The sequence below is a fragment of the Acipenser ruthenus genome, chromosome 11 (genome assembly GCF_902713425.1).
Source record: "Acipenser ruthenus chromosome 11, fAciRut3.2 maternal haplotype, whole genome shotgun sequence".
Classification (NCBI taxonomy): Eukaryota; Metazoa; Chordata; class Actinopteri; order Acipenseriformes; family Acipenseridae; genus Acipenser; species Acipenser ruthenus.
Window position 1 is genome coordinate 35,698,057 of NC_081199.1, and position 258,109 is coordinate 35,956,165.

The 258,109-nt window shown below is 36.2% G+C and overlaps 1 protein-coding gene across 2 annotated transcripts; it reads left to right on the forward strand.

Moving 5' to 3' along the window:
- The first annotated feature begins 59,271 nt into the window (after window positions 1–59,271).
- Window positions 59,272–203,628, forward strand: LOC117426516 (thrombospondin type-1 domain-containing protein 7B-like). 2 transcript variants are annotated; one of them, XM_034044162.3, is made up of 29 exons: window positions 59,272–59,398; window positions 89,760–90,051; window positions 96,395–96,568; window positions 120,045–120,870; window positions 125,120–125,368; window positions 128,257–128,426; window positions 130,939–131,094; window positions 132,879–133,079; window positions 146,043–146,234; window positions 148,387–148,621; window positions 151,108–151,223; window positions 152,404–152,536; window positions 154,751–154,854; window positions 164,708–164,899; window positions 169,672–169,935; window positions 170,584–170,762; window positions 189,061–189,194; window positions 190,677–190,830; window positions 192,992–193,133; window positions 193,232–193,347; window positions 193,926–194,043; window positions 196,072–196,217; window positions 197,436–197,607; window positions 197,955–198,128; window positions 198,470–198,565; window positions 198,899–198,981; window positions 199,854–200,046; window positions 200,220–200,307; window positions 200,803–203,628. In XM_034044162.3, exons 3-29 carry the CDS (start codon window positions 96,430–96,432, stop codon window positions 200,882–200,884), a joined length of 4,854 nt encoding a protein of 1,617 aa, XP_033900053.3. In that variant the 5' UTR covers window positions 59,272–59,398; window positions 89,760–90,051; window positions 96,395–96,429; the 3' UTR covers window positions 200,885–203,628. The 2 variants fall into 2 exon arrangements, with proteins under 2 accessions (XP_033900053.3, XP_058889812.1); XM_059033829.1 differs by having other exon boundaries at window positions 128,257–128,417.
- The last annotated feature ends 54,481 nt before the right edge of the window (window positions 203,629–258,109 follow it).

The window sequence follows — 258,109 nt, forward strand, 5'->3', positions numbered from 1 at the left end:
TGCCTGGTAGTCTGAAAAACAACACCAAGGCAAGTGCCTGAGGGCACTGGCAAAAAACTGTTACTTTCAATTATTTTGTTGAAAAAAAAAATTAGATTACCAAGCCACCTGTTCACAAGTTTTCTTGCATCAGTCAGTTTTTATTCTATGATTACTCTTATCTCTGTAGCCTGTATCTTAATTATGCATGTGTATATGTAAATATAGCCTATATGTCATTATTCATTTTACATTTTAATTTTAGAATCTATTTTATTTGTTCAGGCTGTAGTATAAAGTTGTTTTAGTATCATTTGCATAGGGCACGTATCTTGACTCAACCTAAAGCAGTAAAATAACTTCAAGGAAGATTGTGAAATATTAGATAACAGTTACAGAACAAGTACAGAACACACTCAAACCAACATTGTTATTTTTGTCTTGTTTTGTAAAGAATACTCATTTGTTATAAAACATTGATTTCCATGTTGAATGCAATCTTATGATGTCCAGTTATAACTTTATAGATCTGAATATTATTTTTTTTGTAAAACTGCAAAAAGCAGAATAACAATTCAGAATTATACATTCAACTGTGAACCTTTTGTGTGGCATTAAATATACAGAAAATGTAAATATCTGTTTTCAACCTGTTTCAATAGAGGGTACTCTCCTCTAGCAACATCAGGTCAATGATACCGGAGTATACCTTTGCAGAACAGTATTACGTTTTATCTTTAGAATGTTTTGCTGGCATCACATTAAAACATTCGGCCAATGCACAGTCCCTTGTCTTACCTGGGGTCTTATTTGATGAATGAGTAAGTCCAGCTCTAAAATAAAATACAACAAAATAAAAAAAGTATGTTGTAAAAGCATTGGGTTTTGAATTAATTCCCATGAGAATCAGTTTTAAATAGAACAAACCCAACCCTCCTCCTACACCCTTTTAAAATGTTTCCTTGGTTTATGGTTCTGCTTCTGGTCTTTGTGAGTGCAGCGGGATGAGGCTCTCTTGATCTGCTGAATGATCTTTGGATTCTGGAGCCTTTGGGTTGATTTTCTCAGTCAATTGTACTCTAAAAGAATTTTCACAAACCAGAATTGTTCATGTGGGATCTGACCTTTTCTGACATATCTAATTTGCTTCTTGGCTTGAGTTGAATTTTATGTTGTCAAGAATAGAACACTAAATAAACCTACAAATGAGTTTCCACGGTTTCCAATAGTCTCTCACCTGTCACTTCCTGTTTTTTAGTAAATATTTTTAGGGCTTGGTACTGAGGCCCTTTAAAGAGATAAACTGTCTCCATTACTGCTACTGCCTCCTAAGCAATTAAGATGAATGAGGGATCTTAAAAGCACAGTTCAATAAAAACACAGCTACAGACAAATCTTCCTATCATTGATCATCTGTGCTGAATGGAGCAGAAAAAAAGTGTTTCATGTCTGCTCAATCAAAAGAAAGATCAGAAGAATGATTGGCTGCAACTGGCCCTCAGAAGTCCTTGATAAATCTGAGTTTGGGGCACATGATTTTCATTCATGGCTGAGAATCAATTTTTTACATAACAATACATATTTATTCAAAATAGGTTATATTTCCATAACACATTCTAGGTCCATGTGAAACATGAAGCTCCATTTTGGACATAATTCCCTCATCATATTGAGCATGTACAAATCTGGATTGCTCATGGACACTGTAAAGGGCACTATGATTTTGGGTGGCCTGAAATAGTTTAAGGAGAATAGGTTGATTTTATTATGTAAAAACTAATGTTGCTACAGTACAGACATTTTTTGGCACTCAGTAAACAGATTAGAAAGCTATAAAGGAAGCAATGTCCAGCATCATATATCAATATTCATTATTTATCAGAAAGCATCAGTTACGTAGCATAGCTTCTGAAGATATTAAGTGATGTCATATTCCCAGTTTAATCTTCATTGTCCACAATGGAAAAGGAGATATTTGGATAAAAACAAAATAATACGAAACAGATAGAATCTTCAACATCTGAAGCTTACTCATATGATCTGTCAATTGTATAAACCTAGCAAGTCCCTTATGAAATTACATTATTTTAATAGAATCATTTTAGATAGCTCATTCAAGTCTGCTAAACAGATTCATTTGTGTTCCTTTTCAGAGATGGAGTTGTGTGATTCTGATGACAAGAAGATAGCTTTTATGAAACCATCCCACCCTCTCCTTTAGAGAATGCAAACTTTATAAAGGAAACAACTGTCACTGTGGTTTCCACCTCCACCCGTCCAAATATTCTGAGAAGACCCTAGAGATTCAAAATTACTATGGAATAGAAAACAATCCTGATCTACTCCCTCAGCTTTATCATAGCTTTCCCTTATGGGAATGTAACTTACTAACATACCAGCGTACCAACATAATTTACCACCATATTCATATTAGGCTCCACTGGCTACATAGCAATATACAGATAGGGCATGGAAGAAATCAATATGTTATGTGTGAAGGGTCCAAATTTAGGTGAACAAGGTAATTGCCTGACCACAATGTGACAAAAAGCAACAGCTAGGGATGAGCATCTGCTATTAAGAAAAACATGATTCAGACCGGGTTTTTTTTTACATAAGGTACATAACGTTTTCTCGTTTGGACTCACCAGGGATTACTGTAACTATGCAAACATTCATCCTGAGAAGTTGTGATAAGACCCCACCCTCACCCTCCCTGTCAGACAGTTAGGGTTTCGACAACGGTTGTGGTCGCCAATGAGCCACGTAAATGAGTCATTTTTAACCCGTCAACGTTCACATCCTCTTGATTGCATAGTTATCATTGGCCCCTGAATTATTGCTTCTTTCAATCTTTGAAACATTCTAATATTTTTATTTTTCTTTTGTTGGCATTACAAAAGTAGACAACCTGCCAGCCAGTGTGAGTTTTTGACCTTGATTCAGAAACCCACTTTGAAACCATGGGAACTGTTGACTGTGGCACTTGAATGCTGAGGTTCAATACACCACAAACCATTGTTGTTACATTAAGTTACTGGAGAGCACACATATATTCAAACAGATACAATAGTTCAAAGTGATGTTAGCCTTTTAAAAGTGCTACTGTACAATAATGTATTTTATATATATTTTACCATGAGTTATAAATGTCTTGCAAGTAAGTGGCTTAAAAACTGTCAGGGTATCAACCCATCCAAGCATTAGATAGGTAGACCAAGGACATGCTTACACTTACCCCAATCACACCTTTGGCACCTGCTCTCAGGCACATTAATGATTATCTCCCATTTATACTAGAAACAGGGATGGAAGCAAATATTTATTTAAACTAAAGACTGTGACTTAAATTACTGTATCATTTTAAATAAGGTATATGCATGGTTTTCTATATATATACATATACACATGCAGTATTTACAATAAGAAACTTAAAAATATTGTGCTTATTGGCTTCCTTTAAATAATAACACTTACAATTGAAATATTGAACACTAGAAGACTAGCTCTACCTCCGCTACGCTCCCCTGCCTCCAGAGCCCGCTCCTTCTCCACCCTTGCTCCGCAGTGGTGGAATGACCTTCCTACAGATGTCAGGACTGCCCAGTCCCTGACCACATTCCAGTGCCTCCTTAAGACTCACCTCTTCAAACAGCACCTGTAGAACTCCTCTGTTTGTATCCTGGGACACTATCACCCTTCATTTAAATGTGCTTTATTTTGCTCTTATCTGCACCCTATTTTACTGCATTTAATCCTGTACTTCAGAATACTGTAATCTGCCAAGTGTTTAACCTGTAGTACTTTGTATTTAATCACATCCTGATGTAACTATCACTATTTAATCATATCCTGATGTAACTATCACTATTATCTGCTGTATTATTGAATTGTGGTTTGTCACACTTGTACTTTGCTTGAACAAAAGTTATTGTATTTCTTGCTCTTATTGTATTACTTGTATTGTAACACTTGAAATGTATTTGCTTACGATTGTAAGTCGCCCTGGCTAAGGGCGTCTGCTAAGAAATAAATAATAATAATTGTCTTGTAGTCATGGAAACCTCTTATCTCCGATTCTGTATGATAAGTATTTGAATGTAAAGTTGATAGGTGAATGCGTGGCTCCTACATTCATTTTGCACATTTTGACCAGTTTTAGAATTTAGTCAGGCTCTTCTGGCTCTTCTTCAAAAGAATGATACATCTTAATTGTGTCAGATTAAGACAGCACCTCCAAAAGCACTGTGCCTCCTAACCATTAACATCACTTTCTGCAGCACCTGCTGTTTCTTGAGTTGGAGGTCATCTATCAAAGCCCTGACCATACCCAACCTTGTTATCTTCTCAGATCTGTCAAAATCAGAATCCAAGTTGGTTAGCCCCAGGCCTCTAGTACATCTAGCGCCATCTAGTGTCAGATACAATTTTCTGTGGTCTCCAAATATAACTAAAAGCTAAACAGCTGTCTTAATATATTCTAAGCCAGACCAAGAAATATATCATTAACTGTTGGCATGAGCTAGCTTCACATTTTAAATAGCAAACAAATAAAACATATACTGTTATAGGAGGCTGTGTGGTCCAGTGTTTAAAGAGCTTGTAATCAGGAGGTCCATGGTTCAAATCCCGGCTCACTCACTGACGTATGTGACCCTGAGCGAGCTGCTTAACCTCCTTGTGCTCCTTGTGCTTGTCTTTCTGGTGAGATGTTGTTGTAAGTGACTCTGCAGCTGATGCACAGTTCACACACCTTAGTCTCTGTAAATTGCCTTGGATTAAAAGGGTACATAAGGACCTTTTTATTTTTAATGTGTTACATGTGCCCATGTGTTGCTACAACTGTTTACGTAAGGTGTGTGTATTGTTTTAACTTTTTTAAACTTTTAAATTGCATTTCCTGCCTCAAGATGGCTTCACATGTACCCGCATGGACCTCTCAGAACTAAATTTCCAATCATCCTCCTGCTCACTGGTAAATCCATCTCAGTTACATACATAAAAGGTCCTTATGTACCCTTTAAGGTGTCTGCTAAATAAATAACAATAATATAAATACAAAACAACAATACAGAGAAGATTGGAAGCGAATAATCACAAAGGACAAAGGCTAGACCTGACACGGACATGGAAATTGAAAGAAGATTTTAAACAGAGCGCTGTGTGAATCTGGAAACAGGAGATTTGTGTTGATTTGTGTTTGCCCAAGTTCAAGAGTGGAGAACAGAGAGGACAAGAGGTTTATCAGGACAAGGAGGTTAGGAGCACGAGGCAAGCTGATGGAAGACAACAAAAGTGATGTGACAATCTGAGACATTAGCGTAACTTGGAACTGGGGACGTTTCTGAGATTTTGTAGGTTATCTGAGGGTAACGTTTTCCCTTTGTGTGACATACTCTAATTCCAATGAAATTCTGTGGACGTGAGGTGAAATAAAGAGACGTGTACATGCTAGAAGAAGGGTAAACACTTGAAAGTTAATTAAACCACACTGTTAAGTGCATGTTGTGATTGTCGTGTGTATTGAAATGAATAAGTGCTATTTTGAAGTGTTTATCTGTTGTGGATTTCAAAAACTGCCAGAAGGCTTTTAACAGGGAATTGTCCCTCCAAAGGCTGCTAAATAAACAAAATTGTATTGCTAACGCTAATGCCCGACTAGGCCAATGTTACAAGATTTATATTTACTGTTCTCTGATGCTTTTTTTTTGTACTTTTGTGTCTGAGATTCCTCATGTGTGCAGTACTGCTGGTAATGAGTTACAGGCAGGTCATGTTGGTGCCCTGGGTTATCTTTGTGTAATGAATTCAGCAGGAGAGGGTACACTGGAGCCTAGACTGACATTTAGTTGAATAACATCGGTTGTTTTCTTTTATTTGACAAAGCAGGGCATAACTCTCTCTCTCACTCTCTCTCTCTCTCTCTCTCTCTCTATACTTACAGCCTGATTTCTTACAGTCAGACCACACCTAGAAGAAGAAATATTGAACGAATTATCATTTCCATAAACTGGCATTAATGGTCTGCAAAACAAGGGCAAGTTTTTAACATTCAGTGTGATTTTACACCACCTCTGGAGCATATCTAAAGTTTTATGAACAATTGGAAGCTTAGCATCCATTATATGCCACAGTATCAAGGGAAGATAAGTGCTCTTAGTAGTGAATACAAATCAATTACACAAATCACAGGTACGGTAATTACCATATAATGAGACCCTTTGATGCTGATTGGCATATTATTTAGTGAGACTGACAGCTTATCAGTTAATTTATGTGTATTTTTTTAATGTCAGCCTCATGCCAACACTAAGTAAGCATCAAGATACAAACCACTTTTTTTTTTCCTCTGCCCCACACATTTAGAATGAAACAAACAGGAATTTTCAGCTTTATGTGATGCAGGCTGTTTAGAGGAAGAAGATTGCAAAAATCAAACAAAACAAAAATCATTACAGCGCATTCCATTGGGTTTATTAGGGATCATGCTTTCTCATACAAAAAGTACCGTATCTTAAACATAGTTTACTGGAAATATTATTTTTGCTTATAAAGCAGAATGAAGACCGATGATCCTATGTTACATTTAAATAAAGAGAATTATGAGTGGCGCCTGTTTTGCAATAAAATACATCAGGTGCTGTATTAGTCATAGTGGTCATATTATTTATTTCCCTGTGAGGATACTGTAATCATGTTGTTTGAACATTAATAGTAATTACATGGATAATAAGGGTTATTTCCCAACACACTGAGGTGCATATGTTTTGACGTACATTGATTCTTCTCAGCTTGTAAAATATACAGTTGTATTATTTTATGTACTTTTGTAAAACTTCCATAGGCACACTCTGATACATTGCTCATATATGCACCATTCCCAACACATGTAGACAATTGTTTAAACAGCAACTATTTGTTGAGAATCTATTTTTAATTTTTTTTATTAAGGCAAACTCACAAGATATTCCATATTTTTTAAATTGCTTGGAAGTATTAATGAAGGAACACAGAATCCTAGCATTGAATTGGTGTATGATTTAGGTGAGTGGGCCAAGATAGATGCTTCTTTAGAAGCTATCTAGAAAGCAGGTTTAGAGGTATAGTTAACTAAATAGTAACAGTACAAGATAAACTGCATTCGATTGGCACCTGAGGTCACAAGAGATTATTTCCCAGTGTAATAGACCACTTGGGGTGGCTTGATAACGATGGGTTCAATTACAACCCTTATTCAAAGATTGTAAGATGTCATGGTTGATCCACTGAAAATAATATAAAAGATACTGCACAGATCAGTATCTTGCTAAAGGATTAGGAGTATTTCTTCAGAGAAGAATGATTAAGACAAGATTTGTTTTCCCATAACAAACAAAAACAACCCTGTTCACCCATGAACTCAGGTTCAACTCGTGGATACACTTTTTAACTGTTTGATTTCCTGCTTTCGAGACAGTGACGAAAATAGAAGAATACTTTACATCAGACGAGTTGTCTCAGTCGTATGTGACCTTCCATTGTTGTTTACTGCTACAGCAGGGACAGTCAGGGGTCAACAAAGTGTGTCATAATCACAAGGCTGGTTTCATATCACACTTCCCTTATTTTTTTTTTCCACAATAAAGAATTTACATTTCGATCATGGTAAATGCCAAGTATGTGAACTAGTTTGCCACTTTGGCTGAGTGTATTTATTTATTTTTTGCCATGTTTTAAAATGTGGTTTACCATACCTCGCTGGGTTTTACAATGCTTACTTATGCTTTACCATTCTTCCACTGCTTTATTACACTTTGCTATGCCTTTACTAAGGGAAACTTTAATAAGGGGATCAAAAACTTTTTATAACATACCTGCTGATATTTATAACAGTGAAAGAAAGCAGTATATTTCAGGTATAACAACTATCATATGTCAATTCTCACATTTATGGCTGTCATGCTAATGTAGGCTACTATATATGTTTTTGTTTTTGCGGCCAATGGACCTGAAAGATTTAGCAGGTGGTCTAGGTATTTATACTGTTATGTGACTGTTTCAGACAGTGTGTTTGTTACTAATTATAGAATGGGTCGTGTTTCACTTATGTGCATTGAAAGAAAATAAGTTGTCTTTATGAACTGCTTACCACTTGCCATCTTTTTACATTTGTTTAGGCCTTCAGCCCTCATTCACAGCACTTTTGTATGATTGCACCTCATATAAGGAAGCCTCACACGAGCTATTATCCAAGGAGGCTGTGTGGTCCAGTGGTTAAAGAAAAGGGTTTGTAACCAGGAGGTCCCTGGTTCAAATCCCACCTCAGCACTGACTCATTGTGTGACCCTGAGCAAATCACTTAACCTCCTTGTGCTCCGTCTTTTGGGTGAGACGTAGTTGTAAGTGACTCTGCAGCTGATGCATAGTTCACACACCCTAGTCTCTGTAAGTTGCCTTGGATAAAGGTGTCTACTAAAAAAATAAACAAATCTAAACTGATGTCACTGGATGAAGTATTATTTGACACCCCTTGAAACTCCAGATGGATCCCATGATCCACAGTGTCAAATTATCATATAGAATGATCTGGCAAATAAGTATAGTGTACTCGACTTGGCTGCTGCTAACATTAACACTTAGTAATTTCATTTGAATGCACCCAATTAACGAATGCTGACATCACAGAATCTTTTAAAGCTACAAATCCATACAATGCACCAGTCCTCTCAAATATATCCTTTGAGGTGTTCACTGCGGTCTCTCAGTTACAATACCTTCTTATGTTACTTGCAAAATGATTATTAGAAATCTGTTCAAGAAATGGCATATTCCATCTAGATAAATAAATACACATTTGTACACATTTAATGCGTACATGGTTTTTAATTGGAAAAAACAAAAACAAAAACAGTTTTGAATAATTATCTAAAAATCTCAAATAGTTTTGTTTACGACTGTAAGTCGCCCTGGACAAGGGCGTCTGCTAATAAATAATAATAATAATAATAATAATAATAATAATAATAATAATAATAATAATAATAATAATAAATAAGGATGTGCAGACATTAAAGAAACATGTGAAGAGTTTTAGGTGCTTAAGTTGAACTTGTTTACATTTTGCCTGTTTACATTTTTGAAAAATTATGTTTTTAATTTTAATAAACTGGATGGTATTATAGACTTAATAGAAAACTAATATAAACTGGTGTTTTAATCAATACGCTATTTTAAATTCTCATAATACAATTTAACAATTTGCAATCTTTTTTTCAGTCTGGTTTCCTTTTAAATGTTTGCAGGTTTATCAAAAATACCATTTGGAAAAAAGGACATCCTCTTTATTCCATTTGTTACATTTATATGTTGCTTCTGCAGGTCACAAATACTGCAGCCCTCTTGCTGTTGCAGGTACCAATGTGATTCTGCAGCTGAAATCACCCACAGGGAATATAAAAAAAATCGGCAAACCATCAAGATGTGGTTTCTAAAACCTACTCATTATTTTTTCAATACACTCTTCTAAATGAACTTTGCAAAGTTGGGATAGTTTGCTCTGCAGTTTAATCTAAGATCTTCGAGTAGGAAAACAGTTTCTTGCAAAACAGCTAAAACCGTGGTACTTATCAGATATGATAGCAATACTACTGGGTTTGTGGAAGATGTTAGATTAGTTGCAAGCTGAAACTTTCAAAATATTTTTTACATAATGCGTAAATTGCAGTTTTTACAGGTTTCGCCCCCATTAGAATCATACATTGGGATAGGTATTAAATAAAACACAAATAAAGTGGTACAAAGACTTGTAATAAACTGTGTTGTGGCAGTGACTTGAGCCAAAATACAGTTACACAGAAATAAAATACATTCTTCACATTGTACAGCACAATAACTACACATGCAAACAACTATTCCCTGTTGCACCCCTGTTTACTGATTAAGGCTATTACTAGCAGCAGTCAGTGGTGTCACCAGCAGGGGGATTCACTGAAAATGAATGTATCACACCTGTTATATTGTTAATAATAAACTGCAGTGACTACTATTAAATAACAATCTGCCTAAAATAGAAACCCTAATCTTTTATAAAGAACTAAAGCAAGGTCTGAGAGGAATTGTAATTCTCAATTGTGCATGTTCTGTATCCCCTGGATTCTGAATACTGTACTCACTCCTTGCACATGTAGTCTACTGGTCTGACTAGTCTTTATGACTGTTTCAAATCATTACTTTACACTACATGCCCTAACAGGGCAATAGGCAGAATGCTAAAACAGCAAATACTGATGTTGCATTCTGCTAGTATTATAATCCACCCCCAGTTCTTTATTTAAAAAAATAATACTATACATGTGGCAGCCTGGCTAAATCAACATCTACATCATCCACTTGTGAGTGGGTGACAAGAGCTTACATTTTTAGCAATAAATTACATTTGGCTGAGCACACAGGCTACAAAAAAGAAATTTAATTATACATGGTCTAACTTATGAAGAGGTAGAAAGTTGCAAAGCAGAGGTGGACAAGCAGAAAAATAGGTAGCTGAGTAAAAATGTTTGTTTTGAATGGTATCCCAGCAGGTGCTAGTACTGAATTCAAAGCACCTTGAGGTGCCTAAAAAGGAACCCAAATGAAGCCATTGTAGATGAGATTATGCAGTGTCTGGATACTGCATAATCTTCGTCTTTCAGTTATGTTCAATAGAGCATTGAAATTAATGAAGCACTGCAGTGTCTGCACGGGTTGGTTAATCAAAGAAACAGCTGCAAGACAACGGTTATAATGGTATGTTCACCCACCACATCAACAAAAAAAAAAGAAACTTCGTAACTAAGAGAAAATAAGAGTGGTGTAGTTACTATATATTGCTTTAAAGTTAATTTAAATAATCTATTTATATTTATTAATTTATTTATGTATTAAGTTAACCATTTGTTGTATGGGTTTTTAGTCCATGTTGCTCCTCAATTTGAAAGGCCTGATTTAAATTATTATTATTTTTTTTTATTATTTTTTATTTCTTAGCAGACGCCCTTATCCAGGGCGACTTACAATCGCAAGCAAATACAAATACATTCAAGTGTTACAATACAAGTAATACAATAAGAGCAAAAAATACAATAATTTTTGTTCAAGTGTGACAAACCACAATTCAATAATACAGCAGATAAATGACACCTTCCCACTATAACCCACGTACCAGCCCAGAACAACTGGAGAGAAACATGTCTGTCTACCTGCATGCAAGTATCTTACCCATTCTGCAACAGGGTTAGACAGATTTACATGGGTAGTTACCAGTAATGGTGCTTGAAACAGACAGAATGTTATACATTTCATAGTTGTGCTTGAAACAGACAGAATGTTATACATTTCATAGTTGTGCTTGAAACAGACAGAATGTTATACATTTCATAGTTGCAACATTCAAAGATTTGAATTTAATATAGTTGAAAATATTTTCAGCAAATCTTCTTTTCAAGTAAACATTTTTTCAAATTAAATTTTACAAGAAAGGACAGTAGGTTATGATGGTACATGGAGATCATAGCGTGACAAACAGAAAGGGAAACCACACACATTTCCTGATATTCGAGAACAGTTTGTTGTGCTGCTTTCTCGTGATGCAGTGGTTGGTCCCTGGAGGCTTGTTGATGTTTCTTATCAAGCACGTTATGCCAAGCTTCTTTTAGTACTGTGTACTATTATTCATATAATCCACAATAAAAGTTAATCAGAGTCATTTTTGCAGATTATTCTTTTGCAGTTTAGACCTTTTACTTTGCATTACTATTACTACTTGTCTGCAATTTGCTTTAATTGTGCTTTACTACACTTTGCTTTACTTTGACCATAATATCAAATATTACTACATCATTCTGTATTCATTTTGTAGTAATTCAATAATTCATTCAGGGAGCATGCTAAATGGTTACTGTTAATATGTATTCGTAATGGACTGTACTGCTCAATGGTATTTTATTTTAAATGAAAAGTGTTCAGAACACATTAAAAGCAGACAAGGGTATGGCACTTGTTCTCTAATTAAATTAATTAATTAGTTATTATTAGCAGCTATGCATGGTGTACCACTGATGCTCTAACTTGTGCCCTGATGTAATAAATGACATCTTCAGGCCCCTCTCAGTTTTCTGTGTTTTTCCAGATAATGGTTGTCAGAGCCATCTAGTGGCAGAATACAGAAGTGTTCCAACAATGTACCACTGTTTACTATTATTATTATTATTATTATTATTATTATTATTATTATTATTATTATTATTATTATGTATTTCTTAGCAGACGCCCTTATCCAGAGCGACTTACAATTGTTACAAGATCTCACATTATTTTTACATACAATTATTTTTTATTTTTTTAAACACAGTATTTTTACATACAATTACCCATGTATACAGTTGGGTTTTTACTGGAGCAATCTAGGTAAAGTACCTTGCTCAAGGGTACAACAGCAGCATCTTCCATCTGGGAGTGAACCCACAACCGTCTGGTCAAAAGTCCAGAGCCCTAACCACTACTCGACACTGCTGCCCACTAAATTCAGATTACTTCCTGATAATCAAAAATCTGGACTGCAATAATTCACTTTGTTTCTGATATAGGTTGCAACCTGCATTTCTTCTTTTTCTATGGGAAATGTTAATGCTGAGTGATTCAGTGCAAGATGTTCTGCCATAACTGTTAAATGGCAGCAGATCAGATATCATTCTGTATTAAATCATTTAAAAACGTAATCCATTATTTTTTTCAGTACTATTACAGATACCTGTACACATGAACTCACATACTTTTAGAGAACCTCGGTCATTTAAATATTATACTGATAGCAGTAAAATGGTTTAATAACAAAACAATGCCAGGCCAGACATACCCAATGAAGAAGCCACACATGTCTCACCCATTTTTTTTTGTTTTGTTTTAATTGTTAGGTTATTATTTTTTCAAGATGGGGACCACCCTGGTGTTCATGGGGTTTTTCAGAGGCTACTACCTGCAAAGTACGGCACCAAAAACAAAAACATTTCATTTTTAATTTTGATTAACTCTTAAAAACGCAAAAGAAAAATAATCCTGTCAACTTTCAAACTTTATCCCAACATTTTATTATATAAACTGAAAACATTATCATTTTTAAGTTTCTTTAATGAAAAAAAGAAACTGAAAACTTTTAATTAATTCATTTTTTTATATTATGGTTTTCTCTGCAATTCATTATGTAACTTATACTAGATTGGCATGAAGGCCACCAACATTATTTTAGTTTCAATTGCTGTATTAATAGCCTTAAAAGTTCCCAGATGATTTGACAATAACAAGGAGAAAATAGTAAATCTTCATATCCTTTACTAGCCTTCTTAAGAAATATTGTCTATGCAAACATTGCTGGTAGAATCACTAAATATCCTGGCCACTCACACACCCACCAGTTTCAGCAGCACACATATTTTGTACTACAGAGAGGAATATACATTACAGTATGGCATTTCTTCAGATTCTGAGCTCAATCAATACATCGTTTTTAAAAGGTTTTATTAGAACAGTTGCAAACTCATTTAATGCATCATGAAGTCATATTGTATTACATAAACCGAGTCTTGGCTGGTTTGTTGATGGATAACTTGATAAAAGACATAATTTGCACTTCAAATTAAAATGCAAAAAACATTCCTGCATATACTAAATTAGGGCTATTGTTTTAATTTATTTTAAGTGTTTTTCTAGTGTAAAAACAATTGCGATGAAGTCATCTTATTGAAAAGAGCACCGAGGGACATCACTGCATTGTAATGATACCCTGTAACCTGACCATTCCCAGATGTACGCTGGTGAGAATCCTAAAAAGTAATCATTGGATTAAGACTGATAAATTACTTGAATGTTGTGCTGTTGAAATAATGGTCCTGCACATAGAAAGGTTAATATTCTGTATTTGTCATGTCATCCTCAGTGGGTTTTTCTGTAAAGTCTTTTTTTTTATAATGTGTATAGATTTAGAAAAAAATCCCATGAGAAATAATTTTATCAGGTGTTTGTGATCTGAAACAAAAACACATTGGAAATGTGAAAAAACGCCAAGTTATCAAAAGTGCTCAGCCTTTTAAAGTGAAGATATCAAAAACACAAGCCAAGTTTCAAGAAACCATTGGGGCAACCTTGGTCAGCACCAAGCAAATAGGCACAACTATAAAAGCGGTGGGGGTCAAGGTTGCCCCACTTAATAGATAATAACACACACACACACACACATTATGGGAATAGCAAAATTATTCAACCTATATTAAGGCAATGTATTGCCATTTGGATAGGATAAATGTAAATAGTAGCCTAGTCTGTTGAAAGGGTTAATATGTGAATCTGTGTAGCATAGCTGTTATGTAGTTGGAGTGAAAGTATGACTAGTTAGGGTTCAAATATATATATGAAAGTTAAAGTTATGTGTGCAAAAGTATGCACATTTGCAATATAAACCCTGTGTGGGAATCAAACCCAAGACATGCTTCCAATGCAACTTGCTATGCAGACACCCTAGCTTTCAAGCCACAAAGTTTGTACTTCTATTTGACAACATTTGCAAGTAGTATAGCAGTAAAGTTACAGTTATTAACAAGTAATGAGACAAGATTTTGTAAATAATGATTATGTATTATCCTGATTGTATTTAAAACCTTCATCTGATTTTGCAAACTATCATAATAAGCCTGATGTGTTCATTTAGTATATTGTAAAATGTTCATGTTTAGGAAGTAGTACTCAGGGAGACAGTCTTGAATTCTCAAAATTTTTGTTTTATTTGAAACTACAGAGAATTTCTGTCAGGGGCCGGAATTCAATAATAACCCTACGCTTTAGTCTTGGCACTTTCACTGCATATTCTCTCCGGTCACAGCTCACACGCTCGCTCAGTCGCACCCACAGTTTCTCATTCAAGTTCAGCACTGGACTGTCTCCCGTCCCCAGGCTCATGCACCCCTTTATATAACCTCCCGTCGTTTCCAGCCGCTGTCCAGCTCATCAACCAGTCACATCCGTGCTCTGCAAACCCTGAAAACAGCAACACACATTCTCCCCTCTCATTCACTCACTCCCCCTTCCCATGCTAAGTAACAGTGTGACCCGTTCCCCTTACAATACATATGTAACATATAAAAGACAGATGAGACAAACTGAACAGACAACAAGTCCTGCAACAAAGCAATTGTCTGGGTCGTTACAATATATTTTTTTAATTTGAAAGTAAAAATATATGAAAGCATGAAAACCTTTCTGTACAAAAATCTTCACTAATATACAATTGAACAAGAACCGTTGAGTATTTATTTTCGTTTCATACAGTATTAAATGGCAGTGTTTATAGCTGATAGTGAAAAAAAAATAAATACATATCAATAATTGATTTATGTATTGATTTATTTCAATATTTATTAATGTATTTATTTATTTATGTTTTAGTTTTACCTAATATATAGGCTATTCTTCAGCATATAGCTAATTCTCAGAAATTAACGTTCCTTTTTGTCGATTGGGGACCACAAATAGCGTTACTCTCATCAACCAGTATATCGAGAGGAAAAGGTACTTACTTGCACCAATGGGGACCACAGTGAGTGTTACACTGACAGGAAACCAACATTTTTTTAAGATCTCAGAATGATTAGATGACTCGAAAAAAAATATCCAAAATGTAAAAAAGAAGTCCCAAGAATTCTCTGCTGGCTGACTTCATCTTTCAAAATACTGCTTATTTTCTCAACTAATTGTGTAGCTCTGACCGTATTCTGTATATATAACACAACATGCTTGCAAACTGAAGGTTATAGTTGCAAATCCCACACATGCTAGACCTTTATATTTATATTATATACAAAATGTTTTTTGCAGGCAAATGTTCAATTTTAAAACAGAAATAAACCATTTAATATAAATGATATAGATGTCACAATAAGTGCGTTCACTAGTATATTTCCATGTTGACAAAACAAATGAATTGTCATTGAACTCGTATGTCTTGTAATGTACATATGCGTGGATAAAACTCCCTGGGGTCTTCAATTTTTATTTTTTTTAAATTTTTTTTGCGTGCGACTAGTCTTTTAAAATATCAATAAATCGTATAATATAAATGATACAGACGTCAAAATAAATGCGTTCCCCACTATATTAAACTCGGATGTCAGGCAATATACATATGCGTGGATACAAATGCCTGGGGTCTGCAAAAATCTGCAAAATACGGGAGAAAAAGAAGGAGAAGGAAATTCTTACCTTTGGCGACTTATTTCTCTTACTGTATGACAGTTATTGATTTTCTTTTCTACATTTCACCTATGAGTGTTGGGAACTACAAATTAAAAGTGAAATGGTGCTTTTGGCTGATGATTTACTTTTGCTGCGCCAATACCCTGAAAACATGTAAACTATCCTTGCTGTATTGAGAGTTCTCGCTGATTGCTGATATCTTGGCGCGAGGAACTCCCGTTCCTCTCAATTCAGACTGCCCAGATTTCTTTTCCATCATCCAAATAGGAGCTTCAATGGTAAATAAAAAGACGAAGAGAAAGATGGGATAAAGCCAGAACAACATTATTCTAAATGAAATGGAAAATCATCTGACAGGTATGGTGTACTGAACAACCAATTTCCCCTGCTTAATAAATGACGCACATATCTTGCCTCTCCAAGAAGTAACATTTTCAGCAAATGCTTAAAACCTGGAAATTGACAATTTGTTATTCAACAATTTCCTTCTCCCTGTATCGATTTAGATTCATTTAATAGTTGTGGGGATTGGAGTGTGAAGGTCTGGGGACCTGTTTGTCCTCCAGTATTGGAAATAAATTGGCAGGCCATCTGTGTGACTTCTGTCTTCATTTACAGCAGTTTGATCTTCCGTGACCTCTGTGGCAGCCAATTTGTTGCAAGGTGAATGAGGGATATGAGGCTGCTATGTAATAGAGACCAGTTTGCATTCCTCTTTTACCACTCAGGCACAGAAGAACCTGAAGAGTCAAACAGTTCAAGTCTCTGCTAACAATGACCTGATAGAACACGGGGAATCAGGGTGGCTTAGCGTATTAAAACACTTCTGAGGCCCAGGTTCAAATGTATCCAGACCGGTCTTTAAAGGTTACAAATTGAATTGCAGATTTAGACTGAAAACAGCTTGAAGCATAAGAAGAGTTTCCCCATGTATGCAGCTGCATGCAGGTTACAGTATCCCGCCTGAGCAGCTTCTGGTAGCACACAGTTGCTCAGTTACCAGAACAGATTGTCTAACAATGGTTTTCTTTACAAATATTTTCAGGGATAGATTTATTTATTTACTTATGTATTTATTAATTTTGCTGTCTCAAATACTTTGGAACCCATAGCATAGGTATATCTGAAGTGAATTGGAGATATTTAAGGCCGGTATTGTGGAACCTGTTTGACTATACCGTTCATGGTTTCAGTTTTTCTTAGTAGACCACACTACAAGATCAGCACTGTCATAAGGATTCCATCTTGGATGGGTGCATGTGGTTTGTGTTTATGGGACAGTCTGGTTTAGGTTTGCATTCATTATGTTAAGACATTACCACCGAATATTAAAACACATCGCTAAATTAAGGTAACTAGTCACCTCAGAACACTCCTTACGTTTAGTCTTTCTCAGTGGCAATGGGGTTATAAACAGTCTGGTTAGCGGATTTTCTATATGATTGACCCACACCCTCATTTCCACATTAATAATTATTGATACATTACAGGAAATAGTCATGTGAAAGATATTGTTTGTTGTGGGATTACCATAACACAGTTCATAGTGTCAGAACCCTGGGAAACCCATAGGAGGCTGTGTGGTCCAGTGGTTAAGAAAAAGGGCCTGTAACCAGGAGGTCCTCCGGTTCAAATCCCACCTCAGCCACTGACTCATTGTGTGACCCTGAGCAAATCACTTAACCTCCTTGTGCTCCGTCTTTCGGGTGAGACGTAACTGTAAGTGATTCTGCAGCTGATGTATAGTTCACACACCCTAGTCTCTGTAAGTCGCCTTGGATAAAGGCGTCTGCTAAACAAATAACAATGAAAAAATGAAACTCTGTGATCTACCAGCTATAATGTGTATTCAGTCAAATTGAGACACATGCCATTCACTGATACTGATGAACAAAATGACGGGGGGGAAATGCAATTATGTAATTAAATATAATGAACCTTGGTAATATAAAATTGTGATTTCCTATTTTATACTGAATTGCTTCTAATTGAAGTACGGTCAATTAAACTGAGTTATGTTAATTATGAATGCACCCATGTCCCTATCTATATAATGTAGAGGAGGAAAGTTTTTTTTATTAATATATGCAAATTATTTATTTGCTCTACATTGTACCTTGTAAATGACAGATCATATCATTTTAATCACATGGAAGAAAGTTCAATTTTTACAACATAATTATAGCAAAAAGTAGACAGGCAATGCACACTGTCATAAACCCTACAAAACACATTAACTGGGCCATGATATATAACAATCTGAAGAGGGCTTATAATATAAAACAGACAAACATCTACAGTTTTGTGTTCATATAATCAAAATGATTCTTTTTTTTCATTTTGATTGTGTTTTTAGTTTAACATCACATGTTTATTAGTTTTTAGGTATATATTTTGTATATACAGTATATAGAATAAATCATTTTATTAACAGTTCTTAGTTTACTGCTAATGAAACTGTAATTTTTTTTTAAAATACCGCACAATTGGAGAAAGAGTAGGGATTTGATCAATGGTGTTTACTAATTCAATAGGTAAAGGGAGATTTTAAGTTTCTGAATCTAAAGGCCAGCTTTACTACCTATTGCTGTCCTGCTAGAGAAACATATGCAGGTTCCTTTTCTTTTTTTCCTGCTATCTGCAAATGTCCCTCGCTGGTGCATCTTTCACCCTGGAGAATAGGATGATGCAGAGTTGCATTGGCAGGGTTAGATCTACAGAAAGCTTTAGTGAGATTCAGTTACATGCAACAAACTTTGTTGTTTCTAATTTTGTACACAGTAAGCGGGGCTAATAAACTATTTGATCAATATTCAGAATGTAAGACTTGCATAGGGGATGGCAATGCTCAGAATGTATTGTATATAAAAGGAATGTATTGCATATTTAAGCACTACCCAAGCAAGAACCAAGAAGGCTATTAATCTGGAATGGAAACTTCTTTGTGTTTTCTTTCTGTTGTAATTGCAGATTATTTTCGGGTTAACAATACCTTTGCAAACAAACAGTTGGTTTGTTGATTTCTTACTGCAATTTCCATCCTTGTTGCCAACTATAATTAGACTCTTCTATACACATCAAACTTAATGGGAAGCCATCATAAGTACTTCCACTAAGATATGCTATTCATTCACACTTCAGCCATATACCCATTTAAACTGGCAGAGGAACAACGTTAATCATTTGAAGGGAGAAGTCTCATTATCTCTGTTTAATCTTACCTGTATACTAATCTTTTCATGCACATATCTCCTGCTGGTGACCTCTTACATTTTTTATCTTTTAAACAGCACCTTAAGGGCACAGTTTGGCTGAAATAGTTAAAAGCCTCTTGCTTCTCAGGACATCCGACTAACAATGTGAACCTCTGCCATTTTTAAGGCCTACATTTAAGGCCTGCATGAAGCTAGTATTTATTCATAAAAATAAGTACATGTCTAAATGTTGCACAGGTGTTGTTGAATCATCTTCCAGGTGAAACATTGTTTGTTTATTCATTTTTCTCCTTAAGCCCACACAACTATTACCATTGCACTACTAACATAGACTTTTACCTGAAAATGTTAAATACGTCACTACCTATTAACATGCTATGAAGCTAGTTATTAACAATTACCAAAGTGGCTATTAATATACACTGTTATTGTTTATGCTATCAGTAACTGAAAAGTATTTGAATAAAACTGATAACTGGATTAAATCAAAACTATGGCACCGCCATAGCCAATGTAAAATATAGAGGTGCCATGCGCATATTTTCAGGCCCGAATTTTAACTATTCTTAACTCATTAATGCCTTATTATCAACCTGATTTGAAACACATTTCAAACTTTCAGAAACAATATTATCATCGAAACCTCGACGTGTTAAAATGTGCAATGCAGTAACCACATATATGCAGTGCTTCTGTAATTTGCTGTTTAAATATGAACAGTAATTAGTATTGTTTAATTATGTGAATCAGCTGTTCAGTTTTGTTAATTAAATTATCTCAGCCCTGTGTTGATAAATGATATTGCAGCAGACCACTATCTCGTTTTAAAACATTATTTTAATGAACATATCAAAATTCAGCACCACACGCCAGCATGCATCATGCAAGAAATGCTGCATGATACTGTTGGAAGCAGCCTATTATTGTTCAGTGACAGATTTTTGTCTGGAGAATTAATAGGAGATTAAAAAGAAAACCTGTAGTTTAGTTTTGATGGTGAAACCAATAAGCCCAAAATGGTAGAATCATTAAATGCCGTTAATTGGACAAACATTTGGCTTGCCCCAAAGACATTTTTTAATAAAATGCTTAAGTTTCATGTTATGGTTATCTTTAGATTTAATCTATCTAATATGCAAATAAAACATTTAGATCTGACATTTCTTCACATAGCTTTTTCTGCACCAAGGAAAACTACCCTCTATTTATTTTATTTGTTTAGATATTCAGATATATCAGACTGTAAATCTATATTCTCTGTTGGATAAATATCACACACATAAGAAGGATTCCTAAAACATAATAGGTCACACATTTCTTGGTTTTATTTACATCTGAGGGCATTTCAACCATCAAAGAATAAGTACAAACCAGAAAGCGCAGTTAAAATCCCAATTCTGAATAAAAAAATAACAAAAAAAAAAAAAAAAATTCGCAATAAACATGTTCACAAAGCAGTTTATCATTTGATTCCATTTTATAACAGGTAAGCTATAGGAAATCCTATTCAATGTGAAAAAGTATTTCTTAAAATTGGAATCTTAGTTCATGAGACATAAAACTTTAAAAAGTAATTTCTTCACACTCTTTACTTTCTATGATGCAAACTGTTAGATTTGCTTAAACTAATATAAACACTTCCTCTTCAGCAGTTTCCATAATGTTAGACCTTCTGCTCGCTGATACAATTAAAACTGAATTAGGTTGAGAAATCCGTAGCTTCACAGGCTTGCTGAAATATTGCTCTTTTGTGCCAAAGGGGTTTAAATAACAATTTAAAGCTGGATTGGCCTGGCCACCTGCCAGTAAAGCAATACTTTTACAGCTCTCCTTTGAAAAGTTATGTGTAGATTTTGAGACATTTTTCAAGTCCAGTTTGTTACCTTATATTTTTCTATTGTTTTTAAAATGGATTCATTTAATAAAGTGGCTATTACATGACATTATCTATCACTGAAGTAGTGTATGAAATAACATGCTGGATGGGTCTCAGGACTGGCTCCCACAAACTGTAGTTACCATACTTACCATCCCCTTGATCTAACCATGAGAAAAACTCATCAAACATTTGTGAGTTAAGTATAGTGTTAAGCTGCGACTGATACTGTGCTAACATTTGTGTTATCATCGAAAGCTTCCATATTAACAATTAGCCTGGCTTTATACTTTGTTTTCCTGTAATTGATAGTTTTAATAAATACATATTAGAAGTCTTTTTTATTTCATATTGTGACTTGTTTTGTCACTCGGTTGCTGTGCAATCATAGTCAACAGCAAATGGTTAGTCAAGTCTTTGTTAATTTGACTGGCAGCTGCAAACTTTTAACTCATTGAGGCTGCCCAAAATAGGAGCAGCAGTGTGGAGTAGTGGTTAGGGCTCTGGACTCTTGACCAGAGGGGCGTGGGTTCATTTCCAGGTGGGGGACACTGCTGCTGTACCCTTGAGCAAGGTACTTTACCTCGATTGCTCCAGTAAAAACCCAACTGTATAAATGGATAATTGTATGTAAAAAATAATGTGTAAAAATAATGTGATATCTTGTAACAATTGTAAGTTGCCCTGGCTAAGGGCGTCTGTTAAGAAAAAAATAATAATAATAGTGAGAGAAACACTTAACTTGTTCTGCACTTGAAAACAGCTTTACTAAAAGCTTAACATTATGAAACACCTACTTTGAAGAAAAAAGAAATAGGCTTTTGATTACATGCTGTCTGACCATGTCATAAGTAATTTGCAGTTAAGAGAAATGAAACCAGGCTTCTGCCTTTTTTTTTTCTCTGATGTTTTGAGAGTGGTGCTGCTTGGACTGAAATCTCCACAAGATGGCAGTATACTCAGTTCTCTGTACTACAATGAAAGGAGTAAACTGGTGCTATAAAACAGTACATTTTATTTATGTATTTATTTATTTTGTTTCCATTGACTTACTATATGGTATACAATACACCATTTGTACTTCCTGTTGGAATTGGTCTTGTAGTGGTTAATCACAGTTTTCAGTTAACTATTGTAATTAGACTTTAAATGCATATGAGCTTTTAAAAATGTAAAATTAAACATACATTGCAACAAAAAGGAGGTATACCATATGGTGTCATTTACAATAAAAACATAAACATCTATTTCAGTATTTGGTTTAAAAAAAGGCTGTATTTCTTATTTTTTGGTTTATTTATCTTCTCATTATGTTTTGTTTTCTGCTATATTGATATAGCAGGCTCTATGCCATGAGCAGTATAAATTAAAGCCCAGCATGAACCCTCAGAATTATTATCATAACAATGCGCTCATGGTTTTAGCTTGGTGGACACAGTCTGAAAAGTTTATCAACAAGCAAGATCTTTAGCTCCCCTGTAAGGCATTATGGCTTAGGAGCTCAACCCTTGACACTCCTTACCAGTAGAGCATTTCCACCCATCACTGGGCTCCCCAGACAGCAGCTGGGAGGCTCAGCCAGAGGCCTGGACATGCATGAATAATCCTGCATTACTCTGTCACCAGGGTGGTTATGCAAGGAAAAAATAAATATTAATAAATAAAACTGTGAGGAAGGTGTACATCTTCAGTAGCACAATCAAGACTTTGGTTGCTTTGGCTGCTCCCACTAAAAGGGAGGTCCCACTTCAGGAACTAAACAAACTGGGGCGGGATTAAAATCCCTTAAATTGATCCCTACCCTAGTTGTAACAATTATCCCGGTTAAACACACAGTGATAATCATCTGTTTGACTCTCACTGGCTGTCCACGCAGGCATGAATCTTCACAGTGGTACACAGCTGCAGCCACAGCAAACAAAGCACAAAGAAGAACAAAGAAACTGGCTTTTCAGCCTCTTTTTAAAGGCAGGTAACCAGGGTTAACTGATTATCTGTAACACAGTGTTATTTTAATGTATTTTTATTTGCACGTTCACTATATGGTTTGTCATTTACTATCACTTAGATTATGATTTACTATGAGTGTTGGTTCCCTTTCAATTCGAAGATGACCGCCAACACCATACTTTTGGCATATGCCTCTCTCTCTCTCTCTCTTTCTCTCTCTCTCTCTCTCTCTCTCTCTCTCTCTCTCTCTCTCTCTCTCTCTCTCTCCACTTCCTCGGAATCAGAAACTCGGCAGCTGAAGACTGAGCTAATGCTACGCAACGGCGCTTCGTTTTAAAATATATATATATATATTTTCAACAGCCTACATCACCTGCTGATTGTAGTCTGCTGTTACTATCTTGCAGCTTGCTGCATGTGTTTCTATCATTTCCTCTGCTTTTTGCAGCTGTTTGAAAGTAAATATTAAGGAACGTGATCCTCCAGCGAGACCCAGCTCTGCTGCTACCTCGGTACGGCCACTCGCTAGTGCCCCTACAGGTTGTTACTTACTATTGTTTTTCCATTACTGTTTACAGTAAAAAAAACAACAAAAAAAAAAACCCTTACACTCCAGCTTACTTGAGTGTCTGTGTGTACTACTGCTGTACAGTTTAAAAACAAAACAAAACAACAACAACCTTGTGCTTCCTCCATAAAGGCGGTGTGTCAGTCCAAAAAAAAAAAAAGTCTCTGCACCGGTTGTGTACTGCACGTGATCCAGACGACATCTGAGACTGCTCCACTCCACTGTAAGCTTTGCACTGCACTGTTTGTCTGCACAGGGCCAGACAATTCAGGGTGATGAATTGTCTGGCCCTGTTTCACCAAGACTCCACAGTACAATTGGTGTTGTGCCAAAAATTACTGGGTCTGATGGCCACGGCTTCAGCAGCCATTCAACTGGGGTTAGTCCATATGCGCCCACACCAAGCATGGCTCAATGCCTTTCGGCTACACCCCAAGCGCGACAGACAACGTCGGCTGACCGTGTCTCGCCTATGCTGGGAAGCGCTGGTGGAGGAAACCCTCTCACCTGAGCGAAGGCGTAAGAATGGGAGTGATACACAATCGTCAAGTGCTGATGATAGATGCGGTCTGGACAGGCAGAGGAGTCCGCGGACCCTTGTCAGGTCGCTGTGCACATAAATGTGCTAGAACTGAGAGCAATCCACCTCGAACTTCAACATCTCCTCCCTGTGCTCCAGGACAGACATGTCCTTGTCCGCATGGTCAACATGTCAGTAGTTGCATACGTGAACCACCAGGGTGGGCTTCGGTCCCCGGGGTTAGACCGCATAGCCTTTCGGCTGTTGATCTGGGCACAGAGGCAATTCCTGTCTCTCCGGGCTATTCATCTCCCGGGAGTGGTGAACTGAGCAGTAGACCTCCTCTCGAGGGAGGGTCCTCTTGCGTCAGAATGGCGACTGCACCCTCAGGTGGTGCAGCGCATTTGGGAATGGGTTGAGGAAGCCCAAGTCGATCTCTTTGCTACGGCAGAGATGACCCATTACCCCCTGTGGTTCTACCTGGAATCTGGCTGCATATAAATATGGATACCAGTATATATTTCAATAATAGTATGATAAATAGAATCAGTGAACTTTTGGATGTTTTGTGATTACCTTAAAATGTCTTTAAACTATATGCCTAAAATGTATAAAACTATCCATGTCATTTATTTTAAATGATCATTGTGGTTTCTAATGCTAAGGTGTTTTTCTGTCAGGCTAGAGCAGAATGCCTCTTTAACTTGTCACTCAGATTTCAACAATTCGCAGAGAAATGTTCTGACAGCTTTTATGTTTTTTGTTTTGCCTTTGGCTACTACATGCTTTTTGCTTCCTGTGGGAGATGTAGTAAATATTTAGTTTAAACAGTTATATATAGACACATTTAAAACTGAAATCGTACAAAATATAGGAATATTACATTCTATAGATCTTTCTAGCAGGCAGTTATTTAAAATTGTGCTACATTAGTTTTTGCATTATGGAAGTGAACCTGAAGGGCCAGTATTTGTTACAATGTAGCTGTCAATGTATTTAGATGTGAAGTAGACAGCTAAAATGCAATTAAAATGAGTGCTGCACACCTCTGAGATAGATAGGATTACTCAATAGTGCAAGATGATGAATGGAAAGTCTACATGATGGATGAGGGACAGGTAAACACAGTATTAGGATTTTGATCAAGAATTTAAAAAAGGTTGGCAGTGACATAAATTTTAGTTATAACATAATCATCAAAAACACTCCAGCAACATTTCTTTTATACTGTTTGGTCACCAAACACACAATAACACCTTTAGCAACTTCTGCAATCTTAGAAATATGTTTTTTAAAGATACCATTTCATCAGGGACTTTGAGGGCTGCTTTGAAAAGCTGTTCGATGACAAGTTTGCCAGGTTGATTAATAAGCTGTCAAAAATTATAGCAAGGTTGTATTCATGCTTATTCAAATGTAGTTGATAAGATGAAATGATACTAAAAAAACGTACACGATTAACGACAGCATGAGCTGGGATTTCAGATTAGCTACATTCTGTTCTTGTAAAATCCAAATGAATTTACAAGACGCAAGATTCCAAATAGCAATGCAGTACAAATTCAAAGATCGAAGCTCAGCAGTGTAAGATGTAAAGGGGAGTGTGGGATGATTGACTGTTTGGCCCAGGCTCTCGCCTTCTGGACCAATAGGAGCCGCCCTCGTTTGAGGTGCGATCTCCGACATCGGTCAGAGGTCACCAAGGCCAGGTGATGGAGGACCACTGACCCCCAGAAGGGAGATACAGTTGTAAAGGAGGTGGAGGAGAAAGGCTTGCAGAACAAGTATTGAAAGGTGAGCCTGGACTATATAGGTTGAGGAACCAATAGGATTAGTGTCACGCGGTGACAATGGCCTCCTTGTAAAGCCCCAGTTGAGCACTTGCACATTTGTATATTTTCTTTATTTCTTTATTGACCACGTTTTATAAAAGTATTATAGTGTTAGAACTCACCTTATATTTTGACACAGAGTACTTATTAGGATCGTTTGTGTATGGAGCATGGGGCTGTGAGAGAGGAGGCCATGGGAAATGGAGTACCACTGAGCAAAAGCTGCTGGGAAATGTCGTTTATTTAGGCAGGCAAGGTGAAGCGCTGCTATAGAGTCAGGTACGAGCTCTTGTTGAAGAACCAGGTTGTGCATTTGTGAGGAGTTTTGAGGAGAGGAGTTAACCCCCTATACTGTATATGCATGTATGCAGTAGCAGCAAAGGAGAAGACAAGAGGGACGACAACAGGGCAGACCAGAGAAGGAGAGAGGCAACTGGGAGACGGACGAAGTACGGATTGGAAGCAAAGTGCAGGAGGAAGCAGTGTGAGGAATCCTTTTTCTTTCTGGACTTGGCTGAAGACGCAAGAGGCACTGGAACTACCCTGGATAAAGATGAAACCCGCATTTCATAAAGGGAAGTGTCCATCGTGTGCATGCACCCATTATATTCCCAGTTGTATTTTTGCACTTTGTTTTTATGCTAGTTTAGCCTGGTTTTTACCAGCGTTGTTGTTTCTCTGCCCCTCCTTAATAGGTGCAGTGGAGGAGCCTCAGGGCCTGCTGGACCCAACCATTGCTCTGACGCTACACACCCAGGAGGATTGGACTCAACAGCTCGGCTGGAGTCTAGTGGGCAGGGCCTCTGCATCATCAGTTGTATTTTCCCTCTTGTTGTTTTGATTCTTTGCCTCCTAGCCCAGTGGTGGGTGCTCTTTTTATTTTGATACTTTCCCACAATAGCCAATTAGTGGGTGGTGGCCGTTTTGCTGAAGTTTTAACTGTTTTTGCCATTTTTATATAATTAATAAACCTTGTTTTAATTATGTTGCTGGTGTTGTCTGTCTCTGAGTGGGTTGGTCTCCATTCTCCTACCTATGTTGCAAATTAAACGCACCTGTTCAAATTGATGATTTTATTGTTATATACTGGGTCCTGGTGCCCACTACCACCAAGTGGCGTAGTCTGACTACATATATATTTTTACTGCCTTGCCACCGTGTACAGCAACATTAGCGTAGCGAGCTGAGCTCAGCCCCTAGAACTACGGCAAGACTCTATTCAAAGCAATGGTTCGATTTTTTAAATAAAACATTTGGTACTGTTGTATTTTTTCTTTATTTGTCAAACAAAACATTTTACAGTACAACACAAAAAACCAGTATTCATAAAATGGAAATTTCAAGAACTGAAGAAAAGAAGGACAAATGAACATGTTGAATTGTATAGCATTGCTGTAGACAGAAGGACCAACTCTGTTGTGTTGTCATGACAGCTCTGTTGGAACAAGGAGGACTGTGGTGCAGAGATAATGGGCTGTTAAAATATTAGACACGAGGATGTACTGTATGGATGTAGTGCTGGTTTGCATCAAGGATAAAGTAGTACTTAAAGCAATAAAAGACACATGTCACTGCTCGTGGATACACTGATATAAAGACTCTTGTCTGATCTAACCTATGTAACATATCTATAGCTGGCTTTTTTTTCATAGTACTACTGTAAATTACATGACTGAGTGTTTAGTAAGATTTTTGTTCTCCAGCACTAGGGTTCAAGGTTGCAAAAAACAAAATTAAAACAAGTAACTTTTTAAGGGGGGGGTGTTATAACAAGGGAGCACTTCACTAACCAGCATTCTGTAGTCCAGATAAACTAGATCAGAATTATTCATGCCTTGTGATGCAACGTAGATATTTGAGGAACAAGGGTAGGATCAGTAGGAAATTTAAGTTCCAAATTTACAATTCCTTCTTAACGCAAGCACTCGATTGCATTACACTTCCATGGAAGATATTCCTTTCAGTTAACACATCTCTAGTGTTTTATTAAAAAAAAAAATACAATAGATGATATACCAGGGGCAGGACAAACAGACAATATAATATTTATATAGATGCTATTGACTGTCTCTCTCTAACTGCTGTCTCCAGATCCCTGATGAATAATTAATTTAGAGACTGGGAGAAAGACTGCCAGAGACTAACTGCTGCCATGAAAGTGCAGTTATAAACAGGAAGGCAGGGTAGGCAGGGTCACATATTAGTTTAGTTAGCCCCCATACATCTTTTTTTAAATGATTTTATTACAGTGTTTCAGTATTTCATTGAAAAAGCTTAATAAAAGAAAACATAATGGTTTCTGCTAATGCTATTGATCTGCACAAATGTACTTTTGAAAAAAGGGAATTATGGATTAAAATGTTTTAGCCATGGAAACCTAATTGATTGTCTTTTCTCCATTAACTTCACTTTTTTTTAAATTGCAATCTTCTTTTCTGATTTTGATGCATAGAACATTCATGTATTATTCCTCTTAAAAATGTTCAGTTTTTTATATAAAGTAAATCATGTACTTGCCTATAAAATTGCCTTACGTTTCAAATTATGTTTCAAAACATTTATATTTGTATTCACTGTTAAACGCTCAACATAATTTGTTCATATGATAATACAAATCAGTTGCACTGCAGTTGTAAATCCATCTCAGGTACAAGAAAGCAAACCAAGATAAGACAAAACTAAGTGGCTGTGAAATGGTTAATTTTAACTGAACACACCAGTAATACAAATATTAGGGCAATAACACAAACCTAAAAAGTCATATTGACCTCAGTTTTGTACACATTTAATTTTTGTATCCATATAAAAACAAAACATTGCTAGCAATATTAAATCAGTAATGAGTTGTTTGTACAGGTGTAAACACATTATTGTATTATTTTGTGTTTATTTAGTAGCCATCTTTATGCAAGGCGACTTACAGAGACTAGGGTGTGTGAACTATGCATCAGCTGCAGAGTCACTTACAGTTACGTCTCACCCGAAAGACGGAGCACAAGGAGGTTATGTGACTTGCTCAGGGTCACACAATGAAAGAGCCAGGATTTGAACCAGGGACCTCCTGGTTACAAGCCTGTTTCTTTAACCACTGGACTACACAGCCTCCTGTTGATAAACTTGAATCTTTTTGGATTATTTTGTCTTTATGAGATTTTCAGTAAAAATTATGAAGTGCCCTACAGACAACAGTTTACATTATTATTATTATTATTATTTATTTCTTAGCTAACGCCCTTATCCAGGGCGACTTACAATTGTTACAAGGTATCACATTATTTTTACATACAATTACCCATTTATACAGTGAGAAGGTTACAATTACCCATTTATACAGTGAGAAGGTTCTTATCAAACACACCAGATTCATTCTTATCTACTACTTATCCCGTCTGACATCATTGAAAGCACCTCATAACATATTCTTGAACAGCTAAAGCCACTGGGGCAAGGGAGCCCCCTGTCATTACAGCCTAGCCAGTGCTGTATAATTTATACTGACTGCACAGTACATGCTTTTGTGCTCCAGTTTATTACTGAATAGTAAACATTTCTCTTGACCTTATTCAGAAGTGTGGTTTGGGACCAGATTAGACATTCTACATTAGATGCCTTCTATTCTATTCAAACTCTATATTCATAAGGATTAACACAATAAAGGTTTATAGCTATAGGTCAAAAAAGCCACAGCTGGTGTATCTAAAAATCAATAATGCTGTAGCTCATAGCAAAACATAATGCAGCCAGAAAACACTTAGAACAAATAGTTTACTGTAAATATAGTATACAATAATGTTTATTAAATACCAGTGAATCTAGGGTAATTTGTTATCCATGAGACAAGACATTCTTTTCCATGAATGATACCATCATACTTGCAATCCAGAGAATGTAAGTAGTAAGTGTTAGATAATCATTAAATTAAATCATTAAATAAATGCTGCATAGAAGTCATGACCATGTACGCCAATAATATTGCTTGACAAATTGGCCTCAAGGTCCAAACTGTAATGTAAATGTATGAATTTAGGTTTAATTTTCTGCACTAACCAGCAAAATACATTATACATCCATAACTTTAAACACTCAATCATACATTTGTTGAGGTAAAACTATAAGAAGTAAAGTAGTCAAGATTTTTATAATGCTTTATCACACTGACAGTTTCTGTGCTTTACTATACTTTACCATGCTATACCACATAACTCAAAGATTCTGTCCAATTGCTTGTATTCCCTTTTAACAGCCTCCCAGAAGGATGATGCTCTTGGTTCACCTCTTCAGGAGCACACTTGTGGAAAGCAGACTTTGTCTGCCTCTGTACCGTACCACTCTTACACAATGTCATCTTAGGAAACAAGGGAGGCTTCAAAGCTCACTGGCTCCAACCTTTAAAAGTTTATCATTGTAAATGGTCAATTTACTGTGATTAACTGTGGGAATGTTTTATACTGCTTAATAATAATAATAATAATAATAATAATAATAATAATAATAATAATAATAATAATAATATATAAAAAAGAATATTTTAACTAAAAAAAATCTGTGCGAAGTTTTTATGTTAAGTTAAGCGTAGCCACTGTAGCTTCAGGACTCATTAAATATTTAAGAAGACCAACATTTTACTGCAGGTTCATTGCTCCAGGGAGTCTCCATGCTGGTGGCTGATCAGAATGCAAAATGCGGTGACGTCTTGGGTTGTATAGCCCTACTAACTGATTTTATTAATGAATAATATATAACAATGCTGGCTTCTACCATATATAGAATCATTAAACTGAGCATTAACCACCATCAAATTACCTTTTTTTTAAAAAAAATATTTAACAATGTAATTTATCACGCTCCGGTAATAGGTTTTTTGTATTGCATTAATAAAATATAATCATTATATACAATATAAGGGTGATTAAAATATATAATACACTTTTTTTTTAACTACTAGGTGCAATGTCTCACTTTCTGAAATGAGATAGCACAGTTAAATGAATAGCTGTACCTTAACAGCATAGACCAGTGTTATTTTTTCATATTGATTGGAATTGTAAGACAGGTTAGTGATCTCTAATGTATTTCACATGTATTCTTTGTTTCTATCTTTCTATATATTTTTTTGGTGATGGGTTTTCAGGAGGATAAACATTGATCAGATCTAGCCCGTACCTATAGTTCATGATAGCGATACATGTTGTTGTATGCTAGTTGTAGAGCGAATGCCACTAAACTGCATTGTAAAGTGCTACTTAAACATGCAGATTATTAATTCTCTTTATTGAGGACATGTCTTTGTTGAATACATTTAGTTTAGTTTTTTATGCATATGGCATGATTTTAGTTATTTAATTTCCACACACAGACATAACTATTTACCAGCAGTACTTGATGTTATGCATCCTGTTGTACTTACACCACACACCAATAGGCAAGTGGCATAAGATACAAGTTAATCCAACAATCAGTTCTTTTTTCTGGCATGCTTTAAATCTAATGTAACCTTGATATACCTCATTTGTTCAGTTGTTACCTGCATCCTTGCATATGGAATAGAGAATCATAAATATTCAGAGAAATCTACTTTACATTTTCTGTTATTTAAATCAAACCTTCCAAGCATGAGAAATTCCATAAAGCGTTTTGTGCTGCGAGATCAAATGCACTCATGAAGTCAGGTATTAATGATGCAGTGCAGTGAGCTGTCAATCTTCTATATGCAAGTTGGGCAAATTAATGAGTGTAATCAGATATCACTGAAATATTTCCAATTAGTCTTTCATCTGTCATCGCCTTTAAGTATATGCTCAAATAAATTGAAAATATTTTAGATATTTAAATAAGGCTATGCATTTGAATCCCCACATAAACTATGTTGCATACATTGAAGGGGGCGTTCTGCTCTGTACTCTAGATTCCGCGGTTTATTATTGAAATGTAATGTATGTATTTATTGGATTCACCTAATGGAAACAGATTCATTCATATGTTGTAGCATGACAAAAATAAATGAGAAAGTCATCAGAGGTTTTAATCTTGAACTTTGGCTCCACCTAATCTGTACAGTACTATGCTACACTATGTTAAAAGATAACAGCCGCTCATCTGGAAAGTAGAAGACAGTGGGTGGCTAGCTTTTAACAGTTAGCCCCCGAAAAAACTTTATTCAAGGATTTATTTCTTATTGTTACAAATGCCGTGATTTGAAAACAGATGCTGAAATGTATTGTGTTAGCCAAACCATTGACTTCAAACCATTGAACCAAACTGTTACCTTGAAAAAGCTAATAATAAAACTGGATTACATAAAATTAAATGGATATTGATTTGGAATTATGGCTGTATTATCTTCAGTATTGAGTTGTGAAAGTGAACAAGGAATGACTGAATAAAACCTTGAAAAATCTCATAGTTTCTGGTTGTATTCATCATAAAAGGTGAAGTTGGCAGAGTTCACACAGATAACACCAATATATGAGTAACATGGCACTACTGTTTGTTTATTTACCAACAGGTTAATTTAAAAGTTGTAGGTTTTGACTAAATTAAGGTGATGGACCTCTAATTATCTCCCGCACAGGTAATTAACTGGACAGAACATCAGTGACTGATGGGATGTACACAAAGCGACAAGGGATTTTTCCAAGTTAAAGTTATAAAACACGCAGTGTGGAGTAGTGGTTAGGGCTTTGGACTCTTGATTGGAGGGTCATGGGTTCAATACCTGGTAGGGGACAATGCTGCTGTACCCTTGAGCAAGGTACTTTACCTAGATTGCTCCAGTAAAAACCCAACTGTATAAATGGGTAATTGTATGTAAAAAATAATGTGATATCTTGTAACAATTGTAAGTCGCCCTGGATAAGGGCGTCTGCTAAGAAATAAATAATATAAAAACAGTAAAGACCTTTCACTTCCCGAGCTCATCACCTCTCTGACATCAACCCATCCTGACCCTAACCTAACCCCAACCCTAACCTTAAGCAATCCCAGCCCTAAAACCTAACCCTAACCCAATACCTAACCCTAAACCTAACCATTAAGAATCATCTGATGCACTGAGGACAGTTTGTAGTGGATATTCCTTTGTGCTGTGGCCTGCCCGGCCTCCTCTCTTCCAAACGAAGCTCCTTTAAAAAAGAAGCTGTAGAGCAGATTCAGCATGAGATTGGTGGAACAGTGTTAATCAACGCAGAGTGCGTCGGGTCTCCAGGGCAACCAATTTGTGTCATTTAACATGGGAAGCAAGGAAGGTAGAGATAAACAAGGCTACATAAGAAATGAAAGAAATATTAAAATAAATTAAATAAATCAAAACAAAATAAGAAAACACACATTACACTCACTATATATATATATATATACAAATAAAGTAACACCTCGTTACATATGCACCCCACAATCCTTTACTCCAATAGTGGCATTTTGCAATCTTAAAGTAGTGGGGTTCCGAAAAATATAGCATAATATGTCCCCACGTGTTGCTACAATTGTTTAAATAATGTACCTGTAATTTTTCTTTTCATTGTTAACATCCTGACAACTTTTACACTTACAACTTTAAAGTCTGTTTCAAAATGGCCACACTAGTGCAATGGGGTTTGAGATCTGTCCTCTAAATCACTGCAGGAAGAGCAATACATTTTTTTTTTTTTAAAAACCCTTAAAGACATAATGCTCTGGCTTTTCTTTTCTGTGCCACATCATGGATCGTTATTGCTGTGTTACCTGTTTGACAATGTGGGCAATAATCCTTATGCTATCAGTGCACAGGAGCGGGCATTTTGAAAACAGCCTTGATACTGACTTCAAAGTTATATGTGTAAAAAGTTGTCTGGATGTTAACAATGAAAAAAAATGACAGGTACATTATTTCAACACGTGGGGACGTGTAAACGCTGTGTTTCCTGGAACCCTGCAACTTACCTGGGTAAGGGCGTCTGCTAAGAAATAATAATAATAATAATAATAATAATAATAATAATAATAATAATAAAAAGGGAGGGGACCCTCATGGAGACCAATGGATATCATATTAATCAGTTACCATCATTTCTGGAATATAACAAATAACCATTAACATAAGTGCAGCTGACATGTTTATCTTAAGTCACAACCTACATGAATACTAACCTGTTTTTCTTGCAGCTGTGAGAAAAAGCTGATGTTTCAGTGTCCAGTGTCCAACTGAATTGATACAGTGATAATAAAGTATGATTGCTCCTGCTAAGTATTATTATTTTCTTTAACCCTCTGCATGTTTTATCAGGGATGTGTGTTATGCAAGATGTGCTAAATGAAACTGCTCAGTCATGCACACAATCCACAGGATGCTGGTATTATTAAAACAACTGTGGTATGTGTTACAGTAACACACTGCCTGACCTAATTTTGAACTGTCATGCCTGTTGTTTGGCACCCTCCACTGTTACATTACTATCTACCTCCTGATTCCAGATATCACACTAACCAAACCAGGAAAGCTCCTAAGGGAAAGAAGAAAACAAAAATGCAGGGAGAAAATGGTTGACTAATTAATTTTTTTATTCATTCAAAACAAGATTGAACAAAGAAAAGCCATTACTGCAAACTTGTCTCAGAATGATGACATACAAAGAGACTACACACTGGATGTGGAAGCAAACCAAACTAAGAGCCATTTATAAAAGGCTAAGAGAAGTAGATTGGAAAGGATCTGACATCTTGTACAGAGAGCTGACAAACAGGTGGACAAGACTAATCACAAGAGAGACACAAACAACAAGAGCTCCAATAGATGTTGAAGCTTGTCGCATAACTCAGTCTTTGAGATTTTGTTTTTTTTTGTCATCAATGGACAAAACATTTTACTCTGTTAAGGATACTATTGAATCTAAACCTGACTTTGTTTTAATAACCTGTGGGTGTTGGTATTGCTCTCAATGCTGGACAATAAACAGCATAGGCAGCTGAAGAGGGCTTGTTGACATTTTTTTAAATTACATTTGGATTTCTTAAGGCTATGCGCGGTCACTAGCTACACTTTCCCGAAAGAAGAGAGTTGGCTACAATAATGCAATCTGTTTTCACAAAAACGTAAGTATTACATTTGCTTTACTATTAGACCCCATTCACACTTGTGCCTTGGGCCATATATGTGAAAACTCAAAAAAAGAAATTCCTGCAATCCGGGATCAGGGCCGGCCTTTACATATGTATGAACGCAAAGCAGACCAGGGCCGGCCTTTACATATGTATGAACGCAAAGCAGACCAGGGCCGGCCCTTTCGTATCACATTACAAATTTGATTTTCTATGATAACATGGAAAAACGCAGATTTTCTATGATGTCTGAGCTTTTTTTTGTTTTACATCTGGGGAGGGGCAGAAAACATGCAAGGATTTTTTTGTTGTTTTGATAATAATACAAGTACCATATATAAATATGAACACTGTCAAATTTGCTTTAAATTTATGTAATCATACCTGTCTGATAAAACTGGTTCCGGTATTCAAGTTCAGTGTTGTGAGGCTTCAGTTTACTTCAGTCAATATCCACAGCTATTCAAAAATTCCCAAAACAATAACAATCATCCCTAATCGGATCAACGAGTCGATGGTAATGTGCTGTTCTGTACTTCATGCAGCAATGCTGTAGATTACACTCGCAGGCAGACGATTATATAATAGTAAGTGCGAAACATATTTAATGAAACGAAACGTAAAACAGCAGCAAACTGGGGATTCTTTCTGTGCTCAACGCTACGACGTCTCAGACATGAATCTGGCTGGAGAATGCTGCAGCTCTACTTTACAATACAATAGCCATCCAGATGATGAAGACTCGGAGTTGAACTAACATGAATATTTTTATTTAACAAGTAAACGATAAAATAGTTTAACAATCGTGTTTGTAAACAAAACAAAGACGGTATTCTTGCAGGTTAAACAAATGCGTATAAATGAGAAGAAACATGTGTAATGTATTTAACATTATTTAATGGAGCAGTCGAACTAGGTGGTCAGTTGTGAGTTTGTCTTGTGAATGTCAGTCATTGTGTACAACCTGATACTCATTTGCAATCTGAGTGAAGTATCCATTATGAAAATAAATGTTTATACCTGTCAACACCAGCAAGTTACTGTTTCCCGCTTTCTAAATACCTCCGTGTTCTTACGAGAATACCATAACAGTAAGTCAAAATAGTCAATATAATATTGTAGCATGCACGGGGGAAGGCAGCAGCAGGGCTGGTAGGTGACGTAATCACACACGAAGACATAAGTCGAATATACGCTCCTTGCAAAGGAGCCGGCTCTTTTGTACAGCCATGCTTTAGTGCGAGAGGTCTTGGGTTCGCGCCCGCCTGATAACCGAGATCGCTACAATATGTTTTTTTTTTTTAATATATACCATAAAATTGATTCTGTGCTGCATTGAAGAAAAAAAAAACTATTAACAAACATCTGCTACAAAAGGATTACTGTATATCATGGTCGCTTTTCCATTCTGAGTGCAGGCAATCATTCCATAAAAAAAAAGCACTTCGCCACATTTTAGGCCTGCTTTTCAGTCACATATGTGAACTCGCAAAGGCGCCTTAAAAACGCCAATGTGAACGGGGTTGCAGACCTAAGTATGGGGCGACACACACACACACACTTCCTGTTAGCCTTTAAAGAAAGCTGTTTCTTTTCACAGGAATTGCTTTGGTTATTCCTGTATGAATGGAAACTTAATAGCTTTGGTTGTGCAAAGGATTTCTTTTATAATAGCCAGATTATTTGACATTCTATGTTGCCAAGGAAACAGAACACGATATTGAAATATAAATATATATATATATATATATATATATATATATCTTTCTATACGTCCGTAGGTATATGTAAAAATGCTATATTCTTATAACATACATGTACCTACATCATGACGTGCCCTGGTCGGCAGCTTCATTTAAAAACAAACCACCACCATTATCACCATTAACAAAAAAAAAATTAAGGAGAGAGAAGGAATCTGAGCTGCAAATCTCCCTCCCGACCAGAAAGGGTGCGGTGTAAAGATGGTGGTATGCTTTCCCATAGACGGGGCGACTAGATTGTATTTGGCAACTGGAAGTCGGCCATTTTGGAGAAAGCATGTAGCAGTGAGTTCTGATCAGCTGTGGTGCAGGCAGTGATTGGATACCGTGGTGCCGCGTTGATCACAAGAGGAGTTTGGCAGTACAAAGGGGACACAGCTACATGAGTATGGCCCTTTACGCTGAATGAGAGTAAGCCAGAGAGCTCTTTGTTTTGTTTGTTTTGTGCTGCAGAGGAGGATTAGATGGAAGCTGCCACCACAAACCCCTGAGCACTACCCTCACTGCACTTCAGAAGGATGCACCACATCCCTGGTTTGGAGAGCACAGTTTCGTGCACCATGGATTTGGATTCGATTGTATTTTCTGTTTGGGACTGTAACCCACCGTGTACCCCGGATATTATTATTATTATTTTATTTCTTAGCAGACGCCCTTATCCAGGGCGACTACAAGATATCACGTTATTTTTACATACAATTACATTATTTTTTACACATTATTTTTACATACAATTACCCATTTATACAGTTGGGTTTTTACTGGAGCAATTTAGGTAAAGTACCTTGCTCAAGGGTAGAGCAGCAGTGTTCCCACTTGGGATTGAACCCACGACCCTCCGGTCAAGAGTCCAGAGCCCTAACCACTACTCCACACTGCTACTCCACACTGCTGCCCCACACTGCTACTCCACACTGCTGCCTGGATATCATTGTTGGTAGAGGGGCGGCTGTTTTCACTAAAGTACTGGCTGTACATTATCCCTTCATTACCAAACTAGTCACATCCTGTCACAGATATGTTTTATAAAAGAGGAAGAAAACGTGCTGATATGAAGTTGGATTTGCATTCTGTGGGAGAAACAAGTGAAACAAAATAATCCACTATACATCTTTATGTCCACTATATATGAGAGTTTTAATATAATCCCCCCTTTTGTTTTACCATCACTAACATCCCGTATGACCATTTCACTCAGCGTGGTTTTGTCCAAGCACAGAGAGTCTGTCCAGCAACCATTTTATATTTCATACATTATATTCGTGCATTACTGCCCAAAACCAACTTGAGACATATATTATTTTGTGATAGTATACTCTGACCCATACATTATTCTATTTGTATTATTTACTTTTATTACCCTAGTCTAGAAGTCTCCAACCCTGGTCCTGCAGCGCTACTGTGGCTGCTGGTTTTCGTTTCAACCAATCTGTTACTTAATTGAACCAATTATTGGCTTAATTGGTCAAGATGAACAGGTGTTCCAAATCTTTAGCCACTGGTGATGTAAAGACACCTATAAAACCTGCTGGATAGGGACTCTCCAGGACCAAGGTTGGAGACCCCTGCCCTAGGCCTAGCCTGAATTCTAACCTTAACCCAATCAACACTTATTACTAGAAACTGATAACATCACAGATATGAATTGTTCTTAGATTCCTGTTAATTATTGGTAATATAAAGCATGACCCAATTGTTCTGGGACTTCCCATTCAAAAATTAACCCTTAAAACAACATACCTCTCAAAAACACTTACCATACACAAACCTCATCCCCAAGAATCCTAAACCTTTTTTCCCCTCCCCTAAATACTGAGTAGTTGCTGCAGCTCAGAAATATGACCTTGTACAATATTTTATTGTGAATGTTTAATAGTGCTCTTGCTCTGCCACAGCACAAGAAGGTTAAATGACTTGCGCAGGGTCACACAACAAGTCAGTAGCTAAGCTGGAATTTGAACTGGGGACCTCCTAGTTATAAGCCTCTTTCTTTAACCACTGGACCACACAGCCTCCTTAAGTAGGAAAGATGAATGCCCAGCCTACGTTTTGTTTAAACCTTTATTTTTGCCCTTGTGCCTTTTTGTTTGTACTTTTGTGTTATTTTTGTTTATTAAAGTGCATGTTTGCACTTTGTGCTGCAGTTTCCTGGATTCTGAGTCTCTGTCTCGCCACTATCCTGTCAGTTGTGTTTCCTGCAATATGGCTAGGCCAACAAACAAGACTGCTTCTTCTGCATTGATTGAAGTCTGACTGGGTTTCCCAAAGGAGCTATTGACAACAACTCCATGAAGGGTATTGTATCCTTGGCTTGAGATCAACTGGTAGCAAAACACAATTTCACAGCACCAGTACTGCAAATAATTAACTGAGTTGTCTTTGTTAAATCTTCTGTAAGCATTATCTTGGCACCTGTTTCTTTTTATTTAAGGTAAAAATATCACTAAATGTAACCTGGTTGATAATTGAAAGCCGGCCGTGAAATGTTGTTTGTTGTCTACACTTAAATGCTCATAAATCCAATGCTTGTTTCAATCCATTTCAAATGTTCTTTGAGCTTCACATTTTGGAAAGTACTGTATGCATTTCACCTTTCCAATTATTTTACCCATCCCCCTGACTCCACTGCTTGTATACAACTTAAATTTATAGCTGGCCTCTAAACTAACAATACTTTGTTGTGAGAATTCCATTTCATTGGGAACCATAATGTCGATCTGGCAGACTTTCCGTAAGTGCTGCTTCGGCTAGATTAACATATAAGACAATGATGAAAGGTGACTGCCCTTATCAGACAAGAACCTACTTTAACATACACGTATGAACCACAGCTGGGTGATGGAGGGTACTTGGGTTAGCAGTTCTCCGAGGCAAGAAACCGCATGTTATAGCAAAAGGTATCAGAACAGTACTGTATTATGGGTATTTTACAGCACTACTGAAAAGTAAGTGTCCAAAATTCTACAGTTTTTTTTTTTACTTTTAAGCAAGTACACAGCTGCACTCTCCCTTTTGTGCTGTATACCTCCTAATACTGTGTTCTCTCCCACTAAAACCTTTTGAACCCATATATTGTGTATCGACACAACTAATGCACAACCCTTGCAATATCCAAAGAGGCCAGTAGCTAGTAAGTATAGACTTCATACGGTCACAAAGGAGTGTCTGCTCTGCCTGTCAGACAGGTATGCAGAGATACATTACATACATTGTTGGTGGGAGGCATGAGCAGCAAACGACTGTACCTCTCAATTCACTCTCACATTTTCAGTGTTGAAAAACCTCACCATGTTCCTTCTGCAGTTTGGATACTGACACAACACACCATCCAGCATCAGTAATGACCATTTGTGTATTTGTTCTAATCTCGAGTTCATTTTAGGAAAAGGGAAATTTCCCCAAAAATGAAAGCTATCTAATTGTTTTTCACACTATTGGGGAGCAAAAACATCATAATAAAGTCATCATGCTGGGATACAATATTTCTCCAGTTTGCAGCACCAGGATTCATATCTCAATTGTAGTAAGTACTGCAAAGATAATTCATGTCAGCATTAAATAGCTGTGGTGTTGGTGCAGTGCAGGCTCAGCACATTATATTTACAACTAGAGAGACTGAAAGGATAGAGCGTTTGGTAAAATGAAAACATTTAAGATTTCCAAAACAGAATTTCAATGAAAAGTAGTTTTTTATGGTCATAAATTGTGTTCTCATTGGAATGCATATTCCAATGCACCATAAATAAAAATCCAATTTCAAAGAATATTTAGGATGAAGGTCTGTAGTCAAGTTCTATACAAGGAATGTACTGTAGATTCTGGTATACAGGAGCAGTACAATATATTCAGTGATAAGCTATGAGATGTGACCTCTGACATGCCAAAGAAAAAGTTGAGCCCAGATGATCACTTTAATAGTTGCCCATTTCTTTTAGGAAATTTATCTGCTGAGATGGCTGAACGGTCTGTCAGTTATTGATAAAGTAATAATGTTTTCTCTGGGTATTATTATTTATTATTATTTATTTCTTAGCAGACGCCCTTATCCAGGGTGACTTACAATTGTTACAAGATATCACATTATACATTATTTCACATTATACAGATATCACATTTTTTACATACAATTACCCATATATACAGTTGGGTTTTTACTGGAGCAATCTAGGTAAAGTACCTTGCTCAAGGGTACAACAGCAGTGTCCCCCACTGGGGATTGAACCCACAACCCTCCGGTCCAGAGTCCAGAGCCCTAACCACTACTCCACACTGCTGCTCTAAACGTGTTGGAAATGTGGTGGTTGGGGGTGTGAATCTTCAGAAAGATATGCCTTACCGATGGGTAATCTCCAGGAGGTCAAACTGTGGAGTCTCCTTTCCACTGCTTTTTCAGAACCTGACAACAGAGAAGACAAATCATCACTTCTGCATCCACTCATCCAAATGAGCTAGGCTGTTTTGTACAGTGGTTAAGATCCAGGCAGCCATGAACCAAGTTTGCGCCCAGTCTTCACCTATGCATTGGATTATCTTCTCACCAAGGGATTTGGTATACGAGTTCAACACATGAAACATTAACATTGACTTGTTTACTCTTTGTACACATTAACTAATCAGTATATTCACAAATTGTCTAGAAAATGAATAAATAACAAATTCTGTCCCGGGTGGAAAGCAATATAAGGCTGGTTTCGAAAATCTTTGTGGTTGTCAGAAGTATTGCTAATGGGTATGCTGCCCATGGACTTGTTAAGTGATGGTTTGATGGTTTTGATGTTAATTGGAGAGCTTAATAAGAAGTTTTATGATTGGAAGGTATCTTCTTTTCTTCAGTGCTGTCAGTGGCAAAGAAGAATCACCTGTCCTCTCTCTGCTGAAAAAGACAATTAGAGCATTTATATGAATGTAACAATTCCAATACTTTTTTTCTTGAGGGTTATTGTGATCTTCAAGAGTCCTTAAATCTGAAATGTATCAAAATATTCAGATTGTGTTTTTAGGAATTCAAACACCACCAAGACTACATGTTCTGAACTGTCATGTAAACACACTTTTTTTAATTCTTTGTGTACATACATTCTCAGGTATAATTTTAAAAAAAGTCAAGTTGACAAACATTTCTGCAATATCATGAGAGTGTTTTTTTTTGTGTGTGTGTTTCCACACACACACATTGCAATCAAATCAATGCAGGTGAACACTATTTATTATGAAATGATGGACTGCAAATGCACATTTTGTTGCATGTTTCCCTATCGTACCGTTCAGCATGAGAAGTGTGTGCAGACTTTTTGAATTCATGACCAGAGTGTGATAACACAGGGCTGTAAAGCCTGTATATTACTTTAGTCACTGAACTCGTAATGTTTATCAGTATAACACTGCAGTTTATTTCTAGTGTTTGTTTTCACACACAGTGGTTGTGAGCAGCCACCTCCACCCACAACTATACTGTATATATATATATATATATATATATATATATATATATATATATATATATATATATATATATAATTTAAATCCTCTAGTGTGCTTGTTGAAAATTGAAGATTAGATGGTGATGTGGTTCCTTGATGCATCTGGATCAGCCTTGTTGCACCCCACAGTTTCTGCAACTGCTGATTGTTGATTCAGTAATCCATCATACAGATTTATACAAATGACTTGGCATGTAAGTATTGATTTTTCATACTGATACTGTAAATTGCTTTTTTTAATGAAAAATAAGTGTGCTTTAGAACTAAAACTTTACATTTGACTGTGAGAGATGTTTACAAATTTCAGTTAGTAATTGGTACCATTGCGTTATTTATAAATGTTCATATCTTAACAATATTCCTCTGTAATTCTGCAGACAAACTTAACTCAACTGATTAATCATTAAGGAAAACCATAATATTGCAACCTCCTTTAAACAAACCAGGTGAAATGGACAGTCTTATAGTTTACAGGAATACTTGAACATTTGTTTTCCTCTTTATTAAATGCATAGGAGATTTGTAAAGGGATTGGCTGTTTAATTATTTATTGTATCTAATGTTTATACATGGCGGAGCCTGGTGACGAAAAATTATTCAGAGAAAAATGAACTGGCTGATCCATCAGATTTAAACTCACAGCTGGCAATATTAACTGAAGCTTACAGTTGGTGAATATTATTTTCTTTAACAATACTGGCATTAAAATGGCTTACTTTGCTTTCAGTCATACAGTTATGAATTGAAGTCCCTTGTGCTGCCTGTCAACCTGCTATTCAAACAAGAGGTGCACTGGGATTCTGGAACGCACTTATTTGCATTTTAGGTGATGGATCTACTGATGCACATTATGTTTAAAAACACCCAAAACAACTCTAGAATGATGTAATTTAGAAGGACAGAATATGCATTGAGGGACATAGTTTTCAATAACAGATTTCAATAACATTTAGCAAATCATGAAATAATAATAATAATAATAATAATAATAATAATAATAATAATAATAATAATAATAATAAAGTATTTAATTTACTGCCTTAAGAAGAAGAATGGTATTTCTTCTAATTCTTCTAGTAAAACTTACAGATATAAGCTCTCAGAAATATCCCACAGGGATTCATTTTAGGTTAAGGTCAGGGCCACAGGACATGCCCCATATCAGTTTTACCCACACTGAGTGAACACCCTGGTTTTTTTTTTTTTTTTTTTTTCTTCCAGCAAGCAAGATAACATGTAAGATTGCGTTTTTTAAAGAGCCAATAAAATCTAAAGACAGTAAAGTAAATACTGTTATACTGTTTATAGTAGACTGACTGTTCCAATAAACTTAATTTAAGATTGTGGAGTAAAATAAACAACAAAAAGAATGAGGAATAAATCTGTGGTTCGACATTTTCTGCTGTGAGTAAGTAATCAAAACAGAACATTTCAATTATCTTTACAGTACTTTTGTAGCACATTTTAAAATGTTATTATGTTGGATGAATTAAATATCCTGGGAAGGAAACTTAATGCATTTCTTGTCAATAAAACAGCAGGTATTGCTTTTATGTTCCTTTGTACCAGCTGTTTTCAAACCAAGTCGCAATGTGAAACATGAAGTAAAAAAAGATTAGAGCAGACTTAATGAATGTCTACTGTATGTTAATTGTTTATTGCAGTCGGTGTAATTTTTTAATGTTTCACATTTATTCCATACATTTAACCCTTTGTTAAATTCAGAGCTGTAAAAGTGACATGTCCTGGTTTCAAAAACCAAAAATCTAAATGGCAGGGTAAGTGCCATATCTGTCTAATAATGTTGGCACTCATGGATTCCCTCACTAACATTTCAATACATTTGATTTCCTTTTCTCCACCATTTTCATGAGGATCTGAAAACTAAGCTAATCTGTGTCTTCCTATGTTTCACATGTTTATCAGCAGATAAACAGGATACATCATATGTATTACTGAAGGGGAAAGCATAGAGATCATAATGGTTCTATATTTTTATGTTTTTGGATAGAATGTTTGTGACAGATCATTCTCCTTGCTAGTATATGGGTGGGCGAGTTGAGCCTTTTGTTAACATTTTTTTGCAGTTAGTTATATTTACTTTACAGTTAGTGATATAGTAGTGGTATTTACTTTGCTGTAGGGATATAGTAGCGATAAACTATAGTAGTGATGTTGCAGACCTACCTACCACACCTGTGCAGATGAAGACTGTAACAGTGAGCTGAGGACAGGAACAATGAGCTAGAGCAGTTGCAGCCACCTCATAAACTGCAAAAAAGTATACAGTATAATAGTCTGATGGTATAGCATAGTATATTAGGGCTATAGCCTCATAAATGTGGGCAAGGTCTATAAATGAATACTGTATATACATGGATACAATATAAATATAGTGAATTCTCAAAAACAACTGAATTGAAGAAAGGCCAGCGTATCTGGCCGCTATTTGATTTTTGTTGTTTAATTAAAAATATATATTTTCAGAAAATATGGAAACAAAAATTCCAACATGACTGAATCAGCATGTGCCCTATAACAGGTTAAAGTGAAATGTGTAAGTGTATAATGTGGAGCTTGTATACCTAGAAATCTTGCTTTTTTATTAAAAATATGAATTTAGTAGTAGCCAATTTTTTGTTGTTGTTGTTTTCTCCCCAATTTAGTAGTGTCCAATTATTTTGTTTAGCTCAGCTCACTGCTACTAACCCTGCGCTGACTTTGGAGCGGCGAAGACGAGCACACGCTGTCCTCCGAAGCGTGTGCCATCAACCGACCGCCTTTTTACACACTGCAGACACACCATGCAGCCAACCCAGAGCTACAGCATCAGAGGACAACGCAGCTCTGGGCAGCTTACAGGATGGGAGCTCCCCCTGTATAGCCTGGACGAACCAGCGACCTCCAGGCTATAGGGCGCATCCTGCACTCTACGCGAGTGCTTTTACTGGATGCACCACTCGGGAGACCCAATCTTGCTTATTTTTAACCACTTATGAATCTGTCCCACAGTCAGTGGCACTGGAACAATTTTTAAAGTGTAACCCCTGTATATGATGGAAGCCATGCAAAGCCAAGGGAGTGCTGCCGCACCCCCAGCACCCTTAGTACTAGTGCCCTTGCCCACAGTGATTTTATGTTGGAATGCATTTTTTTACAGTGTGATTTTTTTGTTTCTCTTTGAAACGCCTTTGTGGAACGGATAATATTATTTGGAATGGACACTAAGCTAGTTAAGTTCTAAAAACATAATGTATTTCAGGGTTTAACTATACTGACTGTTGCAATCAACCAACATAAAATAGGATACAGTAAGTAGTTCATTAAGCTTACTTATTAAACACTAAAATGAACATGAAAGAACTCACACGTGCAGTTATCTGAATGAGACTGTGATTAAAATTCTATACTATTGATATGCATTGCATGCAGCAAATTCAAATCAAACACAATCCCTTGAGCTTTATTTCTAGTCAAGGCCATTGCTAAAGAACATTTCACAATCATAACTTTTAAAATATGAATCTTGTGTAGAGCCCTTGGGTAAGGTTCTCTTAACTCAGGAAGTTCAAGAAGAAGCGGTTTTAAAATAGCCTATAATATTTTTCATGACCATTGTGTGCAGCTGCCGTTAACACAAACATGTTTGATTACATTTTAAGTTAAGGAAGGATGCCAACATTAAGCATTTTACATTTCTTTGGCTTGGCAGAGCAGAGTCTCTCTTAACCTAGATTAAACATAGTGGTACTACACATTGACCTGTGCACAATCATTTAACCTTTTAAAGCAGCAGAGTTATTTTTTATATTTTACAAATAAATACTGAAGTTGAGGCATATAGTGGAAAACGATTGCTCACCGGAGGTCAGTTTCAGTTCAGTCAATGTCTGTTTAATTAAATCTTTTAAAAAGCACAATAAAAAAAAACAACCTGTGCAATGTTTTAAAAACTCACTATTTGTCAGTCCGTATTTTTCTGAAGTCTGTACAAATCCTAATAATGTTAGTAATTTGCACATATCTATAAACATTCTGCACGATTAATTGATTAGCAATGGAGCAGTACCGGTAAGCACAGTGATTATACGATGGGAGGGGTTTCAGAGACATTGCACATTTTCATTTTTCCACTAGATGTCTCACTGTTTCCTCTATTTTCTAGTCTCAGTTTTATTGGTTTATGGACCATTTTGTGACTAGAGCCTTCATACTAAAATGTTTAAAGACAAAAGGTTTAGGAACCAGAGTGCTGCAATTGATTTCAGAGGGCACTATTTACTATGGACCTGAACCAGATAACAACACAGACTGTTCATGTGAGCTCACATTAGCCAATGGGGAAGTGAACTGAGGACATTGTTGTCTGTTTATTCCAGCTCAGCCTTTTTGTCACTCTTTACGCCATATTTGCTTCTGATATTACTTGTTACGAAATATTCAAAATTGATTATGTTACCCTAATAACGTTTTAGGGTACCATGGAGGCAAACTTCTTAAAGCCATAGTCCCTTTACAGTAGGCCATCCATGTAACATATGTTGAATGCTTCTATATCAGCACGTTAAAAGCTTGATTTATGACCAGACCATGAATTTAAAGTGAGAGTATGAAGCAGCATCACATAACCCCTGGCAAAGTAGAAGGTATTGATTGATGTTGACATAGTGGCAATTTAGCAGGTCACTGACATGATTTGGGAGGTAAAATGGCTGCTGTTAATAACTGGCTTCTGTCAAGTAGTAGATTCCTGGTGTCGTCCATCTGTAGGAAGAGGAAGAGTGGGTTAGTGTAGCATCCCTGCACATGCTCCCTGCGTTTTAGTATAATGCATAACTGGTACAAATCAGTCATCAATCATTATCATTATCCCCCACCTTTTTCATTGTTTCCAAAGGGTTGGTTCCAGTATACATTCTCATTGCTAAGGTATCCCCTGTTATTTAAGCTTTTACTAACTGTATAAACTAGGATGTCAAGCTTCAGAAGCTTTTTAAAGATAATCTTACATAACGTAACATGTATTTGTACAAGGAGAATGCATACTGCCCTGCAGCAAAATATGGCAACGCAAGCCTAGAGGCTCTATGGATGTTGAACTTTGATAGCAGGATTCAGGCTTTTTTCAATGTGCCATTGCAGCCCATTAGTGTATTCTGTCTAAGCTAGCTACCATGTTCATTTAACTTTATAAAATTAATTTATTAACTTACCCTCCCATCTACTGGAAGACTAAAGGGTTTTTCTAGTGAGCAATGCAGTCTTTTTATACAGCTAGTTCACTGCAGTGGGACTCCCCAGAGCAATACTGCAGTTTGGCAAATGAGAATCAGCTTCTAGCCATCTTTAAAAAAGTTTCATGAACTGTAAACTTTATTATTATTATTATTATTATTATTATTATTATTATTATTATTATTATTATTATTATTAAAAGTCATTGTAAAACAGTCCTGAACAAAAATGTTCCTTTGTGAAACATGTTTTTTTGTTTTGGGATTTGTTCTGTATAAATGCCAGGGGGATATTCGAGGAATACTTACTGTATTGATACTTAGGTAACAGCACAACGTTCATTGACATTTCTGCTTTCCATTGATTGCAGGGATCCTGGATTCTACAACATCAATTCAACAAGGATAATTGGAACCACATTAAAAAAAAAAAAAAAAAGAGATGAGTCATTATCCAATTTATCAATGCTAATTACTGGTAGATATCAGAGAGCTTAGCAGAATGAGCTTGTGATGGTGGCTAAGGATTTAGTCACAGCTCCCTGTACGAGTCTATTACGCTGACAAGCCATTGAAGGAAAAAAGCGATTCACCCAATAACATTGCTGTCTTGTGCCTGAAAAGACGACGTAGGGACTGTTTTGTTTTGAGCAAATATGGAAAAGAAAAAAAAGGTTACTGACTGATCCAATCAGGGTAAAATATGACCCTTTGAATTCAGTTATAAACAGGTTGATATACAGTACGTTGGGGATATTTAGAAGGAATATGCTGACGTGGAAAGTCTTTTAATATAGGATTATGGATTTTTTTTTAAATTTAATTCCCCTGCCTTGTTAAGTTTTACTATTTTGTAGTTACCAGCTTCGTTTCACCCAATACGGTAGAGAGGAGAGAGTTATACATCATAGTCTTTACTGGATGGTCATATAAGAGAACTATAAACGAGACGGCATTTACAGTGTTTGAAATGTGACTGCACGGCAATGATTTGTGCTACAGAAAGCAATATATATCTAGTTGGCAAAAATGAAGAACATTACTGAATATTTTTAAAATTCTATATTTATATTTTAGCATGATTTCAGATTTATATTGACCAAGCAATACTTATTCTTCCATCTTTAAAATTGAGGTCTATCCAAGTATATAAGCCAGTAACTTTCGCTTGTTACTTTCGCTGTAACTTTCGCTGTAACTTTCGCTTGTTACTTTCAGCTTTCGATCGTTATTTAATTCACTTTCATTCCAATCTTGAGATAGTTTCGGTAAATAGTTAATGATAAGGTTTGTTGCTGGTTGTGTGTTAAGTCAAAATGGGACACCTCTGGTGCTGTTAAAGAAATTAGTAAAGATTTCAAACAGTACTGTGTGAAAATAGTCGACTGAGAGAGTGAAAGTTTGGTCAGTAACCTCTTGTTCTTTTATAGTTTTGCTGCTTCTATAAAGTATTCCCTTTGATTTATTACAGATGCTTTGATTTATGATCCCCTACCTTAAGTATTTTTCTTCCTTGAAATTTATTTTTCTGTCCATTTTTTAAAATACATGTAGAGGTTCTATTCTTGCTGATAATGTTGTGTCAGTTAACAGTTGGTTCCAATCATGCACGTATGTTCTTTAGAAACAAAATTCTACAAATTTGGAATAATCTAGAAATGCCATTTAGTTTCCATAATACACAAGTTAACAGTGGATAATATAATTGAGTACCGTAGGGACCAAAAGTTATCCATTAAAGCTGTAGTCTCTTGTAAAATAGGCAGCAATAAGCATGGCACTAGTTTAACAGATCACTTGTTATGTATTTTTGGCTTTATTTATGACATGAAAGGCGTTATATAAACTGAAGTTGTTATAATATCCAGGAGAAAATAAAATAATGCATTCTGTAGAGGGTTTATTTTGTAAAGAGAAATACATTACCTGAATAATCTTTAGAGGCTACTGCATAGGTCTAGGTAACAGAAATGAGTGCCTGTTGTTGAAGTTTACTGCAGCCTTGTCTCCAGCAGTGTGCTACAGAAATCTTGGAAACAGCTGCTGCTGATGTGCAGGCAATGCATTTGATCACATTGCACTCTGTCTTAATTGGAATCCCTGGTTTTTACTTTCCAGGCCCATGCTACTTTTTTCTCTTTCTTTTCCCATGCTGCTCAATGGCTCTAGGGGTTCATTAGTATACTAGGTAGAGTATGTATGGACATATACTGCCAGTCCCAGTGGCCCTTACTCTGTGCAGCAAAAACTATATGGCAATTAAGCAATCAGACCCAACACAGTGGTTATTAGGAGTCATTATAAACCAGCTTTGGCCAACGGCCCTATTATACCCAAACAGTTCATAATTGGCTACATTTTTCAACATTTTATAATAATAATAATAATAATAATAATAATAATAATAATAATAAATAAAGAGCAAAAACATAGGTAAGGTATTACGCCATGAGGCAGCCTCATGTTTTTGTCCAATAATAGCATTATAATAACTATTAAAGGTGCTTGGGAAATAATACAATTGATAAGTAAAATCAATGGGCTGCATTGGAAATAGCTGCTATGTTAAAAGGAATTGGCACAGATGTCATGAAAACATGGGTCTCATTCGACTGAGATTAAACAGGTTTAATATGTTCGTGTTTTAGTTTATCCTAACATGTATTTGCCTGTGTATACATTGCACCCCAGAGCAAATAATATAATACATGATTATAAAAATATTACAAATGTCACTCCTTTGAATGTCAGTGTTTTTTTTTTTTTTATGGCCAGCCATATTTTAATCTCTAATTTGCGCATCACTTCTGCCTGTTTCATTAAAAAGTAAATTCTTCCATAGCCTCAATTGAAAGTTTAGTTAACAATATGTGCTAAAGAGGGAGTTCTGATTTTAACCCAACGGTATGGAAATTCTAGCAGCACAATTGTGTATGCCAAATATATTTTATAAGGGGTTGTTTTATTACTGCATTACAACATACAGCCTCCCCTCTGCATGTGCGTCTCAGCTCAAAACAGTATTTTGCGTTTCTTACTTTACTGTTTTTCTGACTGTTGCAGAGAGTATTTTGTTTTGTAGCCTAATTATTGCAGATAGGTACTTTGTAATTGAGTTGTTCTGTTTTTTATAATCCAATGTGGGTAGTATATATACAGACGTGCACAATTTTATCTGAAATAACTTGAAACTGACAAAAGTAATTGGCATCCACCATTGTTTATTCCATATTTAATAGAAATCAGACTTTGCTTTTGATTTTTTATTCAACATAATATTGTAAATAATAAAACAAATGAAAATGGCATGGACAAAAATGATGGGACCGCTAACCAAATATTTTGTTGCACAACCTCTAGAGGCAATCACTGCAATCAAATGTTTTCTGTAGCTCTCAATGAGACTTCTGCACCTGTTAACAGGTAGTTTGGCCCACTCTTCCTGAACAAACTGCTCCAGCTGTCTCAGGTTTGATGGGTGCCTTCTCCAGACTGCAAGTTTCAGCTCTTTCCATAGATGTTCGATAGGATTCAGATTAGGACTCATAGAAGGCCACTTCAGAATAGTCCAATGTTTTGTTCTTATCCATTCTTGGGTGCTTTTAGCTGTGTGTTTTGGGTCATTATCCTGTTGGAGGACCCATGACCTGCGACTGAGACAGAGCTTTCTGACACTGGGCAGTACGTTTAGCTCCAGAATGCCTTGATAGTCTTGAGATTTCATTGTGCCCTGCACAGATTCAAGGCACCCTGTGCCAGGCGCAGCAAAGCAGCCCCAAAACATAACCGAGCCTCCTCCATGTTTCACTGTAGGTATGGTGTTCTTTTCTTTGAAAGCTTCATTTTTTCATCTGTGAACATAGAGCTGATGTGACTTGCCAAAAAGCTCCAGTTTTGACTCATCTGTCCAAAGGACATTCTCCCAGAAGGATTGTGGCTTGTCAATATGCATTTTAGCAAATTCCAGTCTGGCTTTTTTATGTTTTTCTGTCAAAAGTGGAGTCCTCCTGGGTCTTCTTCCATGGAGCTCACTTTCGCTCAAAAAGCGACGGATGGTGCGATCAGAAACTGACGTACCTTCACCTTGGAGTTCAGCTTGTATCTCTTTGGCAGTTATCCTTGGTTCTTTTTCTACCATTCGCACTATCCTTCTGTTCAATCTGGGGTCGATTTTCCTCTTGCGGCCGCGCCCAGGGAGGTTGGCTACAGTTCCATGGACCTTAAACTTCTTAATAATATTTGCAACTGTTGTCACAGGAACATCAAGCTGCTTGGAGATGGTCTTGTAGCCTTTACCTTTACCATGCTTGTCTATTACTTTCTTTCTGATCTCCTCAGACAACTCTCTCCTTTGCTTTCTCTGGTCCATGTTCAGTGTGGTGCACACAATGATACCAAACAGCACAGTGACTACTTTTCTCCATTTAAATAGGCTGAATGACTGATTACAAGATTGGAGACATGTGTGATACTAATTAAAGAAACAAATTAGTTTGAAATATCACTATAATCCAATTATTTATTATCTTTTCTAAGGGGTACCAACAAATGTGTCCAGGCCATTTTAGAATATCTTTGTAGAATAAGTAATAATTCATCTCTTTTCACAGCTTCTTTGCTTTATTCTATGACATACCAAAGGCATGCAAGTATACATGATAAAATAGCTTTTAATTTCATCACTTTTCAGGAGGAATGAAGCATTATTTCAATGAGCTGTAAGGGTACCAACAAATTTGAGCACGTCTGTATATATATATATGTCTGAGTAGCATTAATACTTAGTTTGATTACTGAATGGAATTCATTAACTACTGTATAACATCATTTTGCATGTGATGTTTTCTGTTTAAAAGGCATTTTATTTCAGCAGGTAATTTTATCAGGGCACCATCACTTCCTGCTTGCCTGCAAATCTATCCTTTCCCTGTGTCTGCAGTTTTACTCCGCTCATGGATTCCAAAAAGTACTGCAACTAAATTGTCACCTGCAAGGTTAAATTGATCTTGTCTTTTTTATACTGGTAGTGTGCTGTCAAAGCTTCCAAAAACTGCTGAACTAATATTAGTCTTTTTTAAAATGGTGTTGCCTTTCGTGTTATATTTTAAGCCTTTAGCATATACATTGATTGAAGCACTTGCACATTTTGCTGGTGTCATGTACACCTCTGATATAACATCTCCTCAAAAGATGCTTTGCTGGTTAATTGCATTTGACTTTAAGTGAGTGAAATTCAGTGTGAAACTTTTAATTTGCAGCTCGCAAAAGTGTATTACACTTGTACTAGTTTATCACAACCATTCTACATCATGCTTAAAACAACCTACGATTGTCTGACAGGGGTGGTATATTAAGAATTGTGTCCCAGGTTGCACATCTGTTCTGTAGGGTACCTGACATAAGTCGAAGCCTTACAATACAACAAGCTCCCCCAGCAATAGCAGTGAGACAGAACTGAGGTCATGAATGTCTCTTGTTGATTTAGAAGCGATTGATCATGTTGCACAGTTGCCAACTACTTTTTCTTGTTTAGTCTGTTGAAAAAGAACAACTAATTGAAGTAGAACTGATGGTATTTGAGAGATTTATCTGCCTGTAAATGGGAAGTGAATCTCTTCTGTGCACTAAGCCTGATTAAATCCTGGGTGTAAATTTAGACTCAATGAGCAGTTGTATTTTTCTGTTTATTATGGGTGATTTAGTGGCCAACATCAAGTGAATGCTTTAAAGATAAAAAGCAATGCATTAAATGCAATTGTGTAGGTACTGTATTATTAATGTGGTATAATACATGCTTATGAAAATGTAATTTTATTATTTTTTATTTTATCAATTTGCATCATAAATGATAGAAAAACAAATCCCATTATTACATTTCTACATTTAGAAATGGGCCATCTGTCTATCATTTTGGTTTGTATTTTGGTTTGTAGGATCAGGGGTTTATTAATTTATTTCACCTAATTAGTAAATTGACACAATATTTGGTTTGATTAATGGTTTGTGTATTGTTTTGGGTTGTTTGTGCATTATGATCAAACTGAACGCAGTAGGGATTCAAGGAAATGCATGCACATGGATTAGGGAGTGGTTAACATGTAGAAAACAGGAAGTACTGATTACAGGATAAACCTCAAAATGGAGCAAGGTAACCAGTGGCGTACCACAGGGGTCAGTATTAGGTCCTCTGCTCTTCCTAATCCACATTAATGACTTAGATTCTGGTATAGTAAGCAAACTTGTTAAATTTGCAGACGACACAAAAATAGGAGAAGTGGCAAACACCATTGCAGCAGCAAAGGTCATTCAAAATTATCTAGACAGCATTCAGAACTGGGCAGACACATGGCAAATGACATCTAATATAGAAAAGTGTAAGGCACTGCATGCAGGCAATACAAATGACCATTATAAATACCATATGGGAGACACTGAAATTGTAGAAGGAATCTATGAAAAAGATCTAGGAGTTTGTTGACTGAGAAATGTCTTCATCTAGACAATGTGGGGAAGCTATAAAAAAGGCCAACACAATGCTCGGATATATAGTGAAAAGTGTTGAATTTAAATCAAGGGAAGTGATGTTAATACTTTACAATACATTAGTAAGACCTCATCTAGAATATTGTGTTCAGTTCTGGTCACCTCGCTACAAAAAGGATATTGCAGCTCTAGAAAGAGTGCAAAGAAGTGCGACCAGAATTATTCCTGGTTTAAAAGGCATGTCATATGCAGACGGGCTAAAATAATTGAGTTTATTCAGTCTTGAACAAAGAAGACTACGCTGCAATCTGATTCAAGCATTCAAAATTCTAAAAGGTATTGACAATGTCGACCCAGGGGACTTTTTCGACCTGAAAAAAGAAACTAGGACCAGGGGTCACAAATCGAGGTTAGATAAAGGGGCATTCATAACAGAAAATAGGAGGCACATTTTTACACAGAGAATTGTGGGAGTCTGGAACCAACTCCTCAGTAATGTTGTTGAAGCCGACACCCTGGTATCCATCAAGAAGCTACTTGATGACTAACAACCAAATGAGCAAGATGGGCTGAATGGCCTCCTTTCATTTGTAACCTTTCTTATGTTCTTATTAAATGTTGTTTTTGTGCTTTTGACACTGGGTTAACGAGGGACGATTGGAATACAGATCTGGCTTCTAAGGAACCATCCACCATCAATCACCTCCAGGTGCAGCACAACTGTAGGTGATAAATTGTATTAGACCTGCCTATATATAAACTGGACAGAAAGAGAAAAAGAGGAGAATTATTTTGACTAAACACTGTTGCTCTGTTTTGCCCTCTTGAACTGTGCAGTACCTCTGGAGGGCTGCCCAGAGGATCGGGAGAGGACACTTTGCCAAGGAGACCAGAGCCAGCCGCCACTGTGATTACCCCGAAGGCTAACCCCCCTCTGGTTTGAGTTAAGTACTGGTATTCCAGCCAGCCTAGGTGCGGGAGCACTATATGGCTGAGGCATAGATCTGTGGTGCTTAATGACCTGTTATACTGCTTTACCAAAGTTGGGGTGGAAGGGGGTAGAGATGTAGTAGAGATCTAGCCTTGCAAATAGTTGGTAGCTGAGAGGCTGTGTTTTCTCTCTCTCTCCCACTAGCATCTGGATATGCCGCAGCATGGCGACCAGGGCGGAGCCAGTGCGGAGGGTACTGTGATTGAAGGAAGACATATCATAGACCCTGCAGGATTTCTGTTCACTTTCTGAACCAACGAGACTGCGATACTGGATACGGGAAAACTAAAACTCAGCGAAACATTTACACTTGCTTTCCGGAATCCTTCCGATAATATTCCAGAACAATCTGTTCCAGAACGGTGCATTTACCCTTTTGTGAAACAGCAGGGGGTGCTTTATAAGAGTCTGAGCATGTGTACTTTGTAAAGATGTGCTGACGCTGTGCTTTAATGATGACATCATTGAGTGCCATCATTTGAAAAATATGGTCTTGTTTTTTAGTTGACAATTAGAAAATTGAAAAATGAAAATTTTGGTGAAATAATAGATAAATAAAAGCTTTTTGTAGATTTGTTTTAATTGTTCCCTGTTTGCTACAGGTCTGTGAAAAGCAGTATATAAATACAATTTGATTTGCAGTGTTATCCCCTGCCGTTATGGTACAGGCTGAGTTATGACCCTTTCATTACACAAATAGCAAGTATGTTTTAAATTACACCAAAATGAACAAAAAATTGAAAAAATTGAATTTTGTCATTTTCAGGAAACGTTCTAAAAATTGAACTGATAAGTGTTACACAGTCTACACATCACAAAATGTAAAAACAAATTAACTAAAAAAAAGATATACCAAACATATCACTAACTGTTATACAAATGTATAGAAATAAGTTGCACTTGCTTTATTTAGATGGTACAACTTAGAAGTTGCAAATCTTTTCTTGTTTGTGTTTATGAATTATGGGAAGACAGCACTGTGACGTTGCTGGTTGGCATACAGTGCCTTCTGGGTATTTTCTCCAATCTTGCCTGAATAATTCCTCAGCATGTTTACACTAGCAAAGTATACTGGAATCCGTCCTCTCAGTCCGGAACACAAACTCAAAGTCTGAGGATATTCCGGAACGTGTTTGGTAGTGTTTACACTATTAAAATATTCCGGAATACGTCCTCTTGTCCGCTCATTCCGGAATATTTGTGCTAGTGTAAACACACCTTTTGTTTAAAGCCATAAGGACCTGGAAATTAAGACTATTTTATAGATACTTTTTTTCTTGTTTTTTTTTCTTATTGTTTTAGACATCACGTTTTATGATTGGATTTTGGTGTTATGTCTTATGAATGGTATTTTCATAATTGAAACCTTGGTGGCAATGGGAAATCTTAGCTGTAAAGAATGCTTATCTGTATGAAAATAATTTGTATTATTGCACTTATCTGGTCTGCCTGCGTTTGTTCCTCTGTATGTGGTCCTTGGTGGTACCCTGGAATCCAAAATTACCTGTGTAAAACAAAAAGAAAGAAATACAAGGGTTAATAAACTATAGTACTATTATACTTTAACCATGAAGTTATATTGCTAAATGAGTAATTATATAGCCATGCAGTTATACAGTACCAAATTCCATATACAGCAAAGCAACATGTTTTTCACACTGAAGTACAAGAAATAAACAGATAGGTCTCAAGTAACAGTGGCAGAGGTTCAAAGAGGTTATCACTATAACCAGCAAGCACTAGACACAGGATAAGAAAAACAATGGGAAGGTCAATGAATTTCCACAAACATTGGAAATTGTTACAAGACAGAAGGCAAATGCAAAATATGCATAACTAAATAGGGAGAAGAAGACACTTCACCAAATTCATAGATAAGAAATATTCAAATTGTGGAAATTGAGTTGTGACTAAACTAAATATAGCAAATTGATATGCATAGTTTAAAGCTGAAAGGGAATCAACTGAAACTGACTGAATGCTAGAAGATAAGAGCACTTACTACCTAAAGAAGATAAAGGCAAAACCCATTATATTACTGTAATAAAAACTGTTTAAGTGAAAGAAGAGAAATCAGACACAAATGAAAAGTATAAAACATATGCCACCACAATTTGAACAATCTGACCTTGCATGGAGTAAGTGAATAGTTGCTAGGTGTATTACAGACAATCCATGATGGTTCCAAGTGCAAAATCAACTTACTCGTGAGTTATTCTGTGTTAAAGTATTTTAAGGTAAAATTATAAGAAACTACGTCAAGTAGACAAATGCTTAGTTGAGTGCCTTGTTCTTTAAACGTTTGTGGCCATGACTTAATTTCATATAGTTTTACCTTTAAATTCTGATTGCTAGTTTTTGAAGTTATGGATAAAAAGTATATTTCAAGGAGAACAAGAATAAGGTTACAACAGCGCACATTGTCAACCGATCTGGTGTCAAAAACTCCAGGACCAGCAATGCTTCCAGGAAAATGTCAACATTAACCTAATCCTAACCTTTAATCACAATTTGAATCCAACAGTGAGGACGAGTATTGAATACTGGACGGATTGACAACCTGAGACAAGAACACAGATGTCACACTTCACATATGTTCTATATATCTGGAGACCTGCTTATATAATTGTCATAAAACTTGGCATTAGCATTATTTAGCATAAGTTGCAGTATTGAGAATATCAGATTCTGAGGATATAGGGGAGTGTCTATATGTCACTGTTAAAAGGGATTGTGGGTATTCACTGACAGAAGGAAGAGGTACACAAGAAGTGACATTATAACTCCACACAGCTGCCCAAGATTCATTTACAATATTTACAGGTTTTTCTTGTTCTAGAACAATTATAGGAAGCCACCACTAGGGTACCAGCAATGGTAGTGGGGTAAGACAGAAGGACCATGTGACTGTATCAGCAATGGTAGTTTACGGGCGCATGCACACAAAGTGGCTTGAAAATAAATCCAAAAATGCCAAACAAAACAGTGGGGAAAAAACAGCTATAAAACAAAGGTGTTCTATAATCGCTGAAGCGCTGCTAAAGGGAGGTCCCATTACAGGAACCTTCCACTCTAATTCACCCTTGAATATACTGCTGTGGGATTTTTTTATCCCTTAACTATTCTCTAATCACGCGGTGACAGGTGTCGTCTCTGGGACCATTGTTCCTTGCTTATCAGCCCCGAGTGTGTGTCAGCAGCTACTTTTTAATAGCGAGACGCTCTGCTGGGATACACCCACTGGCTGGTCAGGGATCCGTAGCTGGCCAATCCCCGGCTGCCATTCCCAACATGAGCTTGTGAAAATACCTGCGGTACATGTTCCGTACAAGAAATGTTAAACATATCAAATGTCCTGCTGATACAGTAGCTGACTGATCAGAGAAAGTACTAGTGCTCCTATCAAATGAGGGAAATTGAGAAGTGAAACCCTTAACCCAAGACCAAAAGCCAAGAGAAAAACAAGTAAAGATGTTGTTCAATATTAAGTTTACAATTACAAATGAGTACACGCCAAGAATAACCAATAACAATGCCTAAATCCTTCCTTTGTTGTTATAAAGTAAGTCTGCTAAAGAGTCCACTGAGGGCAGATGATGATGTGCAGGAAATGCACAACACAATGCTTTACACAATGCACGAGGGGTGTGACTTAGGATACTCTAAAAGCTTAAAAAGTGGTAAGTAAAGAGCACTCAGAAGGGAGTAGAAGTACACAAAATCACCCAAGAGGCTAGCAATTCAGATTGGTTCAATGACTTCCTTGCAGCTGGGTACAATTTGTTTTGAGTTTTTTTGAAAGAGGAGTGAAACAAAGGAGTGAGAGAGGCAGCAGACCCACACAGAGGGAGAGAGGAGAGGAAGAGCAGGTGAAAGAGGGGGCAGAAAAAAAAGTAAGGGAGAGAGAAAAAACAGGAGGGAGGGAGAGAGCTAGGCATTTCATTGCTAGATTCATTGAGAGACAGAGAGGGGCTGGATAAATGGGAATCAGCCCTGTTAACCAATGAGTTTAAAGAGTGAAGCAGATGTCATTAGACTGAGAAGTACCACCTCCAGAAGCTTCAGCATCCCCTCAGTAAAAAAGAGTGCAATGAGAGAGCAGCGCTTACAGAGCTGCAGCTGCCTTTTACTAACTGGCTACTTATTGATGATATTAACAACAGACAGCTAATATACAGGTAAGGAAGCTTCTTTCTATCTCGGTAGGAATAGGAGGTATATTCAGTGTGTTTTAGATTCTTGAATGGTAGCGAGTTGCAGAAAAGCAGTCATTGCAACTGAAGGGTCTAAGTTGTGATTGACCTGTGTTAGCCATCACTTTGATAGAAGCTGTGTTTTAATGGGTTATGTTCTTATTGCTGGAATTTGAGATTACAGGAACTTCAGCTATCGTGTATGTGAAATTTGGCTGGAGAAATCAGTTTATGGATCTGGTACAAAATACTTGACAAAGTACAATTTTAAATAAGTGTTTTTATTTGGAAGTTACTGGAGTTCCGATTTTAAAGGTGATGGTAAGTGAACAGTGTTGCATACAATAGCTAAACAGATGAATAGTTCATGACATAGAACTGGACAGTTAAATTTGGGATTCTGCTTATTGTTTTCAATAAAGGGTACTGAATGGTATTTTTGTTCAAAGGAGCATAATGTTTTTTGTTTTTTTTTAAAAAGCCATAACATTATTGATAACTGTTGAGTTTTTAATAAGTTTATTCATTCCACACCACGTAACAGGACTAAATGCAATCATATTGAATGTCATCATGCTGGTCATAAACTACAATTAAGTATAAATGCTTTCCAAAACTGTCAGCCGATTTAACCCTCGCAATTCATTTTATTGCAGTCTTTTTCTGTTGTAGAAATGGTCTCACTGGCTTGAGTCAATCTAAGTATTAGAAGTCAAATTTGTGTGATCAGGTTTTTAAAATGACTCCTCCAGCTCTGCAGACCTAGCACTTAGGTGACTTTAGTTAACGGAGTAGAACTCACAACACAATATGGGTTACATATTAGTTTCGTTAAACACATTGATAGCAATTAGTTCCATGTAAATGTCAACAAAAATTACCTCAAATTACCTCAAGGGGTTTTCAAGGGCTAAAGTACTGTTACCCAGGTCCTGGATTAATAAATTCTAAAGCTTGAAGTGTTTGAAATTTGTATTCCTGGCTTTTTAAGTGCAACTGATAATGTGTATAGTATTACTACTATTATTGCATATTTTGGTGAAATATACAGTATTTATTATACTTACTTTTCCATGTCTAACAAACAAATCTATTTATGTATTAATTCAAGATTTCCAATGAAATCTCCTCAAGCAGTGTATATGTAGCCACAGTAAATGGTTAATTTTTAAATGTGTTTATAGGTGCCACAATATGAATTGACATTGAGAACATACCACCATTATGTATGGAGTTGTTGTGACCATGCTTTCTGTAGATTTCTGCATATGAATTACTAGTGTATTGTAAAACATTTTTTGTTTTCATTTTACAGATTCTTTGTTTCACTCCAGCTAGGTGTCAGGGTGATTAATCTGAGCTTTAGGACGGTGTCAAGATTGTACCACTTTGTTAGGTGCTGTAACAAGGAGGCAGCTAATCTGTTGGGAAATCCCTCCTTGTTCTTGTCTAGCTCATAATGGTACATAGTAGTGAACTTTAACCCTTTTCTCTTACACTTGTACATAAAAATAGAATAAAGTGGGTTACAGTTTTTAAACAAGATCATCAGCACAGTTTATAAACAAGGAGAATATTTTCTTTGATTGTGCCGTTTCCACATCAAAAAAAAGTAAATGCTGCAATGTTAGGAAAAAAGGATGGACTAAATGTGCAAAGTCATAATTCAACATAATTTAGTGTAGCACATTTTGAAACAACCTGTCACTGTGCAGAACACAAGCACCTCAGGAGCCTGAACATCTGCCAACTCCTAAAATCTACTAAGATTAGCAGTGTGGTTACGAGAAACATTCGTGTAGTGGACTAAGTGCTGTGACTTCACAGTAATGTGGAAAATAAACTTTCTGACTTTGCATCTGCAATTGCATCTTGTTTCCTAGTATATCAAAGAACAGGACTGCTGTTTGCAGTCAGGCACTGCTAATTACTGTAAGAATACCTGCCTCGGGGGCTGCTTTACTAATTCATTATATCTCTGCTTCAGTAGTGTTGATGTTGCAGCAAAATGGAGCCTCAAACATCTCTAGATCTAAATTCCTATAAACCCAATCCTCATTGAAGGAAAGCAAACCTTCTGTGTCAATAAGCTTCAAAGTTAGCTTTGGCAGATGGAAGCCTTATCCGCAGCCCACAAAGTATGGTATATATTTTAAAAGATGAACTGGTTTATAATCACACCTCATTAAAGAGTACTTTATCAGGCAGTTATGAATGTGAATAAATGAACCGGATTTACCTGACATGAATTATAATATAATGGTGTTATCATTTTTTAAAACAAGCCATCACAGTTTTCAGGTTAATATAATGGGCATTTTTCACTTTGTTTCCTATACTGAATATAAACAGAATTAGTTTTCCTGTGAGTCGTGCTGCCTGTAGCAGAAAAATAAATAGCCTACTGCTGTTATATAGTGAGTTTTTTTTTTAAATTTCATTATCAGTGTTCCACTCCAAACCTAGTTTGGTAATAATGCAAAAAGAATGTTTACAAAACTAAGTTTTATGATCTAAGTTTTGGAACTGGGGGAAGTACAAACCTGTATACCATTCTCAAGTTAAATACAGACAAAGTCCTCTATTTAAAATGTATAGAATATGAGATGTAATAGGAGGCTGTGTGGTCCGGTGGTTAGAGAAAAGGGCTTGTAATCAGGAGGTACCTGGTTCAAATACTGGCTCAGCCACTGACTCACTGTGTGACCTTGAGCAAGTCACTTAACCTCCTTGTGCTCCGTATTTCAGATGAGACGTAGTTGTAAGTGACTCTGCAGCCGATGCATAGTTCACACACCCCAGTCTCTGTAAGTCACCTTGGATAAAGGTGTCTGCTAAATAAACAAATAATAATAACAACCTAAAAAATGAATTGATTAGTAGGGTGTTTAGCTATGAATATTAGTTTATCAGACCATCACTGCTCCTCACAGTCAAAACTCCTAGATAATGTTCTTCTATGGAATTTATAGTGCAGTTTATAGATTTGGTGAATAACTTAACTTTTGTTTTCTCAACAAATTCCTTGTGGATCTGTGTATTACTATCTTTTTTATATATATATATAATTTTTGCCATCATTTGTCTTGTGTGAGTCTGGTGTAATAACAGATTTTAGTGAGGCAAATTATTACCCTTTCAAGTGCAAAAGCATGAGAATACAATTTGTTATTTAGTCAATTGCTTTGAAAATCAGCTCTTACAATTAGACATATAAGATCTGGGTGTTGTATTTTATAGGCTATCAGCTGTTTCTATACACCTCCTTCATATGATTATAAATAATTCCCATTGATGTTGTAAAGCAGTGTATGGCTCTAACACAAAATCATCAATATTATATTCTCAATTAATATGTTATACTGGCTTTTTTATACTATACCAGATTCAATAAATGGCTGTCAGTGGCAGAAAAAGGGCAAAGACAGTGAGTAAACGACTTCATATCCTTGCTTTCAGAATGGAGCTCAACACATCCAGGCTATTGACCAGTGCTGCTAAGTATGTTCTGTGTTTTCAAGTCTGCAGGGTCAGATTTCACCCTAGCAGACTGCCCTCTGTTGTGCTATCACATCTCTTCAACTATTGAGTAAGACAATGGGGCTGGATAGCTGCTAAAGAGACGTTCTCAAGGTTAGGTATAAAACAGTACAGGATTTACATAGGTTTGCTCTTTTCCTGCCCAGTCAGTGCAGGTTAAACCTAAAATGTCACTGACCAAGCCTCCCTCCTACACCTAACAATGCAAGTTTAGGATGTTAATAATATGGTGATCTTAGCATTGTATTCCCCCGCCATTTCTGGAATGTCTGGCAGATTGTTGCAATCTCTGCATGACCTTTGCGATTGCCAACGGGAGCCTAGGGATTATAGACACCAGTGGTCACTGACTGCTGCGCTGTGTACCATATGCATGCATTTGAGCAGGCAGCAGATTTGAGCCCTGGGGTCATGTTACCACCTACTCCATTATTTCTGGATCACAAAAGACATTCAGACATGCTCTACATCTAATAAGAATTAGTGCTGAGATATATTGTGTTTCTCCAGGCATCTACTAGGGCAGTGTTAGTTTTTTTTTTTTTTTAATTGTCTGAATATTTAAATTTACATTCTACATCTTACCAAGTACATTGCAAAAAAAAACACCTTTTTTTTTTTTTTCAAACTACAACTTCAAAGCAGGAATAACAGCATTATGTCATGTAAACTTGAAATGACAGAAAGGAGAATCAGTTTTTAAAACTATCTATGCTCTAGAAATCAGATTCAAATCGAGCATAAATTTATGAATTTATCTGTAGTTTAAAATATAAATGGATTCATGGTTTTTGTGATACAAGCTGACATGTTTGTTTTGAATGACTTTTAAAACACTCTGAGCTACTTTAATTAGAACTGTGTTTAGCCAGAGGTTAATCCACTCGTCTTTTTCTGCTGTTTTAATAAAAGCTAGAGGTGTTCTGAACCCGGTCGGTGCATAGTGGTTAAGGCACTCACGTCTGGTGCGTGTGATCGAGATATGGATTACACCAGATATAGATATACAAGTTGAACATTATTATAACATTATATAATACCTTTCAAGCCTCTCAACTGTTAAAACAGCAATGTGGTTGAGAGGGGGTTTTCTTCGAGATAAACTAAGTTCTCACAAAACACATTTCTAGAAGTGGGGAAGTAAAATCATTTTCATTTAATGAATGAGGAGCGTGTATTTAAACACAATTACTATTCATGTTTGATTTCACATTAGGGTATACTTCTTAGGCAAAGGAGAACATATAAGCTTATCTTACAGGGCTTACTTTAATGAAAGTACTTGCAGGTCCGAGTAGCACCAGATGAGCCATTATTATAAGTCTCTAAGATCAACTGCTGTGAGAAACATTTCTTTATGATGATTGTTTTGTGTGTCCTGCCTTCTAAATCTGCCTATTATCAGTCTTTGTTCTGACTAAAATACAATGCAGTGCTCTCTGTAGTTCATTATTCCACCAGAATAAATCATATTTTCAAAAGCTGCCTATATCATGACACCAGCTTTTCTCTATTATATTTACATTGTGGTATGCAGTTTTAGTGCCTCTTTCCAATTGTCTTCATCTTGACTTGATTCATAGATCAAAACATAAGAACTGCAGATGGACAATAAGGGGCACAGTACAGTGACGATGGGTTTCTTATGGGATACGACAACTGATTTATCAGTTTTTTAGATGACAAACTGTTACATTTTGATTTCTCTGCTAGTTTTCTTGAACTAAATTTAAAGGTAAGCTTGTTTTGAACATTTAACACATAATTGCATTAACTTGTATTTCCTGCAGCCAGATAACCTTGATAATCTGTACCTATATCGCATTGATAACCTTGATGACCTGTACCTTTACAAACTTACTCTTGATTTGAAAAAAAATCCTATTCCATTAAATATTTAAAAGTTACTTATACATTGTTAATCTACCTCCTGCTTCTGCATCTGTCTTTTTAATGGCAATGGTTCCTGAAAAACTTTCAATTACAATAGGCATGAGCAAAGACTTTTTGTTTAATCTCTTATCATTTTACCTCATTTATGACTGATTATTTCAGGCTAGGTTTTTTTTTTTTTTTAATTTAAGTATGTGAGTATAACATATATACAGATAGATATATATACAGTATATATATAGATATATTCTGTTTGTTTTGTTCCAATAGGTCCAAGACTTTCACAGAGATAATAAAAAATGAGGATTCAAAATCAAACATTTTAGATTAGATCTGTGGCTAGAAAAAATATTTAGAAATGTCAGTCTATGGAAAAATGCTTATAGAACACCCAATATGCATCATGCTCTTGCTGTTTTTATGCATGAAGAAAATGTTAGTGGTTGGTACATACTTTTGTTCAAATATTACCTCAACAGTGTACAGTGCTAGAATTCTTTAAGGAAAGTTATTTTTGTGAAAATGTATTAGGAACATTTAAGTAGGCAATGTTATTGTTCGCACCCTGACGAAGGCACTTTTGTGTCGAAATGCTGATGATATGTTTTTATGAATTAAAGATATACAATTTTGGAGTCCAATTGAGAGTGCGGTTCTCTCTTTTTCTATACTGATTTATGGCTTCAGCCTTGTAAACTTGCGTTTGGTATAATGTGTTGTTTATGCTATGCAAAATGGATAAGACGCCCAATGCGCACAGCTGTCTCTTAGCAAGTGAAAGCACCACTGTATTCTGAACGCTGTAGTTTATACTAGGAACATGTCATGGGCACGTGAGATATCATTGGAAAGCCCCAAGCCTCATCTTTCATTTGGTATATTGACTGTGTCCGTTTTACGAGTTACAGGCACTTGAACACACCTACCGATTTGCTGCTCGTCACAGCACTGGAGCTCTGAATGAGGGGGTGGTAGAAAGTACGCATACAGGCATGCCTGACATCAATGGAAAGTGCAAAGCCTGTGTTTTGAAATGACGCTGAAACTGGAACGCTATCTGTTGAAGCGACCGAGTAATAGGCAACAGCCGAAACTTAGGAGCTGACTCATGTCACATGACTCAAGCCTTAGTTTCGATTTGCTGTAGTTTCGGTTTGCTACAGCTATAATTATGTTCAAACAAGCCTTGGAAGCTAGCTATTACAGTGTCTGAGATATTCACGCAAGAAGGTCGGGCCCCCCGATACACTACGCCTGGTGACCATATGGACACCAAACCTAAAACAATTGAAGAAATTCAACCAGACTACCTGGACTAGAATTAGAATTAGAATTAGTCACTAGATCCACATAACAATTGATACTAAAGCACTGTTGGATCCAAATGGACCCCAGGTTACCTTGAGGGTTAAATCTGCTTATGTATACTCAATTCAACACCGATTACATGTACATTTGGAAAAAAAAGTGATTTAATATACTCTAAAGTAGTATTTTTTTTTCAATAATTTCACAGCCAAAAGTAAAATATGGTGACATGATAAAAAGTAGAGACACTTAGTTCTCACTGTGCATCGTGTGCAGGATAAAAATTAGTTTGCTTTTTTTTCCTTCACATTTAATCAGATAAGAAAATCATGGCCTGCCCTCTTGTATTGTATGTGAATCCTTGCATGTGCAGAAAGGTTCCACAGTAGAGCTCTGGAAATGCATAAATAATGTTCTACATTCTCCCTTCTCTCATTGACTGACAAAGCTCAGCCTCCTGCTAGACCTCAATCTGCAAACGGCACCAAATGCAATCAGACGGTGACTGATTGAATGTGTCACCCACAAACATTGTATTGGATTTGCAAAACTCTAATACAGTATATTCCTTTAGTGCGCTGCTAGATGTGCTGAGAGTGTCAAATGTTTTGGTGTAATGTGGCTGTTTCTTTGCTGAGAGATGCTTCTATACTAACAGAAAAGGGGGTGAGATCTGAGCTGGTTTGTTCCCATATGTAGGCAGAACTGGAGGTACATGCTAACTTTGCAGTGCACAATTTTAATCTTCCCATCAGAATAAGACCATAGATTATGGAAAATTACAGTACCTGTGAATTTAAAATGTACTAACACATTGTGAAAAAAATGCAAGTTACCGGTACTTTTTGTGACTTGCTCTGAGAAAAAAACATTTTCAATCACCCAGTCTTGTTTTGTTTTTTAACTACTTGTTTTTCAACTACCTTTACTAAAATGGTAAACTTTGCTATGAACTGGTAAAGATAAACCGTCTTCCTCCATGAGTGCAGGGTTGGATCAATTCAGAAACAAACATTATGATCTTGCATTATTTAAGTAAGTAGTGAATAGGATATTAACAACCAAAATCAAACCGATGTTCTGTCAATCCATTTACGATTCAAAATGATAATTTGTAGGCAAGCTAAGTTAAGAATGATGTGCAGTAATATAATGGTGAGTTCATAGATTTAGATACAATGTAAAGGTCCTGATATAATGACATGATCCTCTAATTAATCTCCCAAGCACCAGGGCAATTCTTTAGGTCAAGCTTTGGTAATTGCATGTGCCATGACCTTGTGACTCACAATGCACCCGGGGGATGCAATAAGAATAGTAAAGTATCTCTTACACATTCATTTTATATTTTGATTTTATAGTTAGCTATAAAGGACTGGATATATGATTTGTTGGGGTAAACAAGCCCAGTTTTATCCCAATTTACTTTACATCCAGAAAAGGCTACCTAAATATTCAATCAGTGTAATTGTATTAGGCGAATGAGGACTGTACATCAGAGGGACAGAATTATATCATTAGCATATACATTTTAGCAATCGTTATTAATTCTTATTCCTTAGATACTAAAAGATGCTTTAATCTTGCTTGCTAGTGCTACTCTAATATGTAGCTGAAGAGAACAGAGAAAAGTGGACAGTCCTGTATTGCCTCTCTTCAGTGAGAGTTAGGAAGACATTAGGCCATTGGTCATTAGAACACCATTAGGGTTTGAGTAAAGTGTAAAAATCATAGACAGCTAAAATGGTCGTCATATTCAATCTGATTAAATGCATTTTCTATATCAACTCTACACAGTACTGTTAAGGCATTTTTGCTCTAGAAATCAGAATTAGTCATTTTATTGTGATGTCTGGTATATTTCTATTCTTGTTTGGCCTTGGCATATTAATGTAGGCAGCACTTTAAGCCAAAAGAGAACAATAATTTTAGCCTTAATTTTAAAATCTAAATTTAATACAGAAATTGGTTTACAGTACGCTATTTGGAAAGAGTGAAATAAATGAATTGATTTTATACATATTTCCTCCAATTTAAAGGCTAAGGGAACATCCTTTAGTAAGTCATCCAATTAGAAAATATTCATATATTCCACCTTAGGTGAGAAAATAGAACTAAGGCCTTCAATCTTTTATTGATTTCATCTTTCTGTCCTTCCTGCTGTCTAAAAAAATTTCTGGTCCTACATTTTCCACCTCAGACAATATATATATATATATATATATATATATATATATATATATATATATATATATATATATATATATATATATTATTTTAATGTCAGTGAACAAATCTATTAAGCACAGCACTTCTCAATGCCATAAACTTCAACAGTTTACTATAAATGTAGATAGGAAATGACTAAGTATTCTATTAACCTTTAGTAATCTTTACTGAAACATTAAGTCAATCCACTCCTGCCACGAACTATATGTTTGCAAATGAACCATATTAATTTTGGTCACTTACTAATTTGTACTGTGACTGAAAGGGTTATTGAAACAGAGGTGTCAGGATTGGACGATATTAGTCAGTGCCAATCTATCAGAGATAACTTCTTAGTGGTAAAGCTTTCAGCACCAATCGGGGATACTGTAGGACAAAAGCAACATGAGTATATGAGGAAAGATGCTTCTACTATGAAACATCGAACCTGTTTGATATGACCTTATCTAAAGTGTCCTTTTAATGAAAGCACTTGATGAAAGCAGTGACATTTTAGTATAGTTCCTGAAAACAAGGCAAGTTTGGCTCTATTACAGTCTGGTCCAGCATTAAGAGATATTCTCCTGTCATACTCTCATTTACAGTTCTCTTGGCTGGAAGTAAAGATCAAGATCATGGAATAGCATTTTTAGGATTCAATTTTCTCTTGTAGAGATTACCTTTCTCATGGGGTCACAGGTCTCTCAGAATGCTGGTTTGGGAGAATCAGGCTTCTTCCCCTTTTCAGAAGGAACAATTTGTAAATAGTATAAATACCTATATTCTCACTGTACAACATTTCTTTTCAATTTGTTTAAAGCCTATGAATAGTAAAATAATGCTTTTTGAGCTGTACTGGATTAATACTAGATTGTATATGGCATTGCATATTCATTTTTCATCTAAAGTCTCCTCTAAAATAAAATAAATACTATCTGTAGGCTCTGGGTGATGAAGACCCAGATTCTACTGGGAATTCCTACTATCTAATTGGCTTTTCAATTTTCAATTTGGTCTGATGGGCAATTTTGATCCATGCAACTCCTATTTAGGCAATTCGCCTTAATACAGCTCCAGGCTGCCAACTTCAATGGACTATCTAAGCTGGTCTAATTTTGTCTAATTGGTATGAATTTAGATGATTGTCTGATCTATTCCATTAACATTTCTGCTTTGCTTATTGGTTTTCTGGTTTCATTTTATTACAACTATTATTTTGTTTTGGTGTGCTTTTGAATTTACATTTAGAAATGAGTGAATTTCACACTGCCTGTACGACAAATCTAAAAGTAGAATTTGATCATTATTTATTTTTTGCTGTTAGCACAGCATGATGTATACTACTATAGATGTACCACCTTTTCAATAAATTAGCATGTGACTACCTACTGTATTACGCAGATTGTGAAACCTCTTTCAAGTGTACTAACCACTCTGAAACGAGTGCTGTCAGCAGTTTGCTTTTTTTCACTCCGCAAGCCTGCTGCGCAGCCATATACAGAACTTACAGTGTTGGAGGACCACACAGTTCTGAATTGCGTACAGGTTGGCCTGCAGGCGCCCGGCCAGCCACAGGGGTCGCTAGTGTGTGGTGAGCTAAGGATTCCCCAGCCGACCTAATCCCTAACCTGCCTGGGCAGTGCTTGGCCAATTGTGTGCTGCCCCCTGGGAACTCCTGTCCACGGTCGGCAGTGGCATATCTAGGATTTGAACCGGCGATCTCCGAGCAGAGTGCTTTTGCCGGATGCGCCACTTGGGAGCCCCCAGTGCCAGCTAGTCTTGTTACACACTAAACTGATGTTATAGTTTATGATCATAGGGGAATAAAGATGACAACCCCAAGCTAAACACAACCAGATTCCAGGCTTCAGAAAACCAAGCCACCTGGGGTGGTATTTTCTTACATATATAAATAAAACAGTACAGAAAACAGGAATAACGTATATTATACTATACCAGCAAATCACATTGGTCATAAAGAAATTGCTTGGTTGTTTTATAAAGTAAATAAAAGTCACAGTTATTATTATTTTTGCGACCATTTCTGAATTTTTATTTGTAAACAAGTCCTTGCTTCAGATTCTGTCGAAACATACTTTGTTAGATAAAATGTGATTCAGCAACTGAAAACAGCTACTGTAAGTGCTTCTGAGTGTTAGGTTTGACAGAGGTTATCAGGGATCTTGTTAAGGGCTGGCATTATAGTCTACTTTTCGATAATTATCATTCAGAACACAGTGAGAGACATTAGCCTCCTCCCCCACGTGACTTTGTTGCATTATTGATAAAAGAAAGCTATCCGTTTACTCTACTTGAATGTTTTTTTTTTATATCAACCTAACAGCAATAAGATGGGGTTACTAAATCAATGTATCTGTTTTCAAAAATGTATTTGTTATTAGTATTATAGAGGCATGTTAATTTCTATAAAATTGGTACATATTAATAAACTTTAATTTGCTTTATCCATATCTGAATTTGAGCAATATTTTTCTCTATTCATTCAGACAAGATCTGAACTGACAAGTTACTGTTATGTGCTTTGAATCATTTATTAAATGTTTTACTTGTGGGAATGGTGATTAACACTGATTACAAAATGTGCACAAACTGTAAGATACACAAAAAGAGATGAAATATATACGGGACGTTTTATTTACTCATCTAAACAGTAAGACAAAGTTAAAGATCTAATTTAGAACTTAATTCCGCTGTGCAAATTTAGCACCAATTGCTTTGAGCCTGTTTATCAACAACTCCAAATAATGCATTCTTTACTAGCAGCCCCTACTGCATGCAGTTAAAAACTCACACAAAACAAAAACAAATCCACTTCATTCATCAACCAGGTGACAAATGGAAAACATTTTTTAATCCTTAATTAAAATAATGCTCAAGGGTAAACTGGAAACTTGTTATGTCTAGTTTGCAAATCCTCAGTTTGCCAGAGCAGTGGCCACATTCACCACCCAACAAATCTAAAATTTAGTGACCCAAATTAATCTTGAAAGAGCGTTTTAAGACAAGATTTAGTGACTTTTGTAATAAGAAAGTGAAGACCACTGGACTAATGAGCTGTGCACAACATTTCATTAGCAAGAGCACATTACAGTTGTTCCAGATAAGTCTATGTCGTATGTGTGTGTATATATTTGTCACCAATCTGCCACAAGCTAGCTAAATTTAGTGTGGGAATGTAAAGCCGCAGTGTTCCACAGTAATGTTTACTTAACCAGATTTACAGTTTGTTTACATTTTCTAAAGGTATTTTCTACTGCAGGTACACAAGCTTCATATACATATACACACACATATGTTTTTAAAATGTATTTATAACATGTATCTGATTTAGGAAGCATTTTTAGTTAGAAATACTGAAAAAAACAGTAAATCCAATGACAAAAGTTTCAACCAGTTTTTATGATTGTTTTCAATGGCTATGTTTACAATGGCTTTTGGCCCCCAGAATGGACTGTTCTTCGTCTAGAATTCTGTTGTCAACATACCGTCATCGTACTATATTTTTCTAGATTCTGGAATGCGTGTTCCATGCTTGGAATGCCTGGAGGGGGTAGGTCAGTGTCAGTTTGGTACGATTAACATCATAGGTAAAAATGTGTCAAATTCCAGGAACAAACTGAAGAATCGTTACCTTACAGTGATAGAAATACATTTCCTTATCTCTTGTAATCCTGCAGAAGTCTTGTGTTAAGAAATGGTTATCATTCAGCTTCAGAACAAACTGTATGATAATTACAGTAGTTATAGTCTTTCTTTGAAAATGAATTGATTTGGAGTTAAGGATCGTACATATTTTACCAGATACATTTAGTTTTACCTTAAATGAAGTTCATGACAGTGAAGCTAATCTGATAATCTCATTGCTGAATAAGTGTGTGTGTGTGGGGTGATAACCATAAAACAAAATGCATATTAATAGTATGTACTTAAAAAAAGAAGCTTCAATGGAATTAGTGTAACTGTAGCATATTGGCACAACTTTAGCACAGCACATTAACATCTCTTTTGTGCTGTGAGGGAATCTTAATGGAAACATTGAACTAATAATTACATTTAACCATTGGCAGAGATAAAAACATAAATAAAAAAAATAAACCAGACAACGCTCCAGTTAAGGGCTATTCACACTACAGCTTGCACCCGATCCATATTGCCTTCAGATTATTTCCAAATTTAGCTGGACAGGGTGGTGAACGCAGTGTTTTTTGTCCAAAAATTGAACCTGTTTTTATTTTTTTTCACAGCAAATTCTGCATTTTTTTTTCGCAGTGATGATGCTCAAGTGTGATTAATAAAAGCTTAAATTAACAACTAATGGACATAATTAAAGGGGATTCTTAAGTTAACCTATTTTACAATGAATTTTCTTCTCTTATCTGAAAAATGGTGCAAAAAGCTTTTGAAATTTCTGGTCTTTACTCCTTTGTATATGAATCCATCATCATTATTTGTTGGCTTGATAACATGTTATTTCAGGCTTTTTATTTCACTTGTTTTTCATTTCCAAGAGTTCTGTTTTTCTACTTTAACAAGGTTCCAAATGTTGTTTTTTATTTAATTATTTTTTTTTTATATTTTTAAAGGTGTGTAGCACTTCTTGAATTGCATACCGGTTAAATATTTTATCTTGACACAACAGATAATAAAGAAAATTGATGAATCGTAAAAAGCAAAGTGATAGACCTTTGGTTGTTCCTTATCTTTTTAGTTATCAGTTGGTTCAGTCAAACATTGTTCTGCTCTGAGATAGTGGCCCTCTGTGCAACCTCTCATTTCAAAGGGCAAACCAAGGTGAGAGATTTAGTCAAACAATCTCACTAACACACTTTTAGTATAAGTTATAATTACTTCAGCCCTGGTTTTAAGAACCGCAGTGATCCTTTGGAGCAGCTTTACTCACATGTATTGTCTTTACTTGGTAATTTGTCATATATCTGCAGTGTACATTTCTTCCACAAACATCTCTTTCTGGTCCTGTTATACCTTTCTAGTCCTCCTTAAACTACAGTTTTTGTGTCAAAGGGTAAATGGAGCTGGTATGAGACTGACCCCTACTGGAATAAATGAGGAAGAAGAAGCAAAGGAAAATATACCTTGTCTGAAACTATAGTAGATTTGCATACCAGCCTGCCTGTTTTGAACTGTGGTTAAGATGTTAGGCTGAAGAACGCAAGGTACCAGGTTCATGCCTAATGTCCATCTATGTATTTGGTAGCCTTGCCTCACACTGTTGATTATTCTAGTTACATATAGAATGTTGCAGGGTTCAAAGTTGATTCAACACTATTTAAGGGTTTATGAAGCTACATAACTGAATTAAAGCTACACAAATGGATTTCCTAAGTATTAGCTATTGCATGGACATCAGATCCAGAGAAATGCTCTTGAGCTGTATATCATTTTTAAATTAGCTGTTGCTGGTGAGCCTGAGTATCTCAGTGATTTATATTGTTGTATTGTATATTAACTCATCTCATTTTATTTTGTTCTGTGACATAATAGAATATATTTCTGAAATAAACCTTAGCAAAAGAAATTCAACAAGGCAGGATGTTATAGTTTTATGCAGATACCATTGTAAGTTTGTATTTAAAGCCGGCCTGTTGGAGTGTGTAAATAGGTGTCTGCACTGTGAAGACCCTCCATAAGTTCACCTGATGCCACCCGGACAAAAAGTGTGTAGAAGGGTGGTAAAGAAACATACCAACATTTTTCACAGGGCATTCATGATACTCCAGACTTTTCCAGACCTTTACATTACAATATGTAACCGGAATTTACATTATGAAGTAAACACTTTATGCACTACTGGACCTTTTTTTTATCCAATATTGCCAATTACATATACTGTATGAGGGGGAAACAGACACCCAGTTGCTTGTGGGATTTCAAGTCGTAAGAAAACTGCATGTAGTATGTGATGATAAATTCCCTCAGAGATGTGTACTTTGGTCTGACCTAAATATGCATTATGGGTATATTTTTAAGCATCATGGATTATGTAATAAGCAAAATGTTTGAGTGATTTGAAACTGAAAGATCCTGATAATGTCATAGTGTAAATAGAGCTCTACCTCGGCACAAATTTGACCCCACCCTGAATGTATTAATTGGCCCAAAATTAACAAGGCACGACATAAACTAGCAATGCAAAAATTCTGCTGTGCCAGTGTTCTGAAAGTCTCAAAATGGGCTTCTGGTAACACAGATTAACAGACTTATCTGAAAAATAGCACCTCCCCTCCAGATGGGCAACCTCAATTGAATATAGGTAGGTCATTTGGCGAGGCAATAACCTGTGTTGACTAAGTGTCTTGACTTTATATTATGTTATTATTATACAATGGATAAAACCAAATATACATAATGAAAAAAATATAATGAACCAAGTTTATTATAAGACCATGTGACAGGGAGAGAATGAATCTGAGCTTCATCATTGGTGAATTCCTCATACTGTACTAGAAATGTACATTGCGTATAAAGAAAAACACAAAAGCTTCGGTTTTGTCATTTCAGGTTTGCAGTTTCTCCCATATTTAATTGAAACAAATAAAAATAATCCTAGATTTCTTTTTGCTTCCCTAGATAAATTAATTAATCCTTCCCCTAACAGTACTACCCTTGACAATGGCTCCTCTCACAGCTGTAGTGACGTCTAACATTTCTTTAAAAATAAAATACTAGACATCAGAAATGAGATTCCAAAGACACCTTCTATTAAGGAGGACTCCAGCACAATTTTACCAACTACACCTATTAAGGCTACTACAGGGACTTTTTCTTTGATTACCTTGCAGGAACTGACTGAGCTAGTTCAACATATGAGAGCTATTATATGCTCTCTTGATCCTATTCCTACAAAACTATTAAATGATGTTCTTTCTGTTATTAATACCCACATTTTTAAAATGGTAAATGGTTCACTTTCCTCCGGTATAGTTCCCTCAGCACTTAAGGTAGCTGTGGTAAAGCCTATGCTTAAGAAACACAATTTGGACCCTAAAGTCCTCAATAACTATAGGCCAATCTCCAACCTACCATTCTTAGATAAGGTTCTAGAGAGAGTTGTTGCAATTCAATTACAAAAATGTCTAACTCTTAATGGTATATTCGAGAAGTTTCAGTCTGGTTTTCGTGCTACACATAGCACTGAGACTGCCCTTGTCAGAGTTGTGAATGATCTGCTGATAAGCTCTGACTCAGGCTTTCCATCAGTTTTAATTCTTGTAAATCTAAGTGCTGCCTTTGATACTGTAGACCATTCCACCCTACTGAATCATCTTGAAAGCACAGAGGGACTGTCTGGACTTATCCTATTCTAGTTCAAATCGTATCGTATTGGCATTATCTGAAGTTGTCTGTAGTGTTCCACAGGGCTCCATTCTAGGTCCCTTGTTGCTTTCATTATATATGCTACCGTTAGGTGACATTATCCGCAGACTTGGAGTGAACTTCCATTGCTATGCTGATGATACCCAGCTATATTTGTCCCTAAAGCCAAGAATTTCTTCCTCCTGGGTGTTATTAGCTACTTGCCTTGCAGACATCAAGCATTGGCTGTCACAGAATTTTCTAATGTTGAATTCAGATACAACAGAGGTTATGCTAGTGGGCTCACAGAACCAACTAAAAGGAAATGTGGGATTACTTGAGCTTGACCCTTACAGTCTCTCATCAAAACTTAAACTAGAAATTAAGAGTTTGGGGGTCATCTTTGATCCTGATCTATCATTTGAGACTCATATTAGGGAAGTTACTAAAGTATCTTTTTACCATTTGAGAAATATAGCCAAACTTAGACCAATTATTATGCATTAGTCTCTCTGATGCCGAGAGACTAATGCATGCCTTTGTTTCCTGTAGAATTGATAATTGTAATGCACTTTTTTCTGGTGTCCCAAAACATGTGGTATCCTGCTTGCAGCTTGTTCAATATACTGCCGCTAGAATTCTGACCAGAAAAAGTGAACATATTATCCCTGTTTTGGCCTCTTTACACTGGCTCCCTCTTGTTTCAATAGCGAATCGACTTACAATGTTCATTTGTAAAGAGTTGACTCAGTAGCTAGGCTTAATGTTAAAATGTTTCAGCCTTGGTTTTGGTTCTTGGGTGATGTTCTTGATGAACTATCAATGATAACACATTTTAGGCAACTTACATCAGTACAATATAATGCATGTGTATATATATATATATATATATACATATATATATATACACACACACACACATACATATACACACATACAGTATATATATATATATATAATTACATATATATATATATATATATATATATATATATATATATATATATTGTGACAAAGCACAACTCACTCGGGTTCGTGCCCCTTTAAAAATACGACCCAGAACAATGAAATGGAGTTTTAAGCGCTAGTGCACTATTTTTAATAAACACAAAAGTAAACAAAACACACAAAATACAAAAGCAAAATAAACACCTAGCTCCTCTTGGAGCACTAACTCAACTTCCAGGAACACCCTTCCTAACACGGGACAGCTAAGCTGTTTTCCCGTCCTTACAAAACCACACTGGTGTCACACCGCACTTACTTCTTCTCTGGCTACTCGGAGACAGAGCACCTCTCCTGCCTCCTTCTACTCAGCAGCCTAGAGCAGACTGACTGTTCTCCTTATAAACCCTGCACCTGGCTCCAATTTACAATCATAGCCAGGTGCAGGTGATAATTAACAATAAAACAATTAACAGAAAACAATTAACCCAGACAAATGTGCATTCCGCACATGTTTTTACTGCAGAGAGGTTTTAACCCCCTCCCTGCTGTCTCACACATCCCCCCCCCATGTCTTTTCAAGACACCGGCCATACCACGGCCACCTCCCTCCACCCTTAAAAGACCACCCAGCCTCAAGTCCAGCAATGTCCATTGCCGCCCTCTTCCACGGGCGGGCTTGAGGATGGGTCGGTCCTTCCGGCGCTGCCAGGAAGGGACCGCAAACCGGCGACACGGGACCCCACCGGGCTAACAGGGCCGACCGAAGCGTAGGCCGGGGCACTGGAGGATGCCGCAGTGGACACAGGTCTTCCCCTGGGAACTGGCGCAGTGATGTCCGATCACCCAGGGGGAGCGAAGCAGCTAACAGGGGGAGCATCAGCGACGTCTGGCAGCAGCCCAGCGACGTCTGGGTGCTCGGGGAGAGCGGAGCAGGTAACCAGGGGCAGAGCTGTGGCCAGTGCTGCAGACTCCTGGGCTCCAGGTCCAGCACAGGGAGGTCCAGGAAGACCGGCAGGGTGTCCAGGAGCAAGGGTTGAGGGACTGGACGCAGCGGCGCCGAACAGGACTGTAGGGGTGGTGGTCGGGGCTGTGGTGGAGGTATGCTTTTCACCTCCTCCCCTCTGGGCTCCTCCCCTCTGGGCTCCGGAAGCGGCGGCTCCTGCCCTCTGGGCTCCGGAAGCGACGGCTCCTCCCCTCTGGGCTCCGGAAGCGGCGGCTCCTCCCCTCTGGGCTCCGGAAGCGGCGGCTCCTCCCCTCTGGGCTCCGGAAGCGGCGGCTCCTCCCCTCTGGGCTCTGGAAGCGGCGGCTCCTCCTCTCTGGGCTCTGGAGCTGGAGTCAGCAGGGTACCTCTTGCTTGCTCCCACTTTTGGAGTAGCATGTCTAGCTCTGTCGGCTCCGGATCCGGTAGCCCCCACTCCTGTCTCCACTTCTTTGTCTGCTCTTTCTGAGCAGCGGTGTTACGATTGATCATTACGATCAATTCTTTAAAATCCATTTTCTGGGTCGTAGGGGTGCCCACACACTCTGCCCGTATTCTCCACCAAATGTGACAAAGCACAACTCACTCGGGTTCGTGCCCCTTTAAAAATACGACCCAGAACAATGAAATGGAGTTTTAAGCGCTAGTGCACTATTTTTAATAAACACAAAAGTAAACAAAACACACAAAATACAAAAGCAAAATAAACACCTAGCTCCTCTTGGAGCACTAACTCAACTTCCAGGAACACCCTTCCTAACACGGGACAGCTAAGCTGTTTTCCCGTCCTTACAAAACCACACTGGTGTCACACCGCACTTACTTCTTCTCTGGCTACTCGGAGACAGAGCACCTCTCCTGCCTCCTTCTACTCAGCAGCCTAGAGCAGACTGACTGTTCTCCTTATAAACCCTGCACCTGGCTCCAATTTATAATCATAGCCAGGTGCAGGTGATAATTAACAATAAAACAATTAACAGAAAACAATTAACCCAGACAAATGTGCATTCCGCACATGTTTTTACTGCAGAGAGGTTTTAACCCCCTCCCTGCTGTCTCACAATATATACACACATACACACACGCACACACACACAGTATCATGACGGTTTTATTGTCATTTGTGAATTGCCATAATACTCTATGCGCCCAAATAAGACCAATAAGAAATCTGACTTATTTGTGGACCCTTTTAAGGCAGATGCTGCTGTTCTGCTGCTTCACAATTCTCATTTTAATATCACAGACTTCATTTCCAAATGAGCCTCACCTACAAATTTGCCCATGCATATAAATTAAGACTTGACAAGCCTTAAAGTGCATGGCTGATGAGCGGTGGAGCGCATTGCACGCCGGAGTGCATTTTGGTGGTGCTAACACGGCCTCAACTTGCCATGATACATACAAGGCAATTTTAAGGCCAGCGTAAACTCGGCGCTATGGCCTTAATACCATCGGAAATGCTTGATACATGTCCACCTATATTCTTAAGACGAAATGTATAATAGATATAAAAATATTATCAACAAACAATGATTTTATTGTATTGGACAGTGATAACCTTTTTTTGTCCGCACATGAAAAATACTTCAATTAACCTTATCCGTCACTAATAGTTGTTTACTGCAGGTAGTGGTGCTGTAAGATCTTTGAAATGAACCCATACGGTAATTCACTAGGTCACTGTCTTCCGCCTTTACTGAGTCAATCTGTATTCTTGGGGGAACGTGGATCTGATGGGTACACTCAACTTTATATCTTCCTGCGGCGTGATTTTATTGAATCATTGCCAGACGGGCACAGCAGATGCTCCGTCTGGCAACAGCAGGACTCTGTCATTAATTGAACTGTAATGGGCATGACAGCAGGGAAGGTCAGAAGGACAGGGTTCAATGATGCAGCACAATGGCTGTTTTGATACATGATCTGCGCCATTTTGATTTATGTAACCTTAAGATAATGCAACAATCATTAGGTTGCATCAATATTTTTATATTATACACTATATTTTATACAAGTCAACACTTCCATTTTGAAATGCATTTGAATCCTTCATATTTAATGGTTTTGATGTTAATTTACTATGTTTACTATCGCCATATGCAGTACTTAGCAGTGGATGAAAGAAACTGAACAATATACTACAGGAAATGTGTTGTTTGTATATACAATGTAATCTGTGAAAGATTTATTTCTATTATGTCACTTTTGTATATTTAGGATAGAATTATAAAAAGGGTGGTTTGTTACACATTCTTTTTTGTATGCACAGTATTGATTTAATAAATCTACCCCATCGTTCACCTCACTGTGAAAGAGAAGAGGTCAGAATAGCAAATGTGAGAAAAAATACATGTTTCCTTTATTCCCAGCTGAGATATAATTTGTGTTGACTTGTATCTGAAATCTGTGAGGCTGATGGCTGTGAGACAACCTTAAAAAAGGGCTTGCCTCTTTATACAATACGTAGTCTGGATTGGTCTTGACAAATTCCTTCTTAACTTCTAGCGTCATAAGAAATTCAGTAATATTAAAAGATTGGCAAAGTTTTTCAATATCGCCACTGTTAAAATTCTTCCTCTGTGTGTACTTTGGTATCTACTAAGGATATGCATACAAAATACAGGTGTCTGTGCCATGAAAAAATACTTCACAGTGGGGTCAATTCATTTGATCGAAACAATTACTTTTATCATTGATTTCCCAAGTGACACTACGATCCCACGTATATACTTTATTAGAGGCTGCTTATAACATCAACTCACCCAGGACAAGCCTTACACAGGCTTCTCAGAGGCTTTCCCCCAAAGAATAGCACAACAGTGCTGGTGACTGACTAAAGAAAATAGCCACTCGTGCACAACACACCTGTATAACTCTAATTGCAAAGGGTGATTTTTTTTTCTTGGGGCAAATTAAAAGGAATAAAAAGCTTTTAAAGGATCTTCATCTCATAGAGAATACTGTCACTCCATACAGTTTTAAATAGAAATCTAGCATTTTACTTGCTTCCAAAGAGACTCAAAACACACTGTTATAGATTTTGGTTTTCCTTTTTACACGATTTTCTTTTAACGATGTGGCAGATTTAGACTAGCCACAGTTTAGATAATTTGATTTGTTAACTATTTTCAGTGTTCCTTCTTTTTATATAAAATGTAGCGTTCAGCAGCCCAAACATTTGGGAGCCAAGCATAGTCAGGTATGACCTAGATTCTGATACCCTCAAGAATCTGTGCAGGGAATGTCCATCCAGATGGGGATAATTACACTGCCTTGAGGATATTTAAAAAAGAAAAACACAGATAGTCACACGTCACCCTGTCCTTTTTTTAACAGTGTAAGAATATACAAGAAAATGGACTGATATTCATATTCTAAATGTAATGAGAGCTGGGGGTTATATTATTTTCAATGACTAATGCCTAAATAAATAGTTAATACATGCCTATAGTTACAATGCAAAACAGAAGACTAAATTGGATAAATATGATTCACTTAAACTTTTCAGTGGACTTCTGATCTTTCATCTGCCTTTGGCAATTATCCTTGCAGATGGGCTGCTGAAACCATACTGATGGTAAGAAAAAACACACACTTTGCTGAAAGATCTTTCTAAAGCAAGGCATCCCACTGAGCCAAAAAATTAGTCTTTGCATTGTCAATAAAGTCTGCATCGTCAGACTCTGTATATTTATTTATTTTTAAATCCAGCTTGTAACAGTTGACCTTGATAATACTATCATGTTGTGCACTTATAGGTTATCAATTTGACTCAATTTGTTGGATGTTTAATAGAAACACTGGCTATGTTTACATTACAACAAAAACAGAGATAGTATGCTATATTAATAGCACTATTACTCCTGAAAAAACATGACCCAGTTCTTTTTCACCAATTTTTTTTTATTTTGACACAGGTCTAAGTTCTGCGCCAGGGGGCGACTTGATGGTAATTAAGCAGTGGCTATGCTCATGGCTGTAACACATAACAAGAATCATAATATTAATTAAACATGCATTGCATTAAAAAGGGTGTTTACAACAATTGTGTACATTTCAGAATGATATTACAAAAACATGGCCATCTGGGTTTACACTATAAATAGCACTATAACTACTAGAATTGTTATAAGAGAAGTAATATACTTTAGTTTTAGACTAATTTCCAACAGTGGGATTGATGCTGTGATCTTAGAAACCACAAGAAAAAGCCTGATAGATTGAGCGACACAGAGAGCTGACTTGCTGCTGAGATTTCAAGGGTTTTATCAGAGTCCGTTATGGAGGTGTGTATACTGTATCTCGACTATAACAATTAACATAGTGAAAATAAATGTATACACAGATTAAAATGTTTGGCGATTACCCAGGGAAGTCTGTTGTGAAATGCCTAAAAATTCACTTTTGGTAATCGTGGAAATACATTCATACAGCTCTATGCCCTTTCCCAGGTTGACAATTTTGGTATTTTATTTTTCTATAGCGAGGTCTGTTGGCCCTTGTGTTATTTTTTTTATTGTGCGATGTGCATTTCGAGACATGAGATTTGCAATGGGATCACAGAAGATCAGGAAGTGTATTTTTGTCTCAGTAAGAAAAAAATGCACAGATAAGTGGCAGTTGTAGCTGGAAAACTGAGACCTGCATTACACTATGATCATTACATTGCAATCAATTTTAACTGTGTAAAAATAAATAAATAAATAAATCTCCAAACATGCCTATTTTAAGCTCTGGAAAGAAAACACAGGGATGATACATTATGCCATTGCTATGAACTGGTGTACAGATACAGCAGAGCTCGAGACTCCACCTACACTGCTGATGAGTGTTGGCAGGGCTGTGTTGGTGTGCAGAGTGATAGAAACGTATAAAAGGCACCCACATTCCAGAAGGACAGAGATTGGGTCAACAAGTGGCAGTCTGGCCTTGACTGGCACCTGTGAGGGAAACCAACCCCAAACAATTAAACTCTTCTAAAGATCCCTCTGTTATAAAAGCTTGTACATTTAAAGATAAGGAAAAATACTGGTTTAGGCCTAAGAATTTATAACAGTTGGTGTAGCTTTATAATGTTTATCATTTACATGACGTAGCTGTGTTGAAGAAACGGCATGGCCTCTGGCTCCTAGTGTCTGTACTCCTTCCTGTGTTTGTAAAGGATAGCAGCTTACAACCCCCCCCCCCCCCCCCCCCCACACACACACATAAATACAATAACCTTTAAAAGATGACATGCAATTCCATTTTTGAAGGCTTGAATTTACACTTATGTAAAGATTGCAGTAGGCTGGCAAAGGGCAACATTCACATTCACTGTGCCACATAGTTCCCCTCTATTTGATTTTACACTGCATTAAATAAATAGGTGACATTCAAAAATAACACTATGTCAGCAGACCATTCGCTATAAAACATCAATTGATCTTTATTTTCAGAGCTTCAGATTAATACAGAGATTACCCCCACCCCAACTTTTTTGTGGTTTACCGTCCTTAGTCAATGAAACAAAAACTTTCAGGCTACAAAGCAAATAAATCCTGACTAAAATACATTACCACCCTATAATAAAGCAGCTGTCATTTTGTTGGATGGCATTTTAGCTCAAGAAGGCAAGGCTAGCACACATATTCTGTTAGAGTTGTCATCCATTCAGGGACAATTCCGCCTCTCTATGGGTTCATTCCCTGCTCACGGGTCATGTTTAGAGGAGTAACCATAGAAACAGGAGCATGACTAGAGTTTGAAATGATAAGGCAGCACAGTCCGAGCAAGGATAAAGTCTAATAATAATAATAATAATAATAATAATAATAATAATAATAATAATAATAAAAACACCAGTAAGGCCAGGTGAAAGTTGTAGTGCAACTAATAATTAGCCTCAACAATTGAAAACATATTTTGTTATATGTGACTATTGTCTTCTTTTTGTTGTCATAATTCTTACAATTTTCATTGTGTATATATAGGTGGATAAATGGGATACATGGGTTTCACCCATTTAATTTAAATTAAAATCTAGAAAACTAAACACAAAACTGGGTACGGTACTTGCTAGACAAGAAAACTTAAAAAAAACAGTTACTTGCACTGTTCAATAAGTAGACACTTGGCTTATTGTTTAAGAACTGAATTATTTAAAGCTACTGTGTTAAATGCTACCACTATATCAATGAAAAGAATTGGGTCTCATCACTCTCCTGGCATCTATTCATATTCTTTGATTGTACACTGAAGGAGAGATGTGATAATTCTTCCATATTTCTATTAGAAATGCATGTAGAATATATTGATATATCCATTGTAGCACATACCTGAGCATTTTAAAATATAGATAAGAAAAAAAAGTCAGAAATGCATCTGGAACTTAGAACACTAATCATCCTGATCTTCCATTTCATCCCTGGTTCCACTCTCCTTAAAACTGTTCATACATATAGATGTAATAGGTTTCCATTCACTTACCACTGCTATATGTATTCTCTCAGCACCTCTTTAAATACACACAGAGACAATTAAAGTGGTACACTCTGGGAGACAGCTGTTCAGATTGTCCGGGCGAGGTGACAGGTAGACTGACAATCTGCTTTATCAATGAACCTCAGCTACCGTAATCTGATTAAAATGACCCCTCCCTTCCCGACTGGCATTAAGAGACACCTCGAAGCGTTTGCATTTTCAGTACTCTCTTATCATATCACAGCTGAGTCTGCTGTATTAGTGCCAGTTCAAGGTATTTTGTTAATTATAAACTGTTTAACCAGAGTAGGCTGTGAGAAGGAACATCTTGAACACATTGTAATCTTTCCTTACTCAGAGGCTGGATTTAATTAGGGCTTTGCCGTGTTCTTCAGTCCTGTGGACTGGAAACCTAATTCATTTGTATGTTGTTGTTTTTTTTAATTAGAATACCAACCACAAGAATTTTATTTTCATTCCATTTTCCACAATCTTATTTGCTCTTTCTCAAAGCAATCCAAGCAAGGCTGTAGTGGGAGCAGAACCGAAGATTTCTATTCCACTTGGAACAACCGGCCAATTAAAATCAAAGATGACAAAGCCTTGTTTTAAGGCGTGACAAGAGCTCTGCCCTTGAACCCGACTGGGTTCGGGAGCTTGCTTGCTTTTCCTTTTTTTTTTTTTTGCCTTTAAATACTTTCATGAGACAATTCTGCTCCTGTCTTATTTTATGTTTTTGTTGCCTGAGATACAAATAGGTAAAGTGAAACAAACAACTGGTCACAAAACTAGCCAATGGCAGATTTAGTTCACAGTGATACATACCTCAGTGTATCATACTGATTGGAAGAAGGTCAACTGCCTCTTGGGTCGATGTTGCCCAATTATCAAATTAGTACAAATCACCAAGAGACAAAGCTAAAAACTCCAAGTGGAATTTCTTTTAAAAAGAGAAACACTGAGATCCCCATGTAGAAATAATATGATTATGATATTCAGGAGCAAGTTCGATTATTTATCTACTAATAAGCATTTATAAGCGTGCTATGAAGATGATATTAACAAGAAATAAAAGTGTATTACAATTTCAATTTAATCACTCATTACTAGATGTTTTGTGTTATGTTATAAAGTACACACACTTTTTTATACATACAAATCTTTAGATGTTTTAGTGTGTGTGGCAGCACCTCCCTGCCAGAAACACATGTGAGAATGTGGTGGGGGCCGTCAATTGAATAATTGATAATTAGTTAGGCTCCAGTCACAGGTGTATATAAAGGGTAGTCCCAATGAGCAGTTAGCTACCAACTAAATTCAAAACATTTTGTTAATGCAACTACAATATACTGCTAGATCTTGCACAAATGTATGAGTTCAATGTAATATGACTGCTGTATGCTTTACGTTTTATCTGCTCGATATTATAGTTCTGTGCGGCAAAGTGCTTAACAGTGTGCAGGTGCAGGAATGCAGCCGTGATCAATGAATAGACAGACAACTATAATCCAGGTGCAATGTTATTTTATTTGTAAATCCAAAAGTCTGATGACAAAACGGCAGGAAACAATAACAATGAGAACAGGCAATACAGCGGTGTGTATTACTCTGTTGTTAATCCCTGTGTTGGTCCTGTAATACTAACAGTCCCGTTCCTAAACACCCACACGTATCACAAAACACAAACACAAGTCCACAGCGAGTGCTAAAGTGCTTGCGGTGTAAATACAGTTATTCGTGAAACAAAGTGCAGTGATGTCCGGGTAAGTGCTGGCCTTTGGCAACAGCTCCCAATCATGTTCCGCCGTCTAATAATAACTAACAGTAATTCTTTAGACACAATGGAATAAAACACTCACGATTACAATACACGGTCTCCTTCCAGTTCAGCTCTAACCATACAAAAGGAACAGATCACTTCGCTACGCCCCCTTTCTAGATGACCGACTTCCTTTTAACCCTGGGAATGAATCGTCTGGCCATCCAGTCCAGGGTACTTCCCTTTGCACAGCGCCCTTACAGGTCGGAAGAGAGATTTATCACCAAGAATCATTCTGTCTGTTATATTGTGTCATCTTGTTTTTTTATTTTTTTAAATCAGGATTACCGGCCCAGTAGTGAGTGGTAATAGTAAATTGATAGCCTGCAGATATTTCATAAAAAGCACATTGTGAGTGAAGGGTAATAAACTGGATTTATTCCCGCAGGCACTGATATCGCTGTAAACATATACATACAGTGCAATATCAAAGTATTGCTCTGCTTAAAAAAAAAATTAAAAAAAAGTTTCAGAACCTGCTCCAATATCTGATTTATTTTACTACATGAAAGAAAGGTTTTTTTTGCTGCATCCTACATTAACTTTACAGCTGTTTATAATACAAATCTTCAACTGTTTAAACAAATGTAATGCAAACTTTGTACCAAAAACATTTGCATAGAAATTAAATGCACCACAGTCTAGATTCCACTTTTTGCCAGCCTGTTAATTTAGACTGTTTGAAATGATATACACATGTGCATATTTTTATATTTCCCTTGTTCAAACAGTTTCATGTATTTCAGATTACCAGACTAAAGTGCTGCAAATAAAACAGGAAGATAATTATTTTTCTGTTGACAGCAAATCCTGTCATTGTTTAATTAAGTTTTGTCTCTAGAGCTTGTTCATTTTATTCATGATGCATTTGTTTTGGATCAATTTTTTTTGTTTAATTTGTATTGCAAAAGTGTTTTATTCAGATTTCATGAAAGGAATATCTTCTGCGTAGTTATACAACATATTGTAATGTATTTGGGTTAAAAAGCAAGAGCTGAATTAAAATGAAGCACTGAATATAAGAACTATATTGTGATGCAGACTTTCTGAACTGTACACCTCCTCTAATACATGATTTGTTTGTTCTCCTGAATCCTTGTCCTTTTACTTTGTGATTTATCAACATGATAGTGCCAAGAAAAGTCAGCTGTGCTTCAACTGCTTCTAACACATCCACACTTATAAGTGACTCACCAGAACATAGGGTTGCCACCTTTTCCACAGACCAAACCTGGACATATTTCTCAGTCAGCCTAGCTCTATCAAAACTGTATACTGTAATACAGTTTAACACAATACCACCAGATCTCAGTACAAATCAATTATCTTGCAGTATACACAGTATTGCGCTCTTGATATTTCTATCAATTGAACTTGCAAGCCAGAAAAATAGTAGCTATATCATGGTAAGTTAGAGGCTAATCTTACCTGAGACAAGTAGCTGTGGTGATGAGTAACGCTGTAGTAAATCAATGCAATTTCTGAAGCGACGATCCTGTCTGTTTTTTTTTTAACAAATAATTTGAGCCTGAAAAGCCCGTTTGTGACGGTGTGACAGGATAGTGTGTGTGGTGACGTCAGGCCAGAAGCAGGAACTGAAACAGATACTGCAGGTAGGGTGCAATGGCTTCAGACACATTCCCACGAGAGTTATAGGTATGGGGTTTTAACCCCATCCCCACGACTACACATTACAAGACCGGCTCTCTCGCCGGTCTCAAACAGTAAATAATAAAAGACGGACGGTGCTCGACCGCCCGCACATAAACACAATAATGTCATTAATGAATGTACAAATACAATAATAATAATAATAATAATAATAATAATAATAATAATAATAATAATAATAATAATAATAATACAAACATATATATACAAATAACACAGGGGTGGGGTGTACTCCGTCACAGACGGTCTTTATTATTTTACAGCCATTGCGTCATGGCAAATTTCATAAAAATGTACAGATCAGTGCACACTGTATGCCACACTCTGATTGGTGAAAGTATTATTGGCGATCCAATCCAAACCGCCAATAAAGCCAAAATAAATTCCACTACAAAATGTACCCTTATACGGTATGTCAAAGAAGAATATTAAAGAGAGGTTGGTGTTTCTTATGCGTTTCACTTAAAACTGGATATTAGGGCGTCCGGGTTTGTACTGTAACATTAATTAATGTATTACATGTGAAGATTTTCATTTACAATATAATTACTTCATCTAACATAGTTTGTACTGACATTGTAACAACATTCAATGCACCTTTAAACCACAATTAATGCAACTTAAAATAACATGTTTCTATTTTCACTAATACTGTTTGTGCATTTTCATTATCTTCACAAATCAGTGACAAAAGTGGGCGACTGTTGATCCTGTATATGATTGTGTATTGAAAGAAGGACAACTGCTTCTCTCGGCTTCAAGCCATTTTATCCCATGATCCCTTTAGAACTAAAGATAAAGAGAAAGTAAATAAAAGTAATTTGAGACACTACAGTTGAAAGGCAAATCGCGTACACATCTTGGGAAATTATGCTGGGTCAAAGAAGTGTTGAGACCACTGGTGCATAATGTTAAGTCAATAGAATTTGAAACTGGAAGGCAATGGTTACAGGGCAGGTGAGAGGTTGTATGGGGTTAATAGAACCGGTGATTGGATTGGTTGTAGTCTCATGGTAGGCTTCAAAGTGAAGGAAGAAATGAAGTGTGGAGTGGCAGAATGGCTGGTGTTGCAAAACTTTGACTAAATGCATGGTGTTTGGAATAATTTTGAGAACATGTACTGTTAGATAATACTAAATTGGCAAGCTAATCCCTGTTATTTAGCTCCAGAAATGCTAGACCTGATATTTTTCTGCCAGTTGCACTGGCTAACTTCATGATACGCAGAATGGCTTAATCCATACAATTTTTCCTGCTGCTCAAAATGCTTCAAGTGTTACAGATGTCCTAATGTAGTGGTTTCCCATGTTTTCCAGGTAGGGACCACCAAGGATTTAAATATTTTCCACTACTGGCTTCAGGCCATATCTATGTTTTCTGCTACTAATTATAACGGTATTGGTGAATATTGAGAAATATTACATTTGTTAACTTTAGCAAAGTTATTTTTTGTAAAATGTTTGGGGAAGTGGGAAATGCAGTTTTCTTATTTGGGGGAATATTTCAGGAACCACCTGGGATTTACTCATGGATCACAAGTTGGCCTCTAACCACACTTTGTAAACCACTGGTCTAGTACAATAATTTTTATATTTTTTAAACAGTGCAAAATTGCCACAAACCTATGTAATTGTCTTTTTAATTAAACATAATTTACATTATTGTTTATTAACTGCCTTACAAAATCTTACTAATTGGAGCATTTTTATTGCAGAATATTCAGTTTAAAGCTTAATGAATCAAGTAAATTAGATCAATAATTGTTTTACAAATTTTAAATAACTTAAATGATTAAACATTAAGGGATATCTTAACATACATGTTTACTTATTTCTGTCACTATTTTACAATTTAAATTAAATGTTTTTCAATATTAGAAATCTCATCACGTTTTTTTCTGCTTGAACCAACATCACTCATTTGTCAGATTATCATTAACTAAAGCCACTCTAATGTTCAGAAAAGTAAGTTCATGAATTAAAAATAGGGTTAATTTAGAGTCCAACATACATCCCTTCTTTCAATCTTCTACAATAACAAAAGTTAAATTGGAGTCACTTTTGATGAGCTAACCTTGAGTATGTTATAATACCTTAAGCCTGTCACTCTATAGAAGCCTTTGAAAGGCATATTGACTTTGTTTTATTCCCTCACTGAATAAGTTCTCTCTATTTTCTCAGCTTCAGTAATTTTGGGACAGTCCCTGGAGGAATGGATTCTTGACCTAGCAATTGCCACAGGTTTATCTCTGGCTGCTGTCGGGGATGATTTAACAGGCACATCTTTCAAGCCATGATCATCCAGGGGGAAGTCACAGAGGATTAGCTGCTGGATGATGTGTCTGGAGGAAAACAAGTCTGCGTTGAGCAACGAAGAGTGTCAGATATCTTATCAGAAGGGTCGCTGTAAGGGAGTGACAATTTGTACATTTTCCAGTTTGTACAAGTGATGACTGTCTGGCTTCCAATTCAGGTAAGGTTAAAAGAAGAAGCCACTTTAGTGACCCCCCCACTCCAATGAAACATCCATACTCACATGATTTTCTCTTGAATCAGGAACCGAAGTACCCTAGTTGGAACTAAAACTAGCTGACTGTTGGGCGTTGGCCACTGGCATTTCGTTCAGATTTTCAGTAAGAAACAATCCATTGACCTCCAAATAGCCAACTTGGCAGCCAGTTACCTATTCAGATTTGAATGGCCAACTAATTTGTTCCTATTGAAAAAACAAAAGGCAAGCAGGTAGACTATTATTTGGCCATGCAAATTTGAATTGCCAAATAGCCGTCATTTAGGGCAGCAGTGTGGAGTAGTGGTTAGGGCACTGGACTCTTGACCGGAGGGTTGTGGGTTCAATCCCCAGTGGGGGACACTGCTGCTGTACCCTTGAGCAAGGTACCTTACCTAGATTGCTCCAGTAAAAACCCAACTGTATAAATGGGCAATTGTATGTAAAAATAATGTGATAACTGTATAATGTGAAATAATGTATAATGTGATATCTTGTAACAATTGTAAGTCGCCCTGGATAAGGGCGTCTGCTAAGAAATGAATAATAATAATAGAAGTCGAATATATAAAGGCCAGATTTATTTATTTTTTTATTGGAAATCCAAACGACTAACTGACAGCCCGTTAGCACTTGGCCAACGTACAACCACCAACCAAGTTTAGGTCTCTAAATACTCTATAGACATAGCTTATAGAATCCAGCAGTCTGCAATAGTATTGCAGTACAGCTTATATCAACAGGAATGCTGGATCTCAAAGATATCTGTAGTTGGAAACACATGATGGATTCTGCCAATTGTATGTGCCTGGAATGTACTTGAACTCCAATGCACATGGTGTCACTTGAGGTTCATGTTGAACCACAGAATAGAGCCATATAATAATGGTTAAACGTCAAGCTGAAAGCCAGGGAAAGGAAGGATAAAATGGTATTTAAAGCTATATATGCTTTGAAGGGCCAGTGTTTGAGGTTCTCATTTTAATGATGCTCTTACTAAATAAATTTCAGCTTCTGGGTAATAGTTAATTGTCTTGTGAGTGCTACTGTATTAGGACGCTAGCTTGTTGGCATTTATATTCCCCTGTGGTAGAGTGGCTGGGTGTCTAAGGTAGTCAGGAGGCAGATAAGGAGACTCAGGACTTAAGGACTGCAGGTTTATTTTATAAAGCAAAAAGTAACAACAAAACACAGCTCACCAAGCCAAAATCAAAGGTTTTACTATAGAAACTGCGTGAAATGCACCCCAACAAAGTAGCTTTTATTCCAAAATATCAACACAAACAGATATTTTTTGCTTTCATTTGAAATTAAATAACCACCACCATCATTTCAGTGAAAACGTTCCATGATGAATTACAGTATGATTTTTTGATTTGGTTTTATTGTATTATCTATTGTATTAACATTCGTAGCAATGCCTAATATAATGCATTTCAGACAAATATTGTATTTGGTCCTATACTGTGCCATGGTATTGCAATGGAATATTGTGGTTCATGCCATTGTGATACTATTGATACTATACTGTATGTCAAAAATGCTACCTATGTGGTAATACCATTCCACTAATGGCTCATACCACTACCTTTACTGAACAATATCATTACCATTTTGGTGCCACCGCATTGTCATTGAAGATCATTTGATCAGAGTGTTTACCCTCCTGTACATTATCCTCCCTCCTTTGACAAAGCTTTGACAAAGTTAATGCATTGTCTGAAGGCCTTGGGGGTTGTTCTGCTTGTCTCAGACACCTTTGACAGTTTTCTCAGCACCTGGTCACACATGATTGTGATCTGCTCCAAGCAAGGTCGTGACATATCCTGCATCATCCATGACCTGCTTGCAACTCTCCACACAACCATGCGTTTTGACATGCCACATCTCTAGCATAATCAAATCCTTCCATCTTTAAGAATCCACAACCTGCTGCCTGACCTTTGGCCTGTGTGCCGCCCCAGTCACCTCCCTGTGCTGCATACTGATGTCAGTTTCCTCTTTTTACCTGTGGTGCTGGAAAACATACAATTTCCTCCCAAGACCTGCAGGGGGTCTTGACACAAACATTTCTATTCAAACCGAATACTGGTTAATCATTCCAGTACTGAGATGCAGTAAAGGCAAACAACATTTGACCTGACTATGTTATTGTTCAAGAAATTCCCATTTAAATTTTCAGAACGCTATTTAAATTACATTTACAAAACCCTGAAGTTGCAACATTGCTTTATAAAGTGGAAATACCACAGACCCTCGGAAATAAGACAAATAAATGATATTCAGATTAACTATTTGGCATTTTGTAGAAGGGGGGAAAAAAAGCATGATGTAGTAATTGTGAATACAAGACTACATAATCAGTTATCATTCAGTCACTAGTGCATATCTTTACATAAGAAAAATATTACAAGGCCATTGCAGAAATACATTCAGAAAGTGATGTACAAAAATAAATAAATTAAAAATAAAACCTGAATTGTATTGTACGCCACAAACATTCAGATATGTCATACATCATTGCTGTCATTAAAATCACATTTTACATTTTGATGGCGGTCTCCATATTTTTATATGTATTGTTGTGGGGTGTTTTATGCCTTAAATGCATGATTTTTCATTATCTGTCTCTGTATTTTAGAGATTATAAAATGGCTTGTTTTGACAATACTGCTGTTCATGTATCTAGCTTGTGCTTACTGTCAAATCTATACACCTCATTTGTTTAATGTTAACTATTATTATGTTTTATCTGTTTGATTTGAAAGAATCAAAAGCAGGTGAAAAAAGTTATTTTGAAATCAGGTCATCAGTCTCCGGGGTTACCATGGAAACACAGATACGAGTTATAGTTAAAAGTTAACCACAGGGTGCAATGTATATAAGAGATGAGAAACCTGGCTGGTATTGATGTAGCATAATAAACAAATACTGTAATGCGATAGACCAGGAGTTTTCAGCCAGGGGTATGCATACCCTTGGGGTATTTCTAGGGGGTACGCAGGACAGCTAAGAGAAATAATGATCTTGAATTGATTTGTTAACTGTGTTTTGTATTATCTCTAAGCCACTCCACATACATATTTTATTTTTGTTTAGCTGACCAAAGTTTACAGTCTGACTATAGTTTCTAATTATCATCCACCTGTACCCATGCATGATTTCAATTGAACGGGTTTCATTAGACACGGCTGCATTTTCAGTTAACAGCAATAGCGGCTGCTTGAATTGTTCTCAGTGTTTGATAGAGTACATTCAGATTATCCTATGTATCGCTTCTCGAATGAATACATTTTTCACTGATGTCTGCTTGCAGTTAAGATTTACATGTTTGGGCCACAAAGATAAACCCATACCCAAATGCGTTGTTTATTTGGAGGAGCTCTCCAATCTCCAGTAAAGGCGCTCCGCATGGAGTGCAGGATGTGCCCTATAGCCTGGACGTCGCCGGTTCGAGTCCAGGTTATTCCTTTGCCGACCAAGGAGGGGAGCTCCCAGGGTGTGGCGCACATTTGGCCGAGCACGACCCGGGAGGGAGGGAGGGAGGGGCTAGGTCGGCTAGGGTGTCCTCGGCTCACCGTGCACCAGCGACCCCTGTGGTCTGGCCGGGTGCCTGCGGGCTTACCTGTAAGCTGCCCAGAGCTGCATTGCCCTCCGACGCTGTAGCTCTGGGTGGCTGCATGGTGAGTCTGCAGTGTCTAAAAAAGTGGGCGGCTAATGGCACACGCTTCAGAGGACAGCGTGTGTTCATCTTTACCCCTCCTGAGTCAGCGCAGGGGTGGTAGAGGTGAGCTGATCCTAAAAATAATTGGACACTACTAAATTGGGGAGAAAACAATAAAAATAATTGGCGACTACTAAAAAAAAAAAGAAAAAAAAGGCACTTGGAAACAAAGTATGTAAGGATATTGATCACCTACTGACGGCTGGTAAATAGCACGCCAGAAGGAGGTTTTTACACGTGCCATGAAAGTCACTAAAAGTGCTCTCAAAGTCTTGTATCTCATATCACTCCAAATTGCAAAATGCAAGAAAGCACATATAATCAGTGAATCCCTGCTACAGTGGACATTTGTGGAGTAATGTTTGGCAGCGAGCAAACAAATCAAGTTAAAAAGATATCGCTTTTGGACAACACTGTTTCTGATGAGGTTAATGTTTTTTTACGTTGTACGCATTTTAAATGGCACACATAATTATGCTGAGATGGTAATTATAATGGTATGTGGTAAACATTACCAGTGCCGACTATTATTTATTATTTATAATAACTTTGCAGAATAGAAAGTGAATACACGTGTTACCAAAGAGATTCCAAAATTCTTTCTTTTTATTCTGTGCATCCATTGTAATTAAAAGTTTTAGGAATTACTATTTGGTATTCTGTCCTAAACCAGCAGTTTGTCAGTCCCAAACTGTTGTGACATAAACTCTATATTAAATAAAAGAAAAAAGTACTTTTATTGCAGCTGTGGTACCATTTAGTGGAGCAGCGAAACTTGTAGGGTATTTGAGCTGAAACCTTCTGACAGAAGGGGTACTGTTTTAAAAAAAAAAGTTGAAAACCACTGCGATAAATGAATAAACACAGGGCACTCCTATGGTTAAAAGGATTGGGAATAGATATCTTCATGGATCTGTCTTCCAACCGGTGCAGTCCTTTCGGGAGGGATTTGAATGCTTGCAGTTGATGAGAAGTGAGCGGATGGAAAGCTGCCATGTAAAGCACTTGAGTGGTTGTATTGGCATAATCAAACCTTAATGAAGGGGACCACCTGTTTTCAGGATGAGAAGCAAATGCTATATCCCTGAATATGTATTTGCATAATATAATATAATCTAAATGTACACCTTAAACCATAGAGAGACTAGTCACTGATGGCATCCTTGCATGACTTCATTAGAATATTAAAATCTTACCTAGATTGATGCTAACAAACCCTTACAAGTGCTGACAATCATAGAAGAAGTTGAGAAAGCATGAAGTCTTTTGGGGTGAGTGACACACTTCTGCCCTGCAGTCTTGTGTGTCATTCATAAAGTAGAACTCCTTAATACGGATCTGTTTGTGTATTTGTATGCTTTGGGCAAATCTTATGGGACTGCATTCAGGACGTCAGCAATTTTGAACAGGTGTACTAATTTACCTCTAAGAATTGCCTCAAATGCTTCTGTATGCATTCAGAGGAAACACTTTTCTTTAAAGCTAATGTAGCCTGAGTTGATTTCACTAAATGCAAACAGATACAATTTGGTTTTCATGCAATGGAACCAACCTTGGGAAACACAAGGTGACAGATGGTTTTCAGGAGAAAATCAAGCACATAGCAAGTCAACGGCTGAGAGCAGACTGTATTTTGTATGGATTCTGCTTCTTATTTATGGTGCTAATGGTGTTTTAAACCATGCAAAATGAAGGCAATGTGTGCTTTCTTCATTTATACAGTGGTTTGAAAAAAAAGATACATTCTACAATTGTTGTTTAATTAACATTCCATTACCCACATACATTTCACCATATACAAGCCTGGATTACTGAAATGAAAACACAAGTCTAAGTTACAAATATCATCAGAGGGATTCTGAATACCACATTCAAAATAGAGAATTAAAATAGTGTACTAATGCATAAATTATATTTCAGCACCTTTACCAAATTGCAGACCTATAAGATACAGTATCTAGCATTATTGTTTTGAGGGTTACCATGCTTTAACTTATGCACGACCCAGCTGTTTCTCTTCCTGCTACACTGTTGTATCATTGCTATATTTCTGATGGATTAAGGATAGATATAAATACAATACAGTTAATACAAATATGTTAATTTATTTTTGAGAAAACTGAAATGATGCTTCCAGCAGTTGTTTGTAGCACAGGGTCTTTGCTCCCGAGATATGGTGGTGTTTTGATGTTAATAAAGTACCTTTATTGGATAAACATATATGTTCAAAACACAAACTTTACTGCATAGGCCCCATCATCAGGTTTTACATTTTTCTTCCATTTATTTTCTCATTATGTACTGTTTCAAATACTGCAAATACTGCAATGTACACACACACACACACACACACACACACACACACACACGCATATATATAATTTGTGTTTCTATACTGACATTATTGCCTGATATTGGTAACATTTTAACTTTATGTTTGTATTTGTTGTTTCAGCATTGAATGCATTATGATGAACTTCCATTTATTTCACCCATCTAACCCATTATTTTTCTATTATTCATTCAGTGATAAACAGACCCTTAATAAACTTCTAATAACTTGTTATTGTCTTGGTATTTTAGGAATAAGAAAGGATAAAGACCCATTTGTCTGGACTATGATTCTGCGTGATGAGTTTGGTCTAGTTGCCGGGACATGGCAGAGTCAGAGTTATCTACTTCTGTTTATGTCGCTTCTGGCAATACACACCCAGGCAGATTTGGAGGCCCAAAAAGATAAACACTCCTGGAAAGCAGGTAAGCTTGATTTTTTCCTACTTAATAAATGTGGGATAACTGCTCATGAAGAGTATTATACATACTGTACAAAATGTGCTCTGTTGAAATTCAGAATATTAACTTAGATATTGAAAGTGTCAAAATCTGGGGATATATGGAGGAATCTTTCCAATGTATTTATTAAAAACTTTCTCCTTAATTTTGTTAGAATGTGTAATATTACATTGTCGGCAAGTTAATGTATTACTTTTACATTTTTCAACAATTCTAGCTAAATAGTAGATCTATTCAGCCTTTATTTGTGCTTTTTTAATAATTTGATATTCATCTGTGGTTTCTTTAACAACGGTCATGCAGTTTCATGAATATCAAACATTTTCCACATTATCTGTTTAGAACTATGACATCCCTCTGTCTTGTATTGGAGAGAGTCTAACACAGAAAGTAACAGAACGCAGCATTTTGTATATGTACACTGTGGTATAAAGTAAAAAATAAATAATAAACCAACAACAAAGTAATCAATCAAAGAATAAAATGATCTGCTACACAACAAATATGGGAGTAGTGATGGTGTTACTGATGCTGTTCAAACATGGGTGCCAAAGCCCTTCTATCAGTGCTTTTAAAATAAAACAACAGTACCACTATCCATCACTGCCAATAACAAAACGATACAGACGTATTGGAAAGCAACTGGAGGAAAACAACTCAAGTTAAAGTTACAGTTCTCATCAGAGGGATCCTGAATACCACTCTCAAAACAGCAAATACAAATAGCTTGCTGTTATCTTTAGAAATCAATCTTTGAAAGTTATACACTCGCATTAAAAAAAATAAATAATAATAATTCAAGGTTTGGACATCTAAAAAACATTGTGGCAGTGTACACAGTTATGAATATAAGTAGAAGCATTTCTTGGTGGCTTTTCCATCTGAGTTACAAATATTGCTGTGTGTGGAAAAAGTAACCACATACAGTATAATGATATAGTGTAATCCGCCTACACATTTAGAAAGCTAAATAATGACTTGCTGTTGTGCCTTCTGGTAGATGTATTTCCTTTGCTGGTGCATTGTAAAAAAAAGATAACTTTTATTAACACTGGTATTTTAGAAAGCAAGGAGATCATTGGGTGTATCCCTGTAATCCACAAACACCATGTCACACTCTGGGGTATAACTTGTATAACATGTTTTATAATACTCATTTTTTAATAATAATAGCAGTAAACAGATAACCTACTTCACATGTTTTGTTTTTAAAATGGCCCTGGAATCTGTGATGGTACAACCCAGATATAGTACACACTATTACACTATGTTGTGTTCACATTTCAGATATTGCATTTAAAATCCAGCTGGGGAGCTGTAAAAAAAAACACAAAAAAAAAACAGACATATGATCTGAGAAGTCATGCCATTTCAAGAGCAATGCACGTAGCAGACAACTGCTCAGATATAGCACAGAGAGATGATTTGATACCAGGCAACTGCAAAAACTGGAAGGAATTGATAGATAAAAGATGTATTAGTCTTTTTCATCTGGTAGATACATTAAATATAACTGTTGTGGATACAAGTGTTGTAAGACCTGTGCCTAGTATTCTGATTATTCAGAGTTATAAATCACCCAGCTCAGACACTAAGACAAATGTTTCTAAGTTTTTTGTTCTTTGTTTTTTTTGTTTGTAAGTATTACATCAGGTATGTTAACATTTAATTTTAGGTTATATCTATGGGGCGCCAAATGAAAAAAAAATATTTAGTTTTTTTTTTCGGATTTAACTTCAATCATGTCATTTTGCATAGATTTAACCCAAACATATCATTTTTCAGATATAACTAATACATATTGAAAATGCATATCACAAATTCAGCATTTAAAGACAATATGACAATTCATTCTGGAACAAAATGCTTAAGTCTTTAAATATTTTTTTTGTTTTTGTTTTACACTCAAGTCAATATTTAGCTGACACATTAAATCTGGGAATCTAACAAATAAATCAGTGAAACAATACATGGAACTTAAATCTTTATTTTACACTTGGCATCCAACATTTAGCTAACAGATAAATCCAAAATACATGATCTTTCAGCATTTAAAGTGAGTTAAATCTTTGTCGTTTGCAATTAAATCTGAAAAAATAATTTCTTTTCTGAAGCTAACGCACAAAGGAGTCCCCAAAATATATAGTTCATGCAGTTATCCGTGTCTAGATTTTTTTTCAGTTGGTAGTCTAACGTGCACGCCACTTATGCCAAAATAAAATCTATTGGAATGTTCTGAAATCTGGGGTTTTGATTGGCTGAGGATGTCTTTATTACTGTGTGATGGGGTACTCCCCGCCCCTGTCCATGTTTTGTATTATTTTGTATTTGCTGTATTATTATTTTTATTATGTATTATGTTTGGCAGGACAAGTGAGGTGCCGTCGGCCATTATTTGTTATTGTTATAAAAATACCTTGTGAAAATGCATGACTGTCAGCTACTGATTATCTAATTAGCTGACAGTCACGCAGAATAATTAAACCTGTATAAAACGTGACCGAGGGGTTAATAGGATAATTTACAGCTAGTTAATACCTTGGTCACTACTATAAGAACCTGCAGCTTTGGCTGCACGGGGTTGAAAGTTAAGGAGTAGAGAACGAGTCAGAGAGAGGAGGTAAAACAATAACTATAAAGAAAACAATTGCTACTCATGCTGGAACAATCAGCACAATACTTGTTATTATTATTGTTTATTTGTTTGTTTGTTTTGGCCCACATGCCCTTTTGTTTTGTGAGAGTCTTTTGTTTTGTTTAATACTTTTTATTTATTAATAAAAGTGCTGCAGTCTGCTGTTGTCAATTCCCTTCCTGGCCTGACGTCACCACCAAAATCATCCTACTCACAAATCATCTTACTCACATAGGGCAGCAGTTCGGAGAAGTGGTTAGGGCTCTGGACTCTTGACCAGAGGGTCGTGGGTTCAATCCCAGGTTGGGGACACTGCTGCTGTACCCTTCAGCAAGGTACTTTACCTAGATTGCTCCAGTAAAAACCCAACTGTATAAATGGGATTTGTATGTAAAAATAATGTGATGTCTTGTAACAACTGTAAGTTGCCCTGGATAAGGGCGTCGGCTAAGAAATAAATAATAATAATAATAATAATACTGTATTTACACATTCAGCTAACAAGAAGAATCTGCAACTACACAACCACTGATATATATATATATATAGATATATATAGATATATATAGATATATATAGATATATATAGATATATATAGATAGATAGATATTTTGCAATGTACTATATGGTAATTTTAATTGATTGTCTTTTTTGTAGCAGCCTGAGTGTGATTATATGCTGCTGGTGGTGTTATATGGAAACCTCTTGGAAATTAGACTTCACGGCTCAATAGATTCTCATTCTTGCTATATTATACAAAATTGAATTCGATAGAATATAACATCCCTGAGTCATAAAATCAGTTTCCATACCCTTAAATTTTAATTGGCTTTACTTTTAATCCTCAATGTTGTCCAACAATGATTGAATTGGGGGGACTCCAATACCACAGATCAATACTCCACAGTACTGTAAATTGAAATTCAATTTAGAATGGGTACTGAAGCTTTTTAATGGTGTGAAAACTTTTGATGCCAGTAAAAATACCTATGCATTTATGATTAATCTAGTTCTGACTAATTGTAATTGGTCATTCCATCCAAGTCATCCATGTCAAATGTTGTGTTGTGTACATACGGAGGATCTGTTTTTTTTCCTGCTGACTGAACAGGTAGATGAGTAGGTAAAAAGACATAATCATGGAAGTCATTGAATTTCCAGTCATTCTTGTTTTTTTTTTAGCAGCTTGGTGTTTATCATAGGAGGCCAGAGAGACTTTGTTCAAATAGCAGACCCCTTCCCTTGCAATCGCTTGTGTGTTTTATTAAAAAAAAATCGCTTTTTAGATTAAAACTTAATAAAAACTTTCCCTTCACACACTAAAGCCCCACTCCCTGTGCGATTAGCACTTTCATTTCTTTCGCAGCAGTCGGGTAATTATTGTAGCTCCAGATGCCACCAGAGTGATAAAGAGATTGATTAATTTCACTTGAAAGGGCATATGTTCAAAGGGAATCTAATCGGAACACCAGGGGTGAGGATTTGACATCCTCACAGCGCAAAGAAGGCTTAAGTGAGTTGAAGCCTAACTGCTAGTGAGAAACCACTTATAAAACTAAATTCAGCCAGTTTGGGAGGCAACTGGCCATCTCAGAAATGTTATTCCCATTTCTGACATTCTGTTTCTCTTAATGCAAATTAAGCCCAGGAAAAACAAAAATAAGACCATATTTGGCACTCTGCATATGAAAGAACAGGACACTAGAAGAAAACAATCTGTGAAAGTCAGGAACCTTCTTGGTAGAAAAGCTTCAGTGGGTCAAATTTTGAAAGACAATCATGAAAAAGACTAATAGTTTTTGTAAAATCCAGGAACCCATTAAAAATAAATAAAATATGTGTAAAGACAAAAAAAAAGAGCTGATTTTTGTTTTTATTTTACACTTACACATATATATATAATGGTGTAATATATATATATATATATATATATATATATATATATATATATATATATATATATATATAATGGTGTACTATAATCAGTTTCACTCTATCAACAATTCACCTACAATGCAAACCATCCTATGCAGCTCTTGGAAATTAACATAAATGTATGTGGCCTTAGATAAAGCTGTCATCAAATATAATTGAAAGGATTTGCTTTGGTTTAAAAACATTGTTATACAGTACTATAGTTTCACACGTATATTTTTGTAGAGACAGAGATGTTCTCCAAGTTGTTGATCTCTTGTTCCCATGTTCCAAATGTATTTTACTGGCACTATATTAAAAATGCATCATAACAGTAAAAGTTGTCAACACTTGCTCAATTTCATTATCCTCACTGATGCATTTGCCCTTGATTGATTCTGTATTAGATGAGCTTGCTTTCAGAGCACTCAGAGTGATTTAATTATTATGGAGCATATGGACTCAAATCAGATTAGAAGTATATTGATGCTCTGAACCCAGTAGTGTGGTGAACAGATGCAGAGGCTATGATAATTCTGGTATATGATACATAACTAGAGGCTTGTCTAAAGTAGCCAGGGTGTTCCTTTTGCCTACAGGGAAGGAGCTTGAAAGGTCACAAGCCATAGGGGCGACTGTAACTTCTGAAATCCTCATGTTTAGAAAATAACAATACCCCCAGCACAACCAGCCACACACATTGTTTCAACTAACAATAAATAACATTAGCAGTTATGTCTGTTGCTCAAGATGTCTGCAACTTTCTTGTTAATTTATTTATAATTAGTCTAAGTTTCAAGGAACCTAATACGTTCCTGGACAACATGTTTTACATTTTTAGTGACCTAAAAACAATTCGAATGTAAACTTAACAGTAACTCCACAATGAGACTGTTTTCAGCTTGAGTTTGAACTAAAACCAACAGCTCTTGTGTCTACAAGGATAACCATAGCAGTCATTTGATTCTGTTTTGTAAATTGGTGATATTTATAAATCTGCTGTGACGTCTTAACAGACTGGCGTGCAACTGTGATAACAGACAGTGTTAAGGTTGCAAATTCACATTCAAAGAATTCCAGTCACGATTCATCCCAAAGGTGGGATTTGTTTGTTGTACTTAATTGCACACAGAAGGTGGTCGCTCTCCTTTGACTGATTTTTTTTTTCTGAATAGAAATAAAATACCTAAGGGCAGACTTTGGTCCATATAATGAAGCATTAGTTGCCAGCAGCAGACATGCTTTCCTGACAATTTGCCCCTACATGTGTTTTTTTTTTTTTGTTAGTTTTTTTATAGTTGGAGACCAGCGTGTACATGGTTAATTAACAATTACCACACATATTTCATAAAAATCACCATTTAAGGTAAAACTGTTTAATGAATGTTTGTGACCCTGGTTGACAAATATCATAATTGATGAGACATTTTCAAAATATATTTTGCAAATCCTAGGTACAGTAATTCAAAGCTTTGAATAATCACACAGAAAAAGCGAGCAACGTATGTAGGCTAAAGATTTTAGTAGTGCTCTTTTTTGTTTTGCAATGGTGAGCTAATTGTACTGCAACAGTGCTTGAAAGGGTTTGATGCAGACAGAACATCAGTGTTTTTTCTTCACTCTTTATTGGCCTTTGTTGATATTAACTGGGTCACAATTCGATATGCATGAAGCAGCAGAACAAAATACCCCTTTACCACGTGACAGCTATTTCTCTTTTTAAAATCTTCTGGTAAATGTGCATGACTTTTTAATAAATTCTCTCAGGATCCTCTCAGGATTCATTTTATAAAGTCTTGCTGCAGAGTTCATGTAAATTAAATGTGAGAACTTCCAGCAGAAAGAACTGGCTTTGAGGCAATGGTTCCTAAAGATGAGTAATCAATAAGAGTTTCATTAAGGAAGTAAGGTTCATCTAAATTTAGCAAAGCGGTGGTTCAGGCTGGGAACTCACTTTTTAAGCTGGATTAAAATCATAAGAATCAAGCATATTAGGCACCCTTATTACTAGAACATTCGTTAGTCAAATCGCTAGTATCTCTTTCGCCATTCGATAAACACGTCCAATGATCAGCCAGAAGGGCTTAATATAGTACCTCAATCCATTTGTCCCCGCTGTCTGTCAGTTCACCTCCTCCTCCCCAGCCTCCACCTGCTTTTTGGCTTCGTCTAAGGGGGAAGCCAAAATTATGGGCAGGGGTACCTCGAAGGCCCGAGGCCAAAGGCCTAAGATGTACTATAACTATGTATAGCGTAGTATTTGTTGTGTAAGCTTTAATAAATATTGTTCTCTGTTGCATGAGTTGTCCTAACTGAAACCCTAACATAAAACATAAACTGAAGGTGTGTCCTAATTCATACCATGTACTACTCTCTCATGCCATGATTTATCAGTATTCTGTTAGTGAGTGCATGAAAATTCAAGTTTATTCATTACATCCCTTTTTGTAATTGGTTCCATTTATACATTTTTTTTCGTACATATGAAATGTTTTGGTCACGTCTGATTCAAACATCTAAACTCAACATGACGTATGAACTAATGCAAGTCTGAATGTTAAGGAACAGTCATTACCCAAACCTCTCATAGGTATGCTAAGAAGTAGCCTGCCTAATTGCTTCTGCTAGGACTAAGTGGATACAATTCGATGCAGCAAATTGATTTGAAACGAAAAATGTGAATGCAATAACCTGTCCTAGAGCTACATTCTCAGGCATGGGGATGAAAGACAACAACTTACCTTTTTTTTGCTTACTGCTGTTAATGTCTTTGCATCTTGTGTAACCCCGCCCCCATGAACAAAGCCTCAACAAAGCAATTGTGGCATTAACTTTTCAGCTGGAAAAGAATACAGTGAATAATAAACCTGGCTGAAGTTGTCTGCAATGCTAAGGCAGGCAACCCAGGGATGAACCACTTGATGGAACACAGTAGCACAGTGTTAAAGTGTTTGTTGTGCCACAAGAGTCTCAGTTTTCTCCTGTTTTGTTTCCTTATTCTCTATTCAGAGGAGAGGTGGTTCGAACCAAGAACTAAACTAGTCTTTGTTAACCCTAACAGCATGACAGTGTCCTGAGACAAAAATAAATAAATAAAAAAAACACATAGGCATTGTTTTACATTTATAATTTGATTGTGGCATACTCCACAAAACAAACTTGGTAATTTATTTAACTTTGAACACCAAATGGAAATATAATTATATTCCTGATTACAATACATTTGTTGTGTTATGTGTTATATAGTTGGTTACTATGGCAAGCCAAATTATCATTTAGAGATATCTCAAATTCATTTATAGATATCTCTAAATATTTGAAGATATCTCTAAATCATTTCCAGATATCTCAAAATATTTGAAGATATCTTCAAATATTTAAAGATATCTCTAAATCATTTTAAGATATCTAAAATACATTTACAGATATCTCCAAATGATTTACATAAATGCATTTTTAAATATCTTTAAATCGTTTTAAGATATCTCTAAATGTTTTTGAGATATCTTTAAATACTTTTCAGATGTCTCTAAATCATTTAGATATCTCTAAATAACGTCCTGTCCATTTAAAGATATCTCTAAATCATTTGAAGATATCTTAAAATAACTTCCTGTTCATTTATAGGTATCTCTAAATCATTTTAAGATATCTTCAAATAACTTTCTGTTCATTTAGAGATATCTCTAAATCATTTGAAGATATCTTCAAATGAAGAGGAAGCCATTTCGAGATATCTTGAAATGACTTCCTATGAAAATGCTATATGTTTTCAATGGACTTCCTGTCCATTTAAAGATATCTTCAAACGAACAGGAAGTTATTTAGAGATATCTCTAAATGATTTAGAGATATCTCTAAATGAACAGGACGTTATTTGAAGATATCTTCAAATGATTTAAAGATATCTTTAAATGATTTAGAGATATCTTTAAAACCCTCATTTTAAGATATCTCTAAATGACAGTTTGGCGTGCCATGCTAGCACAATCCATATGGTTTCCATAGTATTTAAAGATATCTGTTAATCAATTTGAGATATCTTTATTTCATTTAGATATCTTAAAAACTGCACAATTAAAGATATCTGGAATTCAATTTGAGGTACTGTATCTGGAAATATTTTACAGATATCTCTAAATATTTCAAGATATCTTAAAATGCAATTTGAGATATCTCTAAATGATAATTTGGATTGCCATAGGTTACTGCCTTGATTTTTAATTGCCTGCTATACTCCAGATCATATTTGCACTGCAACAGCTACAGTATGTACAAGTCTGTCCAGTTTGCAGAACCGTGGTAGGAATCACAGGGAGTATGATAGACGGGCTTTGTTTCAAGAGCGACATCTCAACAGGAGCAAGCATCTGCTCCATGTTTGTGAGGCCAGGCCCCTGCAGACCAGAGAGTGGCTCAGAGAGACTTTTCATAGTTATCCTCAGGCAAGCTTTCAAAGTGTGATCTCATCAAACAGATTGAAGTTGATCAGGTTTCAGCTACACCTCTTCCTACAGCTGAGACCCAACTCATATCAATTACTTATAAAGCGGAGATTGAGTAAATTGAGCTTTAATTACAGGATACATGTTCCTCCCTCCCCTTATCTCTCTATATCTCTCGCAATATGTTGCTGTATTAAGTGGCACTCTAGAAGGTTATTTAATTCATTTTTAATGTATGTAAACTGGACCACTATATTAGGGGCTGAAAATATGAAATAATGAAAAACAAGTTTAAATGTATCTTATTCAAGCATTCTTGCACTCGACAATGTTGAGGTGATTTTATCCTTTTTCATATACAAAGATTTGCAAATGCAGAAAAATAAACCCATGTCCATTTAAAAATGTATCATACTGTTTTCAGATACTAAGGAAACTATAAGTAGGGCCACGGAAAATTCACGATTTCACAGAAATTGTGTATTTGACTGCCTACCGTCAAAACCTTTTTATTTATTTATTTATTTTCTTTTACATTACTCTTCACCAGCTTTTATCATGTAGAAACCATAGACAGCTACATAGAAATGTCTGCAACAATAATAAAACTACTTCTAATAATCTTATATTTATCATGGTGTCAGTCTTGGATGTCACATCTTTGCCACTAGATGCAATCCCTGATTTCACAAGCTGTAGAGATGAAATTGAATCTTACAAGCACTATGCCGCTGAAAGGGACAAAAATGTCAATACTGTTGATTTCTGGGTGAGGTCTGAAATCAGATTCCCAAACATGGCAAAAATTGCACTCTGCTTTTTGTCAATTCCACCAAACTCTGTCGATGCAAAGAGCAGTTTCCGCATATGGACAGGTTTTTACACCACAAAGACAAACCATGAGTGTTGAAACTGCAACAAGATGCATGATGCTTCAACAAACAACTAGTTTTCTGCTCACAGGCCAGATAATTGTTTGTGTGTGTGTGTGTGTGCATGCGTGCGTGCGTGCGTGTGTGTGTGCACACCACTCTAGATGGATAAAAAGTCGCATACAATTTCTTCTTCTTGTTTTTCCTGTTCTTGTTCTTTAGATTATTTTGTAGAGGTTGATTCGCTCAAGTAGCACGATGTTATGTGGGTTTTAAAACGTCATATATAATTTAGTGTGTGTAAAGAAAAACACAAAGTTTCGGTTTTGGCACTTGCATTTAACCCTGTTTTTAACTTGTTGTTTTTCAAAGTCAGCATAACACTATACAACACAGTCTGTTTAATTACTGTATGAACATAGCCTTAGTTTTAAATGTTTACAAAACTCAACAAAGTTGCCGAATTTGTCATTCAGACTTGTTTTGTTTTAATCAGTTTTGTCTCCTTGTTACTTTTTTCAGCCAACACATTTAAATGACCCTTGTTTGTTACATTTTAAAAGATTGTTTTAAATGTTACAATGTAAGTGTTGACTCAGTAGCTACCATTAAATGTTAAAATGTTTCAACCTCTGTGATTTTCTTTGATGCGCTATTAATTTTAGGCAACTTACAATAGAAACTTTTTTTTTTTAAATAAAATGGCACTTCCGTGACAATCCGTGAAATGTATATATATATATTTTTTTTTATTGTAATTTGTGAATTTCTTGAAAAAGTACAGTGAATTTTCCGTGGCCTTAACTATAAGCCCCAAAGCAGAACAAAATGACCTTGAACTTTAAAAGGTAGACATTAGACAGAAATATGTTTATTCACCTTCTACATGATGAATATGTCAGCTGCTTCGCAAAATCATTAAAACATACAAACCAGACAACAAAGGCTATTCCTCTGAAAATAGTCCTTGTACAGTGTTCATACAAAACAGCTTTTATAGCACTGTGATCAAATTTGTGATATAGGCAGTTTAATTATACATATTGACCTCTCAATACTGTATTTCCATTGCTCTGCAAATTATAACTCTATCTCACTTGTGAATCGTGACACACTGAATGGCGCCATTTTCCCAACAGCAAAAATCAGTTTAACCTGCTATATGGTAAATGTCACTGAAACAGGAACAGAATGAAAGATCATATCAGGTAAACTACCTAACTAACACTTCTCTTATGTGAAAGGTAGAACCATCCACCTCTGCTAAATATTGGTACTGGTATGCCAAGTAAAATTTCATTTATGATTTGAAAACCATTGATACTGGTACAATATTTAGAACTACATTTCCTCTCTACAGTACTTACATTTCCCTTTTAAATCTACAGTAGCTGTTGCTGTGTATCAAGGCAATGCTTCACCGATTTCTAAAGTGCCTTTGGATGTTGTATTGTATGTTAAGGGCACTGCCTATGGTATTCTTAACAGGTCCCAGTTTATATTCAGATTCGGTAATTAAAGACTCCTCTAAAACTCCCAGACTCCCACACACACACACACACACACACACACACACACACACACACACACACACACACACACACACAAATCAAAACAATGCAACAATAAGCTACTGATAACAAATTGAATATCCCCACAGCATGCTGGTTCTTGTGATAATGTCCCCAGGGATACTGTTTTAAAGATTAAACTTCTCTCTTATTGCGAACAACAGCAACCAAATGCAACTGAAAAAAGGGGTAGGGATTGACTCTGAGACACTGGAGATTAAAGAAAGAAAAAGACTAAGTGAAATACCTCTTCAGGGCACAGGGTCTTTACAGAATTACAGTCTGTACATGGCTGGCTTTCTTAGGGGTCAGGTATTGAAGTTTGAATTCACCAAGGAAAACTCATTAAAGCGGTAAAGACTAATGAACAAAAACAGAATGTGGGCCCTTGCAACCGTCATATTTTCATTCTGGGCTTATCAGCACAGAGATGGGCAGGCTCAGTTTATACTTTTGAGTTAGTGGTGCTGCTCCTGAAGGGATTTGTATGACATGCTATGCAAAGTTAAAAAGTAATTTAATATAATATAAGGGTTATTTGAATATTTTCATCCAAAACGATAGAAGTGATTAGGGATACCAAATAATGGATAGTGGGGAGTATTGTGATGACATGTTACAGGGTTGCAATTTAATGACCCAATGACCATTACAGACTTTAGATCTGACTAGCAGAGCATTCTCTCGCTATATTATTATTTATTTGTTAGCCGACGCCCTTTTCCAGGACAACTTACGATTGTTACAAGATATCACATTGTTTTTATATACAATTACCCATTTATACAGTTGGGTTTGTACTGGAGCAATCTAGGTAAAGTACCTTGCTCAAGGATACAGCAGCAGTGTCCCCCACCTGGGATTGAACCCACAACCCTCTAGTCAAGAGTCCAGAGCCCTAACCACTACTCCACACTGCTGCCTTATATATATGAAATATTTTCTTTTACCCATTTTATTCCAACCCCACTACTCGGTCATAAATGCTACACTGATGATCACATGGCACATTACATGGATTATTTAACATAGTATTTCCTCATTATGTAGCTGCTTTATTGCCTAATGTAGTGGCTATACCCAGTGAAAGTTATATAAGCATAAAAAAATAAGTAAACATTAATTGCATTTAAAATTAAATCCACAAATTACTTTGTAAAACACATGAATACCACCAATATTTTCAATTAATTTGATGTATTTGCTAGATATTTAAAGTATAATAAATAATTATATGAAATATGCAGCAAAATGATAAAACTAGAATTTAATTAAAAAGTTGAACTGAAAAAAAAAATGGCACAGATGGGTAACTGCAAACTAGTACTTCAATTTCTCAATCAGAACAGAAGATTATCAACTCCACTGAATCATAATTAAATCCCCTGGAAAGAAGCCTATTTAATGTATGTATGTTAAATATATATTAGTCTTTTTCCTCTGCAGCCAGAGCTGGAATTTTAGAGCATTTTCACAGCACTGGAGAATCTCCCTAGATTGCATCAGTAACCTATACATTGTTATCTTGGGAGTAGCCCAAAAAATAAGTGGTCAATGCCATCCAGGGGGGAATTCTTGGAGATGGAAAATACCCACAAAGTTAATGCCAAAATCAGCGAGCCAAGATTCTTGCATGAAAGAAGGCTACTTTCATGGACTGGGGGTCATAGGGAATGCCGAACATACTTACAGCAACCTCCAAACCAATGCAAACCAATATAATTGTTTTTGTTATTATATAATTATATAATTTTCTTAGACTATGGATTGGATGCTGTAATGAATTAAGCAAAACACCAGTACTCCTAACAATAGCAGTAACAATAATTACGCTGTCCCAAAATCCTAGTTTTTGGAGTATGTTTCCTCTGGAAAAAGGCCATCTAAGTGAACTTCTCAGCATGGCTAAAGTTGTTGTTCATTGTTCTTTCCATATGTGACTGGTGTGTTAATAATTCTTTGGTCAATAAGGTTTTCCTCAAATTATAATTACTTGTTTTTACCTCACTGAAGCTCTATGCATTTAGAGTAAAGAAGAAAAAAAGTAATTAGATTGGTGTTTCTAATTCTGCCTGCAAGGACGAACAGATTATATTTGCAGCAATCAATATCTTGTTACGTCCGCCTTTCCTTATCTTTCACGCTAAATAATTCACTGTTGAAACTTGTCAATGTCTTTGTCTAGAAAATAACAATTAATTGCAATGGCTCAAAACATCAGCAATCGATATATTATTATTGTGTAATGTAAAAGGAGCCTTCACTGTATATACTAATAAAGCATTAAACTTAAAGGGATCTGATTTTAAAAGTGTCCAATCTTATATGCTAGCAAGAAACAAATTACTGTTCTAAGTAGTTTCTTTCTAGTTCTACAATGTTAAAATAATTGCATTCTTTACGCACTGAATCAAAGTCTTTTGTCCCTTCAACCAACTTTTGAAACAAGTTGTTGAGATGAGATGAGCTCAAAAGCTCCGGCTCTTTTGCATTGTGGTTAAGACACTCGCTTTCGGTGTGCGAGGTGGCCAGTTCACGCCCAGTCTCTGCTCTGTTACAGTAACACCAACAGAATGCTTTGCAAATACTTGTTAAATGTGATATCTATAGACTTGGATTTGAACACCATCTATCGTATATACAGTACAAATAAATAAAAAGAGCAACTTTGTATGGGTGTGTAATAGTAGTAATTAATGTATTCTTCCTGGTTAGAATCAATTTGTATATTATTTCTGTTCCTGTCATCAAATCCTGATGACTTTTTGAAAACGCAAAGGTTAGAAGCATGTGTTTGAGAGCACTGTTGAGGCCACGGTGGTGCTTTAAACTTCAGGATGTGATGACTGAAACAGAAAATGATATACAGAGTGAGTGTAAACAAGAAGATGAATACATTGGTTAAGATAACTGGGATGTTTCATAACCAATGGCAAATTGCTCTTTAAATTCCATCAAGAGGTTTTGGTGACATGATGGCTGCAATCAAGGTGATCCTCATGACTAAGCTACTATCTAACCAAGACTAAATCTGGAATAACAGACTGACTGGTACAGCTTGGACAAGGGACTATCTGTATAAAGAGATATACAATAGAAAGAATAGAGGGAGCAATCTCATGGGCTTACAAGTATTCTAACCTGGGCAAATATGCCACTAAACCAGCAAACTTGGAACTTTTAGAACCAATATAATCCCAAATCTGCATATCTTGGTTGTTATGCCTCATGCCAAACCACACATCTACTGTGTGGATATTGGACCATATTTGAACACCCTGTCATGTGCTATTGCTTTTCTACATGGCCCAGAAGTCTACTTTAATATTTGTCTAAGATTAACTTAATAAAACATGTTTTTTGAAGGACAAATGTGTTGATTCAGTATGTCTATAGTTGTAAATGCATTTATAAGTCCCTTGCATTCTGTTCTTATTAGTAATTCATTACGCCCCATAAGTGAGTGCTCGTAAAAATCATGCCCTCTGTTTACTATGAAATAAAAAATGTATAGGTCTCTAAGGATTGTAATATATTTTCTGGGCAACCAGCTTTCATGGTTTTAAACACAGTAAATATCTTATTACAGATGACTTGTGTACAGTATGTGTTGGAAAGGCACCATTGTGTTATGTGCACTACTGGGCTGCTGAGTATCCTTTCAAGAAATGGTTTATATTTGAAATGCTGCATGTGGATTCATATTTTATGTTGGATTAACATGAAGGAAAGGGGAATTTGTCTTGATTTCATATTCAGTATAACATATAATCTTGGTATTTTTTCCCCTTGTTACATTTGATTCAAAAAGGCTGTATGTATAGTATTTTCTGGAATTTTGTATACAGCTGTGTTGAGAGGATCTAATTGATCTGGATGGTAACCATAGTGACCTTTTTTAAGTTGGTAGGCCTCACTCAAGACCTCTAGTTCTCATTAACCTTAGTACTATTCCATTTTCACTGCTATCCATATCTTTACTTTTCAGGAAAAAAATGCAACTATATACTTGTGTATCCATAAACTAGTCGCTTACCCTTACTGAAATAAATGATTGTATTTTTTTTTTTTAAATAATGTATTAGACAGTGTCAGTAGATACTGTATTGAATAACTGTAATCTTACTTTTTCTTTTAACAGACTGCTTTTAAATGGATCTTTTTACAACAATATATTATAAACAGACATGTTTCCTGTTACAGTACATAGACCCAGATCTTTCTGTCTAGGCCATTAGTACAGTGGCAGAAGGCAGGGTCGGATTAAAGGACATGGGGCCCTCCGCTATTTTGGGGGCCCTATGCATATTATGGCGAATGGTGTTATTGACATATTGGTTAATCGGGCCCTGCGTTGGGTATAGAGAGTGTGGGCGGAGTGGAGCGAGCCAATTGTATATGGAGCGGGGGAGTGGAGCGGGGTAGCTGCTGGAGCAGAGTGCAAAGCGGACATTTCCAGCCCGCTCTATAGAGTGATTTGCGTATAGGTTAATCCGGCCCGGGCAGTAGGCAACCTGACTTTCAGATTGTATATCTACAAAGAGGCTGATATCTACCAAAATAAATGTTTTAGGTCCTGCACTAAGAGAACATGTTTAACAGGTTAGTTATATGATTATGTTTGTGGCATTAATCTTTAGGAATGTTAAAATCATATGACAAAATGCTACAATTTGAGATCTCACGCTGGAAGTGGGATGATGAAATGTGTTGCTATAAAGAAGCTGAGCAGGCACCAATCCTGAAAAAGCTTGTTTTTAAAAATTCAAAATTGATTTCCTGTGAGGTGTATGTGCTCGTTATTGGTGAAAAGCAGTTGCTTTTTTGATGGCTTCTACAGTCAGCACAGATCTACAGAAAACATTTTCATATTTTAAGAGCATATTGATGCTAGACATTAAAACACGTTTGCATGCCTTCTGAATGTACAGTCTAATTACAAGTTAAAGTGTAAGTCATGCAGTTACAAAACAAACCTTCTTTCTGTTACATTTATATTATATTAACTAGGCATTCACTCTTGAGGTTGACATTACGGTAGAACTCATTTGGAATAAGATAATTGTGAGGGAGGAATCTGAACCATTCAGCTCACACTGTCTCCATTCATCTCACATTTCCAATAAGTCAAGAAAAGAAATGGATCCCAGTTGCCCTGAGTGGCTCTAATTGGGAATGAAGATAACAACTCTTTCTGGAAAGCTTGAAGACTTTATGTGGTTAGGTGAATGAGCCCACTTTGGTTTTATCCTTGTACCATAAATTGACAGGGCTTGTTTCTTGACAGTCAATTACGGCACATACACAACCATATAATTACACATAATAACTGGATAACTACAGACTGTTCATGCTCTAACATGAGAACTACTTGTGGAAGTAACATGGCAGTGACCTGTACCATGTGGTTACCAAGTAATTATTACACAGTTATTTCATCATATAAGAACCAGAACCATTGGTATTTACCCAGATATTACAATTTAATTACGCGACTATTCAAGTGCTACCCTCGAATGGACCCAGCATCCCATTAAATAAATACATCCTGATTTTAAACAAAAATAGAAATATTGTTGATTTAAAAAACAAATCCCACAGAACAATCCTATGAAAATGCTAAAAATGCTGAAATGGTTTACATTGCTTGTAAAATGCCAGCAGTGTTCAGTTATGCAATGAAAGGTGTAAAGCTGGCAGATTATCATCATCATAATGTCCCTGGATCAATTATTTTGGCTTTTGGCAAAACCAACTTGCTAAAGCAATTAATAAAGTCTTAACCCAATGATAAGTCAATCAGACTTTGTCCTGTGATGTAATTTTAGTACCACGTTTTTATGCATGCGCTACCGCCAGATGTCAGACAAAAATTTGGAAAGTGACCTCTATCATTTTCACGTAGGCAGTTTTGAATAGGGGGCAATTTTTTTCCTTTGTGATCCAAACAAACATCATCAAATATATACAAGGATAAATACATGCAGATATGTTTTAGATTGGTTTTCATGAGTTTTACATACCTGGACATATTTCAAATCATAAGGGAAATTAAGGAAAGTGATATATGAAAACAAATAGTGTCTTTTCTGGCCTACTTGTAACATTACAATTAGACACACGGATGGATGCCTCAAGGTTAGTTAATTAAATACTACAATTCATTATTAATAGAAAAAAAATACCCTCCACTGTTTGTTTCTTTGTTTAGATTATGTTTGTAGTTTTTACATACCTTTATCCAGCATTGGCTATCTTGTAACTTCCATCACGTTGCACTAGGCTACAGTAGGATTTATAGCATTTATTTATCACGTTTGATGTATCACCCAGTACTGGACACAAAGTATATTTTCCAAAAAAAACAAAAAAAAAACATGTTAGCCATGAGAGAACTGGAATTTGTTAAAATAAATAAATAAAAATGATAAACATTAATACAAAATTAAGAAACTAGTTTGGCAAGGTCTTTACTGGTTAACAATGCTGCTTAGGAAAGAAAAAACAATGTGTTGAAAAAGTGTCTAAAAACCTTAACAAGCAAGAGTAAAAACACACAGGAAAAACAACACACAGGAAACTATGTATTCATTTTGTTATTTAATTATTTTCTTAACCTTATAAAAAATATAAGGATGAGATAACATTAAGCTTCAGCACTCCTGTAAATGCTGTATTTTAAACTGTAATATTCAATTAGCATTATTACCTATTTTTTTTTTTTTAATGAAAGGGTATTTATAAACCTTGTAGAAGATACATTTGTGTAAGAACAACTGTATCATTAAGAGCACCTGAGATACCAATATCTTGTTAGCATTCTGCTAATTAATGTGAGTATTCTGCAGCAGGGTGACATGAGCAAGACTGAGAACCTGAATAGCTCCTGTCTCTAGTTTGCATGTTAAACAGGAGACTCTCTGGAACACAAGGCCCCAGACGTAATCTCTGAAGTGGCATGATGCTTATTAATATTCATTATTAAAGAAGTGTTGAAGTTTGTTAGGAATATTCAGGAATTAACTGTCTCTGTATGTTAGCTCTCATCTTGCATTTTGTGCAGGGGGGCTACTGAGACAGAATGAACAAAGCATCTCAAAAAGGTCTGCTGTAGGGCAGGCATGTGTGTGTGGTGTGTTGGGAGGGGAGGGGCATCATGGTTTGATGGAATAAAGATGGTGATGGGCAAGGAAGTATCATTTTACTCAGTACATTTTCTCACAGTTGCATTATAAATGAAATAAAATACATGTACGTAAATGCCAAACATAACTAAATTATTAGTTATGTTTTGTAGGTGTATAGAGAGAAATACTATTCCTGTTAACACAGAAATAGAAAAAAGTAGTATGTTTCAGTTTCACTCCTTATTTTCATGCCATTCGTGATGTAACTTTCCTTTTTAAGTTGTTCAAGAGGACGTCATATGCCTCCAGGAACTGACATATACTTAAGAGAAAAATACCCAGTCTGTTTTGTTATATAAACAAGAAATGATGTGTTGAAAAGCAATTAGGTAATGAATAAAAAAATCCTGAAAGTCTTTTGAATTACAAATACTTTCAAGGTAATTAAAAGAGAAAGCTTTCAGGAAATTAAATTCTACAGAGTGCTTTGCATGCATTTGAATACCTTTTGGAATACAGGACAGCAAATGTCTCTCATTAATAACTGATAAGACTTGTTGTTATTGATATTAACACACAGCAGGCAAGTCTCTGAACTGTGCATTTATAGTGCATTGGATTTTTACAAAATGAAAACAAATTCTGACCTGAATGATGAATGAGCATTGAAGGTAGTGGCCTTCAGAGCCTGGAAGGGGGCACATTGTAACTGTGGTGTACAATTCCCGTGACTAATTGCCTGTGATCTTGAAAATAAGCTTGGATCAAAGAATATTAAAGATTTTGAATACAAAGAAAACCTGTTACTCTACAGATGTTTGTTGAGAGTAGAAAGGACATTAGCAAAAGTGATAATTCATAGTACATGGGTTATTAATTAATGCAGATGCATTATTTCAGCTTTAATCCAATTAGAGTTTATTTGGGAAGATCTCTCTGAAATGCAGAATTATGAATGGTATTTTAGAAACATTCCAGGTAACCCTCAGCTATTAATGATCTGTTCAAAGTATGCTTTAACCAAATTAAATAATGAATTGTCGCATGACTTTTTCATGAAATTCTTTCTGCATGTATTGTTTTTGTAATTAGAATGCACCTCAGTACACCATACAGTATGGTATTATTAATATTGGCAAGGCAGAACTGATGGTGGGATATTTGAATGTCTAAACAAGATTAGCTAGCTTATGTTGCCTGGATATATACAGTGTATGTAAAAAAAAACTCACAGAGCAAAACAGGTTATTTGCCTCTGCTTTATTTCTGCTTTAAACAGATTACATAACTTAATTATGAATGGCAAATATCAAGCTGTAAATTACCTGGTCTTTGCAGTTGAGCCTTTAGTGGCATATCTCAACAGTACTAATGCAGATCTAAATACAACTTTATGTAGTTTAGGTAGGGCCAATTCTGTACCTAAGTTATGATAACCAGCATCTCTACAGTGCATTTCTGTATTATATTATTGTCCTATTAAAAGTATTATATGCAAAATGCCAGACAGGGCAGTATCTTAATAATTTTAAGCAATTCGTGTTTTTGAATTCAGACTGCTCAAGGCTCCTGTGGTACAGTGATTAATTGAGGGTGATTTTCCTTTGGCAGGCTTGCACTCTAATTAAACATATATTCAGAAGCAGCATTTTGTAATAGAAAAAAGGCAAGACAAAAAAGCAAGCTTGTGTGCATCTGTTTTCTAAGCTAACCTGCTTCTGCTCTGACATCTACAAAACACGGCAGTCTGTTTTAAGTAGGACTTGGTACACCAGAGGATTAGCATTTACCTGTCCCTGTGCAACACTCTGCTCCTAGTGGATATAAGGAATACATTTATAAGAAATACCACAGAGCTAGCTGTGTTTTATTACCCATACCAAGTTGCCCTTTAAGCTCTTTGTAAGGCACTGATACATTATTTATTTATTTTGTATCCAGAACTAACTAACTGATTGATGGGTCACTAAACTGTTGGTATTACACAATATCTTAACTGTGCACTGTGTGTTTTTTTGACATTACAAATTCAAGTGCATTGCAATCAACAAGTCTTTATTAGAAGTGTAGGTACATCTGTACCATTTTTTGCAACTCTGATTTCATAAAACATGTCTAACATGTAACTGTTTCAAGGACTGTAAAAAACGGTAATTGCATGTAGTGTGATCCACACAGTGCTCTTTTGATGTAGTGTATAATACAATGGATTGATAACCTGGTGTCTGTAATGTTGTTTCCTCCCCTATGAAGAGAGATGCCAGCAGTGACAGTCATTATTCAGTATGGTGGCAGTAAGAATTGGAGAAGCAGTGTAAGTACCTGCTCAGTGTGTGCATACTAGGACTGCCATAACTCTCATTCACTCACAAATACCCAGCCGTAGATCAAAGAAGTGTGCAGATTTGAAATTGTATGAGCAGCGCTGGAAAAAGACAGATAATACTCCATGATACCTGCTAAAAGACTCTTCTAAAAAACAGTAAATAGCCTATTGTACGATCGCCAATGATTACTTATCTGTTTGAAAAATACATTTCCAGGATGTTTTCCGGATGGCTGGGTTTATGAAATATCAGTCAACCTGCCAATTGAAGATGAAATTGTATATTTACCACTGCAAAATTAAGTTATTGTATATGGTCTGTCATGTAAGTGTGCCATTAATTTGATCTTTGGTTCAGGACACTCTAATATCAAAACAGGGGTTGACAGAGTGCCACATTGCAGCCTGTCAGATAAGCTATTAAAAGTCTGTAAGTGGATACAGACTAGCACTTTTGCGTACAGCCTTAAATCATGTGGAGTACCTTTCTGGATGATTTGTTCTTAATGCATTATTATGGATTTTAGTGACAGATTTAAAGTTGAACTAACTTATAAATTCCTTGTTTTTAATTAAAAATGCTCATTTCTTTTCTGTTTTCAAAGCTTTTCATTTTAATGTGTAAGAAAAAAAAAAGTAATTGTGGATGGCCACCATTTTACCTTGTCACTGCTTACCGTATATGAGATTTTAATGCATTGAATACATTTTGTTTGGAGGGAAACAAATTGTATTTACTGCTATGTATTGTACACACTTTATTCACAGTATCGGGTTTACATAGGTATACTCCACTATATTTTCATTATCACACATTTAGACACAATATTTGGAAACTGTAAGCCATTTCAACAGGATTCCTAATGTTAAAGTGACAAAATTAGAACTAAAATTAGATTGGAAGCCATGCTTCCTTGTGAGTGGAGTTTAAGGTAGAGAGATTAGATGAAAGTATGAGTTAACTTCGGGAAGATCAGCTTAAAGTTGACCCAGAGTAGTTTATACTACTAGGAACTTTTGGCGCTAGAATAGGAGCTATTGCCTTTTTATTGGTAAGTAAACTTTTTGCTGTAGATGGATTTAGTACCATAAGGTCTTTGTATCCAAAATCCTGTTGACTGGGCACTGGTGTCTGTATATCATTCATAGCTGATGAAGGACAACATACAGCATGAAACAGCATGAAAAAAAACAGCAGGCCATTGTGAATTGGGACTTTTTGATCATTTGTGGAATATCTTTTTAAGTGGCGAATAAAAGTTGTGGCTTTTGAGTTCCATCAAATGTGACGAGTGGAAAGGCTAGCACTCAGATATAATGCAATTGTCCTTCCACTGACCTCACTAAGGGAGCTCACTACCTTACAGCAATTATCCTATTTTTATCCTATGACTAACTCCTACCCATGCGTACCACTGGGAAGTGACACTCACTTGTTTTTTTTGACACTTTTCTCTGACCCTCTCTGATCTTATTCAAGCAGTTTTATAATCCAGTGTGACAAGCATGCTTTTAATTTTGAAACAGTCTCTGTGGAAAGGACAGCCCTGCCCAGTCCTATCACTCTGCTCAGGATGTGCTTCTTGCTGACAATAACATTGGACCGTTTCTGTTGTTAAAAGCTACTTATCAATCATGTAACCAGAAGAAAACTTACCACAGCGATTTTCAAAATGAACCGTGTCCTCATTTTGTTGTTTAAATATGTCAAGACAAGGACCAAACATTAAATACTGTGGAATCTTTATTATGATGAGCCTATTTATGATTGACAAGATAGTTATTGCATAACAAAATAAAAAATAAAAAACCAATAAAGAATATGGTTGACCATAAAATTACAATAATTAAATCCTTAACATACAAACAAAACACCAAGGGCCTGATTTTAAAAACTAGATTTTGAGCAAATGTATTCATTTTAAATGTAAAAATGCTTTCTGTTTGTATTTCAACTTTTCAATTTAATATTTTGTTTTCTTTTGTGAAGCTGTTGTTTATAGTAATTCGGAGATTTAGTTAAGCCACCATTTAAGTTCTATACTTTTTCTGTTGCAATATCTGGCATTGTTTAAACCTTTACAAGGGTAAGTTGTGAGGATGTCTGATCTGTTTTTTTTTCCTGTTGCTTAATGTCAGGCATTGTCAATCCGGTTGGGTGATTTATCCCAACATTTATACATTATACAGTCTTTACAATATACAGCCTCAAAATATCTTTGTGAGGTTGTGCAGCTTAATGATAATTCTTGAACCAACAGCCTGATTCGAAAGGAGACTTTATCAAGTCTATAAATATATCTTGATCAGGTATAACAATGAGTGAGCTCTGGGTTTTGGCAATATAATGAAATAGTACCGTTTTGAACACTGAATATAACTAATGATTTTGGTCCATGCTTCCTATTATAATACAGATTGGTTTTCATTAAATGTAACATTTGTATTAAAATGTATTATTACCTAAAGAATGGATCATTTCAATATGTTGTATACCCTAAGAGTAATCACATGGCTAAAGGATATATTTTTTCTTTTCCAATTCACAGGTCAGTGGGGTAGATGTATGGGTGAAGACTGTGGACCAGGAGGGGTTCAGACGAGAACTGTGTGGTGTGTCCATTCAGAGGGCTGGACAACACACCATTCCAACTGCAAACACACTGGCAAGCCTGAAAGCCAGAGGCAGTGCTTCAAAGTGTGTGAATGGCACCAGGAACTCTTTGAATGGGAAGTGTCCGAGTGGGGGTCATGCATTCTGGTTCCTTATTCGTCCAATGACCAAAAACTAAGGACTTCAAAGTGTGTGACTGCGCAGCATGGAATACAGCAAAGGAAAGCTCATTGCATTCGAAAGACCAACAGGACAGTGGTGACAGACGAGATCTGTGAGTTTTTTACACCAAGACCGACCATCGAGCAAGCCTGTCTCATTCCTTGCCCCCATGACTGTGTGGTGTCGGAGTTCTCACCATGGTCTGCTTGCAGCAAGAGCTGTGGGACAGGATTACAGCACAGGACACGGGCAGTGCTGGCCCCTCCAATGTACGGGGGTTCAAACTGTCCTAACCTGACAGAAACCAGGACTTGTAATAATCATCTTTCTTGTTCTTTTGGGGAGGATGAGTACAAATACAGCCTTAAAGTTGGGCCTTGGAGTGAGTGTAGGCTACCCCATCAGAAAGAGATTCGACTAAGTGGAAGAACGATGCTTGATTTTAGCACTGAATCTGCAGAGAAGAATAATGTTAAGCCGCAAATCCTGAATCACCACCATCATCGTTATCACCAGTCAAAGTCATGGGACATAGAGATTGGCTCCCAAACTCGACAGGTTAGGTGTACAAGAAGTGATGGAAGGAATGCAATGCTAAGGTATGATTTCCTTTTGTCGTTTGTTCACAAATTTTGAAAAATTTCCAGTAAAGAAATGTTTATATTATGAACATTATACATAATTCAAGAACACATATTAAAATTACTTCACACTTATAGCTACCTTAAAAAGGGCTCACCCAATTGTTTTAAAATATGAAATTGACAGACTTTTACACTCATGCTTGAGGGTATCAGAGTCTAAATGATCTTGACCTTCATTTTTATGGTTCCTTTCTGATATGTCATTGGCTGAGCTATTGGAGGGTATGCCTTGAGAAGCTCTTGTCCAATTTTTCTTTTTGGGTCGATTTAAAAATATATATATATATATTTAAAAGACTGAATATAAACATGTTACCACAGTACTCACTGACAAGTCAACTGCCTCTTTTTAACTAATCAACAGATGTTTTTAGATGTTATTAAACATAGAGGTGAGCACCAGCCTGGAAACTCTCTGCCTGGACTTGTTGAGCGCCTGACCAGTAGGGCTCTTTGAAGTACGATGAGGTGCACTATGCCAAGTTGATTTCTCACTAATCAACAGGAGCACAAAAGCAAATGTAACCCTCCTGGTGGGCCTGTTGGCAGGACCAGGATTCTGTGCTTGCATGACTCCCCCTGCACTCCAAGTGGAGATGCTATAGCAGGGGATCCACAGGGGTCCCCCCTCCAATTTTGACTGTGGGAGGGAATCTATTATGAAATTCGACTCTACACTCCATACTGTGAGTGTAGGTCAGTGTGACAGACCTTTCCATTGTACTGACACCATCATGTATTATGTATTGGTGATTCTGGGGAAGGTAGAATTAGGTACAAAATATATAATACTTAAACTTTTATGTGCTCCACATTTTATATATACTTAACGATGAACACTTAATGGAAACACTGTGCCTTTTTGTCCTAAAGAAAGCACAGCAGTTGCAGAATTATCATGGTGTTTTGAATCTTTTGTAAAAACAGGAGGTTTTCAAGAGGTCAGGCTACATTTTTGATAACGTCCTATTTTCCTGGTCTGCTAAATTTGATTCAATCATCATTTATGCTATCCACATAATAATATTAGTAAGAAGTTGTGTGTTTAATGCAGCAGGGGGTTTGGTAGCAATGCATAGTTTAATACCAGTCTACAGAGACATCAATGTTTGTGAAAGGATATGGTTGGAATTAGCATGTAATTTATTTCAAGCAATTCTGAGTGCAGCTCTGTTTTATAATTGCCCTCCTCCCCACTCCCCCCTTACAAAGCCTACGCTGCTGAAGTTTTCCAACATTCTGCATATTTAACCTCAATTAAACGGCGGTCCATTGTCCAGGGACTTCAAGGAACATTGCTTTTTATAAGATGTCTATTTTAACATGTTCTCCTGACTACATTAGCATTATGCTTTTTTTGTCATTCTGCATTTATAGAAATTAATTTTAAATTATACATGTTACAAATTGTGAATGTATTAACCACAGTATACTGTGCATATGAAAGCTCTATTGTCTATCCATGCTGAGCAAATTCTGAACAGATTTAGGATAATTTTTCATCTTCATTTACAATGGCAGTGATCACACTACCTTTGTGTAGTTGATGATAGACATTCAATTTTACAGATATTACAGAGATAGCATTATGTAGTGCATTATAAACTAAGTTATCTATCACTTTGGATTTGTATCTCAAACAGTAAGAAGTTATGATTGCAGCCTGTTCTTATATATATATTTGTATTGTGTCAGATTAAGGGGAGGATAGGAGAGAAATGTAGTCTAGGAGCGGCTAAAGGACTACATCCCCCAGAATGCCACGGGAGTGAGCAGGAGGAGGTTCACCTGGCTTTAAGTTTAATGAGGGATACCTGCCTGTAATTATCAGGCAGGTATATCAAGGGGACAACAATGTTTGTTCAGGGCAGTCTGGGTGAAGGCAAGAGGATATTGGTGTAAAGACCAAGGTACTGTATGAACCTTACACACACACACACACACACACACACACACACGCACATATATACATATATATAGTATTTTGAAATAGGAAGGGTTCTTCTTCTAGACTGACAAATTACAATAAAATAGAAATGTAAAGTATTCAATTTAAAGGTTATCCCTGAATAGTAATCTAACTATTCCTATTTTGCATGTTCGGATTGGCACAGTTCTTTCAAAACGACCTATTTCTGACTTTAGGGAGTATCAGAAATGTGTGATATTGTTCATAAAGAATAAATGAACTACTTTGTTTATTACTATTGTTTTCCCCCTACCAACTTCCAGTTTGGCTGATACACCCCCTCTAAGATTATTGAAATGTACACGACCCACACCCTGAACATTTCTGATAAATTACATAGTCTGTAGCGTTTCTGCTGGGGTACAAATATTCTGTTCTAAAAGTGAATTTTATACAAGTACATCAGCTTGTTGTGAAAAGGTTCAGTCCACCAGTAGGCCTGTTTTAGTGTGCCTTTCCTTGCACTATTTATACTGTTAAAAACATTTCTGAGATTAGAAGTTTATACATCAGCAATTACCTGTCGATTGGCAGTTCAGTTCTGTCCTTTCTGAAAAAGATAGAAGGCATGATTTGTGGCAATACAGTAGGAGCCATAAGATGTGAGGTTTTCATTTCAAGCCACGAGTCTTGTCTCTATATGTCATTTAATTATCATATGCATGTACAGTAAATATTTAATATTATTATTATTATAGATTGCAAGTAATGTGGCAATTAATTTAGATCATGCTCATTAAATTCCCCTCCTGAGTAACGGTTTATTCAGTTTCTTTAATAACTGCAAGGACTGAAGATCATACAATGACAGTTAATGTGCTCAGTATGCTATGTGCAAGATGTATTCATATTTGAAACGTGACGACCCCTCTCCCCCTTTTCTATTACAATAGCATCGCCAGCCTATAAAATATAGGCTTCTGAGGCAAACCGAAAGCAGATTAGCTATTAGATAATGAATGGAAATGAATGTGCTTTGGAGATTGGAATACAGTACTTGTTCCAAAACTAGACTTTATAATATTATATTTGCACTCAATATTTTAACCTGGGCATATATGGTGTCTGTAAAATCATCCATCCACCTGTAGGTCACACATTATTGCATATATCTGGAGAACCGCTTATCAAATTGCGATTGAACTTTTCACTGCTAATTTGCATTGTATAGACACACACATATTATTAGAAATTAAAATAAATAAATAAAATGATGTACTTTTTTAAAAAAAATAGGTAACCTAATAAACGAGAGCCAAAACAGATTTAGAATCTGTTCCAGTTTTAAATGACTTAAAGTCTTTTATAATTTAATGAGTTTCCAGAAGCTTTGAAAATGGTTGAATTCAAATCTAAAGCCATTCCAAAGGGAATTCAATTAACATCGGTGTTTACTTAACATTTATGGAGCCTCGTTGTTACCTCAATTAGGGAATGTTATAATCTGTGTCAAATAAATAAATAAATAAATAAAAAGAAAAAAGTGAATTGACTACAGATAAATGAAACCTTTTCCTATATGTGACAAATGAACATTTTTAATCAGTCACACAATCAATCAATTGAACATGTTATAATTTGAATCAATTAACTTATTAAATGATTTATTATGAAGACATGACACAGCAAGTGCTATGGATATATAATTGACTACGGTGGAAAGTAATCTTTCAGTGGTGGATCACAGGATGATGAATGAACCGATGGACACCACAGACAATTAATTGTTTAATTAAATTTAAATCATCCTAATTATATGAGGACAGTGCATTCCTTAATGTGGTAATAGTATGTGGTGCAATAGTTTGTGTACTGTAAGGTAGGGGAAGCAGTATAAGCAAAGCTTCGATGCAGATGAATGTGCATATTAAAGATAAAATTGAATACATTTAAATAATATAGTTACTGGCATTCAAACTGAACAAGGCAGCAGAATAAATGTACATTTTTAAAGGCAGGCCTGTATCTGAGGTAGATCTAATTGAGGGATAGTGCTGGGTAACCAGGCAAAGGGTAGGTGTAGGTAGCATGGGCAATGGGAATACAACTTGGCAAAAAAAAACTACAGGAAGATCAGTATTGGACCAAACAGAAAACATTTATGACAAAAAAAAAAAAAAATCATCATTTAACATTGCCTTTTAGGTTTCACTTTTAGTTTAGATGTATTAATGTAGACATTGGCTATACAGTACTTTAATCATGTTGTAACTGTCTGTGTTTGTTCTATTTTAGCCTTTGTACTCAAGACAGTGCCCCTGTGACCTTTGAGTCCTGCATCATGCCCAGGGACTGTGAAACCTCAGACTGGTCTCCATGGAGCCCCTGTTCCAAGACTTGTCGGTCAATGGACTTGTCTCCAGGGTACAGAACCAGGACCCGGAGTTTGAAGCAGATCCCAGCTGGAGGCGGAGAAGACTGCCCTGCTCTGGAGGAGAAGGAAGCTTGTAATATTGGTGGGGATCTACTGCCACAATGCCCTAGGTACTTTTCAAATAGATATACTTGAAGAAGCATTTAACTTGGAAGCATACGGCATGATAATGACTCATGTAAATCAACTTCTGTCAGGTCTGTGCTATTTGTACTTAATTCGTTTTTTGAGATGATGTGTTCTAACAGACAGAAAAGCAATTACCAGGTAGGTCGTCGGAGCCACGAGACAAATGGAGCCAAGCATTCTCAGTGTTAATGAAGTTTACCTTACTATTATTACTATTACTACGACTACTGAGAGGTCGCAGTTTTTTGAGCTCCTCCAGTAGCAATTAAAAAAAAAAAAAAACATTAAAAAAACTGTTATTTAAACTTTTTATTTTCCAAATCTTTTTATATTTTCCTTTTTCCTAAGTAGTGGTGCACCTTTTACATTAAGAAAGTATTTGATTTTACTGTTTATTCTTTTTAAAAAAACACTTTTTTTTTCTTTGGTGCAGGAGGGCGACCTTTTTGGCTTTGTTTTTCCTGTGTTTTGTTTCTATTTTAATTTTTCTTCATCTAAACTCTTAATTTCTTTGTTTATTTTTTTATTGAAAAGCACTTCTGTTTCTTAAAATTTTACTTTTAACCACAGAAATGTTTTAGTTTTTGTTTTAAAAATCTTTTTGTTTTAATCCCCTGCTTCTGCCTGTTTTTTTGTTATGTCTTGTGTTTGTTTTTTTTGTTTGTGTATCCCTGCATTAGTGAATTTTGCAGTGCAGATGGATTGTTTTGTCTTGTGCCAGGGCTTTCTACTTTGCCCTTTCTCCGGGTCCCGTCGACTCTGGCGTGTGCAGGGTTCTTTGGGACGGGCTTCCCACGGTCGGCATGGGCATCAGGGACGAGTTCGTGGGCCAACTGACCCTGGCCGAGCTCTACAACAAATCACCAAGCATCGGCAGGGTGACCGTGGAGTTCTACAAGAAGTTTTGGGACTTGCTGGGGCCTGCCTACGAGACCAGTGAGATGCCCCTTTCTATGAGAAGGGCAGTGATTACTTTGCTGCTCAAGAAAGGGGATCTGCATTGCCGCAAGAACTGGCGCCCGGTCTCGCTGCTCTACACAGACTATAAAATTGTGGTCAAGTCTGTGCTGGCAGATGTGATCCACCCTGACCAGTTATACAGTGTCCCGAATCGGACGACATTTGACAACATCTTCCTGGTTCGGGACCTGCTGCATTACTGCAGGAGGACTGGTCAGTCGGTTACCTTCCTGTCTCGACCAGGAGAAGGTGTTTTGACCAGGTGGATCACGAGTATCTCTTTGGAACCCTGCAAGCATTCGGATTTGGGCCGCGGTTTGTCTGCCTTTCCCGAATGCTGTACGCCTCTGCGGAGTACCTTTTAAAGGTAAACTGGTCCCTGACTGTACCCCTCACTTTCAGGATAGGAGTATGTCAAGGATGCCTTCTGTCCAGTCAGTTATACACGCTGTGCATCAAGCCCTTCCTCTGTCTCCTGCAAAGGAGACTCACAGGGATGGTGCTCGGCGGACCGGACACGAGAGTAGTACTGTCGGCCTACGCGGACAACGTGCTCCTAGTGGCCTCTCATCCGGTTGATCTGGAAAGGGTGCGAAGCTGCCAGAGTGTTTACTCTGCCTCATCCTCTGCCAGGATCAACTGGAACAAATGCTTCGGGCTATTGGTAGGTCCCTGGTGGATGGATTCCCTTCCTGTCACGCTTGGGAGTCCACCTGAGCCCAGCGGAGCCCTCACTCACAGCCAACTGGGTGGAGTTGGAGGACAAGGTTGCTGCGAGACTGAGGTTGTGGTTGGTCTGCTGAAATTTCTTTCTTTGAAGGGAAGGTCTCTGGTGATCAACCAGCTGGTTGCGTCGATGCTATGGTATTCACTCACCACCCTGAGCCCGCCCCCTGAGTTTGTCACCAGGGTCCAGGTTCTGTGCCTTCCTCTGGCCAAGGGAGGGCAAGGTTTGGTGTGCATCAGGAGTCAGGTGCACAGATTCCGCCTATAGACCCTGCAGAGATACCTGTACGCAGACCCGGCCCCTCAATGGTGTGTGCTGGCCTCCCTCCTCTTGTGTCAGTTCTCTGTGAGCCGAGATTTTTTCTTCGCCAGACTGCAGCCGTTCTTCCTCCTCTTGAAAACCTCCTGCTGCAGTTCTGGTTGCATTTTTCTCCCACCCTCCCCTGTTCGTGGCTCCACCAAAGCGAGAGACCACCTGGTGAATCTGCTCCTGGCTCTTGGTAGACTAGCCATCTACAATACCAGGAAGCGCAAGATCACGAGGAGGGTCTCTTTGACTGCAAAGCCATGTTCAGGGCCCTAGTCCATTCTCTGGTTTCTTTAGAGCACGCCAATGCGGAGTCCACTGGCAACATGACCACTTTTGTTGACCAGTGGGCTCTAAATGGTGTGCTCTGCACGGTTTCTTTTGGTGCACTGTTGCATTTAACTATTTAATTTACAGTTTGAAAACCGGTCTTTTTGTTAAATGAGTTAGTCACCATCCTTGTTAGCACCTCCTTTTTTTTAGAGAGTGGTGTTTGAATAGGACTACTACCACTAGTACCAATAATATTAATTATTATAATTGATACATAATTATGGGTACAAAACACTAATACATTTTTTTTTGTTTCCTGTATTTTGAAAAGTAATTTATGAATATGATCAGTTCACAGATAACATATTCATGTGTTTAAGTGTGAAGGCTTTTGGCACCTAGTGTAGTAAATATGTAGTACATCATTGTATGTATTTGTTTCTTTATTTATTTTTTAACTACAATCAAAAACAAAAAGTTAAACTATAAACAGTATTGGACCATACTGGGGTTTTTTTCTCATAAATTGAAATAACGGAAATTAGACTGAACAACTAAATATTTTGTTGGAGCCTGTCTGTAATTAGACTGATATTTTGTCAGGTATGTGTGGAAGACCACCGAGTGGGGTGAATGCCAGGTTACTCCCCTTCTCAGCCAGCAAGACTGTCATCAGAGCAACCATTCTGTGCTATGTGGAGGAGGGATACAGAGGAGGGAAGCATACTGTGTGCAGAGCCCAGATGATGCAATTTCACACAAAGGTAAAGAAGGTAGGACCATATAGTATTCATGTAATATGGGACTTGGATTGAAAGCTAAAGTGTTTCAAAACATTAGCCTTTATATTATTAATAAAGACTGTTTACTCAGTTGTGCCAATAACATTTTACACAATTTGTGTTACAAAACTAATAAGAAAACAGCTTCAATAATATGGGTAGTTATGTAATTTGTTGTATATGTCTGTTGCTCATTAAACTACATAATTTCTAGTGTAGTCAGTGTTATCAACCCCAGTGAAACCAATAAAAACAGATTGCCAAGGACACAACAGTAAGTAATACACAATGCTCTATAGGGGTTTGAGTACACAGGAAAAATGGACTGTAATACTTCCTATACTATCATATCAGACACTTAAAAACAGCTCCTATGGTACTTTCTGTGGTACATATGCTGACAAGGAAAACACTATTTGTCATCCTATATTTACAGCAGTTTCAGTAAGATATAAAGGGCAGCATGAAGTGAAATTAAATCATTTTAAGTGGAGATCTTTCAGACCCCCTGCTGGTTGTGCTAAAATCAAAGTGACAGGATGTGCTGTGATGTGAACTCTGTGTACATTGGTGATATTGAAGACTGTCCTGATTTAATTGAATGATCAGTCTAAAAGTTACATGCATGCCCAATGAACTGAAGCTATCTTCGCATTATACTCCATTTGGTGTTCAAGTGAGGTTAAGTTAGTCAATGATCTGGAAGGCTCTTTATAATTCATGGTATGAAACAACTCAATAGCTATTGAATAAAGCATAGGGTATTGTATGATACAAGCTAGTAGGGTAGGGTAGCGTAGAGTGTCTTTACCACAGGTGCCCACAAGTGGTGTTAAACAAGTTTGTATTCAGCAACCTGTTTTGTATTTTTGTAACACATTGAGTAGTGATTGTAAATGTACCTGGCATTTCATATTACAACGTTCAGTGGGCTGCTGTTCACTCACACTGTCTGTTAATGTAAAAACACATCTTTCCTAGGAAAATCTTGTTTCAGAATAAATCATTATATTCCAGATTTTGGTGTGTTTGTATCATTGAGTGTTTTTATAGTTACTATTTAAACCACTATTGTGACATCACTTCCATCTGCTAACAGGACATTGCTTATGGTATTTGTATTCCTGACATTGTTTGTCATGTTTCTTAAAGTCAAACAAAATACAAACAACCAACTAAACAAAACACCAAAAGGGCTCCCAAATATACCCTTATTTAGTATGCTTACTGTGCTAATTTCCATTTTGTATAATTTAATGTATCTGCTGAAGGGACCCAATCACCTTCGGTACGATTCAAGCTCTAAAAATGTCTCAGTGACTTACCATGTTTCTCCTACATCTCTGTCATTGCTATTGAGATTGTACAACTTGGACCTCAGCCTATCTAGAAAGGTTTCAAATGGCCAAATGCCAGCCTATGATAATAACAAGGGCGACACTTTTTGATTAGTGTTATTCAGAGAGGGGATCAATTGGAATCAGCACATATGTTTGCTTTAGTCATGACCTGCTAAGCTTGCAGGTAATGCACATTGATTTGGGCATAATGCATTGTAACAGATACACACGACAAGCACATTACTTAATTAGAAAATAAACAATTAACAAGCAATATAACCTTCAGTTACAAAAAAAACCTAGCTTTAGTGCTTTAAATACAAAAACAGTATTTCTTACAGGATGGGGAAGTTCTAAATATCTACAATCAGATGTTGAGCTTCACGATTATAAGCTATATGTACAAAGATCTGGACACTCTTGAAATTAATCATTTTACATTTGAATGGGAAATTATGCACACCCATTTACATTTGGAAGCTTTCTAGGTACTACAATCAAGGTACCAGAAAGCACAATGAATATTCAACATTTTGGCCTTTCACTTTGTTTCCTCGTTACAGATTTGGATGACTGCCAGCAAGATGTGATTAACAGCACTATAACTGTTGATGCTGGTTTGTGCAGTGGTTAAGGCACTCACTTGTGGTGCATGTGGTCACTTCAGGTGTTACAAGGGCACACAATGATACATAACACAAAATTGGATACACTTGAAAAATCTACTTTTGCTTTTGTCAAACTGTGCTTTACTGGCACTGCATTCACTGTGAGCACTAAATTCTCAATGGAACCCTTGGTGATGCAAATTGTCAACCATACCATTTGTTGCCACAGTATACTATTGAAATGATAAAGTTTTAATGCTCTGCGGGGCACATTTTCCTGGCATATCTATGAACCATCCTGTATTTTACTCACTGTGAACATCTCCAAGGATATCAATCACAGCATCTTATTGATGCATCCTTTGTATTGCTACTGATGTGTGAAAAAGATTGAAATGGCTTTTCTGAGGCAATACCTCATATGTCAATGGAACAAATCCCCAAACAGCCAAAGCAGAGTCATTTAATTCTCAAGAGTTTTTCAGAATAGAAAATCTTATGCAGTCAGTTATTAAATACTTGCTGTTTTTCTTTTCTTACTGTTGTCTTTTTCAGTGTCTAGACCTGCTAATGGGAGGCTATGCCCTGGACCAATGCCTTTGGTAGCTCAGTTTTGCTCCATACCCTGTCCGGAAGAGTGCTTAGTCTCTGCCTGGTCTTCTTGGGGGCCATGCATATATGAAAACTGTAAGGATCCACAAGGGAGGAAAGGTATTGAAAATGTGTATTGACTGGGGGTCCCCTAGTAGCTCACATGGTAAAAGAATGGCTGCAATGTGTGCAGGGTGAGTCATACAGTCAGGTTTCCATCCTAGCTGTGTGAAGTCACCGGTCTTCTCTGGGGATTTTGGAGGGAGTGTCGCATTGTCTCCTTTGGGTTAGGGAGACAGAAACAGCAGGGACAGTTTCTACTCATCGAGCTACAGCGGACTCTACTGACCGGGTGCCTGGTGAGCTCAGGCAGACACTTGCAGGGTTAGCCTTTGTCCTCCAGAGTCCGGTAGCTTGATGACATAAACTTGAGTTCCTGGGTATAAAAGAGGAAAGTGGCTCGGTCATGGGATCGAAGGACACCCAATGAACCTTCATTTCACTTGAGCTGTGTGGAGAATTGCTGCAGTGAGGGAACATAATTGGACATTTTAAATTGGGGAGAAAATCAGGGGTAAAATAATTTGAAAAATATATGTATACAAAATGTATATTGACAATAAAGAATAGCTCATAAATGCACTTTATTTCAAGTATGCAAGTATGTTCTTTACCTTGTGATACTGTTTTAGTTTTAATTCTAAATAATAGCATGTGTCCCTCTATTCAGTGACTTCAATGACTTCACTGAAACAAGTTCATGATGCAGCACAGTGCTCAGAAATGATAAGGGAAATTAAGACATGAGTTTAATACAGTAGCATTCAAAAGGAGTCTGAATCACCTTATTTAAATGTATGTAAGACAAAGTGTAGTGGACTGGAACCAATATGGAACAAGGTGTGCAAAGTGAACCAAACATCAGCTGATTAACAACACCTTGTGGTGTCAGGCTTCTAAATTATTAACCTCTTATGGGATATATTGTACATCTTTTCACTGAAATGTTTTTTAACAAATATATTTCGGCAAAATTTAAATGTTCTTCCTAAACAAAAGCTTTTTTTTTTTTTTTTGACAGTTTCATGGGTCTTTAGACAGAACACTAAAACCTAATTCTTTGTTAAAGAGTTTGCTCCAGTGCAACATAGGCTTTGTTAAAAAAATGTATTGCCAAATTTGGTTTGGCGGCTCTTACATTACTAGAGTTATAGTATGGCAGTGATTTGGTTGCAGGGTTTCAAGCAATGCAATTACAACTATACATGTAAACTGTGTCAAGCTGGATTGTAGCTTTTTAAACACTGCAGGGACGGAACCAAATATAGCAATATATGTGACTACATTAATAACCATTTCTGAGAAATATTATAGTACCCCATTTATAGCACCAAGAAAAGCTATTAGAAACTACAATCTGTGATTATGTACGCCTGTTAATGAAGGCCACATGCTGAATAAATAGAGCATCATTGTAATTAAAGCTCTTATGTTAATGTTGTGTGATTTATAGAAATTGGTGTTGGATAGATAACAGATTAATCCTCAATAGGGTAGCTGCCAGTAAAATCTGCTAGGCTTAGTTGATGTGAAGTTAATCTAGGTCAGAAGGCAAGAGAGAAAGTCCAGAATTGGATCATGGGTTCAAGGACAAATCACTCGTTTTGGTAATTATCAGACCATACAAACCTAGTGCCACAGTTCCATTCTATAACATGTTGTAAATGTCACAGGATCGGGTAATACTATTATTTTGCCACCAGTTAAGCCACGTTACTCCAGATATCCCCAAAGCACTGAAAGATACTCAACACCATGTATAATTAACAGGAAAGCCCATATTAGAACAAAGATAACAGTCCCATTGGTACTTAAAGTTTTTTTCGCTTTTTAACTTTTCTTAGGTTTTAGATTACGAAGACGTCAAGTGATCCGAGAGCCTACTGGCACCGCCAACAGTTGCCCCCATCTTGTGGAAACTATTCCTTGTGAAGAACCAACTTGCTATGAGTGGCATGTGACTGAGGAGCCAATCTGCGTTCCTAATAAAGGAACATGTGGATATGGAACTCGCACCCAGAAACTTGTGTGTAAGAACAATCAAGGTAAGCAATACTCTTAACAGTTGTCAGAAATCCAGAGAGACCCACTCAATTCCTTGTCTTTAGCAACTCATAGTAATACTGGAATGTCTCAAACAGCTATGCAACGAGAGTTTTGGCTCCACCTCTGCATTCAGCTTGATAGTAGTTTTGGTTTATTTTTACACCTGAAATGGAGTGATATGTTTAAACATAGATAGCTGCTGTGCTGCCCAGGGTCACACCTAAAATCACTTACAGAAAACATTGCAGGGGAGTGGGAGGTCCAGGGAAAGAAATGCTATGAGACTAACCACTGGAGGTAGTACAAGTAAGACCTTTATAGAACGCATGACAAGCAATTTCTAGGTACCACGTTTGGGGAGACTTTATTCCATGCACTTTTTAGGAACATGTAATTTCTTACAAAACAACTGTTCTGGAGTTGTACTTTGCTGCAAAATGCAATAAACTAAACCATGAACATACTAAATGAACAGAAAAAACAAGTGTAGTCTCCATTGTTCTTTTTTGTATTTATAGGATACAGCAAATACCTTTTTTTGTTTTGGGGGTGTTTTATCTGTGTTTATCGGTTCAAACCTAAAATCTGAAACACTATGACCAGTATACTGCATGTATTCATAAAGCCTTGCTGTGCAATGCACTCACCCGTGTGCTATGCTCTCTGAATACATTATCTAATGGATAGTGGCAATGAATTTTATGCTGTTCCTGATAAATATTGTACAGTGGCAGGTATCTTTTTCAGTAACTTTATTTTGTTCATGTTCACAGATGTTGTTTTTCATTAATATGGTGTTTGATTTTCTGTAGCTGTGATTTACCAGTTCCACCACCAGGGAACATATGGGAAAACTGGAATTGTTTTATACTAACTTCAGTTGTAAGCTATTGTTTATCTCCCTCTGATACCTCAGTATACACTACTCGAATAATGCCTTAGGTGTGAATATTACTGTGAAAAATCCTTCTTAGTCTTTGGGCTCGATTTTGATGATGGGGAAAACCTCTAACACTAGGGCAAGATGTTTGACCCTGATTTGGTTAAAAAAACTTGGTAGTGTTTCATACAAATCACAGCCGCACTAAGTAATGAAGCCATGTTGCAAAAGCCGGAAGTATGTATTAGAAATGACATGTTTATGAATATAGCAAAACACTGCAGTCACCTATGCAAAAATTGTTCAGTGAATGTAAATGGTGCTGTGGCAATAAATAGCAGCTTTTTCTTGATCTGGATCACAGTAAAGGCAATCACTGGGGCGATTGTTTTCTTAAAGGGAATGTGAGTTTCTGTTGCCGTGTGCTGGTATCTGGCGCTGGGAACTGGGGAGCCACTCAGACCTCTTGATTTGCTAAATAACTTTGTAATCCTCAATAGATAATCACTCACTTATTTGAATGTCAAACCTGTCTTTCCATCCACCATTTCAGAATCTCATTTTCAATGGTATAATTTAAGGACAGACCCCACCCAGTAATAATGTACTGGTAGTAAATCGATTTTGGAGTACCACCAGACCTATGGATCAGCTTGCTTATTGAAATATTGTCCCTGCTTTCTTTAAAGAGAACACTTTTAGGAATATCGAGACATTTCGTGAACAAAGGGTTTAATTGGTGTTAAATTGGCAATATATTCCACATCCATAGCCATTCGTCATTACTAGAACATGATTACGTTTTTGGCTACTACTACACCTATGAGACAACACACTCATAAAACTATTTGCATATATTTAGGAGCAGATGTTTAGCAAGAAAATGACCTGCCCCCCATTTACTTGAGTTATGACTTATCTCTATCTGAAGAAAAACTTGAAATAATGTAATAATTGTATTGTTTTATATCCTTTTTTTAATAAAGTTTAAAGCAACAAGAGAACCTGTGCTTTGTGAAAAGAGCAAATTAATTATGGTCATATTACTATTTTGGTCATATTACCATGTCTTCTTTTCAGGGTATTATTATTTAAAGACCTATTGGATTTTTCTGAGAATGTGGTCTCAATAATTTGATATGCATTTTTCATGCTGGTAACTGTAATTCAATACGCACCCACTTATCATGAACATTTATCGACAACTTGTAATAAAGTATGCATTTTTCAAATGAACATGCTTGTGACATTTTGGTGGGAAGCAATGCATTCCATTAATTATAAATGCAAACTTGTATGCTTCAGATGTTAAAATAAGCACATAGGCTGTCCGACACACCTTTATTTTGCTTTGACAGTGATCACTTCAATGCAGCATAATAAGGATGATGAATTAGCATTATTAGAGCGAGTAATTTTTTTTCACAGTCGATTTCATTTGAATAATTTGCTACAACTGTCATTCTTTTTTTATTCAGTTCATGATGGAGTATACATTACAGGCTTTCAGTTGCAACTTGGACACTTAACATAATTTCTGTTTACACCAATGACAGAAATCCTAATTCCATATCTTCATCTAAGAAATGTATAAACATTGCTGGTTTCTGCTTATTTATTTATTGCTCCCTAATTTTTCTCTCTTTCAAATACTGGTACAGTACACCAATTTTAAGGTCTGTTTGTGATATATACATGTAAGAAATTGCAGTGCCCAGTGTGAAAACACAACACGAAATATTAAATTAACATCTAAAGTAGCACTATAGTATTAATGTTCAATACAAAAAATGGTGCACTCTTGCATTGTCTAAAAAAAATAAAATAAATAATAATCCAAAATATGGATTGTAGCGTAACAGGAAAGTGTAATCAATCAGACTGCAGAGTTTGTATCATCTGATCCGAAACCGCTAACCTCCACGTCTTCATTATCTGAACCGAAGATAACCCAAACCCTGAATCATTCATTGCACAGAGCAACTACTTCTTGGCAGTTTTTTTTCTATTTACGTGAGAAGCGATATTTTCCCTCAGGCATTATTTACGCATGGTTATTTAAAAAAAAAAAAAAAAAACGTAAATTAATGGTGACTATTTGTCCTGAAAAAAAAGTCTTCATTTAGGTAAATAGATACCTATTTATTTTCTTCGTTTTGCAGTAAATTGCTGCAGGCAACACACACTGTTTTTGCTTTATTACATTTCCCTACAGCCTGTCAAGTAACAACCTACTCCCATCCTTCCTAAACCTATATGGGACACACATTGGTACTTGATGTCTCTTCTGTTCTTTCCACACATCTGTAGCTGATAGCCAGCCAATTTCAATACAGACACATTTCTTGGGAACATCAGATTTGTGCCCCTTACAGTTTCCATCAAGTTAGAGTAAATGAGCATACTTTTCTTAAACTGTTACATTTGGCATCTGTAATTTGTATTGGTCTCTAATCAATCAATTAACATGTTTCCTAAAGGCTGAAGTAACATCTGTTGCAAACTCCACTCTTCATTTCCTCCAGACTCATACTACGGCATGATGTCTTTAATTAAATATGTTTTAAAATAGAACATATGTTAGATTTCAGACCGTACAAGTTTGTACTTTATGGGTTTGATTTACTTTGCCTACAAATTAGTTTGATCAGTTTGATTTCATTTTGGACAAACTATCAAATTAAACTAATGTTAAACTAACTAAAGTAGATCGTTTTGTGAGACTGGCTACAAAGCTGTTCATTGCCAGCTGAGTCCACCAACAATCATTTCCGTTGTGACCTAAGCCAGATTTGAACCCAAGGTGAACAAAATGAAGAAGACTTTTGTTTTTGGCTGCATGTTTCTAACTAATCATGTGATGTGTAATTATGGTCTGCAATAGCAACCACTAGTACTATTTTTTATTGTATGATTGCGTTTCCTGTGGGTTGTTCTGTGCGAGTACTAACATCCAGCACTCTGCATCGGATAGATAAGCCACAGCACATAGATGTACCCCAAGTCAAGCAACTTCATGCCATCCCTGAGAGAGACAGTAAAACTGTACATTCATTCAATTTTAAATGATAAGACAGTACCCCAAATTTGGTAAAGTGGTTAAGACAGAAAACTAGTTTATGCTGCTGTATGCTCAAGAAGGTACTGTAACATTAATGCATTTCTGAGATCACATACCATACACTAATTCTGTGATTTATAACTTTTAGCACAGCAAACTGTACAGCTATCTATTTTTTAAGAGACTCTCAGGTCTATCAAAACATCAGTTATCTCTGCATCCAATCAATGCAATTGAAGATAATGTGGTAAATGACCTTTCTGGCTCCATGGCAGAGCTGCCAATATTATGTCTACAGTTGGCTAATGCTGATTCATTTTTAAAATCAAGCCTTTTAGTGATGTTTTAGTAAGTTACATTTAGCAAACTATGTTCCTGCTGACACTGACATGTTTACTCAGTAAAGGCAGAGATAAACATGTTGTTGTCATAAGAAGAGAATAAAAAGCTTTCATTGGACCCTTTATTATAAGAACATGTCTGACTTCCCTGGAAAATAACCTAATGTTTCATAACAGCATGGTATGCTAGCAGTCAGTTCTATTCTTTTAGTCAGACCTGGAAGTTATCGATTAAGAGTCATTTGCTAAGAAAACCAGATGTGTTGTGATACAATAGTCACCATCACAGATTTGTACAGCATTTTCAGGGTATGTTTAGTTCGCTCTTTCCTTGGGTAAAGTGAGGTAACACTGAAAATGACATCCACATCCATGAAGACCTGGTAACTGTCACACTATTCACAGTGATGAAAGATCTAGCGTTGAATATCTTTTCCGTATTGGATGCAAAGCTATGAAAAACTTTTTAACAGGATTTAATTTTGGAATGAAAATTAGTGGTTGAACAGCACTGTTCTAAATGATGCCACATAACCAATAATATGCATCTGCCATCTATATAACTGCAAACGGTGACAGACAGACCAAGATTGCCTAGTGAAAGCCAGGGCAGGGATCACTCAGCTGTTTGTTCTATTTGTTAATTTTGACAGCATGCTCAGTGAAGCATCTCTTTTCAATAACGGTTTCTCCACAATCTCTATTTACAGTTTGCATAACAAAAGAAAAGCTGCAGGTCCTTGCAGATTTTGACTAATCTTTGTGAATCAAGCCTTTAATTGTGTTATAGTCATCTGCCACAACCTGCGTATTATGAGATTTTACAGTCTGCCTTTAAATAAATAAAAAAAGACTAGAAGAGCACATTTAGAACCCCTGCTGACCACGATTGCCTTTCATGCAGAACATCCTCATGTGGAACAAAACAGAAATGAAAACATACATTTGTGGGCAGATAACCATTGTAAATGAAAAAAGAAGCACATTTTAGGCGTGGAGGCTCTTTTGCGATGCAGGATTTGGTAGTGAAAAGAAAAAGACTGATAGGGAATCAATCTTCATCATTCTTCAAGTCTAATGTGTAAAGCATCAGTGGATGCTCCTAAAGGAGGCAAGGGAGGAAGTGCCTCCTCAAAATTTAAAAGTGAAAATATATATATATATATATATATATATATATATATATATATATATATATATATATATATATATGTGTAGCATTTTAATATAATAATCTTCAATAAAACAAGATAAGTTTATCGTCCTCAATTTAAGAAAAAATTATTTAAAATATTTAGAAGCGATTGTGATAGGAAATATGTGCCATGATTAAAACTACAGTTTGAACTATCAAGCACATTATAAAAGCAAAAAAAAAATATATATATATATATATATATATAGTGCTCCCCCTTTATAACGCTGTAGTCGGGAGAATACTAGTGTTAGAGTAATGGCATTGTGGGGCTAATGGGAACCATGACCGTACCGCCTTATAACCTGTTCCGCAGTATAAAGGGCCGCCTTATAAAGGGGGAGCACTGTATATATATATATATATATATATATATATATATATATATATATATATATATATATATATATATGAGTTTGTTTATATGTATGTAATCCGTTTAACATTATTAATATGTGTATTGCAATAAAGACACTGAGTATGTCGCAATGGAACTACATGTAATCAGAAAACTGAGTATAGTATAGGTCTCAATTTAGCAACAAGACAACAATGTGTGTATGTGTGTGTGTATACATATATATTAAATAACCAAAATATAAAACCGTTTAACTACAACAGCTAGTTTGATACCATTACAATGTTTTTATTCCTCTCAGAAAATGTGCCTTTGCCTTTGCGCTGGTTGATAAATAAGACCCACAGAACTGAGAGTGGTTTCTGAGATTCGGGCCAGTGTAGCACATCTGTTGCTGGTCACAGTGCATTGCACACGTCTGCATGCTCAACAGCCATGACCCTGTTTGCGACTGGACTGTTTTTCTGCAAACATTGCTATTCCAGGATCTCCTGAATGGACTCTTATTGGTCAATGCAGCCTCTGCATTGAGGTACGAGACAGTTGCAAGTGCACGCACTGTAAAGTCCGTTTTGGGATGATAATTTGATTATATGGGTTCCATGATACACACAATACATATGTTTTTTTTTAACTACATTTATAAGTTCTAATGATGATCATCCGTATAAAAAATGGCTCCAGTTGTTTGTAAACTATATGATAGGACCCTACTATTTTGGAGGCCTCCTACACTACCTCTTGTTCAGAATTCAACTCGTATACAGTTTAAAAAAAACTACAAAAAAGAACTGTCAATATTATATAGAGTTAGTCAGGCAATACTGCAGCAATGTGCACACTCATTTCAATAATTAAGTATGTATACTGTAAAAGCTCACAGATGAAATTTAATCATAATTAGAAACTAATATAATCAGTCTTATATATACAGTACATTATATATATATATATATATATATATATATATATATATATATATATTTATCAAAACTGCTCTGTATGGAATCAGAACAATGACACCTTTTATAAAATGTCATAATTTGCATATTTATTTCTTCAATATCAAAGTAAAGAATACTGTATTTCTAAGGTGTCAGAAACAATTATTAAAATGTTTTGTGCACTATGAGTTAATAACAACATGAGCACACATCACCTCGTTTTCGTAGATAAGAAGGTTATTACTTTTTTAAATTTGATTGTATCACTACCTTACTGGAAGTTATTGAAATTAATTTTTTATGAGATTTAAAAAAAAAAGGATATAATGTTACTTAAACACTTAATAAATCATATAATGCTCTAGATAGCTTTGTTTTGATTATGTAATGTTGGGTTTTAAACCCGAAACAATGGCTTGGAAAAAAAAATCTTATTTTAGCTTACATTTGAAATGTCCTATAAGGTTTTATTGTGGAGCTCTGTAGAAATGGATTTGATGAAGAAAACGGCACATTCCTGCTGTACGTGTATTGACAGTATAAAAGAGCACAGTGTTGTCGAGATTGTTACAGCATTTTTTTTTTTAATACTACAGTAGCCATTTAACCCATAGCTACTATCCACCAAAACACATGAATTAAGTACATTGCACGGGTCCAGTGAACCCATTGTTAATGAAACAGACAAATTAAATCCATTAAACAAAAAATGACACTTTAGCAAAAGAAAGCAACACTATTCAAATAATTCAGAGCAGGTTCATTGCTCAGATGCAATCTGGACATGTGATGAGCACATTGAAGACAGACAGGATTTTTACATGAGACATTTGTCTTTCGGTCCTTCGATGATGGACAAATGGAGCATTTTTTCCTATTGGAGATTGGGTCAACAGACAGCGGAGTTCCAAGCTCCTTGAGGAATTCAGAGGCTGTTACAGTCATTCAGGGCTGCAGACATGTAGAGAACATGACTGCCTATCCCAACAGTGTTTAGAATGGCATGAAATAGAACCCCTGGACCCAAATACCCACCTGTGAAGAAACTGAGTAGCCAGTCCAGCAAGAATGCCACCATACAAGTGGCATTAACATGAAACTACGAGAGGGCAGTGAGCGGCTGCACGTGCTGTAACAGAAGAGCAGAGGGCCTAATAAAAGTACACTGGGTCCACAGTACCCGTGTATAGTAGCTACGGGTTAGAAACACCAATGCAGATATTAGGTAAACTAATGTATCGTCACATTCCTAAAATCTGGTTTGATCAGCAAGCAGGAATCTACAGCTATTAAAGATTACTTTAATGTTAGACTTTAGGAGTCAGCTATTGTAAACGTAAAAGGATATCAAAACATACCATGTAATAAGCTGTAATTAGCATTTAAGCTTATTTTACAGCCTGTATCAAAGGAATTTAAAACCAGCTTACTTTAGCAGACAGAATACAGAATACTTAATTTTGCTGTGCTGGCAGCTTCTACTGGAACAGTGAAAAAAACCCTCTATTCAAGGAGTTTCTTGTTAATTTACATCCTATAGGACCACTTTTTCACAATAATATTTTCTTTAAGGGAATGCATTTTTTTACCATGACTTTAGTGACTAAAGTGTTATAAAATTGTGTTACAAAACACCCTGCAAAGTTTACAAGAAACACATTATGTTAGCTTTGCTGTGTTCAGCATTGTCCATATTTTAAAACATATTGCCGACTCTTTAAATTGATTTATATATACGGAAGATTTACCGATTAAGACGAGGCCCATTTACAAGGGGGGCCTGTTAGACAATAAAACAATTACAAATACAAACAACACAATAAATACATGAGTGGTTCAAACTTAATCAGCAGCCTACAAAAAAGAACAACATAAAAAAGACACATCTATATGTTAATGTGGACTAAAGGAAAAACCATGGCAAGAGGCTCTAAATTGCTCTTGCAATATTTCATCATGGGTCATAAATCAACTAGGCAATACATTTCCAAAACATTTAAGAACATAAGAACATAAGAACATAAGAAAGTTTACAAACGAGAGGAGGCCATTCAGCCCATCTTGCTCGTTTGGTTGTTAGTAGCTTATTGATCCCAGAATCTCATCAAGCAGCTTCTTGAAGGATCCCAGGGTGTCAGCTTCAACAACATTACTGGGGAGTTGGTTCCAGACCCTCACAATTCGCAAGGAGGAAAAATCTAAAGATCACAGTGTATCCATATCACGCTTCTTTCTGCATCAACAAGGATGACAACAGTCGATAATGGCACAGTAAGAATTAGTACTGTAAAATATGCATACAATAAAATATTGTTTAGTTTAGTTTATAGGGTGTATTGACATACACCCCCCCCCCCCAGCTCCTTAAATAATAGGACCCATTCTAACCTTGACACCTGTGAGAGTGGAACATTACAGCTCATTCCATTAAAAAAAAGTTATTTAATTTTACTTAAGTTACACACATATTGGCAATGTAATAGACAAGTTACCCAAACACCCTAGTGATAATTTCAATCACCTAATCACCATCCAAAATAGCATGAACTAAATCATTAATAACAAGCACATCATCCTCTTGTGCTGGTCTTGTGTTCTTTTTAATTAAACTGGAAAGTAATGTGGTGATAATTAAAGTAAAACATACTGTTAATGTAAACATTACTTCTTGAGTTTAAAATAAATGGTGACTCACTGACTTGTTTTGGAACAGTTACATTCAGACTTCCAGTCAGACTTAAGCTTTTATTTATAGTTTGTTAAATTTCCTGTGCAATTAGCAACTCTCTGTTGAAGACCTACAGCTACAATAATTAAGACAGACCTGAAAATGTGAAAAGTTGCCAGTGAGTAATGCAAGTGATGATAAATAATACCTTTTATTATGACATGTTCAGCAATGGCCATTTAATTACACCAGCTGTTCATAATGACATAATACCATCAACTGCAATACCAATGGAACATATTATTGCATGTCTGTCAATGTGAGGTATGTGTATATCAGTCTTGTTTCACATGCTAGTGTGTAATAATGGTATATTATTTTTCCCTAAGTTCATTTCAATTACATTACTACTGCCACACATGGGGGCAGACGCTGCCCTCACACATGACAAAACACCAAGAAAAGAAAAGTCAAGACAAGTCAAGAAGTCATGCATGTTATACACAGGGCGTGCTTTATACAGGTTGTGTCGTAAAAATGACAGGACTGTTCTATTTGTTGAAATTCCTTTATTACTGTGTTTCTCTACTTCATCAGGACACATACGTAATTTTGCCTTTGCAATTTTTATTTGATGGTCAGTTGTGTCTCTGGGTTCTTATGAATATTCAGCAGTGTCTTTATTAGACTGGCTCCTTTATGTTCTTTTTGTGCATTTTGTACTTCTTGTATGTGGAATAGTCTTTGTTTGACACATATTTCTTAGGGCTAGGAAAAGTTGTTAAATATCTGAACAAACACTGCTTAAAATGTGTCATGTTTCCCCTTTCTTCATTAAGCATTGAGGGGGTTTATTTAACACTTGAGAGAGATTTTGTTTACTGTAATATGGTACAAATTGTACTTTTGTTTTCCAGCTAATTCAAAATAAAAGAATATTAAAGTATTTGTTTAAACTTTGAAAGAATGTTCAAACAGGAAAAACTAGTACCCAGCACTAATATTTCTCATGTACCGTGGATAGCTTTTAAGCCTTTGTTTGCCCACAGGACATCTGAGTCCCACTTACTGAATGATTACCACTGCTTGTTAATGTTTAGCATTAATACTACTACTTTGGAGCCCATAGTATGGAGCCCTGTATGCATAGCATTTTATGATATTAATTAAACTGACCTATTAATTAAAACAAAGTATTTATATATAGTATGTAAAACAAAGAGACACATCTACACATATCATTTAGTCATAATCTTAATCTTAAATGTGTACAGTATGTTTACCTTAATTTCATGACCTGGTCCGGAAATCTAATTATAATTGCTTTCTCCATAATAGGGAAAGGAATATATCGGATTCTGCCCCTGTCAACGCTCCGCTTTGACCGATTTGCACCATTAATGTCAATTTTTTAATATCCATGCGCAAATAATGCCTGAGCGGAAATAAAGTGGCTCATGTGAATAGAAAAAACTGCACAGAAGTAGTTGCTCTGTGCATTAATGATTCAGACAATTGCTTGCATCATCAATGATGAAGGTTCAGATGACAAAGAGTTTGGCATTTTCAGATCAGATGATACAGACACAGTCTGATTGATTACGCTTTCCTGTTACGCTACAATCCATATTCTGGATTATTTTTTTTTTAATATTGCAAGAGCTTGTAACTAAGGCATTTTTTTGTATTGAACATTTAATGCTATTGTGCTACTTTGGATGTGATGTTAATTTATTATTTTGTGTTGTGTTTTGACACTGGACACAGAGATTATGTAAAGTCATTTATTAGAACATTTTACATGTTTATATATATTTTTTAAATGTAGCAATTTTTTTTCTAGTGTTTGTCACCTACAAATGTGGTTTTTCATGATGTGCTTTTGTAGCTTTAAAGTTGAATGTTTGTTTTGTGAAAATATTTGAAATGACAAAACAGTGGACATTGCAGCAACTTTGAATTGTATTTCACCAGCCAATAAATATATTAACTGCACTTCCTGATTCTTTAGCGTGACTGTGTGCTGTGCTCTACCTTTTTTTAAGCATACCTAATTGTAAACGTAGTCTCTCTACCTGTTAATAATGGCTCTAATTTCGCCACTACCTGAGTTAACCCCCTTTTGTCTGAACGACAACTTTACACCCCTTGGGCGTTGACTCGGCAGAATCTGGTAATTACTATGCTGTTGACATGTAACAAACAGAGGGGGGTCCTTCTGTTAATCAAGGAATCATTTCCTCAGCTCAATGTTTTAGTTGGTGTTTCCAAATGTTAGTAACATTTCGTGGCATGCAAAGTGTCTCTGCATAGTGGATTTGAGAGATTAACATACCATTCTGCATACAAATGTTGACAAACTACATATAAAAAGTTTTTTTAAACTGCATGTGGTGGGATGCCCCGCCCATGTGCATATTTTATGTTTATATGTATGTATGTAGTGGTGGTGCACGAAGTGTGGATTATGTAGCACGGGTTTAAAATGTATATTTGTATTTAGGCACAGGGATTGCACAATCACTTCATGTGTAGATAAAATTAGTATGTGGGCACGGGGATTGCGCAAATTAGTTCATGTGCTGGGATTTAAGTGAATGATTTAATTAGCAATTGAGTCCCGACACAGCTGTATATATAGAGGCATGAATCACTCACTCGGGGTTGGGTGTTCAGAGGTGGAACGAGAGAGCGAGACAGTAAGAACTGAAACTAAAAGAATATAACAACTGCTATGCACGCTGGCTTTACACCAGCGCAATACTTGTTTGATTTAGTGCTCGTACCGGGTCTATGCACCATTCTGTGTCCATTACCCTTCCTGGTCTGATGTCACCACAAGTCATCCGTGTCACACTGCACTATTACAGAACATGTTGCTGAATTAAATTGATACAAACAACAATCCATGTCTGCATCTATTTTTAAATGACTTTCACAGAACTGTATATGGAAAAGCATAATCTAAAAGGTGTCAAGCCACAAAGAAGCTGATTATTCCCCACTTGTTTAAGACACTGTGCACTGTTGAAACTGGAGACATACCATATTGCAAATAATATGTTGTTTTTAAATTTGTATTTGGCAATCAAAGTGTTATTTTAGTGTTATTCTAATTAAATGTAATTTACAAATATGTTACTTAATGAAATGTAGACAAATATAGATATATTTTTCTAATCCGAGTATTTTACCATATATTCGGTGGCCTTGACCAGCACACAATTAGGTATGCAATAGCTTGCAGTCAGACCACTAATCTAATAGAGCTAAATAAGATAAGTCAAATTTAGGGCCTTGTAATTTGAAATAACAAAGATTCTAACATAATAAAATTTGCTTTTAAAAGGTTTTTCATCAACAAAATATAAATTATTAGTTTGTTAAGCCTGAAATCATCCTAAACAATGATATGCATGTTGCTATAAATAAATATCCTTCCATTGCAATAATACTGGATAAACTGGATATTATTGGGAACTCTTTTCTGAAGTGTTTATCTTGAATTTGTGTAGGTGAAGACGTTTCTGATGATCAGTGTATGGACGACCCTCCTCCCTCTCCACTGCCCTGTGAGGTGCCTTGCCCTATGGACTGTGTGCTCAGTTATTGGTCTGCCTGGGGAGGGTGCTCCCACTCATGTTCCAGTAAAAATGCAGAAGGAAAACAGAGCAGAAAGAGATTGATCCTTGCACTGCCTGGAGAAGGTACACATCGTCTATTGGTCTACAGTCTACAATTGGAAATAAACTTTATTTTGTTGTCGTCCAAAACATGTAAAAGAATTGACGTTGGCTGTATTATAAAATAGTAAATATATCTGAAGAAAAGTTAAAGGTGCTATTTGTTTTTAAAGGACAGCATTCTCTTTTAATCAGTTTTGTATAAAGTACATTTTATCCTTTAAAAAAGAATAATTAATTTAATTAAAGACATGACTAAAGACTTTGAAAATAGGGCCCAGACTTGGTTATGGTTTCTATAACAAAATCTAAAATATATTTTACCCAATGTCAGAAAATGTATTAATTGTTTTCCTGACAAATTGATCATACTAAAACATGAAGAATTCTATAGAGCGCAGTTTTGCATACTATGTTTCAACCTATAAATATTTTTCTAAAAAATGTGCTGTAAACACAACTGACTACTATTGACTGGCGGTATCAAAATGTCAGCATCTTAATGTGACAGGGTGGGTCGATTCTGTTGTGCTAAACTGCGATCAAAAGGGGGACAATATTATCACCAGTCAACTGCAATGTTTAGATGTGATAAGTCTGTGAAAATAACAGATACAGGGCTTTCCTTTAATTTCACTGTAGAAGCAAAGTTAAGAAAACCTCAAAAGGAAAAAGAAAATAAAAATTTTGGAGTAAAGATTAAGTTAATAGAAACACTAAAAAAATAAATCATAAATCATAATTACACAGGAATAGTCTTTCGAGGTAACATCTGCTCTAGCATATGACAGCTTTGTCTTGCTTTAACGTATTAGTTAAGTCAAACGCCTACTGCATCTTGAACAGATGTCATCATGCACATAAACCTTGGCAGAGCTTTTAACCAAATTCTTTGTTTATACATTACCAAGCTAAAGGAACAGTGATCAAATATTATTAATTTCCACTTTCCAAAATAATGTTTGTTCACAGTTTTGGCAAATTTGATCCCTTAATTGGGTTAAATTAAAGCACAGCTTAGTTCTCAAATAGTCCTTAGGCAGTAAATTATTCTGTAGTTGACTCTTACTACATAAATCATGCGTGGCCTGCTTCAAATTGCACAAGTGAAAGTCTAATTAAGACAAAAATATACCTGTGCCTTGGGACAGTCAACTCCCAGATAAAGTCCTGTTTCACCTAATTGTCTGAATCCCACACTGGAAAGGAAGAAAACATGTTTTATATACATATAATCCAACAAGACAACTGAAGCTCAATTAACCTTGTTTTAACTTTTTTTTATTCTTTAAGATTGAGGGCAAATGTTGATTACAGCAATGCCATTATGACAGTCCATTGTAAAAGCAGTAAAAGCTGATTAAGGCAAATAATGTTTAAATTATATAAAAACTATAAGAATACTGATAATTTACCACAATGTAGGTGTTATTTTAAATAGCAACTTGGTAGAGGTCTGAAATAGCACAGTCATCTAAACTAATGTCTCCTTGTTTTATTTTCAGCCGTCACATCCTAACATTGAGTGTTGTAGGGGGACAGGTTAAAGGTTACACTGTACCACTGACTAAGACAAAATACATGTTTGAGAGCCCTGCTGAGGCTGTCCTATTAAGTTTAAAAAGTAACCAGGATGTTAGACTGAAAATAAATGATGTAGAAAGTGAATCTAAACAACAAAGGACACATTGGTTGAGATAACGTTGATATATCAGACCTGAACTAAGTGTTTTTTTAATGTGCCACTTTTCTGATTCAGGTTCAGGACCATGAAACTTCTTATCTGGTTTGGATAATCAGAGTAATTGTATTCAGGAAATATCTGCTGTAGTACAATTCGAAATATCAGGCTCCACTGAGATTTCTTAGATATGTCTTCATCAGACAGTTGGGAGTTATTAATGATATAACCATAGGAGGAGGCAGTGTGGCAGTGTGGTCCAGTGGTTAAAGTCCTGGGCTTTATCCTATTGTAAGTGACTCTGCATATATTGCACAGTTCACAGCCTACCTCTGTAAAGCGCTTTGTGATGGTGGTCCACTATGAAAGGCGCTATATAAAAATAAAGTATTATTATTATTATACCATTGTAAGAAATTGACAAAGTGCTCTCAAATGATGGTTATTTTTACAATACCAGCTTTAGACGCCAAAAGGTAATGTTTCTATTTCCAGGTGGAAAGCCGTGCCCTCCAGCTTCAGCCTTAGAGGAATGGAGACTTTGTAATGACCATCCCTGCACTGTATTTTTTTGGGAAGTTTCTCCATGGGCCTCTTGTATTGAAGACACCTCCATGACAACTCTCAATGCTACCAGCAACTGGAATGGAAAACCCACCTGTGCCGTCGGAATTCAGACCCGCAAAGTCATCTGCATGAAAGTCAATGTTGGACAGGTTATCTCAAAAAGGTATTGTATCTTTCATCATTAAGATGCCTCTGATAATACATTAAATAAGTAGTATTGTATAAATGTGTGTATACATTGTGTTTCTGCATGTCTCTTGTGACAGACTAATCAGATACACAGTGTTTTTAATAATATGTCAGGTACCACTGTGTTTTGCTACATTAGGTTAACAGTAGACCTGCCTTTTCAGCCACTAGCATTCTGCATGCCCCACAGCCACCAGCATGCTGACTTGGCAGGCCTGTCACCTCTCAAGTTGCATTCTTTGTCTTGCCAAAAAGGCTGCCAGTTTATCTCCAAAGTATTAGAAAGGACTGAATAAGCCGACTGCACCCTGTCTCCTGAAAGAGACCTGACAGGCCTCACCCATTCTGCTTGTAGTCAGCAGGCTGCATGTATTGCCAATAATTGAATTCACCATTAACTGTACCTCTAAATGCATCCCCGTCCTTACAGCTCTACATTTCTGTAAATACATCCCAAGGACATTTCATTTTTAAACTTTCAAATGCTGTAGTGGGTTCTAATTTTTTGTAGCCTGTTCCTCATAGTGAAACATAATATCATCTTTTTCCATTAAATATTATTGAAAAAATCATTAAAAGTTGTGAAAAAAAAATGTTACCCCATATCTGATGGAGATTTACATAAGCAGTGGTAGTTTTTATTTTTTTGCCTCATTATATACTCTATCCAACATATTTGTCTTTGGTTGGTCTGTGGTGAAGATCCTTTTTATAGAGCTTAGAATGACAATTCAGAGATCAAATTAATGGATTCTTCTATTGCCCAGCTTTATTGTGCTACAGGCAGCAAATGTATCACATCATTAACGCTTGTGACACTGTAACACAGCAATAATGGTCTACTCTTCTCTTAAAAAATGTAGTTGATTTGCACAAACAGTTCCCAAAGGCAGGACTTGCAATACATTTAATTGCAATCTGGTTTAACTATGCTACTTAACAAATGTCAGTGAATTTAGAAATAATGATTGTGTTTACAACGAAGAGTATAGTAACAGTTGGACCAACAGAGGCACCAACATTGAAAAACAGTATTATAAAACGATGGTAGGGCAAGTGAATGGGACATCAACAAAGAATTCCAGCAGTGTAGTACTTTTTATATATTATACTAAACAGAAGACGTACTTTTGTAACATACCGTATATGGGTTTTGTTTTCAATTTTCCAGGGAACACTGCCCCCTACTTTTACATTATGGAACACACTGACATCTGCGCATTCTGATTCGTTATTAGTGGTCACATAACCATGGAGGAATTTTTGCATGACTGTTATTGATTACATATATTTTATAACCTTCCTGTTAGCAGAGATTATCTGACAAGCTTATTTAATGAAACCCAAACCGTCTTAACTTCCAGTTGAGAAATGTCTAATGGAAAATGCTGTAAGCATGTTTTTTTTAATCATAATGACATTGCAAAGCAGCGATGGTAGGAATGTGACTGGTGGCACATTTGAGATGTGTTTTAATCTCAGTGATGACTTTTCTTTATTATCCCAAATGGAGGGAATCTACTAATTAGAGAGAACAGCACAAATGACACCAGACCGTTCAGACTCACTCAACATTTCCCCTAGTGAGACACCCTGCTAAACATTTACAGCCTTCTGAGGACTTTGGTTACAGTTGTTTTTGCTAGCCTATTATAGTGGTTTAAAGATATGATGTTTTATATTTCTGTTGGACTTAGCTATTACTGTAGCTCAGACAGCCATGGTGGACATGAAGAATTGTAAGTCAAGCTGTAGCCGGGGACAGACGAGAATATGACTACTGGTATGAATACGATGACCTAACCAACTACAACAATGATAGATTTAAACCCAGATGTAAAAACCATTACGTTAAAGTATTTATCCACTTCCTCAACTCCCTCCATACCGTGAAATCTTATTGTGAAGGGAGCTACACATAGCCTGAAATTGATTGTGAAACAGTATGCGGCCCTGGGGTTTATAGAGGCAATATATCCTTTTCATATTGAAGGAAAGAGGTTAATGGTTTTAAGGATAGTCAAACATCAGTTTCAAACCAGACAAGATTTCAAGCCAATTAGATCAAACTATTCTTATCTGTCTTGATGTAGTTAGCTGTTTATAAAAGCTTGGCCTAGTGTCACGCACGCTTACTGTACCATGATGATGCATGTCTGGCAGTTTCAATGAGGAATGAAGTATCATCACGTTCACCCCAATCAGGGCATGGAAGGTCAATTGTTATGGTACTTTCTACTTTATAAGGGAGTAGAGCTTTATTAGAAAATAATATAACTGATCTTAATTTACTCAGAAACCTGCTAATGAATTGTCTTGTGGGACATCGAAGCCTTGATGCACCCACTCAACATTTCTATTGCCTTTACAAATGTGTGCTTAGCAGTAAAAATGGTCATTTTTACCGATTTTCTGTCTCCAGATTCACATGAATAGTGCCTTTTTTTTTTTTGAGTTTAGGTGTCCAGATTCTACTCGGCCAGATCCAATTCGCCCTTGTTTGCTACCTTGCAAGAAAGACTGCATGGTCACCCCTTTTAGTGAGTGGACACCTTGTCCTACAACTTGTCAGCCAGGTACGACAATTATGTTATGGAGACTTTTGAAGAGCTGCTTGATAAAATCAGAATTAAGTTATATTATCCTAAAAAAAAAACAGTTACTTGTAAACCAAGACTACCAGGACTTGAAACCATATGAGAATAAAATAACTCATGAAGGACACTATTTTCAATGTGCCTGGTGTTACTATTTACATTTTTCTGTTCGGTAGACAAAGGAATACTTATTTGTATTGTAAATATATTTATACAGGACACAATTAGAACATTTAAACAATGCATACCTTGAAGACATGTATAGCAGTGATCCTTAATAGTCTGTGCTAATATCACTGATATAAACTTGTTTTCTCGATTTAATTGACTTGTGGGACAGCCAACACATGTTTAACCACCTGCATGGCCAAAATTCAACAAAGTTTAATCTTAGACCGCAGATTGGCATTGCAATTGGAATCTTCTAGGTCCAGAACAGGTATTTTTTACCAGCAGAAACATCCTGTTACTCCTGTGAATTTTCTTGGATCTGGAAGTGTCAAAATTGCGTAAATTAAAGTGGCTAATTACGTAATAGAAAATTATTTTATGACAGCATTACCTTGCTGACACCGGCTTCTGTTTTAATGTAACTGCAAATTAAAACTTGCAGTAGATGCAATTTTTACCTCATTGGGCCTGCTGCTGATGTGATTGCACTGTTAATTGTTTAATTTGCATTGTTTGGTAACTAAGACTTTTCATTGAGCCTTGCTGTCAGAAAAATTAAATAAATTGTGTTTGAAAACAGTGATATAGCTTTCAGTATGATTTAACATGAACCATGAAATAGGAAGAATGAATATGACACATACAGTAACAATATAGTGCAAGCTTAGAAATGTATCAGAGGAAACAAAATACATACTCAAACCAGAGAGGACAATTTCTCTATATATGTAATGTAGTTTACTTTCTGTAAATTACATCCATATCCTTCTTTACTCAGTTAATATATATATATATATATATATATATATATATATATATATATATATATATATATATATATATATATAGGTCAGTGAATTACTGAATTAAGGTCAAATTGAATTAAGGTCAAATTTACCATCAGCATAGCCTGTTTCTTCAATATACATATTTCACATTTAAAATGGGCATGAATTACAATGGTCTTAAATATGTTTTTGTTTTTCAGCTAACGCAACTACAACTAAACAGTCCCGCTATAGGATTATCATCCAGAATTCTGCTCATGGGGGACACGAATGTCCAGACACCCTTTATGAAGAGAGAGAGTGTGAAGCTCTTCCAATATGTCCAACTTACAGGTAATGTACAATTAAAAATCAAGAAATACGCTATTGTAATTTTAAAAAATGGCAACCGATACTATAACATGACAGCACAACTAGGAATCTTAAACATTACTATGCATAGAAACACTGATAAAAGTCTCTGTTTTCTACATTTTCACCACAGGAGTTGAACCAAACTTTGTACAAGTACAAACATGGTGGTATCTGCTTAATTGATCTGAATACTGGCGTACCTAAATACAGTCTGTTTAAATAATTACAAGAGGGGGACTTCACTAACAGTGGATGGTCTATTAAGTGTGTTTTTGTCTTTAAATTAATATTTAAACAGTAGCTGTATTTATAGCTGCCACTGTTATGATCAGCAGACTAGACCTCCATAGAAGTAAAGCATATCTGTGAAATGGAAATTTCAGTAGATCACGGTCATCTACAGATGGTGGACAAAAAAATGGAAACAACAATGTAAAGTCACTTAATAGGGCATTGGGCCACTATGGTATCCCGCTCTGTGGAGTTCTCGGTGGACCGTTTTTGATAAAAATGGCTGCTCGCGCCCCAGGTTGAAATTTGCAGTCAATTGATCTGCAGTTGCTCGCCTGTTTTGCCTTGAACTTCAAATTAATGCACAGATATCACAATCCTGGAGTATGCGCTTCCGCCCACTGTTGCTCTTTGCTGATGATGTCTTTCCCTCGGAGTTCCATGCTGGCATCACCTTAGACACCGTTGCTCGTGAAACATCAGCAAGTTGAGCTGTCTTGGTCACTGAAGCTCCTGCCGAACGCGCCCCAACAATCACCCCTCTTTCAAAGTCACTGAGGTCTCCTCTTGTAGCCATGCTAGCCATAGTTATATGCAACCAGGCCTATCCAGCATTTTTATACATGACTTAATTAACGCATGAGCCACACCTTTGTGGAAGCCCTTGCTTTCAATATACTTGGTGTCCCTCATTTACCCAGGTGTTTCCATTTTTTTGTCCACTACCTATATATATATATATATATATATATATATATATATATATATATATATATATATATATATATAATTTAAAAAATACTCTAAGACAACTAACCATGTGTAGTTATTTTTGACAGCAAAATACATCTATCAAATGACCATTGCTTTACTTTAGACAGTGTCATCCGAGAATTCTGTTTGAACAACATCATCATCTTAGTATTTGTTTGTAAGTTGAGATGTTTGTGGTAATGATTTGGTTATTTTGACATATTAATTTGCAGTACTCACAGTGGTGATGTTTTAATATAGCTCTATGAACTACTGTAATGTATCTCTTACAACAATAATAATAATATAACAATAACACTTGCAACAAAAAGTGTATTGTGTCTTATATTATTACCACACAGGCAGATAAGAGTGGTGTTACGTGCACACTGAAATAACAGCTGTTACAATGACTAGGCTCAAGAGCAGAGTACAAGGCTGGCTGTCTCCCAGCTCTTTATTTGTTTATTTAGCAGACACCTTTATCCAAGGCAACTTACAGAGACTAAGGTGTGTGAGCTATGGATCAGCTGCAGAGTCACTTACAACAACGTCTCACCTGAAAGACAGAGCACAAGGAGGTTAAATGCCTTGCTCAAAGTCACACAGTGATTCAGTGAGTGAGCCAGGATTTGAACCGGGGACCTCTTCATTACAAGCCCTTTTCGTTAACCAACGGACCACACATTGTCAAGCTAAATTGGCAATAAATAACCAATTTAGCTTGACCACATTCTTACATGTTTGTTGTAGGCAGGGAGGGTTTTCTTAACCCTTTACTGCCAACTCAATAAAATATAAATTTTTACATGTGCAAGGATTCTGCCCTTCCACAATAACCTACTTGACTTGTGTGATTTGTTTTAGTGTATGATGCTGCCGCTGCAGGATATTCTAGTGAACAAGATATTCAGTCTCAATGTACTTTAACTTGTGAAATGAAACAAATCCATAAAATAAAAAGAATCGCATAGTATCCACTGGAAATATAATCTGTACACTTGTATGCCATAATTCACAAATACATATGTATATATATATAATGTTTTTATGGTAGTTGCTAGTTACAATTGTTGTGATAAGACACAGCCATTCTCTTTTCTTACTATTTTCCTAGCTGTTCTGTCTTTTTGAGTCAGATAGTTTTGCAGTTAAAATACATACTGTTCTCAATGTATTCTTAAACATACATGTGAATTATTTTTTCAGATGGAAGCCCCATAAGTGGCACCAGTGTACGATTGTACCAGATTCAGTCAGAATAGGCATTATAGGTGCTGGGGAGGCATGTGGACAAGGCTTAGAGACAAGAGGTAAGGTGTGCAAAGACTTTGTGTATCTGTATTAATGTTGCTTTTATAAGTATATTTCACTTCAACCCTCCTTCAGCTTGCCACCTGAGGTTTCAGCAAGCTTGTTTGTTTTATATGCTCTCCTGCTTCCATGTTGCCTGTGATGAATTTGCTCGCTGTGATTTCACAGCTAATGAGCCACATTTACACAATATCCTCAAAGTGTCGTTAACCTCTTATTGGTTTTGATTTCAACAGTAAGAAGCCTTCAGTCTAAGAATTATGTATTGAGAACAATGTAGCAGTGTATCCTAAAACCTGGTGTTGGTTTGGAAAGATTAGAATTAGAATTGATTCCCAGGGCAAAATGTGCAATGGTGTGAGGTACTGTAGGAAGGAGTTATCTGGCCTTTACTGGAGAAGTCTCTTCTATACAGGAATTAAGGGGCTGTAAATGGTTGTAAGCAGAGAGTCAGTCACTTTTGAACCGGGATCTCATACAACATGACCACTAGCTGTGCTGAAAAGGAGCTGTCCAATCCTACACTGTAAAGAGTGGTGCTGAAACTCTGGACTGGGCATAAACAGTTTTGCCAACAGAATGGCAACTTTTCTATTGTTGTTATTTTAAAATTTTTGTGCATTTTTCTTTGTTCTTTGTTCTTGTAAACATTTTTCTAACAAGTGGAGGCTGCACCAGTATATTTTTACGTTAATATAAACATGACCTTAACATGTACTCTCTAGTCTGACATTACCGTCACACAGCATATTTCTCTTGGCAGCTGTCTTGTTTTATATAGTTTGCAAACCCCCGGTGACCAATGTTTTGACAAGAATGATTATTTTTCAATCGTGTCTAGAACTAAAACTGAATTTCAATTTGTCATCTACAAGAAGATCGGGTCATTGGGAAACTGTCAAATGATTAATAAAATTATTTATGAAGAAACTAGTCACATTTAATTTTTTTTTTTTTTTTTCAAAATCAAGTTACCATTTGTGAAGACTCATAGACAAAGTAATAAGCATGTTATTTCTAGTCATGGCTGCATTTTGGCACAAAGAAACCCACTGGTTTCTGCTCTGTAATTTTCAGTTTTTATTAATACAAGTAATTTACCAGAGACTGTCAAGACTGTGAGGAAATTGCCTCAACATCAAGTGCTCTTCAGTGACTTTGATGAAAAAAAGCTTTTCATTTTATTTTAACATGCAAAAGCTTTACTGCTTTCAAAGTTAAATGCCTGAATACAAGATTTCCCCTCCTCATTAGGATGACTGTTAATGCTTCACTGTATTAATTCATGGATAGATGAGTTGTTTTAGAATAGATATCCCCTAGATGCCTATGAGGCAGGAAATGCAGTGAGCAACAGGGATAAAAGGCCATAGGTTTTACCAAAACCCAATTCAGATAAAAAAGAGGAAATATTAATTAGAAAATATACATTCTTTTTTACAGTTCACAAGATCCCTGCTTAGAGCTTATTTCCTGGTACCATAATTTGATATAATGCTAGACTTCTTTTCATTTAATGAGATTTGTTTCAGGCATTGTGCATACCAGTAAAGAGCTGACATCTTTGGATGTCATGATGCCAGTTCATACAAATTTATTTTTTCATAACTATTACATAAAAAATAAAAAATAAAACACCAACACAGTTAAATTATCAAAACATTAAACACGGTTATTTTGCTAGGATTAATACAATGGAAATGTGATGCAGCAATTTAAGTGTTCCATTTTGAATTGAAATGCAGACCATCATCAACTGTGTATGCTGAAAATGCATGCTGTGTCAGCAGATGGTGTGAGCACAGTATAGGACATGATTGAGAGCCCCACATTGCGGGAAATGATTCAGTAAGTGAAGAGCAGACCAGAAGGCTTTTAAAGATCTCCAACTGAAATATAAAAATGATGCTGTGAAACCAAAAATAAATACAATCTTGTATTAATTTACTGTAACTCTTTCAACACTAAATAATTTTACTGAAAGATAACCCAACTGTAACTAATTCAGTATTTCCAGTGTCCTGCAGTATACAAACCTTTGTGCCTTTATACTATATTTTCCACAGTATTGGAAGAGTTAGGTATGGTTTGTAATTTCTAAAAAAGCCGTATAAGTCCGTTGAATTTCACATGCTACAATTACAGTAATATTGTACTGTCAAATGTAACTTATTTTAAGAGAACTTTGCGTAGCGCTAAGTTATGTAGCCCCAGTCTGTTGTGATTTATAAACCTCAAATTAAGTTTGATAATGAGCTTGGTGTAGCAGTGATATCTTAATGTGTTGATTTGAAGAGACTCTTTTTGGACCATTTACATCCAATGCTGTGTATCTCAGTTACAATTCACTCTGAGTTGAATTGTGCATAAACTGACACTACTGTAAGTTAAGATGGAATAAAACTGGAAGATGGAATAAATATTGGAATGGGGCTCGTTATGTGGAAACATCCTGGAACTGAACATTTGCGTAAGTGTATAAAAAAGTTACAAAACAGAAACTCCTCATATCTTACTGGAATTCAGTGGTTGACAGAGATTTCAAGTTTACTAAGTAAGCATAATATTAATCACTTTACAATATTATAGTTAAATATGATTATGAAGGGATTGGTGCACCTCTAGTAATTAATTAGACCTGTACAATTGGGCATGGCTGTCAAAAGATATTGACTGGGTAGGCAGTTCAACACATATGATGGAACAGTATACACTCAAAAGCACGGCTGATGCCTTTAACTCACTATTTGTAAAGAACCAACTTTGATTAATTCATCTCACTTACCAAAACTTAGTGTCTCTTCCTTCTCTGCTCCTTCAAGTAATATTTCAAGCCTTTAAATGTAATTGTAGCAAAAAGAGGATCTTTTCCATGATGGAACAGTGGTTTAGTTACAATTTTCATTTGGTCTCAGGGGACAGAGGAACTCATTTTTTAAGTTTTAAAGACATCAAGCCAGATTCTCAGAGCTTAAATTGTCATTATTATGATTTTTCCATAATGCACCCAATAAAGTTACCAAATCAGAAATAAATGAATCATTTAAGCTATGGGCTTGATTATCAGCCACATATTATTATTATTATTATTATTATTATTATTATTATTATTATTATTATTATTATTATTATTATTATTATTAATAATAATTTAATTTATTTATTCATAATAATGTGGTCTTGGGTGTAGGAATTGGATGACTTTTAATCCGAAGATCAGGTTGCTGTGACCTGTCTCAAATGATTAATACAATCTGATTCATGCAATGAATGAAGTTCTGCTGTAAATGAACTTGTAATATTATTTTTAGACTATTTCTTAAATATGTGCTCTTTATTTTAATGTAATTGGATGTAATAATCAGCTTACTAATTACATTAATACTTTTAGAATACTGTCTATATTAAACAGCACATACTGTAAGTGTGTTGAAAATACAGTGAATGTGTCTCATTTTATTTGGGTCTTAATACCTGTTTAACACAATACTTACATATCAAAGTACTAGAATCTACATTACCAAGTCCTAATATTTATTCAGTAATTTAGAAGAATGATACCAGGAGGTTCACGGTTCAAATCCCAGCTCAGCCACAGACTCACTGTGTGTGACCCTTAGCAAGTCACTTAACCAAGTGATCCGTCCTTCAGATGAGTTGTAAAACTGAGGTCCTATTGTAAATGACTCTGCAGCAGCATTGTTGATGCATAGTTCAGCCCCTAGTCTCTGTAAGTCACTTTGGATAAAAACGTCTGCTAAATGACTAATTCATAATAATAACAATAATAATAATACTTGATACTCTATTGGATTTGTAAACTGAGGGCCGGCTCTATTGTAATGCTGGAAGGGAAATGCTTTCCCCTTATCTGTGATCAAAAGTTAATGCTAAGTAATATACTTGTTAACCTAAAGACTTGCTGAAGCCATCTGTCATTTCTGTAATAGTAAGCATTAACGAGTACTGACGCTTTAAAAAAAATAAAAATGGCATTGTTAAAGATGATCCCTCTCAGATTTCTAGATAGGGAGAATAGAATGTTAATGATTCAGAAAGTAAAGAATACAAAGGAATATGTTAGAGTGGTGATGGGAAGAAAGATAATTGCAATAAAAATGGATAACAGCCTCTTCAAATCAAAATGCCATTGCTATCAGCCCACAAAGATACAGGGCACTTCTTATAAAGCTAGCAGCAGAGCCATTATTGTGGTAATTGGTGCATAAGCTTCATTTTAGAAAAAAGAAATACATTACAAGTTGCAAATCTGTATTTATGGTTTGATTGTGAGTACAGATAAATGGCAGATAGGGCTTACTGTAGCTCCGTGGAAAATTAGTAAGCTTTTTCAGTTTTGCAAGTGAATGTTTTAAGTTAATTGCCATCTCTGGTAAAATGGCACACACAGCTACAGCTGTCATGGAATTGAAATAACTCCTGCATTAGTATTGTAAGAGTCTTTATTTTTAAGTGTAAATTATACTGGGTAATTTCATACATGTATGCTCTTTCTGTTTATTCTGGTAACACTCAAAAATGATTTCCTATACAGAAATGAAATATACTATATTTTAACCCAACTGTGACAGGACAGTGTCACTGGCAATAGTGTTTATATCAGGAAGGGAGACTCAGACACAGAAGTTGCAGGTAAATTGTGAATGCACACATTTAATTAAATAATAAAACAATAAACAAAACACAGGAACAAAACAAAAGGCACAGTGGCCAAAATAAACAGGTTTAACAAAAACTCACCAAACGTAAATAAATACAAACACGGACACGGACGTAAATACAACCCAACACAACAGGGAACACGGAACAAGGAACACAGAACCCGACCCTCCCCCTCCACCTCTAAAACCAACATCAATCCTATCCTTACTAACTAGCACCCGTGATCACCCTATTTATACACCTGTATAAATTCCCATGTGTTTTTGCAGGGAGGATTTTAACTCCCTCCCTGCCACCCAATATTCCCCACACACACATATACCTGTGCCTTGGCAGGGCTTTCGTCCTGCCACACTGCCACACCAACCTAAAACATTTCAATTTATTTAAGCAACAGCGGCCACATTTTTAGTTTGAGGCAATGTGTGCATTCTGTATTTGAAAAGAGTTTATGTGTTTGAAAGCTCAACAATTTATTTATGCATGTATGCACTAGGTAAAATACAATCGCTTACACATGCTGTGCAGTAGATAACACATTTGATGCATAAGCAAAATACAATCATAGTTTCTTCAGACCTCTAAATGTGTTATGTAGGGTGTTACATGAATTATATATGAAAACAATCCATTTTGAAATGTATTCAAATAAAGCATTCCCTAGACTTTGCGTATACATCGACATTACTTTATTCAACTTTAGTGAGAATGAGAATTTACAATTATTTTCTCACACATTGTTATAGTATATTGTAGTGAGCCCCACTGTCTACTGCATACCTTCAGATCTCATTCAGTCCCCTAGTCATCATTCAAAACTCTTGACCTTTAAAATTGCGCTCCACCCTAATAATTCTTATATGGCTTATTATCTTTACAATTTGTATGCATTGCCCTACAGGGTGGGTAAATCATCATTGTGAAGTTTGGTCTACTCTCTATAAGAATCCATGTCCATGTACAGTATATACAGTAAACAATAGAGCTTATCTTCATGAAAATGCACAATGATAATGGTTATTTCACAGTATGTTGGTTAATAATGTTCTTTAGTGCTCTTGCCCAAATTGTTTATCAGATATCATTAGTGGGGTGTCATGTCATTAGTAGTGAATACTGTTTCAACTTATTTATCTTATGACTCATTACTTAAAAATGAACTCGGAGGTATAAAATGAAACTGACCAACAGGTATTGCAGATCACCATGGCTGAAAACCGGCGGAGACGTTCTATATATAACGTAATATATCCCTTTCATTCAGGCAATACAGCATATAGGGGATCAGGTGCTTTTGCATATACTACCCTGGCTTAGAAATCCTACCCGTCTGGACAGCTGACAGCTGCTGAGGAAGCATTCAGCACCACGCCTGGGCAAATATGGGTAGTGGGCGCTTGAAAGGGATGTGGCAGATACTGATGAAACGGACTGAAGTGCACGCGCATCGCCATTTTACGTGTAAATTGATCTGCATGGAAACCCCATTATTGTCATTAAATCTGACTATTTTAGTACAATTGTCTGACATTCTTACAGTGACCTCTATTCTACCACGTCATTTTACTATTATTTAAAATAATTGTCAAATGAAATGGATGAATCTTGCATTAACTTCAATAAATCCCATTCTTTTAAAAAATGTTGCCATCTTAAAAGGATATTCTTTGTCAGTGTGTGAAAAAGGTCACACAAGTGTGAATTTTTAATACACACTTCATTAATTTATTTTATGAAGTACTACATTCAAGAAGAATCTAGTCTGCTGATTAACCTTTTCCAGTTTTTCCATTTTAAACTACCATTTAACATTCTCATATTTCACTTGAAACCTCCTTTAAATGTGTCCATCTTTGAGGCTTTATTAGACGTTAGATTGATAGTTCAGTGACATAGACATTAGACATAAACAGTTTTGAATGGGGGGTAGCTGTGCCTACTGATAGCCTAGCCTAGCCCATCAGGAGTGCCAAATCAGTACAATAGATAAGCATATCCCCCATAGCATACATGCAGCATTTTGGCAATGCTTTCAGGTAGCTCTGAGCTGCCTCGACAGCCTCATTGTAAAACTCAGCACATTTTGGTGGAGGATGACATTTAAAAGTCAATTAAAAATCAATAAGATGTGTAAAATGCATGTTTTTGGATCAATGATTCATCACAACAGCCTGTGCTGTGTTATCAAGGTACTTAAATCCCCATGGAGTAGCTTATTTCAGAGCAAACATCAATTGTGCATGACTAAATTATGAATAATAAAAATAAAAACATTATAACCCAATCTGTAGTATTTTGTATTTGCACTTGTATCTAACCCTGATGTAACTATCAACACTGTTATCTGCTCTTGAACTGCCCCGATATCAAATCGTACTGTGTTTTGTATTTGCTCTTATTAGGATTGTAATTTTTATTTTGTATCTTGCTCTTAATTATACTGTAATTTTTGTAATTATTTTTTTATAATGTATTTTTTGTATACAACTGTAAGGGTGTCTGCTAATAATAATAATAATAATAATAATAATAATAATAATAATAATAATAATAATAATAATAATAATAATAAAAAGAAGAAGAAAAAAATCTCTTTACACAAAATCTACTTTTCATTTCTACTTTACCAACATGATGTATGACAGTGCTGGAAATAAAGGCAATTTGTCAGCTTCAAGGCTTCTACCAAGTTCTCTCAATATAAAATATATTCGACTTCATTGCCACCTTGTTCTTATCCTGACATGCCAGTAAATCTAGATAAAGAGTATCATTGATTTTTAAAATATTTCAAATGTTTTAACAACATATCAGCCCTTGTTTAATGTTAATGATTTTGGGGATAAGATTTGATTCAGTTTACAATACCACGTCAGTTCTTTTTTAAATCTGAAAACATTGAACCATGTGGTGAAATAGAGAACCAGTAAAACATAAGACTCTCAATAAAGTACTGCTATATCTAACAACATTAACATTAACTTCAACATTTGGCCCCATATTCTCCAAAACAGAAAACAAATTAAAATGTTTAATGCAAACATGAGCATTTAAAGCTACAAGACATTAGACTAAAAAGTCTGAACCACCATGCATCATCCTACATTCTCATTTACATAAGATATTTTGGAAGCTGTCTCTTTCAAGAGGCAAAGGTATAGCTAATGAATCTCAGTGGAAATGGTGCTTTAAAATACATTCTGCAAACCCAGTGAAGTCACTGTACACATCACAGCACAGAGAGTATTTTTAACACAGAAGTTCAACAATCATGAAGAACATGCAAATAAGATTAATCACAACATGGTGTTGTTTATATAATACCGTTGGGAATAGGAGTTACATAGGGGAGGGGATGTACTGTGCCTGAGCTGATATGAATTCAAGTCTTTGCTTTAACCATCACCATAAATGTTTTTTTTCTTCCTTTTATCTCTTTGTGAACTTTGTAACTTTGTAACTTTGGTAAACTTTTTTAAAATCCTTGGGTATGTTAGTGTAATATTAGTTTTGATCTGTGATCCTTTGCGCTGTATTTCTGTCTCCAATCCACTCCAAGTATGAGCCAACAACTGTATAATGAGATTTTTTTTGTAAAAATCAAGTTTACCAGCAAGTGGTGTTCTACAGATATGCTTTACTAACCATCCCTACTTGTAGTCATAATATCCTGAATTTAAGTGGTAGAAGTCTAAGGTGAGCCTATGAAGGATTTCTAAATGGATTGCTAACCAACTGTTATATCTGCTGGATACTCTACTACTGACAGTCAATAAAAAAATTGTACAAGCAGTAATAACAATCACAACTTGTTTTGAAGATGATTTCTATTTTCTAGATTATGAGCAAAATAACTTTAAATGTGAATAAGGTAGTGCTATCCTTAAAATGTCTTAAAGACTACCAAATACCGAAACTATGATAAATGTGTGCAATTGTTTAATGCTAAGACTGCATAATGTCAGTTAGATATTATCTTCATCGCACTTGTTGTTTTGTTATTTGGAACCTTTTAAAAGCATCTATTAGGATAGTGATATAGTAATTAAAATGGAATCTTGTTCTTCCAGATGAGCTGATAAACAGAGAAAAACTAGAAGTTAAAGAGAGTGTTACAATGGATTGAAATTAATTTTACTAATCAAAAATCCTCAGATATGGATAGAAAACTAGGCTAATTTCGAAAGTCTGCTGGATACCCTGGGCTGTATTTACTGTATGTGTGTCAGTAAATATGTAGTATTTAAATGTAAAGGCACTCTTCTTCTGCTTTATATATATGATTATTAAGGCTCTTTGAGACATTTTGAATAGCCTGCAGTTTAGGTTGCTTTCTAGTTTATCTTCATTTATTGTTCATGCTGTTCATGTTAATGTTCTAAAAAAAATGAACAAAGATGAATGTGCTTTATTATAAAAAGTGAAGACATTCTTTGGGCTGTAGGGCTTGCTTTTTCTGTTGTAGGTCTTGAATTGATTAATTCAGATATATTTACATATAAGTAGCTACCATTGTCATTCACCGTTAGTTTGGATACGTAAGACTACTGACTGGGTATGTGAGTTGCCTTCAGGTTACTGTGTACATCACATGATATACCAGCTAATTCCAAACTCTGAATAAATCATAATCATCATAAAAGCATTGCTTCTGGAAGACAGTGCACACAGCAATCTGCTCATTGACTTTTAAACCATTTTAGTATTTTGCCTCGGTTGGAATATGCAGGGTAAAGGCATTTCACAAAATGCATTATTCTCTTATGTCACTATCCCTGTTAATTGCACAAAGAGCTTTGCTTCAACAGGCGAGAATTGCCTTTTTCTTCTCATTGGTGATGATTAAGCTTTTAATACACACATGTATGACATTCAGTTTTTCTCAGCCTTCGTGGTCATCTTATCTTGGGAATGTTATAATGCCCTTTTGCAGGGAGTAGAGTTTGGTGCTCTTCAAACCTTTTGAGGTCAGAAACAAAAAACACACAGTTAATGCATTAACAGTACATTTCAGACAATACTAGCAGATTTTATATAGGACACATCTGCAATATTTTGATTCATGATACCACTGATATAAACAAAAATGAGAAGAGAAAGACCAGTAGACATTTCTTTTTTTTGTTTGTTTGTTTATGATTAGATTCTTTTCTATTTTATCCCCTCCAGTTGTAACATGCCTTAGAGACGATGATGAGACAGCAGACATGACTGAGTGCCTTCAGAGGGCTGGTCCCATGCCCTCCATGGCAAAGAGGTGCAAGGTACCCTGCAAAGACGACTGCACGTTCACCACCTGGTCTAAGTTTACTTCATGTACAGGGTGTGGAGTCACACGCAGCAGAAAACGATCTCTTACAGGTAAAAAAAAAAAAAACTTTACTCATGTTTACTAATGAATAATTTAACCTGGTTAACCTTGACTATGAAGAAGCCGTGGTCACTCATGCATTGGCATTTCAAATTTGTATTCAGAGTTATTTTAAAGCCTTCCAGGATATGAATGTTTATGTGTGTTGAATGTTCTCCCCTTGTTGTGGAGGATTGATTGAGCACATCTTTTATGTCTGTGTTTTCAGTTCTAATACGGTGTAGTTTACTGCAAGGCATTAGATTGACTATATTTTCATGGCTTTAAGCTTTAGTTCAATTCTTTAGAGATATCATTAGTAAACCTGTTGATGTTTCCTGGCCTATACAATCATTGTTTATGAGACGTAGCTTAAAGCTACTTCTTCTCTGAAACCTAAGTTTGAATCTTTCTTAGTTCTTTCTCCATTCACAGGAGAATGCCATGGGTGTTCTTATTAGCATATGCTCCTTGTGCATAGTACAAAAGCACATCACATTTCCACCGCACAAGTGCTCAAAAGACACATTTTTTGAAGCGCTCTTATTTTAGGCACTCATTGTAAAAAAAAAAAAGCTGAGCAGTCTTGGAACAGATTGCTTATATAATATGTGTTCCATCCATCAACACCTGTTCTACATTTACAGAGTTATTTAGAGTATATTTGGTCTTCTGAAAAAATCTGCAGATTAAATTAGTAGGTCATTTTTTTGTGTGTGTTATTGTCCTTATTGGTGTTAATGTTTATGGTGGTCATTAAACCACCTGTTGTGGAAAATACCAGAAGGACTCATGTATAATGAAATATACTATATAATCCTAAATTAAGACATGCAATAGTTTCTTTTCACAAAACTTCAGCTAAAGACTGAGTGGCCTGTCTTCAGTTGACTAAGTCTTGGCTTGACCTCAGACATGTGCATTTTGCTCAACCTGAATCTGTCAGCAGTCCTTGTTGTTCTAAGCAAAGTGAGAACATAATTTCCATATTTACAGATTGCCTGCTGTAAACGATTTGGATAAACAGATTACAGAGCTTTCCCTGAAGCCGCTATGGGAGTGTTAGAACATGTTCCCACATTGCTTCTAAAGGAATTGCTACATTCATTCCTGCATTCATTCCTGCATTCACACTGTTTATTTTTTTTTACTTTTCTGCTTTAATTTTGTTTGTTTAAATCTTTTAGTAATTTTCACCTGATTCAATCATTTGAATTACATTTTGAACATTCTCCTGTCAATGACATATATGAATTATGAAACGTTATGACATCATTCTTGATATGTGTAAAACAAACAAATTCCTCTGCATAAGTACAAACTGAGAACTCTTGACCTGAAAGTCCTTAATTAGGAAGTCACATCAGTATCCTCGATATAGTGGGGTCCCCGAGTGGCTCATCCAGTTAAAGCACTGCCGCTGGGAGCATAGAATGAGTCACACAGCTTGGACAGCCCTAGTTTGCGTCCAGGCTGTGCAAAGAGGCCGAACTTTGCTGGGGACTCCGAAGGGGGTGTCACATTGGCTCTGACGCACTCGGTGTGTGGGATGGGAAACCAGCAGGGATTCCTTCTCCTCATTGTGCAACAGCGAACTCTACAGGCCAGACACAGAGCACATTCAGAGTGGATAAAAAGCATTGCTGATCTCTGTTCTCTGGGATCGGTAGCCCGCCCACCTCTGCTCTAGATTGCTCAGCGTAAAAGCGATTCTGGCTTTAGGCTTGTGAGATTGGAGAACGCTCACACGCCCTCAGAATGTCTGTGCTGTGTGGGGATTTGCTGCTGTGAGGAGAAAACACATAATTGGACATTATGGGGGAAAAATAAATGGGGGAAAAATAAATAAAAATAATAATTGATCACTCTAAATTTAAAAAAATACAAATAAAATATTAACCCGTATTACTAGGGTTTTACAGGATTCAGATTTGGAAATAGAGGTGGTCACATCAAAAGTGGGTGTGGCCAAAAACCTGGAAATTGTGCAAAACTTAATTCTGACCAACGGAACATTTTACACAGAATCTGGGTTGTCGCCACCCACTTCTGATATGACCACACCGTCTTTCCTGCACAACTGTAGTCAAAACGAAACATGCTCTTGGACTTTTAATCTGAATATACCCCAGGGGTATGCCATCTCTGATTTTAACTGAAAGCATAAGAATGTATCCAGGAGACTTTGGTTTCAGTAATATATATAAAAAACAATCATGTTTATGTTGAAAAATGTATTTGTGGATAAAACCAGCACAGGAGGCAGTAACAATAAATAATGCATCTGTTTTAAAAACTACAGTCATGCTGTATCAGTTTGAACTGCTTTGATACTAGATGTGATATCAACAGATACCAACTGTTGAAACTACACAGATCCTCCACATATAGATGCTGTTTACTCAAACTCTCATCAAAATCTTTATTCATATCCAATCCAGAATCACACATTCTGAACATTAAGCCGTTTGGGTTGTGGATACTGAGACAGAAGTCTTATAAATAACCTTTTAATAACCTGTTTTGGCACGAAAACATGTTTTATTACTTAGACATAGAAAATACATTAAAGTGGGAGTTTTTAACTTTCAAAACAAGCCCCAACTTTAACTTTAAATACAAAATATATTGCAATATATAAGCAGTCAGAACATTTAACATTTTTTATTTGATCTGTCACTTATTTATTCATTTATTTATGTATTTTTTTTTTGTAAATACTCTGATAATACTGAATAAATAATTGAACTCACTAATTGGTAAAGTGTTGCTAACTGAAGTCTGGAAAGAGGACGGTAATTGCCTCACAAACAGTGATCTTTACAGTGTGAAATATATTCATTTTTCAGATCATTAGAGTAATTGGATTTGGTTGGCCTCCCCAGCATGGGCCAAGCTGAAGAGAAAAAAAATAGCCTGCAGAGTCAGGAGTTATTTGTGGAAGTGCTGTCAGTGACTGCTCTGTCATCTTTTATGTTACAGTATTGTATACTGAGCATGAAAAGAAACTTATCACTTATATTTGGATAAAATTCACTAAATGTGATTGAAAAATGATGAAAATGAAAACTGAGGTGCAGTGATTTTTTATTGTGCTGATTAACAATTGACATTTTACTGTGAAAGTCACAGGCTAGTAGCGTGTGTGGCCAGCATTGGAAGCAATACAAGCATTTCATCTGCGCCGCATGCTTTGCACCAGGTTTCGGATGCTGTCTTGTGGAATCCTGCCCCATTCCTCGTGTAGTGCCTGGATAAGCATCTGCCTGTTCAGTGATCTACGAGCCCTAGAAGCCACACAACTCCCAGTTCGTGGCCTGTCATTGGCAGAGTGTGTCTGGTTTACCGTCTCGCCAGGTTTGAAATTGCTGGCTGTGAGCATCCAAGACGGCGAGCCACAGTATGCTGCCCTAGTCCAGCCTCCAACATGCTGATTGCACGAAGGCGCTGCTCTCTTGACAGGCGTGGCATATTGGTTTTTTTTTCTGTGATTTTCTTTATTGCTTTTATTCAAGCTTGCAATTCAACAGCTGAACTCACTCCATATCCAGTGTCCAATCAACTGTCTCACTAATTAGGTGATTAAGTGCATATGCTTCAGTCATAGTCACTCAAGCATGTCATGGTCAAGGATGAATGATCGAGTAATTAAAAAAGAAACCAAAAACATTTCATCAATGTCCATCATTTATATACCTTTTTTTCTCGAAAATAAATGTGTTATAATAGTGATAAGTTTATTTTGATACTCAGTATAGAACATTCACGATGGGTCAGTTGAAGTATAGCAAAACAAAAAAAATAAAAAATAATAATAAAAAAAAATCTGATCCATAGTTAAAATCTAGGGTGCTTTATCGTTTTGAGCTAATTGAGCTGCTTGCAAGGCCCAACTCATTCACAATGATGTAATACTGTTCATATAGGGTTGCTACCTCAGATGTTAAAAAAAAAAAAAAAAAAAAAAAACATGAACTTAATTACAAAAGTTCTGTAAAACAATGTGCCAGCGGCACCATTGATAATACAACGGCAGGTATTGACTCCCAATTGATCCTGTGTGTCAAGGCTTACAGCTCACACCTCTAATAGCACAATGAGGAGCCAACCACCTCAGTGCACACCTTCACTTCAATTGTGTTGTTGTGCTTAACATGGACTTTTAAAATGGCCATTTTATAAATGTCCACATGCTATGAGCAATATGCATGCTGTGGAGGCTCTTTATCATGTGGCCAAGGTCAAATACTTAAACTCATCAACATATATTCTATGAACTGTCAGATAAACACCCCAGCTGTGTCTGAAATTACAGTGTTTGCTTTTTTTTGGTCTATTTTTCTTCATTTGGAATTGCTTGGAAACAATTCAAATTTAAACTAAGATTTAAAAAAATAATAATACAGTGTGAGTTTTCTAAAAGTCTGACCAAAAAGTAGCACTCATCCACCAACCTTTTAAAAATTGCAACTTTCAATGGGATGTTGTATTGCATTGTATAAGGACATCTATTTAAGAGAAGAAGTCGCAAAATAACCATGTATGCACAACTTGCAGTTTACTGTTTTGCTAGATAGAGAAACACATACAATAAACCAATTATTTGTGTACTGCTGTCTTATCTTAGGTTTACCTATGTAAGGATAAGATAATACTGCAGCTGCTACAGTATCCTCGTGGGACACTATCTGTGGAATCACACACCAGTATTCCCTATACAGTGCTATTGTAAGATTGTGAAAGGACAGAATGAACATGTCATTTTTCTTTTCTATTTTTAAAGGGAGAAGTAAAAAAAGAGAAAAATGCCATAACACCGAACTCTATCCACAAGTTGAGATGGAGCCCTGTCCTTGTGATGAATATGTGTCTCAGCCTTATGGGAACTGGTCTGACTGTATTCTTCCTGAAGGCAGAGTTGAACGACAACTGGGAATGAAGGTCCAGGGAGATAGTAATGAGTGTGGGCCGGGTGTGCGCTACAGAGCCAGTACATGCTCAGACCCGGATGGCAGACTTGTTGACCCATCTCTTTGTAGCAGTTCAGGTAAGGTCATCTTGTAGGATTGCACAGCTTACAACATGTTTGTTGTCATGATGCAGTATCACTCAACACGTATGTATCCTTCTCTGGTGTCGGTGTAACTACACAGTCATCTATAGTTCAGTCCTGCACACATGTAGCTATTCTCCGCAACCTGTTTCTTATATTTCTCTTCACTTCATGCTTATGCATTTATACTAATTTCTTTCTTTCTTAGCAGACGCCCTTATCCAGGGCGACTTACAAGATATCACATTATTTTTACATACATTACCCATTTATACAGTTGGGTTTTTACTGGAGCAATCTAGGTAAAGTACCTTGCTCAAGGGTACAGCAGCAGTGTCCCCACCGGGGATTGAACCCATGACCCTCTGGTCAAGAGTCCAGAGCCCTAACCACTACTCCACACTGCTGCCCCATTTGTGTCTAACCCAGAGCAACTGCAAATCAGGAAAGCACAATCATTTGAACATCTTCAGGTGACTTTGTAATGCTGAGGTAGGTCTACTGTACTCGCACAAAACAACATTAATAATAACAAATCAAATCAATTACATGAAAGTTCAATCAGAGCCTGACTTGGGTCTCTACCCACTCATTTGGGTTTGTTTTTCATTCTGGGTTCTAAACTTGGACATTTACTTCCAGGTTACATCGAGGAGAGCTGTGCAATTCCCTGTCCATTTGACTGTAAGCTGAGTGAATGGTCAAGCTGGTCAACATGCAGTTCCCCATGTGGGAGTGGGGTAAAGGTCAGGTCCAAGTGGTTGCGTGAGAAGCCTTTTAATGGAGGCCGACCCTGCCCAAAACTGGACCTCAAGAATCAGGTGAGGTATACCAAGAAGCCAATGCAGATTTAAGAAATTCAGACATGATGACCCTCTTTTTGTTGTTGGTTTAGTGGAACATCAAGTGAGGGAAGATAAATACTGGCTTCATCTGCTAGCAATAGTACTGATTGTATTTTCATAAGCATACACAGTAGTTCTTGAAATGTGAGTGTATATACAGTATATATATATATATATATATATATATATATATATATATATATATATATATATATATATAATCATCAGAATAATTGTGTATATATATATATATATATATATATATATATAGCAGTGTGGAGTAGCAGTGTGGGCAGCAGTGTGGAGTAGTGGTTAGGGCTCTGGACTCTTGACTGGAGAGTCATGGGTTCAATCCCCAGTGGGGGACACTGCTGTTGTACCCTTGAGCAAGGTACTTTACCTAGATTGCTTCAGTAAAAACCCAACTGTATAAATGGGTAATTGTATGTAAAAATAATGTGATATCTGTATAATGTGAAATAATGTATAATGTGATATCTTGTAACAATTGTAAGTCGCCCTGGATAAGGGTGTCTGCTAAGAAATAAATAATAATAATATATATATACAGGCTAACTTCACAAAAACAAACTCCCCTGGGACCTGGAGAAATATTCGTTATATCAGGGTGTTCACTACAATAGGGTTTGGCATTTTTCTGTATCAGAATAATGATAAATCGGCAAATTTGAATTGAACATCAATATATACTACATTTATGAAAATTCCTTCACATTGATCAACATTTAAACGGTATTGTGACAAGTTACTCATGACAAGTAACTGCATTGCAGGACAGAGGAGTTGGAGTTGAAAAGCCGGCACAGGCGTGCAGGATTTATTAAACACAAACCAGAAAGTAAACAAATGGGTCATGTGATGCTACCAACAATGGTCACGCACAGAGGACACATACAAGTCAGGCAGGCAGCAAGTCTCAATCGAGCACCCGTCTGTAAACAATCATTTGATCGAACATAACAACTCCAAAAAGCACACAAAACAAACATAAATTACACCAACACTAATTCCCCCTGTGGTATGTTTAAAAGAAAACAGTAAAGAAATGAAGAAGAAAAGAATGTACACTTACATGCTGAATACAGTAATTACATGCCCTTTCTCTTGAAAAAACTAACCCAGGACTGGAAGACCCAAAAAGCTGTCTAACAAGGATGAGCAATACTTAGATAATCTCCTTAAGGAATAGAAAGAAGACAAGCGTTAAATTGACAACAGAACTGGCAGAAGGAACAGGTGTCGTTGTCCATCCATCAACAGTCCAAAGCACCTTTGACCATTGTTCCATAGTCCAATTTCTGTGTTTTTGCGCATATTTTAGCCTTTTGGAATTGTTCCCCTTTTTTAACAGAGGTATTCTTACTGCAACACATCCTTTAAGTCCTGATTTCAAGAGTGACTTTCGTATTGTTGATTTGATGGACAATGACACCTGTGACTTCTGCCAGTTCTGTTGTCAATTAAATGCTTGTGTTCTTTCTATTCCTTAAGGATATTGCTCATCCTTGTTCTACAGCATTTTGGGTCTTCCAGTCCTGGGTTTGTCAATTACAGATATATTTCTCTATCCTTGCTTCGGATACCACACCTTGAAAATCAAGTGATGTGAGCTATTTCACTTAATGTTTTTCCTTCTTTATGCAAGTCAAGGGTGTTATAATAGTAGAAATCACAAGTATAGGCTTTGAGTAAATTGTTGATGTTCATAATGCATCAGAGTAGAAAAATGCAATATGTCTAAGACTTTTGCACAGCAGTGTATATACGTGTGTGTGTGTGTGTGTGTGTGTGTGTGTATGTGAAGTGTAGATTAAAAAAACTGATTTGTATAATCAAAAGAAAATGAATGGAACATTTGTAATATACAGTATATGTATATCTTCTTTTCTGTGTTGCTTATGTATTTTGATTATTGGCTCAGAAATAAACTATTGTTTTATTTTTATATTATAAAAATAGGAACATTTGAAATGTTAAAAGCAGTCCCTCTCCCTCATACTCTTTATTTTTTACAAAAACTAATTTCAGATCACATTAGTAATATAATCCTTGTTATCAACCCCCCTTCTCTCCTCTTCACTTTTGACTAAAATCCAATTTCTGCCCCTTGAGGTGTTGACAAGCGGTAATAATAAAAAAAATACACATGGAATTAGGTACACATTATAGATCAAAGCACCGTCCTCCTCTGGTAGTTCAAACCTTACTAATTATTTTGGAATATGGTGATGTCGTTTATCAAATTACATAAACATCACAGCTAGCTTAGATGTTTCATATGATAGATTGCCTTGGTTTACCTTGCTGCTCACCATTCTGTTAAAACTGTTCCGAAATTAACATGCTTTACATTGCTATCAAATCCTGAACCAAAGGTAATAATATTTGGAAACCCTAATATTAAATCAGGGTTTTACACATGTATTTGCTTTTTTTTAAAACCAGAAAAAAATAATTAAGAGATTTTTTTAGATGCTTTAATATCACATGTTTTTTATGTTTTTAAAATTGAAATTGTATGCTGTAATGCCAGGATACCTGTAAAATAATCAAAAGGAGTAGAAAGTAGAACAAGTCTAAATAATGTGAAATGTCACTTGATAGACTGTGCTGTTCTGTATTTGGTACAATTTGCTTGTTTGTTTGTTAATTAGTTGGATGTAAAATAAGTAGAAACAACCATGTATCCCTTTGAAATGCACATCATTGTGGCCGAACATTTGGAGCATCTGTATCCAAAACTGATACTAAGAATTAAAAAAATATCCCAGAAGACACATACTTCAGATATATCTGTGTATTTGAAACTGTGATATCTCAAAGGCATCAATCAACACACAAAACAAACCAAACACTGAATGTACAGTATGTAGAGAGAAAGCTCAATCAACCTGAAGCATGCACAGTTAGTTATGCATCATGGATTTTTTTATTAATGTAGAATTGTAGTATTATGCAACTGATGACACCGCAATATATAAAAAAAGCTTGACTTCAGTAGTGCATGGATCATCTTGATGGGTCCATAAATGTACAAATGTTATGTGGTAGGATGAATCAGCGCACCATGATGTGGAGTTGGAGACTTGAACTTTCTACTGTATTCACTATAGTCATATCTGAGTATTACGTTAACTCGATCAGGTTATGCTTTTTCTTAGATGGAAAATGGTTATTTTAAGACGGTAATGTGACTGTTCAAGGTTTCTGACTGGAGCCAGATGCAGAATTGTCATGCCTTTGGTGGCCGCACAGTGTCATTCCTCATTGATGCAGTTTTTCACAATCAGGCTGCAGTGTCATTTATGGGAGAAGGGTGGGGGCGCCCTGTGGTAGATCCCAATAGTTAATTTGGGGAGCCAGGTGTGGTCACATCAATGGGAGGTTAGTTTAGAGCAGGACCCCTCCTGGGGGTTAGAGTTTGTGCGAGGCTACAGCAGAGCTCCTGCAGTGTTTTATGTAAGTCACATTCTCCCAATAAAAGTGTCTTGAGAGCTCCTCCTCCTAATTCACCTTTGATCAATTGCTTTCTTAATATTTTACTTTTTAATTACTTTTTTTAATGTGTTGTAAAATGTGTTAAAAGTATGTTGTAAAATATTTTTCAATCTGTAGTCATCTGTTTCATGAAATGACAGATTGACAAAGAACACTTTTCCTATCTTAAATCTTTTGCGACAGCATATATTCTCATTGGGCTAATAAAATTGTTTTTGTGCTTTCGCTATATATGAATGGGTTCCAAATGGGATATATATTTTTAGGGGTCAGCTTCACAAATGTTCCATACTGTGTAAAAATATTGAAAAATGTTCTTAGCAAGAAACATGTACATATGGTTAAATACCTGCTAACAACCATTATACTGTATCTCTCTGCTAAAAAAAAGACTTTTAACAATTTGCCACATCAGAATCATGTTTTGCATTTGTGAAATGTGATATTCATATTTATTATAATAACACAATGGAGATGACGGATTAAAAAAATAGCACAACTATAGCTATTGCATATAAGGTTGTAGCTGTATAAAATCGCATCCACCAACCACAGCCCTACATCTGTTCCTGGTATAGAATACACATTATTTTGCTCACAGTGGTGCATCTCCATTTTTATATCAAACTGATAATAGTGGTGTAACAGCAGCATTAACTACAATTTGTTTATTAAATTCAATACACTAATATATAGATTTTTATGACGATATTGTTAAAATATATCAGAAGCCAATAATCTGGTATTCTGCAAAGGTTAAATCCTCTTCACGCAACAGTACCTAAAATGAGTCAATAAGATTAACATTGTGCTTCCTATTGGTCCTATGCTGAAAAAAATATAAAGGGTTTAAAAACTTTATAAAGAGTAAAGATAATTAATAAAAGTGTTTTAGGAAAGAGATAGAGTAGACAGGGAAGAACTATTTAAGATGGATACGATGATGCTATTTTTTTTTAGGAGTAGGAAACTACCTCCTTTTCTAAATATTGCTAAATTGTGTACACTAATGACTGCTTGCAAATGATAGTTTGCACTCTTAACCTCGCTCCAATGTATATCTGAGCCTGTTTGCAAATGATGTCCCCCTCTAAACTTCAGACAGCCAGTACTATTTATCAGTGGACACTGCTGTGGGTTCCCCACACTCCCAACAGCAGATGTTTCTGAAGCAGGTGTCACAGCTGCTTAAAATTGTTCAATAATATTTGACAGAGACAATATATACATATATTCTGCATTTAAAGTGCTTTTTTTCATAAACCCCCCTCCTACCCCCATAAGTAGTACCAGCTGATTGGAATCTATGTGGAACATTAGACAGATATTCATGAATAGTGTCATTTTACAAATTACTCACTGATGGGCCAGTGGGAATAGGATTGTTTTTCTAATCTCTTTATAATAGTTGTACTGATGCAAATACATTAACAGGATGCATCATAGCGCAATTAGAATAAAATGATAAAATGTTTAGCAAAAAGCAACTTTGTTTTAGATAAAAGCAGCCTAAACTGTTGTAACTGCATGGGGGGAAACTTTTTTGACAATCTTCCAGCATATGAGGAGAATCATTTTGGAAATACTGCATATAATGATTATTTTTTAATCATAGTCAGATATGCAGATAGGTACATAAACATATGAAGAACCTGTCATTAATTCAGCTTGTCTACCCAAGTATTTAATGCCTTTTGTTGTAAAAACAATATTTGAATAAAGCCTTTGGGAGGTGTATTTAATTCCTCTGGCAATCTCAACTGATTCATTTTAGAAATGTTTAAAACAAAAAAGAGGATTCTGTCAGTAAAAATATAAATATATGTCGATGATCAAAATGGACTTTGTTCAAAATGCATTAAACATTCCTCAATGATTCATGCAGTACATGAGGAACAATGAGCATTTGAAGATTTGAGTTTCTGTTCAGATTTAGCTTTTTTCAGTTTTCTTATTTTATTTTCACATGTATAAAACCACATTAGAATATTCAGTTAAAGATGTACAGTATAGGGGAATTTACTCTGAAGTGCCATTAGAACTTTTTGTATTTGTATATGAATGTCTATTTTAACCTATGGCACCCTATTTTACCCTTTGGGAATATGAACCAGGGTGTGTGTGTGTGTGTATATATATATATATATATATATATATATATATATATATATATATATATATATATATATATATATATATATATATATATACATGGATGAAGGCTATATTTGCATCCTGAGCCATTCGAAAAAAAAGTGATAATACCACAGTAGTGACATTAAAAAGTGATAATTCCTCTAGAGGAAAATATACTTGAATTTTGACCCATTCGACTCCTCAAGACCATCACTTTCAATTCAAACACAAAATGTCTAGTTTTCAATCACTCGACAACACCCACAGTACAGACATGTTCATCAATGATCAACAACAAAAAAAAAAGATGTAAACCTGGTACATTCGTATCTCAGAGAAACTAAACGGAAAACGACATAGAACATCTGAAAAAACACTATTTAAAAAAAGAAAAAAGAAAAAAAACCGAAATGTACTGCTGAACCTCTTCTTCTTTAATATTAGCATCACAAGGGTAACCATGTATTATAAAAAAATAATAGATGGGCCTCTTCAGTGAGTTACAGGAAAACCATTCCATCTCGGGTTTCTGCGACAGTTTATAAAATGACTCGACCTTCCATCTCGTAATTTATCACGTCACAGAAACCCTGGATGAAATTATTTTCCTGTAACTCACTGAAGCCTAGATAGATAGATAGATAGATAGATAGATAGATAGATAGATAGATAGATAGATAGATAGATTGATTATCTAGCAGCAAAAGCTAAACTGTTCTTATTGATATGACCAAGCTATTACTAGAGTAGAAATTATTATACAAAGCAAAAGATGCCACTGTATCAGGAATGGCCAACTCTGGCCATTCCAGACCAGGTACATGGTTTCAACCTTGTTCATAATTGTTTAATTGAACCAATTAAACCTCCTGTTACCCACCTGGCTGAACATATGGTATCAGGGAGATGCTGTTGGAGGCATGGGACAGTAAATGCCTGCAGTGGAGTCTTGAGAAATTAAGCAGAGGAGTGGCAAGTGAAGGAAAGATCCTTGCGTCATCTTAAATACCTTGTTGTTTCTTGTGCACATCAAACTAAAGGCTTACTAACAACAACATATGATTTATGTGGACTATTATCTAGAGTCTCCAGACTCTGCTATTGAATAGATAAAAAAAGTATGTTATGTTTAGCTTATTTATGGTGTTGTATTTAAATGATTGCAAATGGTCAAGGCTTGGTGGTGATAGACACTAAATAATTTTAGAAGCTCAATAAATCAGTCTGCAAAAAGCGAAAATCGTGAGTTTTTTCAAAGTGTTATGGTGTGGAACTTTTGAGATTCTCTTTTGTGTTTTTAAAATGTGTTTTCCATAGAGTTTGTATCACATTAGATCCTCTGAACTCGTTAAAGAATGAATCGTACTGTGTTCACCCAGAGCGGTCTTTAGGACATTTAAAATAGCTTTTAACGCTTTTTGAAATCATCCTCTTATCACAATCATCTGCAGAGCTGTATGTCACCCAGAAGTCACAATTTTATAAATTATGTTTCTCTTATTAAATGTATACAACGTAGCAGTCAAACATTACCTTACTGTATGCAGATATAGCTCTTTCAAAACAACACCTGTGATTTCACCTTTTTATAACATCAACTGGGTAGGAGAATATAAACAAAATGCATTGGCAGTTTAACACTTGTAAGGAAAAGGAATGGAAAATCAACCTTAAAATGGTTAATATAGTACATCTGTAGATAGCCTGTTTTTCAGGGGCAGTGAATGGAGGAATTCATAGGGATCTGTTGTAAAAGTTTTCTAATGTTGGGGGACATAATGAAGTATCACATTAGTTGGACTGTGTGAACAGGCTGGCTGTTGGTGACATCAGACTAGGAAGACAGTGGACACAGACAACAGTGCTGGGGTAAAGAAAGCGCTGCTTGCGCCGGTTTATTCTAAAATTTTAAACAGAAAACAAAACACTGAACAAACAAAATGGCACGGTGGCCAAACCAAACAGACAAACAAAGTGAACACTAAATCAAACAAGTGTCTTGCTGCTTTAAAGCCAGCACGAGTAGCAATTGTTTACTTTCAGTTTTAAAGCTTACTCCCTACGTTCTCTCCTGTTCTCTCCTCACCAAACATAATTTACTAATACCCACTTTAATCTGCATGTGAAGTGATTGTGCAATCCCAGTGTCTAAATACAAATATATATTTTACATCACCTGTGCTACATAACCCACACTCTGTGCACCACTACAATACATATAACAGACAACATAAAACACAAAATACGCACGGGGCCGGGTACCCCGCCACAGACTGCCTTATTATTTTTACCTTAATTTAGCTGGGAACTGTCTTTTTCATATATTAGAAACTCATTAGGAATTAAATGTCAACAATCAGAAAGCATTTATTTTAAAAGAAATATGTTATGATAGTATGATTACATTCAATAACAGTAGTTCCCAATATTGAACATTAAAATGGCTTACCATACAATAGCTTTTGGACTGTTTGCAGTGGAGAGAAAATGTGGGTTTCCAAACATTCTCTTTTGTGCCCCCAGGCCTATTTCATTTTCATTAATACTGAGAATAGTGAGTGAGGATCCTAAAATGAATTCAAATGTTAGACAGAATAATTTGTATCCATTGTGTCCTGTTACTTGCATTTGTTACTGCCAGTAAATTTCCCCATGATACTGTCAAAACTTTTTAAACATAGTGGTAGTTACAGGGGAGTATTTTAACTATTTGTCTGTGACATCTAGTAGTATTGTGTTTTATGTGACTGGCCTTGAATGTCTAGGTGTTGCACTTGAGCATAAAAAAAAACAAAAAAACACTCTCATGATTATATGGATGGTTGTGGAATAGTATATGTGAAAAAGTTTGTGATTATTTAACTGTACCAGAAATGTATTGTGTGGATACCTGGGTCAAGATACTGTATTCTAACAGTGTCTACTCAAAAACAAAAATGTTTAAGGAAATTACAAAAAAAAAAAACAAGGTAGAACCAAGTACTAGCTTGTTTATAATTTGTTTGTTACCAAGTACTTTTTTTGTTACTCAAAAATCAACACTGGTATATCTTTAAAATGGCCTTTACCTTCAATTCAATTTGGCCATCGAGACAAGCTAATTTATTCTCAGCTAGCTTGATGAAGTGGCCAGTATTATCTTCTTAGAGATCATCAATTTATGGAAAATACATTCAATTTTTGAAGCACCAACACACGTGGAAGAGAGGAAGTAAGATTGATATTTGCAGCATGTAAAACATGTTATTGACTGACTTAAGGTTCAGATTTAATTACATGTATAAGCCCCTCTGATATTTGCTGGCTCTTTCATAAACTAATAAATAGGTTTGATGAGATTCAGAGTTCTTTTGTTTTTCAAGCTGATTAGCTGTATCTGTTAGTAATCGGGGAAATTTTTCTAGACAATATGAATTAACCTAAAAGTGATAAACAGTTTTTTTTACCACATATTCAAATACGTTAAAAATCATCCTTTCACTCTAAGTCTGTAAATAGGCTTGTATTTCTGCTGCTTGCTGTGCATATAACTATAATGACAGGATGTGTGTAATACTTCAGTGCTGATGGTTTAATGAACCACATACTTAGCATTTGCTGTACATTGCTAATCTTCATCCTGTCAATTAACATACTTCAGAAATGTTACTTTTGTTATATCCCTGTTAAGTGGATTGTTGAGTTCTTAGTTTGACACTGTAAGGGTGCTTGTGTTTAGCAGCTTGTGATTATTTTTGGAAATGACACACAGGTGTGTAAAGCTTGACAGATGAAAAAGACAAACAGTATAAACATATGTATCTGATTTAGCATTTTGTCTTCATTAGCTATTGCAGGGGTGCACAACATACGACCCGCGGGCCACACACGGCCCGCTGACTGCTTTAATACAGCCCGTAAGGACTTTTATATTATAAATGCGAAAACGGCCTGCGCCTTTAAGAAAATATATACTGTCAAAAAATAAATAAATCAAAAGTTCTACATCAACCACCGCACACTGGAAACAAGTAGTGGTCAAAAGAGAGAACCCACATGTGACTCACACCCAGTCTACTAACAGTGAGTGTGAGTGGTAAACGCCTCAATATGTCTTCATGTTAGCCAATATAATTACAGTATAACTTGACACACAGAGGCGATTAAAGTTTAGAAGTGCTTGGAATATACACAAGCCCATCCCATTTGGGTGGGATTCTGTCATGTTAGCCAATAGTAATACAGTACAGTAGACCTTGGAAAGCATGACGTAAGGTTCGGAAACAGGCACCAGTTGAATGCCTAAAGCAGCACACAGGAATATCCCCTAGAAAGTGTCCTGAGGGTATCAGATGATTCTTAATGGTTAGGTTTAGGGTTTGAGGTTAGGTTTTTAGGCAGAGGTTTCTTAAGGTTAGAGTTGGGGTTGGGTTAGGGACAGGGGGGCTTGATTTCGTAGTGTTGCCGAGCTCTGGAAGTGAAAGGTGGGAGTAAATGGCAAATGCCCTAGAATCATTTGATTCCCTCAGGACACTTTCTAGGGGAAAGTTCCTTTACACTGCTGATGCTAAACGGAAGACAGCGGTTCACATTTATGGTTGTTGCTCAGCGATTATTTTTTAGGTAAAATATTTTTATGCTTTCACAAAATTACGGTAGGCTGCCTCCTTAGCTACTGAAAATATATCTCTGTCAAAGTCATGTACAAGTAAGAAAAGAAAAATTGATCTTGAACACAGAAAATTTAACCCAGAGTAGACAGAAAAGAGTCTCTCAAAATACAACTACAGGGACAGCAAGGTGTTTTTGAATGGAAAAAGAAGGAATCTGAAGCTGCTACAACAGCAAGTTTCAACGTCGCACAGCTAATTGCAAAATCATCACATCCCTTTACCAATGGGGAATTTGTAAAAGACTGCCTGATGTAAATATGTGATGCTGTTTGCAAAGAAGAGTCCTTTAAGAAAGTTTATCTTTCCAGAATAACTATGCAGAGACACATAGCAGACATGTCTGGAAAGAGCTATGATCAGCTAAAAAGCAAATGCAAAAATATCATGTATTTCTCTGCTGCTGTGGATGAAAGCAACGATGCCACCGATACAGCCCAACTTTTAATTTTCATTCGTGGAATGATGCTGTTGAAGATTTAAATTTGGTGGTAAATTGCATTTTACATTGTGCATGTTGGCCCTTGGCCAGTTGTATTTTTCGTGATCTGGCCCTCACAAAAATAAGGTTGTGCACCCCTGAGCTATTGGATTGTTCAAGAGTCAATGTGTATTTGAAATATAGCATCGCCACAGTTTGAATTGTCCCTTTGCTTGGAAAATACAACAACAGTCTTATTGTCTAATGCCTATTCCCCCAGGTGATTTTATCAATTTGAATTATAATACTGTAAGAAGGTCATGATCACTGTTGGTCAATTCTTTCAAGAACTTTAACTCATGGCTTGTAAACCACTGATTTATAATATGCAGAAAGATTTATATAATTTGTATATGCATATTTGCAGGTTAGTATCTTATGTTGTTAATTCGATGTAGGTGATGTGTCCCCATGAATTACAAGTAGCTCATGAATCAATCTGCGTATTGTACAGGCATTCTCAACTGGCAAAGGGCTGCTTTGCTTCAATACGTGGACAGCTTCCAATAGCAAAGCAGCCCTTTGCCAGTTGAGAATGCCTGTACTATAAGCAGATTCATTCATGAGCTACTTGGTTCTTAGTATTTGGTTATGTTAGAAAAGTTAGCTCAGTATACTGTATGCTACTGTATATGAGCTATATCTAACATCACCAAAAAAAATAATAATAAGAGCTTAAATTTTGGACTCTAGAATGTGTGATGTCTTGTAAAAACAGTTTGACCCTTGAATTTTTTGCTTGTTTACAAACATTCCCAAATGTTTGCATTTTTAGTGTGCAAATCTTCTCTTATATCAACATTCTGTATGGTTCATACATGGAATACAGTCATTCCTTTCATTGCATTCAAACACACACATATAAAAAATAATTAATATTGACCATAGGATGCAACATTATTAATAACATCACCCAGCTCAATTTTAATATACTACATTTTTGGAAAACAAAATGGGCCAAACCACAATTAAAACCTAATCTTAACAGTCTTGTTAGTACAGTACATTTGCGGTACCTAGTTAGGGCAACAACTCTGAATACAACCATTAGACACCTCAAAGAGGTTTTTTTGGTGTGTGTGTGTGTTTTTATGTCTGTAGGTTTGCTTTGTGTTCATGGGTTTTAAACAAAAATTATGGGGAAGTATGGTCATTGGTGGAGGCAGACAGCAATGTTAACATTGTTGAGTGAGAAAGCCAATTATAATTAGAGACAATGTCATATTGGAAGTATATACATATTCATTTCTTAATCCCAGAAAATTATAACATTTTTTTATCTTCAAATTATCTGATTTAGTACAATAGAGTGAACACCTGTATCTAATAAATAGATATTCACCGCTGTACACCCATGGGGCTCTCTGATGTAATGTTTTACAGTGTCTATCAAGAAACTATTAGTTATCTGAAAACCATACAGGGCTATCCGATGCATATAAAGGCCATTTCCCAGGCCAAGCAGGGAGAATGGATGAGATGGGAGAGTGTGGAACAACGCAAGATTGGCTGGCAAGACCTATGGTCAATGGAACAGAGTAGGATCAGTTTCCTCATCAGGTCAACATATGATGTTCTCCCATCACCACAGAACCTAAACCTCTGGGTAGGAGAGGATCCCTCATGTCCTTTGTGTTCATCACCTGCAACATTAAGGCACATTTTGACAGGATGTAAGGGTGCTCTTAGCCAAGGACGCCATGACCAGGTGCTGCGATGTTTGGCCTTAGCATTGGAAGACAAGCGTAACATGACCAATAAGTTGCCACCTGTTCCATCAAAACATTACACACAAAAGACAACATTCCTCCGCCCAGGACAGCAACCACCAAGAAATGGTGTTAAAACCAAGCCTTGCTCAGGACAACTGGAAGCTGCTAGAGACTGGAAAATGCTGGCAGATGTTGGTCAATGGCTTATTTTTCCACCTGAGATTGCCACCACTAACCTTCGACCAGATATTGTCTTGTGGTCTGGATCAGCACGCCCTGGAGCCAGCATTACACTTCAGCCATTAACACCAGACAGAAGGATATCTACGTCATCATATGGAAGGAAACGTAAATGGATGGAGACACATATGGATCACATTAGTTTACTTTAAAGCTACGTCTTAGTTGGTGCTTATCTTGGCGAGAGCCGAGTTCAAATCAGCATGAAGTTTTAACATCTACTCTCGTGTAATGGAAATCATTATCATCAGCTGAGTTTCTTGGAACAGCATCATCACCAGCTTTAACAAAGTTGTTTGTTCTATCACAGATACTACATAAGAACATGTTCTCCAGAGGAGTACATTTAATTTTGAGAAAAACATTTTTCACAGCAATCACTGAATGCTAGACTCGCCTGCTGTGAATGTATGAGAGACCTTGGCTAGAATTGGATTAGCAAATTCTTTATGCCAAAAGTTCAGTTGGGAGCATTTTTTGTAAAATGACAATAAATCTGTTTTCTGGTCCATGTCCTCATCTTCCTACACAGTACAATACACATTTTATGTAAAATTATTAAACTAGTGCTCTTGGTTTATTACACTGCATATTGTGATTTTATAAATACAATAAAAAGAGAGAAAGAGAAAGAGAAAGAAATACAATGCAACCACATTTTTATCAACATTTAAAACACAGATCAAGATACAGAAAAGATAGCATACATTAGCTCCTTCTTTTACATTTGAAAGTTTAGTTTTAGTGAGCTTTTTAAAATAAGAATTTGAATTCCAATGTTAAATTCAAGTCTAATGGTAAAAAATATAAACATTCACTCATCACCTCAAGCAGATATGAAAAATGAATGATTGTTGTTGCTATGCTACATAAGTGCTTGGTGACTGGGTGCCTTAGCAGCACTCGTTCAGCAAGCACACTTTTCCATAGCAGATGATTCATAGCTTGATGTATTGTAATGGCTGTGATGGGAAATATTATTGGGGAATTAATTCAAAGAAATGCAGCTTCCATTTTAATCTGCTGATTCGACAACACGTGATGTATGGTTGACATCGATCTGTGATGATAATAAATCTTTAGTGGGAGCAATGTCACTAAGGATCGGCTTGAAAATGCTTTGAAATATTAGGAAGATTGCTTTATTGACTGCCATACAGCGTTCAAGTTTATGACTGAGGTCAAGCTTGAGATATTGTTCCTGAGGTTCCAGATGGAATCAAAAAATGTGTGGAGACAAGTACAATATTCCTGTATATTTAACTTAACGCTTTCTCCTTGACTATTCTTTTAAAAGCAATTGGACACAAATATGTAATAAAACCAAAATCAATATAATGCAACCCACAAAAGAGCTTGCAGATCCCTTAAACATTATTGCATAAGTAATTTAAGCCTGTATTTGATTACTGACAAACACCATTAGCTGTAGTGAATCTGACAGCATGGGGGTCACTTGCCTCCTCTATATATATATATATATTTCCAAACTGATGTGTGAAAAGAAATAGTGTTTTTTTTATTATTATTTCAAAAGGAAAACTCTGACAACACACACTTTTGTCTAGTGAATGCAGATCCAAGTAAGAAAATGTATTATAGGTATATTTCTACACGCTACAGTAAATGTATGAATTTAATTTTACTCTCTAAAAGGTCTTAGTATTATAGATTTTATTCAAGTGCAAAATGTGAACCCTTTCTGGCTAAATAAACACGAAACCACCCACAAAGAAAAGGAACCCTTAATGTCTGTGGTTATAGAGCTTTTAATCTGATCACAGGTCAGAATCACACAACACTGCTCATTACATATTGTATAGGCATCTATGACAAATCAAATGCTTATGCTCATCTCAGAGATGCTGTACCATTATTACAGATGCTATGCCCCAGAAAAACTGTATGCCTTTAGTATGAGATCATGACTGTATTTCAGGAGAAACTTAAGTAGGTTGTTGATTTTTTGTTTTATTATTATTTGTAATTTTTTTATTTTTTTTTAGATGTGATTATACTAAATTGTAAGTCTATAAAAGCCTATCAAGGAAGTGACATTTGTCTTTGTAAGTTGATCCAGTACACAATTGATTTCTATCAAGTCTGGAGGCACAACGACAGTAATGGTGCAATTTATATGAGATTCTAAAGAGATTTATACATATAAGCTTCTGCTGTGGGTCTTACAGTCAATGGCTCTCCATTGCTTTAACTGTAAATCTTTCATGCAGAGAAAGAAAAAGGACATTTAGGAAAAGATTAATGCCACTACCTCTTAGTGTTTTGAACTAAAACGTCAGTATAAGAAGTATGAATGCAGCTATTTTTGCCATCCTTATAATTGAAAAATATAATTTTCAAACTGGGGCTATTCAATTGATTGGCCGTTCTAAATACTGACACTGTGGGCACCACTGTGGGTAATGCAAATCACACATCTAACAGTGAATCTTAAGGTACATACAATAACATGTCTGTATCTAAAAGATAGCAGCATTGGTGTAGTCGAGGGTATACGCAGTTAAACAGTGTTTACCCACTTTTAATTTGGACAATATAGTGTTTACCTACTTCTTATATAAGGGATACAGTTTACTCATTTCTACTCTCCTGTGATATGCAAATCCTTGTTTAAAGACAAGATATTTTAATGGTGAGCATCTGTGTTCTGTTGCTGCGCGCGAGACTGACAGCTGAGAGCTCTCATTCAGAACTGTGGCGCGAGCAGGGGGCGTGGCCACTGGACTGGGTGTTCTGTTTGTGTGTGTGTGTGACTGTTCTGTGATTGGCTGTTTATGTTCTGTTGTTAGGCGCACTGGACCTGCAGGGCAGTGCAAGTAGCCTTCATCCTAGCCCGCAAAAGGATGCTCACAGAACTGTTCACGTGAAGTGTAGCGTCGGGTCTGTGACTATATGCACCTGAGAGGTGAAATAACTGTATGAGAGGTGGGTGGGGGGGCTCTGGTTGGGCTCTGAGGGCCACTAACAATGTATCTGTTCATGTTTATCTGTTCAATCTATCTGTTCAACTCCACCAAACTGGGGCATTTACCCACTTTTTTATTTACCACTACACCACTGAATAGCAGTGTTTAGTCTAGGAAATAATTAACCTTGTTGTATATTTGTAGTTATTTCTAAGTTATTCATAAACTATACTGTTCAAGAAAAAGTTGATTTGTGATTGATAGAGCCTTACTAAAAGCTTTTAGCACCTACAGTATAATTAAACACTGCCACAAACATGTCCATCAATCTATCCAAATTTCAATATATTTGGATTGATTTTCCTTATAAGATGAGGTGTCCTTTACACGTCCTGTAAAAGTACACATAATAAACATTTAGGCAAAAACATGTTAGTCTATCTACTATAAGATAGAGCTGTTATTAAGAATATATCGACCAAGCTAATGGATAAAACATTTTCTCTCCCCTTCTGCTTATCATGTACTGCTAATATGGACATCTACAAAGGCTCAGGTTAGTGGCACTTATTCTGTATTTGTACCGCACTGTTTTGAATAAAAGTCCACACATGAAAAATAAGATATGGTAAGCCTGATAACCTTATGTCCTCTCTTTGGCCCACCCTTGCATTATTAGTTATTTCATTTGAATATCTGCTTTGAGTAAGAAAATAATATACAGTTCACTACAGCAATATTGCATTTTCATCTGCATTCTATCCAAATGTCATATTCTGACATTTACAAAGAATCATGGGATTTCATTATTTTTGAATAGTAACTAAACCTTTGCAATAACACTCATAAGTGAGCTGACCTAGTGTATTGTCATTTTAAAGAAGTTCCCCCTTAACGGCAGAAACTTTAATTAGAAGTGTGTGTGTGTGTGTGTGTGTGTGTGTGTGTGTGCGCGTGCGTGTGCGTGTGTGTGTGTGTGTTGGGGGATGGAGAGTTTATACAAATATAAAATACATTGGATTAAAAAAGAAGCACAAAGTTATCTGAAATGTATGTTTCACAGGATGGAAATTGCAGATAATGGAATTCTGACATACAGATAAGGACTATTTTCATAAGGTATTACTGTGTCAGTAATTGCATTGAGGTCCTATACATTTACTGGTACAGTATTACTTTATGAATGCGACCCAAGGTGCCATAAGCATAACAAATTATGTACAGTGGCAAAGCTTAATATCTCTAAAACTGGTGAACCTTTAATATCCTGTCATTGTATTTTTTGTATTTAATGATGTTATGAAGGAAGGTAATAAATCACCGTAGTAGAGAATACGGCAGTTGGATTATTACTGAGTTAAAAGGATGGCGGTATTTGAATAAGCGGCTGTTTAGATAATCACAAACGACCCTATAGTGTCCCATGTGTACTGTCATGGCGAAGCATGGGGACCTATTGGAAGGAAGGTTATGTAGGTTGGAGGTGACTGGATTTAAAGTGATATTTGCAAAAACACATTTAAAACATATTTTGTAATTGAAAGGACATCATTTGTGATGCCCTTTGTGAACAATGGTATGCCAGCATATCTAAAAGTGCTTCACTGTATCATTCAGAAATCTCAATGTGTGAAAGCAGCGTTTCTGATGAATAACCTTGCACTTTAAATTACACTCTTCAGTACAATAATTAGCAAGCGGGCAGCATTATGATGTGTGTGTTCTATTTGTCTTCACTTTTCAATACATTGACAGTCATTACCTTGTAAATTAGTTAAAAATAATTACACCATGTCCAGCTATATAGCGAAGCAATACTATTTAAAAGATTGTTTCAACTAGTGAGTACAGTATGTGAACTACATGCTAGATAGACAATGAGCCAGAAAAACATAGATATATGCAGTTTATACACTTATCACTTTAAGCTGCCATGTTTGTTTTTATCTCTTTCCGTACAATGTTTTGCAATTGAAATATTAAACAAAAAAAAAACACGAATACAAGCTAATTTTATTTCCAACGTTACGGTTATCATCTGACGACCAGACAGCGTCATTATTAAGTATTTTTTTTAGGTTTATAGACATACTTAGAAAAGACTCTCTGGTTTAAAATTATTACAGACTAGCAATGTTGATCAAGTTTTATATTGACTAGGCAACTACTACCAGTAATCACAGTCATTTAATGAGGTCACTGCTACTTAGTAAAACTGGTAATAATGATTAAGGTAAGGACTGGGGCTATGTTTGGGTGATCACATGAACTAATATGCAATATATACCTTTAGAATTTTGTATTTACTGTTAATGGTTGTTAAATGTTGCTCAAATGTCAACATTTTGCCATATAACTTGTATCAAAACTAAAAGAAACAAACATTTTAAAACCCAATAAACCGCACGGACACCAGGTCTTCCATTGCACAGACAAGATATGAATACCAGAACTATTAAGAAAAAAGAAGATGCCTGAACAAGCCAAGCTTACTATACTTCTGGTATTCTGATTTCTCTCCCATATTGACTAGATCAACTGGAAGCTTGCTTTTCTTTCTTTCTCTATGTATGTTCATATAATAAATGATATGTGTTTTTCATATTTTAGGTGTATGAGGCAGTCCCGTGTTACAGCGAATGCAATCAGTATCTTTGGGTGACTGATCCCTGGTCTGCATGCACAGTCAATGGTGTGGACAAAGCCCTGGATTGTGGAGAAGGAGTACAGAGTAGAAAAGTCAAGTAAGAAATATTACTAATACCTCTTCTATCTGTACCTGTGTTTATGCATATTGCCTTTTATTTTCATATTTGCTTGTTACTTGTTTTGTAACGTTAACAGTTTTATTTTTCATAAAAAATGGGCAGCTGGCTCTTTGAGCTAATATATATATATATATATATATATATATATATATATATATATATATATATATATATATATATATATATACACCCACCCCTCGTTATATCGTCCCTCGCTATACTGCGGATTCGGATATATCGCGGTCCGGGAGTTGGCTCCCCATTTTTACAGTCTAACTGTGCATGCCTTAGCTACAATATACATAGGCAATTGCACTTAGAATTACTATCATGCTGTAATCATATATGCATGCATTGCACAATAACACAAAGCAAATTAAATATCTACTTGCTGAAGCGGTTTTTATTTTAGCCAACGAGGTGTTCACTTGTCGCAGCAATGCACTAGCAAAAGTCACAGGGTAGTGACGTTAGCTCCCTAGCAACAAGCCTCCTATGTTGGGAATGGGATTCTTTCAATGCAGTTTGTGCATTTGAGAAAGGAGAGGAAGACTCATGAATTGGAGACTTAAGTTGATGAGAAGCAATTACCCTCCGCAGTATGAATTAAAATGGTGTGCTGCTTTTTATACATAAAATGAGTAAAAACGGCTTGCGTAGAGGTTTTATATTGGACCCTGATGCCCCCGATAAAACGAGGGAGTGGTTGTACAGTATTTGTTAGCCTATTTATTTATTTTTTTGTAGAAGTAGTAATTTGTCTGTATGGGATTTCCAGTTTGATATATTCATGTATTCCTAAACTACCTCTCTATATTTGATTAACTTTTATCTTAGCTTGTGTCCTCCAGAGCAGTGGCTTCCAATCCTGGTCCTGGGGACCGCTTGTGTCTGCTGGTTTTCATTCTTACTGAGCCCTTGATTACTTAACTAGACCCTTAATTGAAGTAAAAATGCAGATTTCAAGTTAGCTATAACATTTTATAAGTAACTTGAACTCTGCAACTGTTTAAGAGCTGAAAATAATTAAAAAGGTCTAATTAAGCAAATTATCAGTTCAATTAAGGGTATAGTTAAGTAATTGAGAGCTCGGTTGGAATGAAAACCATTAGACACAGGGGGTACCCAGGACCAGGGTTGGGAACCACTGCTGGCTTCTCTTTGTTCTTGTGAAGACCAGATTGAATTTGTCTCTCTGAGGCAGCAATACAGATTGAAAAAATAAATAAAATAAAACCAAATGTTTGTTTAGACCTCACAAGAAAAATCAATTTAAAAGAATTACTATTATGAGCCCTGAAAATAGGACATTTTAACTCCATTAACAAAAAAAAAAAGAAAAGAAAAGCATTTTTTATTCTGGTCCATTAAATCTCAATTGCAGTGGCATTAATTTGTACATGAGTTACAAAGTGAACATTTTATAACATTTTGGTAACATTCCATTTTTTTCTTTAGGTGTGTAAATAACACTGCTGATAGTCCTGGGGAGATTGTGGATAACACTCTGTGTGATCAGGAAGAAATGCCTTTTGAGGCTCAGATCTGTTTTCGCCCATGCCCAGGTGACTGTGTGATGTCCCAGTGGGGAGAGTGGAGTATATGTCCACAAGTAAGTGCCAAATGAATCCCATGGCTTTTAATTGAGCACCGGAGTCAAGGAACGGCACACTTGGCTTCATTTCAGATACCACTTCATCAAGAGCTATAATAAACCATGCTGTCTTAGCAGAGGAGTTAAAATCCCCTATTCTGATTCACACTAGGAGTACTTAGAGTGACCTTGTGATAGAGTGATGTAATAAAGGAAGGGGGATACAGTATAAGCCTAATATACTGTATGGAAGTCCGTCCACCCTGGCTGAATGAGACATTCTTATGCCCACTTAGAATCTTATCCAATAGATTATTAATGGATATCAGCCATGTTTCATTTAACTATATACTGTACAGTCGGTAGTGGGTCTCAAACTTACTTGAAGCAGCAGAGAGGAGCAGCAACTGGCTGTGGTTGAGATGGAAAGATTCTGGCTGGTGATCTCAAGCACAATAGAAAGAAAGAAAAGCTGATGTACGGGTAAGAAAGCTGGGTTGAGTTGAGTGGGGGACGGAGGGGGGTGATGCCGGGACGCCAGAATCACCGTCGAGCCATCTTGAGGTGTTGTGGGCTAGTCGACGAAACACAGAGGATGGAAGGTGCCCACTTGAAGACCCCAGAGATGTATCCTACTTAGCTCAATCCAGATGGTTGTCATGCTCATGTGCTGCGGAGACCGCACTGTGGTTGATCCCTGGAGCCAGCATCACAGCCGTTGTGTGTGTTGATGCGCTGGGGAGGCAAAATAAGCTGATCCCTGGAGCCAGCATTACACTTCAACTATCAACACCAGGCAGAAGGATATCTACATCATCAGATGGAAGGAAACACAAATGGATGGAGACACAGATGGATCACATTAGTATACTGTAAAGCTACATCTTAGTTGGTGCTTATCTTGGCAAGAGCCGAGTTCAAATCAGCATGTAATGGAAATCATTATACAGTATAGTGGGTGTATTGATGGTTTGTACATTTTTTATTTATTTATTATTCTTGCTTGTCTGTGTAGAAATGCATTCTCTGATCTCAGGTTTTTGTTTTAATTATGTATACTTCCGAGAAAGCAACTGTCCATATATTTTATACATGGGGTGTAACTGACAGATTGTACTTAACTAGTTGTACTTGACCATCAATATACTGTTGTCATAATAATTATGTCATAAGCATTATGAGAATATATAGGTACTTGTGTTTTGTATTACCTTTACTCATGGCCTTTATCATGTTTGATTTAAATGAGGTTTAGGCTGCACTTTATTATCAGCTCAAAGTGCTGGAATCCAGCTCTGACAAATTGAAATCCATAACATGCTGCCATGTTCACAGAAGCACAAAATACTGTTTTCAAATGCAGTGTATAATTGTGTGTAGAAAATCACTATTTATTTATTGCTGCCACTGATAATCTTGTTTCTCCATCAGATTAGATCAGTTAACCATTTACCAGTTTTTTTCATGAAGGAATAATGGTGTAATAAATTATTTAACAATACAATTTCTATTGATATTTTTGACCTATACATTAATAATACCTCACCAAACAACAACAGTAAATATGTCTACTCAGGCCTGCCACCAGCCCCCCAAAAACATAAACAAATTTGTCGATCAGAAGGCTGGTTTATTTTAGCATGTGGTGCACATCTCTCTGAGTATGACTCTGTGGTGGCTGGAACTGCGTAGTTTTTGGTCTATATCTGCATCATTATTATTTTATAACCCAATGAACTGGCTCTGGGTCAGCACTGATGCTGAATTCCTTTTGATACATTCAGACTGGTTTGGGGATTATTATAGTTTGATTTCAAATATTTTACCATGGCATGCATGCAAAGTACAGCAACAGCTGGGAGGAACTCTACATCTTCCAGTTTTAGCATAACACTGTGATGCAAAAAGCTGATTATATATATATATATATATATATATATATATATATATATATATATATATATATATATATATATATATATATATATATTATTAACATTTACGGTACATGGTGCATATGTCTAGTGGCGGGCCTGTGTCTGCTTGGGTCATTCTATTTATCATCAATAACATTGTCTAAGAGTTCGGTTTGCATTTATTCATCAAAATAGTTGTACCAGTATATGCATATTTATTTTTAATAGCTACTGAACAATAAAAAAAAAGTACTTGTTTTCAGCCATGTGATCCAAAAAGTGTTCAAGAAAGGACAAGACATCCCCTAAGGTTCCCAACAGCTGACAACAACTGCCCTGAAGACTCTCAAAATCAGTCCTGTGTTCTCAACACAAACTGCTTCACCTATCAATACAATGTCACAGGTATAACTTCTCTCTAGGTCTCAGTAATGTGATATCCACTTCTGCATAATGCTAATCTGTTAATCTAATAATGACATCATTTTGTTTCATAAAATCAGACTGGAGCACTTGTCAGTTAAGTGATAATGCTGTGTGTGGACAGGGAACCCGAACCCGCCTTTTAGACTGTGTCCAAAGTGATGGGAAGTCGGTTGAGTTGAGATACTGCAAGCAGGTAACTTTTTAAAACATGTGACTGTTGGACCTTTAAGCTAATTAAAGGTTTTGACTGTTAACAAACAGGTTGTATGCTTTATTTGGCATTTCATTTACTAATTCCATCCTATGTGTTATAATTAGGGGTCTACTTGAATCTCTGAGAATTTTCCCCGGGCAGGTTATGGAATAAAATTAAGATTTCGCAGACATTTTTAAACATTAAATAAACCTAAGTAAATGGTGGTACTGGTAAGGAGTGCTGTCATTTGTTAAAGGCAAACATGCAACATCCCCCAGCAGTTGCTGTTGACATTCTCTGTCTCTGTGGTGTGAAGACTTGCCCATACATTGAGATTGCATGTTTTGCATCCACTTTGCCAAGCTATATAGGCGTAGAAATCGATTAGAGCTTTTATTATATGCAGCACGTTCATTGTTTGTCCCATCCAGGAATTTATTTTATTAGATACCGAGTCAAGAAAGAAAACGTGCCAGATCATGAATTGGGTAGATCCCTAGTTGTAATATGACATGTTGTATAGTTTAGAACAAACCCTACAATTATTCTCACATCTTTTCTTCTACTGTTTATAGATGGAATTGGAGAAGAAGTGGAAACTGACCATTCACTGCCTTGTTGAATGCCCTGTTAACTGTCAGCTGTCTGAGTGGTCACCTTGGACTGAATGCTCCTACTCATGTGGGCTCCAAGGTATTTAGAAATGTGACTTAAAAATACATGGAATGCATACTGTAAATTGAATAGTATATATTTATATTGTAATCCAGTGCTTGTGGGATACAATACAAATCATTTTCACTGCAATATCTGGAATATTCAAATACAGTATACAGCTAAAAAAACATTCACTAATTACAATATGTATATAAATAAATACATCCTCTAATTACTCTTATTAAGTTTTCGCATCTTACACTGCATCGCAGAAACTCATTTATAGTGAGTATTGTCTTTTCAGCAAATCAGCAAGTTGTCAGTCAGTTAATTAAAACATACTTTTATCTTTTAGCTCATTATAGCTCTTTTCTTTCCTGATTAGTATTTCCTAATGAGGAATTAGGTAGTGTTGCTTTATAGTTAGCTTGTTCAATCAATCATTTAACAGAGTTGGAACTTAGAAGACCTATTTATTTTGTTATTGCAGTTCCATTTTCAGTTACAGACTCAAAGGGGGTTTTGTTTTGTTTTTGCCAGCCAGGGATGTGTGATGGTAAACAGTACTCTCAGCATGGGACTTTGTTGTTTCTGATGAGCTTTGATTTGCAGGCTTGTGGTGTTCTCAAGAATCTGACAGTTCATACAAGATGCTCTGGTAGATATGCTAGTTCTATACAACTGTAAAAAACAATACTGTTATTTTTTTTAATTTTATTTGTTTTTTTTTAACTTTTTATCAAAGCCTTCTTGTACACTTGTCAATCGGTATTATAGATGTCTTAACCTAGCTGGTTTTCAGAGTCTCTTGTTTTAATCATACAAACCTACACTTTGACATGATATTACAAAACAATATATAACAAATGGAGTTTCTCCACCATTCACTTTCATGTGGATTCCAAGTCCTGTTATCCTGTAATAACATGACACTACATTTTCAATAAACAGCACACAGGTTCCCATTGAGATAATGGCACAACGCCCCATTGAATGACTAACTTATTGATGATAAACTCCAAGATGAGTTTGGTGCATCGAGTATACTTGGAGACAACTATCCCTCCAGCTAGTGTAAAAATTGGAGGACCAGCAAGACAAAGACTTGGTTTAAGCCCTGAATAGTGCAGTTGTATCTTTTAAAAGTGGCTTAAAATGACTTCAAGCAAAACACTTGACATGCACTGCTGGACTTGATAGTTGGCAGTGTTGTACAGAGACTAGATACAAGGCTTGCTCCCAGCTAAACCCGCTCTCTCAATCACATCCAATCAATTTTATATGGGGGCTGGCAAGTTAATTGATTAATTGAACAAGTGGGAACCCACTCATTAACATTCTACACATTGTCATGTGGAGATTTACCATGCCTTTGCCTAATCCTAGGCAGGGCCTTTCCACCCTGTCACAAGTAGTTAATATTTTAGGTTTTCAAATTAATTAGTGCTGGTAAACTGGTCTGAGTAAAGCACCAAATGGAGAAAAAATAAATTGGTTGATTTAATTCTAATAATTTACTGCTGAATTAAGTTAATATAGAACATATTGACCACAAAATTGTCATTATGCAGCATTAAACATACCCACTGCCCTACAGCGTAGGTATACATGTTTCTGATATATCTGCGTACATCCTTTGCTTACCTTCTTACATATTTTACAACAAGAGTTTACATTAAAAAACTTTTTTTTTTAATCAAAGGAAATTCAGACAGTAGCAATAAAAAAAGCCTGAAATCAGCTAAAAACCTTTTTATCTCTGATACACATCCAGAAAATGCATCTATTATTTGCTGCTAGTAGTGAAGATTAATAATACAAAGTGTTTTGATCTTAGATAGTCAAGTCAAGGGATCATCATGTTGCTTTAAAGTAATGGATTTTGTGTTTGTTTGTTGACAAAGCAGTTGTTTCATGTTGAACTTCATCCAGCTCATGCATTTGGTTACTTTAGCAACCTACATCTTCTTTTGTAATTTAAATGACAGCAAATGGTTAAGTAAATTTTAAGGTCACCTATGTTGCTTTATATTCAATTAAATCTCAGCATTTTATCCTTGCCAGGTCAGAGGATGCGTTCCCGCAGTATAACCCAGCAGGCTCGTGGAGAGGGAAGGCCCTGTCCAGCTCATCTTGCTGAGGCCCGACAGTGCCCAGTAAAGCCTTGCTACAAATGGATGCTTGGAGAATGGTCACAATGTCAAGTGGAGGTACCGAATCCTGCCTTTTTTATTGATTGATTTATTGAATTGTTTAGTCCCAGAGCTGTGTTCATTTGGACCTTTAGTGCTTAATTCGTTAAGCTGGAGGACAATGACACTGGCTACGAGGATTCACCTGTCTACAAGCACATGTCAATATGACCTCTCTTAAACCAGATTTGACTAATTTGAAATGTGAAATCAGCTGGGTTACACCTCCAGAGATGAACGACATAAAAGGCAAGCCAACTAATCACCACAGTGCTTTTTAATAGCGCTTTTCGTAGTCCATGGACATTTGAAAGTGTATCATTTATGTTTAAACATGTTTTTCCTTAGAGACACATACTACTGTAAAAAAAAGTCTTTTACATGAAAACATGAAAGTGTGACTGTGATTTTCTTTACATTTTCAATTGAAAGGCTTCTTGTGAAAAAGCCCAAAGCAGTGTTTTAGATATTTTCAGAAACACACAGTATATATCTATAAATAAGCGACACTGTTGTTTTGTATGCTTGTTATATGCAGAGTTGCAGCTTTAAACATAAGGCTTGCTATGATGTCCTTATGACCACCCCCATGGGATTTCAATTAATTATTTGATGTTTAAAAGACAACAGAATAGCACAGTCTGATCCTCATACAAAAGATGTGTCACTATCAGTTGTGTTTAATGCATGTGGTTCTGAGCCTAATTAATATGGCTTTACTTCCAGGCCTCATTAAGAATATAATTAATATTGTGTATTTTTGTTTTCAAAACAATGTTGGATCTATATAATGCTGACCTTAAACTATATATTGATTCTGCTTAGGGAGCTGTTTCCAGGATTAATTAAAGAGTCTCTAAGAGACTTTTAGTAAATGATTTACTTTTAGGGGGCGGAATACAAAACCAATCAGTTTGGTGTTTGATTTGCATAACCTTGCTACCCAAAGAGCCATATTTATATTATTTCAACAGTGGCTGTATTCAGATACACTTCTGTTTAGATCAATTGAAAAGACTGCACATGACTTCAGTATACAATTCCCTGCTAAAAATTGCTTTAGTACTACTACAGTATACCATAGTACTACTACAATATAATATAGTACTACAATATAATATAGTACTACTACAATATACTATAGTACTATATGATACTATGGTACTATACTATATGTCACCTGAAGGCAGATATGTATTGTAATTAATCATGCATGTGATTCTATTGTTTGTACAGGGAGCGCAGTGTGGAGAGGGGCTTAGAGTGAGGAATCTTACATGCGTGGTTCACAATGGTTCACTTTCTGACCCTGTTTCTGCCAAACAAGTTGAGGAGGAGATGTGTGAAGCCAAGTTAATGAAAGCCAAAGGACAGGAGTTACAGCAACCTTGTTCTGTACCCTGCCCAGGTATGCTTTTATTTTGTTTTTAAGCCTGCTAGAACTGAATCCCTAACCTTTTCAATCAACTTTATGAATACTCCCTTACTTATCTATTAGGGACTGGCATTTGGCTTGACAAACAAGGCTATAGTGTGGATTGGGGTTTGATTGATCTTTTTTTCTCTTATAATGCTACTTTATGTTGTTAAATAAGGGAGACAATTAAGACATAAAGACAGCACCACTACTAGCAAGACTCTTACAGCATTGTACACCAGAAAACAACTGGTTTTGAAGAAGATGACTACTTTTAATGTGACCCCTGTCAGACAGATATCCTTGGCGTGTGTTACTTCCAGACCTTGTTGTTCTAGGCGATTGTCACCTGATAGAGTGGTCCTCATGGAGCTCCTGTCAGCTGACCTGTCTGGAAGGGAGAAGTTTTGAGACTACAGGTCGTCAGGCGCGCTCTCGAGCTGTGGTCATCCAGGCCATTGAAAACCAAGACAGCTGTCCTCAACAAGTCTTTCAAACACAAACTTGTAAAGGTATGGGCAATGCAAAGAAGGCACACTTTTCTTGTAGGTTAGGCATTCAATTTAATTAATTGAGGAAAATGCTTTGTCACAGCTAATCCTTTCAGATTAGCTTTCTGTATTTCTGTGATTTGTATATTACATATTACAGTTGATCAATTAAGTAAGTTTTCTGTGCATTTTTAAGAAGGAATATAATACCAAAACTGAAAAAAATAAATCTTGTGAGTTAAATCTTGATAAGGAAAGTGTTTTGCTGATATGACAACCATATTTATTGTTCATGCATGCCAGAAAGCATACATGAATTGCTCACATAATCCTAATTAGCGTTTTTATGTGTTTTATTGCAGAAGGAAAATGCCTTAGCTATGAGTGGAGGACAAGTCCTTGGACAGACAATGAACGCTGTGTGTGGTGTCAGCGTTCAGATGGGGTTAACGTCACAGGTGTGCCTCATTAAGTTTAAGACATTCGGCAAAGACAATGTACATGATTTGGTCCCTGTGTCCTTCACATGCTTAGAGTACAGTTATTTTTTCATAAAAAAGGGGTTAACAAACGATATTATCTGCTTTCAAAAAATTGCTCTACCAAACATAAGCATCGCTAAAGTAATCTCTTTTTGCATGGTATGCTTCAGCCAAGGGCATTAGATGAAAATGACATTAGAAAATGCACAGAGATTGATCATAAACACAGATAAGTTTACATTGCTACTATTCAGTGTGACACATACTTAATTTGCTTATCCAAAAAAGTTTTATTTTCTTTCTTCCCAGGAGGGTGCTTTTTGGAAAACCGGCCATCAACCATCAGGCATTGCCACCCCCCCTGCACAAAACCCTTCTCCCACTGTACTCAGGTAATAATGAGATCAAGCTAATGACCTGTGGTACTGTGTGAACTTGAGCTATCTCCGACATAGCAATCACAAAATCACAATCAGTGGTTACTCCCAATATATATATATAAGCATTATTCCAACATACTAATATGACATTACCAGAAAATCTAAAAGAATTAGTCTTTTCCAGGGATTAGAGTATGCCAAATAGGACTTGATAGTGTTAAGTGTTTGTAGGTTGAATTGTGTCATCTAACTGAAGCACTTCACTGTGCATTGTTATAAAGTATTGTGTGATTAAAAATAAATAAATAAATAAATAAAATTAATGGGTGCATGCTTTGGTTTAAACAAATACAGATCACTGGTAATACATTTGTAAAATCAATCTTTATGGAATGAAGTGAATTTACTGCCATCCAGAGTAAATTCCACATCATTACAAGTACACAACATACATTTACAGTGACTTTTTTATTATGCATGTAATCTTGATCATGTAGCTGCGTTTTAAACATTTTATATTAAATAATTATATTCTGCAATTATGTATTACTATATTTAATTTGAATGATAGTTAGTTTGAAAACAAACAAGGCATCAGTAGAGCTTGTTCCTTCACATGTGTGCGGTACAGTAGTTACCCCTCATTGTGATCCGTACTAGTTTTGGAAAGAGTATTTCAACTATCAGGGTCTATTTTAAGGATTTTATCATCAGTAGCATATTGTAGTACTGGTACCATATAATTAGTATTGCAAATCTCTTTCCCTGTATTTTTATAGTAATCATGATTATTATTAAGGGGGGGCAGTAAATGAACTGGGGGCAACTCCAGCAGGATTAATACAGATTTCAATCTTTAAACATATCTCCGGTCTCCACTTTAGAGCGGAGTCTGTGGATGTGGTAAAGGATATGTTGAAGTAATGACTGCCTATGGGTTCCTGGATTACTGCACAAAAATTCCCGGACCGGACAACAAGAAAGCTGATGTGAAAACCAGCGCTGGAAAATTAAAACCAGGGACTTCCACGATACAGGACTTTTTAAAAGAATGGTCTATTCAACCTTTTGGGCCCGGTATGTAAGAATTGCACATTTGCTTAAATAACTAGGGTGTTCAATTTTCTTACACAAAGCGTAATTACCTTTGTACAGAACAAATAAATAAATAAATAAAACAAATGAAAATCAATCCACAAACTACCCTTTTTTTCCACTTTTATCTGAGTTTTTTTTTCTATTCTTAACAGATGGTAGAGTAAAGATCTGGGTCTATGGTGTGACTGCTGGTGGATTTCTCCTTATTATATTAATCACTGCAATGTCTTTTTTGGTTTGGTAAGTATATTTATTCAAAAGGTATGTGTTAACAATATGTTGATGTGTCTCTTAAGTACAAGGTGAGTCATTTGACTGGGACCTTACAGGTACAAACCTCTGTTGCACTGTGCTCACAATCTTCCACAGGGAGCTCTGCAATAGATAGGAATAAAAAACTGGTAGAGGTTGATTTGGCTCACTGCAAAACAGTGACCCCTACTGGTCAGGCATTGGAAAAGCGCAGACGTAGACCAGTCAATGATTCAGTAGGAGGATGCCGGCTGGTCTTCAGTCTTCCTTCAGGGCCAATACAGTACATGTGTTACAGCAGGGAGTGAAAATTGGCATTTCTATTTGGGAGCAAATGGCTGTAAATACGTAACTGGGAATTAAAAATGAAAAAAGTATGATGTAGTCAATGTGCTATAGCTATTGAAGAAGAATTAAGATGTCTGTGTGGAGAATTGTATCATGTTAACCACAAAGTGCAATGTCTCAATTTGTTTTTTCCAGCAAAAAGCCAAAGCAGAATAAAAGTTCACCTCCTCAACAGAAACCTCTGTCTTTAGCCTATGATGGAGATGTGGACATGTAACTCCATTGATCAGCCCCATAACTTGGGCATCCAGAAGCTACAGCCAAGTTCCAAAAAACAGAAACCAACACCTACACTATAGGGGGACATGACCCAAAGAAACAGCTACAGAGATCTCTTAATGACAAGAAAAGTTTTGTTTTGTTTTTTGCTATAAAGACTTCACTGAAAGACTTTCTCTCATTGTCATCCACTGAATGAAGATTGCCTAGTTTTATAAGTACTTTTGCAGGGCTCCTGAGTGGTGCATCCAGTAAAGGCACCCTGCATGGAATGCAGGATGCACCCTATAGCCTAGAGATCGCAGGTTCGAATCCAGGCTATGTCATTGCCGACCGTGACCGGGGGTTCTTAGGGGGTGGCGCACAATTGGCCGAGCGTCGCCCGGGTAGGGAGGGATTAGGTCGGCAGGGCAATCCACGGTTCACTGCACTCCAGTGACCCCTGTGGCTGATAGGGCACCTGCAGGTCTGCAGTGGAGCCATTCAGATCTGTGTTGTCCTCCGGCACTATAGGTCTGGTGGCTTTGCTGTGGATCCACAGTACGAAAAATGACAGATTGGCAGGAACGTATTTCGGAGGTGTTTCAGCCTCCGTTTCCCGAGCCACCGGGGGGTTGCAGCGGTGAACCGGGATAAAAAAATAATTGGGCATTCCAAATTGGGGAGAAAACCAGGGTAAAAACCATTGGCAGTGACTAAATTAACTTACTAAAATTTGTAAAGAAAAAGAAAGTGCATCTTCTGTTAATGGCTCGGTGTATTTATGGCACTGGAGTATATTGCAAAAAAAAAAAAAAAAACATGATCTGATTTGTACTCTGCTTTGCTTCTTGGACAATGAAAAAGCAAACAAATGTCATTATGCACTATATTAGTGCTGAATCCTTTTTCAAATAGAACAGTTTTCTAGTGTTTACATTGTCAATACAAAGGATTTTGTTGTGATGTGTTTTAAATGATGACATTATGGGATGTACACATACCACTGATTGTTACCCTTGACAAACCTCTTCTCTCATGGAACAGTTATCGAAAACAGTTATCCTGAAAGGTTTAAGGTAGAATTATGGTTTTAGGTTAGGATTAGATGAACCTGGAAGTGTGGATGTCCCTGGAAGACCTGGTGCTTATCATGGCGAGAGCCGTCAAATCATCATGAAGTTTCAACATCTACTCTCATGTAATGGAAATCATGAAGGAAGATATAATTAACATTAGACATCACTTATAACAGGCTTTGGCAACACAGGGTTACATATAAGAGCATTTAACTAAGGCCTTTCAAATTATATTCAATACAATGATTCCTTGTTAATAATCATCAGCCCATTTATACACACATTCATAGGTGTTTTATAAATTGATCCTTTAACTAGTGTGAACAAATATTGTGGGTCAGAATTGTATAATTGAAATAAAAACTGATTGGCCCAATTTACTTTTGTGCTCTTCAGTGGAGAAGTGTCATTGCAAGTCAGAATATAGGCACATTTAACATATGTTTCCATTGAGTTAAACAAATCTTTGACGCAATTCTACATTTGTCAACTAAATGTACATGAGAAGCGTTAACCAGATAAAAAAAAAATAACAAACCAACTCCTTTTTTTAGGCCTAGTTATATATAATTGTCCTCTTAATAGAATTTGTTGGTGGTTTGTCTGTCAAGGCCCTGTGGTGTCAGACATTCTGGTGGTGTCACAATAACTGTTACCTTTCTGATTCGTTTTCTAAGATGGTGTTAGGGACACATTAAAATGATTCAGCAACAATATAGTATAATGCCCTGTCCATGATATAATTTTTAATGTCCTGCTAGATAATGTTTATCTCCAGTCTCCACCATAACCTTTTCTTTTATTTCCTTTTCTGGGATTTTAAGATTTAATCTGTATAATTCAGTAAATTGACCAGTAAAATGTTGTGTTTTACAACACACAATAACACATAAACACATTTAAAAAATAAGCCACAAACAGATTGGATCTATAGTTAAATGGCCACATGTAAAAACCTCCTCATTATGTTTTGTTTTATTGAAAACCATGGTCCATATTTAAGTGTTCACTCAAAAAGTGCAACTTACATAAAACTAAGTTTACCTTAAGGACTCAAAAGTGTGCATTGGTTGATTGTTTATAATCAATTTGATTTTCCTTTCACAAAAAGGTGTGTAAAGTTTGTGTAAATATCTTCATAAACTCCCACCATATGTTTTACTCACTACACTTTTTAAGGTCTCAAAATGTAATATTTGGACACAGAGTACAAGTTAAATGTTTCCAAAAATGTGAATGTAATTTACATTATTTATCAAATCAAACTTCTAAAAAAAACAGTGGAAGTATTTTTTTATACATCTAACATAAATTGTATGTATGTAATAGCATGTTATTAAGCGTGTAATACCGTAGAATTATCAACCCATGCAAAAAGCGGTCTTGCAGTTATTATATGGTTTTAATCCCTTATAACATGTTATTTTGTATTATTGTATGTCATAAAATACTTCATTTCGACACATTTTCATAATCTTTTATAAAAAATAGTTATTTTTTTGTGCCCCCAAAGTTCATAATGTTTACAATGCTTCTTCCAAGTATACACCAGTAATAGAGCCACACTCCGGAAATAATATGGGTATATTCCTTGTTTACAGAGAATTGTATGTCACAAGTGTGTGTACTTAAATGAATGAGTTATAGAACAAATGCAAATAAATTGTGATACTCTGTGGAAAAAGTGTTATGTTATTTTCTTAAGACTACAGGGCACATATATCAGTGTCCTCCTGTCTTTTAAGAGTAGAAAAACAAAACATTTTACAAAAACAAGTAATACAAGTTAAGGTCTACTAAGCACTGTTAAGTTATTGTTTCTTAGTTTTGTACCGTTTATGTTGAGCCTTTTTTATATTCCTTCAATACTACCATTCTTCTGAGTGTCAATACATATGACAGTAACGCCTAGCCGAGATAATATTGATACAAAACAATTAACAAACCAAAACAAACCGACAGGCATTTACTTTGTTTCATATCTTTGGGAATCAAGGAAATGGTGACTGGCTGTTCCATAGCTGGTATGCAAAAGATGGGCTGGGAATCATTGGTGTTCATTTTTGCTGGAATTGGTGGTTCTGAGTTTTAGGGGTTTTAGGTTTTTATGGTTCACCAGGATATGATTAGTGAAGTCTGGACGTTGCGAGTTCGAGTCCAGGCTATTCCTTTGCCGACCGAGGACGGGAGCTTCCAGGGGGCGGCGCTCAATTGGCCGAGCGTCACCCGGGGGGAGGGAGGGTTAGGTCGGCCAGGGTGTCCTCGGCTCACCGCGCAGCAGCGACCCCTGTAGTCTGGCCAGGAGCCTGCGGGCTTGCCTGTAAGCTGCCCAAGAGCTGCGTTGTCCTCCAATGCTGTAGCTGTTGGGTGGCTGCATAGTGAGTCCGCAATGTGAAAAAAAGCGGTCGGCTGACAGCACACACTTTGGAGGACAGCGTGTGTTCGCCCTCCCGAGTCAGCGCAGGGGTGGTAGCGGTGAGCTGAGCATAATAAAATAATTGGCGATTCCAAATTGGGAGAAAATAATAAAAATAATTGGCAACGACTAAATTTATAAAAAAAAAAAAAAAAAAGGATATGATTAGTGTGTTTCTGCAGAGGTTGGGGGTTGTAACCACAGCTGTGTTGTGCTGGTGGTGAAGTCACCTTCAGAGAAGTTATTGAGCACTCTGAAAACAGTTCCAAAGTCACCTACAAATTAACTAATGTCTCTGTGATATTGCACACCCTGAACATTAGAGTATGTACAGTTAATGAAAAAGTAAGAATTGTCAGTTTTTTTCAGTAGCACTCTAATTGCAAGATGTAGCCTAGAACCAGTTTATAACAAATTCAGAACAGTGTTAACATGTAAGAAACTTTTGCTGTTTAAAATTACAAATAGCATTTTATTGTAAGAGACATTCAATTAATCTACTAAATAAATAATTAATCAAAAACAAAACTAGGAGCCCATTAGACCAAAAGTCTATGTCGCCAAATTGGACAAACTAAGCAGATGAATTGCCAATTAGACCAGATTGAGCAGAAAGATTGATTTAAGTAGAAATTAAATACTTGCATAGATACAGCAGCTAAAACTGTACCATACTACAGAAAAGCTTTGGCCTCAGCTCCCACACCCCCGGTTATTGCTTAGGGCCATCCTGAACCACATCTCCTGACCATCAAGTGGAAAAGAAGACATAACCAGGTATAAGGAAATGCTGCTTTGTGGTCGTTAGGAGGAGGAGGGAACTTTAAAAACAACCACAGCTTACAGGTAACTGCTGAGGAATGTATGCAGAATTCGAGGTGAATAATTAATTAGAGGCATGGTTGTCATAAGTAAAACAGCTTTAAAACATTTTTATAAACTCACTGAAGTTCTTAATTTCTTCCACTAGATGGCAGTGTTCTCCAGGTTGCACCTTGCTTTTCCTGAATAATAACCACAATGTAATCACAATATTGGGTTAAAATTGTGTTTTTGTTTGTTTTGTTTTTTTTTAAACTTGCACTTTAGTTATGAGCCTGTTTTTGTTCTGTTTACACCAGTGCATAGGTTGCCTCCTTTATTTGGACATGCAAATGTTACATTTGTAAGATACAACAGTTGACAACTTCTGCCTAAACCCATGTTTTTAGTTTTATAACATTCACATTAAAAGAAATGGAGGAAACCTTGCATTGGTATAAACTAAACATAAATCAGGATTGTATTTCTATTTCATCTGAGAAAGAAAATGTTGTACATTTTGCTTTGGTTGTTTCACGAAGGAAGGCTGATGTCAACTTAATTTAACGTATTCATCTGTCCCATAGTTAACTAGGTTTTACTTTTTCAAGCACACTAGTCTCTGTAAGTCGCCTTGGATAAAGGCGTCTGCTGAATAAACAAATAATAATAAAAAAATAACTTGTCTTTCTTCCTGTGTTGACACTAGTTAGGATAAGCTGCACTTGCCCTGAATAGATGACATAAGTGTACAACTATCAAAGTATAGTAACATTTAAATGTGTGCATTTGTCAGGATGTATTTTTTATTCTGGATTTGTAATTTCTGAGAAATGAATGTTGTGCTGAAGGCACATACCATACTGTAATGTACGGTCCACAATTTGCAAATCTAGACTTACAGGAAATCCAGAAGATACTGAGAAGGGTATCACAGATGGCGAAAGACAAACAAGTTAATTAATCTGACCACAGTTGAGATATCCTATAGTTTACATGTTTAAAATAAATAAATAATGTATTTAAAAAAAAGGACTGTGTCATCAACAATGCAAATGCAAATCAATTCAGTTTAGGTCATTTGTCCAGTCACAGAGCTTGGGAATGCAGTAGACCACAATCATATGTCAGTCATTCATACTGGTCCAAATTACAATTTAGTGGTTCCGTGATTGTATGAGCCTTAAATAACATTTTCTAAAGGTCTTCTGGCAGGTGAACTAGTTTTAACCACTATGTTGGAATACATTTTGACATGTCTCACCAGAACAGGCAAAGACCTATACATCAGTTACAAAACCTGCTCATTACATCTTGTATTCAGATTTAATTTATGTGGTTAACAATGTCAGTTTCATTTAAAACTGGAGTGAATTAAAATGGAAATGTCACTGCTACCTCCGCAAGCAACTAGGAGATAGTGCCACCCTGTCATCTTTAATTCATCTAAATAAACCCATGGAGAGCATTACATTCTCCAGAAAACTGTTCAGAACTTTCTGTAGCTTGCAAAACACTTGGCTTTTTTTTTTAAAGATCATTTATTTTTTATTAGCAGCAAATCATTCTATTAAAGCTAAATGTGGTTTGACTGACTTGAAAGAAGAGGCAGGCACCGACTTCATGAATATTAAGTAGGCTTCTAAATAAAGAGAAAATAAAACCTCTGAGCCCGACAGCTCCATTTATTACAGCAGGAATTGATGAGGTAAAATAAATTGAGAAGACAGTGTCCTGTTAAATTGTAACTTGCGGACTTTTATATTTAATTAAGTTATGACATCAACATTGTGTTTAAGGGCTTGGAAATTTAAAAAATCAACTGCCAGTGAATAAAATTAAATTCATTTGCTGTAAACAGTACAAGTTAATTAATCTGACCTCAGTTGAGATATCCTATAGTTTACATGTTAAAAATAAATAAATAATGGATTTTAAAAAAATGCACTTGATGCTGTAATGTGAGATTGACAGACAATTTAATCAGAAAAAGTACAGAAATACTCCTTTGTGAAGTATATGCTCACAAGTTCCTCGCTTCCCGGCCTTGGAGGTCGATCGGTCAGGCCTTGGAGGTCGATCGGTCCGGCCTTGGAGGTCGATCGGTCCGGCCTTGGAGGTCGATCGGTCCGGCCTTGGAGGTCGATCGGTCCGGCCTTGGAGGTCAATCGGTCAGGCCTTGGAGGTCGATCGGTCCGGCCTTGGAGGTCGATCGGTCCGGCCTTGGAGGTCGATCGGTCAGGCCTTGGAGGTCGATCGGTCAGGCCTTGGAGGTCGATCGGTCCGGCCTTGGAGGTCGATCGGTCCAGCCTTGGAGGTCGATCGGTCCGGCCTTGGAGGTCAATCGGTCAGGCCTTGGAGGTCGATCGGTCCGGCCTTGGAGGTCGATCGGTCCGGCCTTGGAGGTCGATCGGTCAGGCCTTGGAGGTCGATCGGTCAGGCCTTGGAGGTCGATCGGTCCGGCCTTGGAGGTCGATCGGTCCGGCCTTGGAGGTCGATCGGTCAGGCCTTGGAGGTCGATCGGTCAGGCCTTGGAGGTCGATCGGTCAGGCCTTGGAGGTCGATCGGTCAGGCCTTGGAGGTCAATCGGTCCGGCCTTGGAGGTCGATCGGTCCGGCCTTGGAGGTCGATCGGTCAGGCCTTGGAGGTCGATCGGTTCGGCCTCACCTCGGCGGTTCTCCTCGGTGGAGTCCAAGTAGTCGAGGGGAAACCCATATTCTGTTGCTAAAATCACAAGCACTGTCTTTATTCTAGTAGCTCCTTTACGCAGGCCGAACTCTGAAATGCCACCTAATCTATTTAACCACTTCAACACCATGACTTACGCACATACTTCAAATGAAAACCCACTTAAAGTACCATGCCGTACCTGCGTACATCAAGTTTCCCATTCTATTCTATGATCGGTTTCTCAGTCTAGCGTTTCAGGTTCATTCTCTAAGGCAGTGCTAGTACTGTGGAATGTGCAATGATGTCGGGGGAGGGTCAGGTGACATTTGTATCCAGTTACGTGTCATGTAGCGATTCCAATCTACCTGTGGGCGTTTAGAAGACTGAGATATATTGTGGGAAGCCATTCAACTTTTGCAAGTATATATATATATATATATATATATATATATATATATATATATATATATATAGTGTTTTAATTATAATTTTTTTGTTTTATTATTAGTTTTACTTGTTTAGTTGTAGTTTATATAGTTTTTAGCGAAAGCTAAACATGGCAACGTGGTCTTTCTATAATGAGCAACGGGAGTGAAGTTGGTTCGGAGGATTTCGATACCAGCGACAGTGATGCTGACTTATCACTCAGCGATGATGATGAAGAGGATGTGGAGCCAAGAACAGTACAAACTGTACAAACAAAATAGCATGCAGCTATTTTACAGGTAAGCCAGCTGCAAATGGGAAGCTGTTTGGTTTGAAATGGCAGTGCTGTGACGAAATACTATCAAAACACAGCACTGGGGTACAGGCAATGTGGCAGCCAGATCCATCACAATGCCTGCGCAAAGTAGCCCTGTACACGCATTTGTGACTATCCCTCCAACACAAGGGAAGCAGAGGTCTGCTACGAAAATGAAAACAAAAGAAAAGACACAAGAAAAATGTGCAGTGGTTGCGAAGAAAAACCCCGGGTTCTGTTGTATTGAACATTTCAATAAATGGCACAAGTTTTGATGTTGTTTGATTTTTATTTGATAATTACTGTTTACTGATTATTATTGTTAGCATTATTAGCAGAGTTTTTATTTTCATTGTTAAAAAAAAAATATGGGTATGTGCAGCAGTGTAGGGTAGTGGTTAGGGCTCTGGACTCTTGACTGGAGGGTTGTGAGTTCAATCCCAGGTGCGGGACACTTGAACAAGATACTTTACCTAGATTGCTTCAGTAAAAACCCAAATGTATAAATCGGTAATTGTGTATAAAAAATAAAATAAATAAATATATTGTAATAATTGTAAGTCGCCCTGGATAAGGGCGTCTGCTAGGGAAAAAAAATAATAATACATTTAGTTCATTTGATATATAATATAACCCACACTACCAGCCAAGGTAATACAGTCTTGAAAATATATTTATTTGTTTATTTAGCAGACGCCTTTATCCAAGGCGACTTACAGAGACTAGGGTGTGTGAACTATGCATCAGCTGCAGAGTCACTTACAATTACATCTCACCCGAAAGACGGAGCACAAGGAGGTTAAGTGACTTGCTCAGGGTCACACAATGAGTCAGTGGCTGAGGTGGGATTTGAACCAGGGACCTCCTGGTTACAAGCCCTTTTCTCTAACCACTGAGTTTACAGTCTAAGATGTTGGACTTCTAATGTAATCAGAGCTAAAGAATGTCCCAACATAGCAAATGTCCTAACATAGGAATGAAGGTAAAATACTTAAGCATTGTTGTCTCTCAATAAATATTACAGAAGCTGTTTGTTGAAATTACAGAGAGTAGGTTTGCATCATGGACAGTATGCACTTAGGGTTATTCACGTCAATAACAAAGTACTTATAATAATGAGCACCATCTGGGTTGACTTGAGATGTGTAATTAACTTTGAAATAATAGACTCTTTGTTAGTGAAATACATTAATGTGTTAACATTTTTTTCTAGTGAGACCTGGCTGTCATGACTTACTGAAAAAAAACTTGCTGGGGGAATATTCTATTTAGCACTGACAGAACATTTGTCATTGAGATACTAAAACCCAAAGGAGCCTAGAGAATAAATATCAAGTACACTGAAGTTCAATGGTCATAGTTTAAATAGTTTTGTTTTTATAACATTCTGTGAAAACAAGCATTTTGCAGGTATTTGTTTATTGCAACGCAGTTCGATACTTTTTTATACAGTTCATTTTGGCACCTTGACTATTATTGCCTATACAACTGTTTCCAGATAAATATTGAGGTTTATATTTTTTTTTATGTGGACACTACAGTACTGGAGTACAGAAGATCACATTGATTTAAATGGATGCCTCACTAACAGCATGTGGCCACAAGGTGGAAATATATACCAAGTTAAGAATCCCATAAGAGTCTTCAAAATCTTAAAGCAGATAAGATTCATTTTGTTTATATCACCTCTTGAGAGACCTACTACATGGGACATTTATTAAATTAAGTTGAATTGAATTTACTGTTAAAAAAAAAAAAAAATTAACCATTTTGTTGTGGCATCAACAGGATTAATGACAGGAAGAACGATATCTTTATGTGTAACTGAAGCAATAGGGAGTATGGATTTTAAAACCTTAGCACATCTTTAGACAAAAGCATAGTGTACTGTATGGCCTACAATACAGGCAGTACATCATGGTTGCGTTTTAGGGCCATTTATGCGAGAACCTCTTTCATGTTACGGCAAAGCAGAATAGTTCAAATCCTTTCTTGACATACAGCCAAGTCGGTAATCTACAGAAAATGTACTGGGAATAGTTTCAGACTGTTTTTAAATTACTTACCAACCAGACAAAAATGTTGAGCTTGACCTTTACTCTAAAAACTTCACTCAAACACAAAAAAACGTGTGCTTAAAATAAACAGAAGCACAGTATACCATTCTTTACATGACCAATTAATTACAGTCCACCTGCAGTAGATTAGAATTTAAACTGTGATTGAAAATGTTATTTATTTTTGGCTTCTGGCCAGGTCACGAGATAATGTGAAGTGACACGTGTGGATAATATCAACATATTATGCAGAATGCTTTGTGAAATGTTTGTAAAACATGTAAATGAATACAACTACCGTAGCTATCACCTATACTGCTCATGCGCGAATTTCTGAATTTAAAGAGCGGGTTTGTTGAAAATTCAATAAAGATCAAAGGTATAGACAGTGGTTTTTTTTGTTTAAAAATGTGATATTTCTCATCTTATCTATCTATTACAGATTTATTTAATTTAGGCTACCGGTATTGTTTTCTTTTAATCCGTATAGCCTAATCCTGAAGACAACAAAATGCGAAACTGACACAGTTGTCTCCTGCTAAGCAAGCGAAGTGTTCTCTTAGCCGAAGAAAACACCGGGCACAATATGAATCAATAAATACATGCATATTTATTACTTGTCATGACACGTGCATCAACATACGAAATGAATAGAATAAGTAAGAGAAAAGCTATAGTCAAGTGTATGTTAATAAACTATAATAAAGTAACAGACAAACTAATGTTAATAAACTAACTGTCAAATTAAAATAACACAGCAACTCACCAGAACGGAAAACACCAAATTGCTCGGCGACTCAGGAGCTTGAACAATTCCCAACTTGTTGTAACAAGAGAAACAGTGGCACATTTCTCCGTTTGTTTACATGCCATTTTGTAGCGATAAAGTGCACTCATGGAAATCAGATAACACAACAAGGCAATGATATGACAGCGGTTCTGGAAAGATTTAATAAACCAATCAGTATCCCTCAAGATACCCTTGCGATGACAAGTCACCTTTGAAAAGATTGAATAAACCATTTGAATTTAAGTTTGATGATGATGAGTTATCAGGTTACAAATCAGTACTGTATCAGTTATGAATGAATCGCTAGCGGTGCCAAAAAGGTGTTCTTTTAAGCAACATTCCTGTTCCTTTAGGAAGAGCTTTTACAATGGGAAAGGGTGTTCCCTTGGACGAAGTGTTCTCTTAGGAGGTGTTCTTATACACGGAGACTACTGATAACAGGAACATTACTAAGGCAACAATAAAAACTAAAAGCAATAGGTTTAAATAAACTGTTATCTACATGTGCATAAGCACAGTGCCTATTAAAATAATTAAGGCCTGTAGTATGTTTAATAAGGGATCACACATTTGTAAAGAATAATACTTGAAACATGATAATAAGGCCTGTCTATATAATTTATTACTCAACCTTACCTTTAATTTATATAATCGTAACAATATATTAAATAGTTAATATAATGCATGTATCTGTTCAGTCATTGGACAAATAGAATTTTATCTATTTACAAATATAAAGATTTCAGGAAGAAAAGTAAATTGTATGATAAAGCATTAAATCTGATGCTGTGGATATTACCTGCAAGATAATTGGCTACAGAGAAAGTTAATACCTGTAAGCACCCAAAGAGTCATTAAGCCTTTCTTTAATGAAAGTTTAAATACCTACATTTTTAAAAGTAATTTCATTTATGTATTTTTTTTGTTTTTTTCATTTGGCTGCTTGAAACTAAACTTGAAGCAATGAGAGTGGTAAAATAGGGTTGTAAGTACTTGTGGGTCTCCTTTTGCAATGTTTACCTTCTTTTCAGTACAATTCTGTCAATTTTTACTGACAGTAAATATTCTTTCCTTACAATGAAGTCTTAAAAGCTGTCACTGTTCTTTGTTAAATATGACTCTTTTTAGATGAAGTCAACAATAGAGTTTTGAATTCAGTGGGCATTTGCATGTGAATGTCTTCATTTATTCATTGTAAAATACAGTTTGTGGCTAGGATATATTTCTTTTTCTTTTTTTTTCTTTTTTTTTTTAAATATTGGAGATGGAAAATGTAGCTTTGATGTTCTGGGTGTCGGAAGTGGAACAGGTAAGCCTGAATATATTATTAACATTTCACATGATTGAAACTGTTATTAACTGTGTTATTGGTGTCTGGTTTATTTGATAGTATCTATTAGCTTCTACCACAGTATTTTGGAAATTAGTTTTCATCACAATTACATAACACACGATGATAGAAAATATACATAAAAAACACATCTGCGCATACAGTTTAGATATTATTTTAAACTATTTATTTCATATTGAAGTCACAAGAAGCAAATCTCAATAATGATACATTAGTTCATGTTTTAGTATTAATTGTAGGTGTATCATGAATTGATGTGCATAGCAATTCTATTGCAAATACAAAGTAGTTACAATGTAATGAAAAAAGCCTTACACAATTAGCTTTAGAAACCGTTTCTTGTTTTTGTAATGTATATTTTATTGATATAGATAGTAGCACTAATTTGGATATTAGATAATAACATTAGCAATGGAATGTAGCCCCACCAGGGCTGCATTCCATATTAAAAATACTTTCTTATATTCCCTTAGGCAGTATACTTTTTAAATTCTAAATAGCAAGCATTGTATTTGAAATGTATTTTCTCAGCTGTGTACTGGATTTTTAACGAAATAAGAGCAAGACCTTCGTTCATTTTATCATACATGACAGTGGCACTCTGCTGTGGGATTGAAATTTAGAAACTTGCCACGGCTCTTAGTTAAAGTTCAGATCACAACCTTTTTGGTAACATTGCAATCACTTCAGAGAGCTTACAACCTGCTAATTCAAAGGTTTGAAACAAAAGTGCATGGATGTGTAGAGTTCAGTGACTAACATTTCACAATCAGACCGAAGTCCAAAAAAAGCAATGCATTGTGGACTTCACCATGGAAAATTCCTAAGCATTTGTTCTCAGTCGAATGTGTTTTGAAAAGCTTCCTGATGTGTCAGTTTAAAGACCTTCGGTCTGTACAGCTAAAAATGTGTATCAGAACAAAAAAGTGTCATTTAACATAGTGTTCTGTGGGGGCTGTCTGTGGAGTTTTGTGACCCCACTGTACCAAAACCCAACACAGCTGGCTGGATCATTTCCATGTGTTGTATATTTGATTAGATTTTTTATAGTTTTGTAATTGATGAATGCTTTATAGTCAATCAGGTTTTTAGGTCATTGGTATGAAATTTGCAATAATGAAAAAAGAAATCTGTTCTAATTTAACTTTGATTACATTCTCCTGAATAACAGTTACTGTATCTAACAGCCTGTAACAGATGTGTGCTTTCTAGTTTCAAAGCTGGTTCAGTGTGATATAAATCACTGCCTTGTGAGGATCAAGAAGGAAAGCAGAACAACAGATAGCAGAGTTGCACATTTTTCCTATTAGCCATAATCTATCAGAAATTGTTCATTAGAAATTCTTGTCGACTTTGTTCTACTCCTCTCACACAGCTTACTGAACCTCAGCTGCATAACAAAAGGGCCTTGCTGGGGAATATCCTATTAAGCACTGACACAGCATTTGTCATTGAGATAATAAAGCCCAGAGTAGTTTGTGGAATACACCACAGAACTGTTAATTACAGTACAATATACACTAACACGAGTAGCTCAACTCAATAAAAAATACTGCTTCATTGCACAAAATTCCACACAGCTCCTTTGACGTAATCTCAGTCCACAAGAATACCTCCTGTAATTTGGCATCTGCTTGGGAAATACATTTTAGGCGTGTATTGTAAAGTGTTGCATACAAAAACGAAGCACTTTTGTTCATGAAATCATAAAAGGAGTGTTAGTTAATGGTCTGTTACCCAAATTATCTTATACAAAGCAAAAATGTAACAGTTCTATTTCCTTTCTCAACAGTTTAAAATGGAATGACCAAAAAAAAAAAAATGCACATTTACCATCCAATATTATTCAATACTACAATAAAATATTACAATCAACTTCCTTTGTCCATCATCGTTCCTCCACTTGGTACTCTTGATGTAAATTAACACTTTTCCCATACCAAGCCAACATATAAATACGTTTCAATAAATGAGCCCTTGAAAAAAAGAAGAGTCCAAACTGGGTAAAGTGAAGGGCCTTACAGTACCTTTTTTAACAAAGCACAAAAGTTTAATAAATACCTGCTCTAAAAATTAACCCTCATGTCTCATTGTAGATCTGTAGAGGGCTTGAACAGAGCAAAACCGCCTTTTAATGTATCAGCTGGAATTTAAAGGGAAGCTACATAGCTTGGCCTTGAAATATGACCATGATACAAATCCAGTAAATGACTCACAGTAGCTGACCCTAACAATATTTCATCCGAAGGAATTAATACTATTTAGCAGTTGCAGTTATATAGTCTATCATGAAGAAGTCAGAGGGCATTTTCTTTGATTGATGACCAGGACCATTCTGTACGTAAGTACATGTTTAAATCCAATCACTGAGGATGTCCATCATAGGGATACTATCTTCATTGTTTACTGCCATATGTCAACACACTTTCCAAAGTCCTTGGCTTAATTCCCCTCAATATTTATATTTATCTGCAGCTGAAAAAGTGAAAAAAAAACAACAACAAGTAAAATATAAATATGAAGGTATGCATGTGATTCCAATTAAAAGAATATAACAGAATGGAAAATGTTTTTTTTTTTTTTTAACATGGGGTACTGAATGTTTGGGTTGAATCAGCCTCCAGTATATGGAATTTTGATTGAATCGTGCCAAAGGACAGACACATAACAGCTTCTGTATTTGCTGATTTACCCAGCCCCACTCCTGAGAATATAGAACTAGAAATATTTACTAAATGTAGCCTGTTCTTTGAATATTATGTAGAATTTGAAGTACTGTAACAAGTAGTCTCTACCTATACTGTATATGCTCAATGTCTCTCTGAAGAATATGACATACATACTGTTAGAATAAATCTCACACAAGACAAGGATCAATCTAAATGCCTACAGTTCAACATTTGTAAACAAGCTCTATTGCAGTCCAGTTTCTGTTTCTGTTCCATTTATACCCTATGTACACTACCTAAACAAGCTTGATCAGCACATGCTGAAACCATGTGCCTGACGTTCACTTTATTCAAAATGATTGAAATGTGCTAATCATGCATTATTTAGGTTGTGTGGATGGGTTATTAGTGACACTAATAAGATAATAATGGCGTTGATTAATCAACCACCAGTGAACACTCCAGCTGGATTAACTAAAGGGCAGTAGTATTTGATACACCATTGTTTATATATTTGATAATAGCCTAGTTTGTTGAAGGATTGATGACATTTACAAAAGTCATTAACCCTAACCCTTACCCTAATCCCCTGTTGTTAAAAAATTCTACAAACCCCCAAATCAAAGAGAAGAATTGTACATTTCAATTGTAAAAAAAGCACTGGACTGTGGCTGATAAAAATATAGTTTTACCACTTTTTAAAACCCATGTTTGTTAATAGTGTGTGACGAGTGTGTGAAGAATGAACAACAAGATGCTGGTGTAGTTAATTGATGAAGCCTATGAGCAAGCATCTAATGGATAACCCATGTTCACTTAATTAAGACCTCTATCAGATGTTCAGTTTGTCAATAACGTAAGCCAGTGGCAAAAAATACTTTAATTACATTCAGTAATTCACCTCTAGAAGCACATAATGGATTATTGCTTTGTTGAATATTTAAGATGTTTTACTGCAGCAGATCATGCATTCAATTGCATATACTGACAAGACATATTACTACAATGTTGCTTATTGTAAGGCCCTTTAAATTGACACCCTGGATTGTCAGGCATCCTATCAGGTTGTATACTGTACAATGCATCTAACCACAGGCATAAACCTAACCCAACCCAATTTATAATTTGAATGGGAAAATTATAATGACATATTTATACAATAAGAGCTTACAGCTCTGTGAGTGCAACTCCTGACTTAAATACCCCCTGCCATTCAGTCCTTGCAATATATCTATGGCTGGCAGTTAGAACTGACAGCACCTTAACCCAGAAGAAAGCATAGTATCTGAGTCATTGCAATGAGAACCAGTTATTCAGAATGATTGCAACCATTGTTACTTGGAAATTACCGCAGTGAACGAAATGGCACTGCGATCACATTTATTTTCATTTTACGCCAGAGGGGTTTTACACCACTTGTATAGTGGTCACTCTGTTGCGGTTTGAATTGTCGCCGGTTCGCTCCCAGCCTCCACCCCGTGACACAGGCAGTCCGAGTGACCACTGATTTTAATATAGAAAGCTAGTAAAATTATACAGATCACAACCGCTTCATCCTGCACACATTTTTGCTCATTAGTGCTTAATTAGTATATTATAACTTGTCTTTCTGAAAAAGATACATTACTATGTTGCAGTTTTGCTTAATCGTTCAAATTGTAATAATTAAATATGCAAATAAGACATACAATGAACAAAAACAAATTATTTCCAAACACACATATTTTTTCACTCATAAGAACATAAGATCATAAGAAAGTTTACAAACGAGAGGAGGCCATTCAGCCCATCTTGCTCGTTTGGTTGTTAGCAGCTTATTGATCCCAGAATCTCATCAAGCAGCTTCTTGAAGGATCCCAGGTTGTCAGCTTCAACAACATTACTGGGGAGTTGGTTCCAGACCCTCACAATTCTCTGTGTAAAAAAAGTGCCTCCTATTTTCTGTTCTGATTACCCCTTTATCTAATCTCCATTTGTGACCCCTGGTCCTTGTTTTTCAGGTCAAAAAAGTCCCCTGGGTCGACATTGTCTATACCTTTTAGGATTTTGAATGCTTGAATCAGATCACTGCGTAGTCTTCTTTGTTCAAGACTGAATAGATTCAATTCTTTTAGCCTGTCCGCATACGACATGCCTTTTAAACCCGGGATAATTCTGGATGCTCTTCTTTGCACTCTTTCTAGAGCAGCGATATCCTTTTTGTAACAAGGTGACCAGAACTGAACACAATATTCTAGGTGAGGTTTTACTAATGCATTGTAAAGTTTTAACATTACTTCCCTTGATTTAAATTCAACACTTCTCACAATATATCCGAGCATCTTGTTGGCCTTTTTTATAGCTTCCCCACATTGTCTAGATGAAGACATTTCTGAGTCAACATAAACTCCTAGGTCTTTTTCATAGATTCCTTCTTCAATTTCTGTATCTCCCATATGATATTTATAATGCACATTTGTATTGCCTACGTCCAGTACTTTACACTTTTCTCGATAAAATGTCATTTGCCATGTGTCTGCCCAATTCTGAATGCTGTCTAGATCATTTTGAATGACCTTTGCTGCTGCAACAGTGTTTGCCACTCCTCCTATTTTTGTGTCGTCTGCAAATTTAACGAGTTTGCTTACTATACCAGAATCCAAATCATTAATGTAGATCAGGAATAGCAGAGGACCTAATACTGATCCCTGTGGTACGCCACTGGTTACCTCGCTCCATTTTGAGGTTTCTCCTCTAATCAGTACTTTCTGTTTTCTACATGTTAGCCACTCCCTAATCCATGTGTTTGCATTTCCTTGAATCCCTACTGCGTTCAGTTTGAGAATGAATCTTTTATGCGGGACTTTGTCAAAAGCTTTCTGGAAATCTAAATAAACCATGTCGTATGCTTTGCAATTATCCATTGTCGATGTTGCATCCTCAAAAAAATCAAGCAGGTTAGTTAGACACGATCTCCCTTTCCTAAAACCATGCTGACTGTCTCCCAGGATACTGTTACCATATAGGTAATTTTCCATTTTGGATCTTATTATAGTTTCCATAAGTTTACATATAATAGAAGTCAGGCTTATTGGTCTGTAGTAACCTGGTTCGGTTCTGTCTCCCTTTTTGTGGATCGGTATTACTTTTGCAATTTCCCAATCTGTCGGTACAACCCCTGTGTCAAGAGACTGTTGCATGATCTTGGTTAGCGGTTTGTAAATAACTTCTTTCATTTCTTTGAGTACTATTGGGAGGATCTCATCCGGCCCAGGGGATGTGTTTATTTTAAGAGCTCCTAGTCCCTTTCTGCCTCTGTTATGCTAAAGTTAATTAAAACTGGATAGGAACAGGTCGACATGTGGGGCATGTTGTCTGTGTCCTCCATTGTAAAAACCTGTGAAACATTTGATATAGCATTTAAAAACCGACAACAGATTCATTCTTATGTGTTGTTTCATTAAAAGCCATTTACAGCTCACAACTATTCTGATGATCTCAAAACATCCTCTCTGCTCCTCTGTTGGGGCAGTGTTAAATTGTGCGTAGTAAATTAGTTTCAAACTTAATGCACTACTTAAAAAGCTTGGGCTCTGGAGTAGCCTTTTGGCTTAATAACATCTACTCATTTTCCTTTCATTCTCTTTTCATTTAACTGCCCCGGCGTTTGCAATGAAACCCAATCTAATAAAATGTTCCTTTAAATTGTCAAATGACCCTGGTTCAGACCTGTAAAACCTGTTTCTCATAGAACACTGTGATCGGGATGCGAGTGGTGTGCTGTATACAAGGACTGTCCACACAGTGATTTTCCCCAAAACGTCCGTGTTTATTAATAAATAACAAAATGGGCTGCGCTGACTGTAGGTTACATTCTCAGCGCAAGGGGCCATACTTGTGTAGCTGTGTCCCGTTTGTACTACCCAACTCCTCCCTGCAATCAGCTCAGCGCCCCGGTGTAACCAATCGCTGCTTGGCCTGCAGCTGATTGGATTTGAGTCATTTCGTGTACTGACAGCTACGTATCCCACCAAGATGGCCGACTTCCTGTTTCCGCCCACCGTCAAGTCGGTCCGTCTATGGGGAAGTGAACTACCAACCATACACAGTGTCCTTTCTGATCGGGAAGGAGATTTACAACATTGATTCTTTCTCTCTTTATCACAAACAGAACCTAATAAAGATAGCATTTAAGACTTAGCCAGTTACGTTGCAGTTGGAAAGTGGCATTTACGGTGTCATTTTGTGAACTTAGGCATATTTTTGTAAGCAGATCTAATGAGGAAATCTAATGAGGAAAGGAGAATTAAGTTAAATTAGTATCCCATGCACCTAATGTTGTTAGTTTATATAACACTACTGAACCCTGGCTTTGGTGGATGCCTGATTCTTACAGTGGTGTAGCCATGGGTGGGCCTGGGTGGGCCGTGTGCACACAGGCCCACCCAAATCTGCACCTATGTGAATGCCAAATTTAAGTATATTTATAAAAAAATAAATAATAATAAACGTCAACTGTGCGCCCCAAAGGCGGGTGTTTAAGTTTAGATCAAATAGGCTATTTTTTTAAATGCCGCAGGCTTTAGACAATCAAATCAAGGTAGTAATTGTGATGCAATATTTGGGTCGGATCTTCCTTTCACACAACTAATCATGTGCAAGCCACATTTGATTGACAGCTTGCGAGGCAGTTGGCACGGATCTGTTGAACGTCTGTTGAAAAGTCACAGACATTTATTTTAATGTGCATTTTTAAAGTAAGTTAGTAGTATTGTGGTGGTCCTCATCGCAAAACAAATATGCCTGTTTGACTTTTTAAAGTGCATTCACTGCATATATTGTGCATTCACATTCACAATATATGTAAGTACATTTATTTGTTGTCTGCTTCAAACATTTTAAATGGTTTACATGGGAGATATAGTGGTTGGGAGTGTTCTGTCTATAGAGAGTTTTCCGACTTAAAAATATTTTGGGAACCATGAAAAATGAGTGTGCGTTTGGAAAGTGTACTGTAGCAATGGCGGGCATTGGCGAACCGAGAGCTGATTTCGTAAGCAAAAAATAAAAGTTGCTTTCAGCTTGCAATTTACCGTGAAAAAAAGGCATTTTATTTTCCTTACAGTATTTCACACTGTGAATTCATGCTTTTATCAACGCCGGGCATTTGGTTACTATGGCAATGGGACAAATAAATACCAACTTCATGATTGGTGTTCGAGTCATACTACAATGACCTAAAAGGTTTACAAAACTTGAACATGTTGCTCAATGTGTCACTCAAGGTTGTTTTAAAAAATCTATTTTTGTCTGCTTGTTAGGTTTTTTCAGCCAACGCAATATCTTTGTTTAGCTGTACCTGAGAAAATGCAGTGAAAACAAAAGCAGCCATATTTAGCTGGAAACGAGGTATCCTCAGCACAGCTAAGATTTTAGTTTTGGTTTGAAGGCAGCAGCAGCTTGGCCTGATTTAAATTTTTTGCTTGACAGACGCCCTTATGTATAGGCGACTTACAGAGGAAACAAGTTATTACAATATAGCTAAGAGATTACAATACAGCTAAGAAAAAAAGTAATACAGCTTTTTTTGTTTGGGGATTTTTTTTAGTTTCTGTTTGCACTTTTTTGTCAAATGAAACGGTTTTTGCAGTTATTGCAGTTATTGTGCACAGTGTGTTTCTGTAGGTTGTATGTATGCATATGTGCTTTGTATTTGTAGTGTATACGTGCAACTACTGTTATAAACTGCAAGAAATGTTCACCTTGCTTCACTCGGCACCATACATTTTCAGTCTTGGCTACTTTGCTCTGCTCAAACCTCGGGAGATATTTGATGTATTCAGAGTTTTAATTGATTTAAATCATGTTTGTAATGTAAACTATTTCCTGTGACGTCAGACCTTTGGTACATGCCCGTCCACTCGAAGTTGGGGCCCACCCAAATTTCCATTCCTAGCTACACCCCTGCTCTTAGAGGTGAGATAAACTATCCGACATAGGTGAGTGTGCATGAAGGTCATTGCAGCTCCCAGTTAAGACTGCAAACTTGACTCAAATAACGGTTACATCACTCAGTAGTCCACACTAGCTGAGCCACAGGCACCCTCCCATTTTTTTTTATTTTAAACCTCCACAAGACAAACTCCAAGGTCATTTTTTTTGCTGCAATGAGTCAGAATCTTTGACACTATCCAAAGTTGTTCTTTTGCTCTGTTACACTAGCCTGATTTTGTCATATCAGGCTGTTTCATAATCTGTTCAGTTCTTTCTCTTTGTATTGCAGATCTTATAATCAATAACAGTATTGATGAATGTCCTACATAAGCCATTAGAGTTACCAGTCAAAGCTTTTATTCTTCAGCTGAAATTATTTAATTTCCAATGATCCATCTACATCAAGTGGAGCACAATGCTAGTGTATGTTTTATCTCAGCTTTGGAACATTTCATTTTACACCCCAATAAAAGAGAGTAATGAAGCGTCTCTGCTTTCTTTCAACCTAACAGCTACTTATAAAGTATGAAACATTTATTATTTGTCATCCAAATAAGCTGATGAGATTTGATCTGTCAGTAGACATGATCTAGTTGGTAAAGCAGAATACTTTTGTAAAATGTTGTGATCTAAAGACACAGTAATTTTTATTCACATTGAAATGCCAATGACAAATTTGCATTTGGAGTGCTGACTTGATCAGGTGACAGCTGTCTAACAAGTGTTCAGCTACAGCTAACTCTGGGTTTCAAGTGAAATTTGATCAAACTGAAAAATAAATGTAGGTTGTGTCTTCAGTTTTTAATTTGAGTGTGACTAGGTTTTATGAGCCAGCATCCTCCAATAAAGTGGCTTAGAGCCAGGACATGGCGTAACTGCTAGCTCTTTTTCTATTCAATAATCTTACCAAGGCTGCTTGAAAATCACACTCTGGTGGTAGTAAAGAAACTCACTGGTACAACTAAAGGTTAGAAGAACACATACACGTTTCCATGGGTTAATTTTCAAAGGAAGTTGAACAAACTGCTTAGTTCACTGTACCACCCATTTAGATCTGCAGACTTTAAAAAGGAATACAAAATCTGCAATTGAGAAAAGCTGATTGACTGCTTATTTTTCAAGTTGATTGAGTGTTCTTAACATTCAACCAAGCAGAGTGTGTCTGACACACACACACACATTAGTCTCCCAGCAACCTAATGCATAAAGATGGACTTGTTTGGATATATGTACGTGCTCAAAAGGGCTTTTCCATGTTATTATTGAGAACCAGAACAGAAACTAAAAATCCTACACAACCCAAGCCATTTAACTAAAACAATATATCCCAAAAATACAGTTCAAGGGACAGAGATACTTTACAGAGGGTATTTGAAAGAGGTACGCATTTGGGTTAATATAGAATGTTTGACCTAGTGTAGTCACTAGAGAGTCTCAGGATACTGGGGTTTTATTATATATATATATATATATATATATATATATATATATAGATAGATAGATAGATAGATAGATAGATAGATAGATAGATAGATAGATAGATAGATAGATTAGTATAGTTTGTTTTGGATTGCTAACGGTGCAAAGGTTTGAGATAGGGAGATGAAAAGGTTGGTGTATAGTAGAGAGGTAGCAAATGAAGACATGTCCTTCAAAGGCACAGTAATGCAACTCAGCCCAATATCCTTCTGCTACAGAAGCTTGTGTTTACATTTCTCCTCAATGCCTCGTTTCTTGGAACAGATGTGTATCTGGTGGTAGATAAGCTAAGCATATCATTGCAGAACTCATTACACTAAATTCATCTGAGGCCGTTGAATTCCGATGATGAAAGGCTATTCTTTAATAATATGGCTGGAAAGTACTTATATTACATCAGGTGATAAGCTCATTACATCATCAAGTCCCTCGAATTCCAATTAATTTTAAATTGCATACTAATAACTGCTATCTGTTTATCTGAACAATCCCAATTCTTCCATAAACTTATATTTGATGTACATACTATCAAGAAACTAAAAATAAGATTTTACATTGTGTATAGAAATATCATACTCCTATTGCTCTTTATTTTATCTTGCTTCTAACATACTAATGCATTAACATTGTACAGATATGCTACAATGGGATACAAATACGTAGCAAACTTTTAATTGACAGTTATTTAAAGATAAATTACACTTTTGTAGATATATGATTATGTTCAGTATCAAAAAGAACCAGTCACACACGACATTTGTTTTTAATCAGCTAGTATTTTGTAAGTTTGAACATTTTACAAAAAAAGAGAATATATCTATGGTGTAAGTCACAAAATGTGTCTACCTATAAAAAAAGAATTATAAAAAAATACTGGTTTATGTATTTAATGATTAGTTGAAAGACCAATTTAGTTTTGAACATTAAATTATATAGCAGTTTATATATTAAAATGTTAGTAAAGATTAATGGATTAATTTTAAGAACAGATATTAAAGTAAATAAAACTGAACATTTTCAATATAATGGAAAATATCCAGTAGACATTTGGCAACAGAAATACAAATTAAATAATCCAGGTCAAACTAAAAGGGAATAACTATAAACATGAGGTGGTTGGTTTCCCAGATTTGCACTAATCTTGGACTACCTAATGTAATTTTAGGTAAGGTAATCCACAATTAGTACTAATCAGGGTCTGTGAAACCAGTCGCAAACGCTGAAAGTTTTATCATCGGTCAATTTACAGTATCGGTGTTACATCATTAGGTCAAAAAAGGAAGTTTTGTTCAAATACTCATATCAAACACAAATAATGAGAAAGACATGGCAGACAATGATAGCCATGTACCAGCTTGTGTATTTATTAACTCTAGAATTGTCCGCCTCCATTGCTATCAATGAGGCTTGACAGCTTGAAGTTAAGATGATACATTAGCCAATATCAGGACCAGGAAGGGAAATAAAATGTTCTGTATAGCTCATCAATATGAAAATCAAGTTCTTCCAGAAATAGCCCACAGCAGTACATATAACACCCAACATGAAGAATCTTGGGGTCATAAACCTCTTTGAAAAATGCCTGCAGCCCTGTTGAAAGATAGAATTCATAAATGTCATAATTTCCATTTCATAAACCAAGGATTCCATTCTGGATTAACAGCTTTTTTAATAGCAGTCAAAAAGAGGTTCATTTTAACTAAAGAAGAACAAATAATATAACTTTTCCCCAGAGATAGGAAAGGTGACCTAGGCATATATATATATATATATTTGAATATTTTGAATATTTTCTTTTTTTGGTAATGTTATGCACTAGGGATGATCTAATATTTGGAAAGCACAAATTGTCCCAAAGGTACCTTGTTAGGAATCCAGCCTCCCTGAAGTCAATGACATTAGGGGAATATGCAGAAAAACACAGTATTTGTTTAGATGTTTTGCAGATAATGTGTGCGTAGTTTATCTACAAAATAATACAGATGTACATCCTCTGCACATCAACTGTGTATGTGACAATGTGTTTGCTGTTGATTTTCAAACACGTCGACTGTTGTAATTACTGCTGGATGTATCTGTTGAATGACTTCATTCGAGTCCTTGACCTAGTTTGGATTCCACGTCAGGCCAGGCAGCTAAAAGTCCAGATTACTTTTAAACCCAAATAATGTCCTGTTAAAAAATAATAACTAGAAGATACACAGCCGAGGGCCATTTATATACAGTACTGACAGCCCATCCTATGAAGTGGCAAAGAGCTGGCATTGATTCCTCTTCCCCAATTCATTCTCCCAGGCCAGATGGCTCAAGACTTACACATTTTTAATCTGAAACATAAAGCACTCCGAGCTAAAAAATAAATAAATAAATACAGCATAACCTGTTTTGATGAAATTTTAGGGATTGCTACCCTTAGGGGTACATGTATTTGCAAATATGACCTTAAAGGGCTAGACGATGGACGTGTTAAGTCTATTGCTTTTTTGGGGGGGGATTCAGGAAATGTCATATGAAAAGTTCATACTCATTTTAAGAACCATGAATGATTTTGAAATCATTTCTTTGTTTTCTACATATAATTAGTCAGGAACAATGTGTAACAAACCACATTGTATGTTCCTGTTACCTGCCCGTTTGCATTGCTGTTTGGCTACTCTAGATATTCATTGATTAATATCAGGGCTGAAGAAATTGAAATAGTTATATTTTATTGGTCTTAGGTTTAGATAAAATAGCAACAATTTAGACTAATGTAAGGGTGCAGCCAGTTTGTTCTGGGCTGCTGTGTGTGAAGTATCCCGCTTGATAGTGTGCTCAAGTGTACATCAAGAAAGAGAAAAAAAAAAGGTACTGTGTAAAACAGTGTTTTGTGTGTGTTTAAAAAACATTGTTTTGGACTGGTAAAGGGCTTAGCCATCCAGTGTTTAGTAAGGGAATCTTCCAAATGTTTAGTTTAGCTCCTCCAACAAGGAGTTTATATATCTATCTATCTATCTATCTATCACGGATAATTTGTCTGTACATATTGGATGTTGCCTTATTTTTAGTAGAAACATTGGTAACGCTTTATATTGTGTGGCATAAGTTAATATTAAATAGATATGCAATTGTGTATTAAATTAATGTTAAATTCATATTTAATAGACATGCAATTGATATTAAATTTACATTCAATTATTCCTTGTTACTTTCCATTGACATTTAAGTCAGATTAACTGTATTTTCAAATAAAAACCATGTAAACAATGGGAAATTATTACATATTTTCAAGGGTAACAAAATGTAATATAAATGGACATGATATACAATTACATTTTCAATTGACATTTGGTTAACATTTAGTAAGAAACCAGCTATTGCATATGTATTAATACCTTGCTCTTATTGTATTGTATCTTGCTCTTATTGTATTGTAACACTTGAAATGTATTTGCTTACGATTGTAAGTCACCCTGGATAAGGACGTCTGCTAAGAAATAAATAATAATAATAATAATTAAATATTAATTTAACATTAATTTAATATACAACTGCATAGCTATTTAATATTAATTTATGCTACGCAATATAAAGCGTTACTGAAACATCAATAACCTGCGTTTATATTACTGTTTTCTCTTAAAGTGAACGGAGACCCCAAATGTTTATGGGAGTCTGCATGTGTCCAGACCAATAAAGACACCTAAAATCAACAGACAAAGCTACATAAATGCCAATAAAACATCTTATCCCACATTCACACTTCACTCACTGACAGAACATGTTAAAGTTACAGAAGCTTGGAGATATAATGCCACCAGGACAGTTTTCAAATCCTACTGGGTGCAGCTCTGGCTGAAGTCAATCTGCTCTCTCCAGATGTCTAATATGACTGTCAGATGCATGAGCAAATAATGCAACCAAAGGTAAATTTCTACTTAGAAATTCAGTTATGCAATGTGCAGAATAACTACAGCAAATATGTTTTACTGAATAAGAAAAAAAAAGAAAAAAAGAACAGAATAACAATGTGAACTAAAACCCATTGAGCTAGAAAATCTATTTAATTAAAATAATACATAGCTAGCAAACTATCTGCCTATCAAGATCCATGTTACCATCTGTGACAAGGATGACAGAGGTTTGAGACTCAGAGACTCAGAGACAGTTTAAACGTTCAAAATAAAGCTTTTTAATAAACAAAAATACAAAATAAATCAGCACGAGGGCCAAACAAAAAGGTTTCAAAAAAACACAAACAATCAACACAAAAACAAAACTTACAAAACAAGGCTTCCAGGCTGGACGTTGCCTTCACTGGTTTACCAAAAACTTAACAAAACACAGCAGATACAAAAACACTCTTTCCTCCTCTCTTCTAGAACTCTCTATCCCTGAATGGGTGACTAATTGAATAATTAATTAGTTGATTGCTCCCACCTGACACAATCAACCTGGGCAGGGAGGAGAATTTAACTCCTTCCCTGCCAGTATTTCTAAGGGCAGAGTCCTGCTCTGCCACACCATCCAACACAAAATCTTTGCTAAATGCAAAAAGAATAATACAAATAATTTGTTTCAATATATTTCATGTCAAAGCCAAGAGGGAGATGGAAATGCTGCTTTTTCTGGTTTGGTTTGCTAAATCGGTTTGGCAAATCAGAAAACCAAAATGATCCCCATTTCACCCTCAGAAATCAGGAATAATATGAGCGAACAACATCAAACACTTATTAGGAACTACACCATTTTTTATTACATTTCTCTGCACAGAGGAGTCGGTTAAAAAACAGTTAATGTCGAGTAAAATTATTTTCCTTTAGTTTGGTTGTGATTTCCGGTCACCTCTGTAAGAATATGAGTATATAATACTGTATATTAACAAATGTTTGCTACAGGAGAATCATATAGGATAAAATACATTTGTTTTTATATTAGCAGAAACAATATTGTAATATATTTGCCTTTAGAGGCACAAAAAAAAAGTATGGTACTGTAAGGATGCACTTACACTGATTCCTTCACATAGTGACAGGGTATCAAGCAATGCTCTTAAGGTTAATTAGAAAAATTATCTCATCAGTACAAAACAAATAGGCCTATGGAGTCCCACTGCTTTCAGACATGCTAATCTATGGCAGGTCTGTTTCAGGTATACCTGTGATCCATCACAGTCACACCCTGACAATCCCCATGAGCTTTGCAAGGGTTTTCAGCTTGGCTGCACAGCTTCTGTGCCTGTGGTACTAATGAAATGAAAAAAAAAAAAATGTATGGACTTTCCACATAGTTTAATACAACTGATGATTTTTGTGGTAATTAATTAAATTCAGTAAAACAAAAAAAAAGTTGCATTTATAAACAATGTACTGGAGTACTGCCCTTGGGCTAAATTAGCATTGAATACAAAATGATTTCAACAGCCTCCTACAATCAGATAAAGGCTCCTTAGCTTGGGACATCAGTCATGTATTTATCAGATAATATCCCAACTACTGTATACTTTCCAGACTCATTTTCATATCTACAATACAATCGAGCACAGAAGAAAAATCTTTTCACTTAAAGGAATCACTGCTCTTCCGTATCTTCAACACTAAATTATATTTTGTATGTGAACGTCTAAGGAATTGATACATTACAAAAACAAAATATTGGTAAACAATGCTACTGCTGACCATGACTACAGAAACAAAAATACTGTGTCCGGGCCAATAAGGAACCTAGAGTGAAAAACAGGGCCATTGTAACAGTACTTTAACATACTTTAAATACTACAGTAGCTATCCTATTCCATTTGTACAACCACTTGAATACTCTGCAGTTTGAGGTTAATATTGTTTGTTGCCACCAGTTAACAATTACTAACAGATGCAATGTAGTTGAACAGAAAAACAAGAAAACACTACCCAAATGTTTCCATTTAGTGCATATTTAGGCATACATTTTACTCTTATCTCAATCAATCTTTATTATTTATTTCTTAGCAGGCCTCCTTATCCAGGGCGACTTACAATTGTTCCAAGATATCATGTTATTTTTACATACAATTACATTATTTTTTACACATTATTTTTACATACAATTACCCATTTATACAGTTGGGTTTTTACTGGAGCAATCTAGGTAAAGTACCTTGCTCAATGGTACAGCAGCAGTGTCCCCCACCTGGGATTAAACCCATGACCCTCCGGGCAAGAGTCCAGAGCCCTAACCGCTATTCCACACTGCTGTCCATTTAAAGATCTTTATTTTATATAACGTCTTTCATAGTGGACCACCATCACAAACGGCTTTACAAGATGCAGTAACAAGAAAATGCATAATACATTAAATACAGTGGAAAGTGCATAACACATGATAGTAGCATAATACATGAAATAGTTGCAGCAACACAGCAGCTAATAGCAGATATCAGGCTTAAACAGCGGAAGGCAAGAGAGAACAGGTGGGTCTTGAGAGTTGATTTTTCGAAGATGGTAGAAGGAAGATTTGACCATGGAGGAGATGTGGGCATCAAAGGAGAGGTTGCTGTCAAGAAGTACACCAAGGCTTCGTACTGTGGGGGAAGGCAGCAGCAGACAGTTTCCAAGGTTTAGGGCAGCTATATTTAGATTCTTAAGTTGAGTTTTAGATCCTACTAGAAGTTCAGATTTGCTAGTGTTCAGCTGAAGGAAATTGGTAGACATCCATGCCTCGAAGTCTTGAATGCAAGCTGAGAGCTGGACCATGGCAGAGGGGCTTCCAGTAGAGCTGGGTGTCGTCAGCATAGGAGTGAAATTTGAGGCTGTGTTGGTGGATGAGGTGACCCAAAGGAAGCATGTAGATATTGAAGGGAAGGGGCCCAAGAACAGATCCTTGGAGGACACCACAAGTCCAGCATAGAAAACAGACTGCATGCATCCGGATAGGTAAGAGGACATCCAGGAGAAACAGGTTCCAGAGATTCCATCATATTTCTGAAGGCAGTAAAGAAGAATGCCATGATCTATGGTGTCAAAAGCGGCTGTTAGGTCAAGGAGGACAAGCACAGAGTGAGCACTAGCATCAGCATTGAGCAGGAGATCATTCACAATCCGGAGCAGAGCAGTTTCTCTGCGGCCGGAAACAAGACTGTAGAGATTCATGCAGATTGTTGTCTGTGAGATGTTTCATCAGCTGACTGGCCACAGCCCTTTCGAGAGTTTTTGAGAGAAAAGGGAGATTGGAGATAGGATGGAAATTAGATAAGTCAGCCGGGTCAAGGGAGGGATTTTTGAGTACTGGTGTAACTCGGGCAAGCTTAAGGGCAGCAGGAACCGAGCCAGAGTCCAGGGACAGGTTGAGAGTGTGCATAATGGAGGGAGCAAGATCAGAAGCACAGAGACGGACAAGGTTAGTTGGCCAGGGGTCCAGGGGGCACATGGCAGTAGTTGACTTCAACAGTAAGCTGGAAACATCAGCAATGGAAAGAGGAGAGAAGGAGGAGAGGACAGGAGGGGCAACCGGAGGAGCATCAAGGCGGTTAAGTAGTAAATTGGGTTTGTGGTGGGGGAGCGTAGAATAGATGTTGTCAATTTTCTTTCCGAAAGAAAGAGGACAAATCATGACAGGTAAGAGAGGAGAATGAACAGGAGATGGATCTGTTGGTGGCAGGATGTAAGGTTTCGTCAATGGTCTTAAAGAGAACATTGGGTTTACCGTGTTCTATAGTTATGATTTCAGAGAAGTATTTCACCCTGGCCGCGGCAAGCGCATGCCTTTAGCTCGTGAGATGGTCGGTCCAGATCTCTCTGTGAACCATTAGTCCAGATGACCACCACTTGCGCTCAAGCTTATGGCAGGCAGACTTAAGCAATCGAAGTTTGAGGGTGTACCATGGGCAGTTTCGATCTTTCTTGATGGTTCTGGTTGTAAGCGGGGCAACAATGTTGATGATATGAGTAAGGGTGGCGTTGTTGAGGGTCACCGCATCAGCGCCACATTCTGAGAGACACATTCTGAGATACATTCTGAGAGATTCAGTAGATTCTTGGGACGGAAGGAGATAACAGTATCAGCAGTGGAGGAAGGAGCAGGGAGATTAATATTAGCAGTGATTAAAAAATGGTCAGAGAGAGATATCTGAGACGGAGAGTTTGGAGATGTCAAGGCCCCTGGTGATGAGCCGATCCAGGGTGTGTCCTCGGGTGTGAGTGGGTATCTGCTAAAAAGTATAGACTTTTTTTTTCTATCACCAGTAAGGATCAGTATTGAACTTCTTTTTTTTAGTTCATTGATTTAGAAAGTTTACAAACGAGAGGAGGCCATTCGGCCCATCTTGCTCATCCTGATTTATTTAATCAAGATGAGAACCATTTAGATATGCATCTCATTCTTCAAAGGGTATTGGCAAGATAGCTGTGTTATTAAATGTTTGTGCATAGGGGACTGCGGCACCTTGACAGTGACTTTCTATAGTAAAACAGGCAAAACAGGCTAGGCCAATAAACTAAAGAAAGAAAGAAAGAAAGAAAGGAAGAAAAGAAAGAAAGAAAGAGCCGATATATTTTCAACCTCAGCTTTAATTCCAGTGTATTCTCGTCATCAACTCTTAATACCTATATATTTAACTATGCATGTCTTGAAAGTAAAGCACACATCCACCTGAAGCACACTGTTGTAAGTCTATTGTAAGCATAGACTGGATGCATCTTGCCATTTCCTACTCTTCAGCATATGGTGTACATATTCACTGAAGTGTAGATGGTGTTGTTCCAGACCACAAAAGTAAGAATATATCTTGAATTACAGTTTGTTTCAATAGCCCAAAGTACTTTTTTGCATGCATCAAAATGGTCCAAATGGACATACCACAGCTACTACTTGCATCAGTGGGAGGTTACTTACTTTTAAAAGGGGATAATACTTGCATCAGTAGGAGGTCAAATACTTCTAAAAGGGGATAATACTTTTTGTATCCCAAATTGCATTTTGGTATACAGTACTGATAATTGTTTGTTTACATACTGTACTAAGGGCCCTATTAACAAAATGTTGAGGGACATTTTAAGAAATCTTTTTATAAGGTCTGTTTTTATAAACTTTCTCTTAGGTTATACAGTGCTTTGAAACCTGAGAATAAACTTTTTCTGAAAACCTTCTATGAAACTGTTGAAAGGTGTTTTGTGAACTACAAACTCAATTTAATTAATCTAAATGGGCCTTTAAAAACAGTGCTTAAAAACAACTTATTATTGTTCAATCTCATGAATATAACCCCGTTTCAAAATGGGACACTAAAGTTTCAACTTAGATTGAAATATAGCTACACCAAAACACAGTCATAGCTACTGACAGATTCAAGTATATCTGGGGGATTTACTATTTAATTCCACTTTTTCAAGCTAATGATTTGAGCTACACAAGCATAACTATTTACTTGCATGTGCATTCAGCACTGAGCTCAATCACTATGTCCTAATCTTTGTTTATTAGATATTAATAGCAGCAAGTGCCAAATCCATCACTTTGCTGATGCAGAATTAAACACTTAAAGTTGAAAAACAAATGAATCATTTCTGTGAGCTTTCAGATTGGGTAATGGTTCTATTTTCAGGTAGCCTGAGTACCTCACTTGTCAGTGTGTCTTCCTAATACAGCCCTGAATGTTTTCCTTACCACTGCTCCGACAGTAAAACTTAACCTAGAGCACCATAGAATACAGTTATGTACGGCGTATTCAGCCAGACTCTCAAAGTCCAGTCCAAAATGTCACATGACCACAATATGACAGCTGTCTGATGGTTTCCATAGCATTGAAGGAATATTACTAACTTACACTGATCAGCTAGTTTTTAGTATGATTTAATATTAAGGCAAACAAATGCAAGTTTATTTTAGTAATTTCTGAGTTGGACCTCCTTCCCAAATCCCATTTAGCTAATCCACCACCTTCTTTCTATAATGATAATATTTGCCAGGTTTAGCAGCCACTCCATGGAAGCCTTTCTTAGCCCTGAGTTCTTAGAAAAGCACACTCAGCTGGGTTCCTACAGTAACATGTCAGAGTGAGTGGCCTGTAGTTCATTTCCTAAGCAGTGCAATAATTCAAACATTGCATAATACATACTAAAGTATAAAAATATTTATTCATTTAGAATTCAGTCTAGGTCAGACATTGTGCTCATTAGGCTGAAAGTTGGCTTCTTGGTTTTGTACTTGTAATGGTTTTAATACTGTCCTAATAGTAAACCAGCATTATGGTGGGTGATATTATTATTATTATTATTATGGTCATCTACCAAAGAGACAGGCAGTACTGGGCAAAATATTAAAATTCCCCAACAGTGGGCATTTAAATGTAATGTACAGCAATAAAGCACAAATTATCTTCACAATTATCATCGTTATCACCATCGTCACTAAGGTAGACGTTACAACAGGATGATAAAAGGGCACATTGTTCAACATTCTGGTTAAATAGCACCGTTTAGAGAAAATTAAGGGACACTTAATCTTAGTTACACATTAGAGGCCTCTATCAATTAAACATTACAGTTCTGCTGATTTATTTATATACATGACAATGTTCGTTTTTTGGTACTGACATAGGTTGTGGTGGAGGATAATTTAATTATAAAGCTTGCAAGGTTTTCAGGCAGGAAATCTATAGTATCATTAATACAGTTCCTAGTACATCACATTTACTCACTGGTCCAACTACAAGCCAATTACCGGCAAGTTCCCATCAACCTATTAGGTATATAAACCTACTTCGCAAGTGTAGTCCACCACCTACTCCTCAACCACCACCACCTCACTTCCAGCGGGGGGGAGTATACGATGCTCCTCTGCCTAATATTTTTTTTTCACCGGGTTGTTTTTAGCAGGCGGCACCGTAATGCTCCGAAGGATGAGGCTGTGCTCCAACTATTTTTATTCTACTTTTTATTTTTCTTCAAACATTGTTTGGGTTCAATGTTTTTGGAAATCGGTAAGATTTTGTATTATAAAAAACGGTGGTTATTTAACGCAAGATTGTCCTGACTGAAATAAGGTATAGTGTTGAGGTCCTTCTGGAACCAAAGAGAACCCCTTTATTATTCTGTTCTGCTTCGATCCAGATCTCCAGAGTTGAAAGGATACTACACTGACCCACTGCACCATCTTCAGGTTTAAAAAAAAAAAAATAGATCTTCTATTGGTGTTATCTTTACTAAATATGGCCTTAAAACTTCCCCATCAATGTATTCTGAATCTTGAAAGTAGAATGTTATTGCAAATACAGAGAAAACAAATGACAGGCAAATGACAAAAAGTGGCCATTGCAGAATCCACACCTTGATGAGAATCAGACCCCTTCCAGTTCTCACTACAGGTGTATCCACACCCTACCGAGCATTGGCAATGAAAACAGATATTCTGCTTGTGCAGTTTCATGCTGCTGAGCTGGATATTAATGACTTTGTCACAGAAGCTGCAGTCATCTCAATAGAAATGAAACAATTTAAATGATGGAAAATGTGTCCATAGACAGACAGATCTCATTTGTTACTTTAATGTAAATGTACCTAATTGAAGTATATTACATGTATCTACTATACTATTACATAGCAAATAAGGGGCCATAGGCTAAGTAAATGTTTTCTCTCTGCATACTGGATTGGACCATGCAGTTAATAGAACGTGACTGAAAAAATGCAAATCAGCAGAATGCAACTGGAAAGACTGTGCCTCAGTAACAGTAGCTGTGTGAATATAGTGGGGTCTACTTTACTGGTCTAAACAGTGGCAGTCTAATACCGGAAGCCTAATATTTAGAAACCTTATTTTCCAAGGACCTCATTTCACTGTATTTTTATTGTATTTGATAATATTAATATATGTGTGTAAATAAATCACTACTGGTTTACTATGGTAAACCTTTATAAGGGTCCATAACATTAGATATATGAATTTGGCCTCTCAAATGGGTTACAAGTTCCAGTCATTACTGACCTACAGTAAATGCTGCAACACACTTAGCGTGTGAAGATCAATGGGCAACCCCTGGTGCCCCTGTCAAGTCAATCACCTTGCTTCTGTTAAAAATATTAAAGAAAGGTTAAAGACATACCTCATTGGCATGTACAATTTTTGTTTAACTTCATGGTATTATTGAGTTTCATGGACTGTAACTTTATCCAAAACAACAAGCAAGCAAGGCAGATAATACCAATATAAGTCTTTTAAAATAACTTAAAATGAGTGTTGGTAACTCCTACAGGTTGCTATTGCAGCGAGTATTATTCTTTCTTTTGGCATTTTCAGGTGTCAGAAGCTATACAGATCATTTGACAGCCCTGTTCGACTCCTTGTCTGAAGTGATTCATCTTGTTGCCAGGATCATTAGCTCTGTGGTAGAACGACTGACAGGGAGAAAGTCAAAGTACACTTTCAAAGAGTTTATGTGTGCCGTCAGTGTCTCCATATTAATTAGATTGATATTTTATAAAACTTATCACTCTTTTCTCTTTTTTGTTGCACATTGAAGCCTCCAGGTTCTCTCCTCTATAGAAAAGGACTGAGGGAATTGATGTACACCTGACAAAACCTAATGTGGTGATTTGCAAGAAAGCAGAGGTTTGTATAACATCACATAATTGGTAATGAAGTCATCTTCAAAGCACAGGTTAAACCAAGGGAGTTCATTTGTAGCATTTGCTGTCTTCCAGCTGTGCCATCTTCTATTCAACTGTGCACTGTTTTAATGCAAAAATAAATGCAAATTTAAAGTTGCGAAAAATAAATACTTTAGTCAATTGCATATTTATTAAAACAATTTAATTGTTATATATAATAGTTATTCTGTTAGAATTGGTCAAATTGATAGCTTCAATCTTTCTGTGCTCAGGCAACCAAAAAACTGAAAACAAATTATACTTCCAAATAGGAATTGAACTGGTATAAAATAAGGTTTTACAAAGAGAGGATCTGTGATGTGACCCATGCTTTAAGATGGGAAGGTTTTGAATCAGTAGTTATACTGTACGTCCATGTGCACTGTAATGGTTGACTACAATGGGCAGTGAAAGAACATTTTGGATGATAAAAGGCCATGAAAAGATGGACACTAAAAAAGATGGATTGTCTGTTTAATTTTGATAAATGTAGCTGATTCTGGCTGCCCTCCTTGATGAACTTTGGATTTGTGAATTTAGATCAAAAGGCTATGTATATCTTATGTATTAAATTGACAGGAAAGGTAATGAGAATAATGTCTCAAAATGAAAAATATAATGCGCTTTGCATACAAGATTTGTGGATAAGATTCGTGCATTATGAATTTATACAGTATCATACATATTGCACTGTTGTTTTTCTCTAACAAACAAAAAATAAACCCTTTGTCAACCAGTCAGTATATGAAATACAAACCTTTATTTTGTAAACTTAAATTCAACCTAGAAATTCAAAAAGTACGACTAAATCAAGAGTAGACTTTGTGAACCACATTTTAAAACATGTGTGACAGAAGTTTAGAAGTAATCCATTGACATAATTACATATAATTAATGTCATGCTGTGTCTGTTACCTTGAGGCATCAGGGACTCGGTCTGGAAGATAACCCTGAATGTTTTGTATATGTATTATACATACACAATAAGGACCGGTATAGCTGTGGCAGTTCTAGTATATCATCCACAAAGAGACAGGGCATTGCAATATATTTTTATGCTGTTAAATACGGTATTTTCATCTTTTGAAAGATGCTGTTTATTTCTTAGTTCTTAGTTCTTAGTTACAATCCTGATTGATCTATGGACATTTGCTGCAGACAATTGACTCAGCTGTACCACATGATGCAGCTGTGGTTCTACATTTAACAGGGGTATACCTCAAGAAAGATATAAAAGGCTAAAACACAGGAGGAGTTTCGGTTTAGTCTCTCCACTTGATTAGTTTTACAGCACTTTTGGTCTTTTCTTGTGATTGGATTTGTTAAACCGAAACACAAAGTGCATTTAGAAGGCAGGAGAGCGAACACAACACTTTTTTTGCGACAAAATGCCCACAGGGCACAACATCTTAATGTCAGGAGTAAATTAAAATTGTTTCCCATTACTGTTGGGTTGAATTTTAATTCAGTGCCTCACAAACTATACAAAGTAGGAGATTGCTTTCCTGTGAAAGGGTCTGTAAAAGCCTAGTAAACAAGAGCAGTAGCTGACCTTTAAGTGTGGGGAAAAGAGCGATAATTCCTATGTAAAGGTACATTGTTCCCTCCCTCTATAGTTTATTCAATACAGCACTTAGTTTTAAATATTAATATTCTGAATGGTTATTTTATCTATGTAGTCTTTCTAGCTCACAATTAGATGAGGTTATCTACAATGTCTAGCATTCAGTGATGTTTCTATTTAATACTTGCTTATACTAAACCAGCACATGAATACCAAAAACAAATCTGGCAAAATTACAGTCAATTTCTATTGATAAACAGCAATCAGCAGATACAACCTGATGCATGTACTTTACTGTGTGTCAAATTAATTCCAGATAAAATGCAAATTAAATCCCATTCCCATGCTTATAATATGTATTTACAGTACTATGCAATAGATACTGTGGATTGTACTATCATGTTTTTTGTGTCATACCAGTGACTGTTTAAACGTTTATATGAAAATAAAAAGCATAAACAGTATAGTAATTTACTAAACATTTAATCAAAAAAGGTAACATTTTTGAGGATTTTGCCTTGATTTTGAATTTGTTATTTGGAATTGAATAATCCGTGTGAAAATCAGTGTAAAATTTGAAATAAATCCCAAAGTAAAATATACTAAATCAGATGTGGATGGTTTAAGCATCAAGTGACCAGTCACAATACTCAGATGGTGTTTAATACAAAATTTTTAAAAAATTCTTGGGCCTGGAGTAAGACTCACTGTCAATCCCATATAAAGTAATTTTCTGTTTCATTTTTGTATGTTTTGTTTTTCCCAACATCCAACTTAAGAAAATATTTTAGTCACAGAAGCTAGAGTGATCTTTGAGACACACTTCACAACACAAAGCAATTTTGTACCAGTAATGTTATGTCAATATCTCCTGACAGAAGATAAATGTTGTTATTATTTTGCCATTTCAACATTTGCGCAGGTTTGGGATGTACTGAAATACCCATCTTCTGGTAGAATGTAAAATAATGCTGGACAGTTGGAAAAACCACAGCTTATAGTTCTCATCGATGGGCAACAATAATAGATTATTTTGCAGACTCTCAAAATAAATAAATTAAAAAAAACTACAAAACAAAAAAAAACTTTGCATTTTCTACTTGTTCACACTTTATTACCATTCGAACAATACACTCGTCATGTATTGTACTGCATATCTGTTCAAGAAATAAGACACATATGCAAATGAGCAGAAGGAATATACATCATCATATCTTCTATGCCAGTCATTCCCAGTAATGTTTTGCCACTCCCTCTTCTGTTTGTCCACCAGTCATATGGGCAGCTGTGGTGGAAAGTTAGAATGAATACCTAAATTCATATTTATATATACAAAAAAAAAAAAAAAACAGAGATAGAGGTGTAATATTAACCACTTTCCCCTGAGTTAGAGAAAACATGCTGGAACAATTTAGCTTTTAGAACCTGGCACACTTAGCTTTCCAAATACTGCATAGAAAAATAAAGACATAAACTTCTATGCATCTTCTTTGAGAGTCAAATCAATCCAATTATGTTTGCTTTAGAGTGACTTTTTCCAGTCAGCCGTCCAGGGAATTCCTCTGCTGTCAATTAGAATTGTCGCTTCTAATCTCTTGCCGTACCCAGACACTGGTCATTTCCCATTCGAGTCATTTTAAACGGAATCTACAGGTCAGATAGACATCTTTGCAGTTCAATAGCGGAGATGGAAAAGAGTAATTAAAGACCTGGCATTTACTTGCAGGCAGGACTCCCAGAGATCTGTATCTGCAATTACCTTCTAGAAAACAGCAATGTCAGGAAAACACTGTTTTTCATCAAAAAACGGAAAAATACAAGCTACAACAAGCTCTTGCTTTACGATATAACAATGATTTTACATTTATCAAAATTAATCATCAATCTATAGTAAACATGAAATGCGGAATGTGTGGTATAAAATATATACAGGTTAAATGGACATTATATATATAATTTTATTTTATAAACACTAGAATAATGCACTTCTCTTACCCATTGTCTTTCACAACATTCACTATATTAGTGCAATATAATGAGGGATACATGCAAATTGTTCCAGCATGCAATTAATAATAATAATATAATAATAAACTTTCTTTTGTATAGCGCCCTTAAAAGCAATCATCGCAGAGCGCTTCACAATTAATAGTACAGCAATAAATAAAAAGATTATACATAAAAAAGCATAAGGAAATAAAACAATCATAAAAATCATAAAAACAATTACAATTACATTGTTTTAAAAAACAAATGCAACAACACATATAATTCCATGTAGCTATACATAAAGTATGGCTGTAATACAGTTATGTATTGTGAATGTAAGTGAATCCAAATGTTGATCATGTATTTTTGTAATGTATAGCACATGTTCAATACTGTATGAGGCAATTGTTAGGGCAATGTAACTTCTATTTTCAATGGTTTCCTTGACATTTTTAAGTAGCTACGCTGGTGGAGTTTCTATGGCTGGGACCAAATCAAAACTTTGACAACCCGCTAATCGCACTTAACAAAACTGTATTTAATAGCATTTTATTTTTGAGTAGAAGAAATAAGATACTTACAAAAAAAAAAGAAAATGCTATTAAATACAGTTTTGTTAAGTGCGATTAGCGGGTTGTCAAAGTTTTGATTTGGTCCGGGCCTATGTCTTCCGTGTAGCAGGTATGTCTGTTTGACTTCTTTTTTCCAGGAGTCCTCAGGTTATAAATTCAACACTTTCCTCAAAATGAAAACTGGAGGTCAGGCATGGCCGGATAGATTTGCTCCTTGGCCTTTCATTTTTAAGCTTTGACTAGGGCATTTTATAGTTTGATTATTGATATTTCCTTTTCCATATTAAATATAAATACAGTATACCTAACAATTAGATTGGTATATTTTAGAAGACATTTTCTTTTTGTTGTGTTTATGGGTTTTGCTTGATTACTGTGCAGATGTGGTGTTTATTATTGGTTTGTGTTTGCCTCTGATCGTTGCCAGAAAACATACCGACACCAATCCTCCGCGCCTGTTTGCTCTACTTCAATATTGTGAACAATGCCCTTCATTCTTTCTGTTTTCTTCAGCTCCTGGTATGTGCATTGGTTCTGGTACTGCTGACATGATTTTCCATCATTAGATTTCCTGTCTTAGTGCTGCTTGCTATTCTGGTGGGTTGTAATGGATTTTTGTCCAGCTGGTGCAAGGTTGTAGTATAACTGCATGGCTATAGTTACACGTTTAGCAGTAAAACTGCATGGTTGAAGGTATATTTACATGTTTTGGGTTGGATCTGTGCGGTTGTGGCATAATAAAGGAATGTCTAGCTGTGATTCAATTGGCTGAAACATCCTTGAGTGTTGTATAAAGCCAAATGCCTCAAACAAGCCACAGGTTCACTGCTACCCAAATGTAGAAGTACACACATCATTGAAATACTGTAAGCTTTAGTGCTTCTTGCAGTTAGAGCAGAGCTTTCCATGCCTCAGGTTACTGCATGGTGCCAATACCTTACTGAGAAATGCTCTATGGTACACAAAGTGACATCAGTAATCTACCAATACAGACTCCAGGTAGCATTTAAAGCCAAGAGTGCATCTGTATTAATCAACAATGAAATGATAAGTCTCTGTGGAGGATGCACCATACACCTGCCATGGAAATGAGATACCCTCTGAAAGCACGGAAGCTTGCTGAAATAAAAATAACTTATTAAAATGATTAAAATAGTGTCAATAGATATTTGTATTGTAATATTGTAATCTGAGAGACATGCATGTAACTATCAGATTTGAGATTTTTATTTCCAACTCAGTCAGTACAGCAAATTGAGTCACCAGGGACAAGTGTTTTTATTTTGTAATTGACTACTCCAGGGTAAGTGTCTGCTACAGTTATACCCACCGCCACCCCCCCTCCCAAGTACAGATATCCTATCCAATATAATGATATACTGTAGGTCTACCACAAATTCATGACCCCTAATGGAAACTGGATATTTGATTATGAAACGAAATTGTTGAATATCTTCTCAATATTACAATCTTAATATTTCTCTAAATGTGTATTTTAAAGAGTAACCCATAATGCATGGACTCAATAGATTAAGCACAATGTGTTTATTCAGAAACAAGTGCATGGTTTTTATATACCAAGAAGTAACAGCATTTTTACAGAAAACAGTACAAACCCAAACATAAAGCTTGCACCTACTTTCACAATTATACAGTAGATGCAAACACTGGATGTTGGAGGTTTACTGCTGTTGTCTGCTATAGAGCAAAATACAAATATCTTATTTGATTGACAATATTCATATAAAGACTGTTACTAAATTACCAGGCTTGCTTGTTAATACAGTGTGGTTCGCTAAATGGGCCAATTAACCTTTGTGTTGGCTGCAGTTGTATCTATTCTCACTACCAAGCATTAACAGGGAAATTATTGTACTTTTTTCACATTACCAAAGACACTACAATGGTTGGGTTCACAGACAACTAATTAAAAAAAGGTCTAGATCAGAGGAATGGCATCATACTGTTATGTCTGTAGGGACATCCTCAGCTTTCTAGTTAAAATGCAGTTGTCATGAAGTCCCAAGTGGATTCCTGTTCATTTTTCATATTTTTGTAGAACCTCTGTTATATAAATGGCACTTGTTTGTCTGGGACTTTCATTATACAGACTTCCCAGGATATTTATATAGACTATCACATGCTTTCTTCACTTTCATCAGTTTATGAAGGATAATTTTTAGAACTGATGCTTGATAGCATAATCTCCCATTAACATCAGTTAAAGATGTAAATGTTTTCTTTTTAGAAAAATCCCACTGAAAAATGCATGTATAACCAGTATAGAATTACACTAAAAAGAATCTGCATTTCTTCCTCTTTCCTTGTGTACAGTATGCCAACTAATCTAAGCCAGTGGTTTTCAACCCTGGTCCTAAAATATCCCAACAATGCAGGTTTTTGTTTAACTTTGAGCTAAATATTTGTTGTAAACACATTTCTGGTGCACATAAGACAGCACTTGCAGGCATCCAGCGTGTAGCTACAATGTGCTCATGACTATGTGCAATCGAAATTAAAAAAAAAAGAAAACAAAGAGGAAAACACAGCAATGACTCGCTTCATAACAGTCTTCTAAGTAAATACTCCATCCAGAAACCCTGCTGGATTTCCCTTTCTTGATTGAAAGCTATAATAATAATAATAATACCATTTGGATAGATTACATTTAATCAAGTACATTATTTGGCCATATAAATCAGATTGAGATGGGATTCTTCGTATTTTCATGGATGTCAGCACCAAAAACACGGTAAGTATATTAAACACTGAAGCCATTATTTTCCATATGGCAAAAGAAATACATATTCTCAGAGCAGGAACTAGAGAATTTCACCTTTGCCTGTTTCTTTATTGAGATGAATGTGTACCTTCTTGAGGGAGCCATATACTACATATTCGATTCTGGTCAATAGTGCCACAGGGTTTTACACACAGTATAGCTATTATCTAAGGATTAACCACTGATTTCAATGAGCAATTTAAAAGCTGGGTGCTTTTTGTAATTCAGCCAATAGAGGTCACTGTGCCTTACAGTATATTGTATACAGAGTACGGTGGGTTTCATCACAGGTGACATTTGTCAAAAACTAAATGCTATTTTCAAGCACAATTCTCAATAAAGCAAATTAGTTGTTACATGTTTCATTTTAAAACACTACAAAAGAGTTGCTGGGACTTGTTTCTGATTAAAAAATTAAACTGCCTGTTAATGTTTTCTTTCTTGACCATTTCTTGTACAGTAATTCAGTTTTAGAATCTCAAATTAAGAAAGTCGAACTATATTAGCAGGTATGTATATCAAATAAGGTTATTGTAAATGAAAAAAAAAAATCATGTACATTTTTGTCAAATTAACTCATTTTTAAAAGGGGACACTATAATAACCATAAAATAAGGTTTTATAATTAAGAAGTGATGACAGTCATCAAAGCAGCTAGAGGCTGTGTAAGAACAACAACCAATAAAGCAGAAGTGTGTGTGTGTGTGCACTTGTGTGTATTTCTTATTGTGGTAAAAAGTCTCACAAAACACAACAACAAAAAAACAACTACCAAACAATTATTTTATTCACCCTGAATCACAGGTACCAGTTACGAAAATGGAAAAGGTCACTGAACCATAAAGGCTTTACACGAGTCACCGTTTTATGCATCATGGCCTCTAAATGTGTTGAGCAGTGCTGGTGGAGTTGTGTATAATTTTTCAGTCAAACACCCACCTATCTATTTGTAAGTGTTTACTAAATATATTATTTGTTTATTTAGCAGAAACCTTTATCCAAGGAGACTTACAGAGACTAGGGTGTGTGAACTATGCATCAGCTGCAGAGTCACTTACAATTACGTCTCACCCGAAAGACGGAGCACAAGGAGGTTAAGTGACTTGCTCAGGGTCACACAATGAATCAGTGGCTGAGGTGGGATTTGAACCAGGGACCTCCTAGTTACAAGCCCTTTTCTTTAACCACTGGACCACACAGCCAGACCACTAGATTGCATTTCACACAAATAGATGGCACGTTAAGTTTCCAATGTAGTAAAGAAGGATTCTTTTAATATACAGAACTGTCTAGCAATTAGTGAATATCTGACCTCTTCGTTTCTGCAGTATAAGAATCATGGTTGTCCATAACAATCTTGTGTTGTGTGTGCCATTTCTGCTTCAAACATGAAAAAGCTCATCCTCTCTCACATCACTTCTGGATAAACCACCTGAAAATGTCATTTTGTAAACATGCATGGTGTCACAGGCAACAGAATTATGTGGTACATCACCTCCAGGAGATGGACAATATACACTTCATGCTACAATAAATACTGAAACCCTTTTCAGAATAGGACAGAAACACTTAATCCACTCACAACCACACACAACAAGCAAGGACAGCATGGAAATGTAATGATTCAAGGTACACATATCTAGACAATATGATTGTGTACAGATACATTACTAGTACTGTTTCATGAATTCTTCAAAATTGCAAGTATTGATATGTTTTACAATTATAAATACAATTTGGTAACATAAGTTAATATGCCACACATTAAGTACAATTCAAAACTATTTTAATTCAGATTTTTAAACAGTAGCCTTTCTCTTCTGTTTTTTTTACAGCACATAATACACATGTAGATATTAATAAAAAAATAAAATAAAAAAAAATCTAAACCCCTCTGTCAAAATAACATATGCCAATAAATAAATAAATAAGAATCGCATTAGGGACCTGTCACCCATAGCAAACCCAGATGTGAGTCAAGTCAGAAAAAAGACGTTATCTTTAACTTCAAGAATAATTTCTTTGTATATTATTTCCTACAGTATGTGCTGCTTTTATATCATGGTCTCTTTCCTGAGACGTGAAACATTATTTCATGACTTATTATAACTAAGTTAAAAGCTGCCTTTCAAAATTACATTTTCTAAGCAATATTGTTATTTGTTGTTTATTGTACTTTTAAGTAGTGATTTATGGCACCACCTACTTGTTGTGCTCTGTTGCTGTGAAATAGGCAGGGGACTGTGCAGATGTGCATTGGGTATATCTGGAGTAACATGTACTAACTAGCGAGCTAAATATACCGAGCATCAAAAGAAACGTATCACTATTATAACACATTGATTTTCGAGAAAAAAAAGGTACATAAATAATAGACATTGACAAAATGTTTTTCGTTTCTTTTTAATCGGTCGATCATTCATCCTTGACCATGACACGCTTGAGTGACTATGACTGAAGCATATGCACTTAATCACCTAATTAGTGAGACAGTTGATTGGACACTGGATATGGAGTGATTTCAGCTGTTGAATTGCAAGCTTGAATAAAAGCAAGAAAGAAAATCACAAAAAAAAAACAATATGCCAGCTCTGTCAAGAGAGCATCGCCTTCGTGTAATCGGCATGTTGGAGGTTGGACTAGGGCAACGTACTGTGGTTCACTGTCTTGGGTGCTCACAGCCAGCAATTTTAAACCTGGCGAGACGGTATAACCAGACACACTCTATCAATGACAGGCCACGAACTGGGAGACCAAGAGTCACAACACCTGCCCAAGATCGACAGATCATTTTGCAGCATCTTGGTGATGTCAATTGTTAATCAGCACAATAAAAAGTCACTGCACCTGCTCTAAAACGGAGTTTGTCATTTTTCAATCACATCTAGTGAATTTTATCCAAATGTAAGTGATACGTTTCTTTTGATGCTCAAATATAAGCAATATGTTTCTTTTGATGCTCAAATATAAGTGATAAGTTTCATTTGATGCTCAGTATAATATAAGCTCTGACTCTGTGACATGTATGTTATAGAATGGAACTTTGGATCTAAGCCATGACATTAGCCATCCTGTGTGAGGACCCCCATAACTGACGAATTCAGATAAATGTGAAATCGGGTTCTCATTACAGTCACCTCCTGTTGTTTTATAAAGGTATATACTGTTAGCATGGCTATTGGGAATGAAGATTATAAATAAGATAGAGCTAATGTGAAGGAAGAACAATAGGCTTTATATTGAAATAACTTCAAGCAGCGTTCATGTAAATTCATTGTCTGGGGCCTGGGGATATTTGCTTTGTCAGATGTCAGGGTCATTTGAGAGATAATAATTCTGTTTGTGCTGTGCACCCTCCAGAACTAACCTGTGGCCCTGTGCCTCCAGTTTGGGAACCACTGGTCTACAGCGTTTGGTTACTAAAACAAACATGCTCTGCGCTTGTACCCAAAATCTGTGTCAGGGCTTTCTATGCTGCCTCCTGGCCCGGATCGGATTAACAAACCAGTCTGCCCTTTGTTAGATATGTATTTAAAATACACATTTTAAAAGCCCTTTTAGATTTGCCTGGTGGAGCACTCCATTTTTGCTGTTAGACTGGCTCCAGGTCACTGGTTGGCAATCATATTATCCTGATAGCTTTGCTGGTTCTTTACAGGATACATCCAGTTGAAGCTGGTAAGAGTAAATGATATTTGGGTAGGATACAACAGAAAAAAAAATGAGTACAGATATTATATGTTTTTTTTGTGTTGTTATTCTGAGAGGATGTATAAATGTGTACATTATCAGAAGGCGGAAATGTTTCGTTTGTTTCGGTGTCAAACACATTTATTATCTCAGTCCGGATTTGGCAGGGCATAATTACATTGTTTTGCATAACATGCAAATATCTTGTCTCATAGCAAACAATAATGTGGGTGCTTACTTTGGTTATTGAACTTTGTAGTATTTACACAACCAGATATCATTACCTTAGTTATATCTTAATATTACACTACTTACTCTTTATTTTGTTTTATTTATTTTTTTGGTTTTACAATTATGCAAACTAAAATGTAAAATATTTTTTCAATGGCACTTCATTCAATATAGTTTACTTAAAAAAAGAAAAGACGGAAATGCGATTTCCACAATACAGAAAGAAAATATGCAATGAAAGGGATGCAAGCCATTGTCCAGAAAAGGTTTTGGGTCTGGGAGTAACTTACCCGCTAATTTTAACACCGAGAGAGTAAAATGTATTTTCAGGGAGTAAAATGCAACATTACTTCATTAAGTCATGAGTAATCTTGACACATACTGTACAATCTTTAATGGTAATGGGGTAGGCATTAAAAAAACAGCCTTCCATTTTAACTGCAATGTTACTTTGAACGACTGCAGTGTTTATGCTTAAACCTTTGCAGCTTCACATTTTTCTTATTTTTACTGTGCTCAGCTGCAAAGACAACAGGGCTAGCCAGAGATTGGATGTTTGTTGGGTTGGTTTTTCTTGTGTACAGTTTCCTAGTAACTAAAGACATTGTATTCTGGGAAATGTAGTTGTTAGTGGAAGTTTTAGAGGAGGCAGAAGGAGAGGCAGACAAGCTGTGCAAAAACATCAGGTATGCAGCTTATCTGGACTGCTGGATACAAGAATAATTAATGGTGATAAATATAGGATTTTAAAATTGTACTGTATTTCTCATATTGCCAGATGAGAGCAAGTGCACATCCTGCGGAATTCTGAATTGATCTACGCTGATACTAATAGGAAATATAAGGAAGATAAATGCTTCAATGAAAATTGCTACATATGCTACATAATCACAGGTGTAACAATCACAGTTTGTAATTTGTCATCATGTCATCTGTACAGTCTGACAAGTAACACAAATCACCTATTGACACAAGACATCCGTGATTTTTATAGATTAAGCATGTTTGAGTCGTCCTGCTTCATTAGGTTCTGTGTTGGTCCTTTTAATTGCAGTCTGTCAGTTAAAGCGGAGGAAAGATTACTGTGACTGAATTCAATTCTAATATTATTCTTCATAAATTAAGATTGTAGTGCTGTATACCGTATCATATACCTCAATCATAGCACTTGTACATTAAAATCTAGAAATAACATAGATCTATATTTTCATAATGCTAGATTGTGCCAGAATAAATATGCAGCTTTAAATATCAACTAATTCACACATGCCTGCTGTACTAAAATACTGTACATCATAGTTTAGAAATAATATTGCATAAATGAGGAACACAGCTGGTTACTCTCATTTTACACTCAAGCAACACTGCCATGAACCCCAAAAGAAAGACTTTGGCTCCTTTTATAGTTATAACAGCTTATTTACTAATACACATTTAAATTAAACACATTAGAGAGAGAGAGGGAGAGAGAGAGAGAGAGAGAGAGAGAGAGAGAGAGAGAGAGAGAGAGAGATTATATTATATTACATTATCTCACAATGATATATGTATCAAGTAGGGGTGCACTGATAAAGGTTTTCTTGGCTGATACTGATAGCCGATGCTTATCTATCCATATTATTATTATTATTATTATTATTTGTTTATTTAGCAAACGCCTTTATCCAAGGCGACTTACAGAGACTAGGGTGTGTGAACTATGCATCAGCTGCAGAGTCACTTACAATTACGTCTCACCCGAAAGACGGAGCACAAGGAGGTTAAGTGACTTGCTCAGGGTCACACAATGAGTCAGTGGCTGAGGTGGGATTTGAACAGGGGACCTCCTGGTTACAAGCCCTTTTCTTTAACCACTGGACCACACAGCCTCCGCCAATACTGACAGGATACCGAAAGTAACAGACAGTGCAGGTAAACTACTAGAACAAGACATAGGGCCTATATTTAAACTGTTTTATAATTATAAATGTTAAAAGTGAACAGATATCGTTTACTTGTTGTATTTATGACAAAAATGAACAGGGATTGTGTATTTGTTGCATTTACTTCAGAAAATGAATACAAAGAATAACGTAGTATTTGTGTGCTTGACAATTTATACATTTGTTTTACAACATAGCCACACAAAAATAACATTTTGCATCTGTACTTGTAAAAACACTTCTGTAGAAAAAAATATATAATGTGACATTAACTTTTATAGCCACTTGCTGTCAAACATTATAAATTCTACCTTTTCTGTAAAGTAGAAAAGAAAAATGTAGCCTACGCAATGTTAACTACAACAACATTCATTAATTTCTTATTTTAAGCATACACTGCTGAAAAATGCAACACAACTTAAATTGTTCACTTAATAAAAAAAAGAATGTCCTAAAAATATTAAATTTCAGGTTACAAAATTCAGTCAAACTTGAATTTGTTACCTAACAAAAGACGGCATTGTAATCCATTTCTGCTTCAATTACAAAAGGGTATTTTGAAGTACACTGTGTAATAATAATAATAATAATAATAATAATAATAATAATAATAATGTAACAACCCGGCAGTCTGCGCTAACTAAGGCCCGGACCAAATCAAAACTTTGACAACCCGCTAATCGCACTTAACAAAACTGTATTTAATAGCGTTTTCTTTTTATGAGTAGAAGAAATAAGAAATATATATATTTTTTTTACCTTATATCGGTGCCATGCCAATAGGCTACTCATTATCGATGCACCCCTAGTATCGAGTTATGTTTGGGCCGTAATGCATGAGTGTTGACCATACAAGCTAAAACAGTAAAGAAAGTACATTTTGCTGTTGTAAATACAGTACATAAATAAATAAGTGTAGCTACTTAGTGTTATTTGTATGTTAAATATGCAAACATGGTAGCTCCCAGAATAACCTTGTTCATCTGTTGATAAGCGGTGGAAATATCATGCCAGGGCTCTATGCCTACTTGGTGCAAAGTCAATGGTCATTCTACTAACATCAAAACTCATACTCCCATCTGGTGGAGTCAGTATGTTGATCAAAATTGATAAAATTAGTTAAATCTTACCCAGGCATTTCAACTATAAATCACAGATTGATGTTGCACTTTTTATGAAGTGTGTCTTAACTACTCTTAATAATACTGTAATGACATGTTACATTACAAAATTAAAAATGTATTTATATTTGTGTATTTGTAATGTAATAACCATGTAAGAATATGTGCAATCAGAGTGGGCAGAATAAACCTTTTGCATCACACTGACACTGAAACTCTGTTTAATTTTAGTACTAATATCTTCTGTTGGTACTGTTCATCATCATTTGTACAGATACACTGGTCCATATATCCAACCTTTATTTAGTTGTTTGGCTTTGTAAAGTATTGTTTAATATACTGAAGACTGGAGTTCACACTATGAAAATATACCAAGGTGCTTTGTAAGTCTGTGTGTGAAGAAGACACATTTGATATGTTAATTTTGATCTCTACATGGCATTACAGTATTTACTTTGTAATTGCACATATACCACTTTTAAATGGCTCTAAAGGCTATTGCAAGATGGAAAGCGTTTATTACAACCATTATTTGATAAGCCACGGCAAAATACAACCATAAACACTACAACATACAGCATTATGAGAATAGAATTTTCTCTAAAGAGCTATTGAAGAGTTACTGGCCATAATAGGGGGTGCTAAGGTCATGTTTGAGTGTGTAAACAGAACTGTAAACAAAGAATATAGTCTTTACCATTCACGAGCAATTGTTTTGGTTTTATGTTACTGTGACGGGGTTAATGTGGGTTTTCGGTTGGCAAGGAAGCAGAAAATTATCTTCCCTGCCAACACGTGTAGAATGTGCCCGAGCACGACTGAATGAGACAAGCAATCAAGCTCAAGCACAGCTACATAAAAGAGGCAGGAACCTTTCAGTCAAGGTTGGGTTGTACAGAGGAGGAACATAAGTGAAAATATATCTAAAAACAATTGCTACTAGTGCTGGCTTTAAACCAGCACGTTACTTGTTTGTGTGTTTGTCGCTGTTTATTATTTGTTTTGGCCATTGTGCCTTTTGTTTTTGTGAAAGTCTTTTGGGTTTTGTTTAAATGTTTTATTTATTTTTTTAATAAATACGTGCTCAGCACTTCAACCCGCAGTACTAGTGTTTGTCTCTTTCTGGTCTGACGTCACTACCAAGCCATCCTGTCCACAGATACCATGCTTCAAAACAAGTCTGCGTTTAATACTGAAGCTTAAATCCAAAGTGGGATATTTGTAGTGTTATGTTGCCAATCATTTAAATGTGCCTTGTGCCTGGAATGGGACCTCATACACCATTCTCATTGAGCTGCTTTTGAAAAAAATGTAATGGAAACACCGCAGTGAAAACAGAAGTTGCATCTGATATTGTTTTTCTGCACATGTTTTGACTCAGTTGTGTTCTTTTTACGATGACAAACACTAGGAGAATAATTGTGATTGCTTCTTCTCACTGGCATTTTTGTATTAGTGGAATTGAGTTACAGCGTGTAGATAAGCACAAGTACTGTTCCAATATATTCCACTCTTTTCTCATTCCAGACACATTTCAAGGAAAGTCTCATGAATAATATCCCACAGAAACAAAGAGGAGCGAGTTAGATATCTATCTGTAAACTAGCTTACTATCACGCAAGAAAAATGCTTGTCTGCATATGGAATGCAAACATAAAACAGCTGTTTATGTTCTGGTACTGCATATAAACAAGATTTGATTATTCATAGTTTCCAAGCACAGCATTTAATGATTTCTATTTTAATGTAATAAGTATTTGGACATGCTATGCGCTTTTGTGTAATCCAGCTTTTGTGTTTAATTTAAGAATTGTAGAGGGGAAGCAATACAAAACTGCTTACAAAACTGAACTAAAATGTATGTTATGACCAGTTGAACGTTATAAAATACATGTTTCAGAACATAGAGAAATAAATTACAGTAAGAATGATGTCATAATGTTACTAGTACAAATACAGCCACAGCATCTCCCATACATAACCAGAAATGTACCTGTAATTGTGAAATTGCTACTCCAAAAAGCAGTAGCTTGCATTTATACAGTATGTTCCAAGTCACCCTTGTCTGACTTATTGTGTTGATGTAATTTAATTAAAAGTGTGTTGCCTAGTCAACCTGCTTATAATTATAAAAGTGTTCTGACAATCAAAGATGTTGTGTATGTGGCACAATGTGTGTGATGAAATATGAAGAGATCCAGATGCAGTGCATATCTTCAGCAGCATTATATTAGAAAAGCACAGAAGGGTGACAAGCACCATGACAGGGTGCTCATGTCATGTGTGTGGGTAATCGCTGCTTAGGCAATACAGAGAGACATGGGAGGTGGAGTTGAAAGGCCAGCACAGACGCGCAGGATTTAATACAAAAGAAAGTAAATAAACAAAGGGGTCATGTGATGTTACCAGCGATGGTAACGCACAGAGGACACATACAGCAAGCTGTACAAAAGGCAAAATAAAACACAGTACAAAAACTACAAATAAAATGTGCCACACGGGGCGAGCGCTAGCCTCCTAAATGAGGCGTCCCGCTCCAGGAACCAACTACACTACGTAACCCTCGCTATATATTACTTGGTATCACTTTCCCCTAAACTAACCTACTTATGAGTCGGTATCCATACGATGACTCCTGCTGCTTCATAAGGGCTTGGCTGGGCATTGCCGTCACATGGACCACTTGCAGTTTCAGGGTTGCGTAGCTGTCGTTCCTGCAGAGTGGACTCTCTCCTAGCAGGCAGCAAGTCTCAATCGAGCGCCCGTCTGTAAACAATAATTTAATCACACAAATCAACTCCAAAAAGACACACAATAAACCCACTTCCACATCCAAATGATACCAACACTAATTTACACACGTAAATGCTACAGACACCAAAACTGGTATTTAAACAAACTGTACTTCACGCTAGCACAAAGCATGGTGTTAATTAAGATAATTGGGTGCTTTATAACAGGGAAAATTAGGTTTCTCAATATGATTAATATGGATATTAATTATTGTAGCCTCTGAAATCAAAATTAGCACATACCCATGGCATTTTTTATATCAGTGCTGATAATGACATCATAAAATAAATCTGGCTGGGGAGGGGGGGGGTGTTGGGGTGTCTCATTTGAAACTGTAAAATCAGGACATGTAACACAGCGCCAAGATACAGCCACATCTCTGTAACGGTGGGTAAACATTTCACAGATAATTAATAAAAAAAAAGTAGAATCTGTATACTGTATACATACTTATGACGTGGGATAAGTTTTATTAATAGTTGAATAATAAATGTATTCATTCATTTGTGAATAGAGACTGTCAATACAGAACTGTTAGAGAGCACACTTACAACGGTGGTAAACTGCAGTAACAATGTCATTCTATTGCTGATCTGCTGTCCCTTCAGGGAGGCGACAGTACACTGGAGTCCCTTATACTGTACCAATTTATTCCAGTTAACCAGCAGTTTAAAGGTAATAGTTTTTTTTTCCTATGGACCTTTGTGAATAACAGTTCCAGATGTGCTTGTCAGGTTGGTATGTTGAGTGCAAATGTTGTACTGTAATTGGGTTGTAGATGGCCTTCAGTGGTAAACTGAGAACTAACTCCAAATCCTTAACTGACATTTTCTTTTTGTCTCCCAGCTAATGATGAGCAAATTATAGCACAGAAATGTGTTAGGTGCCCGGTATTGCTGCAAGAATTTTTAATTCAGCTATTCTTGAGGCAGCTTGTGTAGTTACATGAAAAGCTTCCTCTGAAAGTAACATCTGAAAGTCTTAGATCAAACAGCAGCATCTACGTATACACTCAAACATGAGATATAAAAATGCATTCCCTGTCAATCATCCATAAATGTACTATAACAATAAAAGGGGTTTGCATTGACCAACTTTAATTGCTAAACAGTACATGTATTATTTTGATTAGACCAGTGCTGAACTGGGCCTTTCTGTCTAGACCTTTGTTTCCACCATGTTCTATCTATCCAGGTCCTACAGTAACATGTTTGTTATTTCATGATACTGTACCAGTGAAACCTGTGGAATGGAGTGGTGATTGCCCACCTCAGCCTGATACTGTTATGCCTTTCTGTTTATTTATTTTAGAAATGTTAAAAGTTGCAAGCATAGTTTCAGTGAAAGAGACACAGTGAAAATTTGAAGGAAGCTGACCCTGGTAGTATATAGGAGATAAAGCTGATAGAAGTCCATGCTTCTATTCTACAACTGCTCCTGAAAATGTACCTGGCTCTTTTGTGTTGGTCTGAGAAACGCTAGGTACTGAGTTTGTGTCCAATTTCCCTCTGTGCATCTGCTTCTGCCTTGATCCCCACACCTGCAGACAGAAAACATTTATTTCAATTTCCAAGTGACAATTTAATATACTGTAAAAACCTTTGTATAAGTCTATTTTCTAGGTATTTTTAGGGGGTCCTAAAAAGGGGGGAGCGACTTATAAACCAGTGTGACCTATAGGATTTTTCCTGAAATTGTTGTCTCAAAACGGGGGGGTGGGGGGGGGGGGGGGGGGACTTATACACCGGTGTGACTTATACCCTGGTTTTTACAGTAATTGTTTATCCATGTTTTCATATAACTTTTCACCCACATGGAAATAACATAATTTTTTTTTTTTAATTGTTTGTATTGAGCAAATGAGCAATTAGTACCAGATGCAGCAATACATGTATGCAGAAATCTGAGCACCTAATCAGCGAAATATTCATGCATGATTGAATGAAAGAATAAGTGGTAAATGCAATCAGAGCCTTTTATACTTTATTTGTATTCCACTGTTGTGTGTGATTGCATGGTTTGAATGAAGACATTCATACTGATTTTTTAAACAGATAAGACAGATGTAAAAGATAATTTGCTTAACTGAATCTAATAATAAAGTGATTGCAGAACTCTTCTTAGTCAGTAGTTTGAGTGATCATTTGGTTTTCAAAGTTGCAGATATCTCCTCTGTGCAATGTTGGTGGTTATGTTTTTATAGTATCCTTTGGCTCTAAGCTTTTGAAGAGTGTTTGCTTGTTTTCTTGAGAAGTAAGTCTGCACTGTAAATGTATTATTGCTAATATTATTTTGAAATCTGTTTTGTCAATTCTAATTCATTTGATCTTGAGAATTGGAAAATCCTGTGCACGTTTTTATGTCTGCAGAGGTTATGTCTATGAAAATATCTGCATAGGTTACAGAAATAGATTTGAAAAAGGTTTCAACTTTTTTCAAAGCAGTGAATCTAAACACTTTTTTTCTAAAAGACTAATCCTAACAGATTAGAGACCTGTTTTATTTTTAGACAAAGGCTGGGAAATAAATAACTGTTATCAGTAACCACCATGTGTGTCATTTTAAAGGATTGTTTCTGGAAACTTGGATGAAATACATTTTATTTTTGGCAAATTTTGAAAAAAAAAAAAGACAGTGACTGAAAACAGGACACAGGCTAATAATTTACAGGATTTTATAGATTTGTCAAAATATCAGTACAGTCTCATTACACAAAGATTTAAGGAAAATATAGAAAATTAGCTATTCCACAACAACATTCATTTTCATCACTAATTCTCAATTAAATGTAGTAATGTTTCCATCAAAATGCAGGGATGCAGTAGCTAGGATTTGTGTCACAGAACTTCACATGTGGGAATCAGATGTTAGTGGTGAACCATTCATTGGAAATACCAAATTTTGAGTACCTGTGTCACTGAACTTCGCACAAGAAGGATATTCTGCATAAAATGCCAAATGGTTGCTCTTGAGACATGTAGTGTACCTCTAATTAGGGCTACTTTTGGAGAGATTTGCAGATTTGTTCTTCAGCTGTTGAAAACAAGTCTAATTAATCTGGAATGCATACATAGCTATCAATACAATACACCACAGTTGGCTACCAGTAAAAGCTGAGCAACATAATATTTTTCTTTATGCCACAAAGCTTCCGAAAACGAAATGTGGATCTTAATTTGTGTCTGTTTGTACTTTTTTGGGGTGCCGTTATCAGAAGACTTATTGCTCATACCCATGTTGTGCTTGTATTATTATTATTATTATTATTATTATTATTATTATTATTTTAGCAGACTTACAGTCGTAAACAAAAATACATTTCAAGAATCACAGTACAAGTAATAGAGGCTGTGTGGTCCAGTGGTTAAAGATAAGGGCTTGTAACCAGGAGGTCCCCAGTTCAAATTCCACCTCAGCCACTGACTCATTGTGTGACCCTGAGCAAGTCACTTAACCTCCTTGTGCTCCATCTTTCGGGTGAGACGTAGTTGTAAGTGACTCTGCAGCTGATGCATAGTTCACACACCCTAGTCTCTGTAAGTCGCCTGGGATAAAGGTGTCTGCTAAATAAACAAATAATAATAATAATAATACAATTAAGAGCAAGATAAATACAATGACTTTGGTTCTAGCAAGAGTATCCTGTTATTGTAAGCCTGTAAGAGATATCATCTTGTGCATGAGAACTGCAACGAAAAGCTCACTATTAAGCATAAACAGTGTTTTTGTTTTTTTTAAATTGTCCTGCAATGTTCCTCAAATGTGTTCAGCTTTAACACATATGTTCACCAGAATCATTTTGTGTGACCACAGCAATCTCTCTGACTTTCATCGCAAATAAACTTTTCTTTAAATTAAATTAATTAAATTAAAAGAAACCCGTTCTCACGTACATTATTTATTGCAGCCTGGATTACTTATTTCTTTTTTTTTTTTTTTTAATGTCCTGAAAGAACCTGACATTATGCGGCAGCTTGAAGGGAGAAAACACCGCAATGGTGACATTTTTAAAGTAGTTGTACAAAAAATGCAGGAGGCCGGATTCGTAAGAACAGTGGATCAAGTAAGGAAAGCGAAAAGATAGAACAGCACAAGTGGGTCAAATCCATCAAACATACCACATAACCATCTAATTAATAACATTTTGGGCAACTGACCATTAGCAGGATCACACGGTGGTGGCTTAGACATTGGAGTCCAGGAACCAGAGGAATCAGAAAGAACCTACGCAAATAAAGGTAACCCCTAGCCTAACCTAACTTTACTGTTAATTTTATTATCTTGTTCATTTTGTGTACAGTTACAAATTAGAGGCATTTCTATTTTATAATATAGACATAACTAACTTAAATGTATATTTTAATGAAGTTTGAATTTAGTTAATGCCTGCACAATAGATAAAAAATAAAAATCCTTCCAAAAAAAAAGATTTAAAAAAAGCATCTGAATCAAATGTGAATGCAAAAGTAATAAATGTGACATCTATTAATTAAAGGATGAATCTTATATATGTATCAACTATGTGTTCCAATGGGTGCTTTGTGTGTTGTAATCTGATATAACTCATGTTTTTTAATCCTTTTAATTTAGTCACCGTGCAAATATGGAAGATTTTCCATCAAATCCTGGGGATCTTGAGGAAGGAATGACCAGAACTGACATGAGCCAGGAGGAGGAGAGTCAAAGCAATCATACTGAGGAAGCAAGTAACAGCTCATTTGCTGTGTCAGATTCCTCTGCAGAGCGTAATTTATTACATATATTATTAAGTAATTTTGCTGAAGCCATTATCCAAGGAGACGTACAGGTCAATCATTATTCAATGAATTAAACAAATTAGCATTGTATACAACATATAAATTCAAATTTAATAAAATAAACAGTTAAATAATGTAAAATAAGTTAAGAGACCCATCTACTGTAATGATGTGTGTGTGTACAACAAAATAATACAAATTTACAATCTTTCAAGAAGCAATCACAACAATAATTGTGTAGCCCGAACTTACCAGTATGTGTCATCAACAAGTCCTTGGAGTACGTACAACAGCCAGCCTTTTCTGTTGATGAAAGGAAACCAAGATTGGTATGTGAGTTCCATCAACACATCCTATAATTTGGTGAATGTGATGCACTCTCTCAAAACATGCTGCTATTTCGCAACATTTTCTGATTTGCATCAGTACAATAAGTAATGTGTAGAACAATCTCAGCATCTTCAACATTGTAAGCACACCTTAGTTACACTTACTCTACTTCTAGTGATGTCAGATCATTTCTTTTGCGCATGCTCAAAGACAGCAGTATTCCAAATATGCCTGTTTGCATGTAAACCGTGAATAACAGACGAATATTACATTTAACTTTCATGTAAACAGCTTATTCGGAATACTCCTTTGGAATTCTCATATTCCGAATACGTCTTGCATGTAAACATAGTGAATGTGTCTACTCACATGAAATCCGCAATATTATAATGTTTAACGTAAATAACTAATCGTAAGCAATGGAACATTTTGGTTGCTTAGTTCTGTAAATGTGAAGCTTAATTTGAATGCGGAGAAATAAGAAATGGCATGAGCTTGTTGCTGAAATGGAAATATCAGGGGCCAGACTAATGACACAAGCTGAGGCTTGTACAGTAGGCTAACTAATTAGATTGTACAGGTGTGGAAAACTTGGCTCAAAGGCATGTTACAGGTTGTGCAACATTATGTTAAGACATTGAATTGTTTTTTTTCAAAAACGAATATAAGTTGTAGAAAACTCTGAATGAGGTTGTATTTTTGTTTGTTTGTTTGTTTCTATTGAGCTTCCGTAGTACTGCCTAAAACAGTAAAGAAAAATTATTCAGTTATAAATCAGTTATTAATACATTACTTATGTCAACTAAACTAAGAATCAATAGCAAATTACTGACAGGTATGTAGGCCTGTTGTGTTCTACTGCCAGTG

Coding starts and splice junctions, on each gene's coding strand:
- LOC117426516 (XM_034044162.3), top strand. CDS start 96,430: ATGATTCTGCGTGATGAGTTTGGTCTAGTTGCCGGGACATGGCAGAGT. Junction 170,763..189,060: donor AACTGGACCTCAAGAATCAG/GTGAGGTATACC, acceptor TTCATATTTTAG/GTGTATGAGGCAGTCCCGTG. Junction 200,047..200,219: donor TATTCAACCTTTTGGGCCCG/GTATGTAAGAAT, acceptor TATTCTTAACAG/ATGGTAGAGTAAAGATCTGG.